Genomic DNA, 288358 nt, shown 5'->3' on the forward strand with positions numbered 1-288358 from the left:
CCGTGAGGGCAGGGATTAGGTCTGGCATGCATTTGGTGCTCATGAATATTTATTGATTGACCAAAGAACATTTCTACCTATTCTTGAGATCACAACATGGCAGCACAGAGAGAAATTTCATAACAATCTGTTCATTTGATGTTGGGGCCAAGTGAGATTTGCGGAGGATAAGTGACCTACACAAGTTCTCACCATTAACTACAATTAGGTTCCCAAGTCCCATCCCAGGGTTCTTTTCCTGTCCAATGAGCTCCCTGTGTCAGCTTCAAAGACCTAAGGAAACCTTTGGGACTAAAATTAGAGAACAAGTTCTTGGAAAGGAAAAGGTTGTTGGGATCACGTATTTCAATCTGTAGCAGAAGGAGCTGGGTTTTGAAACACGTCGGACATGCACTCATATTCCCACTCTATTAAGGAGTTGGGAGAGTTTGGTCCAATTGCTTAACTTCTGGTCCTCAGTGAACACTTCTGTTAAATGCGGATTGCCTAAATGGGGTTGTGGTGAGGCTTTGGTAGTGAGTTTGAAAAATTATCACACACTATAACTCAGAAGTGAGAGAAACGCAATCCTTTCATCTTGTCAGTAACTGATCTGGTCTTCCTCACAAGCCCTTCACCTATTGGCTAGTAAGAAAAAAAGTAACTCAAGGTCCAATGTTGTTTAGTCTAAACAGGTACAGAATCTCAGTATGGGATGATGAAAAAAATTCTGGAGATGGAGAGTGGTGACGGTCGCAGAACGTGAATGCATTTAATGCCACTGACCTGCACACCCCAAAATGTACAAACTTCCAGTTATGAGATAAATAAGTACTGGGAATGTAATAAACAACATGATGACTGGAACTAATGCTGCTGTATGGTATATCTGAAAGTTGTTAAGAGAGCAGATCATAAGAATTCTCATCATAAGGAAAAAACATTTTTTTTTTGTATCTATATGAGAAGATGGATGTCAACTAAACTTAGGGTGGTGATCATGTCACAATAAATGTAAGTCAATTATGCTGTACACCTTCAGCTTACACAGTGCCATACATCAAATATAGCTCAACAAAATTTTTTTATCACAATAAAAAATTAGAAAAAAAAACTTAGTCTAATCTGATAATTTAGAAAATCTGCTCTGGAAATTCTCAGTCACTTCTGGAGACATGGTGAACCTCTTAGATTTCCCAGGCTTGGCCTCCGTTTCCCTCACTACACTGTGTTTGGATGTATGGGGAGGGGACACTGGAGGTGGAAGCTTATGTGACCCTGCCGCAGAGGTAGAAGAGTGGGGTCCTCGGGCGTTTCCCTCGCCCCCCCTGGATGCCTGGGCGCTGCCTGCTTCTTCTCCCCACCCTTGTCTCATGGCTCCAGGCTGAGGAAACACCAGGTATTGTGACACATACCGTGGTCTAACTGGCCTGAGTCACCCATGCCTCCTCTCCCCCCTCCCCCAGACTTCCCTGGCCACTTCCCTTCACTGGCTCTGTGATCCGGCCCTCCTCTCAGGCCATGTCTGCAGTGTGGTTGAGCCCCGTCACCTCTCCCCTCATCACGTGGGCATCCTCTTACCACATCCAAGAGCCTTCTTACGTACTGCAGTTTCTCACTGACCCACTGGCTTCCCAGAAGACTGGAAGCTTCTCAAGGAGGAAGGCCATGTATTGCCCGTGTCTGGGACCATTCCTGGCTCAGTATATACTTTTCAAAGAAAGCATCCCTCACAGCAGCTGCTACTCGCTCCCTGTCTGCAGGCCCTTGTTACAGCAGTGGTCCCCACCCTTTCTGGCACCAGGGACTGGTTTCGTAGGAGACAATTTTTCCACGGATGGTTGAGGGGGAAAATGGTCCAGGTGGTCATGCGAGCGATGGGAGTGGTAGAGGAAGCGTCCCACGCTCACCTCCTGCTGTGTGGCCAGTTCCTAACAGGCCAAGGAAGGTACTGGTCCAGGACCTGGGGGTTGGGTACCCCTGTGTTAAAGTACCCACGAGTGTCAAGGCCCCTAACTTTACATCTCAAATAAAGCACAAAAGCAATGAGCGAAGTGTCATGAAAAGAAACACATAGTTCTTACCAACATGCCATTTTCTAAGTCCTAGAACAATCACGAAATTAGAAAGTGTTGTGCCTGCTCTGTGGTGAGCAAATGCTGGCCAACAGACTGTGTGAGGCTGTCTGGGTCTGAACCACCCAGAGGAAGTGTGTGTGTGTGTGTGTGTGTGTGTGTGTGTGTGTGTGTGTGTGTGTGTGTGTGTGTGTGTGTGTGTGTGTGTGTGTGTGTGTACCACCCAGAGGAAGTGTGTGTGAGTGTGTGTGTGTGTGTGTGTGTGTGTGTGTGTGAAACCCCCCAGGACATCAGCCAAATTTGAGAACTGCTGCTTAAGCTGACATGTTTTTCCCAGTCTGATACCTGTTTAAACTATGGCATTTAATAAAGAGAGGCTGCCCTTAACTCATCAGAAGTGTTACAACAACAGTAATATCATGGAGAACCAGTTTTTAAAAAGCACAGTTAATCATAATTCATCCTTGGTAAAATAACTGGGAGCCAAAATAAATTCTATCCTCTAAAAAAAACTGGCCCTGAAGCCTATTTACTTACTGAAAATTCCTCTGACAGCTCAGACGTGAAGATGCCGGTGAATATAAGGTCCAGGTGCTTGTTTCTCTGTTGGCCCGGGGCCTCCTCCTGCACTTCGGGGCTTGTACTCACTTGAGTTCAGCCACCAGGGAGAATGGCGGCCAGAGGAGACCGAGGTTGGGAGACCTCTTCCTGACGCTCGACTGGATTTTCTGGCAGAGGCCGAACGTCCCTCCACTAGAGCTCCTGACCACCCTTCCCTCCTCGGAGCTCCAGCTCCTGCAGGGGCGGTTACAACTTCCAGCTGTTGCTGATATGCCTTAATCCCGCTAACAGCCCTGCAAGTAGCCCTTCATTTAAATCTCCTGAGCTACGGAGTTGGATTCGCTTTCCTGCAGGGACTCCAACTAATTAGTCCATAATAAGAAACTCCTGACTGGTGTCAGCTAGGACCATGATGTCCTGATTCGCTGGTCACTGATGGACATTATATTAGTGCAGGTATTCCATCAGTATGACTGGAAAATAATACGACTGAGTTCCTAAACTAAAGGCCGAAAACTTGTACCTTCAAATTTCATTGCTTCCTCAAAGTCAACACCTTAGGATGCTTTAATATCTATTCCAATAATGGCCAAACGCGTTAAAATGGCCTGAGGTTGCCTTTTAAGGTTTCCTTTAGTGTTCGTATTATTTGGAATAATGTCAATCCTTCTTCGATGGCAGATTTGATACGGATCAACAGGCAATATCATATACATATATGGAAATTAGCAATAATTTCACGATGTTTATATGCAAATGTCACTAATTGCCCTCAAAATGTCTTTTATAGCTTGTTTTCCTTTTCTTTTAAGCTAGGATCCAATCAAGGTTCATGAATTGCTTTTGGTTGTCTCTTTAGCGCTTTGGGGGGAGGCAGAGATGTGACCTTATGTGTGTAACTGAGATCCAGTGCGTGCGTAACACCATAAATATAGGAACTCACTCGAATGGGACTTCAGGGAAGGTTAAGTGTTTGGGGCATTGCAAAGGACACAAGTTGGGTGTGGGAGGTGAGTCAGCCATTCGTAAGGGCCATTAAATCAGTGTGACTAGTCGGCATTTTCCTTTCTCATGTTAGGACACACAGAAAATAATATTTCCATAGCACGCTGGGTTGAACAGACAGGGCTTCTTTGGGGGCTGTCTGGGGCTCTAGCTGCCTCAGGTCCCCTGTCCCAAAGGCTGGGGGACCTACATTTGCAGTACACCTTGGAAATGTTCAGACCGAAAGTATGGCAACTTTTGCCAAAGTTTCCAGGCTTCTTTATGTCCTGGGGTATTTTTTATTTCCAACCCCATCCCTTGAGCTAATCTCGTGTGTTTCTCCCTCAGCAAAGTCTCAGCTAGAGTCTTGCTCTGTCCGTTCAGCAGCCACATATGCCCATTAACCTGAAAACACAACGACAGGAGCGGCCTTTTTCCATGTTATTTATTCACAGTCAACTAGCTTCACGAGGGGGAAAAACAAATTAGTCAGAGCTTTTGGGGGAGGCGTAAGGGGATGGGTGGAAGGCTGGGATTTTAAACAGAAAATAATCTTATAAATGGTTAGATGAAAGATTGACAAATATCCATTAAAAAAAATAGTATCCTCTGAGGGTAAGTGAGGAAGATAAAATCATCATGAATAAAATAAATTAACAACTCCTGATCATTGCATTCCTCAAAACCAAAGTCTCTGAAAATGGTTTGCATTTCAGACTGCTGCAATTTGCAGACTTATGTGATATATATCTATTTCCAACACAGAAAAGTAAAGACAAACACTAAGCAACAGATGAATACAATGTAGGGAAAATTGAGCACATGAAAATAGCTGTCATTTGGTAGCAAAAATAGAGGTATGCCAATGTTAATATCAAAATTAAAGACATTCAAATACATTACGCCAATACATTGGAACTATCATTCCTAAGATCATAAGAACAACTGCTTATTGCTCCTACTCGTAACTAAAAGCTCTGAGGAAATCCTGTGATAGCTGGAAGGCATAACTTACAGAGTATGCAGTAGACCTACGACAAGTTTCAACAGCCAAATAAAAACTGTATACTTTATCATTTTTCTCTTCGGGTTGACGTTGTTAATAGTAGGCTAAGACCACTCATCAGAAGTCTGAGGAATACAGATGGATAGCGCTCGCGAAGCCCAAGCCAATGATTTACTGGAAGTAGTTAAAGGTAGAATGTGAGAAAAGCAGCAGCCCGAATGAAGCAAATATATTTTTTTAAAAGTTTGTCTACTTTTCTCTCCCAGAGAACCTCACAGGGAGCACAGGAGGCCATGAGGGCTTTCTGGGCATTCTGTGAGGACCTGATACATAACGGACGGTTGTCCTAAAGTGAACTCCATGTGTTTAATTAGTACCAGAACCGGCCTGGCTTCTGGGAGGTGCATGGCATGGAGGAGCTGCACTGAGGCTTTGATTATTGAGTTTGACTCCAGGAAATACCAGCCTAGGCTCTGGGGCCTGGGGAGGGAGTAACCTGCTGCCAGGCTACCCTGGAGACGGTGGCTCCTTCCTGAAGCATGTCCCGCAGCTTCGGATAACTGGCAGGGGCAACAGGAACACTGGAAGTGTAACGTGGCTGACTGTACAAGGTCCCATTTCCAAGAACAGCTGTGCAGTTCACCATACATTTGGGATGGGATGATAAGGAATGAAATGGAGGTGACAACATGTACCTCAAGTGATGCAGTGATTGGCATTATGCAATCGGGAGATTCAAAATCCAAAGTCAATTCTACCTCAATTCTTCCCAAACAATGCCATGTTTCTGTTTTCTTCATCCTAAGAATATAAAATGTCCTTGAGATACAAATTAGGTGAGAGGATGCTTTTGAGAATAGATAGAGGCTGAAGGAAAAAAGAAGCCATTTCCCCCTCAAGGGAATTTGAGGATTATAATAGGATGCATCACCAAGCTGCTTAAATTTCAGAAAAGCCCTTTATAGATGTAGGTACTAATAGACTTTAAAATTTGCATACATATTCAAATTCAGCCCCACTCCCATCTCAAATAAGATGACTACAAAGGTGATATTTGGTCCCTTGATCCTCGTGATTACAAAATGAAACATAAGATCAACTGAAATAACAGCATCAGGACAATTAAAGACTTTCCAAAGACTGCATGACAAAGCTACGTCCATTCAGGCGGCATGTTCTCTTTCTGTTTTGTTTTGAGCCAGCCCCTGGAGTAGGCCTATAACAGTCAGTAGTACTCAAGTTCTACATTTACCTTCACACTGTGAAAACTAGATTTGTTTTCCCCTGGAGTATCCTTAAAATCTACAGCCTGCTTCTTCCCGTCTGTGAGAGCAGAATTTAGACACATGTTTGAAAAGAAAAGAACAAAGCACATAACCAAAGAATTTGATTGGGTCAGTTAACTGCTTAGAAATGGAAATGATATTCGAACTGTGTTCATCTTGACGTCTTGATACATGGAATGGATGAAAGCAATATTTAATGAGTCGTGTATTGTTTTAAAATGCTAGTCACTTGCAGATTCCAAAAGGCTACTGACCCACTTTAAATAACTCTGCATTTTGAAAGTGCAATACTCTCCAACTAGTTATTTGGTGTGACATTGAAAAATCATGCATTCTTTTTTCCATTATTTATTCTACTTTTCACTCATAGCATTCTCTGAAATTATTTAAATACCTAAAAATGTTTTCTGGAGAAATCTTTTTACACACCACTTTACTTGATATTACATAAAATCGTCATGGACTTTAGAGGAAAAGGCTTCAAACGTAGGCTTTGGTTTTAAAGTAATCTGGGCAGAAGTTAGAATTGCTTTGATCACACAATTCAACTACTGCACAAATTCTATTATAGTAATTGGAAATAACACATTTAAAAAGGCGAAGTTTCTCCTTTCAGTAGTTATAGTGTGTATTATTCAAGACTGCTGCAAAACTCACAAAAGAGTGATATGAATAAGAAGTGTAGGAGAGCGATAAGACACTTAAAGTTTTACCAGGACATAACACAAAGGAAGAGCATCAATTCTCTACATTTGTCTATAAGGCAGGTGGTCAAACTTTTCATACAAGATCTAAAATATGGTGCTTATTGAGAGGTAGAAAATACCAAAACACTATTTAAGAAAAACATGTTGAATTATTTAAAACAATCAGTTACTTTGCTAAACTTTTGGAAAATCAAACTGCCATGTTGAATGCACCTGTGTTTTACACTAAATTGGGACATTCCATATTCAACAGAGATGTGGTCAAACAGCGGAGGAGGCTAGAGGTGGGGTGGGAAGCAGAAAACAGTTTCTTAACTTGTAATGGATTCAGCTCTCACTAAGGAGAAATTTCCTACTGTCCGCCTGGGATTTCATTTTGACATTTAATTAACAGGGGTTTCTCAGATTATCAATTTTTCTGAGTAACGGTACAATTTTGCACATAAGGCAATGAAACTATAGGGAGGGATGAGTTCGAATGCTCCCTCTTTGAGAAGCTGCCATCTCCATCTTATATAAAAACATACACCCCACTAATCGCATACCATTCCCCCAAGCACGAAAACGCAAATGCAAATTTTCTTCAGACTCCAGTACCAGCAGAATTGTTCTTCGTGAGCAATTCAAAAGCTGTCTGAGGCAAAAAGATATCTGAGCTACCACATTAAACCTGGGCAGCTTGCACACAGGTGAGTAACCCTTCGTATTCTTAGTTCTTAACGCACCTGGGAAAGATGGATTTTTTTTCCAACATAATTTTATAAGGCATACATTTAATTAGAATTTTCCTAACCTTTGGAAAATTAGTGTTAAAGCTTCTTTTTTAACCCACATGTTAACATTCAATCTTTCATTTTTATTAAATAGTTTATATATAAAAAGAAATCTCAAGGTGTTCTACATTCATATAAACAGTTGTGATAACATTTGAAATTGTAAAGAAACCTACTGAAGAAAATATATACTTAAATACAACACTAAGCCAGGAAGCACAAGTGATTGTTCTAGGTGATGTTGTTTAAATATACAGACACAGGTTTGTGGCTTCAGAAAGCAAACACGGGAGAAGTACAAAGATGTATCGCTCTTTCCTCTTTTACCACAAGACAGGATGGTCCAGTTTGGAAAAACCAAGATCTTTCCTAAGTTCCAAATAGGTGCCACTGCTCACCCAAGAGTCATCGCTGGATTTCCTGTGAAAGTGAAAGAATTTGCTGAAGGCTCGTGACAAGACTGTCATAGTCTCTGTCTCCTTTTCACCCCGTTCCTCCCCCGCCCGCCCTCTCCAGCTTATCACTGGCACCTGCACCCCTGTCCCTGTGGTCCAGTACTGGACCAGCGAGGGAGCAGGAAGCCTGGAAACCGTTTTGCTGCTTCTGACTTTGACTTCTCCAACTTAGAGGCTGTGAGAAATGGGTGTTTCTGAGAGAAGTGGGTGAGGGTAGAGTCTGTGGTACAGAAAACAGGGCTGGGATGACAGCTACCACCTGGGGTATGGCCACGTAAAAGTTACAAATCAATCACGTTGTTCAAATCAAGTGATCAACTAACAGTAAAAAGGAAAGGAATTGGAAGGAATTGGAATCACAGCCTGGAGTGAACAGCCTTGGTTCACTATTCTATGCATAGATAATATATTACATAGATCCAAATTCAAAAGGTACCAAAGAGTGGAGAGCTGAACGTTTTCTTCCTACTCCCAGCCTCCCAGTTCTCTGCAGAGACAATGATCTTAGCAGCTTCACTCAGAGAAATTCCACGTGTGTGAGCGTGCACGCATGCACACTCACATTCCACTCCTCTCCTATTTTTCATTCAATGGTAGCCCTGGATGGTCTTCCACCCCTTGAGTTTTTTTGTTTTTTTTGCGGTACGCAGGCCTCTCACTGTTGTGGCCTCTCCCGTTGCGGAGCACAGGCTCCGGACGTGCAGGCTCAACGGCCATGGCTCACGGGCCCAGCCTATCCGCGGCATGTGGGATCTTCCCGGACCGGGGCACGAACCCGTGTCCCCTGCATCGGCAGGCGGACTCTCAACCACTGTGCCACCAGGGAAACCTTGAGTTTATATATATAACATATATATTAGAGATCCTTTTCCATTGTTACGATAAGGTCAGCAAACTACAGCCCAAGGGCCAAATCCAGCCTTCAGCCTATCTCTGTAATACCATTTTACTGGAACACATCATGCCCATTCATTTAAGTATTGTCTATGGCTGCTTTCACATTGCACAGCAGGGTTGAGTCATTACTACTGAGGGCTCATGGCCTGCAAAGCTAACAATATTCACCATTTGCCCTTTGCAGGAGAAGTTCGGTGACTTTGGCAAAAAGGGCTTCCTTTTTTTCTTTTTAAACAGGTGCATGATAGTCCATTGTGGGGATGGACCATGATTTAACAAGTACCCTACTGGTGGGCACTGAGGATGTTGTTATCAACCTCTAGCTATTATAAACAAAACATATGTTATTTTGTATGTGCAAGAGATTAGTTACATTAAAAATTCCTATAAACTGAACTTCTGCGCACTTGTAATGTTGACTGATATTGTCATATGCTTTAGAAACAAAAGTGAGGAGTGCCTATTTTTCCACATTCTCAGGATCATAGATTTTTATCACAATTGTTTTTCTATTCCAATAAAGGGATGTGTTTAAAAATAAATCAATCTGCATATCAGATACTTTACTATGAAACAAAGACGACTATTGCTGCCAGAGCTGTAGTTTCCACTTGAAATTTTCAGTGATGTTTTCGTGGCTCCTCAGTGAGTGTCTACGGAAACGTCCAAGTCCCCATGCTCCTCTGTCATCTCTGCCAGCGTCTAATTGGAACAGTTCCCGGACTGCTACTGCTGAACAATTCTCACCTTTTCTCACAGTTTTACTTGCCACATCTAATACTCTGATAATTCAAGAGGAAAAAGAACTGCAGCTGTGTTCAGTTCTTGTCCATTCCAGACATAATCCTTACACGGTTGCAGTGACAGCCCAGATAACATTTTATATTTTGCATTTACATGTTAGTTCATTTCCCACAGAGCTCCACAGACTGTGTGAAGTCATTTTTGAGGTTTTTACATCAGATCAAGTTGATAAATCTCCTTATCTATCTCCTGAGACAGTTTGGTTATCCACAATTTTTAGTGATCCTAAAAATACTGTAATGAACCTCTTTAACAGATATTACCAAAATCAATTGATCAGTCTGTTAGTCTATCCATTTACCTATCCCTTGCGTTTATATAAAAAAAAATAATTTAAGGTGTCTTATTTTTTAAATGTTTAAATGAAGTTATGAATATTCTGGGATAAAACTCTGGCCTACTCATATTCTGAGTTTGTGAAATGATCAAAATCCACATCAACTTTAGGGGAAAGGACATAATACTTTGGGGATAAAACATAACTTGTTGCTATTTTGCTGTTTTGGAAATATACAATTTTATTGATGCAGCTGATAGATTAGTTGCTAAATCCTCCTAAACGTGTTTCTGTTGCCCATTAAAAAATAATAACAACCAAAATATCCCTGCAAACAACAACAAAATCCTGAAAAGAAGATTGGGAGGAATAGGTAGGGCAGGAGCTGGTTGCTTTTCTACCTGTGATTGTTCCATTGCTGATTTTTAAAAAAATGAACAAACTAAAAACCCCTAAAACCATATCAAGCCCTGGCCTGTAGGCAAGAGAGCCAGGCCCCAGTCTGGGACATTCCACTGGGTCTCTCCACAGATCACCTATGTCCCCTGGGCCTTCGTTTCTTTGCAGTTAAAATAAAAGAGGGGGTGAAGGGCGGATGATCTCTGACGCCCCTTCTAAATCTTTCAGTCTGTTCTTAACGAGACCCTCCTAGCAAGCTATTTTAAAAATAATACTAAATGTTCCAAATCCAAGCCCCAGTATATTGGAACCTCTGCAATTCAAGAATTAGATTACTTGGAAGTTCTAGTTTGGTGAAGAACGGGGTGATAGCTAATTATCTCCATCACTGTGTAGAATCTACCCATTTGGGGGACCAACCTTAGACATAGCTTGAATAAGCTGGCCTGGTACTGGGAGCTGGGTGTGGTTGGTCTCGTTGCTTCTCCCACAAGCACTTACTGAGCACCTCTCTGCAAAGTCCTGGGAGAGGCCCTGGGAAAGACCAAGGAACGCAAAAAAGGAGGGCTGCACGGGGCAGCCTGGGGGCAGTGTCCCCACAAAGTCGGGCCTTCACAGAGGAGGGATGTCACCACTCTGAAGCAGGAAAAGGGCCGAGAACACTCTCTCGTGGGGACGGGACACCCTAGTCTGTTCTCTTCGCACCAGAAGCGTCAGGCGTCACCAGTGCCTGCCAACAATGACCCACACGACCCCAGCTGCACACATACCTGAAAAACCGCGGCTGGTGTTCCACCTTATTTTCTTCCAAGACCCGCCGCCTTTCTCTCTGCAGCTGTTCAATCCTCTGCTTTTGTATTTCGGCCTCTTCTAAGCTCCCTTCTTCTAGAAACCTGAGGCATTGAGGAAAAAGATAAAGGAATAGAACACCAAAGAAATGTAACAATCATTACTATTAGAACTGCATGTGTGCAACACTGGATATGCAGAATACTCTCCTATACGTAAGCCCCCTCCTCAACCCTTAAAACATTATTTGCAGGTAATGAGGGACAGTATTGTGCTCTGAATTGGTGATACAGACATGGTTCAAAAAATTATACCTATGAAAAGGAATTTGGGGTAAAATCTCCCTCTTTCATTCCTGTCTCCAGTTCTACCTGTTTCCTCCCCATCCCACCCACGTTCACGTCCCCCACCGCAGGTAATCCACCGTTACCGGTTTCTTGTGCATCCTTCTAGAGCTTCCTGATTCGTATATAAACACACATTAATATACATTTTTACCCCTCCCTCCCTTTTAAGAACATAAACGGAAGCAGGCAACACATACTGTCCATAATTTGGTATCTTGTTTTGTTTTACTTTTTACTTAACCATATACCTTGGAGCTGATTCTTGGTAGTACACAGATCTTTTCACTTTTAATAGATATATAATATTCAATTGTCTGGATACACCTGCATTTATTTTAAACAATTCCCTATTGATAGACATTTGGGATGTTCCCAATTTTTTACATTAATTTTTAAAATTAATGCTGCAGTGAAGGACTGTATATATCTGTCATTTTGCACATGTGTTAGTATATCTCTCAGGAGACAGTTCTAGAAGTGGAATTGCTGGGTTAAAGTGTGAGTTTGTAATATATCTATTACCAAACTGCCCTTTATGGGGATTACAGCAATTCACGTTTCCACCAGCAATGTTACTGAAGTGCCTCTTCCCTGTGGCCTCAGAGTGCATCAAACTTTTGAGTCTTTGCCATCTGATAGGTAAAGAAATGGTATGACAGCGTGGTTTTAAAATTTTGTGGGTTTTTTTGAGTAAGACCGAGCATCTTTTCATATGTTTAAGGGCTACCTGCATTTCCTATTTTGTGAACTGTTCATTTCCCTATGTCTATTTTTCTTTTTAATAGATTGATCTTGATTTCTAGAACCAATTCATGAAGTGAGCTGCAAGTATAGATTTCTCAGTCGTTAATCTTTTGACTCTGGGTATACATTTTATTTACTTTACCACGAAGAAGGGTGCTGGGTTTTTTAAAAATAAAGTCAAATTTTATTTATTTTATTTTATTTTTTGCCTTCTTGGTTTTGAGTCTTAATTAGAAAGGTCTTAGGAGAGAGATTCTTCTTTCTGTTTTACAGAGTTGGAAACTGAGGCTGAGAAAGGTTAGAAGACTTAGCGTATGCGACACAGCTCGTCAGCAGCAAACCTAGGATCAGCAGTTAGATTTCAGTGCATCAAAATAAGTTAAATTCGAGGGGTGGGGAGCTGGATGCTTTCACTCTTTCAAATACAGAGTAAGTTTTTCTTATTGCTGTATGCAGTGAAACTCTTTAAAAAAAAAGACTTTTTCTTTTTCCAATAGAAATGGGGTTCTACTGGTGAATAAAGGTCATGCCACACACAGATCTAAGCTGGGCTCCGTTCCTTCCACAAGATGGCTTAAAGTCTCCCTAGACCTCTGCTCTTGATGACAGAATCTCTCTCTCTTAGGCTCCTTTGGTGGCCTGGGAGATGTTACCAAGACTTTTTACAAAGAGTTTCACATCTCTGGAGATAAAGATCTGAAAAAAATCCTTACCTTTGGTCTGGCCTGAATCGAGTGTCAGTAGGTGGTAATAAAGACTTTAACAATGGATCCATTTCGTTTAATTCCAGTGCAAACTGTGTGAAGCCATAATATTGCTCATAGCCTTTTGGCATGGGATCTAAAGGAAAAAGAAATCATTCATCACTGACTTGCATTGCATTCACATCACATCTTAATTCCTTCACCTTTTTCATCTCAGACCAGCTACAATTTTTCTCTCTCGGCTCTAAACTCTTCCATTTCTATCAAAATATTCTGGCTCACAGAGAGGTGCTGAATTTTTCTCTATAAATTTTCTTCTCTATAAGCTTCCTGCTACCTACAAGCATAAGGCCTTCTTTGTGTGGTCCTACAGCAAATTTATTAAATACCAAGAAGTTTCTATAGAATTTAAGTTATAAAAATAATTTGTTACTAAAATAAACATGTTAAAAAGAACTCTAGGTCCACTTTTCCTGACTAACAAGACTTTCACTCTAGAGAATCGTTTTTCATTTAAGAGATGTCAAATTCTCCTGAAACTCTGTCTAGTACCTAGAATAGTGTTGGACCCATACCAAGAGGTCAATAAATATTATTATTATTATTATTTTTTCTTTTGCTGTACGCGGGCCTCTCACCGCCGCGGAGCACAGGCTCCGGACGCACAGGCCCAGCGGCCACGGCTCACGGGCCCAGCCGCTCCGCGGCACGCGGGATCCTCCCAGACCGGGGCACGAACCCGCGCCCCCCGCGTCGGCAGGCGGACTCCCAACCACTGCGCCACCAGGGAAGCCCAATAAATTTTATTCTTTACTTCCAGTCCTGCTCTTCTTTTCACCAATGCTTGGCCCCTCCAAATCTTACATATTTTAATTTTAAACCACCTCAGCAGAAGCCAGGAATAGAGATGGGATTATAATGGCAGAAACACTGCCAGCTGGAACCAAAGGGGACAGAGAAAATGGGACTGAATGAAGCAAGGCTGCTGGACTACTGTTATTTTACAGATGGAACCAGAGAGCTACGCAGCTGCAAACATGCATTGCCTTCAAGGAAAGGGAGGAATGACTCTGAAGGTGATTCAGAGATCATTGGGCTGCCACTCCCACCACAGGCCCAGACTACACAGATTCAGGGGGCAAGGCTGCCACTACCTCTCAAATGGCAGGGCCGCTGTGCAGCTTCAACATGCCCGGCTGCCACCACCCAGAGCCTTGGGGGGCTTGGGAGCCAGGCAAAGTCCCAGTGGGCCCAGAGGGTGGGGCATCGAGCCAATGAGGATGACCTCCAGTTTTTAGGTCAACAGCATTTGCCGTGCTAGGTCTTGGACTCACTTAGGACCTGTCATCCCTTTCTTCTTTCTTCTTTCTCCCTTTGGAATGGCAACGTCTATCCTATGCCCATCCCACCACTGTGTTTTGGAAGCACATTTTGGTTTCACAGGCTCACAGCTGGAGAGGATGAATCATACCTCAAATCTCACCCGTACCTGATTTAGATGATATTTGGATGAGACTTTGGACTTTAGAGTTGATGCAGGAATGAGTCAAGACTTCTGGGGCTGCCGGGGTGGAATACACACATTTTGCACGTAAGAAGGACATGATTTTGGGAGGCCAGGGGCGGAATGTTATGGACTGGATGTTTATGTTCTCTCAAAATTCATATGTTAAAGCCCCACCCCCAGAGTGTCTTTGGAGATGAGGCCTCTGGAGTAACGAAGGTTAAATGGGGTCAGAAGGGTGGGCCCTGATCTGGCAGCCAAGCCACGAAGAAGACTCCCACCAGAATCCGAATTTGCCAGCACCCAGCCTCCGGAACTGTGAGCAAATGAATTTCCGCTGTTTAAGCCACCCAGTCTGTGGTGTTTGTTACAGTAGCCCAAGCAGATTAATGCAGGCGTATTGCCCTAACTTTAATTGTTAACTTTAATTTAATTGTTAAGTGCATAGCACATAACCTAATGCTTTAAGCCATTATGAAGGTTTGACTTCCTTCCCCCTTTTCCCCCCAGCTGCTTCAAACACCTAGCATCACTGTACACTCCCTAGGGGATGAATACAACTCAAAGTCAAGCTAAAAATACCCAAATTTACGTATTGGATAAATCAAATGTAGACTAATCCAATGCATCGTAGCCTTAGCTCTAGCTGTCCACATATACAAATGCTTTCCACGAACTTTTCTGAAGACCCATTTTCTGAAGCTTCAGAAGTCCACTTTGTCTAATTCTAATTCTCTGTGGATCCTAAGCATAAAAATAATAGCAAACCTCCTACTATGCCTTCAAAAATCCATCCCAGTCTCCCAATCACCAGAGTGGAGACAGTGGATTTTCTTGTAGACAGGCCAGGGATGCTCATAGCCAAGGCAGAGACATAAAGTCAATGAATAACAACAACAGCAACTAGAATAACAGCTTACACACTGTTGTCAAGGTACTACTTTAACACCCAGAGCCGATGGTAGCTCTCATCTGTGATACATTCTTTAAGCAAAGGAGAGCAAGTGTCTCATTCATAAAATGCCATGCGTGCCTCTGAACCTCTGAAGCTAGGAAGGCGGCCATGGTGCTAAGTCATTCTAGCTTCGTGGCAACCTCTGCGACGGTGGAAGATGTGGCTGCTACCCGTTGAAAGAGACATTGTTGCTTGCCCACTCTACAGTCATCTCTCTTTCTTACTTGCTAACGGCAAACTCATCTGTTTGGGTGTCACTGTATACTCCCTAGGGGATGAATCTAAACTCATGTGAATCTCTCCTGCCGACCCAGTTGCCCAGGATCGGTTAAGGGATGGGTTTGGACCCACTCCAGGTTGATGAGATATGAAGACACATTTGCTGCAGGATCCTAGGAAATATTTCATTCCTGAGAAAAGACAGTTACAACTGAAGAAAGCTCTTCTGTCCTCCCTTCTCCCCTGCTTAGTGAGCTGTCACAGGGGGATATGATATTGAATCGAGGCAACCATTTTGCATCCATGGGAAGAAACATCACCGCCATGTTGGAAGTGGCAGATGGGCCCTCAATGACCTGTGTTCTTGACACAGGTAACCTGCCTGTGTAACAACCCTGGGGCCACCCCCTGCCATTTGTTGTTAAGTGCATAGCACATATCCTAATGCTTTAAGCCATTATGAAGGTTTGACTTCCTTCCCCCTTTTCCCCTCAGCTGCTTCAAGCACTTAGCATCCTTCTAGAATTACAGGAGAGACTGGAGTGGCTTATGGTATTGGGAGAGTCTAGGGGACCCCTAACTCTTGTAGGTCATTCTACTTTTCCAGTAAGAATTTTCCCTTTATCTTTACTCTAGAATGACTTCTTGTACCTCATTGATACTCCTTCATAGTGCCCAGTATAGGCGAAGGAATGATGTGTGTTGACTGGAAGACACAGTGACCACGGATTAGCAATGGCTTTGTTCTGGGATTAAGAACCCAGGACCTATCAACCCAACAGAGGTATTGTTAAGCTTGAGGATGAGTCTGAGATATAACTAGGTGAATGAAAGATGGGCCAGTAGCTCCAACATAGTTCAAAGCAGGTAGAGGCTAGATACACCGGATGGACACTGACGCCCACCCACGTGCGGTTCCTCTGGCCATGTCCCGCCTCCTTTTGCTTGGGGCTGATTAACCAGATACTAACTCGCTCTCCAGATACAAGTGGATGAGGAAGAACCACCGCAGTAGATGCTCTCATGCCATTTCCCAAATAGCCGATGCACTGCTTTTCCACTCTTGTCAAATACTGTACCTTCAATCTCATGGGCATTAGTGCTCCAGTATTTTGCCTAGGAGTCAAATGAGAGTCATCTGTTTAGTGTTTTGGGGTCAATTTATTACAGATATTAAGAGAAAACAAAAGAGGAGAGAAAAAGTACCATATGAATGATTCTATGCTACATATGGTTTGCCAGTTCTGTTTTCTTTTTTAATCATACTTTTAATTATTTAATGAAAAGTAAAAAGCTAGCACTTTATTTACAGTTTGTAACTCAACCACCAACATTTGTGTAAGACACAATTTTTTTCGACTTTCACTACATGCATAGTAGAAAGGAAAGGCTCAGTTCTCATACATCCACCAAGCAGGGGCTGGCCCTTAGCACCCCCTCCGGAACAGCTATTTCCTGGCTGTCACTGGGGCCCTGACTACTGCAGTTTAAAAGAAATGTAACTCATGTAATTTTTTTATCTGAAGGAACTAGACAATCCTTTGTAAACCAACAAATTTTTTAACCAAGTTTGTAAACCAATCAATTTTCTGTTCCTCCTATTAGTTCCCCCCACCTCCCCCAAACCAGATCTGTTCACCTAACTTATAGGAACCTTATACAACCCGTATTCCCACTATGAATTGGTCCTGGTCTGAGACCAGCTCATCTTGGCTCAGCCTTGTGTGTTTTACATATACAGTACCACATTGCAGCCAGCAGAGGGAGCTCTAACTCCCTAGTGTTGATTTTTAAACTTCTCCCAATTACATGGCTGCCCTAAAAATCTCTGCAAAAGACCAGAAGGCATTACTCCATAAGTCAAAAAATCCTACTACTATTTTCAGCCAAAACAGAATCCACATTTGGAAACCAATCAAGTTGAGTGACATTTCCAGGCCATATCTGGTAGACTGGCTTCCCCATTCCCACCAAGTCTGTGGTAAAAATGGGAGGAAGGGCAGAGTACAGCAGTACCCCAGAGCTGAATCAGAAAGGTAACAGTGAGTTCTCTAGTCATGTAAAGATGGGGGACAGGGAAACAAACACGGTCCAGGCTCTTCAGTTTATTCTAAAGCAGGAGTCAGATTTCCTCTTTAAAGATATTTGCCAACAAGGGGAGGCAGTCACGTTCCACAGGCAACGGCTGCCTCTGCTTTCAGATTCTCTTTCAACACCAGAGGCACGTCTAGTGTTCTAATTCTGTTCGTCTCTCATCACTATGAAAATTTGTTCCCTGGTCCTCAGTGGACGAGTACCAAGTGGTTGGTAGAAATGGGAGTGGAGCACACTTCTGTGGGGAAAATTCTGAAAACAAGGCGGCTCTCACCTGGATATCTATCTATCTATCTATCTATCTATCTATCTATCTATCTATCTCCCAGTTATTTATGTCCCTGCTTCAGGTGGCCTTTGCTTCTTTTTGTAGAGAGCTTAGATGAAGCTTTCACGGCAGGGTCATTTGTATTTTACGCCAAATCACTACCAGCTTTATGTCTATCTACAACCCAGTTTGACTTATAGGATATAATAAAGACCCCCATCCACCTCTCCATAATGTCCCCCACCTGCTACAGGTGGTGCAGAGAGGTACCGTGTGAAATTCCACAGTTAGAACCTAATCTCTTGGCTTATGATTTTGATCTTAATTAAATGCAAATATTCCTTGAGGAAGGTAGCACTTTAAGGCCATTTTGTATACATGAGAATTTTAAGGACAAGAGGGAATTTCAGGAGGAAGAGAAGTTGGGGAGAGGGCTCAAATCAAGGAATTTGGAAAGCTGGAAAGGTAAGCAGACTATTCCAGGCTCTCTGCCCCAGGAGAATCTGTGAATGTTCATGAGCCTCTGCTGTGTGCTGGGCACCACTGCCAGGCACTGGCCACAGCAGTGGGCAAGACAGACCAGGCTTCTGCTTTTCTGGAGTCAGGAATGGCAAGGAGGGTGCGGGGAAGAGAAAATAAGCAAGTAAAGCAACAGCGAGCAAGCTAACTGCAGATGGTGATGAACGCTTTGAAGAAAATGGGGTACGATAGAGGGTGACTAACAAGGTGGATGGAAGGATCTGGGGAGAGGGGCCTGAGGAGAAGGAAATGGAGAGAGAAAAAGAAGGCCAGTGCAGCTCGAGGATGGTGAGCAAGAAAGGGAACGAGGGGTGGCAGGAGTTGAGGTTGGAGAGGAATGAGGGTGGAGTGTGTGTGTGTGTGTGTGTGTGTGTGTGTGTGTGAGTGAGGGGTGGTGGGGGTGAGGAGTGCAGACTCTGAGGAGTGCAGACTCTGCAGGCTTTTGCTCTGAGAAAGATGGAAATTGTCAGAGGATTTTGGTCAAATATGGCATGACTTGCATTTTTAAAAATTGTGGTAAAACATATATAACATAATATTTACTGTTTTAACCATTTCTAAGTGTATAATGGAGTGGCTTTAAGTACATTCACAATGTTGTGTAACCATTGCCTTATATATCTCCAGAACGTTTCATCTTCCCAAACTGAAACTCTGTACCCATTAAGTAATGACTCCCCATTCCCTCCAGTCCCCAGCCCTTGGCAACCACCATTCTGCTTTGTCTTTACAGATGCGGCTGCTCCAGGTACCTTACATAAATGGAATCATATCTGTCCTTTTGTGTCTGGCTTATTTCACTTAGCATAATGTGTTCAAGGCTCATCCGTACTGTAACATGATGACATGTTTCAACAGGGTCCCTCTGGCTGCCACACTGAAGACAGACCACAGGGGAGTAAAGGTGGAAGGAAGGAGGCCAGGAGGGGCCATGGCCCTGGTCCAGGTGAGAGAGGTGGGGCTGGGACCAGGGAGCACCTGGCATTGCTTGTCTACTGGCACAAAAGCGAAGGTGAAAAACTTCCCAAGACACCCTGTGCCCTGAGGCCCAGCTCTGCCGAGGCCTGTCCAGCGCCAGAGCTCACAGGCCACCCAGGTTACCTTTATAAAGTTCACTTTGCAGTGGCAGGAATCATCATTCACGTTCTTGATAACAATCTCTCCATAGTGCTCGATCCACCTCTGCCCACTTAAGATGTTATGGATGCAAGAGGTCACTTTGTTCCACTCAAAATGATCTCCAAAACTAAAGGAAGAAAAAGTGAAAGTAACAACTACCAGAGCAGCCAGCAGCTAATGCAGACGAGCACTGCTGCTTAAAAAACAAGTCCTGTAATGAATCACTCATCCCTTCATTAATGGAGCCAACACCGACTGAGCCGTGCTGGGCGGTCTAAGAGCTTTCCCCTCTCAGGAGGCTGGGAGGTGGGTGAAGGTCAGACCCAGGAGGCTGCCAGAGGCTCCACTAGAAGCTGGAGGTCTCCTGGAACAACCCACTCTGTCCTGTGCCAGAGGAGACGTGTCGAAAGTCACCGAACTATGAAAGGAGAGTGGCAAGGGGAGGGTAGAGGGGTTTTCCACAATGTGCTCTCTACACACATACATATATGTGCACACACACGAATGTGTACATACAGGCGCACACATGCACATATATACTTATGTATACACACGTGTAGGTGTGTATATTTAGGCACATATGTATACAGGCAGATCTCGCTTTATTGCGGTTTTTACAAGTTGAAGGTCTGTGGCAACCCTCTGTAGAGCAAGTCTATTGGCAGCATTTTTCCAACAGCATCTGCTCCCTTCATGTCTATGAAGTATATAAAACATGACTTTCATAAGCAATGGGAAACCAAAAAATTCATGTGGCTCACTATATCGTAATATTTGCTGTATTGCAGTGGTCTAGAACCAAACCCGCAATCTCTCTGAGGTGTGTCTGTATACATACACACACACATATATATTTTACATATTACTCTTAAGATACGTATATCTTAAGTCTTTTACAATGAGAAGGTATTCAGATATGACTTATGGAGTTAAATAATAATCATAAGGATAATGGTAACAAGACCAAACACTTAAATGACACATAATATGTGCCAATTACTATTTTTTTTTTTTTTTTGCGGTATGAGGGCCTCTCACTGTTGTGGCCACTCCTGTTGCAGAGCACAGGGTCTGGACGCACAGGCTCAGCGGCCATGGCTCACGGGCCCAGCCGCTCTGCGACATGTGGGATCTTCCCGGACCGGGGCATGAACCCGTGTCCCCTGCATCGGCAGGCGGACTCCCAACCACTGCGCCACCAGGGAAGCCCGCCAATTACTATTTTAAGTGCTTTTCGTATCTGCTTAACCTTCGCAACAGTCTTATGAAGTAGATGGTTCATTATCCCTGTTTCATAGATGAGAGAACTGGTGATCAGAAAGGTTAAGTAACCTGCCCAAGGATTTGCAACTAGTAAGTAATGGTGTTAGCACAGGAGTCCCAGTAGCCCAGTTCCAGAGGCCATAATGATTACCATTTTCCTTTATGAATAAGTATCAATAATCCCTGAAGATCAAGGCCATAGCTTTCTTTAAAAATTTTTTTGACAGTGAGGCAGGACAACAGTGCTAAAGAAATATTATCATTCTTAATTGTGTTAGAAAGTAGAAATGTATTTTTTAAAGCCCCTACTTGGGAACTTTGGTGTCCAGGAAGCATTTCCATTAGAGAGAACAAAAATGTGAGACTGTCAAAATGAAGAACATTTGAAGCTACTGTCAAACACATTAACAGAAAAAAACACACTCAGCACCACGGGGGACAATGGGAATCCTGTTCCTAAACTTTGGCCCTAAATTCTATAAAGTTCCTAACCACAGAAGGAGAACTTACGCTGGCAGAGTCACATGGGTTGTGCCAATGGGAACAATTTCCATGGATTTGCCCCAGAATTTGTTCTTCCATCTCATGTCTGAAATGAAATAATACCAAATATTACATATTTAGCAGGAGAGCTAGGTAGATCAAAGCGTTCTTAGGCTGGATAAATGATCAACCACAATATAGGACAATCTCTTCATAATAAAATTCATTATTATTCAATATAAGTAGCAACTGAGTACCTGGAACAGCATCAGAGAAACTAAAATTATAAAGTCCCTCCCTTGGAAGAACTCACAGTGGGAAAGGCATACAGAAGTGAAAATGAGTAAGGCCCCCCAGAGAGGCACGGGCCATAACTGGGTATGTTGTAAGGTGAAATGGAACCAGAGAAGGAAAGCCCAACATGCTTGGGGAAGGCATCAGAAGAGGCTTGTCTAAAGAGGCCGCTTAAACTGGGCTTGAAGAATAAACAGTTCACTAGGCAGAGAAAAAGCAGTTTAAGGCAGAAGACATGAGAAGACACGAGAGAACAGGGTGTGGTTCTGTCCTCTGGGTCTCAGACTGTTTAGAGAGAAGAGTAGAAAAACAGCTTGCGTGCAAAAAACAGCGGGCTCTACAAGCTTGGCTAAGAAGTCTGATTTGGGTGCACTGGGGGAAATAAGGTTTTGTTTAGACAGAGAATTGATGTGATGAGATACAGACTTTGCCAAGATAATTGGCAGCAGTATGGAGAATGGAACAGGAGCAGGAGAGATGAGAAGCAGGTGACCTGTATGCTCAAGGGATAAATGAGGATGAAGTGAACCAGGACAGGGGTGGTAGGGATGGAGTAGAAGGGAATGATCCTGGAACCATTAAAGAAGCAGAGATAAAACTGGGTGACAAATTAGATGCTGATTTTGAAAGACGGGGAGAATTTGTGGATGATCTCAGATTCTTCCAACTTGCATGAATGATAGTGCCATCAGAGAGACAGGGAATAGAAAAAGAAGGGCAGAGGCAGACGATCCCTCTGGCTGCTGGGTGACAATACACAGACCATAGGGGAGCAAAGATGAATGCAGGGAGGACAGTAGGGGGTCACGGCCGTGGTCCAGGAGAGAGGTGGGCTGGGACCAAGAAGCTCCTGGGCACATATTACATGATTCTATTTATATGACATGTCCGGACTAGGCAAATCTATAGGGACAGAAAGAAGATCAGTGGTTGCCTAAGGATGGAAGAGCTTGACAGAAATGGGAAGGTGGGGGGTGGGGGTGGGGGGGAGCCACTAAAAGGTGGGAAAAGAGGTTTCTTTTTGGAGTGATGAAAATGTTCTAAAATTGATTGTAGTGATGATTGTACAGCTCTGTGAATACATGAAAAACCACTGACTTGTACCTTTTAATTAGGTGAGTTGTATAGCCTATAAATTATATCTCAATGAGCTATTACCCCCCAAAAGATAATTGGTTGTTTAAAGCAAATTAGTAACAATGTATGACAGGGTTTATAACATATGTAAGTAAAATGTTTGTCCACAATAGCAAACGTTGGGGAAGGGGAAATAGAAGTACACTCTTGTAAGCTGCCTTTGCTATATGTTAAGTAGCATAATATCACTTGAAAGGAGACTGTGATATGTTAAAGATATATAACATGAATCCTAAAGTAACAACTAAAAAATGGAACAAAGAAGTACAGCTAATAAGGCAACAAAGGATATACAATGGAATCACAGAAAATAATTAATCCAAAAGAACGTAAAAAAAGAAGAAAAGGGGAACAAAGAACAGATGCAACAAACAGAAAACAAATAACAAGAGGCCAAATTTAAAACCAACTATGTTGATAATCACAATAAATGTAAGTGATCTAAACAACCTAATCAAAGGCAGGAAAATGTCAAAGTGGATAAAAAAAAGCAAGATTTGGCAGTCGTGGGCTTATGGAGACACGGGATTGCCCAGGAAGAAGCTGATGAAGAAGCAAAGGGAGTGGAGGAGAAAACTCTGATTGATGTAAGGAGCACACAGGAAGTACTTGAAGAAGACCCCTCCCATTACCTAATACCTAACTTAAAAAAATAATAATAAAGTGCTAACAAGGTCAATGACACAGCAATTAGGAGGTTAGATATCTTATGGGAATTATTTCCAGAGGGTTTCGGTGAAAGAGAAGTCTCCAGTCAAGCTTCAATTTTAAACTTTAGTAGCAAAGACTCAGAAAGGAAACCATGGTACTTGTAACCTAAACTGGTAATATTGCGTCCAGAGAGAGAAACGGGATGGCTACGAACTGGAATGGGGGAAGGAAATTTTTTCACAAAATACTCTTTCTCATCTTTTAAATTTTATAGATGCATTAAAAAAAAAAGGCAGTGTGGCATATCAGGTGTTAACCAGTTAGCAGAAAAGAATCTTTTAAAAAACTGACATGTGCTCATTGTTCAAAAACCTGGGATGCTCAAATTTTCTTTCTATAGCACCTTCTGACTTTGGGATAAATAACTTAACAAAATTAATTAATCCATTTAGGAAATATTTGCAGCCTTATTTATTCTTCAGAGCAAGCCATCCCTTCCCAAATTCAAAATATAATAAACTGAATACAGGAACAACCCCAAACTGAAAAAAAAAGTCAGCAATGTAAAATTTCAGGAATAAAATTTAAAGCTTCAAAAGCAAAAGAACCGTCTGCTGTCTAGAATCTGATAAATAACCGTAAATATTTAATGTCTTGAAATACATGAGGCATTTCAAGTGGCCACGGAATGTGATAAAGGAAAAATTGTAGCAATAAACCATGGTGGTGGCCCAGACAAAGACTGAGGATTTTGAAAGAAGAGAACAACTAAGTTATCCTCCAGAATCTTGAATTTTGAAGTCGACAAACGGCAGTTATTGTTCAGAGGTGAGAGGCAAGAACATCAAGTGGTACAGTTGCTTCCAATGAGGCCCAAGTCCAGGGCCCACTTTTGACCTTAACAAGCGTTTACAGTAGTTCCTGAATGAAATAAATTATACCATTACACAAAAGGACAGAAGTCAAATATACGAGCACATTACCTTGCCAGAAAACAAAATTTCCAGACTCAGCGTGACATGCAGAAATAGGTGGATGGTGGCTGACCTGATGGAAACAAAGGCGAGGAGACAAACAATTAACTCTTGTGTCTCACGAAATGCATTCTTTCTCCCTTGCACTGAGATGTAATACGATTGCAGCGTCGAACCGAACGGAAACTTGTTTAGTTTCCCTTCAATAAGTCTGTCCTCAAGAGGGTGCTCCTGACATAGTCAGCTCTGTCTTGCTCAAATATGTCAGGAAAAAGCCTGTGAATGGAAGCCTCCAGAAGCCTGGGGGAAAAGCAGCCGAGTGGTGAGTGATGAGGGTAGAGACGTGTTTTGAAAGACATGAAAACAAAAGCAGAGATGCAAGCGCTGCCCACGTATAAATCATCTAATCTGACGTTAGCTGCCAAGGTCAAAATCAATGCTATTCTGAAAGTACCCACAAATGTTTTAATTAAGATGTCAAATAGCAGAACCTTTTAAATGTTACGTAAATATTCCTAAGCAACACACAAATGCTCTTTGGCTCAGCAGATTTTACTCTTTTGAAAACTCTGCATCACATAGTGCAGCCACTTTTTATTAAATCACTGACGAGAAGATGAATCCAAGATAGTTTTTTTAAAAAAAGAATGTTTTTATAAAAAAAAAGAGCTAAACAATTATGGAAGAAATGTTATTCAACTGCTAAGAAAAAATTTTTGTTCATAAAAATATCTTGAGTAAATATGCAAATTACATTCTAGAAGAGAGAGTCCCGTGTAACAGAGACTGTAGCTCATTTCCCTGCCTTTTATCACTGAGGTCATTACTTCTGTTTTATTCACTAATGAAGAAGCTAAAGAGAAAAGCCTTCTCAGTTAATTTCCTCATTATCTCAGTAACATGCAAGGCACGAGAGCAGTATATGTGCTGTTATCATAATCCGGTATTAGTAAAACCAGAGTAATGCTGCTAGCGGCGTTTACAGAAATTTCTCTGACTTAGCTGGTTCTTGGCAAAGGTATCTTACATTTAGGGCATTTGGGCCAAAGTCATCATATCATACATGAGGAGACTGAAACTAGAAAGACTAAGTAACAGTAACGTTTCCCAGACACACTGATAGGGAAGAAGTAGAGGTAAACCCCAGCATTTTTGGTTTACAGATGGTTTTCAAAGAAGTTTCACAAAAAAAAATCCTTAAGCAGCCACACCCTGTTTTCAAACATATCTTATCAAGAACTCAGTATACTCAGAACCCAGGTGAACAGGTGTGGCAGGAAGTGGGGATGACCAATCCACAACCACTCGCCTTGCTCTGGACCCTGGACTGCAGTGAACACGGAACACAGTTTAAGAACCACTTCTGTGGCCCCCCTCCAGGTGGAGAACGGCAGGGACAGGATCATCGTGAGTGACACCACACACACGTTCAACTGATGGGAGTGCAATGGTACCAGCCTGGCTCGGAGAAAAGTAGGGACAAAGATGTCAACAGGGCAGGCATCTTTCAGGTCTTGATGAACATAAATCCCAGATCCAATATGAGGTGGGAGGTGCACATTTACTGTCCCTTGATGGTCTTAATTCTCAGAGGCCTCTTGAGAATGTGAGCCCCCTCCCCGTGCCTATGTGCTTTTCAGCTCAAACACTGACTTAGAAACCTCACTCCTAAAATGCAACTCTCTGCTTTCCTTCATCTTCTTCTTTTTCAGTCCAACCCCCTGAAGATACTTTATATCACAAACCGCTACACCCCTGTTTTCCCTTCTTTTCCCACTAGCTCTCAACAAAAACAGCGGAGTTAACTTTTAAACCTCAGGATCATATAAAACTAAACTAGGGCAAGACAACACCAACCCCTCACTTCTTCACTCTACCTGCCCTATCCACCCCCGAGTGGAGGGGAGAAGAGCTATGGAATGTTCCCCTGTCCCATAATGTAGGCATATTTTAAAGTAGATTATTATAAAGTAGATCATATTCATTCCCACAGAAATTATATAGTAAAAAATGTAAAGATCACAGCCTTTATCAAGAATTTGGCATTTTATAAGTCTGGCTAAATATAAACATCAAAGCAAAATACAATATATAAAAACTATAAACTCTTCTGTAATAATTTAAAATCCCATAATACAAGGATAAATATACTGTCCATATGAATTATAAAAGAAAGCCTATCATACCATAAAGTATACATATGTCCCATAAAATGCTAATTTGACCTTTTTTTTTTTTTTTGCGTTACGCGGGCCTCTCACTGCTGTGGCCTCTCCCGTTGCGGAGCACAGGCTCCGGACGCGCAGGCCCAGCGGCCATCTTCCCGGACCAGGGCATGAACCCGTGTCCCTGCATCAGCAGGCGGACTCTCAACCACTGCGCCACCAGGGAAGCCCTAATTTGACCTTTTAAAATGATTGTGTCAGATTAATGAATCAATGCTTAGCAAAGTGCCTTTAGATGGGGTCCAAGGGCTGTTTTCTGAATGCATTAATCTCAACATTGAAATATCAGTGATTTGGCTTATTTCTTTCTGGCTTAAAAAGGCCTTTGGGAGTGATTTATTTGGTGTACATGGCTTTTCAGAAGTTTACAAAGCTTTCCAGGGAAATTAAGTTGATGCCTTATTTTTCTTTGATATATTTCCTCACAACAGGTTATTTATTCATGAAACACTTCTGAAGCCTCTGCCATGTGCTGCATGAGTTTCAGAGAGTGAGGGAGAGCTTCTGAAGTCCCACAGATCTAGAACCTAACTGCAATATCATCTACTGGCTGTATGACCTTGAGTGTGTTTTAAAACCCTCTGGGCCCCAATTACCTCATCTGCAAAATAGCGCTAGTACCACTGACTTTGCAAACCCAAAAAGATTAACACATGGAAAGTGCCAGGATCATATGCTGGTATGGAGTAAGCAGAGATTAAATTTTAACTTTTTGTCATGAGTGGTATTTCCACTTAGCTCTCACGGTCACCTTGTGTCTTCATTACCCTTATTTTATAAATTAGGAAACGGGTTCTTTCCAGTGAAGGGCCTGCCCAGTGTTACACAGTTAATCAGTGATGAGGGTAGTGTTTTAAACCCAGGTCCTCGGACTTCAAATCCAGTGCTGTTTCCTGCGATGCCTCAGCTGCTCCTCAATGACTACTCTCAAAGTTGGGCTCTGGTCCCTCCCCAGAGCCTCGGCACACCATTAAGGTCCCATCTCATGGATACTTGGAGAAGGAATCTTCTGAGTCTGACCTTTCCAACCTCTCTCTCATTTATTTCTTTGTAAAATGAGGTCTGAGAATCCCTCTGGCTTCAAAATGCTATCATTCTAACATCTGTTTTCTTTGAATCCTAACATCAGAGGCGGCAGTGGATGCCAGCCAACTGGAGAAGATTCTGTTAAGTCTTTGATTAATTTTAATACCCACGGAAAGGGGGTAATACACAGTTAATCATTTAATCTTTGTTGACGGTAATCTCTCTAAAATCTACCGGAATAGAGAATAATGTGCACAATCGAACCTGTGTTTGCTAGTACGGGATTTGGTTGAGTTTCTCTTCTCATTACATTGTAACCCAGGCATAGAAAGGCACTAGATTTTGAGTCTGAACTGATTCAGCCCCGCAGTAGACGCTGTCTGTTAGTCTGCTAGCTAAAGCCACTTTAGACTAGTTTTTTAGTATCTCTCTCCATCACTTCCTCTCCATTCCAATCAAATAAGAGCAATTTCTGACTGGTAAGGATTCTCAAACATTCAGGAAATTAGTTTACATGGTTTTTATTGTGCAAATATTTATATGTATCTTTTTTCTACAATCCCAGAGTCAATGAGTTCCCATGGTAGTTAAGAATTCTTGTAATTTATCTGTGTATCTGAGGTCTTTCTTCACCCTGACCTAATCATTTGTGATTGATGCTTTGAGAATGCACTTTATATGAGGTGGGTGGTAAGGAGAGGAGAACATGGGTCAAGAGTGCATTCAATATGTGTGTATTTTGTAGGTTTTTCTTCTTCAGATTTAGAAAAATAAACCCTTAAATACATCAATTCTGCAGCTCTCCAGAGGCATAACTATAGAGTCCTCCTAGTTCTGGACGCGTCTCTAACCATGAAGCGCTGCTCGTGGAAAAGAGAACAAGTGGCAGGTCAAAAATCACCCACGGAGGGGACCAAGGCATTCATCAAACATTTGCTGATTGCCTGTGATGTGTCAGGCACTGTCTTAGTCACTGTGGATACAATGAGAAACAAAAGAAACAAAAATCTTTACCCTCCTGGAGTTTACATTTTAGTGCAGAAGTAGGTGAGACAGACTGTTAAACAAATAAGCACATAATCTGTCAGTAGTAAAGGAGAATAAAGCAAGGATGAGGATGGAGGATGGCAGATGGTCAGTGGAAGTATCAGATCAGACAGGGTGGTTGGGGCAGGACTCTGTGATAGAAACCTCTGAGGCTAAGAGAAACAAGGCAGTTAACCACATGGATAGCTGGGGGAAGTATGTCCAGATCAGAGGACACAGCCACTACCCAGGGCTGACAAATGCCCGATATGTTTTAGGAGAAGCAAAAAGGCCAGCATGGGGCTTCCCTGGTGGCGCAGTGGTTGAGAGTCCGCCTGCCGATGCAGGGGACACGGGTTCGTGCCCCGGTCCGGGAGGATCCCACATGCCGCGGAGCAGCTGGGCCCGTGAGCCATGGCCGCTGAGCCTGTGCATCCGGAGCCTCTGCTCCTCAACGGGAGAGGCCACAGCAGTGAGAGACCCGCGTACGGCAAAAAAAAAAAAAAAAAAAAAAAAAAAAAAGGCCAGCATGGCTAAAGCTAAATGAGTCAAAGTGGAAGGAGGCATGATATCTGGGGGTGGCATATCGCAGGGCTTTGTGGGCCATAGCCAGGACTTGGGATTTGATCCCAAGTGACTGGGAAAATCGTGAGAGCAATCACTCTGGCTGCTGAGTGCAGAATTGGCTATGGAAACAAGAGACCCGTTGACGAGTCTATCGCAACAAGCCCAGTCATTGATGCCGATGGCTTGGGCTTGGTGGCCAGCACCAGTGGGGTGGCAGTGAAAATGGCTGGTTTTGGAAGGAAGATCCTAGGATTTGCTGATGAATAGGACGTGGATTATAAGAGAAAGCTATTAAGGAGGATGCCAAGGATACTGGCCTGATTTTGGGGAAAATACAGTTGCCAATTATTTTCTCTGCCCCTAAGTTCAGAGTTAAGCACTTATTTGATAAATACATGGTTTCTTAAAAAAAAAACAAAACCAAAAACTACATTAAGTAATGACTAGAAATGCAGAAGCACTGGTTTAGTCACCTTACAGTTGACTTATTGCTTATTTTATTTGAACAGCTTGAATTTCCCCTGATAATGTCTTTAAACAAGCTGCCACTTTAATCAGAAGTACATAACCCTGCCCACTAGTAGATGAAAGAACTATTCAGACGGGTGATGTGGGTGTGCAACGGGGTGGGGGTGGGGGAGTGATAAGTAGGGTATTTTTAAATCCAGCCAAGAATGTTCAGAGTTCTGATGAGTAACAGAAAAGGAAGAAGGGCTGAACCCATGAAGCAAAAGATAAAAGACTTCAATTGAATCTCTTACATTTTAGTAACTCAATAACTTTGCTCAGCTTTGCTGCCAGAAACTCAACAGTAGTGGCTGGGTGGGTAAATGGTGAAGATGGCTTGAGCAGTGAGCTGACAACTGAAGTTCCAGGTAATTAGGAAAAGCCACTTTTAGACAATAGCTTAACTGCTTATCCTTTATAGACACCAACTTCTGTACTTTTGTTCCCAAAGGTACAAAACAGAGAAGCAGAGCAAACTGAAATGAGTTTTCTGACCCGTCCAGTCCCTGATGAAGCTCCAACCCAGGCTGCCCGAGAACCAAGAATCCTGCCAGCAGGATCCTCGGTCCCTGACAAGGCAAAGGAAGTCCGTTCCTTCTGGATTCCCTTGGAAAAAAAGGAAACTCCTCCCCTGAGAAGGTGGAACAGTCAGAGGTTAGCACATATGACGGGAATGTTTATGATTGATTCCTGAATATTCCTTGTTCACAAAGGCCACTGCCCAGCCCACAACGGGAGTTGAGAACAAAGCCCTACGTGAGTTTGGAGGATGAAAGACCCCATAGTCTGAACAGTGTACAAAAGGCTGTTTTCACATCGGCAGCTGGTGACTCCGGCAGCTCTGAGCACTAAACCCACACAGAGACACCAAAAAAAAGGTGAGGGAGAGAGGATGCTGGCATAGAAACAGAGGGTGCAGCTGAGGGCCGCTGGAAGGTGCCGATGGGCCTAGGCGTCGGTTTCCTCACCTGTAACGGATCCTCACCCCACTTGCCACACAGGGGTATTGTGAAGATCAAATAAGGTCCTGCGCAAGCTTGAAAAGCAAAAAGCACCCTGCAAGCATAATACTAGTTAACTGATAGGAGGAAAACTTGAACAGCAAATGCTTTCTCTCGTTTCTGACTGCACGAGTCATTTTGCTCCTGCATTTTTGGGTCTTCTGCATGAGATACAAGGTAAAGGGGGCAAGCTTCCACATAGCTGAACTGCGCAGTAGTACTTACTTCAACTTCCTTAATCACCGACGACTCCAAACATCCCCATACCCACCAAACCCACAAACCACAAAACCTAAGGGCTTGGAGGAAAGGGATAGACATCACTTTCCAAATCACCTGACTCTGCTGTCTAGAAAACTCAGTAGAAAAGCTGAGTTAGCTTTGTTTCTTTCCAGGTCCTTTCACTTGGAGATATGATTTCCATCAATGTCCTCCTTAGAATAAAATTCAACCCCCAAATCTTAATTCGGGGTCCTGTTCAGTTTATTATATTAGTCATTCAGCAAGCTCTACTTATTGTAGAGAGATACAAGAAAGCAAAGAAGCCCCAAACCCTGAAAGCGGAAGTCCATCACCTACACCTAATAGACAAGGGTGGAGTCACGCTGTCTCCGTAACGGAACATCTCCTGGGTCAGAAGCAGAAGGAGCCAGACTGGCAGGTACCAGCATGAAACAGAATAAATGCTCTGGCACTCTCTTTAGATGTGGTAAATTAGAAAGCCTTCATGCACAACGGGTCGCCAGGTCAGCATAACCAACAGGGGCGAGGGAGGGAATGGGGGAGGCTGAATTGATGTTTCTCCTGCTGGCTGGGAAAGGAGGGCCCTGGTCAAAACCCTTTTCCCTTCTGCGGCAGTGGACAGCCTGCCACGTTGAATTAAATAGCCACCTCTCCTTCTCACTGTACACTTACCTGATGACTACAATTCTGTCTTCCTAAGTAGTCTATGGGGAAAGCATCACTGGTCAGGCTGACCAAAGCCATCTGGTCCCCACGGCAGGTCTATTTTTCATGCTAAAGGCATAGAGTAGCATTCTGGTTTACATGTGTCTCTTATAACCTTAGCTAGTGTGATTCTGTCCCTGAGAGGCTCGTCCATTCTCAGGTATATTTAAAGAATCAACTCTCTAGCCCATAAGGCTAAATTCAAGACAGATGAAGTGGTTCCCTCACGATCAGGACTGTTGGTATCCCCATGGTGAAGCCAGCTGTGAGGACTCCTGGGTGCCTCATGGCTTGCTTTGTGTCAGAGACTCACCAGTGACATTATGCCACCTTCAAACCACCTGAATCAGTACAGTAGATATAGCACATCTTATTTCAACACTCCTCTAAGTGTTCTTAACACTGTATATTAAAAAGCATTTTAAAAGTTGCCTCTAAATATAAGAGCAATAACCAGGTACTGAATGTGCTTTATATATCAATGTGTTATTTCCCTTACCCTTCCTGCAACCTATGAGCAAAGCATGATCATTCCTATTTTACAGATAAAGGAACAACTGAGTTTCAGAAAGTTTAAGTAGCTTATACAAGGCCACACACAAAGTGGCGGGGTTAAGATTTTAAAGCAGGTCCATATTACACCCAGCACGCCCTATGCTACTAACAACGGCCAGATCCCTTTCTTGCTTATTTCCTTAGGATCCATTTCACGGAACTAAAGACTAACTTATGTAATGCTGTTTCTGTCTCTGTGCACGTGTGCCCAGGAGCTCTGCTTTCTCTCTCCCTGCCACCACAGTGGAAGCACGTGCAGATCCTGAATCAGCCCTGCCCCATCAAGGGCTAGTGGGATTGAAGCTCAGCTTTACAACAAGCTCACGTTACTACTCTTTTCTTCTACCTATTCTTCCTGTCCTGATTGTCTGCTGTAGTTTGGAGCTATTTTCGGCCTTTGTTTTTTCACATGAGTGCATGTAATACCATGGTAACCAAATTATATTTTCATTTATTCACATTCCATTTTAGATTTAGTGTTTAAATAACCCAGTTGAATTGGAATCAGATTATCTTACCCTTTAACTACTGATTTAACCCCCTACCGCCCCAATATCAGTGTTTAATTTCTCGTTTTAGCTGCTAACTGGAAAGAGATTGAAAATGTGCTTTGGGATTATTGTATAGTCATTTTCCTTTGAGTTTCAGAGAACGGTGCTCGTAATTCACAGTTAAGACAACCACCATCTTCATAAGTCTCTCAGCTACACAACCCTCCCCTTCCTACTCCCATAATACCAGTCCACTGATAAACAAGGCAGCAAGATAACAGAAGGAAAATAATGTTTTAGCAACCCATCCCTTTTTCCTCAGTTTTCTAAGAATTGAGAGGGGTGAAATGTATCAATGATGTTTCATGTTCCCAGGCTGACATTTAGGGATATACAGAGGGTAGACACACTCAGGTGCTGCCTTAACCAGATGGGAGAGAAATGCTCTTTATTTTCAGGCAGGATGCACTCTATTTTAGCTAAACAATTCCTTACTGACAGAGGTTTTCGATGTCCCCAACATTCCACTATGGCAAACCATGCTGTCATAACGTCAATAACGACAACAAACCTTCATATAACACTTTATATACACTATATAAAGTATATACACTATATACTTCAAGTGCTCTAAGTGCTAGTGAAAGGGAGAGCTGAGATTTGAATCTAGGCTGGCTGACTCCATAGATACTGTTCTTGAATATTATTCTCTGTTAACTCAGGCGGGAAGGGTCTTGTGCAACCTCCTTAGGGAACTCAAGCTGCGTAAGCATAAGGTATGTCCATCCACTGCATAAGGGACAGGCGTTCTTGTCTGCCCCCAGTTCCCACCCACTGCAGTATCCCAGCACCTGGAACGGTGACAGCCAGGTGGTATAGTCTCGACAAATATTTATGGATGGAATGAATAAATACACGAATGAAGGATTCCTCTTAAATTAAAATCAAGAATAATGTGTTTATTTGGTGCTTCCCCTTCTGAAGGGGGTGCTTCTGCTCTAAAAGGATGATTCAGCAAGCTAGGGTGCACACTTCCAATCTCTAAGTTGCAGTTGGGCAAATGCTTCGTGCTTTAAAAGTCCATCCCCACACACTTATACCACAGAAGTCCACCCACTGGAGTGAAGGCTCTGAGCCCCACGTCAGGCTTCCCAACCTGGGGATCGGGCAACGGGAGGAGGAATTCCTAGAGAATCAGACTTTGAAGGCAAGTGGGATTTGACTGCAGGACTTCAACAGGACTGGGGGAAACAGACACTCCACTTTTGGAGGGCACACACAAAGTAGTGTATGCATCAGGACCCAGGGGAAGGAGCAGTGATCTGAGGGGAGACTGAACCAGACCTACCTGCTAGTGTTCGAGGGTCTCCTGCAGAGGTGGGGGTGGCTCTGTCCCACTGTGAGGACAAGAACACTGGCAACAGAAGTTCTGGGAAGTACTCCTTGGCATGAGCCCTCCCAGAGTCCCCTATTAGCCTCACCAAAGAGCTCGGGTAGGCTCCAGTTTGGGGTCGCCTCAGGCCAAACAACCAACAGGGAGGGAACCCAGCCCCACCCATCAGCACTCAAGCTGATTAAAGGTTTACTAAGCTCTGCCCACCAGAGCAACAGCCAGCTATACCCACTACCAGTCCCTCCCATGAGGAAACTTGCACAAGCCTCTTAGATAGCCTCATCGATCAGAGGGCAGACAGCAGAAGCAAGAAGAATTACAATCCTGCAGCCTGTGGAACAAAAACCACATTCACAGAAAGATAGACAAGATGAAAAGGCAGAGGGCTATGTACCAGATGAAGGAACAACATAAAACCCCAGAAAAACAACTAAACGAAGTGGACATAGGTAACCTCCCAGAAAAAGAATTCAGAGTAATGATAGTGAAGATGATCCAGGACCTCGGAAAAAGAAGGGAGGCCAAGATTGAGAAGATGCAAGAAATGTTTAACAAAGACCTAGAAGAATTAAAGAACAAACAAACAGACATGAACAATACAATAAGTGAAATGAAAAATACACTAGAAGGAATCAATAGCAGAATAACCGAGGCAGAAGAACGAATATGTGACCTGGAAGACAGAATGGTGGAATTCACTGCTGCAGAACGGAATAGAGAAAAAAGAATGAAAAGAAATGAAGACAGCCTAAGAGACCTCTGGGAGAATATTAAATGCAACAACATTCGCATTATAGGGGTCCCAGAAGGAGAAGAGAGACAGAAAGGACCCGAGAAAATACTTGAAGGGATTATAGTCAAAAACTTCCCTAACATGGGAAAGGAAATAGCAACCCAACTCCAGGAAGGGCAGAGAGTCCCATACAGGAGAAATCCAAGGAGAAGCACACTGAGACACATGGTAATCAAATTGGCAAAAATTAAAGACAAAGAAAAATTACTGAAAGCAGCAAGGGAAAAATGACAAAAAACATACAAGGGAACTCCCATAAGGTTAACAGCTGATTTCTCAGCAGAAACTCTACAAGCCAGAAAGAAGGGAGTGGCATGATATACTTAAAGTGATGAAAGGGAAGAACCTACAACCAAGATTACTCTACCCAGCAAGGATCTCATTCAGATTCGATGGAGAAATCAAAAGCTTTACAGATAATCAAAAGCTAAGAGAATTCAGCACCACAAAACCAGCTCTACAACAAATGCTAAAGGAACTTCTCTAAGTGGGAAACACAAGAGAAGAAAAGGACCTACAAAAACAAACCCAAAACAATTAAGAAAATGGTCATAGTAACATACATATAATTACCTTAAATATGAATGGATTAAATGCTCCAACCAAAAGACACAGGCTTCCTGAATGGATACAAAAACAAGACCCATATATATGCTGACTACAAGAGACTGAAAGTGAGGGGATGGAAAAAGATATTCCATGCCAATGGAAATCAAAATAAAGCTGGAGTAGCAATACTCATATCAGACTTTAAAATAAAGACTTCAAAATAGACTTTAAAATAAAGAATGTTACAAGAGACAAGGAAGGACACTACATAATGATCAAGGGATCAATCGAAGAAGAAGATATAAAAATTATAAATATACATGCACCCAACATAGGAGCACCTCAATACATAAGGCAACTGCTAACCGCTATAAAAGAGGAAATCGACAGTAACACAATAATAGTGGGGGACTTAACACCAATCGACAGATCAACCAAACAGAAAATTAATAAGGAAATACAAGCTTTAAATGACACAACAGACCAGATAGATTTAATTGACATTTATAGGACATTCCATCCGAAAACAGCAGATTACACTTTCTTCTCAAGTGCGCATGGAACATTCTCCAGGATAGATCATATCTTGGGTCACACATCAAGCCTCAGTAAATTTAAGAAAATTGAAATCATATCAAGCATCTTTTCTAACCACAACATCATTAGATTAGAAATCAATTACAGGGGAAAAAACGTAAAAAACACAAACACATGGAGGCTAAACAATACGTTACTAAATAACCAAGAGATCACTGAAGAAATCAAAGAGGAAATAAAAAAATACCTAGAGACAAATGACAAGGAAACCATGATGATCCAAAACCTATGGGATGCAGCAAAAGCAGTTCTAAGAGGGAAGTTTATAGCTATACAAGCCTACCTCAGGAAACAAGAAAAATCTCAAGCAAACAATCTAACCTTACACCTAAAAGAACTATAGAAAGAAGAACAAACAAAACCCAAAGTTAGCAGAAGAAAAGAAATCATAAAGATCAGAGCAGAAATAAATGAAATAGAAACAAAGAAAACAATAGCAAAGATCAATAAAACTAAAAGCTGGCTCTTTGAGAAGATAAACAAAATTGATAAACCATTAGCCAGACTCATCAAGAAAAAGAGGAAGAGGACTCAAATCAACAGAATTAGAAATGAAAAAGGAGAAGTTATAACAGACACCACAGAAATACAAAGCAGCCTAAGAGACGACTACAAGCAACTCTATGCCAATAAAATGGACAACCTGAAGAAATGGACAAATTCTTAGAAAGGTATAACCTTCCAAGACTGAAACAGGAAGAAACAGAAAATATGAACAGACCAATCACAAGTAATGAAATTGAAAGTGTGATTAAAAATCTTCCAACAAACAAAAGTCCAGGACCAGATGGCTCCACAGGTGAATTCTATCAAACATTCAGAGTAGAGCTAACACCCATCCTTCTCAAGCTCTTCCAAAAAATTGCAGAGGAAGGAACACTCCCAAACTCATTCTATGAGGCCACCATCACCCTGATACCAAAACCATACGAAGCTACTACAAAAAAAGAAAATTACAGACCAATATCACTGATGAATATAGATGTAAAAATCCTCAGCAAAATACTAGCAAACAGAATCCAACAACACATCAAAAGGATCATACACTATGATCAAGGGGAATTTATCCCAGGGATGCAAGGATTCTACAATATACACAAATCAATCAATGTGATATACCATATCAACAAACTGAAGAAGAAAAACCATATGATCATCTCAATAGATGCAGAAAAAGCTTTTGACAAAATTCAACATCCATTTATGATAAAAGCTTTCCAGAAAGTGGGCATAGAGGGAACCTACCTCAACATAATAAAGGCCATATACAACAAACCCACAGCAAAGATCATTCTCAATGGTGAAAAACTGAAAGCATTTCCTCTAAGATCAGGAACAAGACAAGGATGTCCACTCTCACCACTATTATTCAACATAGTTTTGGAAGTCCTAGCCACGGCAATCACAGAAGAAAAAGAAATAAAAGGAATACAAATTGGAAAAGAAAAAGTAAAACTGTCACTGTTTGCAGATGACATGATATACTATACATAGAGAATCCTAAAGATGCCACCAGAAAACTACTAGAGCTAATCAATGAATTTGGTAAAGTTGCAGGATACAAAATTAATGCACAGAAATCTCTTGCATTGCTATATACTAATAATGAAAAATCTGAAAGAGAAATTAAGGAAACACTCCCATTTATCATTGCAACAAAAAGAATAAAATACCTAGGAATAAAGCTACCTAGGGAGACAAAGGACCAGTATGCAGAAAACTGTAAGACACTGATGAAAGAAATTAAAGATGATACCAACAGATGGAGAGATACACCATGTTCTTGGATTGGAAGAATCAATATTATGAAAATGCCTAAACTACATAAAGGAATCTACAGATTCAATGCAATCCCTAACAAATTACCAATGGCAGTTTTTACAGAACTAGAACAAAAAATCTTAAAATTTGTATGGAGACACAAAAGACCCCGAATAGCCAAAGCAGTCTTGAGAAAGAAAAACGGAGCTGGAGGAATCAGATTCCCTGACTTCTGACTATACTACAAAGCTACAGTAATCAAGACAATATGGTACTGGCAAAAAACAGAAATATAGATCAATGGAAAAAGATAGAAAGCCCAGAGATAAACCCACGCACCTATGGCCAACTAATCTATGACAAAGGAGGCAAGGATATACAATAGAGAAAAGACAGTCTTTTCAATAAGTGGTGATGGGAAAACTGGACAGCTACATGTAAAAGAATGAAATTAGAACACTTCCTAACACCAGACACAAAAATAAACGGATTAGATGGATTAGATGGATTAGAGACCTAAATGTAAGACTGGACACTATAAAACTCTTAGAGGAAAACTTAGGAAGAACACTCTTTGACATAAATCACAGCAAGATCTTTTTTGATCCACCTCCTAGAGTAATGGAAATAAAAACAAAAATAAACAAATGGGACCTAATGAAACTTAAAAGCTTTTGCACAGCAAAGGAAACCATAAACAAGATGAAAAGACAACCCTCAGAAGGGGAGGAAATATTTGCAAATGAATCGACGGACAAAGGATTAATCTCCAAAGCATACAGGCAACTCATGCAGCTCAATATCAAAAGAACAAACAACCGAATCCAAAAATGGGCAGAAGACCTAAATAGACATTTCTCCAAAGAAGACATACAGATGGCCGAGAAGCACATGAAAAGCTGCTCAACATCACTAATTATTAGAGAAATGCAAATCAAAACTACAATGAGGTATCACCTCACACCAGTTAGAATGGGCATCATCAGAAAATGTACAAACAACAAATGCTGGAGAGAGTGTGGAGAAAAGGGAACCCTCTTGCACTGTTGGTGGGAATGTAAATTGTTACAGCCACTATGGAGAACAGTATGGAGGTTCCTTAAAAAACTAAAAATAGAACTACCATATGACCCAGCAATCCCACTACTGGGCATATACCCTGAGAAAACCATAATTCAAAAAGACACATGCACCCCAATGTTCACTGCGGCACTATTTACAATAGCCAGGTCATGGAAGCAACATAAATGCTCATTGACAGTGGAATGGATAAAGAAGATGTGGCACATTTATACAATGGAATATTACTCAGCCATAAAAAGGAACGAAATTGGGTCATTTGTTGAGACGTGGATGGACCTAGAGACTGTCATACAGAGTGAATTAAGTCAGAAAGAGAAAAACAAATATCGTATATTAGCGCATATATGTGGAACCTAGAAAAATGGTACAGATGAACCGGTCTGCAGGGCAGAAACTGAGAGACAGATGTATACAACAAACGTATGGACACCAAGGGGGGAAAGCGGCAGGGGGTGGGGATGGTGGTGTGCTGAATTGGGCGGGTGATTGGGATTAACATGTATACACTGATGTGTATAAAACTGATGACTAATAACAACCTGCTGTATAAAGAAATAAATAAAATTAAATTAAAAAAAAAAAAGTCCCTCTCCACTACAACTTTCAACAGGAAGGGCTCTGACGATGCATATGGCCAAACAAGCCTCAGCCTGGCTAGCGCATTTATGCCCATGGGTGGCGGAGAGGTTTCAGTAGAAGGAAACTGATCCCTCTCTTTATGTGTAAAGGCACTGTAATTATCTCAGTTGCTTTGAAGCCAGTGAAAGGTGGAATACAAATATTTCAAAAGCACATTTAGTGGGAGGCATAAGCAACTTCTCCCAACAAACAAAAAGGGTGTATACCCACCTGTTCTGAAAAAAACTGGAAGCCCTTGTCCTCACGAATACACTCATATGTTTCTCCAAGAACTGGATTAAAGGGCTTGCTCCCAGCGCGGAAGTAGCTAGATGCATATGCAGACACGGCAAAGGCTGCCACGTACACCTAGCGAGAGCGGAGAGAACCTGGTTATTTCTCCATCACCAAGAAATCTATTTGTACGAACAAAGACATGAACAAAATAAAACCTCTCTTTCTCTCTTTACAATTTATCTCGAAAAGCCAAAGATTTGTCCCTGGTTTAAAGACACCCAAACCGACTTTGGTTTCAAGTTGTAGGTTTAAATAGTGTTCATTTTGGCCCAGGCACAAGTGGACTAGACCTTTTCAGATTGTCCATTTAGTCTGATGCCTGCAAGATGCCTTTCAAGATGGGGAGTCAGTCCCTCTAAACCAGCCACTGTCTGAGAATCCTGAGGTCGTGCTAAGGCTTTTGAGGAGGAGAGGGACGAAGAGTATTAAAAAAGCTAAACTTCCCTCAAAATTCAGGAATAAGCCACAGGGAACTCCGCTCAATACTCCGTAGTAACCTAAATGGGAAAAGAACTTAAAAAAGAATTGATACATGTATTATATGTATAACTGGAATCACTTTGCTGCACACCTGAAACTAACACAACGTTGCTTATCAACTCTACTCCAATATAAAAAAAAAAAATTCAGGAATAAGCATCCTAAGTTTAATCATTCACAATTTGATATTGTAGAAACCAAAAAAACCCCTCATTTTGACCAAAGAAAATCTGTGGGAGTCATTTCCTGTGCCTGGGACAGAGCACAGTGCCTTTTAAGAAGTTCTGCTTTTCTGGGAGGAAAAATGAAAACTCAAAAAGGAAAAGGAAGGAAAACTATAAGTGAACACGAAATGAGCAAAATCCTTTAATGGCTGTGGCCGTGAGGGTCTCAGCATTTTCCACAGCTCCCCTTTCAGGGCAACAAAGAGCCACAGTTCAGGCACACCTCGTTTTATTGTGCTTTACTTCATTGTGCTTTGTAGAAACTTCGTTTTTTATAAATTGAAGGTTTGTGGCAACCTTGCATCAAGTAAGTCTATTGGCACCATTTTTCCAACATTTGCTCACTTCATGTCTCTGTGTCCCATTTTGATACTTCTCACATTATTTCAAACTTTTTCATTATTATTATACTTGTTATGGTGATCTGTGATCAGTGACGTTACTACCACCACTCAATGAAGGCTCTGGTGCATTGATGGTAAGCATTTTTTAGCAATAAAGTATTTTTTTTTGCGGTACGTGGGCCTCTCACTGTTGTGGCCTCTCCTGCTGCGGAGCACAGGCTCTGGACGTGCAGGCTCAGTGGCCATGGCCCACGGGCCCAGCCGCTCCGCAGCATGTGGGATCTTCCTGGACCGGGGCACGAACCCGCGTCCCCTGCATCGGCAGGTGGACTCTCAACCACTGCACCACCAGGGAAGCCCAATAAAGTATTTTTTAAGTTAAGGTGTATACCTTGTTTCTTTTAGAGATAATGCTATTGTACACTTAATAGACTATGGTATAGTGTAAACATAACTTTTATATGCACTGGGAAACCAAAAAATTCATGTGACCCTCTTTATTGTAATATTTGCTTTATCACAGTGGTCTGGAACCAAATTCGCAATATCTCTGAGGTGTGTCTGTATCCTTTTTGGTCTTTTGAGGGGCAAGGGGCAAAAAATTAAACCTAAGTAGCAATAGCAAATTTTCCTTTCTAGTACAGAATAATAATCTCAATATTTCCTCTTCTCAGCTCATTTCATGAAGTTTCTTATATTGGAAAAAAAAAGCTATGTGCCTTTCTTAAATGTTCACCAGTCACATAACTTTCAACAGCCTTTTGAAAACTGGTCCCACCTTACCACCTCACACTAAAGTGTATAGAACACTCTAGAGCAGCTGGAGAGCTTATAAAGATCAATTTGCTGTGCTCAGTTCTGTCTGTTCTTGAAACCTGGGTATCTTGTTCCTCTCTCTGCTTCCTCAGATGTCTGTTACCTGATAAACAGCAAGGTCACACGTCTACATGGAATGCTGAATCAACCCTGAATCACCTTCACAATTTAACATATAACACATTTATAAAAGAATCTGGTATCGTTCATGATGTAGGGGGAGAGAGGAGGGAGGCAGCAGGCAGAACGAAGCATCCTCCTTGTGGGCTGACCATATGAGAGAGAATCTCTGCAGGGGTAGAGCTGACCTTCATACTCAGAGCAGTAAACACAATCCATGGGCTAGGTTCGTCCTCAATTCTTTCCTGAACTTTCCCTTCCTAATGTACTGGTGCCTTTCCTCAAACTTCTTCTCAACGTCAATGACACCACTCAATCAGCTGCCATCCGAAGGGTCTCTAAATTGCTACGAGAGTGAAACACCTTTTAAGGATGCTTTCATCTTCAGAGCCAATCATTTTCTTTAAAGAAAAGCACTGTCCACGAATGATAACTTTTAACACTTGCCTTGGCAGCTAATTGCCTCCCTTTGTTCACAGAAATTCTCTGGGGAAGAGTAACAAAGAAGACAAAAAATAAACAGCTTGTTTTTCTCTCCTACTCTGATTATCATTAGTATCAAGAAAGAAAATCTCTTTGATGGGAGAAGTCCCAGGAGACAGTATGGGATGAGACAGGAATGTCTCTTTCAACCAGTAGTTAAGATTTTCCCTTAATCCTCAAATCACTGAAGAAATTGAAGTTTCAATGAGGGTTTAAACTGCAGAATGTGTACAATTTAGAAAACAATGGCCTCCAACCGTGAGAGGTGATGTATAGCTGGGTCCCTCCCTGAGGCTGGGGGCGTGCTGTCCCACTTAGCCAATCAGCAAATGCCTAGGGCAGAGATGCTGCATTTGGCGGAAGACACTCACGTCCCAGCATCCCACACAAACAATGACCTTTCTGTTGAGCAGGTAACACACCAGGAGGCAAAAGGAGGAAGAGACACTAAGTTTTGAAGAACAAATAGCCACAGTCACAGAAAGGGCTGATTTGGCCACAGTCTTGCCACTAAGGTACCCCTAACCCCATCCCCACAAGACAGGGGAAGGATGAGAAATACTTGGAGACCCCTTCATCAGAAGCCCCAGCACTTGATTAGAATCCATACTGAGTAGAGAACAGAAGGTTAATCTTTCTAGGATGAGGTTTTCTTAAAAAAACGTATTCTATAAAATAAGAAGTGTGTGTGTGGGATCAACTATACTCTGATAAAAATTAATTCAAAAAAAAAGAAGTGTGGGGGGTGGGGAGAAGAATCTTTCTGATGTGAAACCTGTGAGTGAATGATATTTTCTAAAAATTTAGGAGCCGATAGGACAATTCCAAAAATAAACAAAAACGTTCTCAAGGGAAATTTACCCTGGATGAAACAAAACAAAACAAATGAACCAGCTCCAAAAATTAAGTTCTATCCGCTCAGGGTAGTAAAAATAAATACTCAGACAGCCCTCAAGACATGTCTTCCAGCCAGGCAATATCAGAACAATCCCATGGAAGGTTCTGGAGAAAGAGGAAGCCCGAAACCACAGAGCAGAACTAGCCCCAGGCCGCAGCTGTCACAGGGAAGCCGCGCCCAGTGGCAATCCCTGACCAGGTGACTGAAAACAGCCAGGCGGAGGGGAAGCGGAGGTGGCTGGGAAATGAACCGATCTGACGGGCAATCCAGATGGGAACCGGAGGGACAGGAGCCCTGGCTGTGCCCGTCTTGGCTCTGCGGGACCCTGGGAGTGGCCACCACGCCTGCGGTGCTCACCATCCTCTCCAGGGCACTGGGCGTCTGGGCAGCCTTGTCCAGGAGCTCGCTGTACTCCAGCTCCTCACACAGCCTCTGCAGCGTGTTGAGGGGCTCGTTGAGTTCCACCGGCATGGCCACCTTAGACAGGTCCTTCCCGATGTTCGTTCTCAGGATGTTCCACAAGCTGACGTTACCGGACTTGGGGCACGGGGCCGGCAAGCACGTTCTTCTTTTGGACTTGACTTCCCCTACACTTTGGAGAACAGGCTCTGAAAGGGAAATAAGTCTGGTTGCCTTATAAGGATTTTCATTTTATTTTAAAATGGAAAAAAAATCCACCTTACTGAGCAAGTACGCCATGATACTATTAATCTCAGTTATCCAGAGTATGGCTGAAGTCAGGAAATAAAAAGAATTCTGAGCAGCTAAATGAAGTACAAAAAATTATAAGCACTAAAACTCGTGGACTTTATTCATGGGGAGGTCTTCATACTCCTAATCAAAGGCTAGTTCCTCATAGCTTCTATGCACTTAGAATAAAACTGGAAACTGGATTGCTATGCCCAGAGCGGTTACTTTTAAACTCTTTAAAAGCACTTCAAGTTCTGATAAAAACTTTTAAAGTCTTTAAAAAAAATCGTTTCCAATTCTGGTAAAACAATTGTGTTTATATTATAGGAAAATTATAAAGGAAACAAAAGTCATCCAATAACCCACTACCCAGAAATAGTAGCCATTTATATTTTGGAGTATTTTCATTTAGTGTTTTCTCCATATAGCTGACAATGTTTGTATAGTTGAATGTTTTGCTTAATCAGTTAACATAAATATTTTTCCATGTTATTTAAAATTCTTCTAAAACATCATTTTTAATGACTGTAAAACAATTCCACGCTATGGATAAACTATAATGTATTGAATTATTCATCTGTTGTTGGACTTTTAGATTTGTTTCAATGTTTTGCTAAAAAAAAGTAGTGAATATTCCTATTCTTAGATATTTAATTATATCTGATTATTTTCTTAGAATATACAGAAGTGGGAATCATATACTGATTCATATGATCATACTGCTCTTCAAAAAGGCTGTATCAGTTTCCCATTTATCAGCAAGCATATACCAGTGTCCATATTCTGAGACCATTCCAGGCTTGTCAGCATTCATTCTGAATTCTTGGCAAATCGTTAGGTGGACAGCGCTATCTCCTTGTTTTAACCTACATTAAAAAAATTCCTAGTGTGGTCTGGAATGCTTTCATGAACATTTCTTCTTTTCTGAATTGTCCGCTTTCCTATTGATATATTAAGACATAATCTTTTGTTTTTGTATTTGTTTTACAAGTTAATCCCCATCTGACATTTATCTTTACATTTGGTCTGTGCAGTTTTTTAATGAATGAAACATTTACATCTTAGGTTTTTACACCTATCAATCTTTTCCTTTGTGACAACTTGCATTACCTCATGCTCTGGAATTCTTTTCCCACCCCAACATAGCCTATTTTCAAATGAAATCTTTTGCATGACATCAACATATGAGAAAGTGGTATTTTATTATAGAGCCGATCACTGAATAACGAGGTTGCTTTGATGAACAGGAGAATATGAAAGTGAGGTCATACTTTGAAGTCTCATGTTCATCTAAGCAACCAATTAAATTCTGAATTTGTTTTAATTGCTCAACACGGGCAAAAATCAAGTAAATAGCTGCAAATGATGACCGTCTTTAAAAACAGCATTCCATGTAATCTCAAAATACTTTCTTTGATTACACTAAATTTTGAAAGAATACTATACTACTGCTACTACTAATGGCTAATACATACCTAGCTTTTACTCTGTGACAGCCTTTCAAGAATTGTACATATATTATCTCACTTATCCTTTGCAACAACCTCTTGAGATAAACAGAATTATTATCCCCATTTTACAGATGAAGAAACTGAGGCACAGAGAAATTAAGTAACTTGCCCTAGGACACATAACCAGTGAGTGGCAGGGCTGGAGTTAACCGAGGAAATCTGGTCCCTGAATCTATATTCCTAACCACTGAACCTCCACACAGCACCCATCACAGTGACAGATCCTATTATGTGCCTACCGATTTGGGTGGGGGGGGGTAAATTAATAGGAAACATTCTAAATACCTACCATTTACTAAGGGCTCAAAGAAATTCTAGTATGGTAATTTATCAAGACCTGGATAAATCCTATTTCCTTCTGTAGGCAATACTGTGTCCTAAGATGCAAGGTTTATTTCTACATACAATCTTTTCAGTAGAGTACTGATGTGCAGAAATCTAATCTTCCAAATACTGCCAAAGAAGAAAGCTAGGTTTGGCCCAGTGTTTGTTCAAGCTAAGAAAATGTTGGTCAGTAATCTAGCGAAATGGCTGTGGAATAAGACAGAGAGACAGCCTTCACCTCTTATATGCTTTTCCTGGCTGGTGTCAACTCAGCACAGCTGTGGTCTTAGGTTCGGGGGCAAGTCCTCTGTTCCCAACTTCGACCTCTGAACCTCTATACCTCTGTTCCTCTTGGCCCCCTCCCTAAGGCCTCAAACAGAAGGAGGACTTCAGCATTTGTTCGTCTTCTTCATCCACAACGAGAGTTTCCATTTAGTGTGTGTGTGTGTGTGTGTGTGTGTGTGTGTGTGTGTGTGTGTGTGTGTGTGTGTGTGTGTGTTGTTTGCCAAGGGAATAAGTGATGCCTCCTCATTTCTCTTTCAACTTGCCTCCTTATTTTTCTACGAAAACAAGTAGCGCATGAATGTGCTCCTATATTACTGGTCTTTGCCTTTAAATCACTGGTTCTCAGACTTTTCCACCAAAGGATTAATCTCTCCAGAAACAATTCAAGGAAGATACAGAGCATAATGAGCTTCTGACTTCTAGCAGGTGTGATGCTGAAAGGATATTCTTTCAGAGAACAGTAAATTTACCTGCCTTTTTTGTAGTCCCCCAAAGAGTAGGCTTTTTGACATTCAGATAACAACTCATCATCATCGTATTTCACATACGTACTGAGCTGGCAAGCACTGATACATCAAAAAGGAACTGACGTGGTCCTTGTCTTCCATGTAGATATAAAAATATGTGGTGTTCTGGCATAGATAAATCCAGAGACCCCAGGCATGCTGAGTACCAAGACTGGGAGTATTTGATGCTGCAGGACTCATATAGAGACCTGTCCAGTGGGCAGATTCTTCTTAAGGATAGGTCACCTTCCTAAACAGGCTTCAGTCTGCTTACTGAACTCCTAAATCAGAGCTGTTTGGAGATAGCAGACATTCCAGGTACCCGCCACGGTTCCAGCTAACATTTCCTGGGCATCATTTTCAGTCTTGGGATCAACCAGTAATAAAGGGACATCTCAGGGTACCTTAAGCCCTACCCCCACAGGGGGAGCAGTTTGTTAACTCTCAAATGCGTTATCTTGAAGAATCGGAAGCTAAATTACCGCTTAGATCAGACCTTTTACAATATAAGTGCTATTGAATTCCTAAACTATGAAAACCACTAGAAACCTAAAGGAAAAAAGCTATATTCTAATATGTTTGCAGAGAGAATGTTGAACCAAATAAGGAACATCTGTAGTATTAATTTTTGATATTTATATGATAATTGGTATAACCTTACTTTATAAAATAGAAATTTGCACTAGCCAACAAATGTATTTGAATGAATAAATTTTTCACATGTGAGTGCCATGTCCCACCTAGATTATAAAACTTTGAGGGTGGGGACCATGTCTTAAGTTTCTGATGCAGACTTGCTAAGTTCTCTGTTTGCAGCAGGTACCCTATGCATGTTTACTAGTATTCTGTAAAGATCCAAACACTCAGAGATCAAACAATTTAAATCTTACCCAAAGTCTGTCTCTCATTATCTAAATCATTACTGAGATTATCTAAGGAAAGGTTGTCACTTATGTCACTGACATATGAATCATCTTCAGACATCTATGGGAAAGAAGAAATAATATACATTAGAGTAGACAAGCCAGATTTCATAAAGCCTTTACTTCAAATGATCAAATATTTTAGACCACACATTATAAACCTATAGAAATGATTTTGGATGCTGTTTTCATAAAGGCCCATACACCAGTCTGCCTAGGGGATGCTCACAGAAAATATGTTATTAAAATTCTTATACATTCTTGATTCATTCTCACAAGGAAAACACATGTGAACCCCAGATTTTAGTTATTATAAAAATTCTTATTAATTCTGACTGCTTTTTCAGAATTTGTTAGCGTTTGACTAGAAAGAGTTACAAATTGTCTTTTAACTATTTGTGAATAAAAGTATCTTCTATGGAAATTAATAGATAAAAAATATTAGAACTTCTATACCGAAGGGGTAAAATGATCAGTACTCACACTCAGAACATAATTATAAATTAATTATAACAACCATATTGTAATAACTATAATAACCATAATTATAAATTACTATAGAGCAAATTCAATGAGGAGAAAATATACAAGGTGCTAACTTCTGAACCTGTAGTGGAAATAATACATTATCAAACAGCTAATAGTCAAAATCATTAACCTACAATTGAAAAGAGGTATAACAAATCAAGTAACAGAAACCAGGATGTGCCCAACACCTACTTTCATAATTTTTGTTCCCGATGATCTTGTATCTTTTTATGCTTTTTGAGGTATGAGTTATAAGAAGATCCTCAGAATGTAATGATAAAAGGGAGCCATTGAGTTTAGTGTTTCTAAATATGGGTATTTACTGAACAGGTAAAGCAGCAAAAGAGATTCTGGAGGCACCTAACTGAAAACAGTGGTCAAACCTCATTTTCTGAAGAGCTTGGAGACAACAGAACTTCCTGTGCATCAAAAAACTCTGAAAGAGAGTCAGTGACGGAGAGCCTGCTTTCGTTGGAAAGCTGATGGACCAGAGTTCGATTGTCATCTCTGGAGTTTTCCTATTTGAAACACAAAACCAAAAATGCATATATTTAGAAACAGTCTCAAGAGAAGCAAAATAAACAACTGATTTTGCTGCACAATACACACGGTCACAGGCCCAGGCAAACAAGCGGCTCAAAACAGAGGGCAGGTTCAAAGTTGAGGAGAAGCAAACCTCACACAAAACACGGTGAAAAGCCTACGTCTCCCCCAAATGGGCACCTTGTTTACAGGCACTATCACAGCTCAGGCACACACAACAAACCTCAAAGCAAAAAAAAGTGTGCAGGTCAGTTTTTATTCCACTTAAGATGGGAAAAATTCCAACACTCTCTGAATCATATCCTCTTATTCTCTACCACTGCAGGATGTTTCTTTTCATCCTAAAATTTCCTCTGAATTGTACTCAATGCATGTCCTTGCATGGCTGGTTCAGAGCGACACAGGTTTCTTCTGCCTCAATTCTCTCGCAGAGGCCAGTGTGCTGCTCATGAGGCGTCCCTTGACAAATAAACAGTGTGTTTCGGTCCAGAAGTGCCCCTGGTGGTAGATCATTCATTATTCATGGATGAATGAGATAAATTCTTTGTCTGTCTCTCTCCAACCACACAGGCTGCAAGGGAAGGAAGTCCCCAATCCCCTTCCCACCCTCTCTGCAAACAACACAATAGAATATAGGGATTTTCTCCTCTTGCTGGCCCTCCATCCCTTGAGTCACTGACTCTGGACTTTTCCTCTGGAAAGGACCTAAATACTTTGGGAATATGTTTTGTATGCTATTTGCAAGTGAAAATTCAATTTAACTCAAGAAATTGAGCAACTGCATTGTGCCTGTCATGGCGGGATACGATGACGAAGACAAGGTTTTTGGCCCGAGTAAGTGGTGTAGAGGACGCATCCAACACACATGAGCCCAAGACTATGGAACAGAAAGCGCTACAGAAGTGGACAGGAAGGAGAGGTTGATTCTATTAGGGGGGCTTTGGTTGGGGGGGGCTTCACAGAAGAGGTGATGCCTAACTAGACCTTGAGGAATGAGAACATACTGAGGACGACATGATTTGATTCCTTTGAATCAGAGAAGACTGTCACCTGAACTTCCTGACAGTTCATATTTCTCACGGGGCTGATAAAGGAGCTGCTTATATATCCTTATGTATTTGATAAATGAGTCGCAGAATAATTTGGGAAACAAAAGTTAACGCATATTATGTCTTTCCCAGAAGTTCTATGAGTTCAGGACACACTCCTCAGCCTCATAAAATAGAGATGCTCTAACAGGAGGGCCCCAGCAGACGTTCATAATTAATAAAGGTCAAATGGTCTCTTTATGGAATGTTTACTTCAGGAACACATTGTATCCCTTTCTCTTCTAGACAAGGTATTCATTGAAAGATCCTACCCATTTTAATATCCCTACAGCCTTTTGAAAAGCAGGCTTCTTCTCCATGCTAACAAACAAGATCACTTAGGATCTATAAATAAGCATCACATCTGTCACCTTTGAAGGAAAGGTCTCTCTCCTCAAAAGAGGAGACATGGTAATGAATAACTGAGCTCCCTTAATGTTCACTGAAACAACAGAACAGTCCTGTGTCTTTGCTGTGTCACTGCCACATAAGACTCTAATGATTTATTTACTTGTTCTCCTCATTAATTTATTAATAGTCACTCTGGCTCTTTCTGTATTTCTTCTTCCTAGGCTGATGGGTCAGGAGGATTTCTTGCCTGATCAACAGTGAAAATAGCACGCCTGGCCCCAGCCCTTTCTGCTGTTCCATTACTCCAGCAACTTCCTATTGATAGTCACCGAAAACTCAACAGGACTGCAGGAGCCTCCAGCCCTCAGCCCAGTGTCCTGCACAGCCCAGGACCTCATGTATTAAAATATTAATCTAGTCAGTTCAATTTAATCATATCCCCTCAAGTTTGTAAGGTATAAGTGGTTGTTTATCTTTTTTTACATTACAAAAAGATAGAGAAAAAGGAGGGAAGGGAACACGCATAATCCCATCACACTAAATCAACCACCATAGGCATTTTGATACATTTCTCTCCAATCCTTTTTATACATATAGCTTTGCTTTGTTTTGAAATAGTTGTCATCTATCTACCTAATTTTATAAATTTCCTCCAAACAACATTGCACCATAACTTCAGTGACATGGACATATATACACATAAATACACATATTTACCAAATGTAAAATAGATAGCTAGTAGGAAGCAGCCACATAGGACAGGGAGATCAGCTTTGTGACCACCTAGAGGGGTGGGATAGGGAGGGTGGGAGGGAGACGCAAGAGGGAAGAGATATGGGGATATATGTATATGTATAGCTGATTCACTTTGTTATAAAGCAGAAACTAACACACCATTGCAAAGCAGTTATACTCCAGTAAAGATGTTTTAAAAAATTAAATTAAATTAACACTTGTTCTGAGGATAAAGGTAGTACGTGCTCAAAATAGAAAATACAGAAAGATGTAAATAACATAAATATCACTTAAAATCCATCACCCAGATGTGGCCCCTATTAACCTGTCAGTGTATTTTTTGTATTAAAATATTTGTATATAGATTTTTTTTTAGTTTGAAAAACTGGGATCACACTGTACATAGTCTTTATTTAGTCTGCCACATTCACTTAACATTATATTGTGAACTTCTCCCTAGGCTGCTAAAATTTCTCTGAGACAATGAACTTTACTTGATAGATTTACTATATATGTGTGTCACAGAGTAACCATGTCATTTATTGGAAATTAAGGGTGTTTCCAAATTTGTAAAGATGGTGAACACGTTTGCAAATGTGTCTTCGTTCGTATGTCATTATTTCTTATAATCAGTTCTCAGAAGTAATTATTAAAAATGTTTAAGGCAGGGCTTCCCTGGTGGCGCAGTGGTTGAGAGTCTGCCTGCCCATGCAGGGGACACGGGTTCGTGCCCCGGTCCGGGAAGATCCCACATGCCGCGAAGCGGTTGCGCCCGTGAGCCATGGCCGCTGAGCCTGTGCTCCGCAACGGGAGAGGCCACAACAGTGAGAGGCCCGCGTACCGCAAAAAAAAAAAAAAAAAAAAAATCCAAATCTAGTCAACATTTCTTTTGTAATTTTTTCTATTGCTTCCACATTTAGGAAGTCCTCCCTACTCTAGCCATTTGTTAAACATTTAAATCAATATTTTTCAGTTTGAATTTCATTCATTAGTGATTCATTTTAGTGTGCAATGGAAAGATTTCTTTATTTTTTTTTTAAATTTTTTGGCTGCGTTGGGTCTTTGTTGCTGCCCATGGGCTTTCTCTAGTTGCAGCGAGCGGGGTCTGCTCTTCGTTGAGGTGCGTGGGCCTCTCATTGCGGTGGCTTCTGTTGCTGTGGAGCACGGGCTCTAGGCACGCAGGCTTCAGTAGTCGTGGCTCACAGGCTGTAGAGCGCAGGCTCAGTAGTTGTGGAGCACGGGCTTAGTTGCTTCGTAGCATGTGGGATCTTCCCAGATCTGGGCTTTAGTCTCCTTGTCTCCAAAATGAAACTACCATCACCTACCTCATAGAGCTGTGGTTAGGATTTTGTGAGACAATGCATTTAAGTGCACATGGAATATAGCAAACGAGCAATGAAAAGAATCAAAAGTCTTGTTTTAGAGTTTTCTTTCAAGTTCTTGCTTGTTTGGTCTCTTAAATGGACTTTAGATTTAGTAGGATATTATCCCGAAAGTCACTTGGCCTTTCATTTGGAGTCTAAAATAACATAAAATAATCTAAGCACTCATACTTCATAATAGTAAATGTTCAGATTCAGAAATTTAAAATAGAAGGACTTGATAGGATATGAGAGTAATTTTTGATAGGAGGGGAGATTTTAGAATCCAGGTAGATTTTAGAACACCAAAGATGGGTAATTTGTGCAGCTAAAAGGTAACAGAAGGGAAGCAAAGAAAGTAAGAGGGCCTAAAAACAGAGCACCCTGGGCTGACCCCAGTGTGGGAACTGTCATTCCCACAGTGTTTGAGAAGCCTGTGAGCTACCCAAGGAAAGGACATTGGAGTCGAGCTTTCAGGCTCTGGGGCGGCCATTTCCACTCACTCTCTTATTTCCTGAGGGCAACAATGACTTTTCCCATACTGGGAAAGTCAGCCTTTCCTTTTCACACTCTGTGAGAAGCAGGATAAAACATGGAAAACAGAAAATCACTGAAAGAGGAACTAGATCAGTGAGACAAGCAAATCATCAATTCAAGACACTAGCAGGCTGTTTTGGAAGCTGTGAGCTTGAGGGATGTTATCACTCCTCTTCAAAGACAATGTACAGCATTTAAGCCTTCAGGTGCATTACTTGTGAGATCAATTTAAAAACATGCATTTTAAAAGACCTGTGATTTTGGTTTCCTTTTCCAAATGCAAATAGCCCCAAGGGTACGCATTGACTATAAATTTACAGAACCATAAATGAAGGGTCAACTTGCCATTTATCTATTTAATGGCTTGTTAAATAAACTAATGTAATTAGGTGATAATTTCAAAGGTAAGTGCTGCCTGGAAGCGGGCACCAAACCCCACAGAACGCCATTGCCTTTGGCAGCAAGCCACCCTGAGTGACGGCTGGCCTCAGTGACTGAGCCCTGATACAGCAAACCTGTATCAGCAGATTCAGAGACAGCCCTCCTGGTAAGCATGTTTCTTTGCCCAGGCCTGAAATGAAGGCCCCTTTAGGTAATGTTTAGGTGCTCAGTCTTGCAGGGGATTCAGTTTGGGTCTGGGCTAAAGGATAGATGTATATGTACAACTGATTCACTTTGCTGTACACCTGAAACTAACACAACATTGTAAATCAACTCTAATAAAAATTAAAAAAATAAATAAGGTGATTGAAAAGATCTCTTGGGGGCAGGGAAGATGCAGAATTTCATGGTCAACCACTGACATGTATCTCAGAAGTAATAAGAGGCCCTCCAGCCCTGCGGAGAGAGGGTACCACCCTCATCAGAAGAGGGTCCCATCAGCTCAGGACACAGCCTGTGCTTCACATGAAGGTGGATGCCTGGGCCTTTCAGTCTGATTGATTCCAGCATCTAATCTTCCCATCGCCCACCCGACACAACAACTTTCCAAGGAGTAAAGGAATTGTGTCAGGCTTTTGTTTTCTTTGAGGACAGAAAAAGGAGGACGACGAATTAAGATTAAACATTAGAAACTCCTTTAAAAAATCTACATGCCCACCTCTTGTACCTGACCTTCCTTTTTTTTTTTTAATGCACTCAGTCTAATACATTTGCTAATGAAAAATTTAGCACAATTGAGGCAGGCATATAAATGTAAGAGATTGCTAAAAACAATTTTGACCTTCATTACCCTTTTCTACTGATTTTTTCAAGTAATCCACTTGTATTTTTCTGAACTTTCTCATTTTAAACACCGTCAAAGAATATTTTGGATAAACATCCCAAGTCTTGAGAACAGACATTTTTAACATACTATGAACTGACCAAGACACTCAACTGTAATAATTCTCCCCCTCTGAGGGTAATCACAGGAAAGGGAGAAGGAAACAGCCACATAGAAATAGGACAGTGGTTCTCAGAGAGGGAGCAAAAGAAGCTGGCTGGGAACTGGGATGCTATAGGTTGGAGAAAGTGAGGGTTTTTTCAGAAGTAACAGGAGAAAACATTTGTCTCTGCACAGTCCCCACTCCAGTAATATCAAGAGAAAAGGGTGATCCTTAGGAGGAAAATGGGGTCAAGAAGTACAAAGGGAGGAAGAGTTCCAGGGGGAAAAAGCAGTTTAGAAATGCAGCTAGCAGCATACTTTCAAGGAAGCCTTGGAATCCTCAGCTGCCCGTGGTGAGGGAAGCACAACTCCCAGGGGCAGCAGGGAGGCCTGCGGGGACAAGGCGCGGCGACATTACCCACCTCTGCCAGACGATCACCCGACTTGGCAGCAACTGGGCGGTCGAGGAGCAGAGACTCAGCATGGATTCTGCATAAGCGTTCTTTAAGATCTGTGTTTTGTGCTAGGGCCTGGAACACGTTAAAAATAGTGGGGCTCCGTTAATAAATGGATGTTTCAGAAAAGCACAGCAGCGGGCCCAGTGTGGCGGAGCCCTCGGGGGCACTTCCTCGACTATTTTTCTTGCATGTTATCCAACAGGATACCCCTGAGATGCCTGGCAGATACAAGATATTAAACACTGGAAACGGAGGCCCTCCTCGAATCTCATTTCCAGGGATGGAAGTAGGGTTAGTAAGGCTTTCCTTTCGGTGGAGAAGGAAATCACAAACACCTACAGCTTTTATTATTCGAGGTTTCTCGGCCCCTCCTCCTTCCCAGCTGCCTTTAGACTCTGACTACCTCCCTCTAAAGATCCCAAGCTTCTCTCTCTCATCTTCAAGAAAAATGCTGCTCTTACCCCTTACGATTGGACATATTTTAATGTTATTTAATTATCACACTAGTTGAATTGGATCTTAGGAAGTGTGCTGAGAAGATTTTGTGGAGGATTAATTTTACTGTTTTACAATATAGGTATTCATTGCTTTATATTCATTCTTCATGACTAAGATAGCTTATTTTAAAAAAAAAAAAAAAAAAGAGCTTACTTACCTGGGTAAGGGCTAAGGACCAGGGCCCTGGGAAGGGGGCTGTGAGATGTGAGCTCATGTCAGCCCACCCAGATCTCTTATTTCTCCCTGGACAGGTGTGATTCCCTAGCCCATCCTCCCAACTAGGAGAGTAAAGGAAGGTGTTTCTTTCATGCTGGTATCCCCTGTGGCCAACTGTTCTCCAGATGATCTGTTTTTAGAAAGGGACAACTTCATCTGATTCACCCACACACACTCCCACAGTCAGCTCCCCAGGTGCTTGTACACAGATCCATCCTGTCTGTCTGTCTTCCTGACTCTCTTCTGAGAAGCTCAGAGCCTTTCCCATCCATCAGGGCCCACAGGGTCTAGCTGCTGAGAGCATAGAATGATGTCTATATTTACCCACTGCCTGGATCTCAAACAAGAATTTTGGCTTTATTTTTTAGTACTCACAGATGGAAAGGGTTATTGGGAAATTCTCAAGGGTCATTTAGGAAACACTGAGTAAATGTTTCTTAAATCACACAACTACATCTAATAACCTCTACCGGGCACTCACTTTGGCCAATATGTTGCTGGTGTCTTAGTGTAAGTGGCTAGAATCTATACCACTGGCTAGAATCTCCATATGGTCTGAAAAATGTGCTATTTTAGTAGCTTCTCTTTCCTTTGTAAGCCACAGGCAGAAGAAAGAAAAACACAAAGATTGCACATACAGCACAAACATATTCATTCTGATAGCCCTGAGATAACTCTAAAATTCTTATTTTTAAAAAACAAGTCTTGAATTTAATCAGGAATCCAAGACAAAAAGGAAAGGATCATTCTGTTTTATCTTAAGTTTCCAAAATCCTTACCATGGGTGAGGGAGAACTCCTTAGAGAAGGTAGTGACTCTGGACTAGGATACCATGGCCAGGTGGGTCTCATGGCCTCTACCAGACCAGCAGATTAACAAAATGAGGCCAGACCTCCACAGGAGGAGGGCAGGGGACAGGAAGAGGACAGTGAAAAGGACTTTGGGGAGCCCATCAGAGGTACCTTCTAAGTGCACTAAAGGCCACCCTACTGGGAACAATAAGAAATGCTTTTACCACTAAAAAATAAACTTAAAAAAAGAAAAAGAAGAAAACCACCCTGCTTCCCTCAAACCAAAGCAGCACCCAGTGTGTGGCTGGCTGTCCATTACAATCCAAAAGGGGCGTTTCTATCTCTGGGTCTACAACATTAAGACTCTAAACATGGAGTAAATCTATGTTATTTTTTATTTCATTCAAAGATAACATACTGGAAATATTCAACTGAGCAAATATTCCTTAAGTATCTTACAATGACAGTATGTACCACTGGTAATGTATTTACCATTAACGTTACACCAAAAGCATTGCTTTACTTTTCTCAGTAATATGATGAGTAGAAAACATGGGTGGGTATTTTCTAGTTCTCTCACTGCCTGAATTGGCTTCTGAAAACAAAATCCTAAAATTCATCTCCCCTACCTGACCCTACATAGAAAGTTCAGTATTGCTTCAGATGGTGATTTCACATGTGTGCACGCACTCTCCCCCTTTTCACAGTAAGTGTTCCACATACAAGCAAAGAGTAGGAGCAAATAAGTATGTTCTTTTAAAAGTTCTCCAGAGTTTTTATAGATACAGAGATAATAGCCAGACATTGTCAGCTATTCAAAACAGAGTTCTAGGATACTGCACTTTAATGGAGTCCAGCTCTTCTGAGGAATAAACTGGAATCGATGAAAAAAAAGGAGAGAGAGTGAATGACAGGACGGCTTACTGAAAAACATCTGGGGCTTGGCAGTGATTTTTTCTGTTGTTATGAAGGCACAATGATTGCCTGACACTCCTTATGACATCTCTTTGTGCCCATGGGGGGAGCAGGTGGGAGCTGAACGTTTGTACTATCAAATCAAATCACTTTTTTGTCTTTGAAAGAGACGTGGTATAAACAGGTAGATAGGATCAATGCTGGGCAGCAGAGAAGAGTGTGAATTCAAAATTTCACTCTGTTGCCTGTACCTGTCAATTTGGAAAGTCAATCTAAGCTTGTGAAGTCTTAGGTATGGAAATCTGCAGACTGTCAGACTTTGTAAGCATTAACAAACAAATGTCAAGACAACCATATAACGAGAGCTTCCCTAGTGGCATAGTGGGTAAGAATCCACCTGCCAATGCAGGGGAGACGGGTTCAAGCCCTGGTCGGGGAAGATCCCACATGCCGCAGAGCAACTAAGCCCTGTGCCACAACTGCTGAGCCTGTGCTCTAGAGCCCGCAAGCCACAATTACTGAAGCCCATGCGCCTAGAGCCCGTGCTCCGCAACAAGAGAAGCCACCGCAATGGGAAGCCCACGCACCGCAACGAAGAGTAGTCCCCGCTCGCCGCAACTGGAGAGAAGCCCCGCGCAGCAACAAAGACCCAATGCAGCCAAAAATAAATAAATTTAAAACAAAAACATATAACAAAAGCTTTACAGAAACAGAAAACTCAAGATAAATAGGAGGAAACCAAACAGTATCTAATGCTCAGTGAAATACTAGCTACTAAGATTTCGAGTAGGCTCAGCTTTGGTGTTGAGAACAAGCAGATCTGATGAAAGGTTAGAATGTAATTTGGATAATGTGTTTGGTTTTCTCATGAATTTTCAACACAACCTTGGAAATCATGAATTTTCAACATAACCATGGCAATGGAAAATATAAAATGTTCATGAGCCTGGACACACTGTCAGGCATTTCCATGACACAGACGTGTAACTTACAGATGACAGGGCGTGCTTCAGACCAAGGACCTGGGCAGAGGGGGAGACAGAGACATCCTGCTCCATCAGCTGCTTCAGTTTCTCTCTCTCCGTTGATATGGTGTTAAAAGCTGACCTTAAAGTGAAGTAGACTATAAAGATATAATCATTATAAAAAGGAATAAAAGAGTCATAATTAAAAACAAGATATAGAGAGATGTATTTCTTATAAAAGAACTTAGAAAAGTAACAGCCATGAATATTTTGCGTCCAGCAAATGTGCACCTAATTGACTTTAAAAAATACATCTGAAATGTAATACCAAGAGTGAACCCTAATGTAAACCATGGACTCAGGGTGATAATGATGTTTCAATGTAGGTTTATTGATGGTTAACAAATGGACCACTCTGGTGGGATGCTGATAGCAGGGGAGGTTATGTATATATGTATGGGGGAGCGGGTATGGGAACACTCTACTTCTTGTTCAATTTGCTATGAACCTAAAACTACTCTAAAGAATAAGATCTATTAAAAATTTGAAAATCACACATATTTGTCAATTCCGAAGTCCCTATCCACTATAAAATTCCATGATTTTATGAGCTGTCACCAAGATATTTTGACACTTGAAAGGGCTATACTTCTCAATTATCAACATTTAGTTTTGTTTGTATCTCCAAAGACTGGAAATGTTTGAAAACAGAACTTATTGGTTGTCAGAAGGAAAATGGTAACGATGCAGAGGAGAAACTAGACAGCACCTTAACTAGGTGTCCAAAATTAATCACTAGTGAGAGTCAGATGGACTTCGTGTACCTTGGGACTTTGTGTGATACCCTGAAAAAGACACACTATTGTTTTTGTTGTACACAAGCCAGAGACAGGCCATCTGAATCTGCTCAGGAGGAAACATCAGACAACCCCAAAATCAGGACCATCCTATTTTTTCAAATTGGCCTGTATTCTTCAAAAGTGTCAATTTCATCAGAGGGAAAGACAGACTCAGGAACTGCTCCTAATTATAGGAGACTAAAGAGGCATGATAACTAAATGCACTCTATGACGACAGACTAGAGCCTGTACTGAAGGGGAAAAGAGCTATTAAGGGATGTTATTTGGATATTGACAACAGTTGAATACGGAAGGCAGAATAGGTAAAAGTACTGTTTCAATGCTAAAATTCCTGGATTTCATAACTAAACTGTGGTTAAGTAACGGAATACCCCTATTCTTAGGAAATATACATATAGCATAAAGGCATAAAAAAAGACATGATGTTTGATTCCTATTTTCACATGGATGAGAAAAAATAAATGCACACACATCTGCATATGTGTGTGTGTGTGTGTGTGTGTGTGTGTATAGATATGTCTCTGTGTGTGTGTGTAGAAAGAGATAAATGCAGCACAATATTAAAAATGGTGAATTTGGATAAAAGACATATGAGAGTTCTTTGTATTATTCTTGCAACTTGTCTATAAGTTTAAAATTATTTCCAAAAAGGTGTTACCTACCCTCTTCCTTGTTAGTCCTTCCAGCTGCCTGACCCAGAATTCCCCACCTCTCAACGTGGCATTCCACAATTGGTTCACTTTAGTGAACGTTCAGGTACAATGAGAGCTCAGTGTTATTAGGCACTCAGATGCCTGAACTGAAGTTTTAAAAACCGTTATTAGGTACAGCAAAAAATTCACCAAGTTTTGATCACATAATGTACAAGTTACCTCCTAGGGATAAGGCAATTGTCATCCGAATTGATCATGGAAATCACGTGTGAATATTTCCAACCTCCTTTATTCTATTTTGTTTTAGAAAGGCAGGAAGAAGGAAGAGGCTGAGACATACTTCTACTCCAATGGCCTGGCATAAGACTGAACTGCCTGGTGCTGCACTTTTTGAGGTACTGTTATTCCAGAGTGGCCGATTCAGTATCACAGAAACTAAATATGCATGACTGAATTACTCCCTTCATTCCACAGCCACGCAGACAACTGAACCTCTCTCGATAGGCTGTCCCTAAATTGTCTGAGGTTGTGGTGTTAAGCCACAGACTTAGAGCATCTTCACAAAATCACAGGACAAATAAGCAATTTGTTTAAATGCACACACAAATTATGGTGCTTCTGTTGACAGAAGACAGGGGTCAAGGGTCAATAGGTACTGAATTTTCTAATAGTGTCTATGGAACATGCTTAGCTCTTTGATTTAAACAATTCAGTTGAGCACAATAACAGGCAGCACAACAGAGCCACCAATAGTGTGAGTTCCCACATCAGCCCTGGGTTCTTCCCAGCTCCATCACTTACTCACTGCAGGACTTCGGACAGGTATATTATGCACCTGGACCCCAGTTTCCTCACTTGTAAATAGGGATAATAATAGCATTTACTTCATAAGATCATTATGGGGATTAAATCAGATAATGTAGGTAAAGCACTTAACCCAATGCATCGCATATAATAATAAATGCTACTGCAATAATAATAGTGGTGGTGATGAAAGAAACATACGAGGCTGAAAGTGGTGATGGCTGCAGTCTTTTGAAACATGGGCAGCAGTTTTAGGATACTTGAGTCTCTTGCTGGAACATCATTTTATTAATAAATGCACAGGGTAGAAGTTCTATGAATGAGAGATTGACCAGAATCTACGGAGCAGTAGAAGCAGTGGAAGCTCTCACCCAGAAAGCAACAAGCCCTGCAGTTAACTCACTCACTGCATCTTAGGTCCTTTTAGATAGGCACCCCTACCCCTTGCAACTCCACAGGATACCCATGCCCATCTGAGTGGGTCCCTGGGGGAACACCTCGTCACTGTCATTTTTGGGTAAGTTTGCTTAGTATCTTACTACAATTCTTTTCTTAATTGAGGTATAACTGACATACAATATTATACTGGTTTCAGGTATACAACATAATGATTCAATACTTGTATACATTTGGAAGTGAACACCACAATAAGTATAGTTAACATCTGCCACTTTACATAGTTACAAAAAAATTTTTTTTCATTGTCATGTTTATTGCTCTAAATTAAACAGACATGGCACTCAGCTGGCTGCCACTTTACCAAATCAATTCCCTTGGCTTTCAGATGGCCTGCAGTAAAACAAGGCATTCAACCAAACTAGAAGATTACTGTTACTATTTGTAAATGAAGATTTCTCTCACTGCAAAGATTTTCCACAGGTTGCAGATGTATCCCTAAAACCTCACTTTTTTCCCTTCCAAGGCAGAATGTGAATATCCACTTCTATCTGGAGTACCCTGACCCCAGTCCTACACTAGTCCTTGCTTTCCCATCCTAAATCTGCTCATCAAATATGGTAATTTTTGCTTGTATTACTAATACAACACTCTCTCACAAAATCTCCTTGTAACAAGAAGCAGCAGCATGATTTCTGTTCAGTGGAAAACAATTAATCATAGAAGATAATTACAGAATTTGAGAGGCCAAAGAGTCAGGACAACTACTTTAAGACATTTAACAAATGAGGCAGCTGAGGCCCAGAGAAGTTAATCAATGAGGTGAAAGTCCCACAGCTAGTCATAACAGAGGTGGCCTAGTTGAATGCAAGTTTTCTGACTTAGCTTGTATAGAGGGTTAGCCCCAAAAAGGCGTATTATTTACAATGTTTGCTGACATATGTTTCCAGGAACTTTAGTTCCAGAGCGATAATAGCTGACAGCAGTTTGGGGAAGAGGGAGGAGATTTTCCCTAACAACGTTGAAAATTTGAAAATCATTAAGTTAAACAAAGCTAACAGGCTTCTCTGCTGCAGGACTTCTCTTGGGCCTTTAATATTTACCGCTTCTTGTGTAAATGCAAAGCAGACTATAGTCAGCAGTGTTTTCCAGACATTTTAAATCATGGAATTCTTCTGTTTTTTAAAGTGTTATATGGGCAAAGTGTTCCATGAAATACATTTTGGGATACGTAAAAGCTAATATACGTAAGGCAAATTACTTATGACTTTTAGACTTTAGTACGTTTTGTTCTCTGTTTGCTTATATATATGTCAACATAGACACAAAGCCAGACACATGAACCAATGAGAATTAGTTCAATGATACACCATAAAAATCAAATTTATACTCTAATATATACAACAAAGACTTTTTAGGATGGGTGTATATTAGTTGCCTACCATTTGATCCAACTTCTATGAGACAGGGAGAATTCAGATGCATTTAACAAGCTGAAAAAAAGTAGGTAATATAAGACTATTTACAACAACAATGGAATTCTTGCCTTGAGCTCAGCTGCTCTGAAGTCATGGTCAACAGATTAGTGATGCAGGTAAGAAAGTACAGTAAAAACTGTCTAACAAAATCAGGCTTACAAAGGAAGAAAAGACAAGATGCTTCAAAAGTTTGAATGGAAGTGAGAAAGCAGGCAAGGTCACAGGACACAGGGAGAACCTGAGAACTGTCTTCATTTCATGAGGCCTCTGAATTACAGCCTCTGTGGAAGGGACTCCCCGAGATCTTTCAGTCTCTGCAAGTATGCTCTAAAACCACAGGAATGAAACAAAGCTTGCTGGGCTCCCTGTGGAATTCACTGTTCGCAAGCCCGTGGGGCGTGGGCTATAGTTGAATAGGTGTTCCTGGACTTTTCTCGGAGCACAAACCTTGACCTAGTCTAGGTATGTGGCAGCCCTGCAGCCAGCTGCTTTTCACAAAGCCCAAAAGACAGAACAGCTGGCTGAGGCCCATTATAAACCTTGCACAATGTCAGGCCCTCTGCAGGAGGACAGGGTCAGGGGATCAACTCAATAGAGCAAACTCTGTCCTTCTGAGGAAGCAGCTTCTTCAAGGCAGGTAAAATCAGGATAGCTCCCTTCCGCAGGGAGGCACTATCTTCTCATTTTTAAAGAGACAGTGCATATTATTAAAAAGTAATGGCACTGTATAGGAATTTCCTCCCACAAAACCTAAAATGAAACAACCTAATTACAAGTGGTCCTTTAATACTAGAGAACCATACTGGGGTGTGTGAAGATCTTTAAAGGGGTGGGGCAGGTAATTCTTCCCATTTTACAGATAAGTTGTACTGCCAAACATGGACAAGGTTCTAACGGTCACTTGGACAAGAGTTTGAGGTAAGAATCTGTAAAGAGCATAAAATGGTTTCCTCATAACCAACGTGTTTTATTTTAAGTTTGCAGGGTAAGGGAAAAGAGACAAAGGAATCAGTGATGTAAAGGAAGAAAAATACAGGGTGATGAGAGAAAAGCAAAATAGGAAACATCTTCTCTCCTCCCACTTCAAGTACTGCCCTTCCATTTAAAAAATTTTAACTCATCTTCTCCTTTAAAAAGTGATAAATCTATGATAATTTTTTTCAAAAAGCAGAATAAGTACTCCCAGTCTCCGTCACTAAAATGCTGGTATGTATCCTCTCAGACTTTTTTAATATGCCTATATATGCCAGATTTATATAGTTTATTTTTTCCAAAAAAAAAAATGGGATCACACCTTATATTTTTTGCTCAATATGTTGTGTCAATCTTCCAATACCTATAAAAATAAAAATAACCCTGGCTACCCCATCTGTGAGGGCAGTGAGACACCAGGTGAGGAGCACAGACTCTGGGGTCAGGCAGGTTAGAATTCAAGTCTCAGGTTGGCTACTTTCTACCACGGGACCCTCACGAAGTTCTTTGGCTTCTCTAAGCCTCAGGTTTCTTACGTGTGCACAGATAAGAGGTTACAGTCATACACACTCTGCGGGTTGCTGCTAGAATTCAATGAAATACTGCATGTTAAGTGCTTATTAGCAAATACCTGACATGACACTGTGTTCGATATAAGGTAGATATTATTATTGTAGCTGTTGAGTATTCTAGTATATGATTACATTGCATTTTAAAAATCCAATCCCTCTACTGTCAGGCATTTAGGTTATTTCTAATTTTTTTTTTAAACTTTCTATTGTGAAATTTTTATAGACTCACAGGAAGTTACAAGAACAGTACAGAGAACCCCTGGGTGCCCTACATCCAGTTTCCCATGGTGGTAACATCTTACATAACTTTGGTTCAACAACAAACCTGGGAAATTAACATTGGTATAACCTACAGCTCTTATTCAGATTTCACCGGTTTGACAGGCTCTCACTTGTGAATATGTGTACACGTATGGTGGTCAATGCAATTTTATTGTATGTCTAGATTCGGGGACCCACCACTAGAATCAGGATATAGAGCTTTCCATCACTACCAGGATTCCTCTTACTACCCCTTCATAATCATACTTGCCCTCCTCCTTGTCCCTGACCCCTGCCAGCCACTAATCATTTCTCCATCTCTATGCTTGTATCACTACAAAAGTGTTAATAAGTTCAATCATACACTATGACACCTTTAGAGATTGGCTATTTTAGGTCAACATGATGCCCTTGAGATCCCCCTCCACCGTGGCGTGTATCCACAGTTCATTCCTGTTTATTGCTGAGTAGTGTTCCACTGCACGGATGTACCACCTTTTGTTTCACCATTCATCTGCTGAAGGACATTTGGGTTGTTCCAGTCTTTGGCTGATACAAATAAACCTGCTCTGAAAAGTTGTGTATAGGATTTTGTGTGGACTTAAGTTTACATTTCTCTGGGATAAATGCCCAGGAATGTGAATGTTGGGTTGTATGGTAAGTACATGTTTGGTTTTATATAAAACTGCCAAACACTTGTCCAGAGTGGCTGTACCATCTTGCATTGCCACCAGCAATGGATGAGAGATCCAGTTTCTCTGGATCCTTACCAGCTGTCAGGTTTTTTTTTCTAAATTTAGCTATTCTATTAGGTGCATGGTAATGTCTCACCATGCTTTTGATTTGCATTTTCCTAATGATGGTGAAAATCTATTTCTAATTTATGATATGATAAACACTGCTATGATGGATATCTTTGGATAATTTTAAAATTAATTCCTATGAATGAATTCTTCAAAGTGGAATTGCTGGATAGGCAGACTTTTTTAAAACTTGAAACATGATGTCACATGCCCTCCAGAGCAGTACCAATTTACACTCTCATCAGCAGCATATAAATTGCTCAGCCTTTAAAGTATACTTAAGGCTCTCACCTTCCCCCCTACAGAGTTAAAAAGAAACTTCTTGCCAATACACTCTGTACTACCAGGGAAATAAAATAAAAATTAGATTGCCTGAAATCCTAATAGAGCAGAAAACAAACCCACTAAGATTCCCCTCTCCAAGGACATCCCACATTCAGACGAACATTTAACATTTTCATCAAACACATTAGGAAGAAAGAAAACTCATTTACCTTTATGGGCAATATGACACAGATCTTCTTGCATTTTAGAAAACTCTGATGAGGTTTCAGAGCTATCGGAATGATTTCTGTCTTCTCCAAAATCTAGTGTTGACAAATTAGGATTGGAGGAATGCAGTCTTACTGGGCCAGAAAAAGGTTTGGGGACCTGAAGTGACACCAAAGGGAGATATTTCTTTTTAGATACGAATCGCTTAGAATATTTATTTGTTTCTAGGACTGGAAAGTACTAAGAACATTCTATAGAAAAGTCTTTCTATTGAGTGATAACTTACAGGAAAACACTTGTCACAGAAACTTTCACTGGCTTCTTGCAAAATAAAAATGGGTGAGAAATCACATTTTCCTTTGGAGGTGATCACAGCATTAAAGCTACAGGTTGAAAATGACAGCTAAAGCAGCCAGGCTGTTTCTCGTTTAAATTCATTTCCTTCCTCCTGGCAATAATCACCCAGGATCTAGGTTGCTAATAGTTAATGGGGTAGATTTTAAAATGTTTTCTTTACTTGCACCTGGTGCTTCTTACGAAACAAACCTCCTTCTCACATGTTTATATACAAATCACTCTTTGCTTTCAAAGTATTTAAGTTCAACACATAAAGTGCTTTGAACCAGAGTTATTAATATATGAGTATAACAGTTTCTGATTTATTTTGACCCTGACAATGCTGCAATTTAATATGCAATGGCTGAGCTGCAAATCGTGGCTTCTGGCTTAGCCGCGCATTGGGAAAAGTCAGCGGCTAGCGTTATGCAGTGAACTTCTGATGGGGGATTGGAAGGTTGGAGACAAGAGGCAAGAGAAAGTCTGTACAGTGTCCTGCTCCCAGAGGCTCCAGCCAGTGGGCTCAGAGGGATGATGAATCCACTGAGTTGCAGCAGAAGAGGTGAGTCAGAGCACACGACCACAGCAGCCACAAATCAAGGCACACACCGAAGCAGGGAAGAGAGCAGGCAGGCTAAGCATTAAAGAAGGGGAAACCAAAACCCTTTACCCAATATTCATTACATGCTTATTCTAGTATTCAGAAAATCTTACAGAAAATCTAAGTGACTGAATTCCTCTCTCTGCACAGGGTATTTGAGAGAATAACTACAGAATATTCACTTGTCTATTCTTCTCTTTGAGTCCAAGGAGTCCCCAGCATATGTCCATGAGGAAACCAGCCTGGGGAGGGAAGCAAGGGTTACCTGCAGCGTTCCTTTAGCGTCTTTGCCAACAGCTCTGGACCGCCATCTCCTATGTGATCTTTTTTCCTTTTTGGGACTTTCAAAAGATCCACCCTTTGTTTCAAAACAGGAAAGAGAGCACAAACAGTAAGGTCTACCAAACCCATAGGGAAAGACACACACCAAAGAGACCACCTCCATCCCCTTGAATCTGGCTGAAGCAACCAACAAGACAACTTCCCTGTTAGTGAAACGCTGGGAGGAGAGAGGAAAGCGGAAGAGTGCCAGAATGAAACAGAAGCGGGATCTGGCTAACCTGGATGACATTGATAGCCGGAGCCGAATATGTCCGATGCAGGACGTCCATACTTTGCAGAAGCTGGCTCATCTCCACCAGGCAGTCATGACAGTTTGCCAGTTCTGTGGGAGAAAAGCAAGAGGAGGAGTCAAACACCCTTATCTTGCATTCCAGCTTCCCTCTGCTAGTGCCAGCTACTTTTCTCATTTATCTCTATTTGCTTTTACATCTCATAAGGATAGGAAACTTCACTTCCCTTCTTACAGGAGAGACAGTAGACCATTGTGGTTAAGGGCATACCTCTGGAGGACCACGCTGCCGCAGTTTGAATGTACTTGACGAACTGTGAATCTTGGGCAAATAACATAACTGCTCTGTGTCTCAGTTTCCTCATCTGGAAACCGGGAGTAATTATATACCTATCTCACAGGATAGTTGAGTTAAAAATGAGTTGATAAATGCAGAGTACATTTAGAGTACCCAGCATATGGTAAGCACTAAATAAATCAGTCTTCATCATCATCATCATCATCATCACCGTCACCATCATCATCACCGTCACCATCATGGTTACTTCTAATCTTTCAGGAACAGGCTGTCACTATCCGATTCTAAGGACCCAACACAAGTTAAATGAATGAAATTAAAATGAAGGGTGTATTGGTCTCTAAGGATAACGTTGTCAATCATGGACCTGCAAGAGGACCATGATGGTCCTCCACAGATTGACCTACGAGCATCCTCAGTCCAGTTCCTGGGTCACTAACTCAAAAGCTAGTCCTCAATGTGCTTTTCACTGGATGATGGTGGCTGTTTCTCCTGAGAAATCAAGGTCCCAAAGCCTAAAGACGGCGGCTCTCAAACTTTGGTATCATCAGAATCACCTGGAGAACTTGTTAAATCAGATTGCTGGGCTCCACCCCCCAGTTTCTGATTCAGTCTCTCTGAGTTGAAGCTGAGAATTCGTATTTCTAATAGGTTCCCAGGCCAGGCCAATGCTGCTGGTCCAGGGAAAACACTTCAGGGAGTACTGTCCCAAAATGTTACTCAGTGAAGCTCATATTTATTGGGAGGGCAACACTTATATGGCTCCAGGTGTGATAAGATCTGCATTCAACCGGCAAAAATGCAATTTTCAGGCATCTTTCTCTGATAGTGGTTCTCAATTGTGGCTACACTTTAAAAATCAACTGGTGAAATTTTTAAAATCACCTACGTCCAAGTCCCATCCCCAGGCAATTAAATTAGAACATCCCCCAATCCCACTGGTGACTTTTTTTTTTTTTAAGTTCCTTGAGTGATTCTTAGCTAATTAAGGTTGAGAACACAGAGCTTCCATACGGTAAGCGTTCTCAACCCTGGCTCCTTATCAGGATCACTTGAGGAACTGCGGGAAAACTAGTGATGCCAGGGCCCCATCCCACACTAATTTAAAAAGATTCTTTGGGACAGGGGCCTGGGCATGCGTATCCTGCATTTTAAAAGCTCTCTTGGCGATTCTAACGTGCAGCCAGGGTAGAGAACACCCGTTTGGTGGGGATCTCCATTTGGTTCACCCACTCACCTCTGGAACAGTGATTTAAATTCTTGGACGTGCATCAGATGCATTTTTTGGCACTTAAAAAAATATAGCGAACTGTGCAGACCCCATCCCTGGAGTCTGTGATTTAGTAGGCCATATGGAAATCAGGCATCAGTGCTTCAAGAACAGAAAAGGAAACCTGTCTCCATGCACACCCAGGGGAAGACATAAAACTCTAAAGGAAAGTGCTTTTTGTTGATCACGAGTGCAGACTTCATAAGCAAAATATGACAGGGAATGTAGACCAGTGAAGGGGGAGGATACAAATGCATCTGGGGTCTGAATACCAAACCAGTGTAATCTAAGAGCAGAGGTTTTGACAGAAAGAAACAGAGGTTTCGAGTCACTCTACCTTTAGAGCATTTTTCCATGTCCTCTGAAGACTGTAACCATAATGGAACTCGAGTCTCACCACCACAAGAAAATGATAAATTGCTTCCGGTTTGAAACGAATTCTGCTTTGATATATTGCTATGCTGTTCCACAGATGACAAAAGCACATTATAAATGAAAACAGAGCTCGGTGGGAACACTTTAGGGTAAAGGATAATAAAGTGGGCTTGTAGCTAATGGAAGCCATCTGCCCATAATAAGGAAGAAGCTTCTAGCAAAGCACTCCCCTGGAGACCCTGAGACCTCCAGCTATTAACCGCGTGGCCATACCATGCTACGGGCCCCCGATTTCTCCTCCTGTCAAATGATAACCACACTGAAATAATGACACAAATGTTGGGAAAGATTTTGCAATTCTGTATGACTATAAGTGCACCTCTTGTATGTTACAAGCAGAGAGCCAACTGAAGTCAAACTGGTCAAGAGAAAGCTGGAGCTTTCAGGGATATTAAATCCCTCCGTACATGCTGTTCTCCAGTTACACTCTCAGCATTAATAGATGCCCTTCTGGCCCTCGTTCTGACTGAGTGGACACACAGACTAATGAAATCCCAGCTCAAGCTTACCCTGCTCCTCCCCACAAACCCTTCATTCCTCAGACACGGCCCCCGAGAGCAGACTTCTCCCCACACAAAGCCACCTTCCTTCAGATTCATTATCGGCAAATCATTACCTTCCTACTGGAAATGGTGTCCAAGACCTCAGAACCAGAGTCTGTGACAGCAGATCCTGGGAAAAAGTGATTAACTTCATGTGGAAACATGGTGATTTCATTCTGACGATATATTCTGTGGTGGCGAAGTTTGGATACCCACTCATCAAAGACTTCCTCTGACTTTACCTAGATTATGTTGGGTTGAAAGGAGACAAGAATGTCAGTCACTCTAAGGAACAATTAGTCATCACATTGAGGTCACTCCTAGCACCTCTTCATGCTGTCATGTGTAGAAATGTGGAAATACCAGTTTACTGACTTCATTTACATTTATGTAGTCTATAGAACAAGCTGGAGAAGGAGATGGAGAGCAAAAATGGTCTTCATAAACTCTACATTTAGGCATTCTATGAAAGACTCCAATTGTTATGTTATTATTAGGAAATATTAAAGAACAAATAAGCTGAAATTTACATTTATCCATCTCTTAAAGTAGTTCCAAGTTCTCTTGTCCCAGTTTCTACTAACCATACTAAAAATATTAGCACCATTTTTAAAAAAAACTCTTTTATAATTCAGACTTTTCAGACCAATCTTCTCTGAACTGGAATGAATTAATAAATTCTTCCTAAAATATTTAATCTTGTTAATCTTCTCTGACAAAGAATATGGTGCTGAGGAATATATGTTAATGAATGTGAAGGTTACTTAAAAGAACATTTCTCCCACTCTTAGAAAACAAAAATCTGATAAAGTTTTATCAGTGATTTCCAGGATTTTTCAAACACACATACACAAACTTCTAGCCATTCTCTCCAGGAGTGACTATCAATGTATAATTTCTATGAAGAGTAATGTTTGTATCTAGTAACTTTTATTATAAAGTATTTCAAATGTGCATAAAAGTACTAAAAAGAATATAATAAGCACCTATGCACCACAGATATTTCTTAATAGTCAATATTTGTGTGTGCATGATGGTGTATTGATGCTTTCAAAACGAAAAATGATAGATATCTATATACGAGAACACAGAGACTCATGAAGTGGTAATTTAAAAGACCTCAAAAGGATGTATGGTAGGTTAACTTCCAAGAAGAAAAATCCAGGTCAATTCAGTTAAAATCTTTACTAATGCTGCTACTGAGAGCAAGAATGTGGAAATAAACGTCAGCAACATCCTTCACGTAGGAAGTGTTCGGTCGGCGTTTATGTTTGCTATGTTGATTAGAAGTACACACAAGACTTAAAACCCCTCCAGGTGCTATTGGATGTGTCGTTTACAAGTAGAAGCAGCACAAACAGACTCACATCTATTTGTCTCCTTTAAATTATGTTCTTGAAATGTACCTCATTTCCCAGATGTTGTTAACTGACTGCCCAGGACAGTCAAATATGTACTATTCCCCAAGCCTAAGCCCCTATGCCTGTGGCTGTAGGTAATTGCGTACAGCAGGGCTTCTCACCCTCGGCACATCGACAGGGTGGGCTGGAGACGTCTTTGCCGTGGGGGCAATCAAGCCCATGTATGTGCTAAGCATGTATTTGCCCAAGTACCACGATGTGCTATGGGGAGGACAGGGACACATTAAAATGGGGAGTTCATAATCTCATGCTTTTATTTTCCCAAAGCACAGCCCCCACTCCCAATATTCCAAGTAATTTGTCCAAGTAAGAAAAGACTCTTAACATTTTCTCAATTAATTTCTAACACTCGGGTACCACCTAATAGTTATATATAATACATAAACATATTGAGCTTACTGTGGGTCAGGCATTATGTCAAGTTTTCTACATGCAGCCCTACAAGACGAGCACTGGAACTCCCATTGTCGGGGTGGGAGGGTGGTGAGAAAACTGAGACTTTCAGAGATTAAATCATTTGTCAAAGGCTGAAAGCTAGTAAGTAACCAGGCAGTCAAGATCTGAACCAGATCTGTATCTCCAAAGCTCTTGCTTCATGCTTTTAACTATCTATACCACCTGCAGGAGAAGGGGCAGAAGAGGGTAGTTAAGCAGCTTTCAGAGATACTATTTGGAGACCCATCCTTTAGGGGAAAAATTTTTGACATCACTGTGGTATGAGAATTTTAATGGAATCCCTATAAATTTAGTCGAGGTTGTAAGATGGGGCTTCTCAGACTGAAGATCATATTTTATTTCAGGAAACTTTTTTTTTTTAAGAAGATGTTGGGGGTAGGAGTTTATTAATTTATTTATTTATTTTTGCTGTGTTGGGTCTTCATTTCTGTTCGAGGGCTTTCTCTAGTTGCGGCGAGCGGGGGCCACTCTTCATCGCGGTGCGCGGGCCTCTCACTATCGCGGCCTCTCTTGTTGCGGAGCACAGGCTCCAGACGCGCAGGCTCAGTAGTTGTCGCTCACGGGCCTAGTAGCTCCGCGGCATGTGGGATCCTCCCAGACCAGGGCTCGAACCCATGTCCCCTGCATTGGCAGGCAGATTCTCAACCACTGTGCCACCAGGGAAGCCCAAGGAAACATTTTAACCTATAGTAAATGGTTCTTCACTAAAGATGGTACTGCCTGGGGGTAGAGGGGGTTTGTATTTGGAAACATGAAGTTTTCTGTTTTTTGTTTTTTTGTTACTGATGTCACAATCACAAGGGAGGGGGGGATTTAGGGGATAAGAGACAATGAGGCTAAATGTTCAGCAGTGTAAGAGACAGTCCTACACAATGAAGAACTGTCCCATCCAGATATCAATAGATATATCCTTAGAAATACTTTCATAATGAAGATCTTCTACATGTTGGCTGGATGTTTTGAAATTCAAAAGGCATCACCAACGGTACTATAACTGACAATCCTTTCACAACATAAAGGAACTCTGTGCAACAGGAGACAGCATCTGGGAAGCAGTGTCACCTTCAGATGATAAATGTGCTCCTCGGTGTCTAGATCTATGCACTTTGACGACTTCTTCACAGACATCACCGAGAGCCCGACATCAATGCAGCCATGCAGCTTCTCTCTCTCTATCTGCAGAGGCACAAAGGGGGCCCCTTGAGAACCACGGTGTTAAAAACCATCGGAACATCCTTAACACTCTTTCCCTCTACCCTCCCCTTCCACGCCCACTAACAGTAAACATAATAACTACACTTCTCCAGTACTTAGCGTGAACTAGCACGGAGCTTGGTGCTATACACACATCATCCTATTTAACCTGTGAGGGAGGAAACATCTCCCCTTTTACAGACGGGAGACTGAATTACAGAGGATTAAGTAACAAGCAATTTGCACATTGCAAAGTGAGGAAGCAAGGAGGTGAGGAAACTAAAAAGTTAGCCCCATGACTCCTATGACAGTGAATTCACCTGTTAACTTCACCGCCTCCTGCAGAAATAGTTTCCGGTGTCTAAATTCATTTGGAAGTGACTTAAAAAGAGGAGTAGGTTTGTTTTCTACATCTGTGACTCCATTTCTGTTTGGTAAATAGGTTCATTTGTACCATTTTTTAGATTCCACATATAAGCGATATCAGATGATAGTTGTCTTTGTCTGACTTACTTCACTCAATAAGACAATCTCTAGGTCCATCCATGTAGCTGCAAATCGCATTATTTCATTCTTTTTTATGGCTGAGTAATATGGTTACCAAAGGGGAAGGGGGGAATAAATTGGGAGCCTGGGATTGACAATATACACACTACTATATAAAATAGATAACTAATAAGGACCTACTGTATAGCACAGGGAACTCTACTCAATACTCTGTAATGACCCGTATGGGAATGGAATCTAAAAAAGAATGGATATATGTATAACTGATTCACTTTGCTGTACAGCAGAAACTAACACAACATTATAAATCAACTATAATCCAATAAAAATTAATTTTAAAATTTCTTTAAAAGCTGAAGAAACTAAAAAAAAATTTTTTTAAATAAAAATTAAAAGAGGAATAAGGAAGCTAATACAGGCCACTGTGGGTCAGGCACTATGGCACGTTTCTGTATTCGCCCCAACAAGGTGAGCACCGTGAGAGAGGCGAAGAGAGGAAGATGGGAGGAGAGAAGTGCTGGGTGAGAGAGGGACCCCTACGAGGGCAGGACCAGTAGTCATTCCGAGTCCTCAAGGGCTGTCCGCCTGGTGTCCACACACAGGGGAACCTCCCGTCACCTTCACCAAGGGCCTTCTCCACTAAACCCCTCAGTCCCCATAACAGTGGGAGGGACACGCTCTCTGTTTTGTTCCTGTTAGCTCACTGTGAAGAGGTCTCCCCCACCCAGAGAACCCCACAGCACAACCCTAAGACCAGAACCCATGCCTGGATACCCAGTAGGGTGTTGATAGGGGCTCCTGCACCTCTACTTGGTGGGTGAACTGAGCCCACCCAGAACCCAGAGCAGGGACAGCGGGGAGCAGGTACCTCTGTTCCCTGAGAGGGAACCACCACCCCTCCCTGATCTCCAGTTTAGGGAAATGCAATTCTCAAATATGCACAATCTCATCCATGAGCTGACAACCACTAACCCTTTAGAATTCTTCAATAGCATACTGGATTAACAAGACGACTTACATCACTTTGGTTCTTGGCATATTTCAAGATTCCTTTGTCCAGATAGAAGAATCTCTGTGGGGAATAAAGCAGAATTCATTAAGACATTCCCAGGACTTCCCTGGTGGTGCAGTGGTTAAGAATCCGCCTGCCAGTGCGGGGGACACGGTTTTGATCCCTGGTCTGGGAAGATCCCACATGCCACAGAGCAACTAAACCCGCGCGCCTAGGGCCCGTGCTCCGCAACAAGAGAAGCCACCGCAATGAGAAGCCCGCGCACCGCAACAGAGTAGCCCTCGCTCGCCGCAACTAGAGAAAGCCTGCGCGAAGCAACGAAGCCCCAACGCAGCCAATAAAAAAAAAAAAAAAAAAGACATTCCATTTAAACATCCTTCTCTTGGTCTCCATGCTCAACTTCAAATTAAATGTAAGTGCTTAAGAACCGGGTCCTGAGTGGGGAGTGTAGGTGCAAACGAAGGTGCGTCCCAGACCAGTTCTTACCTTGTGCCAGCCTTTCAAGGGCCATTTCCTTTTTTTCAGCAAAAATCCTTTCTGAATTGGTGGCTCCTGGGTGTAATTCATCTCTCCCCTCAGTCCTTCCACCACTTCCCAGCTGTCCTGTTCCAACAAAAGAGTTCAGGCTCAATGGCTATCTTTAAAAAAAATAGTAATGTTAAGAAGCACTCAGACTGGCTGGGTGTGTTGGGGAGAAGAAACTCAAATTTAATTTATGTACGGTTCTTTGACTTTACAGATTTAATGCTATAATTTAGTGGCATCAAATTTTTTGTTGTTGTTGTTTTTGAAAAGCTCTCTCTCAGAAGGGAATGTCTCTGTCTTTTTTGGTGCTTGAACCTTGACAACCACAGCTAAAGGTAAAGACTTTCCTGTAAGTTCTATTTTTGTTCCCTTTGACATCATCAGTAATTCTCACTCACCACTAGACTTCGGTCTGAATTTGAACCCAAAGCTACATACATCAGGATGGAGGCTGGGCAGGAGGGGTAGGGGTGGCTGGGAAAATTGGCTGAAAAGTGTGAGACTGCATGCACGTTGGTAAACACAACACGTTGGTCAAAATGATGATTTAGTCACATTGCCTCCAAATTCTAGGTATTTAAATGTTGGAAATCTTGAAGCATCAAAAAAGGTGGTTCTGCAACAAGTATTTTCAACCTCTTTGCCCAGAAGTTTTGTTTTCTCCTCCTTTCGTTTCACAAACTTTGGTGAGGGGAGGGTGCAATTATTGCTCTACTAAGCTGTTTGCAATTTTGAGGTACAAGTAGTTATTACTATAAATCTTCCACTGTTAGCTATTTGGGTTATTTCAAGTAATTGACTAGAAAAGAATTTTAAAAGGAATACTAAAGAAAAACACTAAAAATTTATTTTTAAATGCTTGAAAATGCACATACCATTGCAAAATTACCCCCAGATAGACCAAAACTGACAACACTTCAGCTGGTTTTTATTTATTATTATTTTTACATTTTTTGTTGGGATATAACATACATGAAATGCGCAAATCTTAAGACTGTAACTTGAAGAATTTATATACCTATACCTACCATCCAGATCAGAGAGAAAACTTTTCCAACACAGGATAATTACGTTTTGACAAACATGTCTTTCCCCTCCTCGGGTTTACTGAGATATTACTGGCAAATAACATATGTAGGTTTAAGATGTACAATGTGATGATTTGATACACCTCTATTCCCTCACAGAATATACTATTTTTTGTGTGTGTGATGATAACATTTAAGATCTACTCTCTTACCAGCTTTCAAGTATATAACATTGTTAATTATAGTCACCATGCTATACATTAGAGCCCCAGAGCTTATTCATCTTACAGCTGGAAATTTGTACCATTCGACCAATATTCTCTCCATTTCCCCCACCTTCTGCCCCTGGTAGCCACCATTCTACTCTCTCCTTCTATGAGTTTGGCTTCTTTAGATCTGAATATAAGTGAGAACATACAGTATTTATCTTTCTCTGTCTGATTTGTTTCACTTAGCATAATATCCTCAAGATCCATCCATGTTGTCACAAAAGGCAGGATTTCTTTTTTATGGCTGAATAATATTCCATTGTGTATATGTATATATATATGGAATATATGGAATCTTATATTTCCAGGGGATACATATACATCTTACATTTTCTTTATCCATTCACCCATCCAATGGGCACTTGGATTGTTTCCATGTTGTGGCTATTGCAGATAATGCTACAACGAAAACTGGGGTGCGGATCTCTCAAGAGACAAACATGTCATCTGGGCTAAATTTCACGTTGAATAACTTGCTCTTAGTCAAATCTCCAGCCTGCAGTAAGTGGTACAGGCAGAGGCCAGAGGGGCTGGGAGATGGACCTTAATAACCTGGGAGCAGAAGCAATTAGACCCAAGTCCCAGGCAGCAGACGGTCTAATGGGGAGGGCATGGAACCACAGAGAGTCCTGGGTGCTCTGGCTCGGTGTCTGTGTTGTCCTCAAGTTCAATATGTGGAAAACACCTGGTAGCAAGACCATTTTCCTACCTTGTGGCTGAACACTTTGTATAACCATCCTTACAGATCTGCCTTATGTCTGATTGCACCTTACTCTCAATAAGGCTTAAGGTACATCCCAGAGTTCTCAAACATAGCACTGGTTGAAATCTGGAGTTGTAAAAGTTGAATTCTTCAATGGAAAAACCAAAGCTTAGATTCAGCTTCTAAATTAGAGGACTTTTTCAAAAAGGTAAAAATGTCAAACGAGATTCTTTGTAGCAATGATTACCAATTATTCAGTCACTTAATTGCATCCAGACAATAAATGGAGAATGCATAATATTAAGTGATGGGAAGCCCCACACACACAAAAATTCTGCTCACATTTATTTCAGCTCAAAAAAACCAGTCCTCAAAAAGTGTCTTGCTTGTCAAGATTTTACTGAATCGTTAAAATCATCAAGTTAAAAATTTCACCTCCTCCAGGAAGCTTCTTCAGAGGAAAGTACTATTTCATCCCAGAGACTCCATCAGTATTTCATCTCACCTTCTGCTTATGATTGTATATGTGAGGTTTTACCATCCCAGGACTGGATAATAGACACCTTGAGGCTCTAAAGTGTCTGTTCACTTCTGATTTCCTCAATGTGCCTAACGTGTTATCCTGTGACTAGTATGCATCTGATTGACAAACGGATAAACTTGGTCCTGGAATAAGGCTGCAAACAGATTTATGTTCTTGGAATATCATTCACTGGCTTGCATTTGAAGTATGCCCAATATCTTTGGGCTAAATGACTATTTACAAATCAAATACAGCACATTCACACTTGTGAAAGGAGGTGTATGTGTGTTATCACTGTTAAATGAAAATCTAAGGCTTGAAATCTTCTAAAAAGTACTCTAAGAAAATCAAGCCCTTTTGATTTGTTTAAGACTCCCAAGCAAAAGGCAACAGGCAGAGTGCTAATACTAGACCATCGTGCACATCTGCTGAAGACATTCAATTGTGCAAAATGCAAATGCCAAGAGGGATTAGACGTTATTGCATACTTTACAAAACTGAAAAACAAATGGAATGAGATCACACCTATAGTTTAAAGGATAACAAGGCTTAAATCTCAAAAATGTTTCAAGGATTCGCGTTAGAACTAGATTTCTCCTGAACTCTTGAGACACAGTATATGCCTACCAATGAGCCAATGTGGAGGGCAAGGGATTAGACTGGGTTTCTTGGCTCTTAAGGTAAATAAGTCAAACAGGGTTTGCACTTATTACTACGAAATATCATCTTTTTTCCCTCACTTTATCTTCTATCTGGGCTCAGAACTTGAAACTCTTACGAGGTTGGAAGAGCCAGATTTGAAGAATTTAAGAAAGTGAAGGCTCTCCTTGACTGAGAAAGAAAGCACTGCAGCCAACTCCTTTTCTGGCTCAACATCCAAATCCTCCCCCTCCCAACTTCCTTATCTGTCACCGTCCTTGAGTCATGAGGCTGAAACCTAAGAGCCAGCATCCAGCCAGTGGTTCTCAGTGGGTACTCTTCTCTCAGGCTGTGAAACCCTGGGGGCACTTTTAGTTGTCACAGTGATGGGGTGGGGGGTTGGTCTCTGGCATCTAATGGCTGGGGACCAGGAATGTTAGATGTCCTGAAATGTCTCAGTCTTGCACAATAAAGAAGTTGTCCCACATCCACAAGATTTTCCAAAGTGCCAAGAGACATTTTCATAGATGAAACCCGTTTATAATTATTCGAGCACAGAACTTAACTCTGTTTCATGTACTTACCAAAGTATTTTTGCATGGTTTTTAACACACTCTGAATTCTTGGGAATGCAACTACTGAATAATTGAGATAAGACTGTACTTCCTCCTGTTTGGGACTTTAGCAAGAGTCACCCACCATTTTGCAGAATCGTGTCACTGAAGCCCGTGCCACTTGCGGTACGTGAGTTATTAACACATCTCTATGGGTCTGCATTAGTAGCCGTCACCCACATATAGGTGTATCTGACCACTTCGTTATGTCCTCTGGTATAGTCATGTCTGGGCTTTTACATATTATAATGTATACTTTAACCACTTCTCTGAAGTTTCCTTTATTCACAGTAAAGTGTTATGTTGATATTTTCAAAATTATGTGGGCAATTATATTAAATTAATAATGAATTTCATTTGAGGAGAGTAAAGCCTTCACTGAAATACTGGTCATAAAAAGGGGACATTGGTATGATGGAGTTAAGAACCACTGCTGATCCCGACACCAATTCTGTGAGAAGGAATGCCAGACCAGGACACGATATAGTGAAATCACTTTGAAACTGTAAGGGCTTGATTATTATAAGTCAGTCCTGATGGTTTCATCTTCAAAATGCGTATCTTCCATGTCCCTTCTCCTCTGTTTCCCCGCCACCACCCGCCAATCTCATCAAACCTGATTTCCCAAGACTCCCCACTTCTACAATCATTTATGGGACCTCACTAGGTCCTACTCTCCATGCAGTGTAAAAATGAATACAACATAATATTTGTCATTTCCACTGCTGTGGTTTACTTGTATTTTTCCAAGCTCCCAGAATCTTCTCTTGTTCTTTTCCAACCGTACAAATGCTTCAAGATTTTAGTTCAGTTTTCTCTTTCCATGAAATTCCTAAGTTACCCAAACGACATCCATCATGTATTCCTGTAAATGATAGTAGTATTGCTGTCCATTACCAGGTAGTTTAGTATTTTATAATTTTTTTTTCCATTTTTATCCCCAGTGCTCTTCTGTCCCCAAACAGTTGTAGGGGCCATCTTTTTAAGTTGTTTAGAACCCCAGCAAAGAACTGAGTATATAGTAAGAAAGAAAATAATTCTCCTGGGTTTATATTAATTGTTGGGGTCTCAAACAAAGAACATAGATTAAGGTCTCAAACCAAGTAAATGGCACTGGATGGTTGGTCAACAAGGAGATATTAAAATGTATCCACACTTCTAGGCAGGCTGCCATTCAAAACACAAAAGAATAGTGCCTCAGGAAACACTATCCAGTGGGGTAGATTGAAACAATATATAAATACAAAAATATAAACAACAAAAAGATAAAATGATTGAATACTTTCTAGCCCCACGAAAGCAGGAACCTTTTCTGTCTTGTTCACTACTTAATAGTGCATAGTATATGAAAGTGGTTAAGAATAAATCCTGGGATCTTTCATTGCGGTGGGGCCCCTCCCGAGTCCTCACTTCGCACTGACCGGAATCCGAGGAGATGGCGAGCCAGGTCATCAAATGCAAGGCTGCAGTTGCCTGGGAGGCTAGAAAGCCTCTCTCCATAGAGGAGATAGAGGTGGCACCCCCAAAGGCTCATGAAGTTCGAATTAAGATTATTGCCACTGCAGTTTGCCACACGGACGCCTATACCCTGAGTGGGGCTGATCCTGAAGGGAGTTTTCCAGTGATCTTGGGACATGAAGGTGTGGGAATTGTGGAAAGTGTTGGTGAAGGAGTTACTAAGCTGAAGGCAGGTGATACTGTCATCGACTTTACATCCCACAGTGTGGAGAGTGCAAATTCTGTCTAAATCCTAAAACGAACTTTTGCCAGAAGGTAAGAGTCACTCAAGGGAAAGGATTCATGCCAGATGGCACTAGAGATTTACTTGTAAAGGAAAGACAATTTTACATTACACGGGAACCAGCACATTTTCTGAATACACAGTTGTGGCTGATATCTCTGTTGCTAAAATTGACCCTTTAGCCCCTTTGGATAAAGACTGCCTTCTGGGTTGTGGCATTTCAACTGGTTATGGTGCTGCTGTGAACACTGCCAAGGTGGAGCCTGGCTCTACTTGTGCCGTCTTTGGCCTGGGAGGAGTTGGATTGGCAGTTATCATGGGCTGTAAGGTGGCTGGTGCATCCCGGATCATTGGTGTGGACATCAATAAAGATAAATTCACAAGGGCTAAGGAGTTCGGGGCCTCTGAGTGTACTAACCGCCAGGACTTCAGTAAACCTATCCAGGAAGTGCTCGTTGAGATGACTGATGGGGGAGTGGACTGTTCCTTTGAGTGTATTGGTAACCTGAAAGTCATGAGAGCAGCGCTGGAGGCCTGCCACAAAGGCTGGGGCGTCAGCGTGGTGGTTGGAGTAGCTGCCTCAGGTGAAGAAGTTACCACTCGTCCATTCCTGCTGGTAACAGGCCGCACGTGGAAAGGCACTGCCTTTGGAGGATGGAAGAGTGTAGAACGCATTCCAAAGTTGGTGTCCGAATATATGTCCAAAAAAATAAAGATTGATGAATTTGTGACTCACAATTTGCCTTTTGACCAAATTAACGAAGCCTTTGAACTGATGCATGCAGGAAAGAGCATCCGAACTGTTGTAAAGCTTTAAATTCAAAACAGAAAAATTCTTCCATCCTTGTAACTAAGTCTTGTGGTCTGATTGGAGCAGCCAGACAAGCAGGAAGGAGGTCTTTCAAGTTCACAGCTTCTTAGACCTTCATTAACTGACTCTGGGGAATAATGTTTTGTGTATAAATTCATAAATGTCTAATCAAGGACAAGGCTAATACTGTCATAGGTCTGTTTTCTGGACTCTTCTTCACATAAATAATTGCTGGCTCATTAAGGAATATTTTTAACATAATAAAAGGAATTTCTGCAAAAAAAAAAAAAAAAGAATAAATCCTGGGCTTCCCTGGTGGCTCAGTGGTTGAGAATCTGCCTGCCAATGCAGGGAACATGGGTTCGAACCCTGGTCTGGGAAGATCCCACATGCCGCGAAGCAACTAAGCCCGTGCACCATAACTACTGAGCCTGCGCTCTAGAGCCTTTGAGCCACAGCTACTGAAGCCCGTGCACCTAGAGCCCGTGCTCCGCAACAAGAGAAGCCACCGCAGTGAGAGGCCTGCTCACGGCAATGAAGAGTAGCCCCTGCTCGCCACAACTAGAGAAAACCCTCGTGCAGCAACGAAGACACAACACAGCCAAAAATAAATAATAAGTAAAATAAATAAATTTTTTTAAAAAAGAATAAATCTTAAGAGTTCTCATCACATGGAAGAAAAAATTTGTTTCTATTTCTCTAATTTTGAATCTATCTGAGATGATGGATGTTCACTAAACTTATTGTGATGATAATTTCATGACGTATATAAGTCAAATCATTATGCTGTACACCTTAAACTTACACAGTGCTGTATGTCAATTATATCTCAATAAAACTGGAGGGAAAAAAATGGTCCATGATAGATATGAATAAATATGTTGACCAAACTAATGAAGCAATTACAATAGCTAACATTATTAATAATGTTACTACTTATCATCTATCAGGAAGTGTTCTAAACACCACGTGTACATTGTTGCGCTTAATGTTTTCACAATCTTGCAAGGTTGGATTTATTAGTATATTTTTTAAATGTCTTTATCGCACCTTCATTTTTTTTTTTTACATTTTTAAAACTAATAGACTATTTTTAGAGCACTTTTAGGTTTATAGGAAAATTGAAATTACAAGAAGTTCCATACACTTCCTCTCTCGCCACACACAGTTTTCTGTTATTAACATCTTGCACTGATGTGGCACATTTTTTAAAAAATAGATGAACCAATATGATACATCATTATTAACTGAAGTCCATAGTTTACACTAGGGAGTCACTCTTTGTGGTTTACAGTTCTATGAGTTTTGCCAAATGCATAATGTCACATAGCCACCATTTCAATAACATACAAAATAGTTTCACTTCCCTAAAAATACTCCTCCCTTAACTTTCATCCCCTCTCAGTCTTCCTGGAAACCAGTATTTTTGGAATGTGGAAACCAAGGAAGAGAGAATAGGTAACTTTCCCCATGCTATAAAGTCACCTGACTACAAAATCGATATTTTCAATCATTCTGCTACCTATTACAGCACATTGCATATTCTACTGTAATTTAAATATGTACATTCTGATGATGAACAAAGAGTAAATGCCATGGGGCAGGGGGACGGGGGTGGCTAAGCTCAAGATCAGAAGCCATCTGAAGGAGTCAAGAAGCCCTGCCCTACAGATAGAGGCAAGCAAGGCTGGGATCCTGAGCACAGCTGCCACGTCTCCCATCCTGCATCCCCCGGAACTGGGGCGGGAAATCAGCCTGTGCATTTTAATGCTGCCAAGTCTTTGCTCATTCGCTGTCTTACATCTGGAACATCTGCCCCACCTACTTCTCAGCCTGGTGAATTCTCACCTAGTCCCACACCACCTCCTCCTTGGGGCAGAAATTCTCTCCCTCCTCAGCACTTGCAGACCTCACTTGCACTCTCTGTCTCCCCAGCTAGAAGGTGGGTACCGTGAGGACAGAGACTGAGGCTGATTTCTTATCACCTCACTACCTGTGACATAGGCGCCCTAAATAAATATTTGCTGAACGAATAAGTCTGAGGAGCAAGAGGCTATAAAAAAGGGCCTCACAGAGCCCTTGGGGTCAGGGACTTTAATAATATGCGCTGGATTGGAGTGAACTGGTACTCAGGACAGAAGAAAGCAGAGATGTCACTTTCTCTCGTCTAAAGGCACCGGGTGGCAGGAAGTGGCTTCTACTATGCTTCACATACCAGTGACCCAGAAGGAGGACATGCACCCTGAGCTGAGCGCCCTGAGAAACACAGTGCAAGTGGACCTGGGCCCAGGGGAGATCAGGCCCTGCTGACTTAGCCCAACACAGCTGGGCTGATATCTGCCCTGGGGGCGTCAGGCTTAAAGCTCCCCATGAATATCAGGTGGAGAGAGAAACAGGACAGGGTAGGGGGAAGCGGCTTCTAAAGGTCTTTGCTTGAGTTTAACTGAAGACAGTCTGGCGCTGTCATCTGGCATTAAATTCAGTCTGTTTCACTGAACATCTAAAAGTGCCAAATATAGAAAGCTGCTTTGTGGTGGGAAAGGCAACGAAGGATTTATTCATGCTCATGAGCTGGCAAAGTTCATTTCCATATTGCTGAGTGCACAAACTGAAAGCGCTTCCCTCCAGTACAGCTGTTTCCACAGCATACATCTCCTCTGCACCTTTCAAATGCTGGGTTCTCAGTCACTGCCCTTACAGTGGTGTCAGAAATAGAAAACGATTTAAAACTTTAAATTCTTCCTGCAGCTGAAGAGTGTCGTGAACGGAAGTTTTGTGGTTGCCTCTGTCTGCCATGACTGGAAAGTGGGCTGTTCTGATTATTTATTTAGTCTGTTTATCAGGCTTTTAAAAGTCACAAGGCAATCCCCAGCATTAAACCACATGGAACACGATTTAACATGACTTTAAAGGCATGTGTAATCTTCTAAAGCCTCAGGATCATCAATGTCATCTTTTATGACTGTATTAGAAACACATGGAAATGCTTGCCAACAGATTTCCAGTTAATATAACGATAGCTTTAACTGATGTCAGACCAATTCTGGACTTATATTTCAATCACTGACACTTGGAGTTGTTGCTTCTTGTCAATTGTTTCTTCCTCAACTCAGAGTTTTTGAACACCAACAAACCTGATAGAAAGAAAAATGAAAAGAATAGAGTGGGGGTGGGGTGGATATGCAATCTAACGCAGTGCTTCTCAACTGTAACGTACCAATCACTGAAGATTTTGTCAAAACACAGAGTTCAGGTTCGTAGGGCTGGGGCGAGGCCTGGGCTTCTGCACCTGCACAGGTGAGGCTGCTGCTTTTGCTGGACCACAGAACCACTCCAAGCAGCCACACTCTAGGAGACCAGCCTGCCTTGAAGAACTGGGATTTGACTCAGTAGGCTCTGAGGGTAAAACCAGGGCCAGTGGGTGAGAATTATAAGGCCCTGGACTCCACCTCTGCATAAAGGATGATTGTCTGATAATAGTCAGTGCTATGAAAAATAACAGAAACGACAAGGGCTATGAACGAGTATGTTCCCTAGTCACTGGGGAACTCTGTGAGAGGCTGGCATAGGTGCTGCAGAGGGATTCCTAGATTAGGAAGGAGGTCAGGATAAATGAGCTTGAGCTCCCTTCTAAATCTTATATCATAACCTCATGTCTATTAACTGGATATAAAGTCTCAGTTATGCGAGGTAAGTTCTAGAGATTTGCTTACGACATTGTGCCAGCAGTTAACAATACTATTGTATTGTGCACTTAAAAATTTGTTAAGATAGATCTCATGTTAAGTGTTATCATAATAAAAATAAATAAAATGAAATAAAAGAAAATAAAATATTGGCTGATAAAGTCTCCCCCAAAACAAATTAAAAATGAGTAGTATTGGGCTTCCCTGGTGGCGCAGTGGTTGAGAGTCCACCTGCCGATGCAGGGCACATGGGTTCGTGCCCACGTCCGGGAGGATTCCATATGCCGCGGAGCGGCTGGGCCCGTGAGCCATGGCCGCTGAGCCTGCGCGTCCGGAGCCTGTGCTCCGCAACGGGAGAGGCCACGACAGTGAGAGGCCTGCGTACCGCAAAAAAAAAAATAAATAAAAAATAGGGCTTCCCTGGTGGTGCAGTGGTTGAGAGTCCACCTGCCGATGCAGGGCACATGGGTTCGTGCCCAGGTCCGGGAAGATCCCACGTGCCGCAGAGCGGCTGGGCCCATGAGCCATAGCCGCTGGGCCTGCGCGTCCAGAGCCTGTGCTCTGCAACGGGAGAGGCCACAACAGTGAGAGGCCCACATACCGCTAAAAAAAATAAAAATAAAAAATAAATAAAAAATAAACATTCTTATCCTTGATCCAAATCATCAGTGACTTTCTTTCACCTCTCTATAAGAATAACTGGTTCTCATCATGAGAACCTAGCAACAGATTAAGATCCCGGAGAGCCTCATGAATCAAAAAAGGAATGGCTTTTGTGTTATGTAGGTTATATTCTAGTTATAACTGAGCTTCTATTTAACAGGGTAGTCTCTAACTCAAAGGTCTAAGGCTTAGCACCATATAGGTACTGGAGATGCAAAGATGTGAAACCAAATGCTGGCCTTCAAACAGTTAACGTACATTAAAAATAGAGACACCACACGGTTGAAAACTCGTAAATGCCGGATGCGAGTCTCACATAAACCTGCTACAGACTCCTGTTCCAGGGCAGGCACAATCTCACATAGGGCTGGGTCCACCTTAGTGAAATGACTTGAACTGGGATATGAAGAAAAACTGACACAGTGTGAGAAAGCAGGGCTTCTGAGGCTACCCTGACAAACTACCACAGCGCTGGTGACTTAAAGCAACAGAAATTTATCCTCTAACAGTTCTGGAAGCCAGAAGTCCAAAATTAAGGCATTAGCAGAGCTATGCTCCCTCCAGAGACTCTAAGGGAGAATGTGTTTGTCTTAACTTGGGTTGCTGTAACAAATACCACAGACTGGGAGGGTAGTCCAAGATAAAGGTGCTGGTAGATTCGGTTCCTGGTGAGAACCCGCTCCCTGACCTGTAAACAGCTGCCTTCCCGCTGTCTGCTCTTCCTCCATGCCTAAGAGCGAGAAGCTCTGTCGTCTGTCCTCTTCTCATAAGGGCATTCATCCCAGGATGAAGGCACCATCCTCATGACCTCATCTGAACCTAACTATCCCCCAGAGGCCCCACCTCTAAATGGCATCATATTGGGGGTCAGGGCTTCAACATAGGAACTGGGGTGGGGCGGGCACAGACACAAACAGTCGGTCTATAATAGCATTCCTTGCCCCTTCCGGTTTCTGGTGGCCTTGGCGTTCCTTGGCTTGTGTTCCCATCACCCAGATCTCTGCCTCCGTCTTCACACACATCACCTTCTCCTCCGTGTCTGTCTTCTCTCTGTGTGTTTCTTATAAGGACACCGGTCACTGAACTTGGGGCTGACCCGGCTAATCCAGGACGTTCTCCTCATCTCAAGATTCTTAAATTTATTACATCTTTTACCAAATAAGGTAACCTTCACAGGTTCCAAGGACTAGGATGTAGATATATCTTTGGGGGTGGGGGGACAATTCAGCCTACTACACAGGGCAAGAGGGACCACTAGGCCAGAGACTGCCAGGAAATCGACTCATCTGGAGTGAGAATAGAGAGGAGGTGATTTTGGTTGTGGTGGGAGCTTGTGTAGAGGTGCAGAGGGAGACACAGCTGGACTCGATGGTAGGGCCAGGGTGCAGGGGACCTTAGAGAGATGTCAGATTATTCCAGGGAAGTCTCCTGTTTTGCCTAGGTCCTACTTACACTGTCACTTCTCAGCCTTTAGTATCAATATTTTAATAGCATCACATCACTTAAGTAGACTCAGACTTTCCCCTCCCTGGGAAAGAACTGTTGAGTCCCTTTGTTCACATTTGCATCTATAGCTCCTAGAAAAACATCTAGTAACTGCAAAGCTAGTAAGCTGTGCTCTCAACAAAAGCATCTGAATCGGTTCTGCCTTCCTGTATCCTGCACTATGGCCAATGCCAACCGTGAATAAATACGCTGATTCTCTTAAGGTATCCATGTAGTTTCTATCAAACTAGTGTTTCTAAAACCCACCAAAATATATTTGCTATGTGTGTTATTCTGGAATTGCAGAACAGTTTGGATGGATCAGTAACTTCCAGAAGTGTTTTAAGAGTTTGGTTTCTTGTGCCCTTCAGAGTGTGGAAGGCAGCTGTCATTTGTAGACATGCAAAGCGACAAGCAAACCCTGACAATTCAAATACATCATTTTAGCTGAAGTTTTCATTTCTTCCTGTATCAAATGTTTGTTTTTTTCTTTACAAGACTTACTCAGAGTAGAAATATATTGAGAATTGAGAGCTGGGTCTTTGCCCTTCCTACTTTCAGTGCATAATGTCACAACCATAGGTGTGACCAAAAGGTAGGCAATAAGGAGAAATAAAAACCTCAGAAGGGGGGGGGATCTGAAAAACTAAGATGGAACTATATAGTTAATTATTTTTCTCTGTTGGAGCCACGAGAAAAGTAACAGCTCTGGACAAACAGACCTGGGGGATCCTTATGGCTGCTTCCCTCATCTGTGTTACTCTTGCCCCTGCATTCACAGAGTGTTGGCTTCTGGTGGTGTGTTTAAACAACAATCATTTGTACATAGGGCACGTGGAACTTGAATTAACTTCTAAAGAAGCTTTCTAGCATCTAAAGAAACCTAGTGTTCTTCAAATAGATGGCTGCCTGACCCTCTACCACTTCTTAGCTGTGTGACTCTAAACCGGCAGTTAATTGGGCCCTGTTTTCTTTCTGAAGTGTAGAAAAAATACAGACCTCGTTGGATTGTTTTGAGACTCCAAAGGAGAGTAGGACAGGATCTTACGAGCTGCAAAGGTGCTATCAGATGCTTGTTAACTTCTAGAGTCCCTTGCTGACTCTTTTCAGAGCAGCCTACACAGAAGCCAAGCCGTCTGCCTCTGCATAGGATGAAACAGGGAAGCAGTCACCATGTGGTACTGCTTGAGGGTTCCTGGGACTCCTGCTTCTCGAAGGTGAATGGCTTATGTGTCAAACACTTACATAACACTACATGCTGGCTCTCTTCTAACTGAAGCAACTGTCACAACCTTATGTGACACAAGGCACAGGGGGATTAAGGACCTTGCTCAAGGTCAAACAGCTTATAAACAGCCCAAGATTTAAACTCAGGCTATCTGGCTCTCAAGCAACTTCATGCGTGACCATCATAGAACAATGTGACACAGTCACGCCATTCCCAAGCCACTCTTCCTTGACGGGTCTTTATCGTGGTGTTTATTCAGCCCATACTTACAAAAGGCAGCTGGTAAATCTCAGTGTCTAAAGACACAATGAATTAAAAGAAATAAAGGGAACTACATATTTTCAATACCCAGAGAGCTGAAATTATAAACACCTGAACATTATAGCGTTAATTCACTCTTTCTGGCACATTCTCTCCCATTCAACTCCTGTGTCTTATGGGTTCTGGCAGCAAGCCCAGCCACCCTGGGCTCCCTGGAGTACAGCATAATCTAAGAGTCTGCATAAATAAATTCTCATCAGGTGACCCCGGGAGAGCTCAAAGGCCACCTCAGATTGCCCCAGGGACAAGAGGGTGACAAGAATAAATTGCATAATTGTATGGAGACTTACATAGCAATAGATCTCTCCATTTCAAATCCCCTGCAGTAATGAGAGAAGCACTTGTTAATTATTTTGGAAGGATTCAGTTCCAGATTTCTGACTTACACAGCAAATTAAAAAAAAGAACGGAAGCCATGCTCTCTTTACAATCCACAGTCTTCCCAATCAAAGTTGATTTCTTATTTGTAGTGATGTGTTCAGCTGTCCTATCCTCTTAGTAGCTTCACATCTCCCTGCTCATGGTCTCTTACTAATAGGTTCTCAATGGATATTGGTTGAAGAAATAAAAATTAGGGCATATAGAACTCTTTCAAAAAAGGCAAAACCTATTCATTCATCTCTAGCACAGTCTGGCTTCTGAAATGCGTTACTTTGAAAGTTCTAGGAAGGAAATGTAAGGGGCAGTGGGAAAAAGACAAGAGGAAATTACTCATAGTTTACAGGTATTGAAATAGCAATTCTCTCTCCCACTTAGACATCCCTTAACCTACTTAATATATGTATAGAGCTTTGTGAATTGCAGTCTTTCTACCTAGCAACCACATGCTTATTCATTCATTCATTTAATCCACACTTACCGAATGTCTACCATGTGCAGCCCAGGTACTCTGTATTTATTATTTCATTTAGTTTGCAAAAGGAAGCAAAATTATCTACATTTCACAGCTGAAGAACCAAGCCTAAGAGGTTTTCTACAACATGGCAAGGTCGTCCAGTTAGCAAAAAGCAGAGCCAGTGTGAATACAGGTCAGTTAAAACGAAGACAGTCATTACTTCTGTTCCATACTGTCCAACAGAGCAGTCTGTCTGGAGACCCCAGGTTTAGGAAGTATTTAGGGATTTCATCATTTTCCAGGAAAAACTCAAATGGAGAGGTCTTTGTTCATTTTTTGAAATCCTCATATGTCTGTCTCCGGAGTGAGGAAGCTGGGGAATTTGTGGCTTTTTGCTCTCATTCTCCACATGTACCTGCCCATGCATTTCAACCTGCCCTCGATAGAGGGGTATTTGCTGCTGGTGTGCAGCAAACTCAGCCCAGTAATTTGCATCTGCCACGTGCAAAGCCCCGTGCCAGTGCCATGAGAGCTCAAAAGATGTGTAAATAGGACCAGGACTCAAAGAACCACACACTCTTTCAAACCAATGAATTAATCAAAAGAGAGGAGAGAACAGGGCTGTGTTAGGCATGGCATTAGCCAAACTGAAGGTTCCCAAACAGAACATTTGTGAAGGCCTCTCTCAACTCCTGTCTGGTGCCTGGCAGAACTGGGGTACCCTCTTCCTCTGTTCTTATTTTCTCATGAACGGACTTAAACCAGACTTTCATGCCCACCACTCCAAGGAAACCACTTGGCAATGCCACCAGTGACCTCCACAACCAACTGGTCATTCTCAGCTTCACTTTACTTGACCTATCAAGCAGCCACTTAAAACTAAAGTATTGCAATTCACATAGACTGCATGTATGTTGGAAATGATCTACAGAGAGCATATATTATTTTTTATAAAAATTATTTTTAAAGGGCTAAAGCAATAGATGAAGATTCTTTTCAAGAAAATCGCAAAATTCAGAAGGGCAGAACAGTTTCATATGATTTAATCTAGCTAAAGGGGATAGCTGAGCCAAAGCCTGGGATGGGGAAGAAAAGTGAAGCAAAGACTGACTTAGAACACTACAAGGAATGGGGTGTGATGAAGACAGTCAGAAGGGACCAACAACCTATTCTCTGTGTAAGCTGGGTTCCTTTAGTTGGAGATATCCTGCAAGGAGAATAGATTCCTATCCAGTAAAGGTGCTATATCTAAAGGATGGTCTATTTCAAAGAGATCTACTTCTTGTGCAGAGTATCAGTGTTCTTGAAACAAGGACATCTCACTTCTGGCTCCAGAATTTGCCGAAGTAAAGGGAGCTCATCAGTAATTGTTTCTTAAATTTACAGAGGACCTTTCTCCAATGAGCTTCAATGGCTTTTAGCCAGTGAAAATACTAAATTTTCTCTCACGACGTCCCTGCAAAGGAAGTAGAAAATGGAGAACTGAGGTGAACTTCACTTGCCAGAAGTTCCTCCAACAGCAGAATATAAAGACTGTAGCAGCTTTCTCTTTATTTCAGCCCTCTAATATCACTAAGGGGTGACAAATGTGGCACCCATGCTGTCACTCACCCTGTGTATGCCCATGAGCCGTTACTGAAAACATGGCACTCTTTCCCACTGAACCCAGACTCAACTGCAGAATCCTTCTCAACACAATGCTCTAAGCAGCTACTACCAATAGATAAGTGAATGCATGGGGAAAGGACATACAAGGACACTCATGCAAAGACAAAACCCAGCAGAACAGAATGGGATAAGAATTTAACGCCTGGGACTTCCCTGGTGGTGCAGTGGATAAGACTCCGCACCCCCAACGCAGGGGGTCTGGATTCAATCCCTGGTCAGGGAACTAGATCCCACATGCATCCTGCAACTAAGTGTTTGTATGTCACAACTAAGGAGCCCAAGTGCCGCAACTAAGGAGCCAGTGAGCCGCAACTAAGGAGCCCACGTGCCACAACTGAGGAGATGCAAGCCGCAACTAAGATCTCACACAACAAAACAAACAAACAAACAAACAAATAAATAAACGAATTTAACACTTTTTCCACTTGCTTTAGGTACAGGTTATGTCCTATGTTCAAGATATCAAATGTAGCTCATATAGTAAACATTCTGTTACATTCTTCCCTAAAAGTACTTTGTTAATATGTATAAAGTAAGATACATTTTAAAGTATACATTCATATATACATTGTATAGTTTTGTGGACCTTTGTACAACACTAACAAGGTATGGGTTGGTACACGTATGATGCCTGCCAAAGTTTCTGGGGGCAAAAAGTACACCTACTCACTATGAAAATTTAGGTTCTCCACATATAGGAATGAAATTCAAATTAATGTTAACTATAATAATAAAAATAAATGTTAATATTAACTCAGCACATACTATGAGTCTGACCCTACATTAAATGCTTTAATTCTAATCCTCACAATAATCGTATGAGAAAAGAACTATTATTATTCCAATTTTATTGATGAGAAAACTGAGGCTTAGAGAGTTTAAGGTTACAGAATTATTGAGTGGAAGCAAGGTTGGAGAGTTCAAGCTCTAATCACTAGGCATACCTTCCTCCTAAAATTATCTTGATAAAATTATATTTAAAGGCTGTTTCCACATTGACAAAATGAGGCATAGTATATTTAAAATTTCAAAAGCCCTAGTATTTAAGTTAAAAGATGACAGCACCCTTCTTGGGTTTTCAAGGCTGTAAGGTGTAAACTTTGTCTTACGTTCAATTTGTAGAAATGAAAAACACAGATCACACTTAACACCCAGGTCTCATCATTTTGTCCATTAAGGAAGCAAGCTCTTCTAACACAGATATTTGGAAAGGGGAGTATCCACACATAAATGAGGGCTTCTAGAGATTTACATGAGGAGGCTCTGGGATAGGAAAAACAAGTTCAAGTTCAGTTCAAGAAACAAGGACAAGGGCAAATCAGTGCAAGGAAGTGAAAGAAAGCCAGTGTGGCTAGAGTACAGAGAACCAATGTCACCTGGCAATGGTGGATGAGAATTTAAACGAAAATGACTCCAGAAGACCAAGTCTTTCAGCCAAGGTTGTACCGTAAGTTTATGCATTTAGTGCCCCTTCCCTGTCACCTCACAAGCTCCAAACAGCAAAAATATATAAAAATATAAACATGTAGGGTTTTTTTTTTTGATATGTCTGTGTGATTTGAAAAAAAACAAAACAAAACAAGATTCAATCTCATGGATAAGACACAAAATAGAAATGCAAAGGATACTGCAGACAGAGGCATCCAGGAGTCCTACTTCAGTGGGCTAATGAAGCTACAAATATCCCCAGGAAAAGGCTGGGATCTGAGCTAGCTTATTGCTGGAAATCAGAGAATGTGGAGGGGGAAGCCCCACACCATGATGAAAGGAGGCTTTAAAAATCTGCCTATCCAGATTGATGGTGGGATGCAGACAGTCTCACAACCAGGACCTGGCCATGCTGCACGCTGGCCTGGTGGTGGCTCTTATATACTCCTGGTTGATGTGGAACAGAGGCCCCAGCTGCAAATATCAGACTTGGCTCTGGGCTGGGGTCATCAGAGGTAGGAAGTAGGTCATAGAAAATCACAGGTGAGTGCAGAGAAAGGACACAGGGAAAGCAGGCTCAAGATGGCGCCCTGAACTATAATTCCAAAGTATGTGAGAAAAACTAGCATTAAGGAAGATGGTCAATAAACTTAACATCAGACTTATCTCCTCCAGATGGAATGAACCTAAAAATGACTTTAATCTGGAGCTTTAAAAACAAGTAGGTTTTTGCACAGATTATCTTCATTGGTTATATTTGAACATTCCTCAAATTAAATAAATCATATAAATCTTGAAGTTTTAAATGGTGAACTTGTACCTTCCAGCAAAGTGACTGGAAACACAGCATGGTCGCTACATTTAGCATCCAAGAGACCCCTGGATATGGCTGTGTTCCCTAAGAGCCATGAAGTAAGAACTTCCAAGGTCCCTGTACCTCTGTGGCACGTTCAGAAACTAAAAGACAGTCTTGGGACAGTGTGTGATGTGGGATGGACCTGGATTGCCGAGGTAGACAACACAGAGGGAAAAGCTGAGCCAGTCCTGCGACCGAACACCTTTCTTTGACAGAAGGATGGGAAAGTGGATTGAATAAGAAAATGGTTCCTGAAAATTAAACCTGGCTTTATAACTAGACTCAGGCTAAAGCTGGAATGAACTTATTAAAGTCTCCATCTTCTCTGGCACAGAGGGAAAATAAGTGTTTATGTGTATAAAGCAACATTACATGCAAATTAAAGTGAGAGATCCTAAATATAAAAGATGACCAATTGACGAATGAACGGCTGAGTGACCAACCCATTCTAAGTTAGAAAAAAGGTGAGGCCTCAAGCACATTCCTCTTACTCTTTATGATGTAACCTCAAAAATAAAAGCTCTGTGAAAACCAACTCAATCAATTTCAAATAACACATCAAAAAAAAGTTTCTATGGTATTCAGTCCTAGAATTTCATTCATTGCACTGCTCCAGTTGCTATGGTGTTATAAGCACTGGCTGTTTGAATGAATCATGTGTTCTCCCTTTATCCAAGGAGGACATGGCAACAGGTGCTACTAAGTGCAAAGGACTGCGGGAAGATCACATACTCCGCTCTAATCCCAACCAGATTTTTGGCTTAGGGAGAGAAACACCCCCGTGGAAAGCTGACAAAGTGGGTGAGATTAGCTACCCTCATGAAACTAGAACTCCCACGGAGCCATGATACGTTAGCCAAGGAGTAACCTTAGTCATTTTTTTTTAATCCCAGAAGGAAGTGATAACAGTGATGAAAAAATTGTTCTTCCCAACCCCTCAGGGGAGATCTTGGAGAGGTCCCCAAACGCCCCTATGGCAAAATCTAATTTGTCTAGAATTATAGATTCTAATGCCATGAAGCAGTATTGAGAGGTGGCAAGCTCCCTGTCCCAGGCAACGTTGGAAGCGGAAGACCCGTGGTGATGCGTCATAAATGTGTGGACTTGCCTGAGGTGGGAGGCTGCTTGACTGTTGCTTCCAATCTGGAACCAAAGACTCAGAGCCAATTTAGGCCAGTGCGTCCCATGGAGTAAAGGCAAGGCCAACCCAGCCAGCAGACACTGAAAAGGCTCCGAGACCACTTCGGTTGTAAACCCACAGCTTTTGGGCAGCCCACTCTCTTTTGACTTAACTGAAGGTTAAAGAATTATAATAACTAATGTGCATTTACTGCCATGGATCTAAAACCAGCAAATTCTGCTAACAGAGATTCTTTTAGAAAGGAAATCAAGGAGCAACATATAATTAGCTGAGAGTTATTTAGGAGTTAATTATTCAGTCCTTTGTTTCACTTCCTTCTTCCTACTTGATTCCTTTTGACCACTTCTCTGTTGACTTGCTTCCCTTGCCCATTAGAGAAGTAAAGCAGGTGAGACCCAAAGTTATAACGGGGCATTCTGTGGTTGGAAGCTGTCATAAAAGGTTTGGTAAAGTGAAGGAAGAAGAGGGCGTGAGGATATTATAATCACTGAAAAAGTGATTGTTAGCTTTTTTGTTTTGGTTAGTAGGGTATAAAGGAAAGTGTGGGCTCTGGACTCAAACAGAATGAGCTTTGGTTTCTTGCTTCTGCCACTTAATAGACTAGCTATGTGTCCTTGGGCAGATAACTCAGTTGGTCTGACTCAGCTTCCTCACAGAGAAAACAGGAATATCAATATCTGTGTTGGAGGACAGTTGCAGCGATTGAGTAAAATAATCCAAAGAGACAAATATATTTCTTCCCATCCAGTAGGCTCTCGAGCTGCATTATTAAAATTATCTAAAATTTACTCTTCTTAGATAATTAAGATATGACTAAAAGCAAATGCTCTTAAACTGAGAAGTAGGAGTTCCCAAGTACATGTACAAATTTTAATCTGAAAACTTCTTGATTTAAATTTGCATCTTAATATTTGCATTAAACTTTACCTGTCGACTTCCCTGCTTGGAAGAGCAACTACTTGTGCTCCTTGAAGGTGAGGCCAATTTGGGGGACACCCCAAGGCTCTTCTCATCACTCATCATGAACGGCAGGTCCTTGGCCTTGATGTAGTCAAAATGCCATAGAAGACAGTGGAACACAGAGTATGGCAGTCCGACACGAGCAGGTGGCTCAGCTTTTATCCAATGTGTTTTAAAAGCATTTTGGATGACCCAGAGGAAATCCCTAAAACAAAAAGAAAAGAATTAGAGAGAAGGTACAAGGCATCAGATATCATCTATAATTAGCACTGATTGCCCACAAGTGGTTTATCTACACTACAGATTACAGAGCCACGATGGTTACTCACATCAGGGGCTGTGAAGGAAAAGACGCATTATACCTATCTCTTATTGGAAATTATGTATAGGCGGTTTTTCGTGTAACTTTGCACTATAATAGGCTTAAGAACGTGAGTAAGAAAATTTGAGTCCAGACACATACAAAATCTGTACCATAAAAACCATCCCAAACCACGAGATACCACTTCATACCAACCCTGATAGATACAATCAAAAAACTGAAAAATAACAAGTGTTGGAAGAAACTGCAACCTTTAGGCATTGCTGCTAGGAATGCAAAATGGTGTAGCCGTAGTTGAAAACAGTTTGGCAGTTTGTAAAAAGTTAAACATAGAATTATCGTATGATTCAGCAACTCCACTCCAAGGTATATACCCGAAAGAACTGAAAACAAGTATTCTAACAAAAACTTGTACAAGAATGTTCACCACAATGCTATTTATTCACAACAGTCAAAGGTAGAAACAACCCAAATGTCCATCCACTGATGCAGGGATAAACTACATATGGTATATATGCTATGGTCTGGATGTTTACACCTCCCCCCTAACTGCCACCTCCACCCAGATTCATATGTTGACATCCTAATGCCCAATGAGATAGTATTAGGAGGTGGGGCCTTTGGGAGGTGTTAGGTCCTGAGGGCAGAGCCCTCATGAATGGCATTACTGCCCTTATGAAAGAGACCCCAGAGCTTCCTGGCCCCTCCCACCATGGGAGGGTACTGTGATAAGCCTGCCACCCGAAGAGGGCCCTCTGACCATGCTGGCATACTCATCCTGGGCTTCTAGCCTCCAGCACTGTGAGGAATAAATTTCTGTTGCTTATAAGCCACCCAGACTGTGATATTTTGTTATAGCAGCCCAAACAGACTAAAACGGCATATTCACACAGTGGATTATTATTCACTTCTGTTATACCTGCTATAACATAAATGAACCTTGAAAACATTACGCTAAATGAAAGAAGCCAGACACACAAAAAAACACATAATGTATGTTTCTATTTATATGAAATATCCAGAGTGGGCAAATCCATTAGAGACAGAAGGCCAATGAGTGGTTGCCAGGGGCTGGGGGATTTGAGGAATGGAGTCTAGCTATGGGGTTTCCTTTAATGGTGATTAAAATGTTCTGGAACTAGATAATGGTGATGGTTGTACAGCACTGTGAAAGTACTAAATGTCACTGAATTGTACACTTGAAAGCGGTTAAAAAGTTAATTTTATGTTATGCATTTTACTAATTAATTAAAAAAAAATCCCTTTCTGGTTTCTTGGGGGATAGAGGTGGGTAATTTGTTCTACCAAAGGTTTCTGGAGACATCTTATAAAAAAAAAACTATAACATGATGTGACAAAAACTATGGGGGAGAGCAGAATTTTCCATACCATCTATTAGCATATGAGTAATTAAATCAATGATCATTTGTTGAGTCCATACTACTTACTGCCAAGCACTATATATTTCCCACACACAGTGTCTCATTTAATCAAAGTCTGATGGGATGGGTATTATCTGCATTTCACAGAGGAAGAAGCCAAGTTTCTGAGAAGTTAAGTCAGTTGCCTAGTCATGAAGCTGGCGAGAGACTGAATCCAGGCTAGGTCCCAGGTCTTTAAGCTTGGTGCTGGAAATGAGCATGCCTTGATGGCCAGGTCTGGTGATAACAGCTACTGCCCCATCTTTGGGACCTAAGAGAACTCAGGAGCTGAACTAGGAAGACTCAGGAGGGAGCACATCATAAGCCAGCTTTGAAGAGGCAATGCCGCATTCTCTCTACAGCACAGCATGGACCTCCAGGATGGCGAGGATCTCTGGTGGGGAAGGGGACTGACCAGGGCATTGGCAGAGGCCCCTTTATGAAACTGAGTCTCTCTGCTGACTTTATGATAAACCTCTCTATCCAAAACTTTATTCCCTTCCTTGTTTTGCAGCTGTGCCTCCTCAGCAGTGAGGAGCATCAAAGTGACACAGCAAGAGCCTGGGGAGCCTTCTCAGGACAGACCCCACTCCCCATGTCCTCTGCCTGCCTCTTGTTTATACCGAAAAGCGTAGTCTCCCAGGCCCCCCCTGAGTATCAAAAGGCTGGCTCAAGAGTTAGTGATTAGGAAATGTGAAGATGTAGAAACAAAGAATAGCTGCTGTGACAGGAAACTGGTAACAGTTTAGACCATAAATCAGCACTCGCTGAACTCCCGGCTCCTTGAAAGATATAAAGGCCTGACACACATTCCTGAGTTGTTTCTACAGGAAGCAGACCCTCACCAGATGAAAACTGCTGACCTCAAGCACGGAGACCCCAGGCCAGTTGAAACTGGAAGATGCACGATGCTCAAAACTTCACCTTGATGCCAACCAATCCGAGGATTCTGCACGAGCTGGTCATGCACGCTGCAGCCCCGTCACTCACACTGTCTTTAAGACCTTTGTCTCCTAACTGGCGACTTGGAGATGGTCTTAAGACATTCGTCCACCACCTTCCCAGATTGCCAGCCTCCTGAATAAAGCAACTTTTCCTTCTCCACCAACACTTATCTCTTGAGTACTGGCCTTTCGAGCAGCGAGCAGCTGAACTTGGTACCTGCCTCATCTGGTTACATTTACAAGTAGTTGGCTGGGCTGCCACCCCTGTAGCTCTTTAGGGGTGAACCACTTCCTTTACCCACAGCCCTGAGTTAAGGGTGACTAACATGTTTAGGTTTTGCCTTCAGACTTTTTATTTGACACACTAAGTAAATGCTACAACTTTCCCAAGCATGTTAACAACAATTAAAAAAAAAAAGTTTTATATCTAATTCATTTGGTTCTCAGTGCTCACATAGTCTAATTTTAAAAGAAGGATGTTATACAGCTGTCCAGGAACCAGCTAGTTAAATATTATATCAAACTTTTGGTTAATTATTAAGTACTCAAGTCTCCTATGCCTTTCACTAACACTTCTTAAATAATGAGCATGCTAAGGCCATAAACTAAAAACCAAGACAATGCAGAGAAATAACAAAATCTCAGAAAATAAAATTAAGGTACCTGTAGGCATAGAACTCAATTCCCATGTTGCTTTCTATAGAACCACCCCCCCCCCTCTGCCACACTCACACACAAATCTCTGTATTCAGAGTACTGAATCCAACAATAAATAAGACTAAGAGCAAACCAACACCAGCATCTTCGTAAAGTTAGCTCTACTTATGAGGCATGACTCATTGTACCTGAAATTAGAAGCAAATGCATTCTAGTTAAAAACTGCCAAGAGCGGCTGTTAAGCTATATTCATAGTTTGTTTAATAGCAGTGTTGGCGGTTGCTGTTTAAGAAAGAGAAAAAAAGAAACACCTGATGGAAACCCCAAATGATGAAATGTCTGTGGGGACAGCCATTGCTATGACAATCGGTTCCACAGTGAACGAGGAATATACCAGCACAGGGGCTCTGCTTGTGTGTGGAAGGTTTTCGTTTTGTTTTGTTTCAAGGCTGAGATTCTGATAATGAGGGCATGGGTTGAGAGGTGGTGTATGACATGTGCAGAAGGGACAAAAAAAGAGCATTTGGGCCATGAAGTAAGAGTCACGGGAATTCTGAAACTGTGTCAGAACAGAAACACCATAATCCTCTCCTAGAGGCAGTTGATTAAAAGAATGATCGTCATCTTTCAACCCTGCCAAATTTCACTTCACAGGTAACGGACAGGAAGGCCAGGGCTGTGAACAGGCTAAATCCCATACTCATTTAAATTGGTACTTTGAGTTAAGCCCTCTGAAGGTACCACCTGCTGTGACTTCTGGGAAAAGAAAGGGTGAGAATCTACAGCCCTTCCCACATCCATCACCAGATGAGTTTAAGATTATGCCTAGGGAAATATATCTCTTTCATCCCCCAGAACCTTCCTGCCTAGCTTCATCAGAAATTCAGTCAAAATTACCAGGGGCAGCTTAAAGGGCAAAAGAATTCAAATTCTAGGGAAAGGATACGCTTAAAACAGGGCAGAATAAAGAATGACGGCAGCAGTAGCCCAAGACTAAGGTACTGGAGAGGTAAGGCAGTCACGTGGAATGAGGCATCTATTGTGTCCAACCTAGGGGACCCTGCAGGCTGGCCTGGGGGCATCACCACAGTAAAGACCTTGACGGGAGTCCTCAGAGGACCCTGACATAGGGGAGTCACATGGAAGTCTGGTGTCCTCTACTCCAATGAGCTGACTAAGTAAAATGGCAAAGAGAAAGCCCTGCAGGGAGACAGACTCTAGCCAGGGGCCAGGCCATGGATGCAGGGGTGTAGTAGATCATACAGCAAGTACACATGAAAGACCCTTGGTGTTTTCACCCCTCCCAGTGACCCTTCCATGGACAACCTCTAACTCGAGAGGATTACTGCTTTGAACAAAATACAACAGTTTCCCTGCTCACAGATTGAACCTAAGGTCAATAATTTATTTCCTCCTTTATTTTTCACTGAGGCATAACTTACATACAGTAAAGTGAACAATTCCTTTTTTTTTTTTTTTGGTAACATCTTTATTGGCGTTTAATTGCTTTACAATGGTGTGTTAGTTTCTGCTTTATAACAAAGTGAATCAGTTATACATATACATATGTTCCCATATCTCTTCCCTCTTGGATCTCCCTCCCTCCCACACTTCCTATCCCACCCCTCTAGTTGGTCACAAAGCACAGAGCTGATCTCCCTGTGCTATGCGGCTGCTTCCCACTAGCTTTCTATTTTACACTTGGCAGTGTATATACGTCCATGCCACTCTCTAACTTTGTCCCAGATGACCCTTCCCCCTCCCCACATCCTCAGGTCCATTCTCTAGTAGGGCTGTGTCTTTATTCCCATCTTGGCCCTAGGTTCTTCACGACTTTTTTTTTTTTAAGTTCCATATATATGTGTTAGCAGACGGTATTTGTTTTTCTCTTTCTGACTTATTTCACTCTGTATGACAGACTCTAGGTCCTTCCACCTCACGACAAATAACTCAGTTTCGTTTCTTTATATGGCTGGGTAACAATCCATTGTATATATGTGCCACATCTTCTTTATCCATTCATCTCTCAATGGACACATAGGTTGCTACCATGTCCTGGCTATTGTAAACAGAGCTGCAATGAACATTGCGGTACATGACTCTCTTTGAATTATGGTTTTCTGAGGGTATATGCCCAGTAGTGGGATTGCTGGGTCATATGGTAGTTCTATTTTCAGTTTTTTAAGGAACCTCCATACTATTCTCCATAGTGGCTGCATCAATTTACATTCCCACCAACAGTGCAAGAGGGTTCCCTTTTCTCCACACCCTCTACAGATTTATTATTTGTAGATTTTTGATGATGGCCATTCTGACTGGTGTGAGGTGATATCTCATTGTAGTTTTGATTTGCATTTCTCTAATGATTAATGATGTTGAGCATTCTTTCACGTGTTTGTTGGCAATCTGTATATCTTCTTTGGAGAAATGTCTATTTAGGCCTTCTGCCCATTTTTGGATTGGGTTGTTTCTTTTTTTGATATTGAGCCATATGAGCTGCTTGTAAATTTTGGAGATTAATGCTTTGTCAGTTGCTTCATTCACAAATATTTTCTCCCATTCTGAGGGCTGTCTTTTCCTCTTGTTTCTGGTTGCCTTTGCTGTACAAAAGCTCTTAAGTTTCATTAGGTACCATTTGTTTATTTTGTTTTTATTTCCATTTCTCTAGGAGGTGGGTCAAAAAGGATCTTGCTGTGATTTATGTCATAGAGTGTTCTGCCTATGTTTTCCTCTAAGAGTTTGATAGTGTCTGCCCTTACACTTAGGTCTTTAATCCATTTGGAGTTTATTTTTGTGTATGGTGTTAGGAAGTGTTCGAATTTCATTCTTTTACATGTAGCTGCCCAGTTTTCCAAGCACCACTTATTGAAGAGGCTGTCTTTTCTCCATTGTATATTCCTGCCTCCTTTATCAAAGATAAGGTGACCATATGTTTGTGGGTTTATCTCTGGGCTTTCTATCCTGTTCCATTGATCTATATTTCTGTTTTTGTGCCAGTACCATACTATCTTCATTACTGTAGCTTTGTAGTTTACTCTTAAATCAGAAAGCCTGACTCCTCCAGCTCCATTTTTCTTTCTCAAGATTGCTTTGGCTATTCGGGGTCTTTTGTGTTTCCATACAAATTGTGCAATTTTTTTGTTTTAGTTCTGTGAAAAATGCCAGTGGTAGTTTGATAGGGATTGCACTGAATCTGTAAGACGCTTTGGGTAGTATAGTCATTTTCACAATGTTGATTCTTCCAATCCAAGAACATGGTATATCTCTCCTTCTATTTGTATCATCTTTAATTTCTTTCATCAGTGTCTTATAATTTTCTGCATACAGGTCTTTTGTCTCCTTAGGTAGGTTTATTCCTAAGTATTTTATTCTTTTTGTTGCAATGGTAAATGGGAGTGTTTTCTTAATTTCACTTTCAGATTTTTCATCATTACTGTATAGGAATGCAAGAGATTTCTGTGCATTAATTTTGTATTCTGCTATTTTACCGAAATTCATTGATTAGCTCTAGTAGTTTTCTGGTAGTATCTTTAGGATTCTCTACATACAGTTTCATGTCATCTGTAAACAGTGACAGCTTTACTTCTTTTCCACTTTGGATTCCTTTTATTTCTTTTTCTTCTCTGGCAGCTACGGCTAAAACTTCCAAAACTATGTTGAATAATAGTGGTGATAGTGGGTAACCTTGTCTTGTTTCTGATCTTAGTGGAAATGGTTTCAGTTTTTCACCATTGAGGACGATGTTGGCTGTGGGTTTGTCATATATGGCCTTTATTATGTTGGGGAAAGTTCCCTCTATGCCTACATTCCGCAGGGTTTTTATCATAAATGCGTGTTGAATTTTGTCAAAAGCTTTCTCTGCATCTATTGAGATGATCATAGGGTTTTTCTCCTTCAATTTGTTAATATGGTATATCACATTGATTGATTTGCGTATATTGAAGAATCCTTGCATTCCTGGGATAAACCCCACTTTATCATGGTGTATGATCCTTTTAATGTGCTGCTGGATTCCGTTTGCTAGTATTTTGTTGAGGATTTTTGCATCTATGTTCATCAGTGATATTGGCCTGTAGTTTTCTTTCTTTGTGAAATCTTTGTCTGGTTTTGGTATCATGGTGATGGCGGCCTCGTAGAATGAGTTTGGGAGTGTTCCTCCCTCTGCTATACTTTGGAAGAGTTTGAGAAGGATAGGTGTTAGCTCTTCTCTAAATGTTTGATAGAATTCGCCTGTGAAGCCATCTGGTCCTGGGCTTTTGTTTGTTGGAAGATTTTTCATCACAATTGCAATTTCAGTGCTTGTGATTGGTCTGTTGATATTTTCTATTTCTTCCTGGTTCAGTCTCAGAAGGTTTTGCATTTCTAAGAATTTGTCCATTTCTTCCAGGTTGTCCATTTTATTGGCATATACTTGCTTGTAGTAATCTTTCATGATGCTTTGTATTTCTGCAGTGTCAGTTGTTACTTCCCCTTTTTCATTTCTAATTCTATTGATTTGAGTCTTCTCCCTTTTTATCTTGATGAGTCTGGCTAAGGGTTTATCAATTTTGTTTATCTTCTCAAAGAACCAGCTTTTACTTTTATTGATCTTTGCTATTGTTTCCTTCATTTCTTTTTCATTTATTTCTGATCTGATCTTTATGATCTTTCCTTCTGCTAACTTTGGGGGGTTTTTTGTTCTTCTTTCTTTAATTGCTTTAGGTTTAAGGCTAGGTTGTGTATTTGAGATGTTTCTTGTTTCCTGAGGTAGGACTGTACTGCTATAAACTTCCATCTTAGAACTGCTTTTGCTGCATCCCATAGGTTTTGGGTCGTAATGTTTTCACTGTCATTTGTTTCTAGGTATTTTTTAATTTCCTCTTTGATTTCGTCAGTGATCTCTTGGTTATTAAGTAGTGTGTTGTTTAGCCTCCGTGTGTTTGTATTTTTACAGATTTTTTTCCTGTAATTGATATCTAGTCTCATAGCTTTGTGGTCAGAAAAGATACTTGATAGGATTTCAATTTTCTTAACTTTACCAAGGCTTGATTTGTGACCCAAGATATGATCTATCCTGGAGAATGTTCCATAAGCACTTGAGAAGAAAGTGTATTCTGTTGTTTTGGGATGGAATGTCCTATAAATAGCAATTACATCCATCTTGTTTAATGTATTATTTAAAGGTTGTGTTTCCTTATTTATTTTCACTTTGGATGATCTGTCCATTGGTGAAAGTGCGGTGTTAAAGTCCCCTACTATGATTGTGTTACTGTTGATTTCCCCTTTTACGGCTGTTAGTATTTGCCTTATGTATTGAGGTGCTCCTATGTTGGGTGCATTAATATTTACAACTGTTATATCTTGGGTTGATCCCTTGATCATTCGGTAGTGTCCTTTTTTGTCTCTTGTAATAGTCTTTGTTTTAACCTATTTTGTCTGATATGAGAATTGCTACTCCAGCTTTCTTTTGATTTCCATTTGCATGGAATATCATTTTCCATCCCTCACTTTCACTCTGTATGTGTCCCTAGGTCTGAAGTGGGCCTCTTGTAGACAGCATATATATGAGTCTTGGGTTTGTATCCATTCAGCCAGTCTATGTCTTTTGGTTGGAGCATTTAATCCATTTACATTCAACGTAATTATCGATATGTATGTTCCTATTAGCATTTTCTTTATTGCCTTGGGTTTGTTATTGTAGGTCTTTTCCTTCTCTTGTGTTTCCTGCCTAGAGACATTCCGTTACCATTTGTTGTAAAGCTGGTTTTGTGGTGCTGAATTCTCTTAGCTTTTGCTTGTCTGTAAAGGTTTTAATTTCTCTGTCAAATCTGAATGAGATCCTTGCTGGGTAGAGTAATCTTGGTTGTAGGTTTTTTCCCTTTCATCACTTTAAACATGTCTTGCCACTCCCTTCTGGCTTGCAGAGTTTCTGCTGAAAGATCAGCTGTTAACTTTATGGGGATTCCATTGTATGTTATTTGTTGTTTTTCCCTTGCTGCTTTTAATATTTTTTCTTTGTATTTAATTTTTGACAGTTTGATTAATATGTGTCTTGGTGTGTTTCTCCTTGGATTTATCCTGTATGGGACTCTCTGTGCTTCCTGGACTTGATTAACTATTTCGTTCCCCATATTAGGGAAGTTTTCAACTATAATCTCTTAAAATATTTTCTCAGTTCCTTTCTTTTTCTCTTCTTCTGGAACCCCTATAATTCGAATGTTGGTGTGTTTAATGTTGTCCCAGAGGTCTCTGAGACTGTCCTCAATTCTTTACATTCTTTTTTCTTTATTCTGCTCTGCAGTAGTTATTTCCACTATTTTATCTTCCAGGTCACTTATCCGTTTTTCTGCCTCAGTTATTCTGCTATTGATCCCATCTAGAGAATTTTTAATTTCATTTATTCTGTTGTTCATCACTGTTTGTTTGCTCTTTGGTTCTTCTTGGTCCTTGTTAAATGCTTCTTGTATTTCTCTATTCTATTTCCAAGATTTTGGATCATCTTTACTATCATTATTCTGAATTCTTTTTCAGGTAGACTGCCTATTTCCTCTTCATTTGTTAGGTCTGGTGGGTTTTTACCTTGCTCCTTCATCTGCTGTGTGTTTCTCTGTCTTCTCCTTTTGCTTCTCAACTTACTGTGTTTGGGGTCTCCTTTTCGCAGGCTGCAGGGTCGTAGCTCCCGTAGTTTTTGGTGTCTGCCCCAAGTGGCTAAGGTTGGTTCAGTGGGTTGTGTAGGCTTCCTGGTGGAGGGGACTAGTGCCTGTGTTCTGGTGGATGAGGCTGTTTCTTGTCTTTCTGGTGGGCAGGTCCACTTCTGGTCGTCTGTTTTGGGGTGTCTGTGACCTTATTATGACTTTAGGCAGCCTCTCTGCTAATGGGTGGGGTTGTGTTCCTTTCTTGCTAGTTGTTTGCCATAGGGTGTCCAGCACTGTAGCTTGCTGGTCGTCGAGTGGAGCTGGGTCTTGGCGTTGAGATGGAGTTTTTGAGAGATTGTCACCATTTGATATTACGTGGAGCTGGGAGGTCTCTGGTAGAGCAGTGTCCTGAACTTGGCTCTCCCACCTCAGAGGCCCAGCTCTGATGCCTGGCTGGAGCACCAAGAGCCTGTCATCCACATGACTCAGAATAAAATGGAGAAAAATAGAAAGAAAGAAAGAAAAAGATAAAATGAAATGAAATGAAATAAAATAAAGTTATTAAAATAAAAAATAATTATTAAAAAAATTGAAAAGTAATAAAAAAAAAAGAAAGAAAGAGAGCAACCAAATCAAAAAACAAATCCACCAATGATAACAAGTGCTAAAAACTATACTAAAAGAAAGAAGAAAAAAAAAACAAACAGACAGGACCCTAGGACAAATGGTAAACACAAAGCTATACAGTCAAAATCACACACAGAAGCATAAACATACACACTCACAAAAAGAGAAAAAGGGAAAAAAAAATATATATATATCATTGTTCCCAAAGTCCACCTCCTCAATTTGGGATGATTCGTTGTCTATTCAGGTATTCCACAGATGCAGGGTACATCAAGATGATTGTGGAGATTTAATCCGCTGCTCCTGAGGCTGCTAGGAGAGATTTCCCTTTCTCTTCTTTGTTCCCACAGCTCCTGGGATTCAGCTTTGGATTTGGCCCTGCCTCTGCGTGTAGGTCGCCTGAGGGCATCTGTTCTTCGCTCAGATAGTTTGGGTTTAAAGGAGCAGCTGTTTCGGGGGCTCTGGCTCACTCAGGCCGGGGGGGAGGGAGGGGCACAGACTGCGGGGTGAGCCTGCGGCGGCAGAGGCTGGCAGGACGTTGCACCGGCCTGAGGTGCGCCGTGCGTTCTCCCGGGGAAGTTGTCCCTGGATCGCGAGACCCTGGCCGTGGCGGGCTGCACAGGCTCCCAGGAGGGGAGGTGTGGATAGTGACCTGTGCTCGCACACAGGCTTCTTAGTGGCTGCAGTAGCAGCCTTAGTGTCTCATGCCCTTCTCTGGAATCCACGCTGATAGCCGCGGCTCGTGCCTGTCTCTGGAGCTCGTTTAGGCGGCGCTGATAATCCCCTCTCCTCACGCACCAGGAAACAAAGAGGCAAGAAAAAGTCTCTTGCCTCTTTGGCAAGTCCAGACTTTTTCCCGGACTCCCTCTCTGCTAGCCGTGGCGCACTAGCCCCGTTCAGGCTGTGTTCACGCCGCCAACCACAGTCTTCTCCCTGGGATCTGACCAAAGCCTGAGCCTCAGCTCCCAGCCCCGCCCGCCCCGGCGGGTGAGCAGACAAGCCTCTTCGACTGGTGAGTGCTGGTCAGCACCGATCCTCTGTGCGGGAATCTCTCTGCTTTGCCCTCCGCACCCCTGTTGCTGCGCTCTCCTCCGTAGCTCCGAAGCTTCCCCCTTCCGCCACCTGCCGTCTCCGCCCGCGAAGGGGCTTCCTAGTGTGTGGAAACCTTTCCTCCTTCACAGCTCCCTCCCACTGCTGCAGGTCCCGTCCCTATTCTTTTGTCTCTGTTTTTTCTTTTTTCTTTTGCCCTACACAGGTACGTGGGGAGTGTCTTGCCTTTTGGGAGGTCTGAGGTCTTCTGCCAGCGTTGAGTAGGTGTTCTATAGGAGTTGTTCCACGTGTAGATGTATTTCTGATGTATTTGTGGGGAGGAAGGTGATCTCCGCATCTTACTCTTCCACCATCTTGAAGCTCCCCACAAGTGAACAAATCTTAAGTGTACAGACAACTCTATGAAAGTTTACATTTATCATTTGCAAATACTGACATAACCACCATATGGATTAAGAAACAGAGCAGTTGCAGGCTCCCCAGAAGGCTCCTCCACCCCCTGGCCATTGATCTGCCTGGTGGGGAGCTGGTCCTTCTGCTCCTGCAAGCAAGTACTTGTCAATGTGCCCCAGGGACAGAGAGCTGCGACCTCCCTGAGCTTTCAGGAACAGAAAGTATGACTGCTCTTGCGCCTTCTGCCTAATACAAGTGTTTGTTGCACAGCAGAACTCACTCTGGGACCTGCTCTCACTTAACAACCCGCCTGGTAGCCAAATCCAACAGGGATAAGAAGCTTGATGCATTTAGGTCAATTCAAAAATGCTCTTCTTGGGCCACTAAGATGAGCTGGGTCCTCTCTCACCACTGTCACCCACCTGGAGAAACAGTAGGGTCAGGCCCAGGTGAAAATGCGGCTCTAGTTACAAGTCCAATGGGCATAAGATGTGCAAACATATGCCATCCTGAGGCTCAGTTAGGGAAGAGAGAACTCCTATTTCTACCAAGAATGGGGAAGAATAAAAGACCAAGGCACTGCCAAACATTTGGCAACAAAGGCTATTTTAAGACCTATTTTGGAAATTTTCACTAAGAAAAGAATACACAGTTTGGGAAAAGACACAAAGAAGGCATACACATCAAGACCTATGTGCCTTCATGAAAAGATGGTCAACATCGCTAATTATTAGAGAAATGCAAACCAAAACTACAATGAGGTATCACCTCACACTGGTCAGAATGGCCATCATTAAAAAGTTACAAATAACAAATGCTGGAGAGGGTGTGGAGCAAAGGGAACTCTCCTACACCGTTAGTGGGACTGTAAACTGATGCAGCCACTATGGAAAACAGCATGGAGGTTTCTCAAAAAACTAAAAATAGAAGTACCATATGATCCAGCAATCCCACTCCTGGGCATATATCCAGACAAAACTATAATTCAAAAAGATACATGCACCCCTGTTTATAACAGCACTATTCACAATAGCCACGACATGGAAAGAACGAAAATGTCCATCAACAGAGGAATGGATAAAGAAGATGTGGTACATATGTACAATGGAATATTACTCAGCCAACAACAAAAAAATGAAATAATGCCATTTGCAGCTACATGGATGCAACTAGACATTGTCATACTAAGTGAAGTAAGTCAGAAAGAGAAAGACAAACATCATATGATATCACTTTTATATGGAATCTAAAATATGGCACAAATGAACGTATCTACGCAACAGAAACAGACTCACAGACGTAGAGAGCAGACATGGTTGCCAACGTGGTGGGGGAGGGATGGACTGGGAGTTTGGGGTTAGTAGATACAAACTATTACATGCAGAATGGATGGATGACAAGGTCCTACTGTATAGCACAGGGACCTATGTTCAATACCCTGGGATAAACCATAATGGAAAATAATATAAAAAAGAATGTATATATGTGTAAAACTGAGTCACTTTGCTGCACAGCAGAAATTAACACAACATTGTAAATCAACTATACTTCAATTTAAAAAGAATTTTTTTAAAGACCTACGTGCCTTGGAAGGAGCAAGACTTAGGTTCGAACTGGCGCTCCTTAATTACAAACTCTGTGCACCTTGACAAATCTTCAGGGTTTTGTTTTTTTGTTTTTTATGTAGGAAATGGGGAATTGTGAGGATTAAATGAGAAAATGAGGATAAAAGTCCTGCCTTAAAGGGAGTAGACACTCAACAGATCTTACTTCCATTTCCTCCTCTCCCGGCTTCCTGAAAGTGGCATATGCACCAAAGGTAAGATCCTCTACTCCTCTTGCAACCAAAACCAAATAAGCACTCTACAGAATTTTGAAACATTCTTGTCTTTCAATATATTAACATTTTCCAAAATCCATAACACAAGTGTGAACAGATTTTTTAATTGTCAAACCAGCATGCTTACTTTGGGACAAGACATAAATGCAGAAAGATTAAAACCATGTAATTCACTGCCATTGGCTGCCCAAAAATGCAACTTAATATTAACTTGTAGGCTTGAAACAGCAGCATATAACATAGCTATTTATTGATCTGTTAGGCCTGGGGGTCTGCACTCATACGCTCAGTCATGTTTTTCTTGAGAAACAGGTTTTGCTTCCAGCCTTGGAAACAACTCACATGAAGACCAGAGAGCATACAGTTCCCATTAGTTTAAAATTTCCCAGTAAGATATGTCAACTAAAGAAGGTCCCTTGCCACCCAGTTCAAGGATTAGCCACTGCAGTCATTGACCTTCAACACACGCTGAAAGGATTTTGGAACAGAATTAGGAATGAGTCACTCCGTGCTCTGGGAAAACTGGCAGAACAGGCCTTCAGATAGTTAGTTATTTTATGCACTCAGTTTCTTGCATCTTCCCATAATTAGAAAAGTACTAAAACCATTAACTAAGACATATGTTCCTCGTGACTGGCAGTAACTTTCTACCAAGATGTGTGCTTGATTGCATGTACCCCTTCTCCAAAATCACATACCTACTGACCTGTCCCCCTAGCTCTTCAAAGCAGTTCCTCAGAGCTATCTGAGAGGCTGTCTCCCAGGCTACCGTCCTCAGTAAGCCCCCAAATAAAACTGAAACTCATAGCTTTCACGTTGTACGTTTTTAATTCAGTCAACAAATATATAGGTAAATTAAGTACTGAGGGGCTTCCCCAGTGGCGCAGTGGTTAAGAATCCACCTGCCATTGCAGGGGGCAAGGGTTCGAGCCCTGGTCCAGGAAGATCCCACGTGCCGCGGAGCAACTAAGCCTGTGCACCACAACTACTGAGCCTGCGCTCTAGAGCCCGTGAGCCACAACTACTGAAGCCTGCATGCCTAGAGCCCATGCTCTGCAACAAGAGAAGCCATGGCGATGAGAAGCCCATGCACCACAATGAAGAGCAGCCCCCGCTCGTCGCAACTAGAGAAAGCCCACGCGCAGCAACCAAGACGCAACGCAGCCAAAAATAAAATAAATTTATTTTTAAAAAAATTATGTACTGAATTAACACGAAAATATGTATAATGGAATAACCATTTCTGGTCTTCTTTGGTAAAGGAAAATTATTCAAATTCTCGATATACATCTTTTTGGAAATGATGCCCTCTGAAACACCTTGATTTCCAAAATGTTACATGATCAAAAGTAGGGCTTTGGTTATTTGGCTATTAGCTTCAAAATGATCAGAGGTTTCTGGAAGCTAGTTCTAACCCTGATGCCCTTGGACAGCTGGTCCTGGCCCTCTGTGTGAAATGCTGGCCAATCTGCATTAACAATCTGGACGGCTGGCCTGATCCTGGGGCTCTGACATCTGACTGTTCCTGGGGGATGAGTATTGAGGCTCAGAGGTAAACGATTCCCCACCCCCTCTCCCCTATGGGCAAACATAAACTATTTGCTGTTGTATTCTCTCCCCTCTGGGAAGACGGGGGTCAAGAGGCCTAAAGATTCAAATGCTTACTCTGTCACACTGAAACAGAATATCCATTTCTACCCCCTCATGATCCATGCAAAGGGTGTTATATGCCCTTTGCAATCCATTTCTTCAGAGAGGAACAAGTTATTGCTCAGAGTTCAATCCAGCAACAGAAATGTATGGAAACACAGACTTGAAGTGTGGCAGCTTCCGTAAGACAAACAACTTGACAGTGACACCAGATTATAAGTTTTGCTCAAACCATTTATTTACCACCACTGAGTGAACAGAATGAAAAGCCCAAAAATACTAGTCAGTCATTGCACAGAATCATAGAACCTCAGAGTGAATTCTAGCCCAACTTCTCATCCAAAGCAAGAATCCCTTCGGTAAATTGCTAGGTCATCCCTGCTTGACCATTTCCTATGTCAGAAACAGGGCAACCCATGTCATTTTTTGTTAAAGGTGGTTGTTTTTTGGTTTTTGGTTTTTTTTTGCAGTACACGGGCCTCTCACTGTTGTGGCCTCTCCCGTTGGAGAGCACAGGCTCTGGACGCACAGGCTCAGCAGCCATGGCTCATGGGCCTAGCCGCTCCACGGCATGTGGGATCTTCCCGGACCGGGACACGAACCCGTGTCCCCTGCATCGGCAGGCGGACTCCCAACCACTGTGCCACCAGGGAAGCCCCTAAAGGTGGTTTTTCACTTAGAGTTGAACTTTGTCTCACTAGGACACATGGGTCCTAGATCTGCCTTCCGTCACTACAGAGAACAAGATGAACCACTTCTTCCACCATAACCTGCATCGGAACTACCATCACTGCCACCTCCCACCCAGCAAATCTTTTCTTCTCCAGACCAAACAGTTACATTTTTCATCAGCCATTTCTTATTTGATTCTCATAATCACAGACATCCAACTCTGATTACACTTCAATTTGTCTATACTTCCCTGAAAACAGTGCCCAGATCTAAAGACAAGCTCCAGGTGTGGTCTGGGGATAGCAGGAAAGAAGGAAGCAATCCCCTTCCTTGCCTTATACACACTGCAGCTGTTATTATTGCCTCAGTTTGTCCTAGCTTTGGGGACACACACACCTCTTCCTAGCACTCACTGCCCTTACATCTAGGACTCTGATGTACATCTAGAACTCTGATGTGGTAGGAATTGTGGAGAAGCTGAGTTTCCTTCTTTCTTAGCAGGACTCCTTTACTTCCTTTAGCTGAAATTCAGGACTTGATGGTCCTCTATTATTATTGAATTACCTCATATTAGTTTTGACCCATGATTCCAGCCTGTCAAGGTATTTCTGGGGAGTGACTATCATTCTATGTGTTTGGCTGACTTTTCCTTTGTTTGCGGCATTCAGAGACTGCATAGGCATGTGAATTCTGTCCTCACCCAAGTAAATCATACAGGGAGATTTACTAAGAAGAGTGTCAAGGGCACTGAAGTTTTCTCCATAGCTCGATGATAATTTGTTCATTACTTAGCATTTCTGGGACCAAATCTGCCAACCCACTGCAAATCCCCATAACCATACAGTCATGTCTAATTTCTCCAAGTGTCCAGATCCACCTTCTTCGAAGTCTCATGGATCCTTGTTGAAAAGGCAGATTTCGGAAGCTCCAAAACCTTCTTTTATTATCCTAGGCCTGTGGTTTTCAAAAAGTGGTCCTCAGACCAGCAGCATCAACATTACCTGGGAGCTTGTTAGAAATGCAAATTCTCAGACCCCACCACAGACTTGCGGAGTCCGAAACTGAGAGTGGGGCCCAGTAATCCATTTTTAACAAGTTCTTCAGGTGACCTGATGCACAGGTTTAAGGACCACTGCCATAGGTGAATACTTTATCTGGGCATAGAACCTTGAGGCATCTGGTATACCTCCCATCAGGGAATTGGAGTAGACCCTGAGCTCTTTTCTGAGGAAGACGCTGTCCCACTTCTTAGCTTCTCCTTTAAGCCACGGATGGCAAATGCCAGATATACGGGCTTCCAGTTTCCTCTCCCATGCTTAATTATCACAGCAAGTTTTCTCTAACAGCTTTCCAGAAAACTAGAAGACAGTTGGCTGGACAGATCCTACCCTGCCAAGGTCCACACAGGTGTGGTGGGGCAGGTGGACGTCCAGGCGTCCCCTCCTCCTGATCAGGAGCCTGGATTTCACAAGACATTCACAAGAGTCACCACCTACGGATCTATCCTTGATTCTCAACACAAAGCATCAACCCTCCAGGCTCTTACCAAACATTATAACCTTGAACATTGTACTGTCCGGACTTTATAGAGCAAGGGATCTCAACTCTGACTGAACATTAGAATTATGTGGGGAACTTTCTAAAATGCTGATGACCAAGCCTAGATCTATCACGTTGGAACCTGAGGTGGGGTCAGGATTTGAAAGTCCTAAAACCTCCACAGGTGATTCTGATGTGGAAATAGGGTTGAGAGCCACCAGCAAATGATCTAGAAATATATGTACACCTAGCCCAAGTCAGATCATCAGATGGACGAGCTGGTGGAACTGCACTGTTCTGATCTAGGAAGAACCCCTTTCCCCGCACTGTCCTCTGGACTTAATGCCCTTGACCTACAATGAAAGAGATTTCATATGTGTGTGTGTGTGTGTGTGTGTGCGTGTGTGTGTGTGTGTGCGTGTGCGTGTGTGTGTATAAATAACTAACCCACCAACCCACCTGAGGATATTGGGAAATTCTGTAGAGTAGTGTGATAATTAAGACTATAAGCTCTGGATTCAAACGGCCTGGGTTCAAAGCCAGCCTTACTATGTGGCTTTAGGCAAGTTTTCAGCTTCTCTAATCCTCAGTGTTTCATCTGACAGATGGCAATAATTAAAGGATTGCCCCAAAGGGGTTGTTGAGGTGATTCAATGAGCTAATCATATAAAAGCATAGAAAAGGTGACAGGGTAGTCATCTCTAGATGAGTTCGTACAGAATGTTGTGGTCACTGTCCTGCCAACATCACAGTGGCTGCTTTTCCCTTTTAATCAGAAAAATTAAAAGGATATACACAAATATCCACATTCCTACCACCCCAAATTAATAGGTCTCCATCCGTATTTATATAAATATATCTATCATTTTTCTGACTTTTAAAAAATTTTGCATAATAAATAGTATCATACCATACATTTCTTTCTGCAACTGGCTTATTTTCACCCAAAATTATTACACACACATACACACATATACACTAGTTCATTCCTACCACATAGTTCCATGGTATGTCTCTGCCTTGTTTAACGTATTCTTCCTTTAGGTTGTTTCTGATTCTTTGTGCTTAAAAACAGTGCTGCAGGATCTGCTTCTTGTGACGCTGTGGCCTGATTTTTTAAAATAAGTGGAACTGCCGTATCATGAGGTAGAACTAGTTTTAGTTTCACCAGATATTCCAAATTGCTCCTCCAAATGGCCAAACCAATCAATTCATACAAGACAAAGGTTGCTTTACAAGACCTTTATAAGCAAATATTCAGGTCTCAGTATCAGAGTGCCTCTCCTAAGGGACTGGCTTGTTCTTGGCTTTTAGACACTGAGAATTTGTATATGAGAACATATCCCGTTTTGTCTGGGGCACCAGGATGGATGAGTCAGATTCATGGCGGCACTGCTGGTAAACCTCAGTGGCAGAAGATGAGCCCTTCCGTGTGCCTGGCTTACCTTTATTGTCCCTGCACTTCAATTCTCTCAACTACCCACTATTTCCCGTATAGTGTGTATATTCTTGGAAACCACTTCAAAGACTTGGTGAAATAAGACGATGTTTAAATAAATTATCTTTTTTTAAGCTAGAAAGTTGTACAAGCTGCTGCTGGGCTGTTGGCAAGATGTTCTGACAGCGGGTAGTTTTCTACTTAGCTTCCTACTGTAGGCTGCCTTCCATTGTATCTACCTGGGTGAGCCCTAGCCTCCAACTGCCTCAAACATCCTTAGAACAAGCGAGAGGGAGGGGGGGACAGACACAAATACTAACCCCAGCACACAGAATCAGAAAGCAGCATGTCAGTGAAGAAAGGAGATGGAAGATTGGGAGAGATCCCCCAAGGAGCTTACTAGTAGCCTTTCAGAAGTTTACAGATGGACATTCAGAGCTGGCAGGATTTCTAGGAGGCAGCACTTGCAGGCAGATGTGGAGAAGCAGGTACAGGTGATTTCCAAATGATTATTATGAAAATTCCATGTTCCACACCTAAACAAATCCTACTCTTCACCAGAAGAGAAGCCATTGACTTAGACCTTAATTTTCCACCTTGTTCACAAGGATATCACGAGACAGATTCCTTATGAAATACTTCAAACAGACTTTTCAGAAGTCTGACATCCTTAAAAAATGGGAAGAGCTTGCGATGCATAAACACTCTCGTCTTGCAATACCGGCTGGCTGCCTTGATGCCCAGGGCTTGGCTCCAAAGCTGAGCCCCTACTCTTGGTCACAGGGGCTCTGCTTTGAGCACTTACACCCACACCCCATAGCACAGATGTCCCTCGAGACAGTGGCTTTTGCTGCTGGCTCGACTTCATCAGGCTGTGTCCTCCTCACCAGCTACCATATTCTCACTAAACATTCTGTATCCCATTGGTGGTTCCCAATGTTGAAGATCTCACCTATTCTTCCCTCCCGCCAGCCCTCCTGAGACAAGTTCCCAAGCTGGGGATGATTCTCCCCCCAGTCCTCAGGTGTCAACTAGTAGAAATAAGATCTACTGTGTCTGTGGTATTTTTATGACCGAGTAACCTAAACACAAGGGGAAACTAGAGAAATTCAGCATGTTTTGTCTTAAGTGAACCCAGACTGGCTCCTTTTCTAATGTGAACTGTTCACCTCTTTAGTAACAGTACATTCAAGAATTCTGCAGTGGATGGACAGAACTCACCTGTATGGAGTGTGATTTTTTTACCCCTGGATGCTTGTCAGAGTGTCCTAAGGGGTGGCATAAAGTCCTTCTACCACTGTTATCATGAACTTTGGGGGTGGGATCTGGCAGCAGTATTTTTAAGGGCTCCCCAATAGATTTCAATGTGCACCCAGGGTTGAGAATCGCCGGTCTAGAGTTTTCTGAAATTTCCTTTCTCTTTCTAATAATCTTGACAGCACCTGCCTGTCCTTAGGCTTGGGATCTCTTTCATCCGGCACAGTTTACTCTCAGAGGTCCTGTGCAGACTGAAGTCATTCAGTCCCCTGATGTGTTCTGGGCTGAACTGGCACCCAGAACCTGTTTAGCAGAGACAGGTACGTGGTTCCCACCCCTTCACCTGTCTAAGGTTCCAATTCCCTCTCTTCTGCGTGCATTCAGTTCTTTTCAGTTAGTACTTCTCCTTTAGGGGGAAAAAAAAAAAAGATGGGAAACACGTAGAATTGGAACAATTCTTTTAACTCATGATGTTTTGAGCAGAGAAAATGTCCACACCCAGAAGATTATCTTTTACTTATTCATGTAGTTCTGGATACACATTTGCAAAGCTGTTTTATAGGTTTTAACCACCTTCTGCAAGTCTCAGCTCATTCCTGACGTTAGTTCTGCAGACTTTCTTCTATCATGTTTGTGTAACACTTAATACTCTTAACTAAAGTTCTTCCTAACTTTAAAGTGTGGCTTACCGGCTCCTCTTTCTCCCTCCCAGTTAATACATAGGCGTTTACCGGTGTTTTCCCCTCCATCCACTTCTCTCTATGAGCCTTAGCTCTTGATCATCTTACCCACGCCCATACCTCCTAGTAAGATAGCTTTCTACTCACTCTGCTGTCCTCACCCTCCTCCAGCCCACAGCCCGGTGGATGGCCCCTAGATTTATCACTAGAACGGGAAGCCTACTGCTTACTTCAAGAGCAAACCTATCGCTCCCTCATGCTGATAACCTGTGCTGACTGCCCTGACTCTGATTAAGACAATCACCCCTCTCCAGGTCCACCCCAACTTTCTCCCCCAGATCCCCCCTGCCCTGACACTCATCTCCTCACCCCAAAACTTGTTTTCTGTTCTTCCACACCTACAACCAGCAATCCATTTTAGGTGCCCATTAGGGGGTCTCCACATTTTCTTTCCCATCACTTCAATCTACTCTACATTTCCTGGACCAGTTCATCTTTCCAAAAAGATTCCAGTGTCTCTCTACTCCAAATTCCCACTGGTCACTGAACTTCATTAAAAATCCTAAGCCCTTCACAACGCAGTTAAATTTAAATGGCTTCAGACTCTGGTTCTATCTACCACTTACTGTGTGTTACTAAACTTCTGAGTTGTTTCCTCATCTGAAAAGAGGGTCAATTGACAGTACTCAGTTTTTGTGAAGACTGACTGAAATAATACAGGTCACACACTCAGCACAGTACTTGGCAGACATCAGTCAATTATATTGCAGCTGTTATTACTCAAACCTCAACTCTAAAAACTCACATATACACACCTTACATTGTACACTCTCCTGCAGTCAACGTCACTCTGCCTTGGTCCTTGCTAGTTCTTCTCTGCAAAGCACCCTCTAACACGATGCCTCTCCTCCATCTGTGGAAATTCCCTCCACCCTCCAAAGAGCATTGCAAGCATCACGTGCTCCATGAAACCCTTTCTGAAACCACCCTGACCCCTGGTTTTGTTTCTCTTCTGAACCCCTGCTTTACTTTTGTGCCTCAAAGTACGTCAGAAGTTGCCCACATTTTGAGGTTACTCTTTGTAACCTTACCACTAGACGTTAGGTCTACATCACGCTCAGTGACTGCATTTTACTCATCTTTACCTTCTTGTGGGAAAGCAACTTAAAGATTAGTAGTAATGATTGTTAAGCCAGACTGAATATCCTTCATTAACCTGAGTTAACAGGGAAAAAGTCCTCTGTGTAAGCACACTGATCTATTTCCAAGGAGCCATCCTCCTTCCCTCTTCACTGGAATTATTTGGGATTACATGTGTATTTCAGAACATTTTAAGTATCCCTTCCTTTTGAAGTCTCCTTACCATTTTCTTTGGCCACAAGAGAGATCATTTCTTTCTTTTCTCTGAACTGTTTGAAATGTTTCTAGTGTCCATAGCTATGCCCAAAGCGTGCTTCTTTAGGGATGTCATCACTTTTTATCACTGAACAATGCTTTTTGTTGGGTCAGAAAGAAATCCAGAGATATCCTTCCTTGCATTATTTTCTCAGTCTTCTTAAAAATGAAATGATCAGCAAAACAAATCAAGAGTTTATAAGAAATCAGCAGAATAAAACTGCCAGTGGGTTTTATCAGCACATTTGGCATCCCTTCCAGAGTTACAGTCTCTGGGGAGAAAGCATCATCTGTAACCAGTCTGGCAATCCATAATATTGACCCTACTACAACATACTTTCTGTGGTTTCTCTCTCCCCAACCCCCTTACCTAGAAATTTACCTTTAGGCCTGGATTTTCAAAGGCCTCCTTCTTTAAAACAAAATATTCCCTTCAGGGCTTCTCTGGTGGCGCAGAGGTTGAGAATCTGCCTGCCAATGCAGGGGACACGGGTTCAAGTCCTGGTCTGGGAGGATCCCACATGCCGCGGAGCAACTAGGCCCGTGAGTCACAACTACTGAGCCTGCGTGTCTGGAGCCTGTGCTCCGCAACAAGAGAGGCCGCGATAGTGAGAGGCCCACGCACAGCGATGAAGAGTGGCCCCGCTTGCCACAACTTGAGAAAGCCCTCGCACAGAAACGAAGACCCAACACGGCAAAAATAAATTAATTAATAAACTCCTACCCCCAACATCTTAAAAAAACAATTCCCTTCTAGAATCATATTTTCATCATGAGAACCATCCTAACTTTCTTGGTGAGACAAATTGGATGATCAAATCTATGCCCCACTTTTAATGTTTACTTTGCTTAGTCCTCATAAGCTGCACGTTGGCAAACAGCTACAGGTATTACTATAAACTCCCTGCTTCCCAGGTGTTTTTAAATGAATTACTGAAGTTCTCCTCCTCGGCTACTGGTCTTCTCTTTGCTATGCGTATTGTTCTCTATCCAATCAAGTTTCAATGGTTTTTCCTTCCCATCAAATTTCAGTTGAACTCTCTTGATCAGGTTAGCAGATCTCTTGCCAAACACACTTGTCCTCAGAGACGCCAAGAGTCTTCCCCGCACACCAAACCCTGTTTGTCAACACTATCTGTGCGACAGTTATTTGTACACTTTCTGCATCCTCTTCCAGCTCGTGGTCTACCTTCCCCAGAAAGGTAGGAATACCGCACATCCCCCTGGAGGTCTTCAGTTTCCTACCATGACATCATAGCACCAGAGATACATATGTGGTTTCTTTTAGTGTATTTTTATGCAAACCAATGAACAGGGTGATGGTTTGTAGATCTGACATTTTGGCAGCTCATCATGTATGCCTTGGCTTGCTGTTCACCACTATCCATTTTCCTTCCTTTAATCACAGAACTCTCAAGTTTAGTTGGGCACGAGCTCATCTAATTAGAGGCTACATTTCCAGCCTTCCTTGCAACTTGGTGGGGACCAATGAGATGTGAGTAGAAGCTGTGCTAAAATGATGTGCACATCCCCTGTCCTTTCCCCATTCCTGAGGACTGAGAGATAGCAACAAGTAGACCCAGAAATGAAAGCCACTGGTTGAAGATGTCAGTGCCACTGTACAAGCCCAGGAATAACCATATCTGGACAGTTACATGAGAGAGAAATAAACTTCAATCTTGTTACAGCCACTTAATGTGGGGGTCTCTCAGTTACAGAGATTTAGTGCAAATAATGCAGGCCCTAAGAAGGTAGCAGGTCTTACAATCAGGAATCTTGGGTCACCTCTGTACCCTTCAATAGGAAGTTGCCAACCATCTCTTCAATGGTCAGCTTGCTGGGCCCAGAAACAGGAACCCTTGAACCATTGGCAGTAAGAATCCTCATTGTTTGAAAAAGCAAAGAAAGCTACTGTTTCCAAGTTCCAGGAGTGTATTAGCTCCTATAACAACCCCCTATTCTTCAGTAGGCCTTACGGTAGAGATCCACCCTCAAATCATTTCACCTTCTCCAGCAGGACGGGCCCCCTGTATGTTGCATGTGTCACCCACGTGGTCCTGAGAGCCACTCTAGAGCAGGAGCGCTGAATGTTCTGGGTGGAGAGGGATGAGTCCACAGGGCATATGCCCATCCCTCCATTCTTGAATATGGTAAAATCAGAAACAGGCTGAGTTTGCTTCTCCTTCTGCAGTTTAGCCACCCTGACTTGTCTCTAGAGGAAGAACCACTGATGGGCAAAGGTGGGCTAATAAAGGAAGCTATAGTGAAAGACAAGAGGATGAAAGAGAATAACTACGCTGATGACAATTCAACTCAATTCATATCGATTAAGTCCCTATTAAGTGTCCATAGCTGTGCTAACCCTAAATGATAGAAACAAGTGACAACTAAGCAGTAGTTTAATCCAAGGAGTAAACTGCTCTGATCAAGGAGATAAGATGTGTGTAGATGAAATGAGTCAGAACACGGTTCAGGGTGGGCTATCTAGTAGGTTTGGTGGACAGTCACAGGGAAGAGTTCAGGGGGGCTGAAGCTGTGAGCTTTGAAAGAAGTGGCCTGAGGGGAGCCTTAAAGATGTGGACAGGACTTGACTAGGTAGAGAGGAATGTGGAGGGCGGGGAGGGCACCTCACACAATATTTCCCAAGCCTGGCTGTATGACAGGATCACCCTGGGGAGCGTCTACAAATACCAAGGTGTGGCCCCACTCCATACCAAGTCATCCAGATGCTCTGGGATGAGGCCCGGGCAAGCTCCCCAGGTGACTGTGATGAGACACGAGGGTTGAGAACCACTTCCTAATCTTGTATCCAGAAATGACAGATTTACTCCACACAACTTCCCTCTTTCATTTTAGCATTTAATTTCATTTTAGTATCTAATGCCAGACCTATGTCTACTGCATCTAATTTGTACCAAATTAAAATGCAGAGCAGGATGTGACTTAGTTTAAAGGGTAAGAAGAGAGAGCGCCACCCAAAAACTTAAAATAACATCTTGTGGTTTGAATTTTATCAGTGGGTGTTGCGATCCTCCCTTAACTGACAACTGCTGGCGGAAGCAGGGTAGATTTTAACAATTGGCAACCACAGACGGCATTTCATTATTGATCTAAAGAGACTATCCATTGAGTCACTGTAAAATGTGAATGTGATTTCTTAAAACTTCTCTATCTCCCATAAAAATCTACTAAAGTCTTTTCAGCAATGGAAACATTAAGCTAACAATGAATAATGCTCCATCAGCGGTACCTGAATGCTCTCAAATAACAAGAAACGAAATACCTAGTGGTTGTGGTTAAGGTATCAGATATACACACTTCAAGTTGTTTGTCTCCTTAACTAAAAATAACCCTAGGACTGAACCCTAGCTAAGCTTCAAACAAATTCTGTAAAAGAATTCCCCGATATATATTCGGGGAATATTGCCAGGGCAATAGTAAACAATCCCTTGTAAGAGGCCCGAAAGAAAGCAACAAGTCAGTAACTTAGCAAATGTAGGTGGGAAGGAAAAAGGACACAGGGAGCTTTCCTCTCCTAGGGGATGGACTACAGCAAGAAAATGAGCATGAGACACTTTAAACCGGTACAAACTGAAAAACAGTTATAAGGAGAAACAGAATGAAAAGGCAGAGAAAACAGGTTTTTTTTTTTAAAAAAATGAAGTGGTTATTGGTAGACTAAAGCTAAAAAGGCAAGAAAAAGGTAAGGGCAGCTCTGCCGCTAGTGCTAACCATTCATGGCTGTTTTTTCCCTCCAGTAGAGCATGTAGGTCAGAAGCAATGTGAAGATTGTGTCTAACTCTTGCTTTGTTTTTCAATTTCCTACAACTAGCATGGAGCCTTGCATGTGGCAGGTTATTATCAAATTGATGCTCAACCTCCAAAAAACAGAACAACCCAATTCAAAAATGGGCAGAAGACCTGAACAGACATTTTTCTAAAGAAGTCATGCAGATGGCCAACAGGCACATGAAAAGATGCTCAACCTCATTAATCATCAGAGAAATGCAAATCGAAACTACAATGAGGCATCACCTCACACCTGTCAGAATGGCTATCACCAAAAAGAACACAAATAACAAATGTTGGTGAGGATGTGGAGAAAAGGGAACCTTCATGCACTGTTGGTGGGAATGTAAATTGGTGCAGCCACTGTGGAAAGCAGTATGGAGGTTTCTCAAAAAACTCACTACAGAACTACCATATGACCTAGCAATTCCACTCCTGGGTATATATCTGAAAAAAACAAAAACACTAATTTGAAAAGATACATGCACCCCAATGTTCATAGCAGCGTTATTTACAATTACCAAGATATGGAAGCAACCTCAGTGTCTATCAACAGATGAATCAATAAAGAAGAGGTTTTATATATATATATATATATATATATATATATATATATATATATATACACACACACACACACACACACACACACACATATACACACAATGGAATACTACTCAGCCGTAAAAAAAAAAATGAAATTTTGCCATTTGCAACTACATAGATGGACTTAGAGGGTATTATGCTAAGTGAAACAAGTCAGACAGAGAAAGATAAATACCGTATGATATCACTTATATGTAGAATTGAAAAAATAAAACCAGTGAATATAACAAAAAAGAAACAGACTCACAGATATAGAGAACGAGTGGTTACCAGTGGGGAGAGGGAAAGAAGGAGGGGAAAGATAGAGGTAAGGTATTAGGAGGTATAAACTACTATATATAAAATAAATAAGCTGCAAGGATATACTGTACAACACAGAGAATATAGCCAATATTTTATAACTATAAATGGAGTATAATGTTTAAAAATTGTGAATCACTATGTTGTATACCTTAAGCTTATATAATATTCTACATCAACTATACCTCAATAAATAAATAAATATAAAAACAAAACCAAATTGATGGCCTGTGTCCCCTTCCCCTTCCACTAGCTTCTAGAAGATTTTATCTCAGAAATAGGAAAATAAATACTCTGAAGTATCCATTTATGAAACTGAAAAAAATTTGTAGAAAGATGGATCCTAATTGTTTAGGAGTTTGTATCTAATGAGAATGTAACAAAAAAGTAATAAGTAACAGAAATTACAAATAAGAAAATCTAAGTCAAAAGTGAGATGTAAATTATCAGAACTCTAGCTGGATTCCATCAGGCTAATATTTGAAATAATTTTCAGCAACCAGGACTCTGCTCTTCACTCAATTCCCCTATTTGTATATTCACTGTAGATATCAGTTGAAGGAGGGGGGTTAGCACATTTGAGGGTATTTCAACACACCATTCTGTATTTAGACAGCATCTGTCATCAAAGAAGTCCCGGTGCTAATGCAAATGGCAACTCCCCCACCTCACACCCAGAGGACACCAGCAAGGCAATATGGAGAGCAGTGCTTCATCATTTGAGTTGGAGCACAATGATTGAAAGCAGTAGGAGGGAGGGAGAAAAGACAGGAGAGCGCTCATTAAGGCTGTAATGAACCCTGAATGATCATGAAATAAAACTGCAGCATGTGAACTAGAGCTAGCCAACAGAACTTTGGGTGCTATCTGACACTGCAGCCTCTAGCCACATGTGGTTACTGAGCACTTGAAATGTGGCCAGTGAACCTAAGAAACTGAAGTTTAAATCTTAATTTTAAATCGTTTATATTTTCATAGCCACATGTGGCTGGTAGCTACCATATCAGACATCACAGCTTTAGACCACACCATTCTAAACCACTTATTTTCTCCCTCCTTTCCCTAAGCACAAAGTGAGAACACCTCGGGATATTTCTGCCTCCTGAAATCCTCCAGGTGTGTTCTCACTCTTACCAACTCTGGAAAAGTCAATGGCTGGTAGACGGCTGAATAATCATTGGTATGGTGGTCAAACTTAAATGTATTCAGTCATCTAGGAAAGTTTCTTCCCCACTCCTTCCATTGTTCGGAGACAATGAATTAAAGAGTGAAAGAGGCTACTAGTTTTCTACATGAGGTGAGCAGGGATTTTTACGAATAAGCCCAACTGAAACTTCCAGGTACTTCAAACTGTGTCAGTACAGAGATTAGCTTCTCCAACAGACAGCTCCAATGGAAAACCACTAGGAATGTTATGAAAAGATATGTGACGTTCACGTGTCATTTAGGAATGGCTTATAATGGCTGCTCAGTTTAAAGACAAGGGTCTGTGACATGAAGCACAAGATCATATTTCAGAACAAAAAAAAGTATTTTCAATTCAAACAATTATCAGATGCCAATTTTTTTAGTAGATGAACATATTTACCACTTTCTGCTATCTTCAGATGGCAAAAAAACTCCATCTTCAGCCAACCAGGTGCCCTTTCACAGAGAGTGGGGAGGAAGGGGGAGAGCCTTTTAAAAGGGTTCCTGCACAATTTGCAAAGTCCTAGAAACAGCTCCACAAAGCTGCCCAGTAGTTATCTTTTGGCCTGCAGGAAAAAGCTGTTGTTACTTTGGTGAGGAAATGAGAAATCCACTAAGAAAACAGCCAATTTCCCAACATTCAAGTGTTTCCATAATCTGATATTCGATTACCAGCTCAAATGTATTGCCCAATGTAATTCCACCATTTCAGGCAAACAGATACTCTTAAGAGTTCCCCATTCAAAACAGGCATTCTCATAAATCGCTAATAAAATATAGATTGGTATAACCTCTTTAGGCGGCAATTTGGCAATAGAAAAGTTGTCTCTCAAAAATAAAGGCAATAAGCAACAATTCCCAAAGATAAAACAACTCAGGAAATATGGCTTCCAAAAGCCTCTGCCAAAAAACCCTTAATGATGATGAACCCCATCAAATGTTAAATTATCAAGAATGACAAAGCCATGGAAAAAAGACCAATGGTTAACAGTGCATTGATTGGGGTCAAATAAGTGGGGGAATAACCAGGGGAAGTAGAGCTACTAAGTGTTAAAAGTATAAATCCTAGGGCTTCCCTGGTGGCGCAGTGGTTGGGGGTCTGCCTGCCGATGCGGGGGACGTGGGTTCGTGCCCCGGTCCGGGAGGATCCCACATGCCACGGAGCGGCTAGGCCTGTGAGCCATGGCCGCTGAGCCTGTGCTCCGCAACGGGAGAGGCCGCAACAGTGAGAGGCCCGCGTACCGCAAAAAAAAAAAAAAAAAAAAAAAAAAAAAAAAAAGTATAAATCCTAACAAAATGAAAATAAAACAAACGACAAACATCTGATATCAGGGTAGGGTTGCTGGGCAAAAGAGTCAGATTGTTTATTACATCGTTACAGCTTGCCCAACCCATTCTCACTCCCAGGCCCTCAGAGGTTTTCATCTCTCCTCTGAATTTAGAGAACTAATCCTCTTTGGATAAAGAATAACTTTTCAACAGACTAGCCATTTTTTCCTTTTGTTAAATTCAAGTGAGATCAAATAGGATATTTTACTTTTAAACCTATGTTTAGCTTGAGCTCAGTCTTAGACAATTATTTCTGCCCCTCATTTATTTCTCTCTCCCTCTATGCATCCCTCCTATTATATGTACAGAGCCAAGCCTGAAATTAATGTTAACATTGGTTAGTTTATGGTTGAGATTTTTGCGTAATATTTTAATTTCTCCTTTGAGCTTTTTGTTTGTTTGTTTTGCTTTATCTTTAAAAGTGAGGAACACATATCATTGAAATAAATGTAAAATAGTAATTACTTTTCTGATTTGTATGGTTCATTTTCCTAAAATGGTCACCTGATCTGTGCTTCTCTTATTTCCCTGACACTCACCAATCTCAGATTCTGACTCAAATACCCTCACCAGTCCTCTTCAGCCTCTGACCCTCCTTTCTCTGGCTGTGCTTCAGTTTTTAGAGGAACACTACGCTTCAACATGAGAGAAATGTCCTTTGTCATACCTCCCCACAGTCGACAGGCAAGGTAATGCGGGCCTCCCAAGAACGTGGAAAGTGTAGATAAGAAAAACAGCAGGTCTGGGGTCTTTTAACTGGAGGTGTGAATGGAAACTACTGATGCTGGGAATCCCAACTGTGCTGTTGTTACACATCAGTGGTGACACACCAACACACACAAACTGGATTTACTGGAAGTGAAGGCAGTTATACCACTAAGATCCCTTGCAATACCTAGACAGGTTCTTTCTTTTCTTCCTTTCTTTCCTTTCTTTCTTTCTCTTCTTTTCTTCCTTCCTTCCTTTTCTCTTTCTTTCCTTCTTTCTTTTCTTTCTTTCCTTCTTTCTTCCTTTTTCTTTCTTTCTCTTTCCTTCCTTCTTCCCTCCCTCACTCACTCCCTCCCTTCCTTCTTAACTATCCATACATCCTTCTCTCTCTTTCTATTTCTCTCACTCTCCCACACACACACTCTCCTTCTCTTTCTCTCTCTGCCCTCCCCCCACCTTAAAAGAAACCCTTCCTCCCCTTAAAGGAAAGTCAAATAAACAGTCTATTAGGTGACTTGGAGGAAGAAGGAGGGAGGGTGTTTGGGTTGAGGGAGGGAAGATGGAAGAGCCATTAGGAGCATAGGGTAGCTGCATCCACATTTGTAATTGGATACAGTCTGCTCTACCACAGAACTCCAAGAATGCATTCCAGGCATGACAAGCTTATCTGACAACTCAGAACAAGGTAGCTTTTCACGTTTTTTGTTTATTCCATAGCAAAAGTCAGTGGTCTTGTTTGGTATGGGTCCTCCTCCTCCTGCCTCTTCCTGTCCTCTATCTTTTAAAAGGTGTATCAGAGCAAAAGCTGCAGAAATCAAATTTTACCAGTTCAATAGATCACGGCTCATGAGGTACCACACAGACCAAGCTAAACAAGTAACATATTAAAAAAAGTCAGATCCTGAAAGGTAGGGTATTTTATAAGTTATCTATACATATATGCAATGTTTCAGGAGTTTGATTTTAGCTTCTAATTTAAGCTTTCACTTTTTTGACAAGTGAGACAACAGACACAGTCAGCTTCTATGTAATATACCAGCAGTCATGACCCTTCCTAGAAACAGCAGCTCAAAAAGACTAAGAAATCAAATTTCATGACTGAAAAATAAAGTTGTTATCCTGGGTCATAACTATTCAAAATGTGCTATGCCAAATAACAGTCTCACAGGGCTGTCTGTGGGAGAAAAAGCAGGTCCTCACAGACCGGTCCCCTTGGGAAATACTGCTCCTATATTCCCTCTGGAAGACACAGTGTAATATGTATTGGCACATTGAAGGTTCTGAGAGGTCCTGCGGTTAAAACAAGCAAACGACGATAAAAGCCAAATGGGTTAACTTTGTTCAACCCATTCCAAACCTTTCTGACTATGGTATCTATTCTCTGAGGTAATACTTCGACATTCCTTCAGCCTGATGATCCAGTCTAGCTTGAAAGCTCAATTATCCTATGAATCCATGAAACGAACTGAACTCTTAACCTTTAAAGGCTGGTTTATCTGTCACAAAGATAAGAGCCTAACACACACAGGCACCATTCCTTGGCTGTGAATCAGGCTCATAACAGCCAGTAGTAACATTTGGATACCCTTTGCTTAAAGTTTCATGTCTAGACTTGAGAAGTCTAGAGAATCACGAAACACCATGATTGCTGCATAAAAACCATAAGCAATGTTCAGAGACTGGGAACGTGCTTCCCTATTTGACCCAACCTTCCCTAAAAGTCCCTCCCTGGTCTCTCATTATCACTTATCGTCCTCCAAACCCAACTTCCCCACTCCCCTTCCTCCTTGCTTTCTGTAGTTTACTACGCAGACTCGATGCTTCCCATTTCAGTCTGAAATTACCCTTAAGAGAAAACATCTGCATAGGAAGTCCAACATCATTTGGAGGAAAGAAGTACCCCCCCCCCCCCCCAGGGAATGACATTCTCGGTTAACTGGACAAAGTGCTCAAAGAAATCTTGGGGAAAAGATCTCAGAAATTACTCACACAACTGTTGTGCAGGACTACCTAAACACGTATCTCCTCTCAATGTGCACTATATTTACCCAAGTACACAAGAAATGGGATCAACATTTAGTATTCACTTAACAGATGTTTATTCATCACTTACTATTGGTTAGGCACAATTCTAGGCATTGGAGATAAAGCAGTGAAGAAAGTCGAAAACACTACACTAGAAACACCACCACAGAACAGACTAGCAAATTCAGTAATACCAATCCATATGATGACTTTGGGGAAAACAATTTCTAAATGGAAGAAGGCTGACTTTAAGAATTCAGAACCGGGCTTCCCTGGTGGCACAGTGGTTGAGAGTCTGCCTGCCGATGCAGGGGACACAGGTTCGTGCCCGGGTCCGGGAAGATCCCACATGCTGCGGAGAGGCTGGGCCCGTGAGCCATGGCCGTTGAGTCTGCGCGTCCGGAGCCTGTGCTCCACAACGGGAGATGCCACAACAGGGAGAGGCCCACATACCACAAAAAAAAAAAAAAAAGAATTCAGAACCATCTTACAAGGTACAAGGAAAGTTTCTGCATCCATGAGGACGTGGGAAAGGCAACAGATATTTATTTTCTATCTATCATTTCTCAGGCATCATGCTAGATACTTTTATAAATGTTACATTTTTTAATTCTCAGGACTATCCTTTGACTTAGGTCCTAAGCTTTATATTACAGTTAGAAAAATGAGACAGAGCTAGTGGTCAAACTTTCGTAATCTACCTGACTCCAAATCCATACCTTTTATACAAGAATAGTGAGGTCAGACCTGAAACTGAATTCATGGCTACTTCAAAGTTACATTTCTAATGCGACCTCATGATGGCAGAGAAAAGATATCTCAAAGTACGTGAGGTAGAAGAGTAAATATCAACATCACATCAAAAAATTATCTTCATGGGGCTTCCCTGGTGGCGCAGTGGTTGGGAGTCCGCCTGCCGATGCAGGGGACACGAGTTCGTGCCCCGGTCCGGGAGGATCCCACATGCCGCGGAGCAGCTGGGCCCGTGAGCCATGGCCACTGAGCCTGCGCGTCCGGAGCCTGTACTCCGCAACGGGAGAGGCCACAACAGTGAGAGGCCCGCATACCGCAAAAAAAAAAAAAAAAAAATTATCTTCACAAATTTGTTGAACTCACACCTCCCAATTTTAAAACTAACTACAAAGCTACAGGAATCAAGACAGTGTTTACTGGCAGAAAGATAAACATATAGCTAAAAGGAGGGAAGTAAGAATGCAAAAATTAAACTCTCACTCTTATGGTCAATTCATTTTGACAAAGGTACCAAGACGATTCAGTGGGGGAAAGAAGAGTCTTTTCAACAAACGGTGCTGGGAAAAGGAGATATTTACATGCAAAAGGATGAAGTTGGACCCTACTTCATACTACATACAAAAATTCACCCAAAATTGACCAAAGTTCTAAATGTAAAAGCTAAGACTATAAAACCTTTAAAAGAAAACACAGGGGTAAATTTTCCTGATCTTGGATTAGGTCAGAGTCTCAGATATGACACCTAAAGCAAAAGCAACAAAGAAAAAAAAAATAGTAAGTTGGACTTTATTACAATTAAAAACTTCATGCTTCAAAGGATAAAATTAAGAGAATGAAAAGACAAGCCAAGAACAGGAGAAAATACTTGCAAATCATATAGTTGATATGGGTCTATTATTTAGAGTATAGAAATAATTCTTACAACCCAACAATGAAAAAATAACCCAATTTTTTAAACGGGCAAAGAGCTTGAATAGACATTTCTCCAAGGAAGACACACAGGTGGTCAATAAGCAGATGAAAAAACATGCTTAACATCATTAACCATGAAAGAAATGCAAACCAAAATTACAAAAAACAAAAAGAGAACCTCCTGGAGGGGTGGGATAGGGAGGGTGGGAGGGAGGGAGACTCAAGAGGGAAGAGATATGGGAACATATGTATATGCATAACTGATTCACTTTGTTATAAAGGAGAAACTAACACACCATTGTAAAGCAGTTATACTCCAATAAAAACATAAATTTTAAAAAAAGAGAGAGAGAAGCAAACAAAAAGGCAGACAATAACAGTGGTTAGCAAGGATGTTGAGAAATTGAAACTTTCATGCTCTTTGGTGGCTATGTATACTTTGAGAAAGTCTGTCAGTTCCTCAAAATATTAAACGTAGTTACCGTATGAGGCAGCAACACCACTCCTAGGTATATACCCAAGAAACTTGAAGATGTATGTCCACACAAAAACTTGCACAAGAATATTCACAGCAGCAGAATTCATAATAGTTAAAAGGTAGAAAAACCCCAATATCTATCAACCGATAAATGGATAAACAAAAATAAAATATCTATATGGTATGGACTGATTGATTGTGTAGTCCCAGAATTCATATATTGAAGCCTAATCCCCAATGTGATGGTTATTTGGAGATGGAGCCACTGGGAGGTAATTAAGTCATGAGGGTGGAGCCCTCATGAATGGGATTAGTGACCTTAGGCTTGCTTCCTGTCTCTGCTCTCAGCCACGTGAGGATACAACAAAAAGATAGCCACCTACAAACCAGGAAAGGGGTGCTTACCAGACAGCAGATCTGCAGGCACCTGGTCCTTGGACCTCCCAGCCTCTAGAACTGTAAGAAATAAATGTTTGTTGTTTAAGTCACCCAATCTATGGTAATTTCTTATAGCAGCTTGGACTAAGATACCATACAATGAAATATTATTCAGCTACAAAAGGGAATGAAACATTGAGTCAAGCTACAATGTGGGTGAACCTTGAAAACATCATGCTAGGGACTTCCCTGGTGGTCCAGTGGTTAAGACTCCGAGCTTCCAATGCAGGGGGCTCATGTTTGATCCCTGGTTGGGGAACTAAGATCCTACATGCTATGCAGTATGACCAAAAAAAAGAAAAACAAAATATTATGCTAAGTGAAGGAAGCCAGATAAAAAAGGCCACATATTGTATGACTCCATTTACATGAAATGCCCAGAATAAGCAAATCTATAAAGACAGGAAGTAGGTAAGTGTTTGCCTGGGCTTGGGATTTGTTTTGAGGATGATGGAAATGTTCTGGAACTAATTCCAGTTGCACAATTTTGTGAATGTACTAAAAAATATATCACTGACTTATATACTCTGGATTCTACATATAAGTGACATCATATGATATTTGTCTTTCTCTGTCTGGCTTACTTCACTTAGTATGATAAACTTATATACTCTAAAAGGGTGAATTTTGTGGTATGTGAATAATATATCAATGAAAAATATCTTACCCTCCTAAAAATAATCTTTGAATCAAATAGAATCTGATATTAGTTATCTATTTTCTCCCACAAAACCCACTGGCATTGAGGTGAATCTACTTTTGCTGAATCAGATATGTAACACCGGGATCTAGTCCTAAGATTCAAAAAGTAAAGAACTATTCTGTGCACTGAAAGATAAATAAACTTCAATAGGAAAGTTCTGAGAACTCCACCATGACTAAAATAGCATACTCAACTGAAAACAAACAAAATTATATCAACATGGGAGCCTATAACTTCAGATTGGGCTCTATAAAGTCTTCAGAATCCATATGCTCTAGTGACCTCATGGAAAGGAAAGAATGAAACAGCAAGTCAAAGGTCAAAGTCAACTCCAACACATGGAAACACCAATATGAATTATGTCAAGACTTGTCAATCCTGGCTGCCACATTAGTCATCCTAGAACTCACAAAGAGACTGTGGAGACTCCTCTTCTGAGAGGCTGTTGACAATCATATCCACAAATGAAACATGGGTCCTCCAAGAACTCAAAGGCTTTCTTCTATCATGGTAGGCAGTACTGGCGTAGGTCACTGAGGGCCTATTTACAAGCAATCAGGGGTCTAATTAAAACCCTTACAGAATGACTAAAAGCCAAATCTGGACACGATGTTAAAATGATGACCTTCAAGCTCAAATCTGGATGTGACGTTAAACTGACCTTGAAGCTCCAAAACGGTTGGTTGATCTTTGATCTGTATGCTTGCTTTACATTTAGCAATGACTCAGGCCCACATTTAAAAAAAAAAAAAAAAAAAGAGTTACTACATCTCTAATTCTCAGAAATACCACCATGTAGGTTAAGATAGACATGCACGTGTACACACACACTCACACAGACCAACCCATCACAAGTCAAAAGAACCACCCAAGCTAATGAAAAGCCTGCAATTCATTGTCTGCAGTCAAAAGAGCAAGATAGATGGAGCAATCACAGATAATTCCAAATTTTGAGAGGTTATATTCCCAAAAGGTACTTATAAATCAGCTGTTTGAAACTTGAAACACATTTTCTCATAGAAATCTGTTAGCTTGTGGTCACATACCCAGGTGAGACCAGGGAGACCAATGCAATGCATGTGAAGCAGAAAGTGGATGGCACTTCCTAGAGGGGGAAAATGTCTTCCAAGTTCAACTCCTAACGTAGCTCAACAGTGGCAGTGCCCCGGCTGCAGCATGGGGAAATAGGGTGCACGCTCTCTGGTCTTGTCCTTCCCCAGATATCCTAAACTGGTGAACAAACAGGCCCTGGGCCACATGGGAAACCCACCCCACTCCCATTCAGACATATGAATCCTTCACAGGGGATCTCTCTGTGACTGCGAGGGCCTGTGGCTTTTTGCTGCTCTCCCAAAGTTTTAATTTCAGTAAGTGTCTGCTTATCCAGAAGTGAAAGCAAACAAGACTTCTCATTACAGAATTTTTAAAAATATTTTTTAGTTGAAATACAGCATGCATACAGAAAGTCAAATTACTGGATTTTTAAAAAAATGTATTTCACAGGGAAGATACATGAAAAGTAGTGACTTTCAGCAACTTCTCAAAGTCTCTTGTGGTCAATACAAATTCTGTTTTTCATCACCCTTGTGTCCTACACCCAGCACAGAGGCTGTACATAGTGGGCACCTCAAAGACGTGTGGGATCTCTGTACCTTTAACTTCATTAGTATTGTGGATGTAATTTATTTTAAAAAATACCTTAGAATAACTTACATACACTGTGAGAGTGACCTTGAGCAATTTGCCTCTTTGTGCCTCAATTTCCTTAACCAGGGAATCATTCTCGCCCAGGGAATTGTGTGGCTGAGTGACCAGAGTAGGAAGGAAATTAAATTTTCAGTGGATACCTTGGTGCCTTCAGAATGTGGTTTCACAAATGCATGTCACCCATTAAACAATCGAAGAAACGGAATGCATTATGTGAGTCATCGTTACAGTAAACCCCAAATGAGAGCTGGGAGCGTGTAATAACTCGGGACGCCCTCCCTAGCCCCTCTCCCGCCATCTCACTGTCCCTCCTCCGGCCCTCCTCAGACTTACACTGAGCTACTGGCTCAAGCCCCATCCTCAGTCTGACCTCATTCTAGCCTGACCACCTGGTTCTGATTCACAGCCTTGCTGTCAACCCTGCTACTTGTGCTTCATTCTCCAGTCCTGCTTCAGAATTTCAGGTCAAGGATCTCTGTTCCTCCTCTAACAACCAGACACACTCTCACTGACCCAGAGTTTCTTGGGTGAAAGTGATGGATCATCCTCCTTACAGAAAACCACAGGGCTAATTCTGAATTCAAAGTTTGCTTATTACCTTAGGGTCAGTACAGAAAAGGGAGTGGGGTGGGGAAGGAAGGCTTGAGTGACAGTTTTAGAACCAGAAGAAAAAGCAAACATATAAGTGTGACCATCAGGGTACTCTGCAGTATTGCTCCACACCCCCTTCACACACACAGTATCAGAGAGGGACCAGTTAAGCCAATTCCTCACCTTAGGGACAGCAAATACATTCCTAGAAGATAGTTTCTGTCAATCGTGATAGATTATCTATCAAGAAAGGGTCTTCACTAATCTCACTTCTTTCTCTAATAGGCCCACAAAAGAACACAGGGCACACTTGCAGAAGGCAGCTCATCATGTCTGGGGGTTCAGGACTACAGTCTTAGTACAGGCACTAACAACAGGGCTCCTCTCCTCAGCACCCTTCTGTCTGAGAACCAGCCTCGCCCCGTGCCCTGCCCCTCCCTGGCCACTGGGATGACCCAAACCAAGGGCAGCCACTGCACTGACCAAGCTGAGCCAACCAGATTCTCTTTGTCCGGAATTCATAAGTAGACACAGGGATCAAGGCAGCCTCTGACGGCCACTGAACTTGAAGACAAGTGGGACCGCCGGGGACAGGGGTCGGGGGGCTGGGGGGAGGTGCTATTTTTCACCAGGTGCTGGGAAAGCAGAGACGAGAGGGAAAAAGCAGGGAAAGCAGAATGGCAGGGCCTGTAGACAGAGATGGGCAGACCAGAGACACAGAGAAAGGCAGAGCGAGACACACAGGAAGACAGACAGACAACACACACATGCAGTGAGACAGAGCTAGAAGCCAAGTAACAGATGCACAGAGAGACAAATCAGATGGGGAGGCCAGCGGGGGTGGGCGGTCTGCTGGGGAGAATGGAGGACCGGATGGATCTCTGCTGTGTCTGAGGCCCTGCCAAGTTCCAGCTGTGCCTCTAGCTTCCTGCCCAAGGGCTCTGTGAGCTACGCCTGCATCAGTCCAATAAAATCCCCCCTTTCCTGATCCAGTTTGAGATACTATTTTTCACCTATGAAATAAGAAAGTAATTTTGAGTATCAAAACCCAACGAGAGGAGGGATTGGCAGATTTTGACACATATTGCTGATAGCGGCATAAATAAATAAAAATGTTTGGGAAACCTATTTAATGACTGTTACCAAAATGCTATAAAATAGTCTTACCCTATTATGAATCTTACTCAAGATTCATAACAGGCGAGAAGTGGATACAACCTTAATGCCCAGCATTAGAGGATAAGTTGAGCAAATTAGGACTAGAATATATTATTTTATACAATAAATAATATTGCTTCTAAAGATATTTGTGAAGAATATAACATGTCAATTATTCGTGTTTAAAGAAAAATACTAAATATAAAAGTGCACTTTGAAAATAAAAATCACAGGAAATGCTCAAAGAGATAATAGGGGCTACATTTGGATGGCAAATCAAAGGGGGTTTTCCCCTCTCTTTTGCTTATTAATTTTCTGTAGTTTCAACGTTTTTATAATGAGAATATATTCAAGATGATATATTTAATCACTTAAAATCAAATGGTAGGGGGAGTAGTAAGAGTCTACCCCTTACACTTTTGTACTTTTCTCGAGTCGTAACTTTCCTATTACTGTAGTATCCAGTGTGGATTCCCACACAGAACTGCCAACTTGAAGAACCAAGGTCACCCAGTTAAGCTCCTTGCTAATATTGTCACTCTGACATTAATTTCCTAACATTTCCTCAGTGCCAGCCTACCTTGTGTCAGGCTGGGTTTAACTGGTGTGGATACTCTGCTGGGCAACTTATGACTTTCTAAGTCAGCCAATTCCATTTTTAAATGTTTTGACAATGTCAATGATCTCCAGCTTAATCAGCTGCCCCGAGGCCTATCTGAGCATTCACCAACCTGATGGTGGTCAGAAGACTGTTCCATGTCCAAAAAGATCCCCTTTCTCCCAGGATAGTTAGATCTATGACTGTGCTGCTCAAGGTTCTGCTTAGGAATCAGAGTTGTCCTGTCACAAGCTGGTTGGTTGTTTCCTTTCTTTAAGGATGATACAAATCAGCTATATAGATTCTCTTTCTCACTTCTTTTTTATGTGCATATGTATGTATATGCAAAGGGACAAGGGAGGGGGCATAAAAATATATCACTTTTATATATGTCTTCGGATATTTATAACATAAGAGCACAGTGAACCCATACATATAATGAACGCTCAAAAAATGTTATTAAAGATTACTAAATGGCATGAATACAGAGTGTGGTGTTTTAAATTCCATATATATGAACACAGAAACCAACAGCTGAGTCAGAAATTATCCTGGTAGGCCTTTCACTGACCTATGGCTACCATAACAAACTCCCCTCGGTTTCCCCTTTTAACATAAATCCCAGAAGCGTGCGGAGAAGGTGAGGTCGGTATATTTACCTGACTTTGTTAATTGCTGTCTGGACCTTGGAACACTAGGAAGGATGCCCACCTATAGTAATATGTGGCCAGACACCTTTTCAAGAACAGAAGAAATAGTCCAATTCCAGCCCAAATACTCTAAGACCCAAGATGGTCTCAACATCTCTCCTGGCCGGGCCTCTCAATTCACAACAAACACTTTCTTCCTTCCAAATGGCCAGTAGGCAGGCCTGCTTGAAGGGAGAGGTACTCAATGTCTCAAATGAGTTCTACAAGGATGGCTTTCCTTCCAAGTTAAACTCCTGAGGTAGAAATCCCTCCCTGCAAGAGCTATCTCCAGCTTCTCAGAGCTACAAATGCATTCAGGGTCCCCATTCAGATGGGAACGTATCACTGCCTTTCTCTATCACTGTTTGTAGCAAACAGTATCACTGGGTTACATCCAGGAGGAGAAAAGCGGGAAGAGAGGTGGGTTTCTCCTAACGGTGTGTTTAAGTCAGGCTTCCTCCTTTACACTTTACTGTGGTTACAGTTCAGAGAGCTGGCTGGGTGGACAAGTCCAACTTCACAGCCATTACTGTACCCACCTTTGTGACATGGAAAGGTTGAGCAGAATAACTGTTTTGGATTCCGCGGATCACTTTTAAGACAGGATGGCAGAGCTGGAGTTAGAAAGATAAAAAGCTTATTCTGCTTCATCAAAGTGATCCTTAAATAGCTCCGGAGGGAAACCTTATCAGCCCTCAGTTTTGCACTTCTGTGATGAAGAGGAAGACACAATTACTAGATGTGCTCCTATAACAGGGATTGGTATGCAGTGGTAACCAGAACCTATTATTTCTTTATATCTAGAACAATTACTGCCTAAGTGTAATCTGAATTGAGGAAAATGATAGCGACCTATTTTCAGCTACAGAAGCAGTGGACAACAGTTCATAAAAAGCTCTCTAGCCTGCAGTTTGAACAAGTCAGGTCATGTCATGCCCCTGTTCAAATTTTTTCAGTGTTCACTTATTACCTACAAATAATAGATGTCTGGCTGCAAACCAGAATCATCCACAGATTTATGTCATTTCATTTCATTTCATTTTAGACTGTGCCACCACGCACAGCTTGTGGGATCTCAGTTCCCTGAACAGGGATTGAACCCAGGCCACAGCAGTGAAAGCCTGGAATCCTAACCACTGGACCACCAGGGAAGTCCCATCCATGGATATTTAAAAAACAAAATGCACACTCACATCCTCTTCCTGAAGATGGCAATTCAACAGTCCTGGGTAAGAACATTTTTTAAAAATCCTTCCAGATGACTAAAATGCACAGGATTGAGAGCTACAGACTTACAAAAGGAAGTCTCTGGTCTTCTGTGCTACACACGAGGCTTGATTCCCGTAACTATCCACCTCACATTTCACCTTCCAGCAACACTAATCCACTTGCAGTTCCCCACAAACCGCCCCTGAGCCTTTGCAGCAGCCGCCCTGCCCCCAATGCACACATGGCAGAGTAGTCCCTCTTGAGGTTGCAGCTCTAATGACGCTTTCTATCCACTCCTCCCTAACATTCCCAGACACACAAAAGAAAAAGAGAAAGGAGTATGAGCACACTACTACAGAAAATCATCAAATCACAAAGTAAGAGAGCAAGAGAAGAATAAAGGAACAAAGGAATTACAGAACAGCCAGAAAAGAATTAACAAACTGGCAATAAGTACATACCTATCAATAATTATTTTGAATGCAAATGGAATAAATTATCCAATCAAAAGACACAGAGTGGCATGGCACAATGAATTAAAAAAAAAAAAGACCCATCATTACTCTGTCTACAAGACACTCACTTCGTATGCAAGGACACACACAGACTGAAAGTGAAGGGATGGAAAAAGATACTCCACGCAAACAGAAACCAAAAGAAAGCTGGGGTAGCAATACTTATATCAGACAAAACAGACTTTAAGACAAAGGCTGTAATAAGAGACAAAGAAAACCATCACGCAGTGATAAAGGGGTCAATCCAACAAGAGGATATGATATTTGTAAATGTTTATGCACCCAGCATAGGGACACCTAAATATATAAAGTATTAACAGACCTAAAGGGAAAAAGAGACAGTAACACAGTAACAGTAGGAGACTTTAATACCCCACTACATTAATGGATAAATCTTCTAGACAGAAAATCAATAAAGAAACACTGGCTTTAAATGACACATTAGATCAAATGGACTTAACATTCCCAGGCTGGCACACACCAGGCTGCCTTTGCACATACTTTATTCTAGCAACTGTATTTAATACAAAGAAAAATTCTGTTTGCATGTCTGTCTCCTTACTGAATTGTAAGCTCCTGGAGGGAAGACACTGTTCTTTTTCATCTTCATACCCTGTAGCCTCACAAAATACTTGTCATACGGTAGGTACTTAATAAATTTCCAGTGAACTAACTAATAAATGCACCATGTGAAGGCAGTGTAGCCAAAACTATAACAAGGAATACTGATGACATTATCTTGTTTTAGTTGAGCAAAAGAAAACCTGAGTGAATATAATCACTAATTTTTACTCAATTAGATTCTCCATTGTGTGCCTTGGGTTCTAAGAGTTACGTAATAATCCTCAAGTACACTAAAGAGAAAGCTCTTGGGAATCTTTCATTCAGTTAGAAGCAACGCTGCTCTCATCTTATGTCCAGAACTTATTTCAAGGGGAACCACATGACTTCAATTCCAGCCTTAGATATTGATGAAAGAAATCTCTGAAAGAAGCTGGCAGGGGAGTTGGCAAGACGAAGATATATTGTATATGCAGTTTAGAGATTTCTGAATAGCATTTTGCAAAGCTACAGGCTTACAGGATTTAAAATATGACTCAGAGCACCAACTGGGACGCCAACGTTTTTATTTTTAGATTTTTCTAGCAGAGAATATGGCTATAAATTCAACCTACTCAGTCTACAAATCCTCTAAACTTCCTCCTAGAGAACAGAAAAACACTTGGCATTTCTCTGGGTATTATTTTATTTGCATATATAGTTATGCTGGTGAAATTCTGGTAACTAAGGAAGAATTAATAATGGAAGCTCTAAATGATTCCCATGATTACTGTTTAAGTTGGCAAAGTATCCTCAAGCACAGAAGAAACTCGCTCGTGGAAATGTGCATGGGCAAGTTGTTCAGTTTTTTCCACAATGGTATGCTGGCTTGTAGTTATATGTGTTCTCAGACAAGTGGCAAGGGGACAGTAACAGAAGGACCACAATTCTGAGAGAGAAAATGGGACCAGAGAAAATTCAGTGGCATGGTAAAAATATTTTATGCTTTATACCATCTGTGCTTTGCTGTTCAGCACCTTAACTTCTCATTGTCCTGTCCCTTTAAAAAATCACTTTATTGAGGTATAATTTACATACAATAAAATGCCCCCTTATAATGTACACTTTGATGAGTTTGGACAAATGTATATGCCTATATGACCACCACTTCAAGCAACATATAGAATACTTCCCCCACCCAGATAGTATCCTCATGCCCTTTTGCAGTCAACTCCCACACTCCCACCTCTGATTTCTATCACTAGGATTAATCTTGTCTGTTTCAGGACTTCATATAAGTGGAATCATGCAGAATATGCTCTTTTTGTTTCTGCTTCTTTCTGTCAACAATGTTTCTGAGTTTCAGCCACGATGTTGCTTATATCAGTGGTCCCTTCTTTTCCACTGATGAGTAGTATTCCATGGAATAAATAAATATACCACAATTTGTCTCTTTACCAGTTGATGAACATATAGGCTGTTTCCAGCTTTTAGTTGTTCTAACAAAGCTGCTATGAACAGCTGTATAGAGGTCTTTCTTGGGTAAATGCATAGGAGCAGAACTGTTAGGCTGAAGGGAAGTGTGTTTAATGTTAGAAACTGCCAGTTGCTCTCCATGTGGCTGTGCCTTTTTACACTCCCCCCAGCCAACCCACCAGCCATGCTGACAGCTCCAGCTGCCCCAGATCCAAGCCAACGTATAAGTTTCAGCCATGCTGGTGGGTGTGCAGGTCTACCTCACTGTGGTTTCATTTACAAGATTATGAAATCTATGTCCTTCAACTTTCAACCTTTTCCTCTTTCTACAGAACACAAGCAATATGATATAATAAAAGATCACTGGGTCCGTTTCTGGAGTCTTGAATTTTATCACCAACTTTGTCACTAAATAGTTGCATGATGCTATAAAGATCACCTATCCTGACCTCAATGTTTTCCTATCGATAAAGTGGTTAAGTCAGGCCCAGTGAGACTTATATTCTTGTGCTAAACAAAAATGAACATAAATGAGTTCTGTCGAAAGCAACATATTCCTTTCATAATAGTTAAGCATTATTTTTGCATAATGTCCCAAAGTTTTCAAAGAGGTTTTGTATATATCCTATTTAATGCCAAAGGAATAACTCTCTCAAAACACCACACATTAACAAACAAACAAAAAAAGGAAGAAGAACTCATCAAGAAAGGAGATTTTATTTGATGTAAGGCTCCCTCCTCTGCCTGGTACATCGGATCTTCTCTGCCAAATCAGTGAAGCTTAAACTCCCTTTCACAGTCATCAGAGCTTAATTCCAAATTGCACCTGTTTTTAAAAAACCTTTATGATTCAGGAAGCATAAATAATCCCCTTTGGTCATTTATGTTTTACTCACTAAGCTTTAAATTGTATGGAGTGAATCAAACAGCAAATCATTGGGTTTCACTCGCTATTTTGCCTTATGCATACACAATACTCCTTCACTCTTGTTAAGCTTCACACATCTAGCAATGTATGGAAACTAAGCAAATTCCAAGTTAGTCCTCATCCTTTGGGTTCCCATAAGGCAAGGTGAGGCAAAGTTAATGATAAAGGTAGGAAAATACCACACATTCTTTATGAGGAAACTTAAGGAGTCAGAAGAAAGGGTAAATGGTGATCAAAGGTGAGAGGGAAAGGCATGACAAGACATTAAAGGAAATTAGTTTTCAGTTCCAAACAAATATGTGCTGGAAAAAAATGCCAATAAAACATCTGGTGTTCAGGGGGGTTTAGGGGTGGTGGTGGGGGGAACAACACTTTTTATCTTCAATTCCTGTCTAAACGAATTATATATTGCCTATCCAAGAAACAGATTACACTTAACAAAGGTTTCCCAAATCTTGTTCCAAAGATATCTCAGTATATGCCAGCAGAAATAGAATAAAACTTTTATTGCTGACAGCAAAAAAGACATGGGCTTCAGTGGGATGTCTATTTCAATATGAATGGGGAAAGTTGAGTTGCAGCTAAAAAAAAGATCACATTACATGTGAAAAAATATATGCAGTGTACTTCCAAGGTCCTTTTACCTATTGGGGAAATGGAAAGCAATCCACCCACCATCAATTCAGTTTGTCATTGACCTTTCCTGGGTCACTAACTTCTTTAAAAATCTAATGAGAGGTATGGTCCAGTCTTTCCAGAAAAACAATCATATGGCTTTTCACAGCCCCAAGAGATCTAGCTCCATGAAGGCCTTCCATGGAGCCTTTAAGGGACCCTAGGTTTAGAAGGACCCCTGATTAAACAAATTCACCAACGATATTTCTGCTAACAATTATTCAAATATGACCTATATCCAAACAGAGGCAGGCAAATCTCTCCTAATCCAAATCCCAAATACATACATGGTAGAATCTGAACTTGACTTTTGTAAACTCCAAAAATTACTTAACATTCTCACAGGAAGCACATGTTCTGAGGTACAAAGTGGGCTGTGGAAATGCTCCCAGAAATACATTCCCCAACCACTGCTGAGAAGTATGAGCAGTCATCTGAGTGGGTGGTGTCAGTGCCTCCCATTTCTAGAATAGGTCTAGTCTAAAAGAAGAAACTCCTTATGGGACACAGAGGGAGGAGAGTAAATGGCTAGCAAAAATGTATGTGAGCAGACTGGTAATTGTGACTTAATTTGGAAACATTCAGAACTAGAGGTGAAAAAGAAGGAGTCTGGGAATTCTGGGTCGTAAGGCAGGTGTCTGTCTGTAGTAGGTAGAAAAATGGCCCCCAAATACATCCACATCCTAATCCATGGAACCAGTGAATGTTTCCTTTTATGGCAAAAAGGACTTTGCAGAGATATTATTAAGTTAAAGTCCTGGAGATGGATTATCCAGGATTACCCATGAGGGGCCAGTGTAATCACAGGGTCCTTATGAGAAAGAAGCAGGAGATCAGAGTTAGTAGAATGCAATGTAATGACATGTGATGATGGAAAAGGAGATGTGATGTGGGACCTTGAGCCAAGGAACGCAGGCAGCCTCGAGAAGGTAGAGAAAGCAAAGAAGAAGGTTTTCCACATGAGCCTCCAGGAAGAGTACAGCCCTGCTGACACTTTGACTTTAGACTCCTTAGACTTTTGACCTCCAGAACTGTAAGGGAATAAATATTTATTGTATTTAGTATTTAATATATGTATTGTATTTAGCCACTAAAATTGTGGCTTAAAACAATTTAGTTTGTAACAGCAGCAACAGGAAGCTAATACATTGTGTGCTATCTTTCTTTTTTAAGGGGTTAGGAAATGAAGAGAAGTACAAAACAGCAGCTTATGGAAAAAGTATTTTCTGATGAATGACAAATACCTCCATCAATAAGGCTGAGAACAGTTCAAATATGGCCCTGAACCAATAACATATGGGGAAGTTATGTGGTATAATGGAAACACATTGGACTCGGAGTTAGAAAAGCTGAGTTCTCACCCTTGCTTGTCCATGTAGAGCTATGTGCCATCAGGCAAGCACAACCTCCTTGGGTCTGAATGACTGATCTTTAAAAGGAAACATTTAGACTACATGAATTATAATGTCTCCTTAACACAGGCCAGAGGACTTCCCCTGCTGACCAGTGGTCAGTTTTCCCATTAACTAGTTCTTACATGTCTTATCTTCATCCCTATAACAGCCTATGAGGTTGGCCACACTTTGCCTATTTCAACCTAAAAGAGGTCATTTGCCCACCATTGCTGAGATTCAAATGCAGGCGTGTCTGACTGGGGGCCTCCTCCTTATCCACTGTGTTATGCTGCCTTTCCTGGTCAAGGTTTGCACTGTGGGTCTACGGATCTGAGGCAGTTCAGAATACAAGAGCAAGGAGACTACCAACCCAAATCAGGATCATGGACATGCTAGAGAAAGTGAAAGAAAAGGGGGTTGGGGGTAGGGAGACCAAACTGCCTTACACTCAAGCAGTTTAAATGCTAGATATTCAAAAATAAAACTTTTCTTTTGAAAAACAAAAGAAAAATGTCAAGACACCAAGTGGCCTCAATGGGCAGACACCCTACTGTTCCATAAGGTAGGATGCTCTATTACAAACCAGTGACCCTTCCTTCCTTCCCATTCCGATTCCACACTGGGACTATGCTGCTGCAGCAGCTCCAGCCTTCATGGTTCATGGGAGGAGAATGGAAAGGCTGCTACCCAAAATAGTTTAATAAGGCCAGCAATGATTCCTGGAGTAATAACAGGCCAGGCAGGCAGCTGCCTGTAGAATTGGGCCCAGCTGAGAGGGGGTTTCACAGCTCAAGTTTAAAATGGAGAATAAAGAGGACATTCATTACACGTGTTCAAGGAGGGAAAGCTCATTAGTACCATCTGCAAACTCCCAAAAAGGGAGTCAAATATGAGGCGATTCAGCTTGACAATTTATTAACACTGTCCCAGAGTTCAAAAGCAACTGACACGTGAAGGCAAAAAGCAACCATGCAAACACAGACCTTTAGAACATTCTCTCTCTCTCAATGGACTCTGATTTACTCCCAAAATTTACCGAAAAATTTCATGGGCAAAACAGCATCTGAAGTTTATGAATAGTTTAAAAGAAGCAGAACATGTAAAGGAGAAGAAAAACATGAAGAAAACTATAAAGACACTGACAAGCATAGGCCACTCTAAAAACCCAAACTAGTTTTACCCCACAATACAGAACACTTAGGTTGTCAATGATATTTCTGATTATACTTCTGTTCCCAAAGAAAACTAATAGTTGAGCAAAATTTTAAGGATGGTATGCAAAAGAAAATTTGCTTTTCCGTAATTCATTTATTTTAAATTCCAGTTTAGGCAAGTATTTGCAAATGCTCCCAGTTCTTATCCGAGGTCAATGGTTACATAATTAGTTATGAGAAGAGAAAAGAAACAGATGGGTAATTCATAAAGTTAATAACTATCTGCTTTTGCTATCAAAATTTGGAATTTCAGCCAAAGATACCTATACAAAAATATATGTAAGAGTTACAAATGGCATAAATAGAAAGGGTAAAACAATAAATTCTAAGGTTTGTTGGCATTACATTGGTTTAGTCTGTAAATAGCTCCACGGATAAAATGAGAAAAGCAAAGTTTAAAAGAAGGAAAGGACAGAATGCAATGGGGCTGATGAGAAAAGGCAGACCATATGTGTAATTGCTCTAAAAAGAGAATATGAGGGCTTCCCTGGTGGCGCAGTGGTTGGGAGTCCGCCTGCCGATGCAGGGGACACGGGTTCGAGCCCTGGTCCGGGAGGATCCCACATGCCGCGGAGCGGCTGGGCCCGTGAGCCATGGCCGCTGAGCCTGCGCGTCCGGAGCCTGTGCTCCGGAATGGGAGAGGCCACAACAGTGAGAGGCCCATGTACCACAAAAAAAAAAAAAAAAAAAAACAGATAACTAGGTTGTAGGCTTAAGAAAAAAAAAAAAAAGAGAATATGAGAGACAGTCCATTTTTCTCAGCTGGAATCAAAAGTAAGAGTGTGAGGGCTTCCCTGGTGGCGCAGCGGTTGAGAGTCAGCCTGCCGATGCAGGGGACGTGGGTTCGTGCCCCGGTCCGGGAAGATCCCACATGACGCGGAGCAGCTGGGCCCATGAGCCATGGCCGCTAGGTCTGTGCGTCCGGAGCCTGTGCTCCGCAACGGGAGAGGCCATAACGGTGAGAGGCCCACGTACCACAAAAAAAAAAAAAAAAAAGTAAGAGTGTGAAAGTGATAGAAAGTAGGGTCATGTGAGAGAAGTTTTTTATGTGTAAAAAGTTAAATCTCACCATTTCAATGCAGGTCTCATTTGAAAAGCACCAATATCAATTACCTCAACAAATTTTTATTCAAATATTACACAAATAAACACAGCATACTTATCACCAATCTTACTGACAAGTCTAAGTCTTCTTTGCTGGATATGAGAAGCAATAACGTTTTCATTATATTCTTCTCATGTGTCTGAGTTAGAAGCTTTAATGACAAATAACTGAGTTCCTTGGATCAAAGACAAAATTGTCAGTAATAAAATAGAAGTGAAATGAAAACTGTTGTCAAAAAACAGCAACAAGAAAAAATAACTTCAGCAACTATTAGAGTATAAGGTACCTGCAGGGCCCAAAAGGGAAACAATCTTCATTTAACATTTGCTTTGCCAAAAACATACCTATCTTTGCCCTTGATCACTGAGAAGTAACGTAAAGCACATTATGGTTTCAAGAAGCCTGTGTCCATGCTGGTCTTCTCAAAATCCGATTAGAAATTTGGATGAACAATACAGGAAAATTTGGCATAACTACTCATATGGCTTTATCCTTGAAATAAAGACTAAAACTGAGTTTGCCATGCAGCTTACCTTTGAATGAATCTTTTCTAGAAATATTTTACGCTTACATTGAGAAGCAATGTAAGGACCTGTGTTTGAATTAGGTAGCACTTTCATTTATATCTTCTATTCCTTGGAGCAGAGTTCAACACCCCTCATCCTTGGCAACAGGCAGATGGAAAAGCCAGAAATTATAATAGCTGAAATACCTTCTACCTAGGACACTTAATTATCCCCACTGGACAGGCTTGCCTCATCTTATTTAATGTGTGATCTTGAAAATTATATATAGTCATTGGAAAATGACTTAAAAGAACCTTATAGTGACTCTTTCTTTTTTAAGATAAGAAAATACGTAAAATATTTTTGAAAAATATGTACAAGGTTGCTCATCACAAAGTTGCCTGTACTAGTCAAAACTCTGGATAGAGAATTGGTTAAATAAGTTATTGTATATTTAGACAATAACCTATAAGACATCCATTAAAAATAATAAAACAGGGGCTTCCCTGGTGGCTCAGTGGTTGAGAGTCCACCTGCCGATGCAGGGGACACGGGTTCGTGCCCCGGTCCGGGAAGATCCCACATGCCGTGGAGCCGCTGGGCCTGTGAGCCATGGCCGCTGAGCCTGCACGTCTGGAGCCTGTGCTCCACAACGGGAGAGGCCACAGCAGTGAGAGGTCCACGTACAGCAAAAAAAAAAAATAATAATAATAATAATAAAACAGGAATAAGGGAATTTTTTTCTAAGTTAAAAAATCTACGGAATCACAAGAAGTTGCCAAAATAGTGCAGAGTGGTCAGTGTAAATTTCACCTAGCTCCTACCAATGGTAACGTGCTATATATAACTGTAGGCAAAAACAAGAAATTAACATTGGCACAATACAGTTAACTAGACTACAGAGTTTATTTGGATTTCACCAGTTTTTACGGGCACTCATTTTGTGTATATGTGTGCACGTATGTGTATTGTTCTATAAAATTTTATCACATGTACCTTAATTCATGTAACCACCACCAGAACTGTTACATCATCACAAAGGAACTAAAAGAGAGCCTTCCGCAGTACTAGAAATGTTCTGCAACTTGCTGTGGGTGGTGGTTATGCTGTGCACATGAGATTTATACAATTCAGAATATAAGTTATGCCTGAATTTAAAAAGAACGATGATGAAGCTCAACTGCTTGATATAGATACATGTTCAAGACAGATCAGGTTTTTTAAAGTTACAAAACAGTATTTATAACAGGATGATCCCATTTTTGTATAATTATATGTCTCTATGTGCCCAGAATAAAAGTCCCAAAATGCCAAAGTTTAATATTCTTCTAAAAATTCTATTTCATTTTTCTGATGTTTATTTTGCAGTGAGTAAGAATTGCTTTAATAACTCAGGGGAGAAGACCCCACAGAAGCATATATATTCTCAAGGAAGGAATTTTTTTAATCACCACCTAATTCACTCTTAGGTTTCTCCTGGCTGAAAAGTTAGCCTTGAAATCCCCAGTATAATCCTTCCTATCACCCCCCCAAAACACAATATCGATCATCTTTATGGTTCTTGCAAAAGATGAACTTGAAAACGCCTTCCCCCTGAAGTTCAGTGTGTTAGAATATGTGTAAATTTTTCAAAGGAAGCTGAGACATGAGTACAAACTCTCACAATTTACAAAAACAAAAAAATTCTTTTAATACAACCTTCAGTGACCACAGACCCTGTGCTAAAATTATGCAAAAGGGTTCCAGGGTCCTTGAGACGCGCAAGACAAAGATCCTGCTCTTAACAAGGTCAAAATTGTAATACGCCAAGCCACATCCCTATACCACCGGTGAGCATAGAGTCCTGGGAGTAGATGCAGGAGTCAATAACCAATTCTGTCTAGGAGCGGGAAGATGGAAGGATTCTGGACAAAGAGTGACCCTGGGTCTGGTGCTTGAAAGCTTATATTTGAGCTTCTGCCAAATGAAAAAGGGGAAGAGTTGAGAGTCACTTCAGTCAGAGAGACTGCCTGCAGGCACAGAAAATTTAAGGACCTGCTGGAGAACAAGTTCATACAGGACAGGGAAGACAAGAAGGGAGATGATTCTAGAAACAATCTTGAACACCATGCTAAAAGCCTGAACTGCATTATCCTACACACGGTAGGAAACCCAAGGGTTTTTGCAGAGCATTAGATTGGTGGTGGTGTTGAAGGTGAGCTGGAATGAAGAGAATGGAAAAGAAAGATAAATTATTGAGCTCTTAACAGTATGTACCAGCTGAAAAATACTGAGACCCTGATTAGGGGCAGCAGCAGCAGCTGTAATAGAGAAGAATACTAATTAAATTTTGATTTCTATTTTTTCAAACTACATAAATGGCATCATGCTTTATTTAACTCACAACTTGTTTTTGTTCAACACTATTCTTAAGATTTACCCATAATGACACATGTATTTGTAGTTCTTTCATTTTAACAGCTCTATAGAATTTAGTTGATTGAATACACAACTATTCATTCATATCTTGTTCATGGATATTGAGGTCACTACTAATGTGTTTTTTTTTTTTTTTGGCTGCACCACATGGCTTGTGGGATCTTAGCTCCCCAACCAGGGATCAAACCTGTGCCCCCAGCAGTGAAAGCACGGAGTCCTAACCACTGGACCACCAGGGAATTCCCCTCACTTACAAATTTTTGCTCTAACAAACACCAGAGCAGTGAATAGAGCACACATACCTCCCAGTACACGTGTAGGAGACTTTTACGTATCTGGAAATAGAACCGCTGGTTGTTGAAGTTATAAGGTTTGAACATCTTAAACCTAACTATTATACTTCTTGCCAAATTATTCTCTAAAGCGGTTGTTCCGAATGATATTCCCCATCAATAAAATATGAGTTTCCATCCGACATGTCCTTGCCCACAGCTGGTATAGTCAAACTGTTTACTTGGAACAAATGTATGAGTGTAGAATGGGTATACTTGTCCTGGTTTTATATTATGTTTCCAGGATCTAGAGCTATTTCCAAAGTATAATCTATGAATTAGGATGTAGGTAGAAAGGGACAGGGAGGAAAACTATGGAGTGTGCTGCTTAGGTAACAAGACTAGAAATATCTGTTAGGAACTGTTAAAAACAACATTAAGCTACAATTAACAGAGAGTGACCCCCCCCAACACACACACACACACACACACACACACAAATGGTGGCCTAAATAAACTAAGGCTTACTTGCCATGTAAAAATCCAGAAGAAGGCATTCCAAAGCTGATATGGCAGCTCTATGATTATAAAGAACCCAGTATCTTTTTGTCCTAGATCCCATCTTCATCACTGCAGGGTCCAAGATGGCTTCTAAAACGCTAGGCATCATTCAGATTTGAAGGCCAGAGGAAGGAAAGAGATATGAGCAAAAAGGGCATACCTCCCAGCTGAGAGAGATATGTCTTCCCTGGAAGTCCCACACAATACTCCTAAGTAACACTCACTAGCCAAATTTTAGTCAAATGACCTACCTAACTGCAAGGAAGACTGGATAATGAGGTTTTCTTGCTGTTGGCTTTGTTTGTTTTGTGAGATAATGTGCCCTGTTACTAACGGGAACACATACAACGGGAGGAAACCTTCTTTGCCCTAGTAAATGGTATGATTAATCAAGATACAGAACACAAGGAGAGATGAGAAGAAAGGAAACGGAGCTCAAGAGATAGAGGTCAGTGTGGATATAGATTTAAAAATGGTCAGCATACATGCATCAGATTAAATCATAGGAATACCTAAGTCCCAGGAAACACCGCTGATCAAGAAGAGATGGTGAGGTCACTACATCAGGAAAGCCAAGATTTGAGAGGAAGAAAGAGGAAAAATCAATGAAGGAAACCAAGATGTAGAGAATATTCAGAGAAGGAAGAAGATCGGAGCTCATAATTCAAGGAAGCAAAGCCTTTCCGCACTGAGGAGGTGGTTGTAGAAGCCACTAGTAATTGTCTCCCCAGTAGCTATTCTCTCTGTGCTTCATTGCTAAGAATTCCAGTTTTGTTCAGCTACCGAGAAGTTATATACTTGAGGCGAGCCTGGGCTCTCTCCACCCCTAGGCTGCAAACCTTGACAATTCTAAACCTATCAGATAATCCCATTCCCCTGCGGTCGACTGGCTTAGGCAAGGGCATGTGATGTGATCCTGGACCCTAGGATGTTTGGAGAGAAAATAAAGTTAACATGTTGTGAACGGCAGGGAGGAAAGACTAAAGAAACTGGCTCCTTGATGATGCTGTCAAGCCATAAATTAAGCAACTCTGGAACAGTCTTACTTCCAGACTTCTCTCGTGTAGCCTCTTATTTAAGCCTCTTCAATTTGGGTTTTCTGTTATTTGCAGCCAAATCATCCCAACTGATAAACGAGTCAATAGTTTCAAAAGTTATAGACAGGCCAGGAGGTCTTGAGGAGGCCCTGGGAAACAGTTAGCATTTAGAACGGAATGACACAGTTCCATCACTGAGGGCGGGGGGGGGGGGGGGGGGAATATCAAAAACTCTGGGGGCTGTACGTAAAGTTGGGAGGATTTCTTCCTAGTGACCTCTGTTGCCAGATAAACGGAGGACAAGTTCAAACGCTGAGAATGAGGTTGTGAAAGAAAGTTGTATACTTGAAGAGACTAATAAAGGTTTGGAATCACTGTTAAAGAAAATGGGAAAGGGTGTAGACAAATAGATCTCCAAGTAACAGAGGTTCTGTTAACCTGAAAATCATACGTTTGTAAGGGAGTCAGTAATCAGTTATAGAGTTATGGAGCGAGCACAGAGATCGAAGTAGACTGTTGCTTTGATTCAGAGTTGGAGAAAGAAGTGAGCACTTTCTGAGAGACTCAAAGGGATGAGGAGGTGGCTCCAGGTACATCAGGGAAGAAGTGAAGTGAGTGGGGGAAGGAAAGGCCGGACAGACAGAAAACAGGGTGGGAATCAAGGGAATAAATTCAGAGTCAGAAGAACAGGTTTAGTGAGAGAAAGCAGACAGGAGAGAGGGGAGCTCTGACCAAGGGAAGGATGTTTCAGAGATACCATCTCAGAGAGAGAGAAGGAGGGTGTGGGCACGGAATGGGTTGCTGAGGTGTTATAGAAGGGGAGGTGGCTAAGACCAAGGAGATGAGAGGCAGGGAATGAGGATGTCAGGTTGGTCTGAAAATGGGCACCACACAGGCAGGAGCTCAAAGGAAAACCGGAGTCAGCTACAAACTGAGAACTGAGTCTCCCGACTGAACCACTCCTCTCAGTGTTCCTTATGAAATCCAAAGATTCCTTAAGGAGAACTCTGCTAGCATAGGCAACGGTTTCAGGCAGATAACCTTTTACGTATGTATTCAAAATGTGGCCCTGAACCCTGAGGAAATCCTAGAAAACCTGGTCTGTCATCAAACAACCCCTTCTAACTGGGTCTTCCTTCTCATCAATTTAGAAGTGCCCTTGAGGAATAAAATAAGAAAAGTGGAGACAAATCAACTGCTTTTAAAATATTTCTTAAAGTTTCTGCTTCCAGCATTTCCCTTTTATTTTCAATTCCTACCACAACCTGCCAGGTTCAGGTAGCAATTACTGCTTCTCACCTAGATAACTACAATAGCTCCTACCCAGCTTGCCAACTACTGGGCTCTCCCTGCTCAAGCCATGCATAAACAGTTTCCAAAATAATCCTCCTGGAGCATCTCTCCAATCACGTCACTCCTCTCTGCAAAGATCTGCAGTGACTCATCACCACCCAGAGCACTGGCTTTCAAGTCCAGATCTTACAGCGCCTACATCCCATGAGATGGGTCAACGTGTTCCCACCACAAAACTCAAATGACGCAATTGGTTCTCGAACTGCAGAAAGAAAAAACATAGATGTAATAGATACTTTTCCTCCATTTTGTTTCTCTCCCTTCACATTTTCATAATGTGAATTTCATTTGGCACCAACTTTCACTTGTCCATATCAGCATCTAGTAGAAGAGATACTTAATCTAACGTAATACGTTTGGTTATTTGAAGTGTAACACATATCATCACATGGAATTCTTCTACATGCAAAATTCGTGTATATCATTTGATACACAAAATAAAGTCCAACTCTGCAGTAGCAACATTCGAGGCCCTCCCCAATTCTGACCCAACCTTCCTTTCCAACTTTCTTTCTCACACTTCATTCCACTTGTCTTAATTGTAAAGCTAGACTGTCTTAATAGTTACTTGTATCCACATCTATGGCTCTATGGACACTAGGCTGTATCTTGCTCACATTTCTCTACATAACACATAACACAACAAGAAGGAATAAGATTTGTTCCACAGGCCCATTGCTTATCTGCATGTACTTTGGGCACCACCAGAACAGACGTCGAGTCCATCTGACCCAAGTAACCTTCCCTTTAAACTCTCAAGGGTTTTTTTTTAATGTAACTTTATGAAGAAAATAATGAATTATTTGAAAAGAACAGAAATCACACAACATGGAAAAACTTATACCAACTTTGCTAAGTAGTCAATTTAAGTATAGACATTCTTGTATACAACTAATATAGTGAATACATAGTTCTAAGTAAAACCAGGAGGCACCCATCCTGACCAAAGTACTAAGTCCACTTGAACCTGAGGATGACTAGATCCATCCATGGCTGCCAGCCCTATCCAGACACTTTGCTCCTTTCATTTCCTGGATTTATAATTTATAATGAGATAGAAAGAGGCCATTATAATCCACATATTCCACACTGATACTTATCAGAATAGGAACATCCCGATATCAGGTCTCATCTACTTAATAAGAAAGAGGGCTTCCCTGGTGGCGCAGTGGTTGAGAGTCCGCCTGCCAATGCAGGGGACACGGGTTCGTGCCCCGGTCTGGGAAGATCCCACATGCCGCGGAGCAGCTGGGCCCATGAGCCATGGCCGCTGAGCCTGCGCGTCCGGAGCCTGTGCTCCGCAACGGAAGAGGCCACAACAGTGAGAGGCCCGCGTACCGCAGAAAAAAAAAAAAAAGAGAGAGAGAGAATTCAGAGTCCCTGAAATATGAAATTAGGACAAATGCAACTTACAAACATTTCTGTGTTTCTATGTTGATGGCCATTCTTCTTCCTGTTAGGTGCAAGTCTTATTAAGTTCCTTTTCCCAAAAATTTGAGGCCAGAAATATTTAGAATTGGTTTTGTTGTTTTTAATTTCAGAAAGGTAATATGGTACATACATCATATAATAACAGCTCTAGCAGGACATGGAGCAGCATCTCATAGCTAAATACATCAATATTTTTGTTACAAAATGTATGAACATTCCTATTAACTTGAATAAAAACTATAAATAGCTTCACGTCAGTTCAGATCAGACTTAGCAATTAAATGAGCTACCAAAAAAAAAATTTTTTTTAATTAAAATAAACAAAAAAAACTCACCAAAACCCTGTTGCTACTCAGATTTCACAATTGTGGTAAGAGACTGAATTACAAATAACTGTACAATGCTGGAGCTTAAGGAGGTGACCACTGCTATCGCTCCTTCTGCAAAGATAAGAGGCTATGGCAATGCCTGCCTAGAAAGGCCATCCTCTCTGTGGCTCACAAGCTAGAATAAACTTCTGGGTGAAATGTAACCTCAGAAAGTCTTCCCCCGTAACTTACCCAATTTCTTCAATTTATTGGTTATTTGAAATGCCACTAATTCCTTATCACAGTCTATCCCAGGTATGGCAGTATGGCAATGTACCGTATGGCCGCCCAGGGTTATGTGATTTAACCAATTTACACCACTTCCACGGTTGTGTTCACACAGCCCATGCCCAGTGTTCTACAGCAATATTTACGCTGAGAATCTGACCCTCTGGGTCCAACCACAGCAAATCATGACACAGTGAGGGACACAAGAATGCTCATGACAGAGAGGCAAATTTACATATCTGCTTATTAACCTTACATAGGTTTAAAGGAAAAGACAGGATACATTTCAGTCTGTTCCTTCAGTCATTTCATACCAAAACAGAAGTAACACAAAAGGTTTCTAGCTTCTAAATTGGGTCTCCTCTGCCCAAAGATTCTGAAGCAGGACAGGCCCACTCAGGACGTTCCTGAGACCCAGTTTCTTGGCCCTCTAGGAGTTGCTGTTTAGTAAACAGCAAGTTCATCAGCATCAAGTTGAAAAAAAAAAAAAAGGAAGTGAGCAAAAATGGGCCAGAAAAAAAATGGGGCATATGCATACGCAGAGATGTAAATTAAGAAGTCTGGGGCTTCCCTGGTGGTCCAGTGGTTAAGACTCTGTGCTTCCACTACAAGGGGCACAGGTTTGATCCCTGGTCAGGGAACTAAGATCCCACATGCTGTGAAGCACGGCCAAAAAATTAAAAATAAATAAATATTTTTAAAAGAGTTCCGAGTACACATTTTTTGAAACGCACAACTAAAGAAAACAGCCTGAAAGCTGTAAAAATAAAGTGTTTATGTCAGATTGGTCCCATTATGATGTCAGTTTGCATTTCCAACTGATCAGGTTTCAGCATAACAAAACACACCTGTACCTGGCTTAGTTTGGAGGAATCATAACCCAATATTAAAATACAAAAACACAAACCAAGCTCAGTTCTTCTCTGAGCAAGATGTCACAAATTCGCTCCCAGCCTCCCTCTAAACTTCTCTAAAGTCTTCAAAGTTTTATAATTGAGAAAACAGAATCCTTTTTCTCTTATCAATAATTAGAAAATGTCAGTTTTATGCTCACTGTCTTTCAACAGTCATGAATCCCTTAAGTTGCTGGGATGGAGACTGGGATTTACCAGGTACACTGATCCATATGGTCTGTTCCTTTTGGAAGACCTATCTGTAGTGACACCTAAAAATGCTGTTATATCCCCTAGTCCTCACCTCCACCTTCAAATTCACCCCTGTAGCAAAGCAGGAATTCACAACCAGAAATTTATCACCTCAAATCTTATTTCCATAGCTTCTATATTTGCTTTTGTGGAATCTTTTTTTTTTTTTTTACATCTTTATTGGAGTATAATTGCTTTACAATGGTGTGTTAGTGTCTGCTTTATAACAAAGTGAATCAGTTATACATACACATATGTCCCCATATCTCTTCCCTCTTGCGTCTCCCTCCCTCCAACCCTCCCTATCCCACCCCTGTAGGTGGTCACAAAGCACCGAGTTGATCTCCCTGTGCTATGCGGCTGCTTCCCACTAGCTATCTATTTTACCTTTGGTGTTGTATATATGTCCATGCCACGCTCTCACTTTGTCACAGCTTACCCTTCCCCCTCCCCATATCCTCAAGTCCATTTTCTAGTAGGTCTGTGTCTTTATTCCTGTCTTACCCCTAGGTTCTTCATGACATTTTTTTTCCCTTAGATTCCATATATACGTGTTAGCATACAGTATTTGTCTTTCTCTTTCTGACTTACTTCACTCTATATGACAGACCCTAGGTCCATCCACCTCACTACAAATAGCTCAATTTCGTTTCTTTTCATGGCTGAGTAATATTCCATTGTATACATGTGCCACATCTTCTTTATCCATTCACCCGATGATGGACACTTAGGTTGTTTCCATCTTCTGGCTATTGTAAATAGAGCTGCAATGAACATTTTGGTACATGACTCTTTTTGATTTATGGTTTTCTCAGGGTATATGCCCAGTAGTGGGATTGCTGGGTCATATTGTAGCTCTATTTGCAGTTTTTGAAGGAACCTCCATACTGTTCTCCATAGTGGCTGTACCAATTCACATTCCCACCAGCAGTGCAAGAGTGTTCCCTTTTCTCCACACTCTCTCCAGCATTTATTGTTTCTAGATTTTTTGATGATGGCCATTCTGACTGGTGTGAGAAGATACCTCACTGTAGTTTTGATTTGCATTTCTCTAATGATTAATGATGTTGAGCATTCTTTCATGTGTTTGTTGGCACTCTGTATATCTTCTTTGGAGAAATGTCTATTTAGGTCTTCTGCCCATTTTTGGATTGGGTCGTTTGTTTTTTTGTTACTGAGCTGCATGAGCTGCTTGTAAATTTTGGAGATTAATCCTTTGTCAGTTGCTTCATTTGTAAATATTTTCTCCCATTCTGAGGGTTATCTTTTGGTCTTGTTTATGGTTTCCTTTGCTGTGCAAAAGATTTGAAGTTTCATTAGGTCCCATTTGTTTATTTTTATTTCCATTTCTCTAGGAGGTGGGTCAAAAAGGATCTTGCTGGGATTTATGTCATAGAGTGTTCTGCCTATGTTTTCCTCTAAGAGTTTGATAGTTTCTGGCCTTACATTTAGATCTTTAATCCATTTTGAGCTTATTTTTGTGTATGGTGTTAGGGAGTGTTCTAATCTCATACTTTTACATGTACCTGTCCAGTTTTCCCAGCACCGCTTATTGAAGAGGCTGTCCTTTTTCCACGGTACATTCCTGCCTCCTTTATCAAAGATAAGGTGACCATATGTGCGTGGGTTTATCTCTGGGCTTTCTATCCTGTTCCATTGATCTATATTTCTGTTTTTGTGCCAGTACCATACTGTCTTGATTACTGTAGCTTTGTAGTATAATCTGAAGTCAGGGAGCCTGATTCCTCCAACTCCAACATTTTTCGTTCTCAAGATTGCATTGGCTATTCAGGCTCTTTTGTGTTTCCATACAAATTGTGAAATTTTCTGTTCTAGCTCTGTGAAAAATGCCAGTGGTAGTTTGATAGGGATTGCATTGAATCTGTAGATTGCTTTGGGTAGTAGAGTCATTTTCACAATGTTGATTCTTCCAATCCAAGAACATGGTATATCTCTCCATCTATTTGTATCATTTTTAATTTCTATCATCAGTGTCTTATAATTTTCTGCATACAGGTCTTTTGTCTCCTTAGGTAGGTTTGTTCCTAGATATTTTATTTTATGTTGCAATGGTAAATGGGAGTGTTTTCTTGATTTCACTTTCACATTTTTCATCATTAGTGTATAGGAATGCCAGAGATTTCTGTGCATTAATTTTGTTTCCTGCTACTTTACCAAATTCATTGATTAGCTCTAGCAGTTTTCTGGTAGCATCTTTAGGATTCTCTATGTAGAGTATCATGTCACCTGCAGAGAGTGACAGCTTTACTTCTTCTTTTCCGATTTGGATTCCTTTTATTTCCTTTTCTTCTCTGATTGCTGTGGCTAAAACTTCCAAAACTATGTTGAATAAGAGTGGTGAGAGTGGGCAACCTTGTCTTGCTCCTGATCTTACTGGAAATGCTTTCAGTTTTTCACCATTCAGGACGTTGTTGGCTGTGGGTTTGTCATATATGGCCTTTATTATGTTGAGAAAAGTTCCCTCTATGCCTAGTTTCTGGAGGGCTTTTACCATAAATGGGTGTTGAATTTTGGCAAAAGCTTTCTCTGCTCCTATCGAGATGACCATATGGTTTTTCTCCTTCAGTTTGTTAATATGGTGTATCACATTGATTGATTTGCATATATTGAAGAATCCTTGCATTCCTGGAATAAACCCCACCTGATCATGGTGTATGATCCTCTTAACGTGCTGTTGGATTCTGTTTCCTAGTATTTTGTTGAGGATTTCTGCATCCATGTTCAACAGTGATACTGGCCTGTAGTTTTCTTTCTTTGTGACATCCTTGTCTGGTGTTGGTATCAGGGTGATGGTGGCCTCGTGGAATGAGTTTGGGAGTGTTCCTCCCTCTGCTATATTTTGGAAGAGTTTGAGAAAGACAGATGTTAGGTCTTCTCTAAATGTTTGATAGAATTCGTCTGTGAAGCCATCTGGTCCTGGGCTTTTGTTTGTTGGAAGATTTTTATTCAAAGTTTCAATTTCATTACTTGTGATTGGTCTGTTCATATTTTCTGTTTCTTCCTGATTCAGTCTTGGCAGGCTGTACATTTCTAAGAATTTGTCCATTTCTTCCAGGTTGTTCATTTTATTGGCATAGAGTTGCTTGTAGTAATCTCTCATGATCTTTTGTATTTCTGCAGTGTCAGTTGTTACTTCTCCTTTTTCATTTCTAATTCTATTGATTTGAGTCTTCTCCCTTTTTTTCTTGATGAGTCTGACTAATGGTTTATCAATTTTGCTTATCTTCTCAAAGAACCAGCTTTTAGTTTTACTGATCTTTGCTATCGTTTCCTTCATTTCTTTTTATTTCTGATCTGATCTTTATGATTTCTTTCTTTCTGCTAACTTTGGGGGTTTTTTGTTCTTCTTTCTCTAACTGCTTTAGATGCAAGGTTAGGTTGTTTATTTGAGATGTTTCCTGTTTCTTAAGGTAGGATTGTATTGCTATAAACTTCCCTCTTAGAACTGCTTTTGCTGCATCCCATAGGTTTTGGGTCGTCGTGTCTCCATTGTCATTTGTTCCTAGGTATTTTTTGATTTCCTCTTTGATTTCTTCAGTGATCTCTTGGTTATTAAGTAGTGTATTGTTTAGCCTCCATGTGTTTGTATTTTTTACAGATCTTTTCCTGTAATTGATATCTAGTCTCATAGCAGCGTGGTCGGAAAAGATACTTGATACTATTCCAATTTTCTTAAACTTACCGAGGCTTGATTTGTGACCCCAGATATGATCTATCCTGCAGAATGTACATAAGCACTTGAGAAGAAAGTGAATTCTGTTGTTTTTGGCTGGAATTTCCTATAAATATTAATTAAGTCCATCTTGTTTAATGTATCAATTAAAGCTTGTGTTTATTTTCATTTTGGATTATTTGTCCATTGGTGAAAGTGGGGTGTTAAAGTCCCCTACTATCAATGTGTTACTGTCAATTTCCCCTTTTATGGCTGTTAGTATTTGTCTTATGTATTGAGGTGCTCCTATGTTGGGTGCATAAATATTTACAATTGTTATATCTTCTTCTTGGATCTATCCCTTGATCATTATGTAGCGTCCTCCTTTCTCTCTTCTAATAGTCTTTATTTTAAAGTCTATTTTTTCTGATTTGAGAATTGCTACTCCACCTTTTTTTTGGTTTCCATTTGCATGGAGTATCTTTTTCCATCCTCTCACTTTCAGTCTGTATGTGTCTCTAGGTCTGAAGTGGGTCTCTTGTAGACAGCATATATATGGGTCTTGTTTTTGTATCCATTCAGCCAGTCTGTGTCTTTTAGTGGGAGCATTTAATCCATTTACATTTAAGGTAATTATTGATATGTATATTCCTATGACCATTTTCTTAATTGTTTTGGGTTTGTTATTGTAGGTCTTTTCCTTCTCTTGTGTTTCTTGCCTAGAGAAGGTCCTTTAGCCTTTGTTGTAAAGCTGCTTTGGTGGTGCTGAACTCTCTCAGCTTTTGCTTGTCTGTAAAGGTTTTAATTTCTCCATCAAATCTGAATGAGATCCTTGCGGGGTAGAGTAATCTTGGTCGTAGGTTTTTCTCCTTCATCACTTTAAATATGTCGTGCCACTCCCTTCTGGCTTGCAGAGTTTCTGCTGAAAGATCAGCTGTTAACCTTATGGGGATTCCCTTGTGTGTTATTTGTTGTTTCTCCCTTGCTGCTTTAATATGTTTTCTTTGTATTTAATTTTTGACAGTTTGATTAATATGTGTCTTGGCATGTTTCTCCTTGGATTTACCCTGTATGGGACTCTCTGTGCTTCCTGGACTTGATTAACTATTTCCTTTCCCATATTAGGGAAGTTTTCAACTATAATCTCTTCAAATATTTTCTCAGTTCCTTTCTTTTTCTCTTCTTCTTCTGGAACCCCTATGATTCAAATGTTGGTGCGTTGAATGTTGTTCCAGAGGTCTCTGAGACTGTCCTCAGTTCTTTTCATTCTTTTTTCTTTATTCTGCTCTGCAGTAGTTATTTCCACTATTTTATCTTCCAGGTCAGTTATCCGTTCTTCTGCCTCAGTTATTCTGCTATTGATCCCGTTGAGAGTATTTTTAATTTCATTTATTTTGTTGTTTATCATTGCTTGTTTCATCTTTAGTTCTTCTAGGTCCTTGTTAAATGTTTCTTGCATTTTCTCTATTCTATTTCCAAGATTTTGGATCATCTTTACTATCATTATTCTGAATTCTTTTTCAGGTAGACTGCCTATTTCCTCATTTGTTAGGTCTGGTGGGTTTTTATCTTGCTCCTTCATCTGCTGTGTGTTTTTCTGCCTTCTCATTTTGCTTATCTTACTGTCTTTGGGGTCTCCTTTTTGCAGGCTGCAGGTTCGTAGTTCCCGTTGTTTTTGGTGTCTGTCCCCAGTGGCTAAAGTTGGTTCAGCGGGTTGTGTAGGCTTCCTGGTGGAGGGTACTAGTGCCTGTGTTCTGGTGGATGAGGCTGGATCTTGTCTTTCTGGTGGGCAGGTCCATGTCTGGTGGTGTGTTTTGGGGTGTCTGTGGACTTATTATGATTTTAGGCAGCCTCTCTGCTAATGGGTGGGGTTGTGTTCCTGTCTTGCTAGTTGTTTGGCATAGGGTGTCCAGCACTGTAGCTTGCTGGTCGTTGAGTGAAGCTGGGTGTTGGTGTTGAGATGGAGATCCCTGGGAGATTTTCGCCATTTGATATTATGTGCAGCTGGGAGGTCTCTTGTGGACCAGTATCCTGAAGTTGGCTCTCCCACCTCAGAGGCACAGCACTGCCTCCTGGCTGCAGCACCAAGAGCCTTCCATCCACACGACTCAGAATACATGGGAGAAAAAGTAGAAAGAATTAGTAGAAGAAAGAAAAAAAAAGAAAGAGGGAAAGAGGGAAAGAAAGAAAAAGAAAGAGGATAAAAGAAAATAAAGTAAGATAAAGTTGTTAAAATAAAAAATAATTATTAAAAAAAAAAACGGACGGATAGAACCCTAGGACAAATGGTGAAAGCAAAGCTACACAGACAAAATCTCACACAGAAGCATACACATACACACTCACAAAAAGAGAAAAAGGGGAAAAAATAATAAATCTTGCTCTCAAAGTCCACCTCCTCAATTTGGGATGATTCATTGTCTATTCAGGCATTCTACAGATGCAGGGTACATCAAGTTGAATGTGGAGATTTAAACTGCTGCTCGTGAGGCTGCTGGGAGAGATTTCCCTTTGTCTTCTTTGTTCGCACAGCTCCCAGGGCTCAGCTTTGGATTTGGCCCCGCCTCTGCGCCTCTGCGCCTCTGCGTGTAGGTCACTGGAGGGCGTCTGTTCTTCGCTCAGACAGGACGGGGTTAAAGGAGCCGCTGATTCGGGGGCTCTGGCTCACTCAGGCCGGGGGGAGGGAGGGACACGATGCGGGGTGAGCCTGCGGCGGCAGAGGCCGGCGTGACGTTGCACCAGCCTGAGGCGTGCCGTGCGTTCTCCCGGGGAAGTTGTCCCTGGATCCCGCGACCCTGGCAGTGGCGGGCTGCACAGGCTCCCCGGAAGGGAGGTGTGGATAGTGACCTGTGCTGGCACACAGGCTCCTTGGTGCGCGGCAGTAGCCGCCTTAGCGTCTCATGCCCGTCCCTGGGGTCCACGCTTTTAGCCACGGCTCGCGCCCGTCTCTGGAGCTCCTTTAAGCAGCGCTCTTAATCCCCTCTCCTTGCGCACCAGGAAACAAAGAGGGAAGAACCTTTCGTGGAATCTTTTAATTACCTAAGTAAGAACATACTTTTCTAAGAATTCCCTTAAGCTAGATAAGATCAGGGATAACACTATAACTCTATATTCATGCATATATACAAGGAAACCCATCTAATATTAGAGCCACGCTAAGAAACAAATTCAATTTTGAAAGAAATCACGCCAGTAGAATTTAGTAAAATGGAAACTGGACTCTAACAGCTTTCACGTTTCCTGATGCTGCCAATATCTTCACTATGACACAACTAAATTGGGATGGACTATTGAAAATGTCACTACCTAGAATAAATATCATAAACAATGTGACTTTGGTTGGTCCATTCTGAATCTTCCTTGACACTTATCATTGTACTCCAGGGAAGTCAATTTATGAAGTTTACCTTGTGTTTCAGGTTAAAGACCAACTAAAAGAGATAATAATAAATTAATTCTTTACTCAATCAGTCTTCCCAACATGGATAAAAGACTATAAATAGCCAATAATCTTCTTTAATACACAAAAAAAACAAGGAAGAAATTAAAGATTCATCAATATGAAGTCTAGAATAATTTAAGAATTTACTGGGGAGAAACCAAAGATTAAAAAGTGATCTTGACTCTGAGGGATGATCAGATTCTATATATTCTAAAATATGACACTCTGGTTACAAAAGTGGCTGTCACATCTCCTAAACTTATTATGAAACTTGGAGCAAGAGCTTCTGTTTTCTTATTTACATTAAGCTTAACCTGACTCAATTACTGAGACTACAGTGGTGATGCTGAGAAGAAACTCCACATGTTAAAAGTGCCATGACAACATTATAGAATTAAAAACCTCAATAAATCAAACCCTCTCCCTCCCAAAAGAGAAGGAATGCCAAGGGATCTTCTGTATGCTCTACTTTATCCAAAGGTTTGTACCACAAAATGGTATTTGTGTTCATATTCTTCTCATCTGGCAAGGGTACCTAACCCCTCCATGTGGCCCTTCTTATTCTCTGTAATAGTGACATTTCAAATGAATTAACAACCTGCATCTACATCGTTGACAAAAATGTTTCAGAAACCATAAAACATGAAGCAATAATTCTGGCACAATAAGTCAACGTCTGATTTTTTTTTTCCTGATGAATTCCATCATTAGCTTCTTTCTTGTATTTGAACAAGCAACATCCTTTAGCCAAAATAGCCACTGCCAAGTTATCTGATAAACCCCACCTAGGCACCATTTGATAAAAGAAAATCCACTTTATTTCAAATCTAGCACTATTTCTTTTCCACATGATAATCCTTCCCTCCTTCAAGCAACTCCTCTTTTTTCCAGGCTGAACATCTCCTTTTAATTCCCTCACTCTCCCACAACACGGTTTCCTGCCCCTTCTCCATCCTGGTCACTCCCCTAAGGACAGACTCCATTATGAGAACATGCTCTGACCATCCAACACAGTGTTCTGTTTCTATTCATTCAACAAAGGCTTAGTGAGCACCAGGTATGATTCTAGGAACTGGGGATACATGATTGACAAAGTCATTGTCTCTTGAAGCTTAGCACCTCACCTTGTACCTAGAACAATGCCCAACACAAAGTAAACACTCACTAAATATTTGTTGAAAACATCCCTAATATAGTACCTGAATGTGAACACAATGATTCTAAATGTGATTTAACATGTTAAAAGTATCACATTCGGGCTTCCCTGGTGGCGCAGTGGTTGAGAGTCCGCCTGCCGATGCAGGGGACACGGGTTCGTGCCCCGGTCCGGGAAGATCCCACATGCCGCGGAGCGGCTGGGCCCGTGAGCCATGGCCGCTGAGCCTGTGCGTCCGGAGCCTGTGCTCTGCAACAGGAGAGGCCACAACAGTGAGAGGCCCGCGTACCGCGAAAAAAAAAACAGTGGCACATTCAGATGTGGTGAAATGATACTGGCAGCAAGAGAAAAGGAAAACCTTGAAGTATGCATAAGACTTTACAAGCTGAGCAGTCTACAGCTTCTCTGCAACTCACTGTGCAGCTCAAAGACATAACTACATTAACCACAATGTAAGATACAAGATGTTCACTGTCCTGAAGATGTTCAAATTATGTCTACACTCTTTTTTAAAAAGTGTAGATAGTACGTTTTAGAGAGATGCAAGACCCCGCTGATTTATACTTTATGTCTTAGTACTTGTTCCAAGTACTAGTACTATGTAACAAATCACAGTAGCAACTTTAAACAACTTTTTTTTTTTGGTTCACAATTTGGGGTGGCAAGAACTTAGGAAAGGCTTGGCTGAGAGGTTCTGGTTCAGGGTCTCTCAACGGCCTGCAATCAGATTCCAGGTGGTGCTGGAGTCATCTGAAGACCCGACTGGGTGGGTGTCAAGATGGCCCCCTCACAAGGCTGGCAGTTCACGCTGGGTGTCAGCTGGGAGCTTGGCTGGGGTTGTTGACTGGGGTGCCTACACATGGCTTCTCCAGCATGGAAATCTCAGAGTCATCATATTTCTGTTTAGCAGTTCGCTTTCCCATAACTAACATTCCAAGAGAAGCAGGCAGAAGTTGTATGCCTTTTATGACCTAGTATTAGAAGTCATATAGTGTCATTTCTGCCATATTCTATTGGTTGAAGCAGTCACAAGCCCATAGACCCACACCGATCAATGTGAGGAGATTTCTGGCCATTTTTTTAAAACTGCCTCAGTTTTTAAAGGGGTAAGTTTCAATTATTTAAAAAATATGTTTAGGTAGACTGCTGCATTCTAAATAAGTGTCGTTATGAGGGAAATATTATCTGTTACTTTGTTCAATCCAAATATCTTATTTTGTTAAATAAACTAAGCTTAACTAATTGATTAGCTTAACAAGAGAGGCACAGAACAGCTTTTGGACTTCTGGACTCTTAAGCAACAAAAGGCCACGTAAGCACAGGAGTCCTGCCCGTTTCTTAAGGGCAGGCTCGGGTCCACCTTACCTACTCCAGGTGCAGTGATTTCCCCCTCTGCTGCTCTGCTCACTGGTCATCATACACCTTGAATTGGTGAGCTGTAGTAGCAGGTGAGGGGAGGGGGCGATGAGAGAGAAACTGACCCCATCTATATGGTTAGCTTTGTGAGGATAAGAACTATCAATTCTTTCCCTTTCCCACAGAACCCAGCAGGGACCCAATAAAGGTTTGCTGTTTGGCTTGTATAAAAGTAAAAAGGATGAGCCTTACTATTCATTATTCTTGCCACATTCATACCTTTAAATCATTAAAACAAAGAAGACAAGCTGTATCACAGGAAGCTGGACTGCTGAGTTCAAGGGAGACTCAGAGGTACCCAAAAACAAAGACAGGAGGTCCCTAACCCTGATGATGGTCAAGCCAAGGTGTTTAGGGAAGATTAAACCATGAGACAAAGGCTGGACTTGAAGTTTCCTAAGGTCTCTTCCAAGTAAGACTTCCATAATTCAATAATATAGGACTTATAAAATAAAAGCAAAACTGAATTCCTATACATGTGTGAAATGTTATCATTCACCATCCTCCTTCCAAAAATGTATTAAAATAGAGAAAAAGACACCTAGGAAACTCTGAATAAAGCCCTTCAGGTGTAATGCAATGGTCTACAGAAGGAATCCACCCACAGAATATATGCAACCTGGCTTTACCAGAAACCTCTGAAACAACCAACTGCTGCCCTCACTCCCCCCGTGGCTACTCCTGAAAGTTAACATACTCTGATCTCACAGGAAATACCTTTCCACAGTTACTATCAAGGAATGAATCTCAAAGTCACATTTTACAACGAGGTTTTACCCCTAAATGTACCAACAACTTATTTATACGTGGAGGGAGGAGGTCAAGTATTGCCTAATCCATCTATGAGTCACAATTTCTGAGCAGATACAGAATGTTTCCCCATGCGAAGCAAACGATATTTCAAAACACAATTTGAACATTAATAATAAGCTAGAAACTAAACCATGACCTGAACACTAGTAATACACCAGGTTCTGTGATGGGTGTTGGTGATTTGACAGTGGACAGGCAGACACTATAACAGCCCCAAAGAATTCTATCTACTCATGGTGCATCAAAGATGCAAGAGACTGTATCACAGATTAAACATTAAGAATAACAAGGAATTTTTAAAAATCCAATATTCACTCACTTCTAAATCTTTTACTGGAAATAAGAATATCAAATACCATACAGCAAACTCACAGACCTATAGAGAAATCCCTTGAGCCAGAGCTAGAAAACAAGGACGGACCACAGAGAATCACAGTCTCCAATAGCTACCAGAGAAACAGAAAACTCTCAAATGGTTTCAAGTCTGGAAATGTCACCTAAAAAAGAAAGTCTTCAGAGAAGACGAGGTAACTATTTTCAAATATTGGAAGCATTGTTGCACCGACAACATCAAACTCACTCTACTTCAGGAGACCCAAGGCTTATGGGTAGAAGTTAAGCAGATTTACCTTAAAAGAAAAAGACCCTTCAAACAATTTGATAGCTCATAGCTGGAATGGGTTTCACAAAATGGTGCTGAATTCTCTATCACTAAAGAACCTTTCAGAATCTAAATGCTGTCTGCAAAGTTGTATACATTACAGGATCTGATAATGTACTGGATTGGAGGATATTTAGGATCCTTTATTCCAACTCTAAGACTCTATTACCCATTTCGTGGAAGAGGAAGTCTCCATCTTTCTTTGAGTAGATAATCCCCAAATCATCTATTAAAACTCTTGAGATCCTCAATTCTACATCTTTATCTGGATATTCATCTGCCTAGGTCAATACTGAAGCTAGCTAGTATTGATGAGCCCTTGATGAGCCCTTATTATCAAGGGTGGAGAAGGGGTCAGAAGCATTTTGATTGGGAGCGGATAAGGGGGACTCTCTGGGAAAAAGCTTTTCTGAGATGTGTATACAAAGCGTATGACGCAGCAGAGGAGACCAGGTGTTCCTAGTGGCAAAGCTGCTCCCCAGTCAGCAGAAACAGTTATTAATTGAGCAATATTCAGAAGAAGGTTTTAGACCTGACTTTCATGATCTGTCAGTGACTTCACAAGTCAGGATTTCTCTGGGCCACTACGTCCTTATTTCTTTTTTGTCAGTTTCATGGTACCACATACATTCTCACCATGTAAATATCATCAGTCACCTCACCACACTGTGGAGAATTAATGTTATCAATTTGGTGTGAATCCACCTAGATTGTATTCATCTGTTTATTTACACATTAATGGAATAGTCTACATATTGCTGCATGTAATATATTCTGCAGTTTTCACTTAAAACACATTCTGGAGAGGGCAGACAGCAGAAGCAAGAAGAACTACAATCCTGCACCCTGTGGAACAAAAACCACATTCACAGAAAGACAGACAAGATGAAAAGGCAGAGGGCTATGTACCAGATGAAGGAACAAGATAAAACCTAGAAAAACAACTAAATGAAGTGGACATAGGCAACATTCCAGAAAAAGAATTCAGAATAATGATAGTGAAGATGATCCAGGACCTCAGAAAAAGAATGGAGGCAAAGATCGAGAAGATGCAAGATATGTTTAACAAAGACCTAGAAGAATTAAACAACAAACAAACAGAGATGAATAATATAATGACTGAAATGAAAACTACACTAGAAGGAATCAATATCAGAATAACTGAGGCACAAGAAAGGATAAGTGACCTGGAAGACAGAATGGTGGAATTCACTGCTGCAGAAGAGAAGAAAAACGAATGAAAAGAAATGAAGACAGACTAGAGACCTCTGGGACAACATTAAACGCAACAACATTCGCATTATAGGGGTCCCAGAAGGAGAAGAGAGAGAGGAAGGACCAGAGAAAATATTTGAAGAGATTATAGTCGAAAACTTCCCTAACATGGGAAAGGAAATAGTGACCCAAGTCCAGGAAGCACAGAGAGTCCCATATAGGATAAACCCAAGGAGAAACACGCTGAGACACACAGTAATCAAATTGGCAAAAATTAAAGACAAAGAAAAATTACTGAAAGCAGCACGGGAAAAACAACAAATAACATACAAGGGAACTCCCATAAGGTTAACAGCTGATTTCTCAGCAGAAACTCTACAAGTCAGAAGGGAGTGGCATGATATACTTAAAGTGATGAAAGGGAAGAACCTACAACCAAGATTACTCTACCCCGCAAGGATCTCATTCAGATTCAACGGAGAAATCAAAAGCTTTACAGACAAGCAAAAGCTAAGAGAATTCAGCACCACAAAACCAGCTCTACAACAAATGATAAAGGAAATTCTCTAAGTGGGAAACACAAGAGAAGAAAAGGATCTACAAAAACAAACCCAAAACAATTAAGAAAATGGTCATAGGAACATACATATTGATAATTACATTAAATGTAAATGGATTAAATGCTCCAACCAAAAGACACAGGCTTGCTGAACATATACAGAAACAAGACCCATATATATGCTGTCTAAAAGAGACCCACTTCAGACCTAGGGACACATACAGACTTAAAGTGAGGGGATGGAAAAAGATATTGTATGCAAATGGAAATCAAAAGAAAGCTGGGGTAGCAATACCCATAACAGATAAAATAGACTTTAAAATAAAGAATGTTACAAGAGATAAGGAAGGACACTACATAATGATCAAGGGATCAATCCAAGAAGAAGATATAACAATTATAAATATATATGCATCCAACATAGGAACACCTCAATACATAAGGCAACTGATAAAAGCTATAAAAGAGGAAATCAACAGCAACACAAAAACAGTGGGGGATTTTAACAACTCACTTGACAGATCATCCAAAATGAAAATAAATAAGGAAACACAAGCTTTAAATGAAACAATAGACCAGATAGATTTAATTGGTATTTATAGGACAATCCATCCAAAAACAGCAGATTACACTTTCTTCTCAAGTGCGCACGGAATATTCTCCAGGATAGATCACATCTTGGGTCACAAATCAAGCCTCAGTAAATTTAGGAAAATTGAAATCATATCAAGCATCTTTTATGACCACAACACTATGAGATTAGAATTCAATTACAGGGGGAAAAACGTAAAACACACAAACACATGGAGGCTAAACAATACGTTACTAAATAACCAAGAGATCACTGAAGAAATCAAAGAGGAAATAAAAAAATACCTAGAGACAAATGACAATGAAAACACGACGATCCAACACCTATGGTATGCAGCAAAAGCAGCTGTAAGAGGAAAGTTTATAGTTATACAACCCTACATCAAGAAACAAGAAAAATCTCAAATAAACAATCTAACCTTACACCTAAAGGAACTAGAGAAAGAAGAACAAACAAAACCCAAAGTTAGCAGAAGGAAAGAAATCATAAAGATCAGAGCAGAAATAAACTAAACAGAAACAAAGAAAACAATAGCAAATATCAATAAAACTAAAAGCTGGTTCTTTGAGAAGATAAACAAAATTGATAAACCATTATCCAGACTCATCAAGAATAAGAGGGAGAGGACTCAAATCAATAAAATTAGAAATGAAAAAGGAGAAGTTACAACAGACACATCAGAAATACAAAGCATCCTAAGAGACTACTACAAGTAACTGTATGTCAATAAAATGGACAACCTGGAAGAAATGGACAAATTCTTAGGAAGGTATAACCTTCCAACACTGAATGAGGAAGAAATAGAAAATATGAACAGACCAATCACAAGTAATGAAATTGAAACTGATTAAAAATCTTCCAACAAACAAAAGTCCAGGACCAGATGGCTTCACAGGTGAATTCTATCAAACATTTAGAGAAGAGCTAACACCTATCCTTCTCAAACTCTTCCAAAAAATTTCAGAGGAAGGAAAACTCCCAAACTCATTCTATGAGGCCACCATTACCCTGATACCAAAACCAGACAAAGATACTACAAAAGAAGAAAATTACAGACCAATATCAGTGATGCATATAGATGCAAAAATCCTCAACAAAACACTAGCAAACAGGGACTTCCTGGTGGTGCACGGGTTAAGAATCCACCTGCCAATGCAGGGGACACAGGTTCAATCCGTGGTCAAGGAAGACCCCACATGCCATGAAGCAATTAAGCCCATGCGCCACAACTACTGAGCCTTTGCTCTAGAGCCCGCGAGCCACAACTACTGAATGCACATGCCACAACTACTGAAGCCTGCATGCCTAGAGCCCGTGCTCTGAAACAAAGAGAAGCCACCGCAATGAGAAGCCCGCGCACTGCACCGAGGAGTATCCCCTGCTCGCCACAACTAGAGAAAGCCCGCACACAGCAATGAAGACTCAACGCAGCCAAAAATAAATAAATAAATAAATTTATTTATTTAAAAAAAAATACTAGCAAACAGAATCCAACAACACATTAAAAGGATCATACACCATGAACAAGTGGGATTTATCCAAGGGATGCAAGGATTCTTCAATATACACAAATCAATGTGATAAACCATATTAACAAACTGAATAATAAAAACCATATGATCATCTCAATAGATGCAGAAAAAGTTTGACAAAATTCAACACCCATTTATGATAAAAATTCTCCAGAAAGTGGGCATAGAGGGAACCCACCTCAACATAATAAAGGCCATATGTGACAAACCCAGAGCAAACATCATTCTCAATGGTGAAAAACTGAAAGCATTTCCTCTAAGATCAGGAAAAAGACAAGGATGTCCACTCTCACCACTATAATTCAACATAGTATTGGAAGTCCTAGCCACGGCAATCAGAGAAGAAAAAGAAATAAAAGGAATACAAATTGGAAAAGAAGAAGTAAAACTATCACTGTTTGCAGATGACATGATATACTATACATAGAGGATCCTAAAGATGCCACCAGAAAACTACTAGAGCTAATCAATGAGTTTGGTAAAGTTGCAGGATACAAAATTAATGCACAGAAATCGCTTGCATTCCTATACACTAATGATGAAAAATCTGAAAGAGATATTAAGGCAACACTCCCATTTACCACTGCAACAAAAAGAATAAAATACCTAGGAATAAAACTACCTAGGGAGACAAAAGACCTGTATGCAGAAAACTATAAGACACTGATGAAAGAAATTAAAGATGATACCAACAGATGGAGAGATATACCATGTACTTGGATTGGAAGAATCGATACTGTGAAAATGACTATACTACCCAAAGCAATCTACAGATTCAATGCAATCCCTATCAAATTATCAATGGCATTTTTTACGGAACTAGAACAAAAAATCTTAAAATTTGTATGGAGACACAAAAGACCCCAAATAGCCAAAGCAGTCTTGAGGGAAAAAATACAGAGCTGGAGGAATCAGACTCCCTGACTTCAGACTATAGTGCAAAGCTACAGTAATCACGACAATATGGTACTGGCACAAAAACAGAAACATAGATCAATGGAACAAGATAGAAGGCCCAGAGATAAACCCACGCACCTATGGTCAACTAATCTATGACAAAGGAGGCAAGGATATACAATGGAGAAAAGACAGTCTCTTCAATAAGTGGTGCTGGGAAAACTGGACAGCTACATGTAAAAGAATGGAATTAGAACACTCCCTACACCATACACAAAAATAAACTCAAAATGGATTAGAGACCTAAATGTAAGGCCAGACACCATACAACTCTTAGAGGAAAACATAGGAAGAACACTCTTTGACATAGATCACAGCAAGATCTTTTTTGATCCACCTCCTAGAGTAATGGAAATAAAAGCAAAAATAAACAAATGGGACTTAATGAAACTTCAAAGCTTTTGCACAGCAAAGGAAACCATAAACAAGACGAAAAGACAACCCTCAGAATGGGAGAAAATATTTGCAAATGAATCAACGGACAAAGGATTAATCTCCAAAATATATAAACAGCTCATGCAGCTCAATATTAAAGAAACAAACAACCCAATCCAAAAATGGGCAGAAGACCTAAATAGACATTTCTCCGAAGAAGACATACAGATGGCCAAGAGGCACATGAAAAGCTGCTCAACATCACTAATTGTTAGAGAAATGCAAATCAAAACTACAATGCGGTATCACCTCACACCAGTTAGAATGGGCATCATCAGAAAATCTACAAACAACAAATGCTGGAGAGGCTGTGGAGAAAACGGAACCCTCTTGCACTGTTGGTGGGAATGTAAATTGATACAGCCACTATGGAGAACAGTATGGAGGTTCCTTAAAGAACTAAAAATAGAATTACCATATGAGCCAGCAATCCCACTACTGGGCATATACCCAGAGGAAACCATAATTCAAAAAGACACATGCACCCCAATGTTCATTGCAGCGCTATTTACAATAGCCAGGTCATGGAAGCAACCTAAATGCCCATCGACAGACTAATGGATAAAGAAGATGTGGCACATATATGCAATGGAATATTACTCAGCCATAAGAAGGAACGAAACTGGGTCATTTGTTGAGACATGGATGGATCTAGAGACTGTCATACAGAGTGAAGTAAGTCAGAAAGAGAAAAATATATTAACGCATATATGTGGAACCTAGAAAAATGGTACAGATGAACTGGTTTGCAGGGCAGAAATTGAGACACAGATGTAGAGAACAAACGTATGGACACCAAGGGGTGAAAGTGGCTTGGGGTGGGGGCGGGTGATGGTGTGATGTATTGGGCAATTGGGATTGACATGTATTCACTGATGTGTATTAAACTGATGACTAATAAGAAAAAAAAAAAACACATTCTGAATATCTTTCCATGGTAAGACATATAGACCTACAGCATGGCTTCATAGTATTCATTAAATACTGTTCCATCAATTCTAGAAAATGCATTTTCCAACATTTTAACATCTCTGATATTAGGCACGTCTCACATTTAATGGCCATCACAGTTTACTTAGCAGCGTATTTTTCTTCCTTAGTGGTACATTTTCTTTCTTAGTACTACATAAATTAATGGTGGATCTTCCAATTAATAGTCTTTGATTCAATGATACAGTTGGCTGTACTTTGTGTAATCAATCCACTTTTGGTGTTAGTGTTGGCAGCAGAAACTGGTTTTTTTTTCACTTTTTATTTTATATTGGAGTATAGCCAATTAACAATGTTGTGATAGTTTCAGGTGCATAACAAAGCGACTCAGCCATACATATACATGCACCCATTCTCCCCCAGACTCCCCTGCCATCCATCCTGCCATATAACATTGAGCAGAGTTCCCTGTGCTATACAGTAGGTCCTCGTTGGTTATCCTTTTTAAATACAGCAGTGTGAACATGTCAATCCCAAACTCCCTAACTATCCCTTCCCTCCGCCCTTCTCCCCCTGGTAATCATAAGTTCATTCTCTAAGTCTGTGAGTCCATTTCTGTTTTGTAAATACATTCATTTGTATCATTTCTTTTTAGATTCCGCATGTAAGCAGTATTGTAATATATTTCTCTTTTTCTGTCTGACTTACTTCACTCAGTATGACAATCTCTAGGTCCATCCATGTTGCTGCAAACAGCATTATTTCATTCTTTTTTATGGCTGAGTAATATTCCATTCTATATATGTACCACATCTTCTTTATCCATTCCTTTGTCAATGGACGTTTAGGTTGCTTCCATGTCTTAGCTATTGTAAACAGTGCTGCAATAAACACTAGGGTGCATGTATCCTTTCGAACCATGTTTTTCTCCAGATATATGCCCAGGACGGGGATTGCAGGATCATATCATAGCTCTATTTTTAGTTTTTTAAGGAACCTCCATACTGTTCTCCATAGTGGCTGTATCAATTTACATTCCCACCAACAGTGCAGGAGGGTTCCCTTCTCTCCACACCCTCTCCACCATTTATTGTTTGTGGATTTTTTGATGATAGCCATTTTGACTGGTGTGAGGTGATACCTCACTGTAGATTTGATTTGCACTTCTCTAATCATCAGCGATGTTGAACATTTTTCATGTGCCTCTTGGCCATGTGTATGTCTTCCTTGGAAAAATGTCTATTTAGGTCTTCTGCCCATTTTTTGATTGGGTTGTTTGTTTTGATGATATTAAGCCACATGAGGGCAGCAGATAACTCTTGATGTCCCTTGTCACACTCCCTCAGCCCAGCCCTGGTTTCAGGCTTAGCAACTGGTGGGGAGTTCCTCTTAGGGTGAACTCAGGCTGACAGCTCCCACCACAGGCAACACAGGTGTCTCCTTTGTTCTCTGGGGTCTTTTCTGAAGCTAAGCATCAACTCAGCCTAAAGGCAAGGGCAGCCCAGAAATGTGGAAGCATTAATGGCCAAGGTTACAACCTCAACCAGGCGGCTAAACGGGCAGCTGTATCCATGCTCTGGCCTCCTATCTTTCCAAAGGAGGAATCTGGGTGCAGAACGGAGCCCCAAATGCCTACGGCACCAACCTTCATAACACACTTTTTTTTTTTTTTTTTGTGGTACGCGGGCCTCTCACTGCTGCGGCCTCTCCCGCTGCAGAGCACAGGCTCCGGACGCGCAGGCTCAGCAGCCATGGCTCACGGGCCCAGCCGCTCCGCGGCACGCGGGATCCTCCCGGGCCGGGGCACGAACCCGCGTCCCCTACATCGGCAGGCGGACTCCCAACCACTGCGCCACCAGGGAAGCCCACACACTTTTATATTGGCTTTTCCTCCCTCCCTGCCTTTCTGCCTGCTCCCTCACCCCTGCTTCCTGGATCCTTCCCAAATAAACAGCATGCACTCAACTCCTTGCTTCAGGCTATGCTCTCAGGGGAACCTGAAATAATGCAGTGGTCATTTAGGTTATTTCTAGGTCTCAGTTTCTCTATCTGCAAAATGAGAAAATGGAAATAAAATCCTTTCAAGCTTCCACATTTTAGGACTCCAGAGGATCTCCTCCTTTTATACATCACAATGCGGGTGACCTTTTCAACACAGAGAAGCAAACTTATAAGACTAAGTCATTAAACTTTATGGTAAGTATAGGACCAGGCCTTTCAAGTGGGACAAAGAAGAAGAGAGAACCACTGAGAGATGCTATATTTGGTGGAGGTTCTGCTTCAGAATGTTGATAACACATTAATGAACTCAAATGACATGTCCTTATCACCGAGATACAGCCCCAACTGGAGGGCCCTGTCTTCTTGAACTATTTAAACAGTCTTCAGTTTTCAAGTACTTTGGCACCCAAAGTATGTTTGCAAATCAACTGCTTGGTATTTCCAATTAGTTTTTCCCACAGAAATGCTATTAGAAATGGTTATGTTCCCAAGCCAGGCCATTAAGAGTATTTAGTCTATAAAAGCCCTAAGTACCAGCACAAAAGTTCCTAAGAAAGTACATAACTTGACCACATTCATTTCTTTACCAGAGAAAATATTTAGTAATGCAGTCAAGACTCCAGGAACAAATATTCACCCACGCCAACACATACACATACACCCACACACAACACATACACACCCACGCCAACACAACACATACATACACACATAAACACACACACAAACACACATACTGGTGAAAAGGAACTTCTCAAGAATCAAAATGCCTGCACAGATGTTCACTTAAGTCCTTATAACTAGTCTTGATATCAACATAGACCAAAAACAACGACAACAACAACAGAACCTTAAGCTCACCAAAGCGCTCAAAGGTTAACGTAGAAACAACTGAGTTCAACATGCAAAGCATGTAAAATTTCTTGGCCAAGGATAAGAGTAAAAGGAGGGAAAGAGGGCCAATCAGAACAACTGAGATTAAAGAAAAAATATTCTTTCCCATTTTTCTCCATGGAAGGGCTGACAAAAAGCACCACAGGGGAGAAACCTGTATTAATTATCCTCATGGTTTGCAAGAAAAGCTCTTTATTAATTTCAGTCTAAACAAATATAAATAAACGGACAAAACACTCTAGACATAAACCTGTTGCAAGAGCTCTCCAAAACCAGACATAACACCCATAGTACATCTTTCAGCTTGAATGAATAAACCCTTCCAGCGTGACCTCCAATGGTTTCATTTTTTTAAACATAAAAGGGAATCATTTCATTCAAGCATGAGACTGGAGAGAGTTTTTGTATTGTTGATAGCAACACTGCCTGGGGATACGATTAACTGGATTATATCACCTAATAATTAAAAGGAAGAACAGGAGTGAATGTAGCGGGGCATTTCATGCTTTGAAAAAGGAGCTCAGACATGGTAAAGTTTTAGAATGCAATAGTCAAGAGGCACTTTAACTACCCAGGCACCAGTATGACACACAAAATTCTATTCGACAAGACTAATATTTGATTTGGGTTAGGATCAAGGATCTAAACAGAATTAAAGAAAAGAATTTAAGTAGCTAAGCAAAATAGAAGTGTCCCTTTTATTTTAGGGACAAGGAAACTAAGGCCCATGGGCTCAAGATTTGCCCAGTGTCATGTTATCACTCACCGTACACCCAGTTACTTAGGTCTACCTGGAGAATGCCATGCACTGTAGCAGACTGAACCTCTGAAACTTTAGAAGGCATGGGCTAATTAATCTTCCATATCTGAAAAATCATTTTTACATCCTTGAATAAAACATGAAACAGGATGAAATTTTAGGTGTTGCTCTACCAATAAGGAAAGCCTCATACGAGCCACCTAAAGATACTACGTACTAAATTTTTTCATCCAGTTTAATGTAATTCATGCCAGGCATTTGTATAATCATAGACAAAATCCTACTACATTCTTAACTCTGTGTATTACATCAGCCCTAGGGAGATTGTGGTTGGGTAATTTCCAGGATGTCCCAGCCGTTACAATCTGTAAACCATTAGCTGAATTTATTAACCAGAGTACCAACAGGATTCCCAGATTTAAAACATTTCTCCACCCAATTCCCTTCCCCTCCTCCACCTCACCTAAAATAACTCTGAGGTTTTTCAAACGTAATACTATAATATTTTAAAAGATGACAACCTTCATTGCAGTAGTTTCATTTCATCCCTCTAATTGTTCTGGCGACCCATCTACAGCTGGATTCCTGATAACCAACCATTTGTCAGCTTTGCCAGGGAGTTAGACTGTATCTTTCCAAACCAAGCAACTCTTCCCTGAGGTTTCTTTCAAGTAAGATTATACGAGCAGTTTCTAATTTCCTATCCCTGCAGGAAAGGTTGCTCAGAACTTGATTTTAAATACCTCTTATTAAAGTATTGCGTGGCTGCTGAATTATGACCAAATTTTCAATCTTCATCCTAAATGGGACTTTATTAGTTGGGCAGTTGTTCTTATTCTCAGTATGAAAACCAAATAGATTAATAGAAAAAGGATTAGGCACATTAAAAAGCAGTCAGATTGTATTACTGATTAAGTAGTTCACAGCCAAGGAAGGAAGCTCACTTTAAACAGAAGCTGCAGATTTATATCCACTCCCTATTTCAGGACCTGCCACCAGAGATGCTCAATAAATGTTGAATGAAAAGCTTTTTCCCATCCAAAACCTTTCTTCCTCTTTCATAGTATTCTACTCTTCTGCCTTCCGCAAGAATTACAGCTTTCATGTGAGCAAACAAAGGAGCTATAATGTCCAAATATACAGTCTCTCAAGCCAAAACATTGTCCCAAACCCCAGGAGTCATCTAGCTGCTTTATTAAGTTATGAAAAGCCTTTCTAGTCAAACACTTGGATTAATTTATTTTGCAAATTAGGATATCTTTAGATATGAAGTTATTATTTATTCTCTGCACCAAGAGAGACTGTTACTTTTTAATCCTTTCTCCATAAGGATGTCAAAATTTTTCAGTCACAAGGTAAGACATCAGACCAAAATAGCTTTAAAAGTTCTGTATAATTATGAATGTCATTACAGTTACTCTATGTCAAGAATCATTCATGCTATTTGAATTCATATAAACACATTCACTTAGAGACCCATTTAACTGGGGCATTTCTGCCCCAAAGAAGGTATGTAGACAAACAGCACTCTTACCATTCCAACCATATTACTTTCCAGTACTGCCTGGACAATTCTCTTACACAGATCAGAAAAAAAAAAAAAAAGCGGGCGGGGGAGGGGGGGTTGGCAGGAGCAAGGGGTTGGTACAAAGAGGCAAGTCCTACAAATAAACTTAGGTTCTGTCCAAATAATTAAAAGAATTAAAATTTGGACCCTAAGCAAACACAAAATCATTCTGCATTGATAATTCTTTTTAATTTCAAACCTAGAAATTTTTTTTAGCAGGAATATGGTGACCAAACTATGTTACCTAGAAATTATAAGGGTGGAAGACACTTTGACAGGTTTTTTTTTTTAAAGAGTCTAAGAAATATCACACTGGGTCTGATAAGTGGTTTCTCTGGCCAAGGGTTCTTGCCAATGGTACTAAAGGGATGGATGGAAATAGAGCGAAGGATAAAGCAATTGGGCTGTTAAGGAAAATGTAATCATGCCCTCCATAATCATGACTTCTAAGACCCATGATATGATGTCCCTTGGTCACTAGAAGTTTCCAGAGAGCAGGGATTTTATGTTTTCACTGCTCTACACACCCCCAGTACTTGAACAGCATCTGGCACACAAGAGGCTCCAAACAAATTATTTTTGAATTAATACATTGTTACAACACGATCATTCAGGCATTTGCTCAAAGCTGACAGCACATTAAGTTACCAGTTAGTTCCCCACTAATAAAGCAAAAAACACTTAAGCCTTCTCCATAATGAGACTGGGTGCTGCCTGTCATTCAGGGACTCATTTATTCCGGCAACGAAAATTTACTGAGCACCTGAGATGTGCTAGGAATTTTGTTGGCGCTGGAGATGCAGTGGTGGACAAGACAGGCAGTTCCTGCCCGCAAAGGGCATCCATTCTAGTGACTCTCTCTGGCTGCTACGTGGAGGACAGGCTGTTGAGGCGGAGAAGAAAAGCAAAGAGGCTAGTTAGGGAACGTGTGCGGACTAAAGGTGAGATGATGGTGGCCTGCACCAGAGAGGAGTCGGTGAAAAGGAACTGGACTCAGGCTATATTTTGTACATTTATAGGTTGATGGAGATAATCCAGGAGGTGAAGAAATTAATGACATAGGAGAGAAGAGATAAATCCATAGGCAAAGAAAGAGAGGTTGAGACCTGTGAGCGGGTGCATGGCCTCAGACAGGGGCAGGGGCAAGTGATTCACTGTCACAGGACAGAAGGCAGAGTGTGGGTACCATAACTTCCTAGTACCTAAGTCTGCAATAAAGGAAATTCTCATCTAAACAAAACCCATTAGACTGCAAGGTAATCCCATTCTCTTCCCTGATTAAGAAATGTAATACATGTTCACTGTATTTAGAAATTTTAGAAAATATAGAAAAGTATTAAAAACACCCATTGATATCACCTGGAATTTCACCCTTGATATCACCTGGAATTTCACCCTATAGTGATAACTATTACAAACTTTTGTTGCATTTCATCCCCAAATGTTTTCTAGTTAACCTATTTATTTTTGTCATTGGGTTCAAACTGTATAAAAATGATTTTACATCCTGGTTTACTCAGAAGCACTTCCCATTCCACACTCATACATTTCTTGATTTAGTAGAAGGGCTGACCCAGAATCACAAGCATTGTTCTTGAGTCTCAGCTCTGCCGCGGACAAGCCTTTGACTCCACAAATGGCTTCACAGCTCTGGCCTCTGGGACAGCTCTGATGACCTCTGGGGTACATGGGGCGTCCTCACTCTTGTCCTCTTCCTACCGCTCTGGAGGGAGGGTCAGTCTCCATTACCAGCCTCTTTTCCTTCTGCACACACCTAAATGGTTTTCAGTCATGTTCCCGTGCTACATACGCTCCCTGGGTCTCCTGCCCATCCCTCAGTTTAAAGATGCTTCCAGACAAGTACTCTTTCCGTGGACTAGACTCTTGCTCTGAACGTGCCAGGGGATGTCTCTTTTCTCTACCTGTATGCACTTCTTCCCATAAACTGCTCCTGGTTATGTGATTACTCAAGCATCAACCATCTAATTACTCTGCCACTGTTTTCTAATGTATGATCTCTCACGTGCATTCTACCTGCTAAGTCTACTTTCTCTGGCCCCTCCTCATATTCAACATTCTACATTTCTTTTCATACCTCTTTTATCTCCTCTGCTACTTCTCCCCACTTCGTTCCAGAAAGGTACACTGGGCCCCTTGTTATTCTTCAAATATTCAAGTGCCCTTCTGCCCCAGGGCCTTTGCACATCCTGTTTCTTCTACCTAGACAACTCTCTCCCCAGACATTTATGTAGTCTGTGCTCCCTCTGTCTCTTCAGATCTCTGCTCAAATGTCGTCTTATCAGAGAGGCCTTTGACTACTCTATATAAAATCAAATAGCAATCTGTCCTGAATACTCTCTAACCCCTTAGCCCTGCTTTCATGTTCTCCATGGCACTTAATATCACATGGCATATATATATAATTTGTTTATAACGCAAACTCCTCAAAGGCAAGATTTTGTTCACTGTCATATCCCCAGGACTCAACAAGGGTCCTGGCACATTCATGAGCGTTCAATAAATATCTACAGAATGAATGTCTTTGAAAACACACAATCATTAAGCTGCCTCAGCACATCCATTGCCGTGCAGCAGCATCACTGTGGCCTCACAGATCTTCTTCGCTCAGACTAGCTCTTGGCCCTGCAGAGAAAAGCCTGCACTTGGAGCTTTGAGATCAGGCTGCTGCCCAACCTCCAACTTACCAACTGGATGCACCATGTGAAAACTCTAACAGCTGGATTCCCACTTCGTATCCCAGACCACAAATAAAAATGTCCGTTTCCTTGAGGACACGGAGAAGGGTAGGCTGGGACGAAGTGAGAAAGTGGCATGGACACATATAAACTACCAAATGTAAAATAGATAGCTAGTGGGAAGCAGTCACACAGCACAGGGAGATCAGCTTGGTGCTTTGTGGGAGGGAGGGAGATGCAAGAGGGAAGAGATATGGGGATATATGTATATGTATAGCTGATTCACTCTGTTACACAGCAGAAGCTAACACACCACTGGAAAGCAATTATACTCCAATAAAGATGTAAAAAAAAAAATCTATCCTTTAAAAAAAAAAAAATGTCCATTTCTACCAGGCCTTGAATCAATCCCCATGGAAAATACTGACTGACTCCCCCAGGGTGCCAGGGGCCTACAGCCAACACCTGAGTGTGAGCTCGGCGCTGACTCCCATCATCCGGAAACCCACTCAGTCATAGAAAGGCTTTACTAAAACTGTTGTGTGACTGAAATACTGCAAAGCCTGTTCCAGGGAGACCCCTGACCCAGCCTGGAGGGTACCAACTGGGCTCCCAACTAACCATCCCGTTTTCTGTTCTGAGCTATTTCTACCTCTGCACAAGATGCCAATGGGTAGATTATTTTATCAACTAAAGCATCTAGCCACTCAGATTAGAATATAGCTAATTTTTAAAAATATCCTTCATCAGTTTTCCCCGCTCCGGCTTTCCCACCTGCCCATTCCATGTGTTTGTCGCTATGAAGAACAGAATGGTAAAGCACTAGAATATCTATTGCCGTTTTCACGTCTTCTCTTAACCATCAAAAGAGCATCTTCCTTTATCTCTGTCTTGTGCACACAGTGCACACATTTCTCATAGAAGGTTTTTCTGTTTGTAAAGTTGGTCTCATTATTAGAATTAAAACTGTTGGATTTTTTTTTGCATTCTTCTTTGTGAATCTGATCTTTTTCTACATTTGTGATTTCCCCACCTGTCTTTTAGCTCCTCATGTAATATCATGTTAACAATCAAATTTCAGTTTTCAATGAAGATACATTCTTTTGTTCCTCTACTGTTTTTTGTTTTTTTAACTCTTTCACCCCTCAGCCATTACTTTCTTCTCATGGATCTCCTTTGGTGTGGTAAAATTCCTTTTTAAAATAGGTTCTCTTTGTTTTACTGAATTTCTAGTTCCCGACTTCATGGTCAGCTCCATTGACTGTAGCTGGGAGATCTTGGGCCTATCTGTTCACATACTTTCACATTTTGTGTCTTTCCTCATTGACGCCTTGCCCCCAGCCCCCCGCCAATATTAAATGCTCAATAGAGTGGTCTAACTGCTCGTCAATAGAAATGTAATAAGTCATATTCTATCTGCCTTGCCTGGTGCTGTGAAGGTCAGATAAGATTAAGTGGTAATCAAACCATTCTAGAAAGTTCCAGTCTGTATACTTGAATAGGCCCTTTGCTTTTGTTAAAAGAGGAATTTAACACTGTGAAAGGAAAGGCTACTGAAGCAACATAATGCACTCATGTGGTCTTTGCCAAGATCCTGGCAGAACAGACACAAAAAGAAAAAATTCACCATCATCACCTAAGGTTTGTGAGACACAATCCTTCCCATCAATAAAAAAGATTACTTTTCTACACTTCCAAAACAAATCCAGTCTGCATTACACAAAAACTTGTCAAGCCTTCAACCACCTCTTTCTTAATGAATTTCACCTTTTTCACTCCGTGATCGAGTTTGAAAACAAGCTCTAATCTAGACTGAACAGCTGAGCCTTATCCCAGTGCCTAATACAGTACGCAGGTAAAGATCTAGATAAAAATTGCTAATAAACACTTCTCAAATCACTAAGCTTCAACGACTTTTAACCAGTACATATTCATTCATCCTAAAAGTACTCTAGTATTTTGCCTTTTATCCTTTAAATAAAAGTCTAGTAAATGACGTTATTTCTTAAACAATACACTTGATGTTCTCGAATCTAATATCAGCCACTGAAAGATTCTGTGCAAATTGCTTAAATACCTGAGTCTCCGTTTTCTCATTTGTAAAACAGAAATACGAAATGCTCTGTCAGTTGGTTATCACGAAGGTTAAAGGAGGGAAAGCACTTGAAAGAATTTATAAACCCTAACAGACTACACAAAAATATAACTGTTAGACGGCAATTCAAAGTCCTCTATGATCTCATTTCCTAATTTTTTTTTTTTTTGGAAGGGAGCAATGTTATTTACTTTGATTAGGTAATACATTCACATGGTTCAAAATTCCAAAGTTGCAAAAGGGTATTCAGTAAAAAGTCTTTCATTCCTTTCCGCCAACCACCTAATTCTCTTCTCAGGAATGTAATCAACATCTTATTTATTTTTCAGATGCATGTGGATTTTCCCTCAATTTTTATACAAATGCTAGCATATTATTCACTGTTTTACATCTTCTTTTTTCTGCTTTAACAATGTATCTTGGAGATTGTTTCATATTCATATATCAACAGAGAGGGAGCTCCTCCATTCTTTTCATTGGCTGCCTGAAACGCCATTGAGTGGAGGGACCATGATGTATTTAACTGTCCTACATTTAGGTTATTTCCAATCTTTTACTGTTAATAGTCTTTGCTCATGTATAAGCATATTTGTAAGGTACATTTCTAAAAGAGAACTGCTGGGTCAAAAAGTATACACATTTTCAATTTTGAAAAAGATTGCCACATTGTCCTTCATAGAGGTTTACAGCAATTTATTCTCCTTCCAGCCATAAATGGAAACTATTTCTCCACAAAATTGTCCATATAATCTCTTGTCAAACGTTGTTAAATCTCAGCCAATAGGATAACAAAAAATGGCATCTCCATGTGTTTTAATTTGCTTTTTCTAGTGAGTTTTTGGGCCTTTTTTGCCTGATAGTCTCTATTGAGTAGCAAGAAAATTTAATTCACTCCCTTTTACTTTCTTCCTCTACACCCCTCTGCACATCCTATGACCCAGCCATCCTGAAATACCTACTATTCTCCAAATAGACTACATTTTGGAAAATGCCTATTCCTTCCACCTCTAGTCACAAAAATGTTTGACAGTCAAATTCAAAGGCGTTTCAGTGTTTATGAAATGTTCCTGTATTCCTCTCATAGGACTTAATCCCTCCTTTTTCAGGGTGTCCAAGGCACACTGTTAAAGCTTCAGAATAGCATCATTTCACTCTGCCATGTACATATATGAGCTTCTTAAAGTCTGAAAACAAATTCTCCATCTTAGCACCCTTTATGATATCCAACACATTCACTCAATTAACGTGGAATGGAAGACTGAATTAGAAATAAAAAACTGTGACTTTCTAATAATTGCAAATGTGTCCTTAAACTTCCAAAATGCTGTAAATCTAGTGATGGGGATAATAAAATATAGTGAAGCTCTGGAGACTTGCTCTTTGGCCTAGAAGTTCATATTACAACTTAATGCTGATAAATCCTTCTTCTAAGTTTTTTGTTCAACGTTTGTTTTAACACTGAAATCCTGGTTGTGAGTTAAATGACTAAAGAACATAACTAAGATCAAAGCATTTTTTAAAGCAATGTACTAAGGTCTAGTAAACCCATGAAAAGTTGGTTGACTTTTTTACTAATCAAGGAAATGCAGTTTAAAAATCACAAGAGGGCTTCCCTGGTGGCGCAGTGGTTGAGAGTCCGCCTGCCGATGCAGGGGACACGGGTTCGTGCCCCGGTCCGGGAAGATCCCACATGCCGCGGAGCGGCTGGGCCCGTAAGCCATGGCCGCTGAGCCTGCAGGACCGGAGCCTGTGCTCCGCGACGGGAGGGGCCACAACAGTGAGAGGCCCGCGTATCGTAAAAAAAAAAAAAAAAAAAAAAAAAAATCACAAGATACCATTAGACATCCAACAGAATGACTAAAGTGGAAAAGACAGAAAATGTCAGGTGTAGATGTAGAGCAACCAGAATTCTCATAAACTGCTGGAGGAAAATGGTATAAGCATTTTGGAAAACTGTTTGGGAGAACCAACTAAAGCCATACATATGCCAACCCTGTGACCCAGAAATTCTACTCCTAGGTATATATTTGATTAAAAAAACCACATTGTTCACACAAAGCTATGTACAAGAATGTTGGCAGTGGCATTAATTATAACAGCATACAATGGGAAAAACCTAAATGTTTATCAATAGTAGAATAGATGAAGTATGGTATCCATACAGTGGAATTCTAACAGCAATGGGAATGAACCAACTATACAACTTCACACCAAAATGTGAGAGAATCTCACAGACCCTAAGGGTCTACACACTTCTATTTACATAAATACAAAAACTAGCAAAGGTAACCGGATGCTGTTAAAAATCAGGAGACCCCTATGGAGTAGGCACGGGGACTGGGGACCACATGAGGAGGCTTCTAAGGAGCTGGTAATATTCTCAGGTTGGTTACACAGATGTGTTCATCTTGTGAAAACTCATTAAATGATACAACTGTGCTTTGTATACTTTGCTGCATGAATGTTACATTTCAATAAAAAGTTTACCTAAAAGAAAAGCAATAGGCTAAAGCTCCAAAAGGGAATATATTCCTTTAAAAATACCTTTCATGAATAAATGTTTTTTAAATGTCATGGTGATTATTAGCCATTTTTGCAAACCCAACTGACTTGCACTGGTTTGACCCAAGAGCCTATCAAAAAGAGATCCAAAGAAAGCAGTTTTCTATTTCTAAAACAATGCAGGAGCCACAAATGGTATTCAGGATGGTTTGATTAAGGAAAAAAATGAGGTGACCAGAGATCAGCTCTAGGGAATAAGCAAAGATTGCAGAAAAAGACGAAAAGAAACAAAACCACCTTAAAATGGTACCAAAATATCAATTACTCGTAAATAAGCCTTCTGTTGAGCTACTAAGGAAAAAAAAACAACTACTTATTCCAATGCAGATATGTGCCTCAGCACCCAGCTTCCCTTCCAGTATTATGTTAAAACACTGCACAAGAGACAGAGAGAGAGCACCATGGGAGTACTAATTAACGGCAAACGCAGGTGTCTGAAAAGAGGGAAACCAAGGGAAATGAAACACAAATTCTTCCACCTCATTAGTCTTCTAAAAATACTCCCATAACACAAAGGCATGCCCTGCTTATGTAGTATATAAATGAATGAGAAACCTAATCAAAATGGTTTTTGTGAATCTTGACCATAGCCCAGATACAGGTACTTTGGAGATTTAAAAAAGGAAAAGAAAAATTGATGGCACTGAACTAGTAGAGCAGTGCTTCAAATAAACACAGAGATGGACAAAATAAAATCAATGTATAGTAAATGCAATTGTCAGTGTCAATGGAGACAGATGTTTAAAAAGCTCTTCTATTGGCAGGGCAATATAGAAAGAACAGGCACTCCAGGGCTGATGACCAGACCCAAACACTTATTCTTTTCTGAACCTAGCATTAATTCATTTTTAACTTGATCTCGATTGGACTCAAGAAGGCAGCAAAGGGAAAAGATCAGAAGTCGAGGCAACCACCAGAGAGAGGTGACTTTGCAGCCAACTTTCAACTTCCTGTTGCAAAAGGGTACACCAAAAAGATAATTAACTGAAATTCACAGATAATCGATCGCATTTCACGTTAGTCATGGTACAAAACTGGTTTTGCACAGAACTGTGCCAAGTAGGCAGCCCCTACAAAAAGTAACAACAAAAAAAGGTGGGATGCTGTCAAGGTTTTAATTACAGCTCTTGATCTTACATTGTCCACCTTCAGGTAAAGATGCTAATAAGCAGTGAAATTTGCAGAAGGCAAGTAGCAAGAAGGAAAACAAGCCAGAGATTTGAATAATCAAACCTTCAAATAAATTTTTTAAATCTGGAACTAATCATTATTGGCTCATGTAGTGATTAAAAAAATTCTCTCCCCTTATAGAAGGTAGGATTAGAATTAACCACTAATGACCCGAGCTAGGAATGGCATCAAAGGAAAAAGAAAAATCAGAAGTTGCCTCTTGGGCTTCCCTGGTGGCGCAGTGGTTGAGAGTCTGCCTGCCGATGCAGGGGACACAGGTTCATGCCCCGGTCCGGGAAGATCCCACATGCCGCGGAGCAGCTGGGCCCGTGAGCCATGGCCGCTGAGCCTGTGCGTCCAGAGCCTGTGCTCCGAAACTGACCTGGTTAAACAGGTTCAAAGAGAGGATCACCATCAGCTAGCCATGACCCGAAATTAGACTTGAAATCAGCAATAGGGACACAGCAAGAAGAGCATTTGCTGAGGGCCTAACAAGGGCTGGCAATTCAAGTGAGTACACTAATCAAGGAATGACTAGAAGGTCTCTCTAGAAGAACTCACAAGTCCAAGAAATAAATGAGTAGCTTGGGACGGGGATAAGTAAACAAACCTATGGATAGCATCAGAGATGAGTATTTATTCATCCATCAAGCATTTACCCTGAGTGTTCACAACACTGCGAAAGACAGACAACCATTATTTTTGTTTGTCCATCCAACTCATCCTTCTGGTACCAGCACTTCATTCTTCAGAGGAAACATCCCTTCCCCTGGTTCCGCAGGGAACACCTGACCCACAGCCGGCCAGTGACAGTCCTGATAACTCTGGTACCAGTAACTGGTTCAGGATTAGGGGCATGACCAAAGGCAGGGACAATCAAAAGCAACAAGCATCGGCAGAATAGAGTTATTTAGTGTAGAAAATAAGTCCTCTGCTCTTAAGAGGTTCTCACATGGAGAAAGTTGGCTTGAGAATGAAGCCAGATGAAAACAGACTAGGAAATGGCAAGAAACAGGGCCCTGGTGATATGATTTGAACCCCTAGATCCAGCCATGCCTGAAGCTAGCATTCCTCTTGGACTTTTTAGCAACATAAGCCAATAAACTTTCTTTTAAATTGTCCCTAAACTGGATGGGTTTTTGTTGCTTGCAAACAAATTCTCTAATCCATGATTACTGCCTTATTCCCTTAAATCCCTTTACAGCAAGGGTCCCCAACTCCCCCACCCCCAGGCCGCACAGCAGGAGGTGAGCAGCAGGCAAGTGAGCGAAGCTTCATCGGTGGCTCCCTACCACTCCCCATCGCTCGCATGACCGCCTGAACCATCCCCCCACTCCATCCCCGTCCGTGGAAAAACTGTCTTCCATGAAACCGGTCCCTGGTGCCAAAAAGGTCGGGGACCGCTGCTTTACAGGAATAATTCTTCAGCCTGAGTACCCACCGTCAATTATTAAAAAATCAAAAAATATCTTTTGAAGTGGGACACTCTGAGAAATTGATATGAAATAAGTTTGACTTTATTACTCCCTGCATGTTAGGAACCTTTTGATGACAGAACCATTTCTTCCCACAAAGGAAAATAAGCTTTTTTGGTGTGATTGATTATTCACACCAGATCCTAATACAGGGTTGGTTGGGTCTTTAGAACACCAAAGGCCTGTCTGCTCAGCTCTTTGTGGGCGCCAGGAGTCCATAGGACAAGGTGAAATTTGAGGGGTTTGCTGCTTGAATTCACTTCTTTCTGCCTCCCCCATGGAAAGGAGAACCCAAATGAAGAGTGTGTGGATTCTACAAGCCTCCCTCGGCCCCCACTTTCCCACAAAACAGAGGCCAGTCATGTGGTCAAAGCTCAGTTACAAAGTGCTGATAGCAGCAGTTACATTCTGTGGGTTTCACCATTACAAAACCCCATTCTGTACATACGTAAAATAGATAGCTAGTGGGAAGCAGCCACATAGCACAGGGAGATCAGCTCGGTGCTTTGTGACCACCTACAGGGGTGGGATAGGGAGGGTGGGAGGGAGGGAGACGCAAGAGAGAAGAGATATGGGAACATATGTATATGTATAACTGATTCACTTTGTTATAAAGCAGAAACTAACACACCACTGTAAAGCAATTATACTCCAATAAAGATATTTTAAAAAAAAAGAGTTAAGAGAAGTCTGAGAATTTTGATTTAAGATTGCTGAGGAACCAGTGCTACCATTATATGAGAAAAAAACAAAAACAAAACACCATTCTGATAGGCAAACAGACTTGCTGAGGCCATCTCCACAAGGAATCTGGCCAGTACCCTTTGCCCCTTTTTGCTGATCTCTGTCCTGAGTAGACAGTAGCACATCCAGGTGAGTTCACATCAGATTGCCTTCACCCAAGGATGCGAGTGAGGGGGAAGTATGCTGACCCAGGTTCTGAATGTAGAATGTGCCAGGACAGAATGGTAGAAAAGGCACAGAACTAGAAGTCCAGAGGACCTGGATCTGGTCCTGGCCCCGGCTTTGCTACCAACCACATGTGATCTCAGATAAGCCATTTCACCTTTCAAGGTGCTGATTTCCTTACTGTGCAAGTGACGGGTGGAAATGGATCTGTGTTTTTCCACTGTGGGTGGTGACTTAGGTGGATGGTGAAACCAATTTAGTGGATCAAGACCGACATTAAAAACTTGATTCTAGGGCTGAGCAGGAATTATACAAGGTGAATCTAGAGCATCCTGTAGTGCCAGAAAGTAAGAACATGCTCAAAAAAATCAACAATGATAGGCTTATGTCAAAGGGCCACGGGAGCCAAATTAAAGGGCTCCTACTGGCCAAAGCTGAAAAAATTTGAGCACTAAACTAAATAAAGTACTACTGGATTACAACCCACAGTATAAAATAAGAATCCGTGAATCCACACCAATATAAATACTGATTAACTAAATACATCAATAAATGGGGGAGGATAGACAGACCTGCCATACAGAAAAATGCCAAATAATCTATGTAGGAGGTAGAACATAACTCCCCACTGCTTAGGTGTGGGCTGCACAGTGGGCAGTAGAAAGAGTAACTTTGCAGTAAACAAACACTACCTCAGCCAAAGGATCAAGGTCAACATGAACAGTGATAAAACACATTGATAGTATGTACTTTCAACATGTGATAAATGGCATTTTACCTCTGTGGTCTTCCGCCCCAAAACCCATAACCCTAGTCTAATCATGAGAAAAACATCAGACAAATCCCAATCGAGGGACATTCTACAAATGCTTGACCAGTATGCCTTGAAACTGTCAAGGTCAACAAAAACAAGGATAGTCTAAGAAACTGTGACTGCCAAGAGGAGTTGAACGAGACATGATGACTAAACACAATGTGGACAGGATCCTGGAATAGAAGAGGGACATTAGGTAAAAACTAAGAAAACGTGGATAAAGTTTAGACTTTAGTTAACAAATCAGAATGTATTAGTATTGGTTCCTTAATTGGGAGCAATGTACCTTACTAATGTAAGATAGTAATAGTAGGGGAACTGAGTGTGGGGCATATGGGAACCCTCTGTACTATCTTCACAGCTTTTCTGTAAATCTAAAAGTGTTCTCAAATGAGAAGCTGTTTTTGTCTTGGGGGGTGATTAAAACAAACTTTGTTATGGGAGAAGATGATCGCTAAGCTTTCACTAGCAACACAAAAGGAACACTAAAGCTACGCTAAGGAAACCTGAAATCTAGATGCAAAGGTCCGCTCTGCCATTTGCCCTTTGGGTAAGTCACTCACCTTACCGGACGGAGGTCCTCAGTCGGATTTACCACAAGGTAATACCTGTCCTGCTACGTCACAGGGTTGTTTTGTTGTGGGAAGCGAAGTATATTAAAGTAATTTACAAATGTGGAAATGCTATTTAAAATATGGGGCTTATGATAACCTAGTGTGAACCAGAATTCTCTGGTTCCTCCCCAAATCAGAGTGGGCTCAGGGCTGCTTGAGACTGAGTCTTTTGCCTGCTGCAGCAATTCTTGGGTTTTCAAAGGGGTCCCTGGAGCAGCAGCAGCAGTATCACCTGAGAACTCGTTCGAAATGCAGAATCTCAGATCCCACCACAGATCCATTAAATCAGAAACTCTGGGGTGGGGCACGCAATCTGCTTCAACAAGCCCTGCAGGTCATTCTGGTGCTGCTGAAGCTTAAAACCCCAGAGAAACCGACAGATAACTGTGAGTCCCATTCACACGGGCCACACTCCTCCAGCTGGTTTCCCGTGCAGCTAGCAATCACGCAGCTCTCACTTCCTCCAGAACCCCCTTCACATCTATTGACACTTGGCTAATAACTCCTCTGGGGGCGGGGGGTGGAGGGGAACAGTACCATGCACAGGAATGTAGAGAAGTCCATGACACGCTAAACCTCAGCATGAGTTAACTAGCTAGAGCAAGACCCAAGAGCATGGTTATTTTGCCCAACTCATCTGTGAAGTTCTCAGCAGTGGTTGTTGTATGTGACTACCAGTCACACTGATGAAAGCACATTCTCCAGAGCAAACACTTTCGGTGGGTCAAAGCCTCGCTCTATTAACATCCTTCCCAGAAGCTCTCTTCCATTTATTCTTTGGAATTATCCCTCTTCCCCATTCACCAGCAATCACGGAGTGGCTGTGAGAATTAAATCAGGTGATGTTCTCTAAAAAAGTGCTGAACATAGTGGCTCACTTTTTATAGACAATCCATAAAAGAAAGCTACTATGATTATCGTTATAAGGTCCTCCTACCTTTGTGACTACTTACCCTTCCCCTACCTACCTCTTGTTTGGCATTCCTCAAGGTACCACACACATCCCCTTTCTTCTTCTGGGACCTGCCCGAAAGGTTAGACAGGTTGGGCCTCCCTTGGAAACCTCCTCAACTGCTATAATTTCAACAAAACTGCCAACTCCCAGGAGTGATCCCCAGTTTTGCCCTCTCTTCTGAGTTATCTGCTGGACATCACTGATATCAACCACACACTTCAAGCTCAGCATGTTCAAAACCAAAAGCATCCTTTTTCCCTAAGATCTATTCATCTTTCTGTTTTCTTCCATGGCATAATCAATGGCACCTTAAATAACAGTCACATAGGCCTGAAACTCTGGAGTTACTTCTTGGTTTGTTTTATATGTTTACTGCAGAATAAGGAACACCTTAACTTGGAACAAAATTTCAAAGATGCAATTTAAATCTCACAACTGTCCTTTTATCTCCCATTATCCCCTCCTTGGGGAATCTGATGTTACCCACTTCTTGTATAGCCTTCAAGAGATATTTTATATTTATGACACAAAGGGAGTACTAGTAAATGTTTATCAACGAGCTCTCTGGAAAAACAAAAACAAAAACCCCGATTTCTTTCCTTTGCCGACTGCCATGGTGTAAATACTCCCACCTTGGCCAATTTCAAACGACCACCACAAAGTCATTGACCAAGGAGTTGGGGAGAGATATACACAACTGGTCTCACAAGCCAGTGCCATCTGCCTTCAGCCCACCCCCTCCCCCAGTGTATGAGTATGTGTACCTATGCATAATATGTACATGTTTACATATATAAACATATAAAATATGTATTAGCTATGAATATATTTTTTCTCACATGCAAGTATCCCATACATACCTTGGTATATATTGTATGTATGCCATAAATCTATGTAGTCTACACTTTGTTGTTTTTTTTTTAACTTAACTCAGAGATTGTTACAAATCAGTAGATGTAGAGATGCTTCATTTTTAACTGCTCCATTACTCATTAACCAGTTCCTACTGATGGACAATTAGGTTATTTGCAATCCTTTTATTCAAACAATGCTTCAATAAATAACTTTGCACATATATCATTGTGCACATTTACTTATCTGTAGGATTAAATTCACAGAACTGTTACGGCTGGTTCAAAGGGTGCATGTGTTTGCAGTTTTGACAAATACTGCCAAGGGCTCTACACAGAGCTTGGACCAATTTACATTTCCATCTACCATGAATACCTGTTTCCTCAAACCTCTGCCAACAGTTACCACATTTTCTGACATTTGCCAATCTGATAGGTGAAAAGCATCTCACTAAAGTTTTAACTTACCTTTCTCTTTTTATGAGTGAGGTTAGAGTTTTCACATGTTTAAGCATCATTTGTATGCAATTTTGTGAACTATTTGTTCAAATTCTTTGCCTCTACAGTAACTGTTCTTTCTCTTATTGATTTGTTGTAGTTCTTTATATATTGATGGAACTAGATCTTTGTGACATGAATTGCAATTACTTTTCTAAATTTATTGATCACCCATTGACAGTTAAAAACATTTGGCCCTGCAAAAATCATATATAGTCAAATAAATCAATATTTTGTTTTATATCTTCAAAGGCTTTTCTATCTCCATTATTATTAAAATGGTATTCTATTTTTTACTAGTTGTTTTAATGTTAAACTTTTGACCCATGTGAAATTTATTTTGATGGAAGCCATGGTATAAGGCTCCAACATTTTCACCTGATTGTACCAACACCATTTATTATCTCCCAGAGAGTCATCTTTGCCTTCTCTCTCAACCCTGGACCCCAATTTCCTAGTGCCTAGGGGCTGTCATTCTAACTTTCCAATATTTTTTGCTGTCTTTCCTTTCTTCTCCCACTGTGACCACCCTAGTTCAGGTCTCACTGTGCTTATACTCCCAGCCTCTGACCTTCTCTACCACCCCTAGAATACTTTCTCTAAGATAGCTCGCACCACGTCACCTCCTTGCTCACTTTCCACAGGATAAAGTCCAAACCCTTACTACAGGATTCAGGATCCACTCCATTTGTGCCCCAACCTACCCCCCCATTCTCATATCCTGTCACTATTCCCATTTAAAACAGTCCTTCTCATCAAACTGGAGGGTTCGTCACTCCTCAAAATGCTACGCCTTGAGCAAAACAAATAAATGTATACAGCAAAACAGAAAGAGACTCACAGATACAGAAGACAAACTAGTGGATATCAGTGGGGAGATGGAAACGGGGAGGGGCAAGAAAGTATAGGATTAAGAGGTGCAAACTACTATGTATAAAATAGATAAGCAACAAGAATATATTGTACAGCACTGGGAATTACAGCCATTATTTTGTAATAACTGTAAAAGGAATATAACCTACAAAAAGACTGAATCACTACAAAAAACTGAATCACTATAACTTTAAAGGAGTATAACCTACAAAAAGACTGAATCACACCTGAAACTAATACAATATTGTAAATCAACAACACCTCAATTAAAAAAAATTGCGGGGAGGAGCTTCAAGATGGTGGAAGAGTAAGACATGGAGATCACCTTCCTCCCCACAAATACATCAGAAATACATCTACACGTGGAACAACTCCTATAGAACACCTACTCAACGCTGGCAGAAGACCTCAGACCTCCCAAAAGGCAAGAAACTCCCCACGTACCTGTGTAGGGCAAAAGAAAAAAGAAAAAACAGAGACAAAAGAATAGGGACCTGACCTGCACCAGTGGGAGGGAGCTGTGAAGGAGGAAAGGTTTCCACACACTAGGAAGCCCCTTCGCAGGCGGAGACTGCGGGTGGTGGAAGGGGGAAGCTTCGAAGCCACGGAGGAGAGCACAGCAACAGGGGTGCGGGGGACAAAGCGGAGAGATACCCGCACAGAGGATCAGTGCCGACCAGCACTCACCAGTCCGAGAGGCTTGTCTGCTCACCCGCCGCGGCGGGAGGGGCTGGGAGCTGAGGCTCGGGCTTTGGTCGGAGCGCCGGGAGAGGACTGAGGTTGGCAGCGAGAACACAGCCTGCAGGGCGTTAGTGCACCACGGCTAGCCAGGAGGGAGTCCGGGAAAAAGTCTGGAGCTGCCAAAGAGGCAAGAGACTGTTTCTTGCCTCTTTGTTTCCTGGTGCGCAAGGAGAGGGGATTAAGAGCGCTGCTTAAAGGAGCTCCAGAGACGGGCGCGAGCCGCGGCTATCAGCACGGACCCCAGAGAGGGGAATGAGACGCTAAGGCTGCTACTGTTGCCACCAAGAAGCCTGTGTGCAAGCACAGGTCACTCTCCACACTTCCCCTCCCGGGAACCCGTGCAGCCCGCCACTGCGAGGGTCCCACGATCCAGGGAAACTTCCCCGGGAGAACACACAGCACGCCTCAGGCTGGTGCAACATCATGCTGGCCTCTGCCGCTGCAGTCTTGCCCCGCATCCGTACCCCTCCCTCCCGCAGCCTGAGTGAGCCAGAGACCCTGAATCACCTGCTACTTTAACCCCGTCCTGTCTGGGCATGGAACAGACGCCCTCAGGTGACCTACACGCAGAGGCGGGCCAAATACAAAGCTGAACCCCAGGAGCTGTGCGAACAAAGAAGAGAAAGGGAAATTTCTCCCAGCAGCCTCAGGAGCAGCGGATTAAATCTCCACAGTCACTTTGATGTACCCTGCATCTGTGGAATACCTGAATAGACAATGAATTATCCCAAAATTAAGAAGGTGGACTTAGGGAAAAACGATATATATATATATATCATATGCTTCTGTGTGTATGAGTATGCTTCTGTATGTGATTTTGTCTGTATAGCTTTGCTTTTACCATTTGTCCTAGGGTTCTGTCTGTCCGGTTTTTGTTTGTTTGTTTGGTTGGTTTTTAGTATACTTTTCAGCGCTTGTTATCATTGGTGGATTTGTTTGGTTGTTCTTTCTTTTTTTTAACTTTAAAAAAATTTTAATACTTATTTTTTGTTTTTAATTTTAATAACTTTTCTATTTTACTTTAATTATTTTATCTTTTTCTTTCTTTCTCCCTTTTATTCTGAGCCATGTGGATGACAGGCTCTTGGTGCTCCAGCCAGGCATCAGGGCTGTGCCTCTGAGGTGGGAGAGCCAAGTTCAGGACACTGCTCTACCAGAGACCTCCCAGCTCCACGTAATATCAAATGGTGACAATCTCTCAAAAACTCCATCTCAACGCCAAGACCCAGATCCACTCAATACCCAGCAAGCTACAGTGCTGGACACTCTATGCCAAACAACTAGCAAGACAGGAACACAACCCCACCCATTAGCAGAGAGGCTGCCTAAAATCATAATAAGGTAACAGACACTCCAAAATACACCATCAGACGTGGACTTGCCCACCAGAAAGACAAGATCCAGCCTCATCCACCAGAACACAGGCACTAGTCCCCTCCACCAGGAAGCCTACACAACCCACTGAACCAACCTTAGCCACTGGGGACAGACACCAAAAACAACGGGAACTACGAACCTGCAGCCTGTGAAAATGAGACCCAAAACACAGTAAGTTAAGCAAAATGAGAAGACAAAGAAACTCACAGCAGATGAAGGAGCAAGGTAAAAACCCACCAGACGAAACAAATGAAGAGGAAATAGGCAGTCTACCTGAAAAAGAATTCAGAATAATGATAGTAAAGATGATCCAAAATCTTGGAAATACAATGGAGAAAATAGAAGAAACGTTTAACAAGGACCTAGAAGAACTAAAGATGAAACAAGCAATGATGAACAACATAATAAATGAAATTAAAAATTCTCTAGAAGGGATCAATAGCAGAATAACTAAGGCAGAAGAATGGATAAGTGACCTGGAAGATAAAATAGTGGAAATAACTACTGCAGAGCAGAATAAAGAAAAAAGAATGAAAAGAATTGAGGACAGTCTCAGAGACCTCTAGGACAATATTAATCTCACCAACATTCGAATTATAGGGGTTCCAGAAGAAGAAGAGAAAAAGAAAGGAACTGAGAAAATATTTGAAGAGATTATAGTTGAAAACTTCCCTAATATGGGAAAGGAAATAGTTAATCAGGTCCAGGAAGCACAGAGAGTCCCATACAGGATAAATCCAAGGAGAAACACGCCAAGACACATATTAATCAAACTATCAAAAATTAAATACAAAGAAAAAATATTAAAAGCAGCAAGGGAACAACAACAAATAACATACAAGGGAATCCCCATAAGGTTAACAGCTGATCTTTCAGCAGAAACTCTGCAAGCCAGAAGGGAGTGGCAGGTCATATTTAAAGTGATGAATGGAAAAAACCTACAACCAAGATTACTCTACCCAGCAAGGATCTCATTCAGATTTGACAGAGAAATTAAAACCTTTACAGACAAGCAAAAGCTAAGAGAATTCAGCACCACAAAACCAGCTTTACAACAATGTTAAGGGAACTTCTCTAGGCAAGAAACATAAGAGAAGTAAAAGACCTACAATAACAAACCCAAAACAATTAAGAAAATGGTAATAGGAAGATACATATCAATAATTACCTTAAATGTAAATGGATTAAATGCTCCAACCAAAAGACATAGACTGGCTGAATGGATACAAAAACAAGACACATAAATATGCTGTCTACAAGATACCCACTTCAGACCTAGGGACACATACAGACTGAAAGTGAGGGGATGGAAAAAGAGATTCCATGCAAATGGAAATCAAAAGAAAGCTGGAGTAGCAATTCTCATATCAGACATAATAGACTTTAAAACAAGGACTATTACAAGAGACAAAGCAGGACACTACATTATGATCAAGGGATCAAACCAAGAAGAAGGTATAACAATTGTAAATATTTATGCACCCAACATAGGAGCACCTCAATACATAAGGCAAATACTAACAGCCATAAAAGGGGAAATTGACAATAACACAATCATAGTAGGGGATTTTAACACCCCACTTTCACCAATGGACAGATCATCCAAAATGAAAATAAATAAGGAAACACAAGCTTTAAATGATACATTAAACAAGATGGACTTAATTGATATTTATAGGACATTCCATGCAAAAACAACAGAATACACTTTCTTCTCAAGTGCTCATGGAACATTCTCCAGGATAGATGATATCTTGGGTCACAAATCAAGCCTTGGTAAATTTAAGAAAATTGAAATCGTATCAACTATCTTTTCTGACCACAACGCTATGAGACTAGATATCAATTACAGGGAAAAAATCTGTAAAAAATACAAACACATGGAGGCTAAACAACACACTACTTAATAACCAAGAGATCACTGATGAAATCAGAGAGGAAATCAAAAAATACATAGAAACAAATGACAATGAAAATACGATGACACAAACCTATGGGATGCAGCAAAAGCAGTTCTAAGAGGGAACTTTATAGCAGTACAGTCCTACCTCACGAAGCAAGAAACATCTCAAATAAACAACCTAACCTTACACCTAAAGCAATCAGAGAAAGAAGAACAAAACCCCCCAAAGTTAGCAGAAGGAAAGAAATCATAAACATCAGATCAGAAATAAATGAAAAAGAAATGAAGGAAGCAATAGCAAAGATCAATAAAACTAAAAGCTGGTTCCTTGAGAAGATAAACAAAATTGATAAACCATTAGCCAGACTCATCAATTAAAAAAAAAGGGAAGGCTTCCCTGGTGACGCAGTGGTTGAGAGTCCGCCTGCCAATGCAGGGGACACAGGTTCGTGCCCCGGTCCGGGAAGATCCCACATGCCGTGGAGCGGCTGCGCCCGTGAGCCATGGCCGCTGAGCCTGCGCGTCCACAGCCTGGGCTCCACAACAGAGAGGCCACAACAGTGAGAGGCCCGCGTACTGTGAAAAAACAAAACAAAAAAAAAAACAAAAAAAAAAGGGAGAAGACTCAAATCAATAGAATTAGAAATGAAAAAGGAGAAGTAACAACTGACACTGCAGAAACACAAAGCATCATGAGAGATTACTACAAGCAACTACAAGACAATAAAATGGACAACATGGAAGAAATGGACAAATTCTTAGAAATGAACAACCTTCTGAGACTGAACCAGGAAGAAATAGAAAATAGGAACAGACCAATCACAAGCACTGAAATTGAAACTGTGATTAAAAATCTTCCAACAAAGAAAAGCCCAGGACCAGATGGCTTCACAGGCGAATTCTATCAAACATTTAGAGAAGAGCTAACAACTATCCTTCTCAAACTCTTCCAAAATATAGCAGAGGGAGGAACACTCCCAAACTCATTCTACGAGGCCACCATCACCTTGATACCAAAACCAGGCAAGGATGTCACAAAGAAAGAAAACTACAGACCAATATCACTGATGAACATAGATGCAAAAATCCTCAACAAAATACTAGCAAACAGAATCCAACAGCACATTAAAAGGATCATACACCATGATCAAGTGGGGTTTATTCCAGGAATGCAAGGATTCTTCAATATACGCAAATCTATCAATGTGATAAACCATATTAACAAATTGAAGGAGAAAAACCCTATGATCATCTCAATAGATGCAGAGAAAGCTTTTGACAAAATTCAACACCCATTTATGATAAAAACCCTGCAGAAAGTAGGCATAGAGGGAACCTTCCTCAACATAATAAAGGCCATATATGACAAGCCCACAGCAAACATCATCCTGAATGGTGATAAACTGAAAGCATTCCCACTAAGATCAGAAACAAGACAAGGGTGCCCACTATCACCACTCTTATTCAACATAGTTTTGGAAGTTTTAGCCACAGCAATCAGAGAAGAGAAGGAAATAAAAGGAATCCAAATCGGAAAAGAAGAAGTAAAGCTGTCACTGTTTGCAGATGACATGATCCTATACATAGAGAATCCTAAAGATGCTACCAGAAAACTACTAGAGCTAATCAATGAATTTGGTAAAGTGGCAGGATACAAAATTAATGCACAGAAATCTCTGGCATTCCTATATACTAATGATGAAAAATCTGAAAGTGAAATCAAGAAAACACTCCCATTTACCATTGCAACAAAAAGAATAAAATATCTAGGAATAAACCTACCTAAGGAGACAAAAGACATGTATGCAGAAAATTATAAGACACTGATGAAGGAAATTAAAGATGATACAAATAGATGGAGACATATACCATGTTCTTGGATTGGAAGAATCAACATTGTGAAAATGACTCTACTACCCAAAGCAATCTATAGATTCAATGCAATCCCTATCAAACTACCACTGGCATTTTTCACAGAACTAGAACAAAAAATTTCGCAATTTGTATGGAAACACAAAAGACCCCGAATAGCCAAAGCAATCTTGAGAACAAAAAAAGGAACTGGAGGAATCAGGCTCCCTGACTTCAGACTATACTACAAAGCTACAGTTATCAAGACGGTATGGTACTGGCACAAAAACAGAAAGATAGATCAATGGAACAGGATAGAAAGCCCAGAGATAAACCCATGCACATATGGACACCTTATCTTTGATAAAGGTGGCAGGAATGTACAGTGGAGAAAGGACAGCCTCTTCAATAAGTGGTGCTGGGAAAACTGGACAGGTACATGTAAATGTATGAGATTAGATCACTCCCTAACACCATACACAAAAATAAGCTCAAAATGGATTAAAGACCTAAATATAAGGCCAGAAACTATCAAACTCTTAGAGGAAAACATAGGCAGAACACTCTATGACATAAATCACAGCAAGATTCTTTCTGACCCACCTCCTAGAGTAATGGAAATAAAAACAAAAATAAACAAATGGGACCTAATGAAACTTCAAAGCTTTTGCACAGCAAAGGAAACCACAAACAAGACCAAAAGACAACCCTCAGAATGGGAGAAAATATTTGCAAATGAAGCAACCGACAAAGGATTAATCTCCAAAATTTACAAGCAGCTCATGCAGCTCAATAACAAAAAAACAAACAACCCAATCCAAAAATGGGCAGAAGACCTAAATAGACATTTCTCCAAAGAAGATATACAGACTGCCAACAAACACATGAAAGAATGCTCAACATCATTAATCATTAGAGAAATGCAAATCAAAACTACAATGAGATATCATCTCATACCAGTCAGAATGGCCATCATCAAAAAATCTAGAAACAATAAATGCTGGAGAGGGTGTGGAGAAAAGGGAACCCTCTTGCACTGCTGGTGGGAATGTGAATTGGTTCAGCCACTATGGAGAACAGTATGGAGGTTCCTTAAAAAACTACAAATAGAACTACCATATGACCCAGCAATCCCACTACTGGGCATATACCCTGAGAAAACCGAAATTCAAAAAGAGTCATGTACCAAAATGTTCATTGCAGCTCTATTTACAATAGCCCGGAGATGGAAACAACCTAAGTGCCCATCATCGGATGAATGGATAAAGAAGATGTGGCACATATATACAATGGAATATTACTCAGCCATAAAAAGAAACGAAATTGAGCTATTTGTAATGAGGTGGATAGACCTAGAGTCTGTCATACACAGTGAAGTAAGTCAGAAAGAAAAAGACAAATACCGTATGCTAACACATATATATGGAATTTAAGAAAAAAAAATGTCATGAAGAACCTAGGGGTAAGGCAGGAATAAAGACGCAGACCTCCTAGAGAACGGACTTGAGGTTATGGGGAGGGGGAAGGGTGAGCAGTGACGGGGCGAGAGAGAGTCATGGACATATACACACTAACAAACGTAGTAAGATAGATAGCTAGTGGGAAGCAGCCGCATGGCACAGGGATATTGGCTCGGTGCTTTGTGACAGCCTGGAGGGGTGGGATAGGGAGGGTGGGAGGGAGGGAGATGCAAGAGGGAAGAGATATGGGAACATATGTATATGTATAACTGATTCACTTTGTTATAAAGCAGAAACTAACACACCATTGTAAAGCAATTATACCCCAATAAAGATGTTAAAAAAAAAAAAAAAACCTACTTGAAAAAAAAAAAAAAAAAAATCTTCCAACAAAGAAAAGCCCAGGACCAGATGGCTTCACAGGCGAATTCTATCAAACATTTAGAGAAGACCTAACACCTATCCTTCTCAAATTCTTCCAAAATATAGCAGAGGGAGGGACACTCCCAAACTCATTCTATGAGGCCACCATTACCCTGATACTAAAACCAGACAAACATGTCACAAAAAAAGAAAACTACAGACCAATATCATTGATGAACATAGATGCAAAAATCCTTGACAAAATACTAGCAAACAGAATCCAACAGCACATTGAAAGGATCATACACCATGATCAAGTGGGGTTTATTTCAGGAATGCAAGGATTCTTCAATATCCGCAAATCAATCAATGTGATACACCATATTAACAAACTGAAGGAGAAAAACCATATGATCATCTCAATAGATGCAGAGAAAGCCTTCAACAAAATTCAACACTCATTTATGATAAAAACCCTCCATAAAGTAGGCATAGAGGGAACTTACCTCAACATAATAAAGACCATATATGACAAACCAACAGCCAACATCATCCTCAATGGTGAAAAACTGAAACCATTTCCACTAAGATCAGGAACAAGACAAGGTTGCCCACTCTCACCACTATTATTCAACATAGCTTTGGAAGTTTTAGCCACTGCAGTCAGAGAAGAAGAAATTAAAGGAATCCAAATCGGAAAAGAAGAAGTAAAGCTGTCACTGTGTGCAGATGACATGATACTATACATAGAGAATCCTAAAGATGCTACCAGAAAACTACTAGAGCTAATCAATGAATTTGGTATAGTAGCAGGATACAAAATTAGCACAGAAATCTCTGGCATTCCTATATGGTAATGATGAAAAATCTGAAAGTGAAATTAAGAAAACACTCCCATTTACCATTGCAACAAAAAGAATAATATATCTAGGAATAAACCTACCTAAGGAGACAAAAGACCTGTATGCAGAAAATTATAAGACACTGATGAAAGAAACTAAAGATGATACAAATAGATGGAGAAATATACCATGTTCTTAGATTGGAAGAATCAACATTGTGAAAATGAGTATACTACCCAAAGCAATCTACAGATTGAATCCAATCCCTATCAAACTACCACTGGCATTTTTCACAGAACTAGAACAAAAAATTTCACAATTTGTATGGAAACACAAGAGACCCTGAATAGCCAAAGCAATCTTGAGAAAGAAAAATGGAGCTGGAGGAATCAGGCTCCCTAACTTCAGAGTATACTACAAAGCTACAGTAAAAAAAAAAAAAAAAAAAAAAAAATCTGCAGTAATGAAGATAGTATGGTACTGGCACAAAAACAGAAATTTAGATCAGTGGAACAGGATAGAAAGCCCAGAGGTAAACCCATGCACATATGGTCACCTTAACTTTTATAAAGGAAGCAAGAATGTACAATGGAGAAAAGACAGCCTCTTCAATAAGTGGTGCTGGGAAAACTGGACAGCTACATGTAAAAGTGTGAATACAGAATACTCCCTAACACCATACACAAATATAAACTCAAAATGGATTAAAGACCTAAATGTAAGGCCAGACACTATCAAACTCTTAGAGGAAAACATAGGCTGAACACTCTATGACATAAATCACAGCAAGACCCTTTTTGACCCAGCTCCTAGAGAAATGGAAATAAAAACAAAAATAAACAAATGGGACCTGATGAAACTTAAAAGCTTTTGCACAGCAAAGGCAACCATAAACAAGACCAAAAGACAACCCTCAGAATGGGAGAAATATTTGCAAATGAAGCAACTGACAAAGGATTAATCTCCAAAATTTACAAGCAGCTCATGCAGCTCAATATCAAAAAAACAAACAACCCAATCCAAAAATGGGCAGAAGACCTAAATAGACATTTCTCCAAAGAAGATATACAGACTGCCAACAAACACATGAAAGAATGCTCAACATCACTAATCATTAGAGAAATGCAAATCAAAACTACAATGAGATATCACCTCACACCAGTCAGAATGGCCATCATCAAAAAATCTACGAACAGGGCTCCCCTGGTGGCGCAGTGGTTGAGAGCCCGCCTGCTGATTCAGGGGACACGGGTTCGAGCCCCGGTCCGGGAAGATCCCACATGCCATGGAGAGCTGGGCCCGTGAGCCATGACCACTGAGCCTGCGTGTCTGGAGCCTGTGCTCCGCAACGGGAGAGGCCGCAACGGTTAGAGGACCGCATACCGCAAAAAAACTAAAACAAAAAACAATCTACAAACAATAAATGCTGGAGAGGGTGTGGAGAAAAGGGAACCCTCATACACTGTTGTGGGAATGTAAATTGATACAGCCACTATGGAGAACAGTATGGAGGTTCCTTAAAAAACTAAAAATAGGGCTTTCCTGGTGGCGCAGTGGCTGAGAGTCCGCCTGCCGATGCAGGGGACACGGGTTCGTGCCCCGGTCCGGGAAGATCCCACATGCCGTGAAGCGGCTAGGCCCGTGAGCCATGGCCACTGAGCCTGCGCGTCTGGAGCCTGTGCTCCGCAATGGAAGAGGCCACAAGAGTGAGAGGCCCACGTACCGCAAAAAAAAAAAAAAAAAACAACTAAAAATAGAACTATCATAGGACCCAGCAATCCCACTAATGGGCATACACCCTGAGAAAACCATAATTCAAAAAGAGTCATGTACCACAATGTTCATTGCAGCTCTATTTACAATAGCCAGCACATGGAAGCCACCTAAGTGACCATCGACAGATGAATGGATAAAGAAGATGTGGCACATATATACAATGGAATATTACTCAGCCATAAAAAGAAACGAAATTGAGTTATTTGTATTGAGGTGGATGGACCTAGAGTCTGTCATACAGAGTGAAGTGTGAAAAACACATACCGTATGCTAACACATATATATGGAATCTAAAAAAAAAATGGTCATGGAGAACCTATGGGCAAGACGGGAATAAAGACGCAGACCTACTGGAGAATGGACTTGAGAACACGGGGTGGGGGAAGGGTAAGCTGGGACAAAGTTAGAGAGTGGTAGTGTATATATGGACATATATACACTACCAAATGTAAAATAGATAGCTAGTGGGAAGCAGTCACATAGCACAGGGAGGTCAGCTCGGTGCTTTGTGACCAGCTAGAAGGGTGGGATAGGAAGGGTGGGAGGGAGGAAGACACAAGAGGCAAGAGATATGGGGATATATGTATATGTATAACTGATTCACTTTGTTATAAAGCAGAAACTGACACACCATTGTAAAGCAATTATATTCCAATAAAAATGTTAAGAAAAAAAATGCTACACCTTGGTTCATTCTGCATTCTCTACCTGGAGTGTCCTTTCACCTAGCTCTCCATTCCCTTCCTTCGTCTCAATCCTACACGTCCTTCAAGGCTTGGCTCACATGCCCCCTTCTCTGCAGAAGAGTCTCCCATGGCCTCTCTGTGCTCCCACCACACCTCAGCATCTTGTTTCCACCAAGTGTTACACCCCTCCTTGTCTCTCACATTGTGTGTTTATAACTGTCCCTCCCAGCTGGAGGGAATGTTCCTTGAAAGCAGGGGCTGTGGCTAATCCATTATTATTATACATAATAACTAGTATTTAATAAAATGAAAATGCCTTAGCCTAGTGGTTCTCAAACTTTAGTGAGCATCAGAATCACCCGAAGGGCTTGTAAAAACATAGCTGGGCTCTCCCCTCAGTTTCTGATTCAGTAGGTCTGCGGTGGGGCCCGAGAATTTGCGTTTCTAACATGTTCCCAGGTGATGCTGATCAGCAACTTGTGGAACTACACTTTGAAAACCATTGCCTCAGGCTACACCTCAAACCTCAAACTGCAAGCCTTTGAAAACCTGAACGCAGTCACGTGTCCAAAAATCTCCTGCAGGAGGAAATCCTCTGGAGCTGGGTGTCCTTTACATACGTGTAGATTTCATCGTGTCCAAACAGTTCAGCCTAAGAAGGCAGTGATCAGCTCAAGGCCACAGAGGCAGAAGCACTTCCGGGGCTGGATTCATCCTCTGATTCTCTGACTCCCACTTCTGTGCTCTCCACCACACAGAGGGGCCCTCTGGTCAATGAGCCGACTACACCACAGCTCTGCCACCCAGCCCCTTCGTGACTGTGGGTAGACTACGTAAGCCCCCCTAGGCTTGTGATAGTCTGGGGTTCTTTGAGTGGAAGCAAGAGAAAATATGCCGGCAACTGAAACAAACAAAAACATGTACTGGGAAAATATTAGTTTCAGGAAGTAAGGAGGGGCTGGAGGGGAAACACGGGCACAGCTTCATGGGACCTGGAGCCAGACTCTAACAATGCCGTGCGGACAAGAATGGTTGGGTCAGGACACACCCTTGGCAGCAGAATCTCCATGACCCTCGGCATTGGACCCAGATTCCAGCCAGAGGTATCTGACTGGTTCGGCTCCCAGGGCCACCCACAGCCGAGGAGAATGGGGCTCCTCGTTCTAGACCCTAAGGCAAGAAGTGATCCCTCAAATGGAGATCAGGAAGGGCAAATGGATGCTGGACAACCAAAGAGCAAGTAATTGCTCCCCAGCCTCTGTTCGGTCATTGGTAAACTGTTATGCTGACAGCCACCTCATACGTTATTGGAAGATCCAATGAGATAGTATAAGTACAGCACTAAACCTGGCACAGAGTAAGTGCTCCACGGTTACCTGCTGCCCTTGCTATTATTACTGTTCTTTGCAATTACCATCACCCCCTTTAAAGTCAGGATGGTTCCCCATTCCCTAAAGACCCCAACAAGCTCCAAAGGACACTTCAGTTGATTCTATAGAAATCTGCTTGAAGCAACTCTGAACCCATAAGAAAAACCCAAGTGGGGCTTCCCTGCATTCTTTGAGGTCAAGTACCCCTCGTCCACTTCATCTCAGATGCTAGACAACAGAACTACACTCGAATTGGAGCCAGCAGGTTATTTTAAGCCACTTCCATGGCCATGCTGGAGAACAGGTTGTTAGATCTCATTCGGTTTCAGTTACAAAGCTGGTAAGAACTCAACTTTGGATTCAGTTCCCAGTAGCAAATAAACACACCTGTGTGTATCATCACAGCAATTCAAAACCTCGGGAGAGGAATTAAACCCCTCCTCCTACTCAGTTCCACCTGGCCTCCGGCAATCGGCAGAAAGACACAGAAAGGGCAGGACTTCACTCCTGTCGTCCCCCTCTGAGGATTCCCTTTCCTCCTCCTCCTTCAGACCATCAGCACCCTGAATCATGACCTACAGAAAAATGGAATTTTTCTCTCCAGGGTCCCAATTAAAATCCAGACTCATTCCCTTGGAGCTACAGATCCTCGCTGTAATTAACAAATTCTCTGTGACTGTTTACTATCTCCTTGAAGGGAGGTTCCACATCTGTCTCAGTCATCACCATATCCCCTGGACCAAGTCTAGTGTCTGGCACACAGTGCGTGCTCAACAAACACGCATTCAGTGTATGGACAAAGATCATACTGCATGCTTTCCTTCTAGAGAGGCATTTACTTCAAGTTTAATCATGTTTGTGAGATTAATAAAATACATTATTTAGCTTCTGCTTCTAAACATTTCAGATCACTGCCCACCACAAATGATTCGGAGAGGGATATTTGTTTCATAAGACTTAAAGCATAAATTTCTTGTATTACAGCGTTTGATATCAAGATAGAAAAAAAGTAAGGGAATCTTTCACAGTACTATCTTTTAATACACAAGTGGAGAAATGTTATATTGAGAAGTGTTTGACCCGCACAACATTAAAAACAAACAGATTTTAATATTTTAACCATAGAGAGTAAACAAAAGAGTAAACTTGATTGTATACTGGCAGTCACAGATCCTCTGGTGGTCTCTTTTTGGGGTTCTCTCTGCAATTTAATTCTGTTCTGCTTTATATTCAAGCTACTTTTCGATTCAGGTCCACTGTCTCACGATCTCAGAAATCACAGACGGGGAAGAATATCCTCTGGGGTTGTCCATCTAGCTTTACACCCCCTCAGAGAGCTGGGTTTATTACCTCGACTATTCTTTTGTGAGTAAATACAGACACCTAGACAGCGACAGAATGCTCATCTAAAGAAATTTTATATGAAAGCAATTTGTTTCTCAGCTTTAAACCCACACATTATCATTATTATTTAAGAATCATTTTCCACTAATATTCCAGGGGTCTTGGGGTGTCTAGAAACAATCATATTCTGGCTCCCAAACAAACAGATTTAAGCAGAGTGATTATAAAGCAAGTCCAGCGAAAATTCAATTTCAGGGTATAAACAGTGCGACTAAGAACAATAAAATTACCAATGCACTTTCCATATTTTTTCTAAGATGAAGGAAATATTTCATCAACTCCAAAACAAAAGAATCAGACAAATAACTAAAGGAGCACTTCTTCTACTCCTTCATGTTGCTATTCCATTTATGATAAAAGAATTTTTAAATTTTCACATAGATGAAGCAAGCCCAGGAATGACATTGGAAGGCTACAGTCTGCCTGCTATAAGCTTCTACAAAGAATCATCTTGGAACAAATTAATATTTTTCAATCTTTTCATATAAGAGGACTTCTTTGTGAAAAATATTTTGCTCCAGACTTTTAAGAAATTCAGATATCTTTCATTTTTAACTTACTATGAAAAAGTTCAAACGTATACAAAACTGTACAGCAGCACTGTCCAAGAGAAATGTAATATGAACCATATAAGCAATTTTAAGTTTTTAAGTCGCCAATTACAGAGTAAAAGAAAACAGCTGAAATTAGTTTTAATTATGTATTATAGTAATCCAAAATGTTACCATTTCAGCATGTAAGCGAACAATAAAAAATTATTGAGATAATTTTACATCCTTTTTCGAACGAACTCTTGGAAACTCAGTGTGTATTTCATACCTACAGTACAGCTCACCAAGAATTAGCCACACCTCAAGTGCGCCACCGCCACATGTAGCCAATGGCTGCCCCAGGGGCCAGCAGAGATGGGGAAAAGCATTAAAAAGCCCGTGAACTCACCACTCCGCTTCAGTCAACTCACACACAGCCTGGTTTCCTCTATTCTCCCTCTCCACCCCCAGGATATTTTAAAGCAAATCCTAAAAATAGTACCGTTTCATCCATGTTCAAATTTCCTTGATTGCCTCCTAATATTTTTTTTAACAGTGGATTTGTTCAAATCGGGATCTAATCAATCAACTATGAGGATCTCTTTTTAATGGCAATGTTTTTTGATGACAGCTGCATAACAGGAGCTATACTTTTAGTAAAATGCTTTATTCATTCAGATGTTTACTACACATCTGTCTTGTGCCAGGTACTGTTCTAGCCCCAAGACACAGCAGTGAGCGAGACTCAAAGGAACTTCCGGCTTAACTCCTGCCTGCACAGTCGGATTGTTTGGGGAAGGTTTAAAAAAAAAATTCCAGTTCCATCTGGCAAATGGATAAATAAAGCGTGGTCTATACAAACAACAGGTTGTTATTAGGCAATAAAAAGGAATGAAGCACTGATTCATGCTACAACAGGGGTGAACCCAACTATAACATGCTAAGTGAAAGAAGCCAGACACAAAAGCATGATTCCATTTTCCTGAAATGTCCAGAATAGGCAAATACATACACACTTAAAGTAGACCAGTGGTTGCAAGGTGAGTAGGGAAACTGCTCACAGGCGTAGATTTCTTTTGGCAGTAATAAAATGTTCTAAAATTAATTACAACATGACAGTTGCACAACTGTGAATATACTAAAGACCATTAAATTGTATACTTTAAATGGGTGAATTGTATGAAATATGAGTTATAACTCAATAAAGCTTTTATAAAAAAAAATAACTGGATAAAGTATGTTACATTCACACAATGGAATACTATCCAGCTGTAACACAGAATGAGAAAATGTCTTTAAAAAAAATTCCATGGGCTTCCCTGGTGGCGCAGTGGTTGAGAGTCCGCCTGCCGATGCAGGGGACACGGGTTCTTGCCCCGGTCTGGGAAGATCCCACATGCCGCAGAGCGGCTGGGCCCGTGAGCCATGACCGCTGAGCCTGCGCATCCGGAGCCTGTGCTCCACAATGGGAGAGGCCACAACAGTGAGAGGCCCGCATACAGGAAAAAAAAAAAAAAAATTCCAGGGACCAGCCCTCTTCACCCCATGCCACTTGATTCAGAAACTTTGTGAGTTGGGCCTAGGTAGGGAAAAGCTTTTTAGATCCCTAAGTGATTCTAATGTAAGCCAAATGAGAGTCAGATGTTCCATGGAAGATTCAGTCAAGTGACCAGTTACACAACGGTACGATAACTGCTCCCTCCAAAACAGATAGGCACAGAGTGCCATGCATGTTTTCCAACTTCAACTTGGAGGCAGCAGAGGAAGTCTTCCTATAAGTGACATTCAGGCTGAAATGTGATGGATGAGTGGGAACCAGCCAGGTGAACATGGGTGAGAAGGAAGACGTTGTAAAGAGGACATAACTTCATGCGGAAACTGGGAGGCCAGAATACATTATTCATGGCCCTGGCGATATAGGTGGGGAGCTGAATTTAGTTCAGTGTGACTAGAACGCACAGAATGAAGTGATGAGCTATGAGCCAGAGGTGATTCATAGAAGATCTAGTAAGTCAGGTTTAAAAATGAGAAATATTCATTGATCAATAAAACATTGATGAAAATTTAGTTTCGATTCCATAACAGTTTTAATATACTTTTAATAACAACTTTACCATATATATGAAAAAATAATGTATATAAGATGCAAGATATTTACCCTACAGAAAATGCTTGTTTATTTTTATGGGTTTGAGATCTCCTTACAATATCTGCAAGGTGAGAACAACCAGAATAAGTGCTTTTCGTGGATTTAAATAATTAGGATTTCTATTGCTTCATCATAAATTGATGAAGGTATTACAGTATTGTGGATCAAAAAGTAGGAAACAAAATGCCACATTCCAATTACTTTTTTCACAAGATATTCTAACAGCATATAACCACATACAGTTGTTTCTACTCTCTTTTTAATTGTGCACGTACTATGGATAGCATACGAGACTTAGCGATGTGGGGATACAAACAGAAGGAATAGATACTAGTCCTGCCTTCAAGGCATCTACAATGTAGTAAGGGAGCTAATACATTTGAATAAATAACTAGGCCAGGAGGCACTGGGGTGGAGGAATGTGTGGGGTGGGTATGAAAGAAAGTGCTGAAGAGTGTGAGTGTTTTAATGCTATGAGAGACTGAGTTCAGAGAGATGATTCTGGCAGAACTGGTTTATGAGTTCAGCCTTGAAAGACCTGGGGTTTCACAGGTAGAGGCAACGAAAGAGCTTTCTAGGCAACAGCAGTATAAGAGCAAAGGCAAAATGCCCTGTTGCTGAATACAGTTCAGGCTGGGGAACAATGGGTGAAGGCAGACACTGAGCCCAGGCTGCCGGATCCTGACTTTAGGCTAAGGGGTCTACCTTAAATGGCGAGAGAAAGGACCAGGGGTTTGAGTCTCAACTCCACCTTGTATTAGTTGTAAAGTAGTTGCAAACTTAACTTCTCCTGGTCTCATCCAGAGATTGGGGGTATAACAACAGTGCCTGCTTTGCTGTTGCTCTGAGGATTAAACACAATTTTAAATCCACGTAAGGTACTCATGACCGTACCTGGCACAAGAAGGTCAACACCTACTGCTGCTGTTATTAATATTATAATTATTATTAACTATATAAGCCACTCAAGAATTTTTAGCAATATAATGACAGGATCTAGAGAATTTACCTGACTACGATATGAAGGCGGGGCTGAGGGAGACAATGTAAGCTATGTTAGGACAGAGTAGAGAAGTCCCTAAGACTCTGAGCTAAGATGCTGCAGGGGCAACTGGAAGGCATGGATGTGAAAGACAAGAGGGAGGAGAGATACGAGCTGGGGTGAGTATAAACATGGTCTAAACAGTAGTGACTGGGAAGTTAAGAAGGACATTTCCAGAGAAGGGTGATAAAAGCTGACGAATAAGATATAGACAGGAGGGACTTCCCTGGGGGTGCAGTGGTTAAGAATCCACCTGCCAATGCAGGGGACACGGGTTCGAGCCCTGGTCTGAGAAGATCCCACATGCCACGGAGCAACTAAGCCCATGTGCCACAACTACTGAGCCTGAGCTCTAGAGCCCATGAGCCACAACTACTGAGCCTGCGTGCCTAGAGCCCGTGCTCCACAACAAGAGAAGCCACGACAGTGAGAAGCCCACACACTGCAATGAAGAGTAGCCCCCGCTCGCCGCAACCAGAGAAAGCCCGCGCGCAGCAATGAAGACCCAACAGAGCCAAAAATAAATTAATTAATTAATTAATTTTAAAAAAAGATGTAGACAGGAAAGGAATTCACAGGCAACTATAAACAACTCTCGGTTCTGAAGCCTCCTTCAACTTAACAGCCTCCATGTTCCTCAGTGCCCTAGAGTTCCATCATTTCTGTGGGCGTTCTGGGTTGAAGGATTCTCCAACCCTCCCTGGAGTACTCTTTTTCTTTTTATAAATTTATTTATTTATTTATATTTATTTTTGGCTGCACTGGGTCTTCGTTGCTGCACGGGGCTTTCTCTAGTTGTGGTGAGCGGGGGCTACTCTTCATTGCGGTGGCTTCTCTTGTTGCGGAGCATGGGCTCTAGGCACACAGGCATGTGGGCTCAGTAGTTGTGGCATGTGGGCTCAGTAGTTGTGGCTTGCAGGCTCTAGCACACGGGCTCAGTAGTTGTGGCTCACAGGATCTAGAGCGCAGGCTCAGTAGTTGTGGCGCACAGGCTTAGTTGCTCCACGGCATGTGGGATCTTCCCAGACCAGGGCTCGAACCCATGTCCCTTGCATTGGCAGGCGGATTCTTAACCACTGCATCACCAAGGAAGTCCTGGAGAACTCTTGAAATGGAATTAACAATTAAGAAAATATAGTACTGCCAAGAGGCACAGTATAAATGAAACCGTGGATCATCCAGGTCATCATGCAAGGAAAAACATTATACTACCCCTAAAACTGGAATGCAGTCGAAGAAAAAAGGGATCTCTAATTTCTTCCCATCCTCTATTTTGCCATTAGCTCTTCAGGTGGTAACCATGACATACTTAGCTAACTTCTTGCTCTCAGTTTACTACAAGAGAACAAAGAGTTGAAATGTAGTTATTTTGCCAAAAGGTTGCTGCAGAAGCTTCTGGAACTAGTAGTGGTTTCTAACTCTCCATTCTACATATGGGAACAGAGGTACTAGCTGGTCTTCCAGTACTTTCCTTAAGAGGCAGAAAACATTACTGTGTTCAGAGTTCATTTACCACAGTGGGTAAAACCCATCAGATTTCTCCTTAGATTTAGGTGAAAGTAAATTTAAATCCAGGTGAAAGGAGAATTTCCTTTCCTCCTACATTAAATGTGCCTCATCTACCAGGCCCACAAACCATAAACTCATCCACAAATATCAATGGCAGTAAGAGTCTCAACAATTCAGAAAATAGTACAACTAGACTCTTACTGGCAGTGGAAAGTTTATAGCTCAGCCTCAGGTGGTTTTAATATGCTGTAACATTGAACTCTATCATAATGAGTTAACATCTAATTAAATAGTGGGAGCAGGAGAAATTTCAGTCTAGTGGAAGGAGCTAAAGATTGACACTCAGAAAGACTATTAGTAAAAATCTAACTCAGCAATCTACTACTGACCCTGGGCAGATTCCCAAACCTAGGCTGCAGTTTCTTCATCTATAAAATGGAGATAACCTCACAGCACTGCCATCAAGATGGCGAAGATGAAAGAATACAGCCTATGGCAGCCTGGTAGTATCTGGTTTACAGCATAATTATTAGGCTATTATTGAAACTAAATCTCAGTAATGATAAAATCTTTTGGTTAAGCAATAGCTTTTGTTATAAATAAAGCTAAATGTCTACTGGCTGTAATGGTGGAAACCACATTTTAGTTTCTTGGAAGCAGCCCAGCACAATAGAGAGAAAATGAGCTGGAATTCTAGTTCTGTCAGGATAATCTTGGGAAAACTGGTTAACCTGCTGGAGCCTCAATTTCCCATCTAGTTAGAAATACCTAGCTAATAAGACTATATACCAAACAGGGTGGTGTGCTAGTATGTTGGTGGAGGGGATGGTCATTTAGCTTGGGTGCGTTTCAGCCAAGGCCTGCCTAGTTGGTCTCCTTGGGCCAGAAGGGGGGCCTCACCTTGAATGATGTTTGGAGGTAGAGTGTGGGTGCTCAAAAGTTAGACCTACACCTTTACCTGTCTATGGATGGATCTGTTTTGCAGCTGCAGCTTAAAACATTTCTAGATGCCCTCATCCCAGTACTCAAACTCTGAGGGTCAGGGCAACATTGTTGGGGGGGGGGGGGGCGTTGGTCAGATGCACCTCAGCGCAATCCCCAGACACATCGAAAGCGACAACTTCACAGCTCCCCTCATCTTAGAGTCCTGACTATAGAAGAGACTGGTAGTTCGTGAGACGGAGGAGGGAGAGTACAAATGTGCGTAAGGTGGCTGGCAAGCTGCATTACCGAAAGAGGGAGGCGCGCCCTGACCTAAGAAGTATCTGGACGATCTAGAACAATGCCCATTAGTGACTCCCGAAGCTGCAAACGCTTCCCAGGCTGCTGGGAAGCCCGAAGGGACAAGTGCCCTCAGACCGCAGCCTGGGTGCCGGAGGGTGGAGCAGGCCGGGCGCGGGGAGGCGGGCGAGCCCGGAGCCTGCAAGGCCAGCGCCTCCCAGGTGCCCCCGGCGCGCCCCAGCCCGCGGATGTGGTGAAGCCTCGCGCTCGGCCCAATCAAGCTGGTTTCCTGTGCCTCCCGCCCCGGCGCCGCGCCTCCCGGCTGCCCAGAACAACGCTCGGAGCCGCATCCTCCGGTGCCCCGACCCAGGCTCGGCGCCTTCTCGCCGTCAATCCCGGCCAAACCGTGCCTCTCAGGAGAGCACTCCAGGGCGGGCAGCACTCGGGCCCTAACTCCCGGGAGGCCGGCACCGAGGGCGACTCGGGGCTGCCCCCACTGACCGGTTGTTCCTCGGCGACAGGAGGCAGACTCCAGGCTTGCTGAGACCGGCGGCACCCCCCATACCGCAGCCCTTCCGAGCCCGCGCCACGGCCCGGGGCCCCACCACACCCCAGCGCCATCCTGGCGGGCATCCCGACTCTAACCTGCACGCTCTGCCGCCGCGGACGCCGCCTAGCTCCGGGGGTCGTCCACACACGCGGGAGGAGGCAAACCCGGCTTCTTCGGTCCCCCAGCAACGCACAGCTGATAGTTCCCTCACCAGCCGCAGGAGACAGGGGCGGGGAGGGCTACTCGCCTACGGCCGCCCGGGTCAGAACCTGCGCCGCGCACTGGCCGCCTGGCTCTCGGCTCCCCTTGTTCCGCCCGGCTCGCGTGCGCTGCTATCGCTCACCCAGTTCCCAGTACTTTGCCCAGAACTTCTCCGCGCGCGCCTCCAGGCGATTAGCTGGAGTGGGGAGCTAGGGGCGTGAGCGAGGAGGAGGAGCCAGAGCCCGCTCTGGGGCGGGGCCACGCGGGGAGGGCGGGAGGGACGGCAGAGTGACCCACACTCTCACCAACCAGGAGTCGTCTCCGGGGAAGGAGGTGGGGCCATGCACCTGGAAAAAGCACCGATTCCATGACGCAGTCAGGGGAGGTGGGAAGCCGAGTTCCCGACGGGTGCGAGGGGTGGAGGGAGGTGAGAGTTGCCTTTGGGCGGGGGTAGGAGTTCCCGGCGGCCCAGCGCGCTATATCCGTGCCCTTGACACTCAGTAAATGTTCGTGGAGCGGCGTTTCCGGGCCAGGGAGGGAGGAAGAAGAGAGGGCGGCGCGTGAGAGGCTGGTTAAAGGACACGGTTTCAGAGGACACACTGGGCGAACAGGCAAAGAAGATTCGACCTCTTGAGGAACTCAGACCGAGGCAAAGGGATAGAGAAAGGAAAAAATCACGTGGAGAAGGGAGGATTGCAGGCACGGGATGACGGAGGACAGAATCCCCATGGGATCCGGCGGGAGGCTGTGACCGCGACATCCAGAGGCAGTGATGCAGATTGGTGCCGGGTCCCAGGAGGAGACATGAGGGGAGCGTGGTTGTTTATTGTACGCAGTTCATGTGCGAAGGGGAGGGGAGAGAAAGCATCACAGTTACAATTAAAATGCAGGAGCTCCATGATAGACGAGAAAGCCCACCCTAAAGCTCCTAAACCGGGGAGCTACCACAGACGTATCGGAAAGAGCGTTCCAGGCAGAGGGAGCGGCAAATGCAAGGTGTGTAACCTCGCTGAAGATCCTTCTAACCTACCTCACCGAGCTAGACCTTGAGTGTGGCTCTCTAGGCGCGCAGCCTGTCACAGTGTAGGGGCTCCAGAATATTAAATTCCAGTGCCGCCCACCACCTGCGGCACTCGACACATTTCCAGCCTCCTAGACGACCCCAAATAAGGTTTCTGAGGTTCTTGCCGGAGCCACGCTATCCGCATTTCATTCTTCGCGCTCGGTTCTCCGCTTTCTGGGGTCGCGGAATGTCTGGGATTGTCTGTCTTAGACCTGGCAGGCGATGAGCGAGGGCGGGAGGACCCCGACAAGCTGCCGAACAAACCCACCGTTATGCTGCCCGCGCTGGCACTCGGAAAACCTTATTGGAGAAGATTTTAAATCCAGTGATTTGGAGGTTCTTAAATCATCCCCCTGCACCCGACCAACGCCCGGCGGATGAAAGCTTCTGGCAGGCGCCCGGACCATTCATTCTGAACTCATGGAGTCACCCTGCCCACGCCCGTTGTTTTCCAGCCCTCCTTCCGTTTTTCGGTAATTCCTCTCAGAAGGAGAAGCTCAATTCTCCCCCCCCCCCGCTACCCCCCCCCCCCCGCTTCAAGCTCTTTTATTTCTTTAACTTTCTCCATCACCCACCCTCACCCTGTTTCATGAGCATTGCTTTTTCTGCTGGAGACAAGCCTTAAATCCGAAAGGAAGTTATTTGTATAGGGCTTTATTGTTGAAACTACCATCCCATTCTTCGCTTTTTCTTCAATTTCTTCCAAATAACCAAGTGTGTATTTTTTTTTCTATTTGTACTTGAGGCAGTTAATTGGACAGCATGAGAATTATTCATATCGTGCCTTGCTTCCAAGAAAAAGAGGAATCTTACTGTGTCTTTTCAGTTTCATTTCCTCTTCCTAAATAAGGTTCCAGGCTCACCAGCTCCTAAAAACAAAAGGGAAAAAATTAAAGTTGAATACAACACAGAGCTAATTATTCTTGAAAAAGATTGTTATGTCCTAAAATTAGCTTTCTCTTCAGAGTTTTATTTTAAAGCAAGGATCTGAATGTCTACTCCAGCGAGATCAGTGGTTCTATAGTAAGAGCTTCTAAAGACCCTCTTGGAACTGTTGGAACAAATACTTCTTATCTTTAGAGAAACACACACCACGGTGGAGATTGTTCACACTTGGCTGAATGTTCCTAGCTTCTGAAATTCGTAATAGGTGAGTAGGTGTTAAAAGAGTTGACGTGTTTTCATGGTAGAGGAAGATGATGATAAAGGAGTTTAATGGAGGCCTCTAGAATCTGACTACCTGGGTTCCTGTCTTATGATGACCACTTCTTGATTCTGAGAGCACCTTTCTTTTTCTGCAAAAGAGAGGCAGTAATTGTATGTATTGGGCTCCAGGAAGAGTTTCATCCTCAGTCTGAAAAATGACTTTCACGTGGCTTAACTCAGAGCTCTCAGTCTCAGCACTACTGACATTTGGGGCCAAATACTTCTTTGTTGCGGGGTGCTGTACTGTGTGGTTAGCAGCATCTCTGGCCTCTACCCACTAAATTCAAGGAACCCCCTCTCCTCCCACAACCAAAAATTTTCCAGACATTGCCAGATGTCCCCTGGAGGGCAAAACCACTCCTGGCGGAGTACCATTAGCTTAGCACATAGTAAGTGCCCACAGATTAGGAGGCAGTATAAGGAAGTGCTTAAAGATATGGATTTCCAGGATGTAAACCTCAGGCAAATTTTGCTCCCATAAACCTCATCTTCAAAACAGGAATCATAATAATGCTAACTTCTTAAGACTGGCTAAGGATTAGATGAATGTGTGCATATAAAAGCAATTTGGATAATGCCTGGAATATGGTAAACTTAAGACATGAGCTTCTATTCTCATTTTCTTCCTGTGGAGTGAAGGCATTGGACTAGATCAGAGATGACATGGCTTATTTACTGATACTCCCCTCCCTGCCTCATGCCAGACATCACAATGAAGTCAAGGCTGTGGCTTCCGCTTAGCCTAAATAAGGTAAATAAGCCCTCAGAATCCTTCTCAACACAATGTTTTAGGAAGCAGCTACTGATAGAGCAAGGTCAGCAGGTGATTCAGGTGATGCTGAATCACCATGCTGAAGCTACATAAACTTCAAGCCATTTTAAGAATAGGATCTTAAATCGTCATAAGATTAGAGCATCAATCTTCCTGAATGGTGACTACAAGACAAATGTGATGAGAAGGAATTATCACCTCATCAATGCCTTTTATGAAGGAAGGGGAGAGAGTTCCAGTATCTTGACTATAATCATACAGCCTATGAGTGATTAGAGGTTGGGTCTCCTACCCTCTTAAAGTGTTCCCTTTTTCCACTGCTACCACTTGTGGAGCAAACACTTGTCTGAAGCGGTGATGTAAACCGCCATCCTGTATACCCTTAATTCATTTTTGTTCTCCTTTGCTTTTATCCGGAAAATGGATCAAAGTATTTAGTTGCATAGGAACACCTTGTAAGCATTCTCTCAAAAGTGTTAGTCTTCATGACTGAGGAATGCACATGAATTCACCAATTCCTTCATAAAATAGAGAGAGACTCCTCCTTTATGTAAGGGATCATTGAGAGCCGGCATTTTAAGAGATCCAAAGTTGAATCAGTGGGTGTCCCTGCCCTCAACCTTTTTACAGTTTCATATATTGGGCAGACCAGACATGGATATAAATAACTACAATACAAGCTAAAAAACAGAAAATGTCCTAAGAGAGGTACCAAAAGTGTGTTCAGAGAAGGGAGAAATTATTTTGGGAATTAGGAGCAGAGAGTCACTTCTGCATGTCTTTGTTGACATTTTTAACTTTTCAATCAAAAATTATTATTTATTACAATCAAGTTGCAACATCATTAGGCTTCCTCAATCAGACACAGCTCCTGCTTAGTTTAAGTGGAAACTATCAGTGCAACTAAAGGTCACAGTTCATTCTAACAGTAATTTTTTATCAGATGTTTAAAATTTCTGTAATGTTCTAGAGGAAAATTGCTCAACTTTAGTGACAACAGACTGACTTTATTGACAGACTCACAGCATTGACAGAACCAGTTTTTAGCACATTATACTGTGGGAGCATAAGGCATACATATACCTTATACATAAGGTATATATTTTATAAAAAAGGAACAAAAAGATTAAGGCACAAATCGGGGTGATGCTTCTACAAGGCAAGGAACAGTAGAGATTGCCAGCAAACCACCAGAAGCGAGGAGACAGACATGAAACAGACTCTTCCTCACAGCTCTCAGCAGGAATCAACCCTGCCAACATAGTGATCTTGGATGTCTAGACTCCAGAATCGTGAAACCATAAATTTTTGTTATTTAAGTCATTCTGTTCGTGGTAATTTGTTATAATAGCTCTAGCAAACTAATAGAACCAGTCGTTCAATTCAACAAGGTGCCCAGAGCACTGACAAGGCAGAGAAGAGGATTAGGTGCAGTGTGGGTGAAGAAGTGCTGTGCAGGAGCTTACCCTCTAGTAGAGGAGGCAGATGTGGACACGGCGTGCAAAGTGGGCTAGTAGGCACCCCCGAGAACTCTACCAACTTCGCTATATGTGTTTTCCAAAGGACCCCTCCCTCCACCCAAAAGTGATCTATAAATAGTTTATACTGTTAGCTTTTTTGTGTGTGTGTATGGTACGCGGGCCTCTCACTGTTGTGGCCTCTCCCGTTGCGGAGCACAGGCTCCAGACGCGCAGGCTCAGCGGCCATGGCTCACAGGCCCAGCTGCTCTGTGGCATGTGGGATCTTCCCGGACCGGGGCACGAACCCGTGTCCCCTGCATCGGCAGGCGGACTCCGAACCACTGCGCCACCGGGGAAGCCCCATATACTGTTAGCTTTAACTTTAAAAAACAACCAACCAACCAAAACAAAACAAACCTTAGTAAGAATAATAATCAAATTGCCTAAGGTTCTAAACCCATTAATAATATAGATGACCACCAACACATCCCAAGGCTCTGCACCTGTGCAATGTCTCCTTGGATCTCAAAGAAACTCTGCAAGGTGGGCTCTGTTTCATCCTCACTTTTCAGATTAGGATACTGGGGTTCAGAAGTTTCACTTCTTCTTCCTCGTTACTTGGCTTGTATGAAGCAGAACCGAGTATGACTCAAACAAACTAACTCTTGACAGTGTTTCTCCAAGTTGGTCGGTGGACCACACCATCAGAATCACCTTAGTCACTTGTTAAAATGAAGAGTTTGGGGCCCAACCCCAGAATTACTGAATGAATTAATCTCTGCTTCTGAGAAATATTTTTTGTTTTTCGTTTGTTTAAACAAATTCTGGTGATTCTGATCGAGAGGAACTACTAATGCAGCAAATAAACCCTGCCGCCTTTTTAGAGTTTCTCAGCACTTTAGCCTGTTAGAATCAGCTGAGTAGTTTTTAAAACTCCCATTTTCCCCTTCCCAACTGAATCAGAACCCACAGAAGTTTTCATTTATAAAAACTGCTGAGGATTTGAATGGACAGCCAGCATTGAGAACTGCTGGTAGGGCACCCATGCTTTTAACCCAAAATATTGAGCTCTGTTTTAAAACCAAAAGACAAACCTAAACAACAGCAACCAACAAACTTTTAATAGCTAAAGCTTTAAGCCATCTGAAGGTACAAAGAGGATTATGATGGAGGAAGGGGAACAATGGAAATCAGTGGGCACCTGATGGGGGAGTCAGTAGAAGTCAAGTGGTAACTACTAATAGATTAAAAGACAAAAAAAAAAAAAGAGCAAAAGAGGGAAACATGACAAGATATACTGATTTCACTTTAATCAACCTCTGGAAATAATATGTGATTATTGTATTTTTTAAACAAAAACCTTGTTTAAATTCCTTTTTAAAATGAGGAATCAAATGGTATTTATGAGTGATGTCATGTCGTGGAATGACTGTAGGCTTTAGAGCCAGAAAGACCCTGGGTTTAAATCAGTGCTTCTCCACCTGGTGCAAGACACCATTTTTGGTTCCCTGGGGACACTGGATGATGTCCAGAGACACTGTGGTTGTCACAGCTGGGATTGGGAGAGAGCAGAGCCCAGGGATGCTGCTAAACATCCTTCAATGCACAGACAGCCACCACAACAGAGAGTTATTTGGTCCACAGCATCAGTAGTGCTGAGGTTGAGAAACCCTGGTTTAAACGTTAGTTGCATCATCAACTAAACACACGCCATTGAGCTTAACCCCTCTGAACAGCACTCAGTCTTCCCATATGAAAAATGGGGAGAATAAAACCTATGGCACAGAATTAATATCTAAAACACTTAAGAAGTGCTTACTGGGCTTCCCTGGTGGTGCAGTGGTTGAGAGTCCACATGCCGATGCAGGGGACACGGGTTCGTGCCCCGGTCTGGGAGGATCCCACGTGCCGCGGAGCGACTGGGCCCATGGGCCATGGCTGCTGAGCCTGCGTGTCCGGAGCCTGTGCTCCGCGATGGGAGAGGCCACAACAGTGAGAGGCCCGCGTACCGCAAAAAAAAAAAAAAAAAAAAAAAAAAAAGAAGTGCTTACTATGTGCCCAAGATATAGAAGTTGAAGTTCAGAGAAGTTGGTGACCAGCTCAAGTTTTCCACCTAATGAGTGGATGAGCAGGATTAGGATCTAGTCCCAATACGATCCTTTACATCAAGGGGCTTCCAAACCTCCAGTATGGGGGGTGTAGGGCTCGCTCAGCCATTCATTGGATGTACTCTTGTACTCCCATAGCCTCCTTCCTAAGAACTGATCAGAATAATGTACACTGGTTGGCAACAATTTGCTCATCTGGATAAAGATGAGGTGCCAAAAAAAAAAGGGGGGGTAGCAAGGAGCCAAGAATGTAATAGAACGGATGTGATGTCCAAATATCTCCAGGGGGTTGTAATTGCAATCAGCGGATAATAGTCTTACTGGATGTAAACGGATAAACAATCTAACATTACTTTTCCAGGAACAAAACCCTGATTCTGCTCTCCAGAATCATAGAGTCCCTACACCATACCCTTACTGTTGCCAAAACATATAACTAAAGTGCTCTGGCTGGAAGCTTCTTACTCAAATGTGTTTCTTTAACAGAAAATGACAGCTCCATTAATATAAACACTGAAGGTCCCATCTTTTTTTGTGTGGACATATAGTTCCATTGCTTTTCTGTCTTCAAACATACAATGCTTCTTTCTTTTCTTTTTTTTTGGCCACGCTGTGCGGCATGCAAGATCTTAGTTCCCAGACCAGGGATCAAACCCGTGCCCGCTACAATGGAAGCACGGAGTCTTAACCACTGGACCACCAGGGAAGTCCCTACAGCGCTTATTTCTAATCTTGAGAAAGATTTCATGAACATAAGGTATAAAATTCTAATTTAGGCATCAGGTACGGCTCTAACTCTGGACAAACTGACCAGTTTCCCTGGGTCCAGATTTACAGGCAGTAACATTCTCAGTTGTTAATAACAATAATAGTCAATTATTGCATGGATATTAAGTCCCCTGTGCTTGACATATACCATTATTCCCATTTTACGGTTGGGAAAACTGAGGCTCAGAGAGGTCTAATGACTTGCCCAATGTCACAGAGATAGAAAGTGACAAAATGAGCATTTGGAACTGGGGCTCTCTGAACCTCAAGCCTGAAATGGTTCTGCTACACACCAGCAGTGACAACTGTGATGCAAGTACAGTGAACTACCATGGCAGCTTCAACAAAGAAAAGGAAATTCCAGAAGCAGAACTAGCAATACAATCTTTAGGATGGTAGTTTGGCTACTTTGCAAAAGGCAAAGAGTGGTTAGTAAGAGCAGCAGGGAATTTGGGGTCAATCTAGACTTGAATCCCATGGTCAAGTTACATAGTCTCACAGCACTATATTGTTAACCTTTATAACATTATCAAAATTATAATTACATATTTTTGTATAATTATTTGATCTATCTCCCCTACACACTCCAAGATATTTGAGGGCCAGAGTTTTTGCTAACCTTTTTATCCCCAGGACCTAGTACAGAGCTTGACACATAGTAAGCACTAAATAAACATTGATTAAATGAATAGATGGATAGAGGGAGGAAGAAAGGAAGAGAAGGAAGGAAGGAGGAGGGAGGTCACTGTTTGATTTTAAGCAAGTCCCTAAATCTTTCTCCCCCCACCCCCATAGTAATCTTTATAATGGAAAAGTTTATAAATGCCCAAATATCCTCATCGAGTTGATGTTATATGATGTGGTGCCTAGTTATTATCTGTCTTCCTGTACCATGCAGTCTTATATTTTGACAGTGAGGAGATAGTCTCAGTACACCCAACGCTGTCACTCACTGTTTGCTGGGTGTGATTTCTCTCCTTGACCAGAGTTTAAGAACTGATGGGTGGGGATATATCCTGTATGATGCTTGAATCCCTTGGCACAGTGCTAAACTCGAGGAAGGTACTCAGCAATAGTTACTGCACCATAGTAAACTAAGTGCTCCTGGGGGTTTGCATATGTTTCACAGGCAAAGGGTGACTGAGACGTGTGGGGAATGGGAGAGTGGGCGTTTAGAAAGAGAATTATTTTCCTTCAGGTATTTTAAAAGCCACACTACCCTCTACAAACTTGTTGTTTTTGCCTGTGTAACTGCTCACAAGCAGTATTTGAGCATTCCCATTTCTCTGCACCCAGTAGCTGACCTGACTTTCTGAGAGTCTTTTGCATAATATTGTTTAGGGGATGATTACAGTTGTCAATAATTTTATGGAGGTTTCATACGTATTCCCCCAGGTTTCACAATCCCAGGGTTAAAACTGGGTCACAAGTCAGTCGAAAAACAGGATTTCTCTGACTCTCCCACAATCCACAATTGCTTCATCTTCGACACCTCTCAAAGTTCCTCCTAATGAATTCTGGGATGTTCTGAATGTATTCATTGCAAAGCTTCTCAGTTACCCATGGTGCGACCTTTTGTTCTCTCTTCCTCTGTCTCATGTCACCACTGGGGCCACCAGCACCCATTTCCTACCTGTGTCATAGCTGTTGCTAAGAATTTGTCACATGTGTCTTGCACTGGCAACATTGCACAGATGTTTTAGTGAAATAACTTCTTCAGATTTTTATCAATATAGCTTGCTATTAAAATTTCAAATACAGAAGAACAAATAATGAAAAATGAAAGCCTTTCACTGCTTCCTTATAAGGTTTTATGTACCAACATTTATCTATATACATACATAACCCTACTAAATTCTATTTTCCACGTAGCCCAGTCTCTGAATAATATTAGATTCAAAGAAAGTAGTTCATCCACAAAATATTAATGAAGAAGCATTTCCAATCCTTGTACCCATCTCTTGAAAACCCTAAAAGTGCCCCAGTTCAAACCCATACTATACTTTTCACGCTAGGATCTCTGATATGCTAACTCACAAAACTTTGTCAAGCCCCAATTTGTGCATATTTTTCTCCTTTCTTTTCTCTTTAACCTCCAGTTCTTTATTTTGTACGCTAGCTTGATTTTTCACTAAATCCTTCCTACTTTCAGGCAGATCTCTTTATACTCTTCTGATTTAGCATCTAAGAGAAGGGTAAGGAAGGAAAAGACTCACTTTAGTGTATGTAAGGAGAATAAAGGAGAAAGGAAAGACAGGAATAATCATATATTAATAAATCTTATTCTGTCTACCTCTCACACATTTTAATTTTTGCATTTTTTTACATACGGATTCATTCTACATGTACTAAACAGTAACTGGGGTTTTTTATATTTAATGTTAATATATAGCTACTGTGTTCATTATCTACTGCTGCATAACATATTATCCCCCAACTTAAAGCAACAAACATTTGTTATCTCACAGTTTCTGTGGATGAGTTTCAGATGCAACTTACCTAGGCAACACTGGCTCAAAGTCTCTCATGAGGCTGCGTCAAGCTATTGGCTGAGGCTGTGGTCTCATCTGAATGCCTGACCTGGAGTGAGGTGGGAATCTTCTCTTAAGTTCATTCATGTGGTTTTTGGCAGGCCTCAGTCCTTTGCCACATGGACCTCTCAGCAAGGTTGCCTCAGGACACGGCCGTCGGCTTTCCCGAGGGCGAGTGATCTAAGAGAGAATGAGCGGGAGTGTGCACAAGACAGAAACCAAGTCCTTTTCATAACCTAATCTCGGAAGTGACATGTCATCACTTCTGTTGTATTCTGTTCATTAGGAGAGAGTCCGTAAATCCAGCCAAACTCAACGAGAAGGCATTACACAGGGGCATTAACACTAGTAAGCAGAGATCACTGCGGGGAGGCCATCAGACACTGCCTACCTTATTCTTTTTAATTTTAGCACAGTATTCCAAAGTTTGGACCAACTGTAATATTTTAAACTATCAGCCATGATTTCTTGTTTATTTTCTTTAATTTTCTTTTCACTTCCCGCCTTTTATTTGATTGGTTCTACTTTCTTTTCTCCAGTGTTTACAACTTATGCATGGTATTTGCCTTGCCTACTTGACATTTTAGTCAGGATCTGTATTTTGCTGCCTACCCAACCCTGAGGACAAGATGAGACTCTGCATGCTTTTACTGCTCACCTATGTCTTCATTTTCTTAAAATCATCTGAAGTCTTAGGTCTAGATCTGTGCTGTCTGATATGGTCACACTAGACACACGGAGCTACTGAACACTTAAAATGTGGCTGGTCTGAGTTGAGATGTGCTTTATGTATAAAATACATGCTGGATTTCAAAGACTTAGTATGAAGAGAAAGAAATATATTATTAATAATTTTAGAGTCATTATATACATATATATATATTTATTATTATTTGCGGTACGCGGGCCTCTCACTGTTGTGGCCTCTCCCGTTGCGGAGCACAGGCTCCGGATGCACAGGCTCAGTGGCCATGGCTCACGGGCCCAGCCGCTCCACGGCATGTGGGATCTTCCCGGACCAGGGCACGAACCCGTGTCCCCTGCATCGGCAGGTGGACCCTCAACCACTGCACCACCAGGGAAGCCCCAGAGTCATTATATTTTGATTATGTTACTGATTCTCATGTGGAATCAGCATTGAGAACAACAGATGGCTTTAAAATACACAACAGAAGAGGAAATGAGAACCTCTTATCAATAGCAAACATGTCTATATTGTCCAAACCAGCGTAAGAGTGAATATGTATTTACCTTTTAAAAATAGGTCTAAAAAAAACCCAAAAACTAAAACACAATAGATCCATAGACCTGTTGGTTGGTTGGTTAGAGCTTGTTTGTGCTCAGGAATGAAGATATAAGAAGTCTGCAACAGCTTTTTAAAATGATTTCACAATTAATTCTAGTCTCTTGCTGCAGCAACGTGAGTAGGAGCACTGGGACTGTGGGCCTGGAGCAGAACTTCTCGGATTGTTTTAAGAAAATGGCAGGTAAGCAGGATATGGGGGAAATCACCAGCTTCAATAAGGCCAAGCTGAAGAAGACGGAGGCACAGGAGAAGAACACCCTGCTGACCAAAGAGACCACTGAGCAGGAGAAGCAAGCGGAGTGAAATTTTCTAAGAACCTGGAGGATCCTCCGCTCCCATCATCTTGGAGACCCTAGCTGTGATGTGGAGGAAGAGCCACCTGCAAGATGGACATGAGTGACAAGCTGCACTGTGAACCCAGGCACTCCTTGCTGATGCCACCAGCCCATAGGTCTCTGAGGGGACCCTCCAATGGGACTGCCAAATTCTCTGGTTTGCCCTGGAATACTATAGAAAGTTATTTGTATGATTAATGAAAATAAAACACACCTTGTGAGGGCTTCCCTGGTGGCGCAGTGGTTGAGAGTCCACTTGCTGATGCAGGGGACACGGGTTCGTGCCCCGGTCCGGGAAGATCCCACATGCCGCAGAGCGGCTGGGCCCGTGAGCCATGGCCGCTGAGCCTGCGCATCCGGAACCTGTGCTCCACGACGGGAGAGGCCACAACAGTGAGAGGCCCGCGTACCGCAAAAAAAACACCCAAAAACAACAACAACAAAAAACATACCTCGTGGCATGGCAAAACAAAAACAAAAGCAAAAAAAACAAACAAAAAAAACCCCATTAAATTCTAACCCAGAGCAAAGATGAGCTCACAGAAACCTGGTCCCTTCTGACTTTTATAACCATGACTTTGGTCACAAGATTTCAAACCTTGAAGACAATTGTTTTTTAGGAAGATGTCTCCTCCTCTCTGTCCATTCAATCGAAGCTGCTAGAAGAGTGAGGACGCTTGAGGTGAAAGGTTTTATAGCCTGAAGACCAAGTGTTAATAAAGCCTAACACAAACCCAGTATTCAGAACATGCTTAGACAAAATAAAAAATTTCGACTCTAATTTACAAGTGCTTGTAATTTTTCTGGAGGGAGGGGTCGGTGAAGAGGAGTTCTATAGTAACTGTAATCATCAAAGAGGATTTAATAAAGAGCACTTGTTTATGTGCTAAGAGTTTGCGCAGACTAACTAACACCCCTTAGAGATGACAGAAGTGCTGGAAATCAGACCTCAGTACTACGATGAGCTAGAAACTCAACCACCTACAGGACTGGGACAAATAATATACTGGTAATGACAAATGACATACTGGTAATGAAATGTGTTGACAAGGAAAATCACACAATGTAAAAGTTATGAGTTAAGTTTTATTTGGGGACTTTATTGAGGACTATAGCCTGAGAGACAGCCTCTCAGATAGCTCAGAGGAACTCCAAGAGGTAAAGGGAGGAGCCAGGAGATATATGAACCTTTTTGTTGGGGAAAACATGTAGTCAAGCGTCAAAAGAGTATTGCTAATCACAAAGAAGAGAGATAGCTCAAGTTAATGATTTTAATGCTTTTCTATGTATGGGAAGATGCAACAATCTGGGGTCACTTGAAATTCTTCCATAGATATTCATCTTAAATACCTAAGGGGCGGTATATCCAAAGCACAGAAAGTTTGCTGTTTTTCTCCATCCTGAATTTCCCTCAGAGTGCACTGTCAGTGGGCAACTGCAGTGGCTGATGGCTTGATCCTTGTAGAACTGGAATGGCAGGTAACATTTTTTTTCTTTACAAATTCAACAACAGTTAATTAAACCTTGTAGTATTGATCACTGTGTTTTAAAAATTGCATTCACTAAAGGCCTTTCTACTTGACCATTTTCCCTAAATTCCAATAGCCACTTTCCAGTTTACTGCAAATACCTGAGTAGCACTGTGTTTTGCAGTTTAGCATTGAAACCATGCCCTATAGTTAACAGAAGCTGATAACTAATAGAAATGCTTGAATTTGTCTTACAGAACAACTGATAAGGGAACAGATTATTAAAACCCTTTTGCTTGTAAAAATATCTTCATTGATTAAGGTTTGGGTTTTCTTCTTCTTTTTTTCCTCTCTTTAATTGCATCCCTTCCCAGCTTTACACAGCCCAGGGGTTTTATAGGAATTTGGAGTCTGCTCCTGCCCACTGCAGGCTGGCTGGGGGCTGGTTGGGACCACCGACCCTAAACCTGGGCCTGTGCAGATGTCCAGTGAATGACCTTTTGATGTCAGAGGGCCAGAAAACTCCACTCACAGATCATGCTAAGCGCCTCCATTTTGAATATGCAGAAACATGTAACCCAGATGCATGTGCACAGAACATCAATTACCTCACCGTTTAACCTGCCTCCAATCACCTTTCCCCAGCCTAAGACCACCTGCTTATCCCTAAGATATCCCAATCCCCTGCCTTCAGGGAGGCGGATCTGAGACTTGTTCTCCTGTCTCCTCACTTGGCTGCCTTGTGAATAAACTCTTTCTGGACTGGAAACTTTGGTGTCTCAGCGTTTGGCTTGCTGTGTGTCAGGCTGACATGGTTCGGTAACAGTATCAAAAGCAAAAACTGCAGCTATGTTAAAGCCTAGAGGAAGTGTATGTGAACTAATTTCCTTTCTAATTCTTCGACTCAAAGAAGAGGCTATAAATCCTCCAGCCAGCTAAGGGCCTATGCATCATACCTCCCATATACTCTGCGTCATCCTTTAGAACATGTATCCTCAAACACCTTTTAAAGTGCTTTCACAGGGCAATCCTGTGGGGCAGGCAGGAAGTATTACTAACCCCAATTTATAAGGGATCTGTCAGTCAGGAGGGTCTTCCCTGCAAGTAATGGAAAACCCAATTTATACAATAAGAAACATTTATTTTCTCACATAATTGCAGAGACAAAACTAGTTTTTCCACAGAGGGAAGGAAGTCAATTAAAATCACCACCTGACAAGATGAAATTTACATATCAGTTACCTACAATTTAGAAAGCATGGCAAAACAACTCAAAGACAATGAATAGGGACAGAATCTGATAACTTGAAAGGGTATGCTGCAGACAATGCATGTTTTCCATTGAAATGCAAACATTTTTTGTACCTCCCCAAAGAAGTCATATAGTAGGTATTTGTTTAGCCATTTGGAATTTTAAAAAGAAAAAAAAGAAAGAAAAAGAAAACATCCATATTGAGAGTTACTTTTTTTAAAAGAAAAACTAAAGTATCTGGGTCATAAATCCTGAAAAATAAATAAATAAAAGCTCAAGAACGAAAGAGAGTGTCAGCACCTCAGGCTCAAAGCGACACCTTTGCAGGGAAGAAGATGTCCCGGGGTCGGAACCTGGGTGACTTGAGGCTGGCACAGGAGTTCTCTGAGCTTGAGAGAAGCTGCAGAAAACAGATGGTGAGACCAAGTTCACAGTTAGGATTCTGGGGAGCCCTCTTGCAGGTCTTGAAGATCTGAACAGAGCAGTTGGTAGAAGCCATAATGGTCAAGAGGAGTCAAAGAGCACGCTGAGGCCTGAAGTCAAGGAAAGGGGACATTTACTGATAACCTCCAGCATGACAAGCACTTAAACATACATCCATCGAATCCTCTAACAACTAAGAAAACTGGGCCAGATATCTTCCGCTTGCCTTTTCAGAGCCACTGCCCACCATTCTCCACCTTCCTTTGTACCCAGGACTACATCAGTGGCTCTCCACGTGTGGTCCCCAGACCAGCTGGATCAGCATCACCTGGGAAAGTGTTTGAACTGCAAAATCCAAGCCCCCTCCACCACCACTGAATCAGAGCTCTGTAGTTCAACAAGACCTGCAGGTGATTCTGATGCAGGCCCAAATCCCAGGACCACTGGACCTCTTTAAAAGGGCTCTCTTGCCCTCGGGATTCAAGTTGGGTTCATCAACAGGGAAGCCCCTGCAGAAGGTGAGAGGGAGGAGGTGCGTAAGCCCAGGTTACTTGTTCCCCCAGCTTCCCACCTGCATAGTCACATCAGGGTCCACAAAAGGTGCTGCTCCTGTTGGGTTTGCCCTTTGGCGTTACTCACTTCTGAGTTCTGGCAACCGACCCTGTCCCTCTTGTCTTCAGGTCTGGGGGTGGAAATGACACTCAATGTTTCTGACCTTGAGACAATGCACTATCGCTGTGACTTCCTTATAATTTGTCCACAGCTTTGTAAATTGTCCCTTTATTAAATTTTACTAAACTCTTTTCAAAGTATCCATTTTAAGTGTGTCATTGGTTTTCTGCTAGGACCCTGCCATTTCTGCCATGACTCCCATTTTGAAGATAAGGAAATTTATCATCAGTAAACAAGCCCAAGCTTGCCCAGTAAGAAGCAAAGATGGGCTTGAAATCAGGGCTGTCAGGGCACAAAGTCCCAGCCCTCTAATCATAGAGTTGGTCTTTCTGGTATGGCCAGCTCCCCAACCTGAGTCCTCTCCTTAATGTAAACTATCAGTTTGCTGGCATCTGACAATAGGATGGGTCAGCAGCCAATCATCAATCAAATAATATCCAAATTTTCATTATAGTGGAGTCTATTTTATATAGGTATAGTATATAGATAATATATGATATAGAGATAAATATAATATATAACTATATACGTAACTATATATAATATATGACTTTAGTATATAACTGTATATAACATATATTATATATAATATGTATGTATCTTCAGGTAGAGTAAGCTTTGAATAAATCATAAAGAGGTATAAAAATACATTCTGGTATCAAAGACTAAACATTGAAGGAAAAAGAAAGAGTTCTTGGGACTTCCCTGGTGGCGCAGTGGTTAAGAATCTGCCTGCCAATGCAGGGGATATGGGTTCGAGCCCTGGTCGGGGAAGAACCCACATGCAGAGGAGCAACTAAGCCCGTGTGCCACAACAAGAGAAGCCACCACAATGAGAAGCCCGCCCACCACAACGAAGAGTAGCCCCCGAGCGCCTCAACTAGAGAAAGCCCGTGTGCAGCAACAAAGACCCAACACAGCCAAAAATAAAAATAAATAAGATAAACAAATTTATTAAAAAAAAAAAACCTACAAGTTAACTTGTGAAGAACTCTTTTTTTTTTTAATGAAGTTTTTTTTCTTTATTTTTTTTTGGGTGCGTTGGGTCTTCATTGCTGCATGGGCTTTCTCTAGTTGCAGCGAGCAAGGGCTACTCTTTGTTGCTGTGCGCAGGCTTCTCATTGCGGTGGTTTCTCTTGTTGCAGAGCATGGCCTCTAGGCGCACAGGCTCTAGAGTGCAGGCTCAGTAGTTGTAACGCACGGGCTTAGTTGCTCCGCAGCACGTGGGATCTTCCCCAATCAGGGCTCGAACCTGTGTCCCCTGCATTGGCAGGCGGATTCTTAACCACTGCGCCACAGTGGTTAAGAATCTGCCGGCCAATGCAGGGGACACAGGTTAGGGAAGCTCCTAACTTACAGCTTTAAAGTATTCTAATCTAGACTCTCAAAGGACTTCTTTGGAATTCAAAAAAAAAGAAAGAAAGAAAAAGATTCTAAAATTTATCCAGAAGTAAATTTATCCAGAGTAAACAGACAAGTATAATCAAAATAATGTTTGAAAAAGATGAAAAATGAGGGGAAGCATTTCTAACCAAACCAAACTAAACCAAACCAAACCAAACCAAGCATACACACACACAGACACACATACACACACACTTAAAATGAATATCACAGCGCTAGAACTGACATGCAAATAAATGGCTCAGAGTAACTAGAAAAGCAAATTAAAGTATATAAACTAACTCAGCTTATTAAAAGGAAGCATTATAAGTCAACTAGAAAGAGAAGAATCATTCAGTTAATAAAAGGAAAATTGACTTAGGTATCAGGGGGAAATAAATCTATTTAGATTCTCACCTCACAATATTATCCCCATGTGAATCAAAGGGCTAAATGTAGAAAAACAAAATAACAAAGCACCACAAAAATTAGAAGGTATATATTTCCTAACAGATTAAAAAGACTTTTTACACTTAAAATAAATGGGAAAAATTACAAAAGAAAATATGATTCTACCATCTTAAAATCTATTAAAAGTAATTACAAGGCTAACAAAGTTATGAAAATATCTAGAACCAAAAATGCAAATTTTTTCTTAATATATAAATATTTTATAGACATCAATAAGAAAAACACCAATATGTTTATAAAACAATGTGTAAAAGATAAAGACTGGCAATTAAGTTGCAAGCACCAAAAGAAATTTTTCTTAAATAGAAGAAAATTCAATCTCATTACAGAATGCAAATTTCACAAGAGGAGATTATGTTCAGGACCTTGGTGTAGACAAATTTTCTTTAAAAGGACACAATAAGCATTAAACATAAAGGGAAATAATGGATAAACTGGAGTCTGTTAAAAATGTATCTTTTGCTCATTAAAACACAGCTAAAGAGTAAGAAGGCAACCCAAAGAGTAGAAGAAGAAATTTGATAACTGACAAAAGATTAAGATCTAGAATATAAAAATTTCTTATACAATTCAATAAGAGACAGACAACTTAATTTGAAAATGGGCGAAATACTTGAACAGTTCACTTACAAAAGAGGATATCTCCAAATGGCCAGTAAACATTTGAAAAATTGTTCAAGCTCGTTAATCACCAAGAAATGCAAATGGCATCAGCAATGATATATCAATACACAGCCCAGCCAACTTGCTAAAGTGAAAAAGACTGACATTATCAAGTGTTAACCCAAATTTGGAGAAACTGAAACTCTTAGACACTCCTGGTAGGTATCTAAATTGATACAACCGTTTTGGAAATTACTGTCTGGCAGTATTGAAGCTGAATACGGGCATAGCCTACCGCCCAGCAATTCCACTTCTAAGGTGCATGCCAACAAAAATGCATAAACATTGTCACCAAAAGAAATGTACAGAAATGCTTATAATCTACAACTGAAAACTAACCAAATGTCCATTAACAGCACAATGAATAAGTACAATGTGATATACTGTATTTATAAAATGGAACACTACACCGAAATGAGAAAATCAAACACGGCTAGTTTAGTGCTCTTAGAAGTCAGAATGGCGGTTATTCTTGTGGTAATACTGACTGGAAGGAGCATGAGGGGGATCCTGAGGATGGCGAATTTGTTCTCTTTTGTGATATGAATGCAGACTCAGGTGTGTTTGCTTTGGGATAATCAGATACTTTCCTGTGTCTTTATCCTTCAACAAAAAGCTTAAAAATAATAATCAGGGCTTCCCTGGTGACGCAGTGGTTGAGAGTCCGCCTGCCGATGCAGGGGACGCGGGTTCGTGCCCTGGTCCGGGAGGATCCCACATGCCGTGGAGCGGCTGGGCCCGTGGGCCATGGCCGCTGAGCCTGCGCGTCCGTAGCCTGTGCTCCGCAATGGGAGAGGCCACAACGGTGAGAGGCCCGCGTACCGCAAAAAAAATAATAATAATAATAATCAGATGACATTTTTAAATGATTTCTAAATTGGTAATTCTCAGTGTTGGCAAGAGTACAGTAAAACAGATGCTTTCATATACTGTTGGCAGAACTGCAAATTGATCCAACCAACCTTCCTGGAAAGCAAATTAGCAATATGCATAAAAATATTTAAAAGTCCATGCTCTTTGATCCATTAATTCCACCTACACGAATCTATCTTTTTTTTTTTTTGCGGTACGCGGGCCTCTCACTGCTGTGGGCTCTCCCTTTGTGGAGCACAGGATCCAGACGCGCAGGCTCAGCGGCCATGGCTCACGGGCCCAGCCGCTTCGCGGCATGTGGGATCTTCCCAGACCGGGGCACGAACCCGTGTCCCCTGCATCGGCAGGCGGACTCTCAACCACTGCGCCACCAGGGAAGCCCACAAATCTATCTTAAGGTAATAATTCACTCCAAAAAATGACAAGGAAAATTATGACAGTACACAAAACTATGTGTAAAACTGTGTACATATAATAAAATCCCAACTATTTTAAATATGTTTAGAAAAAAAGAAAAGACTGAAAGGAAATATGCCAAAATATGATTGTATGGGCTGAATGTTTGTGCCCACTCCCCTTTTACCCTCCCCTCCCACTACAATTCATATCAAAGTCCTAAACCCCAGTTTGATGGTATTTGGAGATGGCCTTTGGGAGGTAATTAGGTTCAGAATAGGTCATAGTGGGGATGGGGGAATGACTCTCATCATGAGATTAGTGCCCTTAGAAGAAGAGGAAGAGGGCTTCCCTGGTGGTGCAGTGGTTGAGAATCTGCCTGCCAATGCAGGGGACACAGGTTCAAGCCCTGGTCTGGGAAGATCCCACATGCCACAGAGCAACTGGGCCCATGAGCCACAACTATTGAGCCTGCGCGTCTGGAGCCTGTACTCCGCAACAAGAGAGGCCGCAACAGTGAGAGGACCGTGCACCACAAGGAAGAGTGGCCCCCGCTCGCCGCAACTAGAGAAAGCCCTCTCATGGAAACAAAGACCCAGCACAGCCAAAAAATTAATTAATTGATTAATTTAAAAAAAAAAAAGAAGAGGAAGAGATATGAGAGCTCTCTCTCTACCATGTGAGGATACAGTAAGAAGGTGGCCATCGACAAGCCCCGAAGGACACCTCACCAGAACTGGACCATGCTGGCACACTGATCGAGGATTTCCTAGCCTCCAGGACTATGTAAAATAAATGTTTGGTGTTGAAGCAACCCAGTCTGAAACCATGCCCCACAGAGTTAACAGAAGCTGATAACTAATAGAAATTGTTGAACTTGTCTTACAGAATAACAGATAAAGAACAGCTTGTTAAAGCCCCTTTGCTTATAAACTGCCTCATTATTGATGAAGTTCACTTTAGTTTTTTTTTTTTTTCTTTCTTTCTTTTCCTCTCTTTAATTGCATACCTTCCCAGCTTCACACAGCCCAGGGGTTTTATAGGAATTTAGAGTCTGCTCCTGCCCACTGCAGGCTGGTTGGGACCACCGACCCTAAACCTGGGCCTGTGCAGATGTCCAGTGAATGGCCTTTTGATGTCAGAGGGCCGGAAAACTCCACTCACAGATCATGCTAAGCGCCTCCATTTTGAATATGCAGAAACATGTAACCCAGATACATGTGCACAGAACATCAATTACCTCACCTTTTAACCTGCCTCCAATCACCTTTCCCCAGCCTAAGACCACCTGCTTATCCCTAAAATATCCCAATCCCCTGCCTTCAGGGAGGCGGATCTGAGACTTGTTCTGTCTCCTCACTTGGCTGCCTTGTGAATAAACTCTTTCTGGGCTGGAAACTCGGCGTCTCAGCATTTGGCTTGCTGTGCATTGGGCAAACGAACCTGGTTCAGTAACAAGTCTATGCTATTTTGCTATAGCAGTCCAAGCAGACTAAGACGATGATCAATAGTTATATCTGAGATTACGGGTGATTTTTGTTATCTATTTATTCTGTTCCAAATTTTTTGCAATCTTATGAATTACTTTTTAATTTTTATAAAGCATAATTACTCATTAATATGTGACCACATCCCCATTGTAAAAGTCAAACAATACAGAAATCAGAGAAACATAAAAACTATCCTTTAACATATTCTTACCAATCCGCCTTCCCCAAGTTTGGTTTCTTAAAGATAAGCACCAATAAAAGTTTATAAATATATGTAACTTTCCAGGTATTTTATTCTGCATTTACAAACATGCATACATTTGTAAGGAAATACACATATAGAGTTTTTTTTAAATTATTGCTTACAGACTTAGGGTAGCTGGATACTCCCAGTTCAGTGTCTTGTTTGACCCACACAATGATTTAAAACGTTGCATAGTTACACAAGTCGTGCTCTTCTACAACATAAAGAGCTTGGTACCTATTGCCATACACCTGCCTGGCCCTTAAAATTTTTGTCACCTGCTTGGCCTCCCTAGGCCTCCTAGGTTTTTGTCTTTGTCACCCTGGATCTCTTTAACATACTGCTCTGTAAAGTGCTTTTTTAAAATATCAAAACACCAAATAATAAATACGTTAGCATGACACTATGTCTAGACCCACCTAATTCTTTTCTACGTAGTGTTCCACAGTATGCATTACTTTTATAATCAAAATTTTGAAAAGTGCATATTATTTTATTTTAAAGGAGTTTAGATGCACATTTCAAATTGATTCACGTTTCCTGAATATGTTTCTGTCTGCTTGTGAGCTATGAAGCAGGAATTCTTTAGTCTCTGTTTAATTTTTCATCAAAGATTGTTCGTGAAAGGGTGCATTGCTGAACTGGAAGGCATTCTTACACTGAACACTTTATCAATAAAGACTCCTGTTTGCACAGTGGAAAAGCAATATTATTATTTAGAAACTCCCTTGAGGAAATGTGCTTTTCACACACAGAATGGATTATTTGTCTAAATGTCAAATGACTCTTCTTAATTTTTGTAAATATCCTTCATGCCCAGGAAACAGTAGGTTGGATATTTTGTGACTCATAATTGCCTCTATTACCCTAGATATAGCTTAAATCTTTGATTACACTCAGTTCCATACATTTCTGTATACTGTCTTATGATGCAATCATTTCATGCCTCCTTAGTTTAAGTATTTAAGCCTTGTATCCCTCAAATATGGTAACTTCCTGGAGAAAAGGTTTCTTTTATCTGTATGTAGACAAAATAAAACCCAGGCACCCACCTGGCTCTGTCTCATCAGGGAATTGCAGACTGATTCTAGCAGTTGAGAGTAATTAGAATCTGAGTAACTAGAATCTTGCTGGCATCTCTCAAATATCATTAGAGAGGATCCGACACATAGCCTATGTTAACATTTCTCCAATGCTCTTTCCCTAGTCCTCTGCATCCCATACCCTTCTCAAAAATCTGCCCGAAAACCTCTCTCCCTATAGTTCACTCTAGTCTCTCCCTTTTAAAAGCCAGTTCCCATCATTGCTTCTTTGTTCTTCCCAACGGATTACCTGTAATCCATAGTTCAGGACCCTGGAGTAGAGGCAGAGGTGGAAGGGAACGATCCCACCAGACAACACCAAAAGTGACCTAGCAGGAGGGAGGAAGACATGAGGGATGGGACAAGATCTAAATATTTTTGCTTAATAAAGTTTTTTTGTTTTTTTGTTATTTTTTAAAGAAGATGCTGGGGGTAGGACTTTATTAATTAATTTATTTATTTTTGCTGTGTTGGGTCTTCTTTTCTGTGCGAGGGCTTTCTCTAGTTGTGGCAAGTGGGGGCCACTCTTCATCGCGATGCGTGGGCCTCTCACTATCGCGGTCTCTCTTGTTGTGGAGCACAGGCTCCAGACGCGCAGGCTCAGTAGTTGTGGCTCACGGGCCTAGTTGCCCCGTAGCATGTGGGATCTCCCCAGACCAGGGCTCGAACCCGTGTCCCCTGCATTAGCAGGCAGATTCTCAACCACTGCACCACCAGGGAAGCCCTTAAAAAAGTTTTATATTTGTTAAATATACCTACTGTTACTATATTTTTCAGGTGGACAATTTATATCTAACGATCTAGAACTGGGAAGCACAGTGAAGCTGGGATTATTTTGGAAAATCAAGAGAGAAGTTTTTTGCAGTTTGTTGGTTTGTTTCTTGAGAAGAGGAAGAAAGTCACATTTACTGAGCACAAGCTACTGTGGGATGCCCCTTTTGTTTAGGGGCATGTTATGTTGCTTAGCTAGCACAATACCCTGAGAGGGATGTATTATTGTCTCCATTTCACACGTGAGGAATGTAATAGGCACTTTTGGCATATCCGTCCCTCTCCTAAGGAGCACTGCGTTCTCTAGGAATTGTCCCATCGAATTCCCCCATCCACAAAGGTAACTTCTTCTCTGGCTGCCACTGATTGGGCCAGAGGTGTGTATATGTATATACACATATATGGCATGAGGCAGGCCAATCAGATATTCTCTCACAGAAGTTTGGAATCAGGACTCAGAGAGAGTGGTGGCTGGAGCTGTAACTGGTCAAACAATTCATGCACTCTGAGAGTGGATCCTAGTGTCTGGAGAATCTTTGGGATGAGTGGTATGAAAATTCACATTCAGGGCTCCCCTGGTGGCACAGTGGTTAGGAATCGCCTGCCAGTACAGGGGACATGGGTTCCAGTCCTGGTCCAGGAAGATCTCACATGCTGCAGAGCAACTAAACCTGTGCGCCATGACTCTGAGCCTGTGCTCTAGAGCCTGTGATCCACAACTACTGAGCCCACGTGCCACAACTACTGAGCCTGCAAGCCACAACTACTGAAGCCTGCGGGCCTAGAGCCCATGCTCTGCAACAAGAGAAGCCACTGCAGTGAGAAGCCTGTGCCCCACAATGAAGAGTAGCCCCCACTCGCCGCAACTAGAGAAAGCCCGCGTGCAGCAACAAAGACCTAATGCAACCAAAAATAAATAAATAAATTAATTAATTTAAAAAAAAAGAAAATTCACAATCAGCTGTGGAAACTGTGAGAAAGTTAATGCCCCTGCTTAGAAAAAGGCTGAGAGATGGAGGATTCTGTTAGGGCTGGGATGGATTGGGGAAGGGGAGACTCCAGAGCAAACTAGATAATGGGTTTGGGGTGAGGCGGAAGAGAAGAACCCTTGATTGGTGGGCTGCGGGGAAGTTTTGGGAGCAGAGCGGGGATCTGAAAAACATGCCGGGCAGTGTGCAGGGTAATCCCTTCTCTGGCCTTCCTATGACCTCCTCAGTGACATGGGGTGAGCGTCTCATGTTTTCAGAGAGCAGGCTGTTTCTGGAGCAGTGCTGAGCCCTGTGTCAGTGCTGGTGTGGGACAGGAGCAACACCGCACATGGGACAGCTGGCTTTTGGGCTAAAGGAGTGAATGCAGGGGCTGTGGGAGGTCCCTGTGGAGGACCAGCAGGTAAGCTGGGCCGTGCAGAGAGAAGATACCCGGCATGAAGAGAGAAATAAAGGTGAGCAACAGAGTAACTAAGAGTTTTGTTTTGTAGGTGGTGGTGGTGTTTTGTTATTCCCAGGTCTTGGTTCTACTTCTTTGCAGAAGCCCAGATTCTTTCCTGGCCTTGCCTTCTGGGAGACATTTTTTATACTTATTATAAATTCTCTTTTTTAGTTAGCCCAGCCCAAAGTTGGGTATTATTACTTGTGACCAAAAACCTTACTAAGTGCAAGGAATCTGTGGTTCCTAGAGATGAAGTAAACTGAGAAAATTTCTGTGGCTTCTTAGTGGTAGGAGTTGGGGTACAAGCCTGTCTCCTCGTGCTCTTTTCCTCACACTCTCTGCTCAGTCATGATGGCCACATTGCTATTCCACAAACACACCAATCTCACCCCCATCTTAGTGGGCTCTGTTTGCCCTGCTCAGAACAGGCCCAAAGGCCACTCCCTCATCTCATCCAGGTCTCAATTCAAATGTCACTCAGAGATACCTACCCTGACAACCTCATCTAAAATAGGCACTCTCTAACTTCTTTCTCTGCTTTTTTTTTTTTTTCAGTTTTACTGAAATATAACTGACATAGCACTGTATAAGGTTAAAGTGTACAGCATAATGACTTGACTTACATATATGTAAATATATTGTGAAATGATTACCACAACAAGTTTAGTTAACAGCCATCATCTCATATAGTTACCAAGAAAAAGGAAGCAGTTTTTTTCCTTGCGATGAGAACTTTTAGGATCTACTCTCTTAGCAACTTTTAAGTACACCATACGGCAGTGTTAACTATAGTCACCATGTTGTACATTACATCCCTAGTACTTATTTATCTTATAACTGGGGCTTTGCACCTTTGACTATCTTCACCCAATTTCTCCACCCTCACCTCTGGCAACCATCAATGTATTCTCTGTCTCTATGAGTTTGGTTTTTTTAGATCCCACATATAAGTGAGATCGTACAGTATTTGGCTTTCTCTGACTTGTTTCACTCAGCATAATGCCTTCCATGTCTAGCCATGTTTTTGCAAATGTCAGAATTTCCTTCTTTTTTTTATGGCTGAATAATATTTATATAATATATATAATATATATATACATGTCACATTTTCTTTATCCATTCATCTGTCAATAGACACTTAAGGTTGTTTCCGTGTCTTCATTATTGTAAATGATGCTGCAGTGAACGTGGGATGCAGATATCTCTTCAAGTTAGTGATTTCATTTCTTGCAGATAAATACCCAGAAGTGGAATTGCTGGAACATATGGTAGTTCTATTTTTAACTTTTTGAGGACCCTCCATACTGTTATCCATAACGGCTGCACCAACGTACATTCTCACCAACAGTGTACAAGGGTTGCCTTTTCTCCACACCCTCACCAGCATTTGTTATCTCTTGTCTTTTTGATAATAGCGATTCTAACAGGCATAAGGTGATATTTCATTGTGGTTTTAATTTGCATTTCCCTGATGATAAGTGATATTGAGCACCTTTTCATGTACCTGTTGGCCATTTGTGTATCTTCTTTGGAAAACTGCCTATTCAGTTTCTTTGTCCATGTTTAACTGGATTATCATTATTATTACTATATATTTTTGCTATTGAGGTATATGAATTCTTTATATATTTTGGATGTCAACCTTTTTTTTATCAGGTATATGATTTGCAAATATTTTTTCCATTCCGTATGTTGTCTTTTCATTTTGTCCATCATTTCTTTCATTGTGCACAAGTTTTTTAGTTCGATGTAGGTTCTATACACTGACAATACATTCTTTTATTTAAAGTGGATTAGACAAATTTACTTTTTCTCCCTTCCTCTCCCCAATGCTCCCTGCTTCATTCACATCTTTTTTCTTAGATTGATGAAACCTGGCCCCCGTCCTCAGCCTCTATCCTCACATGGTAGAAAGAAGCTATTATTATTATTAGTTTTAGTAACTTATCACTACCTGGATTTACGTTACATATTTATTTGTGTACTTGTTTCTCTACCACCCCGCCCCCCAACTCCCCACCAGAATATAAGCTCCCGGAGGGCTGGGTTCAACACTTGTTCACTGCTGTATTTTCAGCACACTGACCAGAACTGTATTTGACATATAGAAGGCACTCAACAAATACTCATTTAATTAATCAATCCATTAAACCCTGACCTGTTTCTGACTTCCAAGCTGTTTTCATGGTCTCTAAGTACCTGATGCAATTCTAGAAACACTCAGAAAAACCCTATTGGATTAAGGATGGAAGTAATGTCTGAAGGACATCTGTGGAGCTCGGCTGATTAGCATGCAGGGAAGAGGGATGTCCGCTAGCTGCTCAGTACACTGAGGGGAGGTAGGAACCTGGAGCAGCACGCTCCAGCCCAGCCTCTATGAGAACAGAACTGAAAGCTGGTAAATTCATTTCTGCTGGTTTTCCCTTAGTTAGTGCTTCTGGCCTGGGGAAACAAAGCTTCAGCGACAGTAAAAATGCTTTTGTTCCTGTGGTACCACATGTTAAATCACAAATGACATCTACTTTCTGGGTCTGCTCTGTAAGGTTGTTCCCTGTCCCCAGTTGGCCTGAGACAGGGTCTGGCTTGCTGAGGGTCCCCTGTCCCTATAACTATACAAGAGGAAAGCTGCTGGAGACTTGCGATGTCTAAATGCCACCAGGAAGGACCAGCTGAGGAAGGAGGCAGGAGAAATGGAGACATATTCTAATCCAAGCCTCACTAGACACTTTCAGTGTATCATTTTGAAACCACATTATCAAACACAGGGTCACTTTGCTCATGGCTTTCAGATTCTGCCCCCAACACATATACCAATGTTGATGAGGCTTCTAACCAGTTACCACAACACGTGTGTTTAATCTGTTGCTTTTACCAATGGGCTAATGAAAAGATGCAAGTAGCCGGAGAGGTCATACCAATCCACAAGCAGTACTGGAAAAAGAAAATTGAAAAAATGAACACTAATATTAGCATGTACCTATATGTAACTCTTTCATCTAAACTTCTTCACCTTCAGAGCACTTAATTTTAACAAGAAACTCACCAGGGTTAAATGGCTGATTTGGCTAATTAGTGGCAAGGCCAGGACTCAAATTCAGAACTCTTGACTCCAAGATAAGGGTTCTTCCTGCTACAACTGCCTCTCTATCTTTGCATTCAAAGAATGGCTTGCTGTAAAAATTATTTTTCATGACTATGTTATATAGCTAAATAAGCAGAGTCTTTAAGGGCCACACATTCAGAGAAAGCTAGAGATAAATCAGCAGCCTTTAAAAAAACAGGTAGTTTTAATTTGGTAAATGACAACAGGAAGCCAGACATTTACCCACGTTTGGATGATCACCTGTTTTCTAATGAGAGCCAAGCCTGAGGCAATGAGAAGATGCAGAGACTGATTTACAGCAAGCCGTGGCCGCTGCCCAGGGAGGCAGGGCCTGAAGTGTTCCTACCAGCTGTGTGCAGTCAAGGTCACCAAGTGGTTCAGTCCCACAAATGACAAAGACCACTTTGCTCCTTGAGTGACTCCTATCAAAATTAAAAACCTGGCAGTTGAAATGGCTGAGCACCAGTCACCTGATAGAAAATGAAGTGTTGAGTTCAGTAACTCTCTGCCTAATTCCAGCAATTTTGAAGATGTTAATAATTAATTCCAACTTTCCCTCCCTTCCACCACTCACTCATAATGGACAAAGGAGAGTCAATGTTTGCTTGAACTACCCAGATAATTGCTTAATTCTTTCCACTTGCCTGGGCATGTTCTGAAAGCACACATATCAATTATCACCAGGAAGTAGTGGCTTTCCCCCTTACCTCTTTGTTTCGTTTATCATTTTTTTAAGAGTGTAATGTAACCAAAGGGCTAGCCCAGTGCCCAAATGCTGAGACATGTAAAAAGATGGGGTGGCAGAAGGAGAAAGGCCCTGACTGTGTACAGAGAACTACAGGTGGAGGAAAGGGCTTACGGGAGAGAAGGACAGCAGGAAGAAATGTCTTTAAACTTTAGTTTAAAGATCGTGCAGATTTTGACCCAACAATTCTACTTCTGAGAATTTATCCTTATATTAGTTGGGGTCTAAGCTGGAAAAGAGAAACCCCTCTGAGTATTTACAGCAGGGGCTCCGCAGAGCTCATCACCATCAAGGAGCCCCTCCAACTCCTTAAGGTTGATGGGACCTAGGTGAGAGGTAGCATAATCAAGCCACAGGCTAGGGTCACCTAACAGAAGCAGGACCTCGATGGACCTGTTGCAGCAGTGGGACCACTGAGGAGAGACATAGCCACAGTGGGCCATGAGCTTCCCTCTCCTTCCAACTCTAGTCTCCCAGTTCCACCTGCCACTGGACAAATCCATCAGGAAACGCGCTAACACAGGAGCCTGAGAAGCTCAGCCTGCAGGGGTCCGCCCACTCCCATGATGCAGAGCAAAACCCAGGGAGGGCAGGTAGTGCATCTGAGGGCTCACACGCAGGCCCGGAAAAGCAAACTAGAGTGACATAATGGGTACCAAATGCTGGCAAATGGATAGACGAAGTCATAGATGCTTCCACCCAATCATAACGAGTAAGTCTGGATTTAAGAGAAATGACATCATCAGAAGCATTCCAGGAAAAGAAGTCCTGGAAAATGTAACCGAAATATAGATAGAATAAAAGCTAACGTTAGGATAAATAAAAATAGACTACACATATGTAAATGATAAGAGAAAGAGGAAAATAACCCTAGCTGAAGTAGGGAAAGCATGCCAAGACACACTAAACATTACAGCTTACTTTCTTACAAACGAGCTGGGCCTTATTTATGAGTAGAGTGTCAAAATAATTCCTTGTGACATGAGATGGGATGGAGGCAGTGACAAAGAATCATAGAAAGTATACCAGTTATATTAGGGAATTAAGAGGTACAAATTATAATACTAGGTAGAGGGCTTCCCTGGTGGTGCAGTGGTTGAGAGTCCACCTGCCGATGCAGGGGACACGGGTTCGTGCCCCGGTCCAGGAAGATCCCACATGCCACCCAGAGCGGCTGTCCGGAGCCTGTGCTCCGCAATGGGAGGGGCCCCAACAGTGAGAGACCCGCGTATCGCAAAAAAAAAAAAAAAAAAAAAAGAAAAAAAAATATAATACTAGGTAGAAAATAAATATGATACAAGGGTGAAATGTACGGTACAGGGAATGTGGCCAACATTTTATAGCTATAAATGGAATATAATCTATAAAAATTTTGAATCACTGTTGTACACCTGAAACTAATATAATATTGTAAATCAAATATTCCTCAATAAAAAATTAAAATAAAATAAAATGAGCACCACACACACATGAAATTATCCTATGTATCTTGAGGTCCTAACACATGTCCAGGTACTTGTTCAGTGTCTTAAAATCCTGATAGATGATAGGGTGTGAAGGATGACAGTAACACAAGTGTCATAGTGAAACTGTGGTATAGACCTTTAGGGGCATGACAGAATAGATTAAAAATCAACAGGTAGGGACTTCACTGGTGGCGCAGTGGTTAGAATCCGCCTGCCAATGCAGGGGACATGGGTTCGAGCCCTGGTCTGGGAAAATCCCACTTGCCGCGGAGCAACTAAGCCCATGAGCCACAACTACTGAGCCTGCGCTCTAGAGGCACGAGCCACAACTACTGAGCCCGCGTGCCACAACTACTGAAGCCCGCACGCCTAGAACCTGTGGTCCACAACAAGAGAAGCCACCGCAATGAGAAGCTCGCGCACCACGACAAAGAGTAGCCCTCACTCGTAGCAACTAGAGAAAGCCCGCGTGCAACAATGAACACCTAACGCAGCCAAAAATAAATAAATAAATAAAAACCAACAGGCAACTCAAAAGGAGGACAACAAAGGACAACCTAATTGTTATTTTGCCAAAGGAAAACCTAAACAAAACTAGCTGTGAACTACAAATACCGTCTATCACTAAAGAAATAGGAGGACAAAAACGTCTTAAGCCAAGACTTTAAACTAAATACACTTAGATAAAATAAAGCTAATTACATTATACGAGTTTTCTCCTTTTACTACAAAGTGGTATTTGGTAACCACTGGACTTTAGGACCCCTGAACGTCTTCCTAGTCCCAAGATTCTCTGATCCTGCCCTATTTTGTTAAAGCAGTTTGTGTTTTGTGGGAGGCATAAGCTGAAGAAATTGTTAGGGTTAAGAGCAGATTTAAATTTAATTAATATCCAGTCAGGAGATTGACTTGCCATTGATCACCACTAAAAAATCCTAGTACGAGGGGGAAAATTGGTCTCCTCAGCAAAAAGAAAGAGTAAACATACTGGCCACACCCTCATCTGTAGCAGCCCCCTTCACCATGTTTGTGCCACGTGAACTTAACTTCCTTTGGCGACAGCTCTTTAGACCACACTTAGCACCCGACCCCAGTGTAATCAATGTCCAGACTAGTCAGAAGTTTAGGGGGTGTCCTGGTGCGAGAAACATTGTCCAAACAGGGGTGGTGATGGCTCAACAGACTCTTGCTCTTTTTGAGAATCTGACTATGATATTTACATGGAGAGAATTTAGTTCCTGATTGTTCTGATGGTGTACTGTCGTGAAGCTGGAGACTTCCCGCTACCAAAAGAGGCAGCAGCTCTCTCAGTGGCCCAGTTCTGCAATGTGGCTTTGTGAGTGGTTCCTGAAAGCCTAATCTTGAGTCTTTCTTTTCCCCTCCTAATGACTTAATACCCCATTTAATATCTGTAACAAATCCTTTCCTGCTTTAACTGGTTAGAGGGGATTCTGTTCTCTGAAACTGGCCCCTGACTGATACAAATGTAAGTCCTGCATTAAAAGCATTATAACCTTTTGGGGATATAGGCATATAAACAAATCACTGAGGATATGCTATGATTCATGTACATAGAGAGTATACCAGGTGCATAAGGAGTGAGTGCCTAAACTTGAGGGTGCCAAGGAAAGATTCACAGGGAAGGTAGCACTGTAACTTGAAAACTATGTATGGGAGGTTAGCAGAAGGACAAGGAGAGGAGGGCATTCTACACCAAGGAAATGGCAAAGGTATAGAAGATGAGAGAGTAGGGGTAGAGAGTTGAGTTTAGGGACAAGAACGAGAACAGAGGCTGGTCAGGCTGCAGGTGCAGGTGTGTTAGAGCTGTGAGAAGCTTCAAAAATGATCTAGTGTAGTTCATTTATTTTATACATCCAAAAACTGAAGCCAGAGAAATGAAATGACCAGCTCAAGACCAAACACTAACTTTACTATCCATGCTAGAGCACAGGCCTTCTAACTCCCAGGCCAGTGTCTTTCCAGGTAGCATACATGGATGCCTAAATTATCCTGTGGTGATGAATCTTAACAAACAACAGAATTTAGAAAGCAGGTGAGTGACAAATTGTCTACAGATCAAGAAAGATAAGGGAGTTGGGAAGGGTGAGTACCTCTGTGAGCACCCCGCGCCACAGCGGCAAGAGCTGTGTCTGACTTCACTGCCCCACGTGCCCCACAGCCCATCTCAGGGGACGCCTGTGTGGCACATTCCTGTCACCGCAGCCCTTTGCCTACTGCATGCTTCCAGTGGTCCCATGTGGGTCAGTAGTCATGGCTCTGTCCCATAAACCAAAGACCACTTGGTACCCTGATCACTGGACATAAAGAAAGAAGAGTGTAGGTAGATTTGCTCCAATCTGTGACTGCTCTTGGAAAAATATTCCAGGGATCATGCTCTCTCCTTAATCCTCCACGTCCAATGTCCGTCTATCTCTCTCTTTACCATCTATCCATCTGTCCATCCATCCACCCCTCCCACCACTTATCTGTCAGTGTTTCTACATATCTGTTTATTCATGTATCTATAGCTATAAGGTCAAATACTCATCCAGGGCTTACCCTATGTCAGGCAGTTCTCCTAGTGCATTACAGAAATTAATTCAGTCCTTGTAATCCTGACAACAGCCCTGCGATGTGGGTATTTTCTCCCCATTTTACAGATGAGGAAATTAGAGAGGTTAAGTAACTTGCCCAAGTTAACATAACTTATATCTGTCTGCCTACCTTCGTGTTCACACCCCTTCTCCTTCCTTGAAGGGTAACTTCCCATCCTATTGATGACCAAGTTTGTTGGTTCTATTTCCTAATTATCTCTCAATCTGTCTCCTTTTAATTTAGTTCCAGCTTCCTCCCCAGCCACCCAGCCAGCCCCGATTTTGGATGATTGTCACTCTCCCCGCGAATCACTCTGGTTTCAACCTCCACTTCCTTTTCCTCTGTACCTCACGAATGTTTCCCTGGCACAGGCAGAGGGATCTTTCTAAATGATGTTTCTCAAGACCCTAGACACGTTCAAACATCATAGTTGAGAACCTCTGTTAGAAAAAACATGCAGGGACTTCCCTGGTGGTCCAGTGGTTAAGACTCCATGCTTCCACTGCAGGGGGCCCGGGATTGATCCCTGGGAGAGGAACTAAGATCCCGCGTGCCATAAGGCGTGGCCAAAAACCACCACCAACAAACATACATATGAGCATCTCTCTCAAACCTGCTTAAAACCCTAAAATGAGTTTGTGAATTCAACAAACATTTGTTACGCCTTCCCATGTCAGCCACTGGGCTAGGTGGCGGGGAGGTAGCAGTAAATAAGCCCCATCCTCATGAAGCTTGCCGTCTAGAGGGGATGACAGTTGTGGAACAAATACTCACAGAAGTGTTCAGTGCTTCACAGAAGTGCGGGCAGGGGCACCAGAGCCTGCGGGTCCAGAAACCGCACCCTGCAGAATCTGAAATTTCAGCCACAACGTGAAGGACGAGCGGGAGTCAGCTGGGCCGCGTGGCTGAGTGGGCAGCAGAGACAGGCTGAGCATCCTGGTCAGAAAGGACGGGCACGGTTCTCAGTGAGGAGAAGGGCACGGTGAGTCCTGCAATCAGGAGAAGCAGGTGAGGCCGGGCCGGGGAACGCGGCAGGCGTTGGGGTCTGGTGTGCCACGGGGCAGGGTACTGGTCTTCCTCCCAGGGCAAATAAAGGTGGTCTTTTTTTTTAGAAATCAACTTTATTGAGGTATAATTTAAACACAGTAAAATGCCCCCATGTTAAAAGTGTACAGTTCAATGAGCAGCCAGCACCGCCATCAAGACACAGCGTGTTTCTTTCACTCAGAAAGTTGCCCCATGCTCCTTTGCAGTCAGCCCCCCTCCTCTGGCAACCACTGCTCCGCTTTCTCTTTTAGTCTGGATTAGTTTCACCTGTTCTGGAACTCAAATGAAGAGATTTAAGAACAGCCGTGATCCCTCAGAACAGATTGGAGGCAGCAAGAATGGATGAGAGAGAGCCATTAGCAGGCTTCGGTAGTATCCAGGCAGGAGCTGGACTATGCAGCTGACAGCAGGCATGGAGAAGACGGGAAGACACGACACGTTACTGAGGCAGTTAGGATGGAATCCAGTTCCTCAGCCTGTCCTCCAAGCCCCTGGACCCCTGAGCCCAAGCCTGTCCTTCCTACCATAAAGGCCACACACACTGTGCTCCAGCCACAGAGAACTACTCCCCACTCCCAGGGCCGACCAAGGTCCTCCGTACATCCAAGCCTTTGCACCGCGCTGTCACCGTTCCTCGAAAGCCTCCTTTCTCCCTTCTGGTATAGTTCCAATACCCATTCATGACCTAGCCTGACCTCTTCTGGGAAACATTTCCTAGCTCCACCTGGTAGACTGATTATTTCTTTCTCTACCATCTCTAAGATCTTGTTATAATTTGTACAAGTACTTGTGTGTCTTAATCCCCCACTAGACTGGAAGCTCCTTAAAGATAGGAGCTCTGTCTTCATCATCTTTGGGTGGCCCATCAAAAAATATCTGTCAAATGGATGGGTGCTCTGCTTAGCGATTCAGCGTGGTTTTCCCCTCCCTCCCTCCCTCCCTCTGTCTTTCTCTCCAGAGGCTGCTGTGAAATGAAAATAAGCACTGGGTGATAACTATAAGAAAACAGGTAGAAATTTATTCCCACAACCAGGCTGATTGGAAACAAAAGTAGTGATTCAAGTTAACTGATGTGTTTAAATTCTACTTGTCTGTGGCAGGACTCTGCCGTCTGATCAGAAGCACCATTTTTGCTGCACTGTCATATTTTTAGCATAGAGAAGACGCAGGCACATAACTGTGGGGAGTTTGCTTCTTGCACTCCTGTTCCACTAGGAGCCCGCTCAATCTGACCCAGTCTCGCATTCTGGATTAAACCTTGCAATGACCAGCTGACCGTTTCCTGTAAGACTCTCCCTGTAAGGTCTTACGTGGCCATGCTTGGGGCATCTCTGGCTCCTGGTTCGTGACTGGGTCTGGAAGTGACTGCAAGAGTGGACCCGCTATCTGATGCTCCAGGTCCTCTGGGTGGGGGGGATACAGTTCCATAAGGAGAGCATCTGTGATCACTTACTTGAGATGGTAGAAGGAAATGACACTCTCTTTTGCTAATCCCCCCCCCCCCCACTTATGCTGACTTTTAAGCAAATCCCATTATTTTCTTAGAACAGAGTTGCCAGGCTGAGTTAGGAAGTAGATTATTGCAAGTCATGTTTTGAATAACTGGTGGCTCCTTTTTTCGAATTATTAAACTGTCCTTCAAAATAAAAGAAAACCAAAAGCTGATTTACTTACGTGATGAAGAAGCCCTCAGTATTTCATATTTCAGCCCTTTGACTTTCATTGTTTTAATCAAAAAAAGGTAAAACTGGGCTTCCCTGGTGGCGCAGTGGTTGAGAGTCCGCCTGCCGATGCAGGGGACACAGGTTCGTGCCCCAGTCCGGGAAGATCCCACATGCTGTGGAGCGGCTGGGCCCGTGAGCCATGGCCGCTGAGCCTGCGCGTCTGGAGCCTGTGCTCTGCAATGGGAGAGGCCACAACAGTGAGAGGCCCGCGTACTGCAAAAAAAAAAAAAATTATTCCATGAGTGCAATTACTTGGGGTGGGAGGGAGTGGAGGAGAACACCAGTATGTAAACACAGGCTATAACTATACACTGAGAAACATGTATATCAGCAAAATATCAGAAGTGCATTTGCAGTTAAATCATAAAAAATGAAATGTATTATATATTTTCATCACCATAAAGTTCTGTCCATTAGGAATTTTTCAACTTTTTATTTTGAAATAATTTTAACATACAGAAAATATAGTTGCAAAAACAGTACAGAGAGTTCACATATAGCATTCAAACTGGTTTTCCAAATGTTAATATCCTACGTAACCATGGTACCATTATAAATATCAGGAAATTAGCATTGGTATAATACTATTAACTAAATTAAACATTGTATTTGAATTCCACCCATTCCTTTTTCTGACCCAAGATCCAATCTAAGACCCCACATCGCATTTAGTCGTCATGTCTTCTTAGTCTCCTCCAATCTGTGATCATTCCATAGCCTTTCCTTATCTTTCTTGACCTTAACACTTTTGAAGAGTACTGGTCAGTGATTTTGTAGAATGCCCCTCATTTTGGTTTTGATGTGTAATGTGATTACATCGAGGTTACACACTTTGGGGAAGACTCCCACAGAAGTGAAGTACCTTTCTTGGTGCATAGAATCAGGGACACATCATGTCCAGATGTCTTATGACCAGTGATGTTAACCTTTGATTGCTTAGTTAAGGGGATGTCTGCTGGATTTTTCTACTGTAAACTTACCCAATATCTTGGATGAGATACTTTGAGACTATGCTTATATACTGTTTTTCCTCAAGTTTTCACTCACCGATTTTAGCATCCCTTGGTGGATCTTTCCTCCAATGTTGATTTTTTCTATTTCCTTAATTTCTTTTACCTTTTAAACTGGTATTCTTTGTAAGAAAGACTTGTCCCTTCTCCTTTTAAAAGTCAATTATGGAACTTCCCTGGTGGCTCAGTAGTTAAGAATCCACCTGCCAATGCAGGGGACAGGGTTTGAGCCCTGGTCCAGGAAGATCCCACATCCCACATGCCACAAAGCAACTAAGCTCGTGCGCCACAACTACTGAGCCTGTGTGCCACAACTACTGAAGGCTGCGTGCCTAGAGCCCGAGCTCCGCAACAAGAGAAGCCACCGTAATAAGAAGCCCGCGCACCGCAAGGAAGAGTAGCCCCTGCTCACCGCAACTAGAGAAAGCCCGCGCGCAGCAATGAAGACCCAACTCAGCCAAAAATAAATACATTAAAAAAAAAAGTTAAGGGCTTCCCTGGTGGCGCAGTGGTTGAGAGTCCGCCTGCCGATGTAGGGGACACGGGTTCGTGCCCCGGTCCGGGAAGATCCCACACGCTGCAGAGCGGCTGGGCCTGTGAGCCATGGCCGCTGGGCCTGCGCGTCTGGAGCCTGTGCTCCGCAACCGGAAAGGCCACAACAGTGAGAGGCCCGTGTACCGCAAAAAAAAAAAAAAAAAAAAAGTTACTTAATTACTATCAGCAAAAATTCATTTTATTTTATAGATTATAATCAATTCGACATGATTTAGTTTATTGCTCAAATTGTTCCATCTTTGCTGTCTGGGAACCTCTTCTAGCTGGCTTTTGTATCTTTTTGAGAGGCCCCCCCATCCTTTTTCAAGCAGTTCCTTAATTTTTCGCAGTATAAAATATTCCAAGCTCATTTTGTATTTTTCCTGCACAAGCCCTGGAATCAACCACTTCTCCAAGAAAGCTTGGCTCCTTACATAGGAGAATGGTTATTGATAAACTAAGACCTGGGTGTTAAGTTTTGATGGAAGTCTTTTACATGCCTCCTTAACCAGGAAATTGTGACTGTATGTTAAATTTTAACCTTTTCGTTATGATCCAGGGTCATTATTGCCTATATCAGTTGTTGAAGTGATAAAATAATGACCTCAAGAATTATTGATGTTGGCAGGAATGTAAATTGGTGCAACTACTATGGAAAACAGTAAGGCAGTTCCTTAAAGAACTAAAAATAGAGGTATTATATGATACAGTAATCCCACTCCTGGGCATATATCTGGAAAAGACAAACACTCTACTTGGAAAAGATACATGCACCCCAATGTTCATAGCAACACTATTTATAATAGGCAAGACATGGAAGCAACCTAAGTGTCCATCAACAGATGAATGGATAAAGAAGATATGGTGTATATATATATATAAATGGAATATCACTCAGCCATAAAAAAAGAATGAAATATCGTCGTTTGCAACAACATGGATGGACCTAGAGATTATCATACTAAGTGAAGTCATAGAAAAATAATTATTATATGATTCCACACTCATACGTGGAATCTAAAAAATAATACAAATGAATCAATTTAAAAAACAGAAACAGACCCATGAATATTGAAGACAAAATTATGGTTACCAAAGGGGGAGGGATAAGTCAGGAGTATGGGATTAACAGATACACACCACTATATATAAAATAGATAAGCTACAAGGATTTACTGTATAACATAGAGAACAATACTCAATATCTTGTAATAATCTATAATGGAAAATAATCTGAAATATATATATATATAACATATATAACTGAATCCCTTTGATGTTTACCTGAAACTAACAAAGTATTGTCAATCAACTATACTTCAATAAAAAAGAAAAATTATTGAAATAGATAAGGCTATTGGCCTTGACAGTAAGTGACTCCTGAGCCTTTTTGGCTACTACGATGTCATTGCTCCTAGGCCCTCTTAGCAGAGATAGGAAATGTATGTATATAGGTACATACATAGTGTTCAGTTTGGTAGTGCTAAATATAGTCACATTGTTGTGAAACAGATCTCCAGAAATTTTTCATCTTGCCAAATTGAAACTCTGCACACATTAAACAATAACTGTCCATTCCCCCTCCCTCCAGCCCCTGGTAGCCATCATTCTACTTTCTGTTTCTATGAATTTGAGTACTTTAGATCCCTTATATAAATAGAATCATACAGTATTTGTCTTTTTGTGACCAGCTTATTTCACAGAGCATAATGTCCTCAAGGTTCATCTGTGTTGTGCCAAGTGACAGGATTTCCTTTTCAAGGCATAACATCCCATTTTAAGGAACAATATTCTGCTGTATATATACAGCACATTTTCTTTTTCATTTATCTGTCAATGGACATTTGGGTTGCCTCCATTTCTTTGCTCTTGTGAATACTGCTGCTGTGAACATGGGTGTACAATTTCTTCTTAAGACCTCGCTCTTGATTCTTTTGGATAAATACCCAGGAGTGGAATTGCTGGATCATGTGGTAGTTCTATTTTTATTTTTTGAGGAACCTCCATTCGGTTTTCAAAGATGAAATTCCTGATTCCTGTCTTTCCCTTATCTCTGTATCCCATCAGCCACCCACTGCTGTGAATTTTATTACTTATTATTATTAGAAAATTTGTTCTTTTATTCCAGGGAGACATGCTCTGTCTTTCACACATGCTAATGGATAAAGTTTGGCTGGAATCAGGGTTGGGACTAGGGTGAGTAAAGCACTCAGATGCAAAAATTTTAAGAGGGTAGTCAAAAAACGCAGTCATCAAGAGAAAACAATGCAATATTTTAAAAAATCAAAATCAGTGCCAAAAAATCCATTATGAACAAATGTCAAAATTTCAAATAAAGAAGTGCCTTGCAGAGGCATATTGGAGCTTGAGGCAAAAGGAGAACTCAGTAACGCTGATCCTATCTTTATTTGAAATTTTGTGTTGAAATATTATCTGTCTTTGCACCCAAGATGAGTCCCTCACTTGCCTCACCCTAGTCCTGGCCCTGGCTGGGATACTTCTCGATTGTTTATGATAATTATCCCAGATTTGCTTTTTTTTTTTTTTGCGTTACGCGGGCTTCTCACTGTTGTGGCCTCTCACGTCGCAGAGCACGGGCTCCGGACGCGCAGGCTCAGCGGCCATAGCTCACGGGCCCAGCCGCTCCGCGGCATGTGGGATCTTCCCGGACCGGGGCACGAACCCGTGTCCCCTGCATCGGCAGGCGGACTCTCAACCACTGCGCCACCAGGGAAGCCCCCAGATTTGCTTTTATGTTTAGAAAATGCTGAGGACAGTAAGCTGCCTTTTGTTTATTACACCATCTTTGCCACTTTTCACACTCCTCTTTTAGTGAATGCTTTAGTCATACTTAACCACTGGGAGGTCGCTAAATATTCTTTGCTTTTTCATGTTTCTGCCTTGTGCCTGCTGCTTGGTATGTCCTTCTCCCACTTAATAAATGCCTCATCATTCATCGGACCCAGCTTACCACCTCTTATCTGAGCTATCTTTCACATCCCCAGTTAGAATTTACTAACCACTTCCTCCTTCTGCTTATGTAACAGCGTCAAGCACATTCCATTGTTTCTATTTACTTACTGGTGTTTAAGAAGAACAAAAACATTTGGTTTAAATTGACTCCAGGATACCATTAGGGAGAGAATTGTCATTACATCCTCTTTGAAGACACAGCCATTTTTACTTAGATGTTAAAGGCAGGGTGACTCCATGATGTTGGAGGATTGGGGGATAGACACATTTTATGTCCCAATGGACTGCGAGTTCCCTGAGAGCAGGGACCATGTCTTTTCCATCCTCAGTACTGAGTAGGCATGCAGTGGGCTTTCAATAGCATTTGAATAGAACTTGGACTCAGTGTGCTAACACTGTTTATATCAGCCTAACCCCACTGGTTGTTGGTGGTAGATGTTGGTCAGTGAAACAAAAGAAACAAAACGTCGCTATTAAGAGCTGTTTGAAAGACAAATCCTTAAAACAAAACAAAAACCTAAGAACTATGTGGAAAAATAACCAAATGTAAACTCAGTGATAGAAATATAGTTAGTGGTGAGATATATGACCCCTGCAGCAGAGAAACAGGTCTGGAAGCCAAAGAGGTAAGAGACTGCTTAAGGAGAAGCTGCCAATCTGTGCTGGCTCTCCCTGGACAGCAGCAGAGTTCATTTGCGGTGAAAGGCTTTGGGGGCATATGATACTAACCACTGCACTGTTTTCAGTGGAATTCTTAGGATCAGAAACCTATTCCTTGGAGGAAAAAAGAGGTTAGCAGAGCTATTTTTTCTCTTTTCCTGAGAAGCCACTGACTGAAAAGAGAGAAAGAAAGAAAGAAAGAGGAAGGAAGGAAGGAAGGAACAAAGGAAGGAACGAAGGAAGGAGGGGGGGAGGGAGGGGTGGAAAAATAAGTTAGTTGATTAAAGATCCTTGTAAAAATGCTAATGATAGACCTCCTGGAAAGGAAACTAATGGGTATTACCACTGAGAGAGCTCTTACCTACGAAAAACTTTTTAGCAGGATATACCTGGTCAGTCTAGGATGGCTTATGATAAACACACCTGGAATCTATGGATTTATGAGGCACGGCTCCTTGGAAGGTGACATGTAAACTATGTAACTATGTGAGTATAAAATTGAGATGTTTCATGACCCGAGTTGTTGTTTGTGCTTTAGTGATGACAGCATACATTGCTTAAAGGCCTCATATGTTAAATCTGTGCCAGAGAAAATCCTAATGTGGCAAGAAAAGAGCCAGAGAGCAGCTTTCATAGATCAGGGGCTCTAGGATTCGCCTGTATCTCAAAATCACCTGTATTCTTGAAAGTATTAGAAACTATATTTACTGGGCGAGATCTCTAACTCCTATGAGTCTGATTTGCCAATCTGACCCTTTGTGTTATTTCATCTTAAATATCCAAGTTTTATACACTGTTTATATTTTCTCTATTCCTATTGGTTTTTATAAATATTGCTTTAAGTGAGATAATATTTATAAAGTCCTTAGTGCCTGATGTGTAATAAAGCACTTAATAGCTATTAGCTTATCCTTCTTCTCATTCTCCAGAAGTGTAAGCTTGTCTTATTATGCTGATAGCATTTGGGGTAGGATGGAAAGATGCTACAAATATAAAAGCTCAAGATGAAAGACCTGTTGAATACTTATAACAGCCTTCCTTTCCTTTCTGGAGGTTTTTCCATCAAGAGCTCTTCTCTGTTTATTCCTAGAGAAGATCCTAAAAGAAGCCCAGGGGACACTCATGATAAGGCCATGAAGGTCATGAGTGGAAGGTCAAGGATCACTGAGGCAGGGTATCTTTCTTAATGAATGCTTCTCAGTGTGGATCACAGCTCTTAGATCTACAGGCTCAAACACCTGATTTGTTAGTGCCCTGAGAGACAATCCATCTTTTAGGGACAGATTCACATTAACCAGACCCACAGAGGCTAAGGTACACAAACTCAAGTATCCATGTATTTATTTATATGAAAAATAGAGCTGTTAGGGAATAGGACAGACATCCCTGTCCCCTGGCTGGCACGTTCTCTATAAGCAGTCTATTCGAAAAACTAAATCAGAGTCAAGAAGGCACTTGGTGAACAGGCATTCATTCACAAAATTTTACTTAGTGCCTACTAGGTGCCACAAACATTTGAAAATAGAGGTCACAACACTCAACAACACTTACAAATCCCTGCCCACGGAGGGAGCACATTCCTAAGGAAGAGGGGCCAAGAAACAAGTAAACAGCAATTAAAACTATCTCCAGATAGAGGTAAGTCCTGTAAAGAAAATAAAACAAGATGAGGAGATAGGGCATACAGGGTGACATGGGGAAGGCATGTTAGTTAGGAAAGTCTCTCTGAATGACAAGAAAATGCCAGCCACATAAGCTGGAGCTGTGGTAATAGCAGGTGCAGAGGTCTGGAGGTAGGCAGGCAATCTGACAAGTTTGAGGAACAGAGGAAAGGCCAGTGTGGCTATAGGAAAGTGAGGAAGGGGCAGCATGGTGCGTGACAAAGTAGAGAAGGAAAACGGAGGTCAATTCTCATAGGGCTTTTTTTGTTGTTGTTTAATTTATTTATTTTTTATAGAGCAGGTTCTTATTAGTTATCTATTTTATACATATTAGTGTATTTATGTCAATCCTAATCTACCAATTCATCACTCACAGGGCTTTAAGCGCTCTCATTAGTAGTTAGGACACTTTGAACACTGCAGTGGTCCAGATGGAGGATGATGGAGCTTGGAGTAAGAGCAGTGGTGAAAACTGAAAGATTCAAAAAACATTTTGAGGGTGCTGCTCTTGGGGCTCCTCGACTGTAAAGGAAAGAATCAAGTATGCCTGGTGGGTGTGGGTAATCATAAAAAGGGTATTAACAATGCATGATTTGATAGTTTAGATGGCTGGCTGCATCAGCCTGCTGAACCCTTCTCTATTCCTGCCTCCCAGACCAGAGAGATGGGCCAGGACTCTTCTACTCCTCCGGGCACAGTGGGGGTGGAAAGGCACTGCCAATGCTGCCTTTTGACCCTCTTTTTCTATGCATCCGTTCGGTTCATTCAACCAGTATTTATTAAGCACGTTCTGCATGGATAACACGGTCTGAGGTCCTGGGACTATAGCAGTGGGGAAATAACAGCATCAAAGAATAAGTCTGTTGGGAGAGTTTGTGCTCTGGGGAAGAGAGTCATTCTCCATGCCTCCCTTCTCCTCTACCCTGTGCTCTCCAACCTCCCACCTCTGCTGTAACGTTACCTTCGCATCATCTGTCTACCCATCCACCCTCCCACCCAACCCCCCACCTCCATCCCTGCTCCACACTGGGCAGAGCCTCGGCAGTATGACACAATCAGTTTCCCCAAGCACTCTCTGTGACTCCTCTCCCACCTCCAGCTATGGACACCGGGCTCCCGTGGGTCTTCCCAACCAGGCCTGGCAAATCAAAGATCAATCACCCTGCAGATGAGGGCCGGTTGGGCTTTATTCAGACACAAACGAGGGGGTGAGCTGAGAGACTGCTGGAAGCAGCAAAAGTCTCCGCGAGTCCAGTGCAACCAAGGGTAGCCTTCTAAAATGCCTTTATCTCTGAGTCCTTAAAAGACCATCCTCTCTCTCATTATCTCCTATATCACATCAGAGCAGTAATTAGTACTGGCCGGACCTCAACTGTCGTTTGCAGAAGGATCCCCTCCTGGACACTTGCTCCTCCCCCTCCTCATTTTCAATAAAAACAAACCACTTTGTATTTGCACAACACTGTACAAGTTAAAACGCGCTTTACCTATTTGACAAGATCTCATTTCACCTTTAACCAACACTGGGGAAGCAGATTTTGATGTGTGCAGATACTGAGGTGTCATCTGAACATGTCAGTGGCTTGTCTTAGGCCACAGAGCCTATCAGGCTGGTGGTATTTTGACTGTGTCACATTACCCTTTTGCTCAAAGCTTTTTAAAGAGCGTGTTCTTACTAATCCCCATGTCTCTATTAATATATACATATATGCTGTATCTGAATATGGAAAATGCCCATAATCTGAATGTATGTGGCCCACACTTGGTTTTCTCAAAGATATGCTCCTGGAAACTAATTGATAAAGTGGATTCAAGTTTCCCATAGGAAAATGTAACCTCTTAGAGTCATGTTGCTAACTGATGACCCAGTATGAACTGAATCACGGATTAGAATCAGAGTGTGGTGGGAAAACAGTGCTCCATCAACTAGAAGCTTCTAAAGTAATTTGATTTACCACTTGAACTTGTAAAAAAATGGACTTCTAGAGTTAGAAGAAAACTGTGAGGTCATTTAATGCAGATCATTTATTTTGCAGATGATGAACTGGGACCCAGGAAGGCGGAATGCATCCCACAAGGTCACGTGGATGAGTCCAAGAAGGGACTGAGACCAGAAGGAAGCTTCTGGTTCCTGCCTGGTGCTCTTTCCACTCACTTCCCTTTTAAAAGTCCTAACTCTGTGCACACTGATTATTCCAAGAACCCCAGCGTGTGAGGAGTCTTTTTTTTTTTTTTCTTGTTTCAACTCCTGTTTCTTTTTTCAAGACTTAAGATATAAATTACCTACAGAGGTTGTAAGTGAACAGTTTGATGAGTGTTGACAAATGTATACACCTTAAAAGACACATCTAGGAGTGCTCAGTCTTTCAAATTTTAACAGTTCCAGTGGATGTATAGTGCTATCTCATTACGGTTTTAATTTATATTTCCCTGATGATTAATGATGTTGTGCATCTTTTTATGACCAGTGTACTACTAAGTGTACCTAGGATACATTACAAATTCAACCAAGTGAATAAACAAGCTAAAGAGTGATGATTTTGTTAATCCCCTTAAAATTAAGTGCTTTAGAAATTTAGATATTCTGGTTTTCTTTTCATGAATCTCCAGGCAAGATTTAACTGATGTTTTCTTTTCTCTCAATAAATTACCTGTGGCAAGCAGATTTATTCAGAAGCATGCCATTAGTGATTCTTTCTAAAGTATTTGTTCCAGCAATTAAATATTTGATGATTTCAGTAAGGACATTACTTCTACAAATTTAAGAGGGGCAGCAAGGGAGTCTAAGGGAAAGTGTGGCCTTTGAAGTCATAGAGAATTAGATTTCAATTGTGGCTCAGGTTCTTACAAGTTTCAGGTTTTTTGCCTATAAAATGGAGACAAGGATACCTACTGTGTTAGTTTTTCATTGGTGCGCTAACAAATTGCCACAAATGTGGTGGCTTAAAACAAACAAATTTACTTTATAGTTCTGGAGGTTAGAAGTCCAAAATGGGTCTCACTGGGCTAAAATCAAGATAGCGGCAGGGCTGCATTCCGCAGCGTTTCCTTGCCTTTTCCAGCTTCTAGAGGCTGCCCATATTCCTTGGCTGGTGGCCCCTTCCACCTTCAAAGCAGCAATGGCAGGTTGAGCCTTTCTCATGTCACATCACTTTGACTCTGCTCTCACTGTCACATCTCCTTCTCTGACCCTGACTCTCCCACTTCCCACTTTCATTAATAAGGGTCCTGTGTTGACACTGGACCCACCTGGATAACCCAGGAAATCTCCCCACTCGAGGGCCTTAACTCAATCACACCTGCAAAGTCCCTTTCATCATGTAAAATACTGGGGATTAGGATGAAGACAACTTTTGGGGGCCATTATTATTCTGTGAACTGCACCTAATTTACAAGGTTGTTGTGAGGATTAAAAGAAAAGATATATAAACTATCTGGGTAATGGAGACTGTTCAGTGATGAAATCTGATGTTAAAAGACATGCAAACATGAAAAGATGCTCAATATTGCTAATTATTAGAGAAATGCAAATCAAGACTACAATGAGGTACCACCTCACACCAGTCAGAATGGCCAACATTAAAAAGTCTACAGGCTCCTTGGTGGAGCTAATGGCGGACTCCAGGAGGGCTCACACCAAGGAGTGCTTCCCAGAACTTCTACTGCCAGTGTCCTTGTCCCCGGGGTGAGCCACGGCCACCCCCCGCCTCTGCAGGAGACCCTCCAACACTAGCAGATCACCGATCAGAAGAGACTCTCTTCCTGGGTCGGCGATGGGATGAGAGAGCCCAAGAGAGCTACACCAGTGGAAACTTCTCCCATAGAAATAGGAGAGGAGCAATTAAAATAACGTCTTCAACCCCAGCACCTGTTCCAGGAAGACCTACAATAGGAAGAAGAGGGCTTTATTCAGCCTTAAAAGTGCACAGTAGTTCACTGCTATTCTCCAGGAGAGTAGAAAAAGCCTCCTACCGACGTGGTTACAAAGGAACTCGACAACGCCCAGCCCCATTTCGACACTTGAGGTGGTCCTTTCCCAGGCATGATGCACAGCAAATCTTGGCAGAAGCCCAAAGCTCTAAACAATAAAGAGCAAATACTTGCAAATTCTGCAAAGAGGTGCTGGACACATCAACGAAGTAGCTAAGAAGTGGCCAAATCCCTTCCTGAATCCTTTAGCCCATCACCCACCTCCATTCTTCACATACGAGAAGCCTAGAGATTTGTTCCAGAGAGATTTCTTTGCAGAACATTGTTGAGGACATAGGGAAAAGTCTTCCCTGCCAAGCCAAGAAGGCGAACTCCAGTGGCCTCCAGGATCAACAGGGGTCCAGGGTAGTGAGAAAATTCTTGAAAGGATGTAACAGGTATGTCTTAGAGTTTGGCAGGACAGAATAAGTTGTCTGGTTCTTACTCTGGCAGAGGGCTGGCTGGAGCTGCCAGCAGAGCTAGAAGCTGCAGCAGGAGAGGCCTGGAACTTCAGAGTTCACAAAGACGTTGACTGCCTCCATGGGTTGAGAGGCACCCTGCCTGGGCTGCAGTTTCCCAGGAGGAAGAGGCTAGAATTGTGCTGAGAGTAGGGGTTCAACATTATAGTGAGAGAGGACCGGTGAATAGTGCAGCATGAGAGTGCCTTGAAGGGAGGGGTGTGTGTGCAGAAAAGATTAACATAGCAGACCTGACTGCTCTCCTGTGAAAGACCTGCTTACAAGGTTGGCCCTTGACTGGCCTTGACTGTGTCTCAGAACACAGTGTTCCCACTGTTCCCAGAACTGGTAACAGTTCTGGCTCCCTCTCCTAAATTGTTTGTACAAACCATTTGGTTTATTTATTTATTTAATAGATCTTTATTGGAGTATAATTGCTTCACAGTTCTGTGTTAGTTTCTGTTGCACCACAAAGTGAATCAGCCATATGTCATACACATGTCCCCATATCCCCTCCCTCTTGAGCCTCCCTCCCATCCTCCTTATCCCACCCCTCTAGGTCATCGCAAAGCCGATCTCCTCGTGCTATGCTGCTGCTTCCCACCAGCCAACTATTTTACATTCCGTAGTGTATATGTGTCGACGCTACTCTCACTTTGGTTTATACTGAACACTTCATTTCCTTCTGGGAATCTAGAACTTGGTATGTGCCAGCAGAGGCTGCCTACCAACCAGCCCTCTATAAACACTCTGGGTGCGTAGTCTCCAATGAACTTCCCTAGTTGTCAACATTTCATACATGTCACAACTCCTTGCTGGAGAATGGTGTCCTCTGTGACTCCACTGGGAAGGATTTTTGGAAGCTTGTGCCTGGTTTCCCCGACTTTGTCCCATGTGTCTTTTCCCTCTGCTGATCTTACTCTGTATCATTTTGCCATAATAAAGGAGAGTTGTGGGTGCCACTAAAAAAAAAAAAAAAAGTCTACAAATAATAAATACTGGAGAGGGTGTGGAGAAAAGGGAACTCTCCTACACTGTTGGTGGGAATGTAAATTGGTATAGCCACAGTATGGAGGTTACTTAAAAAACTAAACATAGAGCTACCATATGATCCAGCAATCCCATTCCTGGGCATATATCCAGAGAAAACTCTAACTCAAAAAATACAGGCACCCTGATGTTCATAGCAGTACTATTTACAATAGGCAAGACATGGAAGCAACCTAAATGTCCATTGACAGATGAATGGATAAAGACGATGTGGTATATATACACAATGGAATATTACTCAGCTATAAAAAAAGAATGAAATAATGGCATTTGCAGCAACATGAATGGACCTAGAGATTGTCATACTGAGTGAATTAAGTCAGACTGAGAAAGACAAATATCGTATGATATCACTTACATGTGGAGTCTAAAAAAATGATATAAATGAACTTATTTATAAAACAGAAATAGACTCAGAGACATAGAAAACAAACTTATGGTTACCAAAGGGGATAGTGGGGCGGGGGATAAATTAGGAGTTTGGAATTAACATATACACACCGCTATATATAAAACAGATAACCAACAAAGACCTACTGTATAGCACAGGGAACTATATTCAACATCTTGTAATAATCTATAATGAAAAAGAATCTTTAAAAGAATATATATATGTATATATCTGAATCACTTTGCTGTACACCTGAAGCTAACACAACATTGTAAATTATACTTCAATTTTTAAAAAATGATTTTTAAAAAAGTAAAAACAAAAAAGAAAAAAGTTATACTTTTAAATTCCAAAGCGGGGGAGAAAGACTTGCAAAGTCCAGCATACAAGGCCTAAAGCTCAACAATTTCTGTTCCCTTCCCCTCCCCCCTTGGAGGATCTAGAGAAGAGTGGTCTCTTGAATTGTATTCTCTTGCCAGTCTATTCTCTACTCTTTTTACAGCAGTAAGGTAGCCTTGGCGGGAGGAAAGAGGTCCAGATGGGCGATTAGCAGTGGTCTAGAGGAGGGAGAGAAAAATGGTCACACTAGTTTACTTTGGGGATGATAAGCGGCAGTTAAGGATATGGCAGGCGTTTGCGGTTTAACAAGCGTTTTCCCAGGTCAGGGTCCTGGGAGCATAATTGACCACAATAATGGCAACCAAACAGCATTTCTCCGGCTTAAGTCCCAGCCTGCAGCATTGCAGGACACCTAACCCTCACCTCCACCCCCTCAAGAGCCTCCTGGTTCCAGCAGAGACCTAGGGCAACTGCATCCCTGCTGCACACTAGTTCCTCATTGCTGCTCCCCAGCAGTGGGCCTCACCTGTGCTGTCTGGCCCATGGCACCTTCCTCCCCCCTCTGCTGATGTGCTGTCAGCCTCAGAGAAGCCTGACACTAGGGCCAATTTCTGAGCCAGGCCACGGTCAGGCCCACGCACACCTAATCTCCTCTACTTCTCCACTTCTGTTATCTGCTCCGGGTCTCAGGACTGAGTTTACACTTTACTGCCACCACCCACATGCCAGTTCTGCAGGATTGTGTGGCCCATCCAGGCCTGTTCTCCTCTAAAGTCACCAAAACCATGCCTCCCTATGTCCACCTCCTCCCACCACACTGCGCATGGCTCAAGAGCACCTTTCCTGTCCTCGTTGTATACGTGCATGTCTATTACAACAACATTCCAACAGATGGCAGTCTAGAGCCTTGAGGAAGGGGTGCACTTTCTAATTCACAAAAAGCTGCCATAAGGACTAGCAGCAGCGTCCCTGCCATGGCGGGACCTTGAGAGCTTATTATCCCTCTTCTGGTACATGTGAGGCAAATTCAGCCCCGCGGACCCTGTGCTCTGAACTTCTGATACCATCCGCAGCACAAAGGAACCAGAGAGCAAGTGTTAGCCTTGATCAGCACAGAGATGCTCAGCACGTCCCCCACCCAGGCTAAAGGAGAGAAGTACCCCTTCTGAGCTGCCTGGCAGGGGTGGGGAGATGGGGGGTAGTACCAGCCCTCCTTTCGAGGTCCCTGGCACCTTCATTGGAGAAGATCTCTCTCACCGGAATGCAGGAGGGATGAAGACTCCCACTCTCCCTTTCTGCCCTGACCCCAGATGTGGAAGCTACTACCCCTCAGGTGTATTAAGGTCCAGGGTTGGAAAGCATATGTTCCTCCTTTTCTGGCTCCATGACTCCCTAAGGCATTGCAAACAAGGGGGTGCCTATACAGGCCTTGATGAGTGACATACAAGTATCCACTGGTGGCCTTGAATGTGCTCAAAGTAAAATGAAAGGCATGAGAAAGCTCAGGCTGCCTGTTCTTATAGGATGAGTCACACTGAGCAGAGGGTGTGAAATATTAACAGTGCAGCCCAGAGCACTCTGATAGTTTAAATCCTCTGATAGTTTAAAAGCAGGGGATATGCTGTTGTGTGGTGTGGAAGGAAGCCACAGGCCCTAAGGCCTGGGCACCAAGGGAACGGCCAGAGTGTCATAACAGAGAACAAGTTGTCAGCCACCAATTACATCAATTAGTGGCCACATGGGTCAGTGGAAGGGGTGACACCACAGAAAGAGATGATTTCTATGAAGGACCAGTCTGTGTGGCGAATAAGCTCGTTAGTGGCTAACAAAGAAATTAATGGTGAAATTAATGATGAAACTAATGAGAAAATGGCCACAAGCGGGAACTCAGCAAACATTAGCAAAGAGATTCCTGCAATGGAAAAACCTTCCAGACCCTCTTTCTCCTTTCTTCCCAGGACTGTGAGCTGACAAAGGTGCACTTGTGTACACACGGGCATATGTACATGCTCAATGGAAGTGGGGATCCTAGGAGATTCTTCAGTCTTATGTCATATACATCATTGTCAGAGAGCAGTTTCAGGAAGATGCCTGTGTTCTCTATTTCTTAGCTTTTTCTCTGAAATGGAGCAAGTCTCAGCTATTCCATTGCTTTCCAACCACTGCTCTCTGGAAAGATGAATAGCTGTAACAGTGTTATAGAGAAGAAGAGACGTATAAAAATAGTCATAATGATAGAATAATATCCTCTGACTTTCTGTACTTTAAACTCTTTCCTATATATTATCCCATCTGAAGCTATCAATATTAGGGTGCTGTGGAGAAAAACAAATGAAAGTGGTGGCAAAGGACTCTGTAAATAATTAAATACCAATCATTCATCCTGGCAGCATTCTAAAGGACAATAACCTCAGGCAATTTTCAGGGCTTTCTCCATAAATAAGCCACCATAAAATCTGTTAACACCAGTCCTCCTTTTAAATTGTTGTTCTGTCTTCTAAAAATGTTGCTGTGCTAAACTGAAAGGAGCAGAGCAAAGGTTTCAAAACACATGGCTAGAAAGGGCTTAGAACAGGCTCCTTAGGCAGGAACAAAGAGTGCAATATTCACATTTAATTGCACCAAGCCCTTCACAAAGTCATTTTATGACATTGGGTTTTTCCTTAACCTTTTAGTCAATATGCAGAGTCACGCTTCTCCTGGGGAGACCTCCCCTACCCCCGCAGCCTCATGCCATCTCACCCGGGGCAGGAAATTTTACCCAAGAGAACTTTTCCCTATCCTTTTAACAATGGGGATAATTAGCACATAATCCCTATCCTTTTAACAATGGGGATAATTAGCACATAATCTAAAAGGTAAAAAACCACCTACATTTTGACTTGTTTTCCAAAAGAAGAAGTTAGGTACAGTAGTTAATTTTTGTTGCTTGCCTTCTGTCTGAGTTAATCTTACCTTACTTTACAGTTACAAATTTGCAGGTTGGTGGTAGCTGATTGCACCTTTTGTCACTTTGATGTTTAGCTTATTTAATAATGCCTAAAGACAACTAATGGTTCTATCTCCCTCCCCCAAGGAAGGTCACATCATTCGACAGGAAATGGGCTAAGTCTTGAGGCTCAGAAGAAAGAAAGGGATTCCCCTTACTGCCAACCCCAAGATGTATAGGTCGGGGTGGAGGGGTGACTCCGCAGGACATCTGGGGCTGCAGTCTGTAACCTTCTGTGACCTGGCCACCTTGGCCCTGAGGGGTTGTCTTGGGGAAAATCACTTTCTTTATGTGTGTTTACACTCCAAGAGCTATGTCATGAGAGGGCTATAGTGTTGGCCTGGAAACCCATAGTGAGCCAAGGGACAGAGATTTCCTTTTTGGTGTGATCCAGGACCCCGAAGCACAATGGCAAACCAGTGATGGTGAATATATCAGTGATTCCAAGTCATCAAAGCCTCTTCCTTGGGTGGCCAGAGATCGTGTCAGATGGGTGATGGGTGCTATAAAGAGAAATAAAGCAGGGGGTGGGGGAAAATGTCATCTTAGATAACATCTAAGATAACATCTTAGATAACATTAGGGAGGCAAGGCCTCCCTAATGAGGCTATACATGAGCCAGGCCATGAAGGGAGAAGAGAATTCTAAGCAGAGGAGTGACCAAGTCACCACAGATGATCTGACAATGAATGGAAGAGGGCATCAGTGAATTCCCTAGTGGTCCAGTGGTTAGGACTGCACACTTCCACTGCAGGGGGCATGGGTTGTATCCCTGGTTGGGGAACTAAGATTCTGCATGCCGTGCGGGGCAGCCAAAAAAAGAAAAAAAGAAGGAGGACATCAGATGGGTGAATAGCCCATTTGTAGGGATCACTTTTGCTCCTGGAAGGAAATTTTGAAAACGTTTGGGGTGATAGTTTAGGGATATTACTAGTGAATTTGGAAATCATACAAAAACTATTGTGAATTTATAAGGAAATCATTCTGAATTGCTTGACTATTAACAAGGACTAAGTAGTTAAATGCAATGAATGTCATTGATTTCTTGAGAATGTTTTTGTAAGATGCTGTCATAACCATGGCTGCTGGTTGGCTGTTGGAACTGTCAGTCTGTGAGAGGATGTAAATACTGTAAGTATGTGTGTACGGTGCTGAGAGAGTACATGGGGAGTACTTGGAATGATGGGCTGGCTTTAGAGGCCCAGGCACAGCATAGGTCACTCTCAAGTAACGCTCTGGTTAATGGCCCAGAAAACCAAAAGCAGAATCAGTAATCCTGACAGGACCTTAAGTATTCATTCCTGCAGTAAATAAATACCTATTGACTGTCCTTTACATCTCAGCTATTGGGCTAGAGCACTCACCAAAGGCCTGTCCTCATGAAACTTATATTTGTAGCAGAAGAAAACAAACAATAAACAAATTTGTCAACATATAACCCAATCTCAGGCAGTGATGGATGCTATAAAGAGAAATAAGGTGTGTGTGTGTGGGGGGGGGAATGTCATCTTAAATAGCGTGATCAGAGGAGGCCTCCCTAATTAGGCCATACATGAGCCAGGCCAAGAAAGAGGCAGAGAATTCTAAGCAAAAGGAGTGACCAGTGAAAGGCTCCATGGTGGTTCACAGAACTGTTAGGAAACCACTGTGACTGGAGTGAGTTGAGTGGATTAAAGAGTCATAGAAGATAAAGTAGGAGAGATAACCAGGAGCCAGGCCAGGTAGGGTCTAGAGTGGTAGGACATTTGGATGTCATTTTCAGTGAAATGGATGTCATTTTCAGTGAAATAGATGCCATTGGAGTGTTTTGATCAGGAGAACAACCTGATCTGATTAATTTTGTTAAAAGTTCCCTCTGTTTGCCATGTGAAGAATGGGTGTAAGTGGTGGGCAAGGTCAGAGTAGGGGGGCCAGTATAAGCAGTGAGATGGTGGTGATATGTATTATGGAGGTGTGATAATGAAGATGGTGAGAAAGGATCTGTTCAATATACATTTTGAAGCTGGAGCCAAAAGGAGTTGCTTTTGGATGGGATTTGATGATGAAATCTGGGAGAAAAGAATCTATGATAATTCTACAGTATTTGGCTTGAGCAGCTGGCCAACAGAGACACTATGGACTGAAACAGGTAAGAATTGAGGAACAGGTTTTGAGGGGAAATTAAGAGTTAGGTTGTTGGTATGTTAAGCTTGAGACACCTGTCAGATGACCAAGTAGTGGTGTCAAACAGGAGCTGGACAGAGAGGCTGGAGTTGAGGGGAGAGGTCAAGGAGGAGATGTTAATTTGGGAGTCATAGTGTAGAGATGGTATCCAAAGCCACAGAGCTGGATGAGATCACTGAGGGATTGGGCATGGTCCACTGAGAGACCATGGAGGCAAGGAGGATTCAGCCAAGACTAAGAAGGAGAAGCCGTGCGGGGGTCGAAGGTAAATCAGAAAAGTGCAACAAGAGATGAGACGGTTTCATCAGAAGTAGGTCAAATCAACTGCGGCAATGACAGTCAAGGTGGATGAAGACTGTGACTCAATTGGACACTGGATTTGGCAACATGGAGAAAAGAGTGTTTGTCGGGGGCAGGGTGGGAATAAAAGACCGATTGGAAAGAAAATGGGAGGAGGAGAAGTAGAGACAGTGAGTATAGTCAACTCTTGAATTTTTCTGTGAATGGAAATAGAGAAATCAGGCAGAAACTGGAGGTGATGTGGGGTCTAAGGAGGATTTTTTTAAAAATGTGAGCTACTGAAGCAGGTTCATTTGTTAACAGGAATGATTCAGCAGAACAGAAAAAAAAAGTAATGATGCAAGAGTCCAAACTAATCCCAAAACAAATAACACAGTTTCTCGAAGCTCTTGTATTCCAAGATGTGTGCTCCGCATTCTTCCCCTCCTGCTTCACTAAAACCTGTAATATAAATTGGTAAGGGTCCCAGATTTAGAGCAGGTAGGTGGCAGAAGCAGGCAATATATGTACTCACACCTACAAGTTTCTCTTGTAAACTATTACCTTATTATATCATGATGTTTTGCAACAGTATTTTACATTTAAGTTTTGTGTACGTTCTTCAACCCATTTCTTAAAAGAAGAAAAATCTGCTAAAACAACAGGAAAATGACTGAATTGGACCAGTGTCCGGTGGATAACTCAGATTTCAATAGCAACACCTAGTGGCAGTAAATATCACTAGCTGAAAAGAATCTAATTCCTGACTGAGCCAATTTTTCACTTTTTTTCTTCCTCAGGTGATAATATCTAGACTGATATTTTCTATTGAATAAACATCCCTAAAGTGTCTTAGAGTGATCTGAGGAGGGACGTCCCCAGAAAAGGCAAAAAGTCATTTTCCTGGTGGGTAGGATGGGGGCCCAGAGTCACAATTTGAGTAAAAATATAAACTATTTATTCATCCTCTGAGCATAAATGCTCTTCGGGTAATTTAGGGAGCTGGGTTCTCCTCTGACTTGAATTTTCTGAGGAGTGGCTTGGGCTGTTACTAACAATTCTTTTGCTACATAAACTGAGAGGAGGGTCAGAAGGGACTCTGGCCGACAGAGGGTCTTACTTTATGAATTTGAACCATAGAATAAGGGCCGTAGTACGTGTTCACGTCCAGTGAATTTTGGTCGGCTTTTAATTTATAGGTTCTCCCAAGGCCCCTAAATGAGCACTACAGTCAATTTTAAAGACAGCTTTAAATTTCATTTTTTTCTGCCAATAGCTTGGTGCTATAGAAGGTCCTCAAGAATCTACAATTCTCCAGATGTGACAACTCATGCAATCCCATTAGTGTCACAATACATCCTATTTCAGCCTTTAATTTAAATAATGAAAGGAATAAACTGTGTAAATAGATGAAAACATCCAAAATGATAAAGGGAGAAACTCACACAGCTGAAAAAATGTTTCTACCCTAAAGTATTAACCATAATAATATCATTAAAGATCATCACACATATGGGAATACTACAGGGACTGGAAGACAAATAAAATTCACGGGTTGGCCTTGCAAATCAACTTCCCAGTTGGATTCTTGAGGTAAATAAAACATGAAGCACAGTGCTGGTAACCCTTTAAATTTGCAGTAGTTTGTTTTTCAAGTTCTCTGTGAAAACAGAATTCTTCTCATCCTATTCCAACCTGGTATGTATTTTTGTGTTAGCCTTAATTTCAGTTTTGTTTAATGTGTAGGATAAAATTTATGATTGGTTGGAAACTGTGCATTGTCTATACTCTAGAGGACGCCCCTCTGGGGGTTATCAGATTCCAATTATATGGGAGCCATTTTGTAACTCTATAAACTGTAGATTTCTGATAGCAATGCAAAATAATTATTGTCTATAGGCAAGCAAATTCTGTCCTGTCTGGTAGAGGTTTAATTGACTACCTTCTCCCACAGTGAAAGGGGACAGTTTTGCCTCCATTTGTACATTCATTTCAACATTCCTGGTCTCCAATATGTTATTCAGCTTCTCCCTTAATCTAGTTGTCAGACACTTACCAGTTTCCTCATTAATAAAATCTTTAACACATTTTCACTTTTATGTCTATATTTATGTCATGATTCTATCGTATTTTGAAAATTATCTTCTAAAAATTATTTTTTAAATAATCTTTTTGAAAATTATTGTTTCTGTCTTTTCAAAAGTTTTACTTACTATTTCTATTTTATATTGCCTTACTATATTTTATATAGCTTTTAACTTGCATTACATTCTTTCTGAAATAAGGTGGAGTATAAATGAATAAATAGTAAGTAATAATATTTAATAATCAAAATGTTCAAAATAATCAAAATTAAATAATAATATTTAATAATCAAAATGTTCAGGTGATTGCTAAACTTCTTTCTTTGATATTCTATGCATCTGGGAATAGGATGGTCAGAAGTAAAGCTTCTTCTCTCATACAACTTTTTTTATTGTAGTAAAATATACCTAACATAAAATTTACCATTTTAATCATCTTTTGAGGCATATGCTTTTTTAAAAGTATAATATGAGAGTTCCCTGAGAAAATACAACTGATCCAGGAAACAGTGGTATCTCAGTCATGTCCCAAGTTCAGAATTTAACCCACCTGGGAATCAATTTTCCGTCGGGGTTCTCCAACAGCTAGCCCATTTTCACAATTTGGAACAAACTGCATTAATATGTTGCACATGGATTACCCCACTTCCTACTGTCACTGTTGGAAACCACAAATCCTTGATTTAAGTAAATTTTTGAAAAGGGAATTCAAAAATGAAATTCCTTGTAACTACGGTGTGACCTGAAACTATAGTTAAGCAGGGAAGAAAAACAATCAGAGGAATCAACTTAATGCAGGGGACTTGTGATATATGCTGATTTTGATAGCTTTTGCTTTAGGAAGTTGAAAAAAAAAAAAAAAAACAGGGGAAAGGACTAGTTTAAAATTGGCCAGGAGTCTTAATCATCTGTATAACTCAAGACAGAAAAAAGTCTGAGTGGTTTTATAAAAGAGCTTAGAGAGGTTGTTCTCTTTTTCATTCAAGAGCAATGAACAGAAAGCTTCTTTTTCATTCATTCAGCAATCCCACTACTGGGCATATACCCTGAGAAAACAATAATTCAAAAAGATACACGTACCACAATGTTCACTGCAGCACTATTTACAATAGCCAGGAGGACATGGAAGCAATTTAAATGTCCATCGACAGATGAATGGATAAAGAAGATGTGGCACATATATACAATGGAATAATACTCAGCCATAAAAAGGAACAAAACTGAGTTATTTGTAATGAGGTGGATGGACCTAGAGTCTGTCATACACAGTGAAGTAAGTCAGAAAGAGAAAAACAAATACTGTATGCTAATGTACATATATGGAATCTAAAAAAACGGTACTGATGAACCTAGGGGCAGGGCAGGAATAAAGACGCAGACATAGAGAACGGACTTGAGGACACGGTGGAGGAAGGGGAGGCTGGGACGAAGTGAGAGAGTAGCGTTGACACATATACACTACCAAATGTAAAATAGATAGCTAGCGGGGTGCTTTGTGACCACCTAGAGGGGTGGCATAGGGAGGGTGGGAGGGAGGGAGATGCAAGAGGGAAGAGATATGGGGATATATGTATATGTATAACTGATTCACTTTGATATAAAGCAGAAACTAACACACAATTGTAAAGCAATTATACTCCAATAAAGATGTTAAAAAAAAAAAGATATTCTGCTCCAAAAAAACCCAACACTACAAACAAAATCAAAAAAACATTTGTCAGCAATATTAAAAAAAAAAACAAACCAAAAAAACCACACATTTAAATGGCTCCCTGGAGGTAAACACAAGACTGCTCTTGGCTGGAGGCAAACAGCATGAGGGCACCTTGGGCCTGACTAGTCTTGGAGTGCACAGGACGTCGGTTTGTCAGCACATGTGTAACTGTTCACAGCACCTGAGCCAGGAAGCCCTATCTGGGCAATGCAGCATGGTTGAGAGAGTACAGCCTTTAGAATCTCCAGATTTACAGCACGCTATATTCTTTTCTCCTCCTGTTCAACCACCAACACAATGCCACATATTTTTGTTCTCTTTTTATGGCAGTACCCTTTTTCAAGGCATCAATTTTCACATCATTTAGGGTAGGTTCAACTTTTGTAATAACTAGAACCAAGATGTAATAGCTTAAATACAATATATGTTTCCTCTGACTCCTGTATCAGTCCAGCAAGGTAGGCATTCCAGGATGGTGGTGTTCTCCTTCATGTGGTGACTCTAGGACTCGGCTTCTTCTTTCCTCTGCTCCACCATTGAGTCTGATCAACAACTGAACCCTCTAAACTCTCTTCTGCACAGCGCCAGTTTCCTTCCTAAGGCATACTTTGATCACGACTCTTGTAGGGATTGCAGGTAATGATATAAAGGCTATGTAATTGTATAGAAAAATGTTTATGATAATGGAGTAAGATTATGGGTGCTTTTCTCTTCAAAATGTTCTTTTCCAATCAAAATAAAACTAAGAGAAAAATTAAAATTTGCAACAAGAAAGTGAGCATTTCATAACACCTTTTCAGCCTAAGTTCTTCAAAAAGTTTTCTTTTCCCTGTGAGATATTATACACCAAAGAATCAATCTAAAAATCAAAAATCAGTATGAACTCAGATGGCCAACAGACACATGAAAAGATGCTCAACATCGCTAATTATTAGAGAAATGTAAATCAAAACTACAATGAGATATCACCCCACACCAGTCAGAATGGCCATCATCAAAATGTCAACAAATAATAAATGCTGGAGAGGGTGTGGAGAAAAGGGAACCCTCCTACATTGTTGGTGGGAATGTAAGTTGGTGCAGCCACTATGGAAACAGTATGGAGATTTCTTAAAAAACTAAAAATAGAGTTACCATACGATCCAGCAATCCCACTCCTGGGCATATATTTGGAAAAGATGAAAACTCTAATTTGAAAAGATACATGCACCCCTATATTCATAGCAGCACTGTTTATAATGCTAAGACATGGAAGCAACCTAAATGCCCATCAACAGATGACTAGATTAAGAAGATGTGGTATGTATGTATACACACACACACACACACACACACACACACTGGAATATTACTCAGACATTTAAAAGAATGAAATACTGCAGCAACATGGATGGACCTAGAGATGATCATACTAAGTGAAGTAACTCAAAGACAAATATATGATATCACTTACATGTGGGATCTAAAAAAATGATACAAAAAAATAAAAATAAAAAAAATAAAAAATAAAAAAATGATACAAATGAACTAATTTACAAAATAGAAATAGACTGACAGACATAATAAATGAACTTACGTTACCAAAGGGGAAAGGGCAGGGGAAGGGATAAATTAGGAGTTTGGGGTTAACAGATACATACTACTATATGTAAAATAGATAAGCAACAAGGATTTACTATTATAACACAGGGAATGATATTCAATATTTTGTAATGACATATAACAGAAAAGAATCTGAGAAAGAATATATATGTGTATGTATATATATATACACACACATACGTATGTAACTGAATCACTTTGCTGTACACCTGAAATTATCACAACATTGTAAATCAACTAAACTTCAAGTTTTTAAAGTTATTTAATAAAAAAAAGAATTAGTATGTACTTACTCTATGCTTTACATTGTACTTGGTGCTATGATGGATGCAGAAGTATAAGATGGGGTCCTTGGCCCAGATGAATTTAATACGGAAATCTATTAGCTCAAAGGGTGGGTTCTCCAAGTTTGATTGGTGAGGAACAACTTCCATGTGGAGAAAGGGTGTCAAAACTTCAGAGCTCCCATTTTGCCCATCTACTCCCTAATTCACCTTCCCCTACTAGAGATTCCCAGCTTCACCCTACACTGGCTTGAGGAAGGGGACCTCCCTGACCTACCTCTAATGCTTTGGCCCAATCATGGACACAATTGGTTCCTTGATTTCAGATAAGCCTGGTGAGATCTAGCTAGAACAAACACAGAAATAAATATACAACTAGATAGGACATAAAAATATAAAGTTAGGGAAGAGTCCACAAGACCACTTTTACTTCTTACACCAAGTGCAAGTTTGGGGGCTCCCAAGACTACCATCAGTTTCAGTAATTCACTAGGACTCACAGGACTCAATGAACTCTGTGATAGTCACTGTGATAGTTATTTTTAATAAAGAAAGGATAGAGATTTAAATCAGCAAAGGGAAGAGAGGCAGGAGGCAGAGTCCAGGAAAGTTGTTCTCTTTCAGTGGAGCTGTGGGCAGCACTAACTTTCCTGGCAACAATGTGTGACAACATGCACAGAGTATTGCCAACCAGGGAAGTTCACTGAGCCCTGATAGCCACAGTTATTATTGGGTCTATGAACATACTTGACTGCCCAGGTGGCTGACCTTTAGTCTCCAACCCCTCTGGAGGCAGAACAGATACTGCATGGCCTAGAGCCCTCACTGGAAATCCCAGTGTCAGACTATCTGGTGTGATCCAAGACTCCCTGGTAAACAGAAACACTCTTATCAGGTAGCACATTCCAAGGGCCTAGAGATCAGGAGCTAAGGGCAAAGGCCAGGCCTCTGTGGGTAAGATTAGTTCTTACCCATATACACAGGCAGAAGCTCTCTATCCTTCACCAAGCAGAAACTACTCTGAGCTATTAGTAGGAAAATGAATCCAGACAGAGACACAAATCCCCTTTTATCACCATTAAAGCTTGACTTGTCATTTTAGACAGAAACCTAAAGTTCTACCTCTTCCCATGAATGTCCAACCCCCTGTAGGGGAGACTTGACTCACTGCCCTGGGGTTTGGACTTATTCTAAGAATTCAGCAGAACAATGCACATGATATAGCTCCCACATCCACTGAAAGAATTCATACACATGTGGAGAAAACACATTTTGTTGCAGCATATGATGGAAACCAAGAGTAACAGTGACTGTGGGTCCATTACAGTCCCACTCATAGGGAAACCCTTCTACTGCTTCTGGTCACTCCTTAGTCCTAGCTCCCATCCCTCTGTTTGTTGGATTTATAAACGTTCAGACTGTTGAACGGTAGATATCCTCAGTTAATGAGTAGCCTGAGCTAAGTCACTGTGGTGGACTCAGCACCAGTGTGGCTCTGGCATGGAAAACACAGACAGAAAAAGATGACCGACATTTTCTGCTGACCTCTTTGGTGTGGGGATTGAGGACCTGAACTTGTGACTCCAAAAACTGTTATAGCCTTTCTGATGCTATCAGACCCTTAGAGAATCTACCCTCTATCTCTTTATTATCCATGACCTTCTTCATGGGGGCCTTACTTGTAGAGCACATTGAGACTCACAAAATTTTTTTAATATGTTTTAATTATTAAAAAAATTACTAAATAGTAATTATAATAAAGAATAATTGCTAATTAATAATTATAATTAAATACAAAATTTTAAAGTTTAATTTGATTATAAAAGGTAACATTTGTTCATTTTAAGTGAAACAACCCAGATATATAAAAACAAATATTAACCTCCAGTTTCTTTCCATTTTTCACACCTGAGGTAACTGAAGCTAATAGCTGATGTATAGCCTTATGAATATACACAAATATGTATAGGTTATTTTGTGGTTTGATGTTTACAAATATAGGATCATCGTGTACATATTGCTCAGCAATTTGTTTTTTTCACTTGATAATACTGAATGTATCTCTCCAGGTCAATGGATATATTTGTTAGGATATAAGCTCGGCTGCTATATCAAAGATACTATAAAATATAGAAACTTAAATGAGACAAAGGTTTCTATATCTGTGATGGTTATTTTTATGTTTCAACCTGACTGGGCTAAGGGATGTCCAGATAGCTGGTAAAACATTATTTCTGGATGTGTCTCTGAGAGTATTTCCAGGAAAGATTAGCAGTTGAATTGGTGAACTAAGTAAAACAGATGGCCATCCCCAGTGTAGGTGGGCATCACCCAATCTGTTGAAGGCCCCAACGCCCACAGTCCCCACTCCTGCTATACTGCCTTCCCTTCCCTCTCCCAGACTGCACCTACAGCCCCATGGGGAGTTCTCTATGATTTTACTTGACAGAGGAGGAGAAAACTCAGGCCTGGTTTACAGTTCTCTGCATGATATGCAAGTACCACCCTAAAGTGAATGGCCACAGCACTCCAGCCCTTTCTGGGGCATCCCTGAGGGACAGTGGTGAAGGGAAGTCCTCCCAATGTGCAGAACTTGAGACGGGGCACTTGGTTGTTCACTATGCTTGGAAGGAAAAATGGCCAGACATGTGATTATATATCAATTCATGGCCTGTGGCCAATAGTTTGGAGGGATGGACAGGCAACAGTGAACTTGAAGATACATCAACAGAAATTATCTAAAGAGTAGAGAAAAAAAAAAAAGATTGAAAAAAAACAACCAACCCAAACAGAGACAGGAACCTGTGAGGCACTATTAAAAGGTTGGAAATACGTGTCATTGGATTCCCAAAAGAAGAGGTGAAAAACTTGGCACAGAAAAAATTTTTGAAAAAGAAATGGCTGTAAACTTCTTGGATTTGGTGAAAAACATAAATTTAGAAATCCAATGAGCTTAGCCAACCCAAAACAGAATAAATTTTTAAAAATGCCTAAGCACTTCATAATCAAATTGCCAAAAAGAGGAAGGAGAAAGAGAGGGAGAGGGAGGGGGCAGGGATGGGGAGAGGGAGAAGGAAAAGAAGAAGGAGGAGGAGAAAGGGAGAACAAAAAATTTAAAGCAGCTGGAGAAAAATGACACATTACATATGGGGGAATCAGCATGGAATTCTCGTTAGAAACCAAAAGATTTTCTCATCAGAAAACATAGACAATGGGATCGGGAACCAAGATGGCAGGGTAGAAGGACGTGCTCTCACTCCCTCTTGTGAGAACACCAGAATCACAGCTAGCTGCTGGACAATCATCAACAGGAAGACACTGGAACTCACCAAAAAAGATGCCCCACATCCAAAGACAAAGGACAAGCCACAATGAGACGGTAGGAGGGGCACAATCACAGTAAAATCAAATCCCATAACTGCTGGTGGGTGACTCACAGACTGGAGAACACTTATACCACAGAAGTCCACCCACTGGAGTGAAGGTTCTGAGCCCCACGTCAGGCTTCCCAACCTGGCGGTCTGGCAACAGGAGGAAGAATTCCTAGAGAATCAGACTTTAAAGCCTAGTGGTATTTCATTGCAGGACTTTGACAGAAATGGGGGAAACAGAGACTCCACTCTTAGAGAGCACACACAAAGTAGTGTGCTCACTGGGACGCAGGGGAAGGAGCAGTGACCCCAGGGGAGACTGAACCAGACCTACCTGCTAGTGTTAGAGGGTCTCCTGAGAGGTGGGGTGGCTGCGGCTCACTGTGGGAACAAGGATACTGGCAGCAGAAGTTCTGGGAAGTACTCCTTGGAGAGAGCCCTCCCAGAGTCTTCCATTAGCCCCACCAAAGAGCCCAGGTAGGCTCCTGTATTGGGTTGCCTCAGGCCAAAAAACCAACAGGGAGGGTACCCAGCCCCACCCATTAGCAGTCAACTGGATTAAAGTTTTACTGAGCTCTGCCCATCAGAGCAACAGTCAGCTCTACCCACCACCAGTCCCTCCCATCAGGAAATTTGCACACGCCTCTTAGATAGCCTCATCCACCAGAGGACAGACAGCAGAAGCAAGAAGAACTACAATCGTGCAGCCTGTGGAACAAAAACCACATTCACAGAAAGACAGACAAGATGAAAAGGCAGAGGGCTATGTATCAGATGAAGGAACAAGATAAAATCCCAGAAAAACAACGAAATGAAGTGGAGATAGGCAAGCTTCCAGAAAAAGAATTCAGAATATTGATAGTGAAGATGATCCAGGACCTCGGAAAAAGAATGGAGGCCAAGATCGAGAAGATGTAAAAAATGTTTAACAAAGACCTAGAAGAATTAAAAAACAAACAAACAGACAAGAACAATAAAATAATTGAAATGAAAACTACACTAGAAGGAATCAATATCAGAATAACTGAGGCAGAAGAATGGATAAGTGACCTGCAAGACAGAATGGTGGAAATCACTGCTGCAGAACAGATTAAAGAAAAAAGAACGAAAAGAAATGAAGACAGCCTAAGAGACCCCTGGGACAACATTAAACACAACAACATTCAAATTATAGGGGTCCCAGAAGGAGAAGAGAGAGAGAAAGGACCAGAGAAAATATTTGAAGAGATTATAGTCGAAAACTTCCCTAACATGGGACAGGAAACAGCCACCCAAAACCAGGAAGCACAGAGTCCCATACAGGGTAAACCCAAGGAGAAACACGTCGAGACACACAGTAATCAAATTGGTAAAAATTAAAGACAAAGAAAAATTATTGAAAGCAGCAAGGAAAAAACGACAAATAACATACAAGGGAACTCCCATACGGTTAACAGCTGATTTCTCAGCAGAAACTCCACAAGCCAGAAGGCAGTGGCATGATATACTCAAAGTGATGAAAGGGAAGAATCTACAACCAAGATTATTCTACCCGGCAAGGATCTCATTCAGATTCGATGGAGAAATCAAAAGTTTTACAGGCAAGCAAAAGCTAAGAGAATTCAGCACCAAAAACCCAGCTCTACAACAAATGCTAAAGGAACTTCTCTAAGTGGAAAACACAAGAGAAGAAAAGGACCTACAAAAACAAACCCAAAACTTTTAAGAAAATGGTCATAGGAACATACATATTGATAATTACCTTAAATGTGAATGGATTAAATGCTCCAACCAAAAGACGAAGGCTTGCTGAACGGATACAAAAACAAGACCCATATATATGCTGTCTACAAGAGACCCACTTCAGACCTAGGGACACATACAGACTGAAAGTGAGGGGATAGAAAAAGATATTCCATGTAAATGGAAATCAAAAGAAAGCTAGAGTAGCAATACTTATAACAGATAAAATAGACTTTAAAGTAAAGAACGTTACAAGAGACAAGGAAGGACACTACATAATGATCAAGGGATCAATCCATGAAGAAGATAAAACAATTATAAATATATATGCACCCAACATAGGAGCACCTCAATACATAAGGCAATTGCTAACAGCTCTAAAAGAGGAAATTGACAGTAACACAATAATAGTGGGGGACTTTAACACCTCAATTACACCAATGGACAGATCATCCAAAATGAAAATAAATAAGGAAACAGAAGCTTGAAATGACACAATAGACCAGATAGGCTTAATTGATATTTATAGGACATTCCATCCAAAAAGAGCAGATTATACTTTCTTCTCAAGTGTGCATGGAACATTCTCCAGGATAAATCACATCTTGGGTCACACATCAAGCCTCAGTAAATTTAAGAAAATTGAAATCATATCAAGCATCTTTTCTGACCACAACACTATGAGATTAGAAGTGAATTACAGGGAAAAAATTGTAAAAAACACAAACACATGGAGGCTAAACAATATATTACTAAATAACCAAGAGATCACTGAAGAAATCAAAGAGGAAATTAAAAAAAAAAACACAAAAAACCTAGAGACAAATTACAACAAAAACACGACGATCCAAAACCTATGGTATGCAGCAAAAGCAGTTCTAAGAGGGAAGTTTATAGCTATACAAGCCTACCTCAGGAAACAAGAAAAATCTCAAATAAACAATCTAACCTTACACCTAAAGGAACTAGAGAAAGAAGAACAAACAAAACCCAAAGTTAGCAGAAGGAAAGAAATCATAAAGATCAGAGCAGAAATAAATTAAATAGACACAAAGAAAACAATAGCAAAGGGGCTTCCCTGGTGGCGCAGTAGTTGCGAATCCGCCTGCCAATGCAGGGGACACAGGTTCAAGCCCTGGTCTGGGAATATCTCACATGCCGCGGAGCGGGCATCACAACTACTGAGCCTGTGCTCTAGAGCCTGCGAGCCACAACTACCGAGCCCACATGTCACAACTACTGAAGGCCGCGTGCCTACAGCCCGTGTTCCGCATAAAGAGAAGCCACTGCAGTGAGAAGCCCATGCACTGCAACAAAGAGTAGCCCTCGCTCGCTGCAACTAGAGAATGCCCGCGTGCAGCAATGAAAACCCAATGCAGCCAAAAATAAATAAATAAATTTTTTTAAAAAATAGCAAAGATCAATAAAACTAAAAGCTGGGGGCTTCCCAGTGGCGCAGTGGTTGAGAGTCCGCCTGCCGATGCAGGGGACACGGGTTCATGCCCCGGTCTGGGAAGATCCCACATGCCGCGGAGCGGCTGGGCCCATGAGCCATGGCCGCTGAGCCTGCGCGTCTGGAGCCTGTGCTCCACAACGGGAGAGGCCACAACAGTGAGAGGAGAGGCCCGCGTACCTTAAAAAAAAAAAAAAAAAAGCTGGTTCTTTGAGAAGATAAACAAAATTGATAAACCATTAGCCAGACTCATCAAGAAAAAGAGGGAGAGGACTCAGATCAATAAAATTAGAAATGAAAAAGGAGAAGTTACAACAGACACCGCAGAAATACAAAGCATCCTAAGAGACTACTACAAGCAACTATATGCCAATAAAATGGACAAACTGGAAGAAATAGACAAACTCTTAGAAAGTTATAACCTTCCAAGACTGAACCAGGAAGAAATAGAAAATATGAACAGACCAATTACAAGTAATGAAATTGAAACTGTGATTAAAAATCTTCCAACAAACAGAAGTCCAGGACCAGATGGCTTCACAGGTGAATTCTATCAAACCTTTAGAGAAGAGCTAACACCCATGCTTCTCAAACTCTTCCAAAAAATTTCAGAGGAAGAAACACTCCCGAACTCATTCTGTGAGGCCACCATCACCCTGATACCCAAACCAGACAAGGATACTACAAAAAAAGAAAATTATAGACCAATATCACTGATGAATATAGATGAAAAAATCCTCAACAAAATACTAGCAAACAGAATCCAACAATACATTAAAAGGATCATACACCATGATCAAGTGGGATTTATCCCAGGGATGCAAGGATTCTTCAATATACACAAATCAATCAATGTGATACACCATATTAACAAATTGAAGAATAAAAACCATATGATCATCTCAATAGATGCAGAAAAAGCTTTTAACAAAATTCAACACCCGTTTATGTTAAAAACTCTCCAGAAAGTGGGCATAGAGGGAAACTACCTCAACATAATAAAGGTCATATATGACATATGCACAGCAAACATCATTCTCAATGGTGAAAAACTGAAAGCATTTCCTCTAAGATCAGGAACAAGACAAGGATATCCACTCTCACCACTGTTGTTCAACATAGTTTTGGAAATCCTAGCCATGGCAATCAGAGAAGAAAAAGAAATAAAAAGAATACATATTGGAAAAGAAGAAGTAAAACTGTCACTGTTTGCAGATGACATGATACTATACATAGAGAATCCTAAAGATGCCACCAGAAAACTACTAGAGCTAATCAATGAATTTGGTAAAGTTGCAGGATACAAAATTAATGCACAGAAATCTCTTGCATCCCTATGCACTAATGATGAAAAATCTGAAAGTGAAATTAAGGAAACACTCCCATTTACCACTGCAACAAAAAGAATAAAATACCTAGGAATAAACCTATCTAGGGAGACATAAGACCTGTATGCAGAAAACTATAAGACACTGATGAAAGAAATTAAAGATGATACAAACAGATAGAGAGATATACCACGTTCTTGGATTGGAAGACTCGATACTGTGAAAATGACTATACTCCCCAAAGCAATCTACAGATTGAATGCAATCCCTATTAAATTATCAACGGCATTTTTTACGGAACTAGAACAAAAAATCTTAAAATTTGTATGGAGACACAAAAGACCCTGAATAGCTAAAGCAGTCTTGAGGGAAAAAAACAGAGCAGGAGGAATCAGACTCCCTGTCTTCAGACTATACTACAAAGCTACAGTAATCAAGAAAATATGGTACTGGCACAAAAACAGAAACATAGATCAATGGAACAAGATAGAAAGCCCAGAGATAAACCCACACACCTATGGTCAACTAATCTATGACAAAGGAGGCAAGGATATACAATGGAGAAAAGACAGTCTCTTCAATAAGTGGTGCTGGGAAAACTGGACAGCTACATGTAAAAGAATGAAATTAGAACACTCCCTAACACCATACCGAAAAATAAACTCAAAATGGATTAGAGACCTAAATGTCGGACCGATCACTATAAAACTCTTGGAGGAAAACATAGGAAGAACACTCTTTGACATAAATCACAGCAAGATGTTTTTTGATCTACCTCCTAGAGTAATGGACATAAAAACAAAAATAAACAATAAACTTCAAAGCTTTTGCACAACAAAGGAAACCATAAACAAGATGAAAAGAGAACCCTCAGGATGGGAGAAAATATTTGCAAACGAATCAACAGACAAAGGATTAATCTCCAAAATATATAAACAGCTCATGCAGCTCAATATTAAAAAAACAAAAAACCCAATCCAAAAATGGGCAGAAGACCTAAATAGACATTTCTCCAAAGAAGACATACAGATGGCCAAGAAGCACATGAAAAGCTGCTCAACATCACTAATTATTAGAGAAATGCAAATCAAAACTACAATGAGGTATCACCTCACACAAGTTAGAATGGCCATCATCAGAAATCTACAAACAACAAATGCTGGAGAGGGTGTGGAGAAAAGGGAACCCTCTTGCACTCTTGGTGGGAATGTAAATTGATACAGCCACTATGGAGAACAGTATGGAGGTTCCTTAAAAAACTAAAAATAGAATTACCATATGAGCCAGCAATCCCACTACTGGGCATATACCCAGAGACAAACATAATTCAGAAAGACACATGCACCCCAATGTTTATTGTAGCACTATTTACAATAGCCAGGTCATGGAAGCAACCTGAATGCCCATCGAGGGACAAATGGATAAAGAAGATGTAGTACACATATACAATGGAATATTACTCAGCCATAAAAAGGAACGAAATTGGGTCATTTGTTGAGACATGGATGGATCTAGAGACTGTCATACAGAGTGAAGTAAGTCAGAAAGAGGAAAACAAATATTGTATATTAACGCATATATGTGGAACCTAGAAAAATGGTACAGATGAACCGGTTTTCAGGGCAAAAATTAAGAGGCATATGTAGAGGACAAACTTATGGACACCAAGGGGGAAAACCGCGGTGGGGTGGGGATGGTGGTGTGCTGAATTGGGCTATTGGGATTGACATATATACACTGATGTGTATAAAATGGATGACTAATAAGAACCTGCAGTATAAAAAAATAAATAAAATAAAATTTAAAAATTAAAAGAAGAAAAAGAAAACATAGACAATGGAACAATATATTTAAAGTGATGAAAGAAAAGAATTGTCAACCTAGAATTTTATATCTTGAAGAAGAAGAAAAAAAAAACCTTCCAGAATAAGGTGAAGTAAAAGACATTCTAAGAGGAAAAAATCTAATGGAATTTGTCTCCTACAGACCTATTCTAAAAGAATTGTCAAAAGAAGTTCTTCAGGCTGAAGGGAAAGAATACCAGAAAGAAATCTGTATCTTTAGAGTGAAGAAAAAGCCACAAAGATAGTAACTATCTGTTAATATAAATATAAAATATATATAAATATGGATTTTTTTCTCTTGAGTTCTTTAAAACACTAAATAAATCGAATGTTTAGAAATGTGAATGTAATCCTAGAGTAATCACTAACGGGAAAAAAACTACAAAGAGTTATATTCAAAAAGCCAATAGATAAATGAAAATGTAATACAAAAAATTTTTCCAATAGTCCAAAAGAAGGCAGAAAAGGGGAAAAGAGAAACAAAAAACAGAGGGAAGAAACAGATAACAAAATAATAAAATGGCAGACAAATCCAACCATACCAGTAACTACATTAAATAGAAATGGTCTGAACATAACAATTAAAAGATAGATATTGTCAAGTTGAATAAAAACAAGAGCCAACTATGTGCTATTTATGAGAAACCCATTTTAAATATGAATACATACACAGGTTAAAAGTAAAGGATGGATGAAGATATACCATGAAAAGCACTAATCAAAAGAAAGCTTGGGTACTAATATTTATATCAAACAAAGTAGATTTCAGAACAAGGGCTACTACCATGGATAGAAGTGATATTACATAATGATGAAAGGTTAATTGACTAAGACAACAGAATTATAATTGTGTATGTACCTAATAACAGAACTTCAAACTGTGTGAAGCAAAAATTGATGGAATTGCAAATTCCACAGAGACACATCCACAATTATAATTGACTTCAACACTCCTCTCAGTAATTGTTAGAATAAGTAGACAGAAACTGATAAAAAAATAGAATATCTGAAGGACTCTTGTCAACCAGCTGGATCTAATTGTCATTTATAGAACTCTCCCACAACCCTAGCAGAACACATACTCTTTCCAAGTGCACATGAAACATTCACCAAGGTAAAACATTTTCTGGGCCCTCAAACAAACCTTAACACATTTAAAAGAATTGGAGTATGCTCTCTGACCATAATGGAACTAAACTAGAAACCAATAACAGAAAGCTAGCTTGAAATCCAAATATTTGTAACTCCAAATTTAATAAATATTGCCTGAGTGTTTCCCCAAAGGTTTTAGCAAAGCAAATTCCCATGTATAACAGTGTTTCCTTCCTCCCAAGTATGTCACCTGCAGCCTAGCTGTATCTAACCCTGTGTTTAAGGACCCTCCCACCCATCAACTCCCAGGCTTCAACCGATTTGATTTGACCCATCACTGTTTCCAACATTTATAAGCATAGCAGCGCTTTATTTTCTGTTAAGAGACTCCAAAAATTTTCAATGGTTAATGCATGTGGGTCTAATTCAGGCTTTGCCAACCAAAACCAGACTATAATGACAAGCTTTATATGCCATAATATATGCACACTGATGCACTTAGCAATGCTTCTTGCCTCACCCTCAACCTCTTGGAATGTACAAAATGTGCCTATTAAAGTCATAATCCTTTTTACTCTGAGTGCCTTTTTCCCTGGAGCCTTGCAAGTGCTCTCCACTAATGGCCTATTTTTAAGGGTCTTCTTGAGACCGAAGATGACACTTGGGCTTTACATCTAATGGCATCATATTTAAATATTTTTGTCCCTGTTTTAAACATTCCTAATATGTTCAGAAAGAGGCCCTGAAAAATGTGAAAGCAGCTCTTTGCAGGAAACCGCCCTTAGCAGGAAGCCCCTTTTCTTGCCACTTTAGCAAAGCTATATTGTAACTAACTTTTAACCAGGTACCCCCATGCTCTACTCATCTCCAGCCCAAGCACACCTTTCAAATCTTTTAATCACACAATACCCTTGCCTAACTTGTCGGTTCTTTCCATAGGCCGAAGAAGTAGAAATGAAGAATAAGTAATTAACGGATGACCAGATCTCTTCCCTAGCTTCCCCTTCAGTAATCTCGTGAACAAACTGTGCGACCAAACTGTGTGACTAAGATAGCATCCAGAGCAACATCACAAGAAGTCGACGAATAAGCCTGCACACAGTGGAGGACGGCGACGACTCTGAGCCCCCATCTCGGTGATTAACTGAGATTACTTCCCTTCTTCCCTTTAAAACTTTCATGGCTGAGCAGAATCTTGGGAGGTGGTTTCTGGGGAACGTTGAGTCCACCATCTCCCTAGATTGCTGGCATTCTAATTAAAGACACATTTCCTTTCTGTCAACATCTGTGAGTACTGATTTTGTAAGCGGTGGGCAGCGGGACCTGATTCATTTGATAATAAATGGACCACCTTTACCCTTTCTTATGTGCCCCAGGGAAGTCCTGATTAAGAAGATGCCCCTCTAACTCCAGCTTAAGCTGCAACTGCTGGTGACATATCTGACTTTGGGCTGATGTTTAATATCCCTGAAGCAGGCCACAAGACTTTGACCCATCTCTCAGTCTTCTCTGGATGAATGTGTTTTTTCACAGATCCAAAAGGAGAAGAATAAAGAGAGTAGACTGAAAATCTCAGAATTGTAAAGGGAGGAAGAATCATAGATGTTTTTCCTCTCTAAATATTAATCATTTTATACACGCAATTTCAAGGTTGCATTGATCTTGCTTGACAGTCCAAGGAAAACTTCTTTTCCTTTCTTAATTTGGTTCCTGGACTTCCTTCCAGCTATTAGCTGAAGCCAGAGCTGAAGTCCCATTGAGAATTTTGTGCACTGCTAGAAATCCTATGATTCACTCAGTGGGCAGTTCTGAATTGTTTTTTCATTTTTTTAAAATATCTTTATTGGAGTATAATTGCTTTTCAATGTTAGTTTCAGTGTTAGTTTCTGCTGCATAACAAAGTGAATCAGCTATACGTACACATATATCCCCATATCCCCTACCTCTTGAGCCTCCCTCCTACCCTCCCTATCCCAACCCTCTAGGTCCTCACAAAGCATCGAGCTGATAATACCGTATGCTAATGCACATATATGGAATCTGCATTAATTGTTAATCTGCTGGTGGGTGCTACTTTTTCTATGGATTGTGACTTTCTAACTCTTGAGAGGCCAGGCAAAAACACTTGTGAGAGACAGAAAAGGATAAATGAACAAAAAATCTGAGAAAATGTGCTGTTTCCCTGGAAGTCCTTTCTGTCTTCATGCCACGGGGAATAGTCGAACCATCAAAAATCCACTTATAATTAGTGTTAGTGAAACCAGGAGCTTTGGAGAATATCTTGAACAAAGGCAAGAGTGGTACAGGCACAAAAACAGAAATATAGATCAATGGCACAGGATAGAAAGCCCAGAGATAAACCCACAAACATATGGTCACCTTATCTTTGATAAAGGAGGCAGGAATGTACAGTGGAGAAAGGACAGCCTCTTCAATAAGTGGTGCTGGGAAAACTGGACAGGTAAATGTAAAAGTATGATTAGATCACTCCCTAACACCATACACAAAAATAAGCTCAAAATGGATTAAAGACCTAAATGTAAGGCCAGACACTATCAAACTCTTAGAGGAAAACATAGGCTGGACACTCTATGACATAAATAACAGCAAGATCCTTTTTGACCCACCTCCTAGAGAAATGGAAATAAAAACAAAAATAAACAAATGGGACCTAATGAAACTTCAAAGCTTTTGCACAGCAAAGGAAACCATAAACAAGACCAAAAGACAACCCTCAGAATGGGAGAAGATATTTGCAAATGAAACAACTGACAAAGGATTAATCTCCAAAATTTATAAGCAGCTCATGCAGCTTAGCAACAAAAAAACAAACAACCCAATCCAAAAATGGGCAGAAGACCTAAATAGACATTTCTCCAAAGAAGATATACAGATTGCCAACAAACACATGAAAGAATGCTCAACATCACTAATCATTAGAGAAATGCAAATCAAAACTACAATGAGGTATCACCTCACACTGCTCAGAATGGCCATCATCAAAAAATCTAGAAACAATAAATGCTGGAGAGGGTGTGGAGAAAAGGGAACACTCTTGCACTGTTGGTGGGAATGTAAATTGATACAGCCACTATGGAGAACAGTATGGAGGTTCCTTAAAAAACTACAAATAGAACTACCATATGACCCAGCAATCCCACTACTGGGCATATACCCTGAGAAAACCATAATTCAAAAAGAGTCATATACCAAAATGTTCATTGCAGCTCTATTTACAATAGCCCAGAGATGGAAACAACCTAAGTGTCCATCATCGGATGAATGGATAAAGAAGATGTGGCACATATATACAATGGAATATTACTCAGCCATAAAAAGAAACGAAATTGAGCTATTTGTAATGAGGTGGATAGACGTAGAGTCTGTCATACAGAGTGAAGTAAGTCAGAAAGAGAGAGACAAATACCGTATTCTAACACATATATATGGAATTTAAGAAAAAAAATGTCATGAAGAACCTAGGGGTAAAACAGGAATAAAGACACAGACCTACTAGAGAATGGACTTGAGGATATGGGGAGGGGGAAGGGTAAGCTGTGACAAAGCGAGAGAGAGGCATGGACATATATACACTACCAAACGTAAGGTAGATAGCTAGTGGGAAGCAGCCGCATAGCACAGGGAGATCAGCTCGGTGCTTTGTGACCACCTAGAGGGGTGGGATAGGGAGGGTGGGAGGGAGGGAGACGCAAGAGGGAAGAGATGTGGGAACATATGTATATATATATAACTGATTCATTTTGTTGTAAAGCAGAAACTAACACACCATTGGAAAGCAATTATATTCCAATAAAGATGTTAAAAAAATCCACTTATAATTAGTGTTAGTGAAACCAGGAGCTTTGGGGAATATCTTGAACAAAGGCAAGAGTGGCAAATCTTGATAAATTTTGCAAAAGGGAAGACACGGGATTTTTAAAAGTTGTAATACAGCATGTCATTTATTAGTTAATAAACTCATATGGTTCTTTTTAAAAAATAAATAATTAATTAATTTAATTTTTGGCTGCAATGGGTCTTCATTGTTGCCTGTGGGCTTTCTCTAGCTGTGGTGAGCAGGGGCCACTCTTTGTTGTGGTGCATGGGCTTCTCACTGTGGTGGCTTCTCTTGTTGTGGAGCACAGGTTCTAGATGCACAGGCTTCAGTAGTTGTGGTTCATGGGCTCAGTAGTTGTGGCTCACAGGCTCTAGGATACAGGCTCAGTAGTTGTGACTCACAGGCTCTAAGGCACAGGCTCAGTAGTTGTAGCACACGGGCTCAGTTGCTCCATGGCATGTGGGATCTTCCTGGACCAGGGATCGAACCAGTGTCCCCTGCATTGGCAGGCGGATTCTTAACCCCTTTGCCACCAGGGAAGTCCCCATATGGTTCTATTTAAGGTAATTTTAAAAACAAATATTATAAGGGTAAAGTCCTTTAAAAAAGAAAACAGAAATTTTTTTGTAGGAATGCCCTTTTTCTCTGGAAATTGCCAGAGCCACACACGTCACTGGTGTTTAGCATGCGGATTAATCAGCGGGAGAAATTCAAGGGTGAGATATTCCATGTTGTCAGTCAACTGGCCATATTAGTCTCGACCATTTCCCTCAGGGGATTCAGTTCTTACTGTCACCTGATGTGGTTGCCAAGGAGAAACTTCTACTGTCTCTGTGTTTTGCCAGGGGCAGAGAGGGCCCAATAAGAGTACTGGCAGAGAGGAGGCCAGAGCTGTGCATGGAGGGGGTTTGCTGGAGAGGAGCCAGCTCCTGACCTCACAGAAACCTCCTCTGACTAGACTTGTTTTCCTCCTCTAGCTCCAGCACGTCCAGTGATGCAATTTGGTTTTCCCTTTTGCAGTGAGACCCACCTAATTGGCCACAAGGTACTCATTCTGCATTCACTGGTCAAATGCAGGAAAATCAGCTCTAAAAATACTGTCATCTAAGGTTGTATTAATAGAACATGTAAGAAAGCAAGACACATAGGACACGTGGAAGCTTCTAGGGCTTCCTGGCATTAAGGAGCAGAGGAATAAGTCAGGCCATACTTAATAATCAGGTTTTCATTGTATCACCCAACTATTTACAACATTATTTTTTTGTGCTTGCTGCAGCAGTACGTATATGAAATTATTGGGCTGGCCAAAAAGTTCGTTCAGGTTTTTCCACAAGATGTTATGGAAAAACCTGAACTTTTTGGCCAACCCAATACTTTTACCAACATCATATTAATTGGGAGGCAGGCTTCTTTGGTGGGAAACACATAACTTTGGAGTAAAGCAGAGCTGTATTTTAACTCTGGTGCCTCTACTCAGCAACTCTGAGACTTTAGGAGCTGAGTACTTTACTCCCCTAACCTCCATTCCTCATTGGTAAGTATGGGTGATGATATCCAGCTATGAACAGTGAAAGAGACACCATAGGGACTTCCCTGGCAGTCCAGTAGTTAAGACTCTGTGTTTCTACTGCAGGGGCTGCAGGTTCGTTCCCTGGTCAGGGAAGATCCCACATGCCGCAGGGTGCAGCAAAAAAATAAAAATAAAAAAAGACTGACACCATATTCAAGTTCCTAATAAAATAGCTGGTCTGAGGAACACACTTTGAGAACCAGAGACCTATAGACTATTACCATCTTTCTGTATTTAGTCTTCTTAAACATGACACAAACTTTCCATGCATACTGATGTGACTTGCTGTTATTTTTTTTATCTCTACCAGGATTTTAAAATTACTTCCTTGACAGAATCTCCTACCTTGAGTTATTAATGCTTTTTTTTTTCTGTTATGAGTGGAATTTTTAGTCATTATGAAGTTTAACTTGGTGCACCAATGCAATTGATTTCTGTGGATTTCTCTTATATTCTGCAACTCTAGCTTTTTCACTTCCT

At 41.5% G+C, this 288358-nt stretch overlaps 2 protein-coding genes across 7 annotated transcripts; one reads left to right on the forward strand and one right to left on the reverse strand.

Annotated features, from left to right (window-relative positions):
* Positions 1-4028: 4028 nt before the first annotated feature.
* On the reverse strand, positions 4029-212801 carry OSBPL3 (oxysterol binding protein like 3). 6 transcript variants are annotated; one of them, XM_082845874.1, is made up of 25 exons: positions 212549-212801; positions 176931-177050; positions 129711-129761; positions 94686-94923; positions 74081-74197; positions 73601-73654; positions 71944-72057; positions 69079-69246; positions 68365-68488; positions 66449-66552; positions 66154-66246; positions 64954-65110; positions 57688-57818; positions 54240-54347; positions 48220-48354; positions 47276-47369; positions 43427-43677; positions 39639-39776; positions 24277-24340; positions 21239-21317; positions 19448-19592; positions 16437-16581; positions 12797-12923; positions 10974-11096; positions 4029-7791 (listed from the first exon to the last, which is right to left on the reverse strand). In XM_082845874.1, the coding sequence occupies exons 2-25, from the start codon at positions 177011-177013 to the stop codon at positions 7695-7697; spliced, it is 2940 nt and encodes a 979-aa protein (XP_082702000.1). In that variant the 5' UTR covers positions 177014-177050; positions 212549-212801; the 3' UTR covers positions 4029-7694. The 6 variants fall into 6 exon arrangements, with proteins under 6 accessions (XP_082702000.1, XP_082702001.1, XP_082702005.1 ...); XM_082845875.1 differs by lacking the exon at positions 212549-212801 and adding an exon at positions 180941-181742; XM_082845879.1 differs by lacking the exon at positions 176931-177050 and having other exon boundaries at positions 129711-129755; positions 212549-212699.
* Positions 79253-80747, forward strand: LOC309966597 (alcohol dehydrogenase class-3-like). Its single transcript, XM_082846798.1, is given in 3 exon segments — positions 79253-79604; positions 79607-79708; positions 79711-80747. Coding segments are annotated over 3 exon segments (1119 nt in total). The 5' UTR covers positions 79253-79330; the 3' UTR covers positions 80454-80747.
* Positions 212802-288358: the final 75557 nt, after the last annotated feature.

The sequence above is a fragment of the Leucopleurus acutus genome, assembly GCF_964270905.1.
Source record: "Leucopleurus acutus genome assembly, chromosome: 9".
Lineage (NCBI taxonomy): Eukaryota > Metazoa > Chordata > Mammalia > Artiodactyla > Delphinidae > Leucopleurus > Leucopleurus acutus.

Excerpts from the sequence above, each read along its gene's own strand:
- OSBPL3 (XM_082845874.1), bottom strand. The coding sequence starts at position 177,013 with ATGGATGCCCTTTGCGGGCAGGAACTGCCTGTCTTGTCCACCACTGCA. Across the intron at positions 66,247-66,448 it reads CGGCTATCAATGTCATCCAG|GGTGGATCTTTTGAAAGTCC; the intron begins GTTAGCCAGATC and ends TTTGAAACAAAG. Across the intron at positions 21,318-24,276 it reads AAATTTTGTTTTCTGGCAAG|ACATGAGATGGAAGAACAAA; the intron begins GTAATGTGCTCG and ends ATTTCATTTCAG.